The sequence below is a fragment of the Lynx canadensis genome, chromosome C1 (assembly GCF_007474595.2).
Source record: "Lynx canadensis isolate LIC74 chromosome C1, mLynCan4.pri.v2, whole genome shotgun sequence".
NCBI classification, from domain to species: Eukaryota; Metazoa; Chordata; class Mammalia; order Carnivora; family Felidae; genus Lynx; species Lynx canadensis.
The window spans coordinates 110,564,699-110,852,384 of record NC_044310.1 but is presented as its reverse complement, the minus strand read 5'-3'; the positions used below and the strand labels follow the sequence as shown (position 1 = coordinate 110,852,384).

The following is a 287,686-nucleotide window of genomic DNA, read 5'->3' as shown; positions in this document are numbered from 1 at the left end:
CCTAACCTTCTGTATCTGTCACTGAAAACTGGGACTTTTCTCATCCCAGGGAAGAGTTTACCAGATGTAGGACTTCTGGTGCTAAAATCGGGACAGTCCCAGACAAACTGGGATGGCTGGTCACCCCAGCACATGCTTGTCGAATCAGGAAATAAGTCTAAGATAAATACTGTATGATCTCACTTACATGTAGAATCTAAAAAAACTGAACTCAAAGATTAAAAAAACAGATTATTGGTTACCAGAGGTGGGGGTGAGGGGTACAGTGGTCAAATGGTACAAACTTCCAGCTATAAATAAGTTCTGGGGATGTAATGTGCAACATGGTAACCATAGTTAATCATTCTGTATTGTATTTATGAAAGTCACGAAGGCAGTAGGTTTAAAAAATTCTCATCACAAGAAAAAAAATTATATCCATGTGAGGTGATGGATGTCAACTAAACTTACTGTGGTGATCATTTTGCAATGTATACATATATTAAATCATATTGTATGCCTTTATCTAATATAATGTTATATGTTAGTTTTATCTCAATAAAACTGAACAAAGTCTCAATAAAAAAAAAATCAATTATATTTCTATATGCCAGTAGCACACAGTTTTAAATTGAAATATGTAAAATGCCATTTATGATAGCATTTTTAAAAACACAAAATAAGTAGTGATAAATTTAACAAAATATGTTCAGGGTCTATATGCTAAAAGCATACCAAACACTGGTGAGAGAAATTAACAAAGACCTAAGTAAATGGGGACAAATACCACACTAATAGATCAGAAGATCATTCTTTTTTTTTTTCTTTTTTTTTCTTTTTTTTTCAACGTTTATTTATTTTTGGGACAGAGAGAGACAGAGCATGAACGGGGGAGGGGCAGAGAGAGAGGGAGACACAGAATCGGAAACAGGCTCCAGGCTCCGAGCCATCAGCCCAGAGCCCGACGCGGGGCTCGAACTCCCGGACCGCGAGATCGTGACCTGGCTGAAGTCGGACACTTAACCGACTGCGCCACCCAGGCGCCCCAAGAAGACCATTCTTAAGATGTCTCTTCTCCCCGGATTGTTCTATAGAATCAACTCAATCCATTCAAAATCCCAGCAAGCTATTTTTTTTAATTATTTTTTTTAATGCTTAGCATCATTAGTGATTGGGGAAATGAAATGAAATACTACCACACACCAGTAGAATGACTAAAAATAACAAAATTAAACCAAAAACTGACCACGCCAAGTGCTGGGAAGGATGCAGAACAACTAGAACACTCATATTTTGCTTGTGGGAACACGAAATGGTATGGCCACTTTATTTAGCAGTATTTTTTAAATTTCTTTATTTATTCTTGAGAGAGATGGGAGGGAGGGGCAGAGGGAGAGAGAGAGAGAAAATCCCAAGCAGGCTCTGTGGAGCCCAACGCGGGGCTTGAACTCACAAACTAGGAGATCCTGACCTGAGCGGAAATCAAGAGTCAAACATAACCAACTGAGCCACACAGGTGCTCCTGTTTTTGTTTTTTAGTAAAAGTAAACATGTACTTACACATAACTCAGCAGTCCCATTTATACATATTTGCCCAAGAAAAACGCAAACATAGCCACACTAAGTCCTCTACATGAATGTTCTAGAAGTTTTATTAATAGCTAAGAAATCACTAAGGAATCTACTCCTGAAATCATTGTTGCACTATATGCTAACGAATTTGGATGTAAGTTAAGAAAAATAAATAATAGCCAAGAAGTGGTGAATGGGTAACCAACTGTGGTATATCCATATAATGGAAACTACTCAGCTACAGAAACTAGTGATACCCATATCCACATGGAAGAGTCTCAAAAGCTTTATTTTATGTTGAGTGATAGAAGCCAGTCGTAAAGTCTACATACTGGAGGACTCCATTTATATGCCATTCTAGAAAAAACAACAGAGTCCAGATCAGGGGTTGCCAGAGGCTGCTGGTGGGGCACAGGGGAATTTTCAGGGTGACAGAAATGTCCCATATCATAATTGTGGTGGTTACACTATTACATGCATTTGTCAAAACAAACAGAACGGGGGTGCCTGGGAGGTTCAGTCGGTTAAGTGACCAACTTTGGCTCAGGTCAAGATCTTGCGATTCGTGAGGTCAAGGCCTTTGCCGGGATCTGTGCAGACAGCTCAGAGCCTGCAGCCTGCTTCGGATTCTGTGTCTCCCCATCTCCTTGCCCCTTCCCCACTTGCACTGTCTCTCTCTCAAAAATAAATAAATGTTTAAAAAAATTGTAAAAAGCTAACTTTATTGTATGAAAATTATTCCTCAAACTTTTTTTTTTTTTTTTAAAGAATCTGTGAGTCATTGTGCCATTGACATCAGGCTGCATCCGTCCATCTCCACTTGTTAAAGGGGAGCTCCCCAGGGCCTGTCCAGTTTCTCTCTTCCCTGCCTGACCTGGGCTGAGCCCTGAGCAGCTCCAAGGCTTTCCTGCAGGAGGGAAGGGATAAGACGCCGGGGAGCTGGCGAGAGCCTGCAGCAGTCCCATGAGCCTCCATCCCGCCCCTCTGGTCAGGAGGGGTAGCCCAGGTTGGGTTCTGCCACCCATGCAGGTCACAGAGTCAGAGCCAGTGCTCTGGAAGAGTACACCCCAGCCCCGGGGAGATTGGGGCCTCTGGATACTCTGAGCCCATCGCCGCTGAGCTGCCCCACACAGGGCAGCTGTCCCTGCCTCTCCCTGTCCTGCCTCTCCTGCCCCACCTCCTGCACACCTTCACAGGCACTTATCAACAGGGACACCCACTTTCCCCAGGGTTCTGATCCTCACAAGCTTCACGTGACACCTCGCTGTCTCTCTAGGATACTGGGGGGAGCCAAAAGAGGACATTGGTGTTGACTGATCACCAAAGCCTCTGTCCACCTTGTAGAAAATATTTAATTCAATCCTCATACCAACCACCTGAGGTGCACACTAGTCTTGGCCTCATTTTACGGATGTGGAAATTGAGGCTGAGGGAGCCAAGATGTTTAAACCCGTATGCGCCTGACCCCGAGGATGACCATGCTGGAGGCCATCCCATGGTTTTGCGCCACACCCCCCCCACCCCGCCCCGCCCCACACACCTTTGCTTCTTATGTCTCTGCCTGTGTCCTCACAAATGTAGCGAATACCCTGCCAACAGAGGTCCTTCCTCGCTCTCTCATTCACGGCTGTGATGCTGTGGCATCTGGAGTCAGCCTGACTTCGGGCCAACAGGGGTGACTCACACCTGGGAAGGAACACCCCGGCGGCGACAAGGCAAATCGGCAGTGCCCCCCAAGCCAGGCCAGGCGGCCCCTTGGAACAGCGGCCTGGACCCTCCCTCGGGACCAGAGGAGCGGCCCGGATGGAAACTGGTTTCCTGGAGCACTGACCCCTGGCTTCGCGGCAGCACTCCTCAAGTGATGGTGGCCTTTCAGCCAGCACAACTCAGGGACTAGCTGATGGTGGGGACCCTCCCCCCTCCAGGGAGGCCGTCCGGGTCCCCTGCGCTGCCAGCCAGCGAGGAGCCCAGGAGGCAGGCTCCCCCACCGCGGTGCCCCAGCAGGCGGACAAGCGTGAAGAACCTCCTGCCCTTCTCTGGGCAGCCTTCGGGGCCTCCGCAGGTCCCTGCATCCTTCACTTATCCCACTGCAGCTGCCTTGGCTCTCCCGGGAGCCAGGGCTTTGGGCCTCCGGGTGGGTGGGGCTGTGAGCACAGCAGGCAGGGGCCCTTATCCACGTTCAGGACCAGCGTGGGCGCCCTAGGTAGGCTTCACCCGGCAATGACCGCCTTCGCTAGCTGGGGCGGGGGGGGGGGGGGGGGGGGGCTCCAGCCTAGAACAGTGTGCACTTAGAAGGGCGACACCAGAGCAAGGACGGGGGCGCGCTCCACCCTCTCATGTGGTCAAGCATATGGTCTCCGTGCTTCCTGCTGAGTCCTGAGGACCGCGTGTCCCCTTCTCAAAGCAGCTGCCACAGACCCTCCCACATGGCCACTGGCTCTCCACCCCCACAGGTTCCCTTCCAAGTTCTACTCCCTCCTCCTCCTCCCCCTCCCTTCCACCCCTCCCCATGCCAGCACCTCCCCTGCTGTTTGTCTCCTTGCCCCCTCTCCCTCTCCTCCTGAGGGCCCTTCCTCCATTACCAGGGTCCTGCCAGTCCTGTGACCTCCAGCTGAAGCCCCACCTCTTCCAGCAGCCTCCCCTGGCCACCCCAGCTTGTGCCGGTTTCCCCTCACCCCATTCTTTGCCTTCTCAAGCGGCTGTGTGGGCAGCACGAGGGCTTGTAGCCCCACAGCCCAGGCATGGTGCTGCACCCGCCTAGGTGGCCTCCCATGGTAGGATCCAGAGCTGCCCCAGTCAATTTAAGGGAAGTTAAGGAAAGAGGGGGGTTTCCTAGGAGAGGAGAGGACCCTCAAGAGCCTAAAGCCAGGATGTGCCCACTCAGGAGGTAGGGGCCTCGCCTTGCTGCTCCCTCAGCTTCCTCGGTGTCTAAGGTCTCCTGTCTCTGCCTCTCTCACTCATCTGTATCTTCCTCTCCTCAGCTTCCTCTGCTTTAGGCCCAGACACGGACGCCCAGGCCAGTGCTCACAGTGGAACGAGAGTTCGGAGGCCCTACTCCTGGGACCGAGGTAGAGAATCTGATCGACTCCCGGGTCAGGTGACTTTCCTGTGCAGTCCCAGAGGTCAACGGGGGCAGGGTCACATGCCCCCTGCAGGGGCTCCAGCTTTGAGGGGTGTGGTCAAGTCCTCCGGTAGCCAGTTGGATATGGGAGAAATGGGTGCATGTCCCATATGGTGCATGCAGGGAAGCAAGATGCCTAATAAATGTTGGAAGGCTTAAGGACCAGCGCCAGGGCTCTTTCCCAGCATCCTAACAGCCTTTCTGGGACCCAGTCTGTTTTTCTCACTTGTTTACAAAAGCAGCCAAGAGGTGCCAGGAAGACCTGAGTCTACTCCAGGTCTGCCACTTAGCAGCTTGGTGAATTTGGGCAACGAATAAGAGATTTCTGAGTGTCCTCATCTGCAAAGGAGAGATTATAAGAGTAGCCATGTGCCATTGTAGGGGGCAGCTATAGGGGTGACTGGAGCTGAGGGTCTAGCCCAGTGCCTGGCACTCACGTGGTAGGGACCCTGAGAGGCTTATCTTTTCAGCACGAAAATTGGAAATCGGGATAGTGTATCACTATGTAATTGACAGTGTTTTTTTCACCCTTTTATACTAGCACATAAAATAGGTGCATCTTACAGTTAATGGCATCCTAGATTTGGTGAAATATGGGATCATTACCAATTGCGCTGGTCTGGGGAAAACTGCAATATATCTGGGTAAAAATGTCCCCATCTGCAACATAAGGACAAGGTCCCTCCTTTAGGCAGCCACTGTGAGGCCAAAATGAGACCACATCTGGAGACAGCTTGACAAGTGCTCCCTCCCTCCTGGTTGGCACCAATTGGTGGACAAAGGTGGGCTTTGGGCAAACCAGGCCATCCTGAGCTGGGAACCTGTTTGTTTATCTGTGGAGGGGGTGGCCTCAGCACTGAGGGCCAAGCAAATATTTGCGGTTATGGATTAACTCGAGGTCCAGACTGTCATGGCGGCAGGACGGCGACCTTGCAATTTCTCCCTGGCCCACCCCAGTAAGTCCCCTTCGAGGCAGGTCTGTGAGGGGGGTGGAGGACGGATGGGCAGATGTGAAGTCTGAATCCTCCAGCCAGGGTTCGAGAGGCTGGCTAGAGCTTGGGCTAATGGGAAATCAGGGCTCTGCCACAAGGCCGGCCTGGGCACTTGCTGGCATTCCTCAGGCCTGGGTGCCACAGTTCCAAGGGGCCTTCTTCCCAGACTCTGAGGCAAGGAGAAGTCGTCAGAGGGCCTCCAGGGACGAAGGACATCGTCAGGGGCAGCTTGGAGCCCAGGAGCTGTCCTCCCCCACCTCACCCCCACCTCTAAACCTAGGGAGTGGGGGAGGTTGCGGATGGGGCAGGCAGGCCTACCCCTGGGGCTTGGAGGCAGTGGAGGGCTCGCTCCTAGGTTTCCAGCTGGCAGGGCTACTTCTGGGGCTTTGTAGGGCAGCCGGTAGTTTGGGGCAGGGGCTAGGATTCTAGGCCTGGGGCCAGGTCCTAGCTCTGCTGTGTCATGGCTGCGGGTTTTTAGTAAGCTACTTCACTCGTCTAAGCCGATATTTACTGAGCGTTTGCTGTGTACAAACCCTGTCTTTAGAGCATTGTATTTAATTCTCACAGTAACCCCAATAAGGCAGAAATGACAGCTTTTCTAACCATTTTACAAATGAGGAAACTGAGACAAGGAGCAGTTAGGTATCCTGCCCAGTATTGCTGTCCCGGAGCTGGGATTTGCACCAAGTGGTCTGACTTGGTGGCCTGGCTTCTGAACCATGTACCAATTGCTGGGAAAACACCACGAATGTCCAATAAATGTTAGCCTGGCCATCAGATCAGCAACGGCACCACCCCCTAACCCTCACCAAAGAACAGGACAAGGAAGGGCAGGAACATTCTGGGCTCAGCTGCCGTGGCCCTTTTGTGCTGAGTCACCTTTGATCTTCCCCAGGACTCCATGCCCTTTCTTCCTTTTCTCTTCATCCCTCAGACTCTGGGGAAATGCTGTGACCTTAGCCCCACATAGGCAAGGACACTGAGGTGCCAGTGGTTCTCTGTCTAGGGAACAGGGACCCACCCCCCCAGCCTCAGTCCTTGCATTCAGCTGCCATTTGGGGGCCGGCCAGCAGGCAGAGCAGGGCTGGTGGGGCTTCTGGAAGCTCAGGAGTCCTCCTCAGACAGGTGTCAGCAACTTCAGAATGTGGCAACTCTCAAGCCTCTTCCTGTTGGTGACCATCTGGGGAACTTCCGCCACACCAGCTCCTCCTGGTAAGGCCACGCTACTCCCTCCCTGGGACCCTCCGGGTCTTCACAGGCCCTCTTGGGCCGCACAAGGCCCTCACACCGCACAGCATCTCCTCTGGGCCTCATGGGGAGGTGAGAGGCACACATGGGGAGGAAGTGACTGACAGTCCCCTGCAGGCCAGCTGTTGGAACCCAGCAGCTACTCCCTGGCGGGTGGAGGCTGCGGGGTGTGGGGGGGAGCTGTGACAGCAGACTACTGTTGTGACGCAGTTAGCCCTGGGGGTCATGTCCCAAAGCTCCTTCCTCCAGCCTGGGAGTAGGCCACAGAGTCCCCCGGGGCCTTTCCCCTCCACCCAAGTACTTGCTCCCTCAACAGCCAAAGCCAGGCCTGGCCACCACCCCACCCAGCTGCAGGGCGGCCTCTCCTCCAAGGCAGTGACCTGAGAGGTGACAGCCCTGCCCCACCCCTCCCTCAGCCCCCACAGCCAACAGGAGGAAACCAGGGCACCTCCTGAGGCCTGAGAGGGAATGAGTTGCCAGTGTCGCCCTCGCCCCAGGCACACCAGCTACTGTTGGCATTTGTGCCTGTTCTTGAGCTGCTCATCTGCCTGGGTCGGGGGGTGGGGTGGGGTTCACTCCCACCTGTGGTCCACTTGGCTTCTCTATCCAGACTCTGATGCCTTCCTTTCCTGGCCTTTGCATCAGCCCCTCCGGCCTCTCTTCCTCACTTCCCTGACCTGGTCCTTCCATCCCAGCTGTCCCCAACAGACACCTCTCAGAGCTCTGGAGACAGGTCTGCAGTCCTCCAGTGGTGCCTGCCTGAGGGGAAGGCTGGGAAGTGCTCCTCCCTGCTAGGGAGGTCAAGGAGGAGCGGGGAGGGAGGAGGGACAGCATCAACACAGGGTTGCACAGGGATACTTAGAGAGCAATGCCACCGACTGAACTTTGCAGTCTTGGTAATAACAGCAGCATGTAGCACTGGGTGCTCAGTTCTGAGTCAGGCCCTGTGCCATCTGACACCATTATTCCTCATGTTTGCATGAATAAACTGAGGGTTAGAGAGGCAAAGCCACTGGCTCAAGGTCACACATGGAGCTCAGGCTGGGTCCCAAGGGAGGGCTGCCTGGCTCAGCACACGAGTGGCCAAGTCCTCTGTCCTCCAAGGCCGGCCATCTGCTGCCTGTGGAGGAAGAGGGCAGAGGAGAAGGGGTCTTAAGTCTGGAGGGTCCGAGACAAAACCCCTCCTGGCTTCACTGGGCTCCCTGCAGTGCGGCCCCTACCCCAGCACCCACCCACCTCAGGCCCCTCCACCAAAGTGAGCTCCCCCTCCTCCCAAACCAGACTCAGTGTTCTCCAGCAGAGAGCTCTCCCACCGGGTGCTGCGGATCCGCAAGCGAGCCAACACTTTCCTGGAGGAGCTCCGGGCCGGCAGCCTGGAGCGGGAGTGCGTGGAGGAGATCTGTGACTTGGAGGAGGCCCAGGAGATTTTCCAAAATGTGGATGACACAGTAAGGCTGCAGTGCTGGCTGAAGAGGGCGGGTAGGCTGGTGGCCGGCGGGGGCCTGCAGGATGAGCAAGCTGGGGCTCCACTGCTGAGGCCCTCTTGGGAGTCGGGGAAGCCTTAGGCTGGGACAACAGTCCCACTGCAGGAAGTTCAGCCCGCTCTCTGGCCACTGGCCACTGGCCACTACTGCCTCGCCTGTTCTCTGTGGCCAAAATGCCACCTTCTCTGCTTCCAGCCACGCACCTGCCCATCAGGGTGTCTGTTCTGATGTCTGTTCACATGCACTTGCTCTGTGCCTCAGTTCAAATTTTCAAGGGGCTAAATCTGATTGCTCAGGGGATCTGAGGGAAGAGCCCATGTCCTCTCTGGCTCCCAGGGCTCTGTGGTGGCCCTAAGGTAGAAGGATGGATTGGTAAGAGAGGTGGCTCTCTGATATAGGACTCAGACCCCCTCCATCCCCAAAGGCCTACTAGGACAAAGAGTTGTGCTGCCACCAGGGGGCCCCTTCTGAGCTGTCTGTAGGGCCTTCCCAGGCTGAGGGGGAGCTCTGGTCTGCCCCTTTGGCTGCTACCTCGTGGCCTAGATCCCCACAGCCTCTTTTCCCAAATGGCTTCCTCGGCTGACGCCCAAAGGACTTTCTGCAGCCACCATCTGAGCAGATCACATCCCTCCCGTGGCTCTCCCACCTCACCCTAAGATCTCCCAGGCCCCACAGAGCACAGCCACTGCTGCAGGGGCCTGCTGGTGTTAGGCATCCTGCAGTGGATCTCAGGTGTGGTGGCCCCAGACCAGCAGCAGCAGCAGGGACTTGGTTAGACCAGCAGACCTTCCGAACCAGCAATCAGCATCTAACCCAGAAGGTTTCAACTTTGAGAAGCTGGCTTAGGGAAAGACCATGAGCATGAGAAGTCCAGAAAAGCCTAAAGGAGTGATGGGGGCAGGAAGGAGGCTGAGCAGCCTGGTGAGGGATTTGGGGTCCCTTCCCCTACAGAGGCTGTTGTGGTAGCAGACAGCCCAGAGAGCAGGCTTCCAGACGCAAAGGGGGTAGGGTGGGGTGAGTGGGAGGTGGGGTGGAGATGGCAAAGGAGGTACAGGCAAGGAGGAGTGTGGCCCTACCCTGGCTGGCCACCGGCCCGACAAGCCTTTCCCTCCCCTGCCCCACCTGGGTGGGACCCGGGAGGGGACCCGCGGGCTCCCCAGGCACACACGGGCTGACGGCCCCTCATGCTGCCCCTTCTCTCCACAGCTGGCCTTCTGGGCCAAGTACATCGGTGAGTGCGCTCTCCATCCCAGGCCGCTGTGCCCGTGCCCCCTCGGGTTCTTTGGGCCGCAGGAGGGACGGGGACGGGCTGGCGGCACCAGTGACACCCCTTCGCCGTGTCGCAGACGAGGACCAGTGCGCGGCCCCACCCCCCGATCACCCGTGCGACAGCCCGTGTTGCGGGCACGGCAATTGCATCGACGGCATCAGCGCCTTCCGCTGTGACTGCGACCCGGGCTGGGAGGGCCGCTTCTGCCTATACGGTGAGAGGGCCGGCCGCGGTAGGGGGCGGGGAGGGGGAGCGGGGGTAGGGGCGAGCGGTCGGGCCCCGCGGGGCGGGGAGGGGGTGGGGGCGGGAAAAGGGAGGGGGCCCCGCGGAGCGGGGGGGCCGGTCGCGCCGCGCCACCGTGCCCTCCCGGCGCCCCCTCCCTTGTCCGCGCAGAGGTGAGCTTCTCCAACTGCTCGCTGGACAACGGCGGCTGCGCGCACTACTGCCTGGAGGAGGAGGGCGGGCGCCGCTGCAGCTGCGCGCCGGGCTACAAGCTGGGGGACGACCACCTGCAGTGCGAGCCCACGGGTGAGCCCCCCAACCCGGGGAGGGGGCGGCCCGGGGAGGCTTCGGGAGAGCCAGCGAGGAAATGCGCCACCTCTGCTCCGGGTGCTCGGTCCTGGGGTCCGTCCCAGATTTGGGGAGTGCACCCCACCTGCTCTTTTCCTCACTTACCTGCCTCCCTCCAGGTGCCCCTGCTCACCTTGGGGACAATTTCCTGGAGGAGCATGAGCCCATAAGTCACTCATCTCCCAAACTGTGAGCGGATGTAGGGGGCCAGGCCTCTGGCATCTTCCTCCACTACTCCGGCTAGCTTTATTTTCTTTTTCTTTCTTCCTTCCTTCCTTCCTTCCTTCTTTTCTTTCTTTTTCTTTTTCTTTCTTTCTTTCTTTCTTTCTTTCTTTCTTTCTTTTAACTTAATTTATTTTTTTAATTTACATCCACGTTACTTAGCATATAGTGCAACAATGATTTCAGGTAGTGCAACAATGATTTCAGGAGTAGATTCCTTTAATGCCCCTTACCCATTTAGCCCATCCCCCTTCCCACAACCCCTCCAGTAACCCTTTGTTCTCCATATTTAAGAGTCTCTTATGTTTTGTCCCCCTCCCTCTTTTTATATTATTTTTGCTTCCCTTCCCTTATGTTCATCTGTTTTGTATCTTAAAGTCCTCATAGAGTGAAGTCATATATTTGTCTCTCTGACTTATTTCGCTTAGCATAATACCCTCTAATTCCATCCATGTTGTTGCAAATGGCAAGATTTCATTCTTTTTGATTGTTGAGTAATTCTCCTTTGTGTATATATACCACATCTTCTTTATCCATTCATCCATTGATGGATATTTGGACTCTTTCCATACTTTGGCTATTGTCAATAGCGCTGCTATAAACATTGGGGTGCATGTGCCGCTTCAAAACAGCATTCCTGTATCCTTAGGATAAATACCTAGTAGTGCAATGGCTGCGTCATAGGGTAGTTCTAATTTTTTGAGGAACCTCCATACTGTTTTCCAGAGTGGCTGCACCAGTTTGCATTCCCACCAGAAGTGCAAAAGAGTTCCCCTTTCTCCACATCCTCACGAACATCTGTCGTTTCCTGAGTTGTTAATGTTAGCATTCTGACAGGTGTGAGGTGGTAACTCATTGTGTTTTTGATTTGTATTTCCCTGATGATGAGTGATGTTGAGCATGTTTTCATGTGTCGGTTGGCCATCTGGATGTCTTCTTTGGAGAAGTGTCTATTCATGTCTTTTGCCCATTTCTTCACTGGATTATTTGTTTTTTGGGTGTTGGGTTTGATAAATTCTTTATAGATTTTTGGGTACTAACCCTTTATCTGATATGTCGTTTGCAAATATCTTCTCCCATTCTGTCAGTTGCCTTTTAGTTTTGCTGATTATTTCCTTTACTGGCTTTATTTTCTAAAGACACCTTGTCCAGTCTGGCATCCCATTTCCCCTTATACCTCTGGCTTCTCCTTCTTATACATTTTATCAACTTTGTATATGTACAAGGAAGTGAGAGTTTTACAACTGGTATAATGAATTCCAGCAGGTTGCTCCTCACCATGGGTCTTGTGTCATTCGACCTACAGTGCCCTAGGTGCACCCATATCTTCGGCCTCAGGGCACATTTCCTTAGTTATTTCTTTGATAATCTCCCTGCTGCTTTCTCTGTTCTCTCTTTTTGGACATCCTATTATTCAGGTCTTTTTCCTCTGGGTTGCTCTTTTCATTTTATTATCCTTCTATTTTCCATTTCTTTGACTTTGTGTTCTTTCAGGGAGTGTTCCACAACATTATATTCCAATCTATTTACTTAGAAGAAATGTCTCACTTTTTATTTTGAAATAGAGATTCACAGGAACTTACAAGGAAATGCCTGGTGGACCTGGTGGCCTGTGGGTGTTCCTGTGAGGCCATTGGAAAGCCCAGGTCACCTGGCAGAATCCCTACTGCCCAGCCCCTCAGGTGTTTAGGCCATTTCCTGAGAGGAATCCCCCAGGTTCATGTTTTGGTGGGTCCAGCCTGCTGTCCAGCCCCCTGGAGTAGAGCAGGGAAGAGTCCAGCCCCCTGGAATGGAGCAGGGAAGCTGCAGATGTCTGGGTAACTCCCTCTGGTCAGTCTTGCACATCACTCTTTCCTGTGGCTCTGCACAGTCTCTGGTTCCCCCTGTGCAGAGAATACCCCTATGGACTTCTGCAGGCTTGGAGAAGAGAGTCAAGCCACTGGGGGGTTGGCACAGAGGTCTAGGGCTTTAGTAGTTTCCTTTCCAAACTCAGCATTTCTGTCTGCAGTCCTACCTATACTGTGTTATTCGGAAGCACTGAGGCAGGGGGCGGTGGTGTTTGGTAATAAAAGCAGTCAGCTCCTAGAATCCCCTATTACTGGCTGAGATTTTTGCTTTCTCAGATAGCCAAGTCAGCTACCATGTCTGGCTTCTGGAATTTTGTTGCTGCTGTCTCCATTCTCTGCCACTATGCAATCCCCCTGCTGATGGTTGCCCATTGCTCCTACAAGTCTAAATCTCTCAGCCTGGTATGCATGGTCCATCATGAGCAGACTCTGGCAGCCCTCCCAGCCCTCCATGCTCCATCACATGCTCTCTCCCCTTGGCAGAGGACCTCACGACTGTGCTCAGAGCTACTTTGGGGGCTCTCCAGGAACGCCCACCACTTCCTCCCCATAATCTCTTACCTGTGTTAAGAGCTTGGTGGCATCCCAGCATGAGACTTTACTTATGTATCTCAGGGATTACTCCCAGTGGCCCTGGGAATTCTGAGAAGTTTAACAACCTGACCAAGGACACACGGATGGGTAGTGATGCTGCTTGATCTGACTCTTGCCAGAGTCAAACAGAGGGGATTTTCAAGTTACTGTAACTGGGTCCCTAAGCATCACATATGCCTTTACCCCTACAATGGGGCAAACTAGGCTGCAGGCAGGAAGTTGACAAAGGTGGGGGAGCAGTCTCAGGGAGCAGTACCCGGCAGGAGCTCACCAGCTTCCCCTACTTCAGTGAAGTTCCCCTGTGGGAGGCCAGGGAGGCGAATGGAGAAGAAGCGCAAGACTGTGAAACGTGACACAAGCCAAGCTGACCAAATAGATCCAAGGCTCGTCAATGGGAAGCTATCCGGATGGGGGGAGAGCCCCTGGCAGGTGAGAGGAGAAGCAGCCTCTTGGGTGAGGAATCACAGATCCCCTGCTGGAAGTTCCCCCACTCAGGATGCCCAGATGGGGAGGGGAAATGCTGCTTTCGCTTGGGGTGGGGGGCTGTGCTAATGGCGGAGCCATTTCAGGGAAAGCTGGGGGGAAAGCTGGAGGTACTTGATGGGGGATAGCAGCCAGGGTTGGATGGGCTGAGCACAGGGGCATGTGGTGGACGTACAGGAAGGCAAGCCATCATTTTACTAAAGAGCCAGAAAGATAATGCACTGCCAGTGGCATTTTAGGAGGAGGCCCAGGGTGTTTTGCTTGGAGACGTGAGAGGTGGGAGAGGAGAGGTGAGAGAGGTGTTTTGCTTGGGAGAGAGGTGGGAGGGATGGTTGACCCTGAATACCGCTCCAGCCTCACCGTGGGTGCTAACACTTACTTGGTCCCAGGCATTGGATGGTACAGAAATCAATAAGCAGGGGATTGGCAGGCCTTGGGGAGCTCAAAGATTCTGGGAGGGTCAGGCTCCTAAACACAGCGACTCAATGGGACCAAAGCCAGGATGGCCAGTGGGACAGGACCTGATGGAACCCCAAGGGATCCCCGTTCAGGCTTCAAAGGCTCCTCAGGGGACTTGAGTCCCAGCCTGAGCCCCAAGGGTGAGTAGAACTCTCTGGGTGCTGTGGAGAATAACTACAGCAACAGCATGGGCAAAGGTGGGGAGAGGCCCTACAACAGGCCAACTCTGTAAAACAGGCAGAAATAGAAAATGCCAGCAAAGGGCCGTGGGTCTGTGCCTGTGTGACCAGGGAACAGGAAAGATCCACTTTTGCAACCAGCACCTTAGGCTTGAGAACCACGGCTGTGCTGCGCGCCATGGGCCCTGGCCTGGAGCTGTCAGGGGTAGTTGTGTGATGTCACTGCCCACTCCCATTCCAGGTGATCCTGCTGGACTCAAAGAAGAAGCTGGCCTGCGGGGCGGTGCTCATCCACACGTCCTGGGTGCTGACAGCGGCCCACTGCATGGAGGACTCTAAGAAGCTCATGGTCAGGCTCGGTACGGACTGGGGCTGGGCAGGAGGGGCCTCGGAGGCCTCCAGGAGGGGTGGTGCCAGCAGCCTGGCCAGGTTTGGGGACCCTGATCCTCGGGGTGCTTGAACAAGAGGCTGCTTGAGCTCCACGGAAGGTGTCTGGGGAGAAGAGACCTCAGTGCTCCCCTGACCAAGCCACTCCCCTGGTGGGATTTGAGACGCAGTGACACCTGGTATATGGCAGGTGGGGATTCTCTTCAAATCTGGTGCCCAGGTGCTTACACACATGTGTTTGCAAAGTGAGGGGGGCGTCTCACACACACATACACACACACACACACGCCTCTTCACTCCCACTCACATGGAGCAGGCTGTGTGGACGTCCAGTGCTGTCGGGTACAGACACCCACAAGGGATCTACATGGCCTGGCTCCAGGGCCATGCTTCACACAGACTGATAAGCTGATGGAGTTGAGTGGCAGAGACTCTGGCATCTGCCACAGCAAGGCAGCTGCAGTGGTCCCCAGGGCCCTGAGTCCGGGCCCCACTCTGTACCAGTTTCTGAAGGGGCTCTCCACTGTCCATGCGGAAAAAAGAAGGAAAAGCTGTATTGAGAATGACGAATTCACATTCCCTGCAATAATCTGCCACACAACCAATGGCCAGTGGCCTCCAGTGGCACTGGGCTTAGAATCTCCAACTCCCCTGCCCCTGCCCCTCCAGGAGCCATCAGCCTTGCTGGGGAGGATCTTGTCTCTGGTGTGTGATCCGATCTTTCTTCCCCGGCAGAGCCTGTGTCCTGTTGGTTCTTCCCTCTGGGTCTTGTGTCTTGCTGTTCTTGCCCCGTCAGCTCCCCCCCAGTTGCTTGTCGCTGCGTTGCTCTCAGGCTGGCAGTGCTGGCAGGAGAGGCGTGTCTCTGCACCACAGTAGCTCCACACACCCTTTGTGGCTCCTCTCTGTGTTCCTGGCCTCCCTGCTCACTGCCCACGGCCGCCAGGCCTCCCTGCCCCATTGAGTGAGGCCTCAATTCCAACCAGCCTTCCACCCCTTTAAGACAACACCTGGCAGGGATGTGAGATTTGTGGCGCCCATGGCAGTGCCTGGGATGCGTGACGTCCACTCCAGCTGTGGACCCTGGTGCTGCCCCCAACCACTCCAACTGCCCCCCTTGCCCCATAGGGGAGTATGACCTGCGGCGCAGGGAGAAGTGGGAGTTGGACCTGGACATCAAGGAGGTCCTCATGCATCCCAACTACAGCAGAAGCACCTCAGACAATGACATCGCACTGCTCCGCCTGGCCCAGCCCGCCATCCTCTCACAGACCATCGTGCCCATCTGCCTCCCTGACAGTGGCCTTGCAGAGCGCGAGCTCACCCAGGCTGGGCAGGAGACGGTGGTGACTGGCTGGGGCCATCGCAGCGAGGCCAAGAGAAACCGCACCTTCGTCCTCAACTTCATCAAGGTCCCCGTGGTCCCTCAAAACGAGTGCATCAATGCCATGCACAACATGATCTCTGAGAACATGCTGTGCGCGGGCATCCTTGGGGACTCACAGGATGCCTGTGAGGGCGACAGTGGGGGGCCTATGGTTGCATCCTTCCGCGGCACCTCGTTCCTGGTGGGCTTGGTGAGCTGGGGCGAGGGCTGTGGGCGCCTCCACAATTATGGCGTTTACACTAAAGTCAGCCGCTACCTTGACTGGATCCACAGCCACATTAGAGCTGAGGAGGCCTCGCTTGAGGGCCAGGTGCCTTAGCTTCCCTCAGGCTTGTGTCTGGAGCCCAGAGGCCACTCGTGGAATGGGGTGGGTGGGGGGGCTGGATGGCTGAATGCAACAGTTGAGACATTAAAGGGGACATGTAACAAGCACACCAGCTATAGTTCTGTCTCTCTTTGCATCCCTTTTCTGGGCTGTTCTGAAGGAAGTAACATTTGTGGAACATCTACTGCATGTCCCACACTTTATGAACACAGTCTTTTTCAGCTCTGTGGGGTGGGGAAGAGCTGAGCCAAATTTGGTGGGGTCTGAGGCTAACATTTGGGGGAGGAGCTCTCTTTATGAAAAAGAATAAAAAATGTGACCATAAAACTGTGGGAGCCCCTCCCAGGGCCTTGGAAGGAGACTGCACAAAGCAGAGATCTAGAAGTCAGAGCTTTACAGTACACCCAACAATGAAGGTAGAGGTTTTAAGCTCATATTACAGAGGGGAAAACTGAAGTTTAGGAGGGGTTACATGGTGGAATCAGGATTCAGATCTAGGCCTGACTCCCAACCCCCCTGTGCCCCTGTGTGTTCTCCACTGTTCTTGGAGGGCAGCTGTGTTGAGCACTTGCTGGGTATGGAGGCCATTATCAGCCCAGTGGGGGAAGTAGCCAGAGACTCAGAAGGTGTTGGTTCAGCTCAGAATGAGCTCACAGCTGAGGAAGCTGTTTAAGAACAATTTCGCAAAGGGGCGCCTGGGTGGCTCAGTTGGTTGAGTGTCTGGTTTTTTATTTCAGTTCAGGTCATGATCCCGGGGTCGTGGGATCCATCCCTGTATCAGGCTCTGCACTGAGTGTGGAGCCTGCTTAAGATCCTCTCTCTCTCTCTCTCTCTCTCTCTCTCTCCCCCCCCGCCCCTCTACCCTACTTGTGTGCGTGCACTTTCTCTCCCTCAAAAAAAAAAAAAAAAAAAAAAAAAGAAAAGAAATTCACATGAGCATGAATAGCAGTAAGTAGGCAGCTCTGTGTTGAGCCAGCCTTATGGGCATAACTGGATGAGACAGAGAAATAAGTAAGGATGTACTTGATAAAGAGGGACAGAGGTGAGACGAAGCTGAGACAATTAGCCTAAAGTCATACGAGTCTAACTCTTTGTGTAGTTGTGGCCAAGCTATTCTCTTCTCTGGGCATCGGTAAAATAAAGGGATTAAATGATAACATTAAATGGTTCTCAATCCTAGCTATACGTTTGAGCCTCCTGGGGAATTTTTACAAACATCCAGTTGCCCCCTCAGAGATTCTGGTTTAACTGATTTAGAGTGGGGGACCCTGACATTGATAATTTAAAAACTCCCCAGCTTATTTAAAAGTGTAGCTAGGGTTGAAAGCCACCGGACCAGATGGCCTTTAAGGGCCATTTTTGCTTGGATAGGCCCTAGTTCTGAGCCTCAGTACCAATGACAATGAAGACCAGCAATCTGAAAAAGGACAGCACAAGTGAGTCAATAGTGAAGGAGGCCCTGACTTGTGGTTATACCCAGCTTGTCAGAGCCACAGCTGCTTATTATAGACCAGAGACCCCAGGAGGTGTGCCTGAGAAGGGGCCTGCAGGATCCATCTCCTAACAGATGCAGCAAAGGGGTAGTAGATGGGACATCTAGGGAGTGGGAGGAAGTCAGGCCCAGGGCTGGAACCACCTCCTAATGAATGCATTGAGCCAGCATCCCTGACACTCACAGTGGGATGTAATGGATTGGGAGTGACAGCGTGCTGGACGTCTTTGCCCCAGGCAAGCTTCCGGTGAAGCCAGTTAACTAGTATGGTAGCTTGGGTGAGGAAGCTCTGGTATGACCTGAGGAGCTCTACTGACCTGCTCCCTAGTGAAACTCGTGAAAATTGTAAAAACAAATATCTAAAATCTCTGGGAATGGTCCTAAGGGCAAACAAAACAAGAACAAAGATACAGCTTTTAAATCAATGCAAGAAAACTTGATCTGTCCAACAGAAAGCAAAGGAGAATAAAAATAAATAAGCAGCACACATAAATCCATTGCATTTCTGTGTAATAACAATGACTATGTGAAAATCAAAATTAAAACCACAGTACCACTTCCAAGCACCCTAAAAAAAATGAAGTACTTCGATATAAGTTAAACATACAACTATGGCCACCTGACTTTTGACAAAGCTGCAAAAGCAATTCGATTGAGGAAGAAGAGCCTTTTCACAGGAAGCTGGTACAGTGGGGCATCCATAGGCCAAAAAATGAAACTGAATCTGAGTTTCACACCTTGTACGAAAACTAACTCAAAATGGACATGAACTATAAAGTGAGACAAGAAGAAAGTATAGTAAATGGAAACTATGGAATAAGATGGAAATTACGATAAGTGTAATTAGGTTAAACTTATCAAGTAAAAGAGAGAACTCTCAAATTAAAAAAAAATCAATCTGACCATATATTATTTACACACAACTTAAAAACACTGAAAGACTGAACATATATAATAATAGAAAGTCCATATGATTTTGAACAAAAAGCTAAGATAGTGATTTTCATAATGGAAAAAATGGAAACCAAGGGGAAAATATCTTAAACACCAATGATGGACATTAAATACTGATGAAAGAATCAATCGTGTAATCATCATAGTATGTGCCTCTAACAATAAAACCTCAAAATATATAAACCAACAACTGACAGAAGTTCAGGAAAAAAGAAACAATTGTATTGGAGATTTTTAAAACTCTCTCAGAAACCAATAAATTAAACAGATTAAAAAATAAGTGGCTATGTAGAATACCTGGGCAATAAAATTAATAAGCTTGAGTGATTCTTTTTTAGCATATGAGGAACACTTATAAAAATATACTGGGCCAGAAAGAAACCTGACTAAATTCCAAGGGCTCACTATGATCTAGAACCTCCCCTCTAGCCAAAAGGCAATGCAAATATAAATTCACAAAAAATGTTTTAAAATCTTGTACATTTTCAAACTAACATATTAGTAAAAAAAAATCATTAAAAAAATGAAGAAATAGTAAGATTGAATGCCAAATTGTGGCACACAGCTAAAGCAAGGCATAGAGGGAAATTATATCTTCAAATATACTTATCAAGAAACAAAAGTTAACAGAGAGAGATTTTAACAAATTGCCTTGTGTGATTATGGAGGCCTGGCTGGTCCAAAATCTGATGGGACAGACTGCAGGCTGGAGGCTCAGGGAAAAATTGCAGATCGAAATTTTTTTTTAAATGTTTATTTATTTTTGAGACAGAGAGAGACAGTGTGAGTGGCGGAGAGGCAGAGAGAGAGAGAGAGAGACACAGAATCCAGAGCAGGCTCCAGGCTCTGAGCTGTCAGCACAGAGCCTGATGCGGGGCTTGAACTCACAAGCTTTGAGATCACAACCTGAGTTGAAGTCAGCTGCTCAACCGACTGAGCCACCCAGGTGCCCCAAGAATTGCAGATCTAGTCCAAGGACCATCTGCTGGCAGAATTCCTTTTTGCACAGGAGAGGTCAGTCTTGGTCCTTTTAAGGCCTTTGACTGATTGAATGAGCCTCACCCACATTATGGAGGGTAATCTGCTTTACTCAATCTACCAATTTAAATGTTACTTGCATCTAAAAATGCCCTTCAAAGAAAATATTCAGAATGATGTTTGACTAAATATCTGAGCACTATGGTCCAGCCAGGTTGACCCATAAAATTAACCACCAACAAAAGGTTGAACTGGGCCCCTGACCCTGAAATTCAAATGTTGAAATCATAATTCCCCACAACCTCTGAAGGTAACCTTATTTGAAAACAGGGCCATTGCAGATGTAATTAAGGTGAGGCAATACAGGGATAGGGTGGACCCATGATATGACTGGTGTTACTATAAAAAGAGAGAAATTTGAATATAGACACACCAAGAGGGAAAACAATGTGATCACACAAGGAGAATGCCAGGTGAACACAAAGTCAGACATCAGGGTGATGTGCGTACAAGCCAAGGAACCCCAAAGATTGCCAGCAAGCCACCAGAAGCTAGGGGAGAAGCATAGATTCTCCTCATAGCCAACAGAAGGAACCAACCCCACAGACACTTTGATCTGGGACTTCTAGGCTCTAAACTGTGAGACAGTGCATTTCTGTGCTTAGGCAGCTTGGTTTGTGGTACTTTGTTTCAGTAGCCTTGGCAAACTAATAAATACAGCAAGTGACACAAGAATTCTACTTGAGATAGAGCTGGAAAAAGGAACACAAACCCAAAGGAATAAGAGGGAAGGAAATACGGATAAAGGAGCAGAAATCAGTGTAGTAACAAGGAGAAATGGAGAAAAGGAGATGGGAAACAAAAGTGAAACTGCAGCCCTGAAAAGACTACCTCTAGCAAGGTAGATGTGGAAAGTGCACATCAAAAAGATAAAATGAAGAGAGAGGACCAGGGGTTCCATTTCAAGATGGCATGGAGGAAGATACTGAAGTCACTCTTTTCCATGTATGCCCTGAATCTATAGCTACCTACGGAAAAATTTCCTCTGGGAAAAATAAACACACACACAAAAAACAAACCAAAACTAGCTGAATGACTCTGGTGCATCACCCAAATAAGAAAAAAAAATCCACATCAAAGTGGGTAGGAGAAGCTGAGACACAGTCTTGCCATTAATCCCACCCCTGGTGCAACAACTCACAATCGGGAGGGAACTCAAAACCCTGAGCTTCTCCCTGAGGACTGAAGGGTCTGAACTCCACGCCAGGCATCCCAACATTTAGGACCAGCCCTTGAGAGATAAGCCTCCAAAACATCTAGCTTTGAAAGCCAATGTGGCTTGGGTCCATAAGACTCACAAGGCTATAGCAAACTACGAAACCATTCTTAAAGGGCTCTCATGCACTGATTCATCCACCCCAGAGCCCAGCACAAAGGCAGCTGACTGAAAAATGCCCAGACTTTCTGTAAAAGAGGTGTATTTGCTTATTCTAAAGCACTGGCCTGAGAGGCAGATGTCTAATTTAACACATGCCTAGGGTCTTGCTGAACAACTTTCCAAAGACAGAGGCCAATGGGCACCGTCTTTGTACTCTCCCTCTGCCTTGCTCCAGCTCACCATTGTCTCCCCAAAAGGAGCCTGTACCCTCATCTGGCACCCTGATTTTTGCAGCTGCTGCCCAGAAGACACCTCTAGATCACCTGGCTCTGATGGCCAGTGGGGCTTATGCTCATGGGTCCTACAGAGAGTTCTCGGCTAGTGTCCTCCCCCAGGGCACAGCATAGAGACACTAGAATGAAACATATACCCAGCCTTTCTGTGAAAGAGGACCATTACAGGTGTCGAAGCTTCAGCCTAAAGGTCAGGCTTCTGGTTTGGCACATATCAAGGAGCCTACTGAGGTGTTCTCTGAGGACAGAGGCTGGTGGGTACCATCTTTTTGCTTTCCTTCTGTCTCATTCTGGGCTGTTGGTATCTGTGAAAGTCCTAACTGCTTACTTCTATGGATGTATCCTGATGCGTAGGCTTTTAATTAAACATATATCTAGGGGCTGAATGCAATCCTTTCCAGAGACAAAGGAAGACAACATGTCTCTTCTTTATGCTTTCCCTCTGTTCAGCCCTGGGTTGTACATGTCTTTGAGAAAGGAACTTGTGTACAAGTCAGATGTCCTGGCTTTTGTGTCTGCTACCCAGAAGATATATCCCTCGACAGCATGGCTCTGGTGGGCAGTGGGGCTTGTGTTCATGGGTTCAATGGGATAGTAGCAAAAAAAGAAAAGCTCTTAACTGGCTATCACCCCAGGGCTCAGCACAAAGGAAGCAGATAGAAATGACCATCTCCTAGTCTTCCCCTGAAAAAAGGCATATTTGCAAACATTAAAAGCTGCTTCCTGTGGGTCTGGCTTCCAACAATCTGAATCTATGTGCTGACTGAAATCCTTGCCTTTGGGACTCTGACAGTCTTGGTACACCCTCAACTACTGGGAGCCACTAAAAATAAAGTAGGCTGCTTAGATAATTACAGAGGTTTAAGAGACAACTAAGATCTAGGGCAGGGTCAAATGATAAGGTTCATCTCCCACACAAAGCCACTCCTTCAAGGCTGGGAGAGGCAGCTGTTATGTTTAATGCATAAAAGCCAACAAAGAGTGAAGTAAAAAACCAACAAAGAGCAAAGTAAAATGAAGAAACAGAGGGGGGTGCCTGGGTGGCTCAGTCATTTAAGTGCCCAAATTTGGCTCAGGTCATGATCTCACGGTTTATGAGTTTGAGCCCAGCATCAGGCTCTCTGCTGTCCCCCTCTCTCTCTGCCCCTCCCTGGCTTGTTCTCTTTCTCTCTTTCTCTCAAAATAAATAAATAAATAAATAAACTTAAAAAAAAAAAGAAAAAAGAAATAGGAATATGTTCTAAATGAAAGGACAAGATAAAGCCTCAGAAAAATACATTAATGAAATGGAGATAAGTGATTTATCTGATAAAGAGTTCAAAATAATGGTCATAAAGATTCTCACTGAACTTGGGACAAAAGTAGAAGAACAAAGTGAGAACTTCAAGAAAGAGAGAAATTTTAAAAAAGTACCAAACAGAAGTCATAGAGCTACAGAATACAATAACCGTCCTGAAAAATACACTACAGGGGCTCAACAGCAAACTGGATGATGCAGAAGAAAGGGTCAATGAATCAAAGACAAGGTAAGGAACTCAGCCAATCCAAACAGGAAAAAGAAAAAAGAGTGAAAAAGAACAAAGACAGCTTAAGGGACCTATGGGACAACATCAAGAAGAACAACATTTGCATTATAGGGGTCCCAGAAGGAGAAGAGAGAGAGAGAGACAGAGAGAGAATGAGGCAGAAAACATATTTGAAGAAATAAAGGCTGAAAAGTTTCCTAATCTGGGAGAAGAAACAGACATCCATGTCCAGGAAGCCTAGAACTTCAAAAGAAGATAAATCCAAAAAGATCCACAACAAGACATATTACAATTAAAGTGTCAAAAGTTAACAATAGAGAGAGAATCTTAAGAGCAGTAAGAGAAAAACAACTTGTTAAGTATAATGGAACCCCTATAAAACTACAAGCAGATTTTTCATCAGAAACATTGCAGGCCACATGGCAGTGGCATGATATATTCAAAGTGCTGAGCATTAAAAACTGCCAACCAAGAGGGGTGCCTGGGTGGCTCAGTCAGTTAAGCATCTGACTTTGGCTCAGGTCATGATCTCATGGTTTGTTAGTTTGAGCCCCACATCAGGCTCTGCGCTGACATTGCAGAGCCTGCTTGAGATTCTCTCCCTCCCTCTCTCTCTCTGCTCCTTCCCCACACTTGCACTCTCTCTCTCTCTCTAAATAAGTAAATAAACTTTAAAAAAAAAAAAAAAACACTGCCAACCAAGAATACTCTATCTGGAAAAGTTGTCCTTCACAATTGAAGGAGAGATAGTTTTCCACACATGCAAAAGCTAAAGGAATTCATCCCATTAGACTAGCCTTATAGGACATTTTTTAGGTGAAAAGGATTTCTTTAAGCTGGAACAAAAGGGCACTAGTTAGTAACAGGAAAGTATATAAAGGTAAAAATCTCACCGGTAAAGTTAAATATATAGTAAAATTTGGAATAATGTAAAAGTGGTGAGTTAATCACTTAAAGCTACTCTAAAGGTTAAAAGACAAAAGTAGTAAAAATATAATTTCAATAATTAGTTAATGGATATACAAGATAAAAAAAGATGTGAATTGTGACCACCCCCCAACATAAAATGTGGTGGATGGGTGAGTAAAAAAGTAGAGCTTTAGAATGCATTCAACCTCAAGTTGTTATCAACTTAAAATATGTTGTAACAAATACAATTTGTTTTATGTAAGCCTTATGGTAACCACAAAACTCAAACCTACAGTAGATACACAAAAGGTAAAGAGAAAAGAATCTAAGCATACCACTACAGAAAATGATCAAGTTACAAAGGAAAAGAGCAAAAGAAGAAAGGAACAAAGGAATTACAAACCAGCCAGAAAACAATTAACAAAATGAAAGTAAGTACATACCTTTCATTAATTACTTTAAATATAAATGAACTAAATTCTCCAATAAAAAGACATAAAATGACTGAATGAATTAAAAAACCAGACCGATATCTATGCTGTCTACAAGAAATTCATTTCAGCTTTAGGGGCACACACATAGACTGGAAGTGAAGAGCTGGAAAAACATATTCTACACAAATGGAAACCAAAAGAAAGCTGGGGTAGTTTTATCAGACAAAATAGACTCTAAGGTAAAGACTGTATTAAGAGACAAAAAAAATTACATAAAAATAAAGGAGTCAATCCAACAAGAGGATATAACACTTGTAAATATTTATTCACCAGCATCAGAGCACCTAAATATATAAAGCAAAGGGGCACCTGGGTGGCTTAGTTGGTTAAGTGTCTGACTTCAGCTCAGGTAATGATCTTACTGTTTGTGAGTTTGAGCCCCGCATCGGGCTCTGTGCTGACAGTTTAGAACCTGGAGCCTGCTTCAGATTCTGTGTCTCCTTCTCTCTCGGCCCCTCCCCAGCTCATGCTCTGTCTCTCTCAAAAATAAATAAACATTAAAAAAAGTATATATATGTATATATAATAGCAAAAATTAATAGAACTAAAGGGAGAAATAGACAGCAATGCAATAATAGTAGAGAACTTTAATACCCCACTTTCATTGATGTGATAGATTCTCCCAATAGAATGTCAATAAGAAAACATTGGCCTTAAATGAAATGTTAAACCAGATGAATTTAACAGACATATGTAGAACATTCCATCCAAATGCAACAGAACACACATTCTTCTCAAGTGCACATGGTACATTCTCCAGGATAGATTATATGCTAGGACTCAAAATAAATCTTAATAAATTTAAGAAGATTGAAATCATATCAAGCATCCTTTTTGACCACAATGGTAGAAGACTAGGAATCAACTATAAGAAGAGGTCTGGAAAATTCACAAAAATGTGGAGATTAAACAATGTGATACTGAACAACCAAGGGGTCAAAGAAGAAATCAAGAGAAAGAAAAAAATACCTTGACTCGAATGAAAATGGAAAGACAACATACCAAAACTTATGGAATGCAGAAAAAACAGTCTTAAGAGGGAAGTTCACAGTGATAAATACCTACCTCAACAAACAAGAAAGAGCTCAACCAACCTAACTTTACACCTTAAAAACTAAAAAAAGAACAAAGCCCAAAGTTAGTAGAAGGAAGGAAATAACAAAGATCAGAAAGGAAATAATTAAAAGAGTAAAAAGACTATTGAAAGGGTAAATGAAACTAAGAACTATGTCTTTGAAAAGATAAATTCAACAAATATTTAGCTAGACTGCCAAAGAAAAAGAGAGGACTCAAATAAATACAAACAGAAATGAAAGAGAAGACATTACAACCAATACCACAGAAATACAAAGGATAAGAGACTACTGTGAACAATTAGATGCCAGCAAATTGGACAATCTAGAAGAAGTGTATAAATTCCTGGAAACACACAACTTCCAAAGACTGAAACATGAAGAAATAGAAAGTCTGAACAGACCAATTTTTTTAAAGTTTATTTATTTATTTTGAGAGAGACAGAGAACACAAGTGGGGGAGGGGCAGAGTAGTTGGGGGATGGGGACAGAGGATCGGAAGCAGGCTCTGTGCTGACAGCAATGAGCCTGATATGGGGCTCAAATCCGCGCACCGCGGGATCATGACCTGAGCCAAAGTCAGATGCTCAACTGCTGAGCCACCCAAGCACCCCAGAAAGACTGAACAGACCAATTACCCATAAGAAGATTGAGTCAGGGGGCACTCGGATGACTAGTCAGTTGAGTGTCTGACTTCAGCTCAGGTCATGACCTCACGGTTCATGAGTTTGAGCCTTGCATCCGGCTCACTGCTGTGAGCATGGAGCCTGCTTCAAATCCTCTATCCAGTCTCTCTCTGCCCCTCCCCTGCTCATGCTGGCTCTCTCTCTGAAAAATAAATAAACATTAAAAAAAAAAAAGAAGGGGCGCCTGGGTGGTTCAGTTGGTTAAACATCCAACTTCAGCTCAGGTCATGATCTCATGGTTCCTGAGCTCTATCCCCGCATCAGGCTCTGTGCTGACAGAGCCTGGAGTGTGCTTCAGATTCTGCATCTCCCTCTTTCTCTGCCCCTTCCCCGCTCATGCTCTGTCTCTCTCAAAAAATAAAATAAACATTTAAAAAAGAAGAAGAAGAAGAAGTTTGAGTCAGTACTCAAAAACCTCCCTGAGTCTGGGTGGCTCAGTCGGTTAAGCGTCTGACTCTTGATCTCAGCTGAGGTCTTAATCTCTGGGTTGTGAGTTCAATCCCTGCACTGGGCTCCATGCTGGGCAGGGAGCCTACTTAAAAAGAAAAACAAAAACAAAACAAAACAAGTCCCAACAAGGTTTAGGACCAGATGGCTTCACCAGTGAATTCTACCAAACATTCAAAGAAGAATCAATACCAATCCTTCTCAAACTTCCAAAAACTAGAAGAGGAAAAAATACTTCCAAACTCATTTTATGAGGCCAGCATTACCCTGATACTAAAACCAGACAGGGACAAGAAGAAAATTATAGGCCAGTATCCCTGATTAACATAGATGCAAAAATATTCAAGAAAATACTAGCAAATCAAATTCAACAATACATTAAAAGGATCACATACAGAGATCAAGTAGGATTTATGCCAGAAATGTAAGGAAGTTTCAACCTCTGCAAATCAATCAATGTGATACATCACATTAGCAAAATGAAGGATCAAAATCACATGATCATCTCAATAGACACAAAAGAAAAGAACATTTGACAAAATTCAACATCCATTTATTGTAAAAATTCTCATCAAAGTGGGTATGGAGGAAATGCATCTCAATGTAATAAAGAACATATATGACAAGCCCACAGCTAACATCACACTCAGTGATAAAAACCTGAGAGCTTTTCCTCTAAGATCAGGAAAAAGACACAGATATCCACTCTCTCCACTTTTATTCAGTGTAATACTGGAAGTCCTAGCCACAGAATGAAGTAATAAAAAGAAATAAAAGTCATCCAATTTTGCAAAGGAAGAAGTAAAACTGCCACTATATCCAGGTGACATGATATACATAGAAAATGCTGAAGACTCCACGAAAAAAATGTTAGAACTAATCAACAAATCAGTAAATTTGCACAATACAAAATCAATATACAAAAATGTATTGCATTTCTATATATTACAGTGAACTACCAGAAAGAGAAATTAAGAAAACAACCCCATTTACAATTATACCCCAAAGAATATTTCTCAGGATAAATATAACCAAGGAGCTGAAAGACCTGTACACTGAAAATGATAAGACATTGACAAAAAAAGTGAAGAAGATACAAATAAATGGAAGGCTGTTCAATGATTTAAATGAATTGATTTAAAGAATTAATATTGTTAAAATGTCCATATTACCCAAGGAAATCTCCAGATTCAATGCAATTCCTATCAAATTCCAATGGCATTTTTTCACAGAAATAGAAAAAAAAAACAATTCTAAAATTTGTATGGAACAACAGAAGACCTCAAATTGCCAAAGCAATCTTGAGGAAGAAGAACAAAGCTGGAGACATCATACTTTCTGATTTCAAACTACATTACAAAGCTATATAATCAAAAAAGTACATATCTGTCATTAAAAAAATGTCAGTGGAACAGAATAGAGAGCCCAGAAATAAAACCATGCATACATGATTAATTTACAAGGAGGCTAGAGTATGCAGTGGAGAAAGGACAGTCTCTTCAATAAATTGTACTGAGAATGTGTCGAGTAAGAGATTCTCAGTACAATTTATTGAAGAGACTGTCCTTTCTCCACTGCATACTCTAGCCTCCTTGTAAATTAATCATGTATGCATGGTTTTATTTCTGGGCTCTCTATTCTGTTCCATTGACATTTTTTTAGAAATTGTGGTATATATACACAATGGAGTACTATGTGGCAATGAGAAAAAATGAAATATGGCCCTTTGTAGCAACGTGGATGGAACTGGAGAGTGTAATGCTAAGTGAAATAAGCCATACAGAGAAAGACAGATACCATATGGTTTCACTCTTATGTGGATCCTAAGAAACTTAACAGGAACCCATGGGGGAGGGGAAGGAAAAAAAAAAAAAAAAGAGGTTAGAGTGGGAGAGAGCCAAAGCATAAGAGACTGTTAAAAACTGAGAACAAACTGAGGGTTGATGGGGGGTGGGAGGGAGGGGAGGGTGGGTGATGGGTATTGAGGAGGGCACCTTTTGGGATGAGCACTGGGTGTTGAATGGAAACCAATTTGTCAATAAATTTCATAAAAAAAATAAATAAATAAAAAAATAAAAGTTATTTTCTGATAAAAAAAAAATTGTACTGAGAAAATTGGAGACCCACAAGCACAAGAATGAAACTGGACCACTATCTTACACTATACACAGATATTAATGCACAATAGATTACAGTCTTTTTTTAATTTTAATTTTTTGAATTTACATCCAAGTTAGTTAGCATATAGTACAACAATGATTTCAGGGGTAGATTCTTTAATGCCCCTTACCCAGTTAGCCCATCCCCCCTCCCACAACCCCTCCTGTAACCCTCAGTTTGTTCTCCATATTTATGAGTCTCTTCTGTTTTGTCCCCCTCCCTGTTTTTATATTATTTTTGTTTCCCTTCCCTTGTGTTCATCTGTTCTGTGTCTTAAAGTCCTCATATGAGTGAAGTCATATGATATTTGTCTTTCTCTGACTAGTTCACCTAGCATAATACCCTCCAGTTCCATCCACATAGTTGCAAATGGTAAGATTTCATTCTTTTTGATTGCCGAGTAATACTCCATTGTATGTATATATATATCCACATCTTCTTTATCCATTCATCCGTCGATGGAAATCTGGGGTGTCTCCATACTTTGGCTATTGTTGATAGTGCTGCTATAAACATTGGGGTGCATGTGCCCCTTCGAAACGGCACACCTGTGTCCCTTGGATAAATACCTAGTAGTGCAATTGCTGGGTCGTAGGGTAGTTCTATTTTTAATTTTTTGAGGAACCTCCATACTGTTTTCCAGAGTGGCTGACCAGTTTGCATTCCCACCAGCAGTGCAAAAGAGAGCCTCTTTCTCTACATCCTCACCAACATCTGTTGTTGCCTGAGTCATTAATGTTAGCCATTCTGACAGGTGTGAGGTGGTATCTCATTGTGGTTTTGATTTGTATTTTCCTAATGATGAGTGATGTGGAACATTTTTTCATGTGTCGGTTGGCCATCTGGATGTCTTCTTTAGAGAAGTGTCTATTCATGTCTTTTGCCCGTTTCTTCACTGGATTATTTGTTCTTTGGGTGTTGAGTTTGGTAAGTTCTTTATAGATTTTGGATGCTAACCCTTTATCTGATATGTCATTTGCAAATATCTTCTCCCATTCTGTCAGTTGCCTTTTAGTTTTGCTGATTGTTTCCTTTGCTGTGCAGAAGCTTTTTATTTTGATGAGGTCCCAATAGTTCATTTTTGCTTTTGTTTCCCTTGTGTCTGGAGACATGTTGAGTAAGAAGTTGCTGTGGCCAGAGTCAAAGAGGTTTTTACCTGTTTTCTCCTCGAGGATTTTGATGGCTTCCTGTCTGACATTTAGGTCTTTCATCCATTTTGAGTTTATTTTTGTGTGTGGCGTAAGAAAGTAGTCCAGGTTCATTTTTCTGCATGTCGCTGTCCAGTTTTCCCAACACCACTTGCTGAAGAGACTGTCTTTATTCCATTGGATAGTCCTTCCTGCTTTGTCAAAGATTAGTTGGGCATATATTCGTGAGTCCATTTCTGGGTTCTCTATTCTGTTCCATTGATCTCAGTGTCTGTTTTTGTGCCAACAATGGATTAAAGTCTTAAATGTAAGACCTGAAACCATAAATCTCCCAGAAGAAAACATAGTAAATTACTTGACCTGAGTCTTAGTGATGATATTTCAAATTCGACACCAAAAGTAAAGGTAGCAAAACCAAAAATAAACAAGTGAGAGAGACTACATAAAACTAAAAGCATCTGCACAGCAAAGGAAACCAACAAAATGAAAAGACAACCACTGAATGGGAGAAAATACTTGCTAATTACATATCTGATTAGTGATCAATGGCCAAAGTATATAAAGAGTTCATATAATTCAACAGCAAAAAACCCAATCTGATTAAAAATAGGCAGAGGCTCCGACAGACCTTTTCCCATAGAAGACATACTGATGGCCAAAAGGTTTGTGAAAAGGTGCTCAACATCCCTAAACATCAGGGAAATACAAATCAAAACCACAATGAGATAACATCTCATACCTGTTAGAATGGCCAGTATCAAAGAGACAAGAAATAGTAAGTGTTGGCAAACACGTGGAGAAAAGGGAACCCTCGTGTACCGTTGGTGGGAATGCAAACTGGTGCAGCCACTGTGGAAGACAGCATGGAGTTTCCTCAAAAAATTAAAAACAGAAATACCATATGCTCCAATAATTTCACTTATGGGTATTTATCTGAAGGAAAGAAAACACCATCTTGAAAAGATGTCTACACCACCATGTTTTTTGCAACATTATTTATAACAGCCAAGATCCAGAAGCAATCTTAATGTCCCTCAATGGATGAATGGATAAAGAAGACATGATACACACACACACACACACACACATACACACACACACACACAGGGATATTATTCAGCTATAAAAAGAAGGAAATCTTGCCACTTGTACAACCTGAATGAACTCTGAGGTTACTATGCTAAGTGAAATAAGTCAGACAGAGAAATATAAATACCATAGTTTCTCAATTATATGTGGAATCTAAAAAAACTAATTAACCAACAAACCAAAACACCAAACTCATAGACCCAGAGAAAAGATTGGTGGCTGCCACAGAAGAATTGGGAGTGGGAAAAATGGGTGAAGGGGTTCAAAAGGCACAAACTTCCAGTTATAAAATAAGTAAGTCTTGAGGATGTAATGTTCAACATGGTGACTATAGTTAATAATACTGTATTGTATATTTGAAAGCTGCTAAGAAAGTAAATCTTGAATGTTGTCATCACACAAAAAAGCAACATTTGTAACTAAGTGTGGTGATGGATGTTAACTAGACTTATTGGGGTGATTATTTTAAAATATATACAAATATTAAATTGTTATCTTGTATATCTGAAACAAATATAATATTAAACGTCAATTATATCTCAAAAATAAAATCACATAATAAAACAGAAAGGAGAAGGAATTAGGAACTGTTTTGTCATAAGCTAATAAATTTGAAAACATAAATGAAATAGATACATTCCTGGGGCGCCTGGGTGGCTCAGCATCTGACTTTGGCTCAGGTCACGATCTCAAAGTTCGTGAGTTTGAGCCCTGTGTCAGGCTCTGTGCCGACAGTTCAGAGCCTGGAGCCTGTTTCAAATTCTGTGTCTCCCTCTGTTTCTGCACGCTCCCATCCTGGCTAGCGTTCTGTCTCTCTTTGAATAAAAATGTAAAAACAATAAAAAAAAACATTCCTGAAAACACAGCAGAAAACTGAAGTGGTACTGAAAACCATCCCTTGTCCCCTTCCAAAGCCTCAGCCACATGTTGTTTGTGTGAGTTCTACCAAACTCGTAAAGAACAGGCAGTTCCCATCTTAAACAAGTTTCTCCTACGAAATGAACAAAAAGAACAAAACACAGCAACAGCTGCCCAGCTCATTTTATATTTATTGCCATGGATAGCTCCCAGTTGATGCCTAAGGCTTGCTGCCTGACCCTGAACTTTCATTTCCTCGTCTAAGAACTTGGGTTCATATTCACTACATCCCTAGTGGTTGTGAGGATCAAACAAAATAAAAACAGGCAGTGCCTGCAGCCTGGAAGTAAAGTCCTCAGTGAGTTCCTCCCTCTCCTTCTTTCCTTACTCCTTCACACAAAGTCCAGGACTGAGGGTCACAGTAATTAATACCTCCTCAGAGATGGGAGAGAGCTGTACAGGCTAGAGTCGTCTATGAAAGTGGAAAAGTTCAGTTCTCCAGTGGAAGAAGCAGCCATGTGCACAGACTTCTGGCTCTGGGGCTGCTGGGGTAAGGGGTTGGGGTTTCTGCCTCCTGAAGAGCCCTCCACCCAGCTGACACAGGGGGCAGAGCAGGGGTGGAAGGACAGATGGGAAACTGCTAACTAAACTGAGGCCAAGAGGACCAGGGAGAGCTGGCGGGGGGTAGGTGGTGGGGTGGTGGGGCTGGTGAGCTGGTGGGCACAGGTTCAGGAGTAGCTGGGCCAAGTCCCAGGGAATGCCAGGAGAGGCTAAGCAGGGAGCTGGGCTCCAGGGAAGAGATGGCTGGCCAGACCCCTCTGTCTCAGGGAGGCTGAAGGCTGAGAGCAGGGATAAGATCATCCTCACTCAGCTGACCATGTGATGGTGGTTGTCTCACAGCAACTAGAGGAGGGAGTTGCTGACTGTCTCCATATTGATGAGAAGGAAAGAGGCTCAGAGGGACTCCCTCAGTTGTCCCTAATGGAAGAGTTGGGTGGAATTTGTGGTAGGCTTCAAAGTCCCTGTTCTGTCCTCTGTGACAAGGAGCGAGGCTGCAGGTGAGGGAGAGGAGTCAGGTACAGTTGGGCAATGGCAGGACCTAGGCTCTGTCAATATTTGGATAGGTCAATCATTAGCCAATTTCAGCCTTGTCCCTTGGCAGTCTCCACTGGAGCAGGTGCAGGGCTAGGACTGGCCCAGGCTGCAGCCCTGCTGGAAACTCCAGGGGGCTCAGTCAGGATTGGATATGGCAGGGCAGGCAGGGGGCAGCGCCTACCCTCTCTGCTCAGGATGTTTCCCATGGTAGGTGGTTCCTCACCTGTTTCCAAACGGGGCTGCAGTTCGGTCTCTGGGGCCAGACACTTAGGTCACTGAAATAGTTGAAGTGAGTTTTAAAAGAATCTATCAAGAAAGAAAAAAGGCATTGAACGCAGTCATCATGGGGGCGTCTGGCTGGCTTAGTTGGTAGAGCGTGCGACTCTTGATCTCAGGGTTATAAGTTTGAGCCCCACGTTAGGTGTGGAGATTACTTAAAAATAAAATCTTAAAAAAAAAAAAGAATGTAGTCATCATGGGAAAGTCAGAATTGTGATGGACTTTATTGCACTTATTTTGTGGTTCAGCATGATTTTTACTTTAAATTATGTACGTGGGGAGGAGGAACACACCATAATCTTTCTAGTTCTCAGAAGTTCTTAAATCAGACTCTGTTTACCTGGACCTGTGCTAAGGACCAGGGATTTTTCTAGCCCCTTTATATGCACTGTTTGATTTAATCCTCTAAGCGCTCTTAAAAGATGCATGCTGTCGTTCTCCCACTTTACTCAGATGAGGAAAACTGAAGCTCAGAGAGATAAAACTTCTTCCCAAACACATATGGTGAGTATGGAGAGAATGAGGATCTGCCCCTAAGTTTGTTGGCCTCCAGGCAAGGATTCTTTCTTAATGTCAGTCCTACAGAGACCTCAGCAGAGCCAGGAATTAACAGGGTGAGAGAGCAAGTGAGGGTGTTCCCAGGTTCTGGCAGAGGCTGGAGCTGAATGGGGCTGGCTATGGCAACACAGGGTTCTAAAGACTGACACATCGCTGTTGCGGGGTCTCCACAGAGCCCTGCTTCTGTTACCAAGTGGGATGCAGATGGAGGGATAGCAGCTCTCCCAACACAAGGTGCAGGTGCTAGAGCTGGTTTGCAGTAACTGGATAGTAACAAGCCTAACCCGGCTCCAGAGAATCTATGCTATTTGGGGGCCAGTTACCTCAGCCCATTAGGCCACAGTACTCATTAGCTGTCCCTCATTTGGAAGGCAAGCAAACCCAGATCACACAGCAAGCTGGTGGGAGAGCTAGGCCCGAAGCCCAGGTCCTCTGGTTTCTACTCCTTTCCCCTGCACCCACCACCCCCCGCCCCGCCATGCAATGTGCACAAGGGTCAGAGTGTGGGCACTAAGGGTCCCACAGAACCCCTCATCAGCAGGAGAGCGTTGCACACGTTTACAAAATTCATGCATGTGGTTAAACAATCACATGGTACAGAGGACCTCATATGAGTAGTCAGTTGGCCATCCCCTCTCTCCACATTTCTTTCTTGCTTTCTCTCTATGCTGATTTGAGGAGTTTCTATCAATCTGTCTTCAAGTTCACTAATGTGTCTTCTCCTGTGGCCAATCTCTGTGAAAGCTGTGCAATGAGTTATTAATTTCAGATATCAAAGTTTCAGTTCCAGAGGGTCCACATGATTTGTCTTTGCATATTCCATTTCTCTGAGAAAATCTCCACCTTTCCACCCATTTGGCCCACTGTTTTCTCTGTCTTCTTTAATACATTGTGGGTGTGCAAATATTGGCTCTTTTCTTCTTGATTATTGGTTACATTTTTTTCTTCTTTGTCTTATAATTTTTTTTAATTTTTTTTCAACGTTTTTTATTTATTTTTGGGACAGAGAGAGACAGAGCATGAACGGGGGAGGGGCAGAGAGAGAGGGAGACACAGAATCGGAAACAGGCTCCAGGCTCCGAGCCATCAGCCCAGAGCCTGACACGGGGCCCAAACTCACTGGACCGCGAGATCGTGACCTGGCTGAAGTCGGACGCTTAACTGACTGCGCCACCCAGGCGCCCCTGTCTTATAATTTTTATAGAATGCAGAAACTCATTTAAAAAGGAATTAGAGCAACCAAAGATTATATATTTTTTCCTACCAGAAAATGTTTCCTCTTTCTGGTTCAATCAAGAACTAAGCTGGTAACAGCTTGTTTTTCAGCAGAAACCACAGGCTAGAAAAGAGTGGCATGATACATTAAAAGTACTGAAAGGGAAAAAAATTACAACCAAGAAAACTCTATCTAGCAAGGTTATCATTCAGAATAGAAGGAGAGATAGCTTCCCTGGCAAATGAAAGTTAAAGAAGTTGATCACCACTAAACCAGTCTCATAAGAAATGTTAAAGGGAATTCTTTAAGTGGAAGAAAAAGGCTGTTACACTAGAAGTAAGAGGAAACGAAAAAAGGAAAAAATTTCACAGGTAAAAGTAAACGTACAGTAAAGATGGTAGGTTAATCACTTATAAAAGCCAGTATGGAGGTTAAAACACAAAAGTAGTAAGATTAATTATGTCTATAAAAATTAGTCATGGGATACACAAAATAAAAAGATGTAAAGCATGATACCATACACATAAAATGTGTGTGTGTATGTGTGTGTGTGTGTGTTTGTAAAAATTTAGTGATTTTAGAGTGTCCTTGAACTTAAGGGACCATCAACTTAATATAGACTGTTACACACATAAAATGTTGTATATGAAACCAATGGTAACCACAAATAAAAAACCTACAATAGACACACAAAAAATAAAGAGAAATGAATCCAAGCAATAACACTAAAGAAAGCCATCAAGCCACAAGAGAAGAGAGCAAGAGAAGAAGAAACAGAGAAGAACTACAAACACAACCAGAAAAACAATGAACAAAATGGCAATAAATACTTTAAGTGTAAATGGACTAGGGACACCTGGGTGGTTCAGTCGGTTAAGTGCCCAGCTCTTGACTTCAGCTCAGGCATGTCTCACGGTTCATGGGTTTGAACCGCGTCGGGCTCCATGTTGAGCGTGGAGCCTGCTTGGGATTCTCTCTCTCTCTCTCTCTCTCTCTCTCTGTCTCTCTGTCCCTGTATGTCTCTCTCCTCTCACCCTCTCTTGCTCCATGCTCTTTCTCTCTCAAATAAATAAACTTAAAAAAATGTAAATCGACTAAATGCTCAAATCAAAAGACATAGGGTGACTAAATGGATTTTAAAAAGTAAACAAGACCCACATATTTGCGACCTTCAAGAGACTCACTTCAGACCTAGACAGTACAAACTACAATAGAAAAATATATACCATACAGATGGAAGCAAAAAAGAAAAAAAAAACTGGGGTAGCAATACTTATGTTGGACAAGATAGACTTTAAAATAAAGACTATAGCAAGAGATAAAGAAGGACAATACATAATGATAAAGGGGTCAATCCACCAAGAAAATAATAACTATTGTAAATATCTATACACTCCTATCTATCTATAAGAGCACCTGAATACATAAAGCAAATACAAATAAATACATACAGCAAATATTAACAGACATAAAGGAAGAAATTGACAGTAATACAGTGTACGAGGGGACTTTAACACCCCACTTGTATCAATGGATAGATTATCCAGACAGAAAATCAACAACAACAACAAAAAAACAGTGATTTTGAATAGCATGTTACAGTTGTGAATGGGATCAGTTTCTTTATTTCTCTTTCTGTTGCTTCATTATTGGTGTATAAAAATGCAACTGGTTTCTGTACATTAATTTTGTACCCTGCGACTTTTCTGAATTCGTGTATCAGTTCTAGCAGACTTTTGGTGGAGTCTGTTGGGTTTTCCATGTAGAGTATCATGTCGTCTGTGAAAAGTGAAAGTGTGACTTCCTCTTTACCAATTTTGATGCCTTTTATTTCATTTTGTTGTCTGATTGCTGATGCTAGGACTTCCAATACTATGTTAAACAACAGTGGTGAGAGTGGACATCCCTGTCATGTTCCTAATCTCAGGGGGAAAGCTCTCAGTTTTTCCCCATTGAAAATGCTATTAGCTGTGGGCTTTTCACATATGGCTTTTATGATGTTTAAGTATGTTCCTTCTATCCCAGCTTTCTTGAGAACCATAAAATACCTAGGAATAAACCTAACCAAAGATGTAAAAGATCTGTATGCTGAAAACTATAGAAAGCTTATGAAGGAAATTGAAGAAGATACAAAGAAATGGAAAAACATTCCATGCTCATGGATTGGAAGAATAAATATTGTCAAAATGTCAATACTACCCAAATCAATCTACACATTCAATGCAATCCCAATCAAAATTGCACCAGCATTCTTCTCAAAGCTAGAAAAAACAATCCTATAATTTGTATGGAACCACAAAAGACCCCAAATAGCCAAAGTAATATTAAAGAAGAAAACCAAAATGGGAGGCATTACAATCCCAGACTTTAGCCTCTACTACAAAGCTGTAATCATCAAGACAGTATGGTATTGGCACAAAAACAGACACATAGACCAATGGAATAGAATAGAAACCCCAGAATTGGACCCACAAAAGTATGGCCAACTAATCTTTGACAAAGCAGGAAAGAGTATCCAATGGAAAAAAAAACAGTCTCTTTAACAAATGGTGTTGGGCGAACTGGACAGCAACATGCAGAAGATTGAAACTAGACCACTTTCTCACACCATTCACAAAAATAAACTCAAAATGGATAAAGGACCTGAATGTGAGACAGGAAACCATCAAAACCCTAGAGGAGAAAGCAGGAAAAAATCTCTTTGACCTCAGCTGCAGCAATTTCTTACTCAACACATCTCCAAAGGCAAGGGAATTAAAGGCAAAAATGAACTATTGGGACCTCATCAAGATAAAAAGCTTCTGCACTGCAAAGGAAACAATCAACAAAACTAAAAGGCAACTTATGGAATGGGAGAAGATATTTGCAAATGACATATTGGATAAAGGGCTAGTATCTAAAATCTATAAAGAACTCACCAAACTCCACACCTGAAAAACAAATACTCCAGTGAAGAAATGGGCAGAAGACATGAATAGACACTTTTCCAAAGAAGATATCCAGATGGCTAACAGACACATGAAAAGATGCTCAACGTCACTCATCATCAGGGAAATACAAATCAAAAGTACAATGAGATATCACCTCACACCAGTCAGAGTGGCCAAAATGAACAAATCAGGAGACTATAGATGCTGGAAAGGATGTGGAGAAATGGGAACCCTCTTTCACTGTTGGTGGGAATGCAAACTGGTGCAGCCACTCTGGAAAACAGTGTAGAGGTTCCTCAAAAACTTAAAAATAGAACTACCCTATGACCCAGCAATAGTACTGCTAGCAATCTACCCAAAGGATACAGGAGTTCTGATGCATAGGGGCACATGTACCCCAATGTTTATAGCAGCACTTTCAACAATAGCTAAATTATGGAAAGAGCCTAAATGTCCATCAACTGACTAATGGATAAAGAAGATGTGGTTTATATATACAACGGAATACTACTTGGCAATGAGAAAGAATGCAATCCTGCCATTTCCAACGACATGGATGGAATTGGAGGGTATTATGCTAAGTGAAATAATCAGGCAGAGAAAGACAGCTACCATATGTTTTCACTCATATGTGGATCTTGAGAAACTTAACACAAGACCATGGGGGAGGGGAAGGGGGAAAAAAGAAGTTACAGAGAGGGAGGGAGGCAAACCATAAGAGACTCTTAAGGACTGAGGACAAACTAAGGGTAGATGGGGGGTGGGGGAGAGGGGAAAGTGGGTGATGGGCAGGGAGGAGGGCACTTGTTGGGATGAGCACTGGGTGTTGTATGAAAACCAATTTGAAAATAAGTTATATTTAAAAAAAACGAATAGCATATTATACCAAATAAACCTAACAGATACATACAGAACATCCCACCCAAAACAAATAAAATACACATTATTTTCAAGTACACATGAAACATTCCCCAGGATTTACCACATTAACCCACAAAACAAGTCTCCATAAATTTAAGAAGACTGTATTTAAGAAGAAGTATCTTTTCCAACCACAACAGTATGAAACTAGAAATTGAATACCAAAAATAATCTGGAAAGAATAAAAAAACATGGGCTAAACAACATGCTAATAAATGATGAATGTGTCAACTAAGAAATCAAAGAGGAAACCAACAAATACATGGAGACAACTGAAAATAAAAACACAACAGTCCAGTATCTTTGGGACAGAGCAAAAGTAAAGTTCTAAGAGGGAAGCAATACAGGTCTACCTCAAGAAACAAGAAAAATCTCAAATAAACAACCTAATCTTACACCTAAAGGAGCTAGAAAAAGAAGAATAAACAAAGTCCAAAGCTAGTAGAAAGAAGGGAACAATAAATATTAGGCCAGAAATAATGAAATAAAGACGAAAAACACAGTAGAAAAGACCAATGAAAAACCAAGAGCTGTTTTTTGGAAAGATAAACAGAATTGATCAACTTTTAGCTAGATTCATGAAGAAAAAGAGGGTACTCAAACAAATAAAATCAGAAATAAAAGAGGAAAAATAACAGACACCACAGAAACACAAAAGAGTATAAGAGAATAGTATGAAAAATTATATGCCAACAAATTGGACAACCTAGAAGAAATGGATAAATTCCTAGAAACATACCATCTTCCAAAACCGAATCAGGAAGAAATAGAAAATTTGAACAGACCAATTACTAGTAATGAAATTGAAATAGTAATAATAAAAAAAACTCCCAACAAACAAAAGTCGAGGACCAGAGGGCTTTACTGATGAATTCTACCAACATTTAAAGAAGAATTTATACCTATTCTTCTCAAACTATTCTGAAAAATAGCAGAGGAAGGAAATCTTCCAAATTCATTCTGAGACCAGACTTACCCTAATATGAAAACCAGAAAAAGACACTACAGAAAAGGAAAACCACAGGCCAACATCTCTGATTAACATAGATGCAAACATCCTCAACAAAATATTTGCAAACCAAATTCAATAATACATTTAAAAAGTCATCCACTACAAACAAATGGGATTTATTCAAGGTTACAAGAATGGTTCAATATTCACAAATCAATTAATGTGATACATCACATTAATAAGACAACGGGGAGGGGTGCCTGGGTGGCTCAGTCGGTTAAGCGTCTGACTTCAGCTCAGGTCATGATCTCGCAGTTCATGGGTTCGGGCTCTGTGCTGACAGCTCAGATCCTGGAGCCTGCTTCGGATTCTGTGTCTCCCTCTCTCTCTGCCCCTTTCTCTTTCTCTCTCTCTCTCTCTCTCTCTCTCTCTTTCTCCCTCCCTCCCTCAAAAATAAATGGATAAAACATTGAAAAAATAAGAGAAGGGAAAAAACCATATGATCATCTCAATAAATTCAAAAGAAATATTTGACAAAATACAATATACGTTCATGATTAAAAAAAAAAAAAACCTCTCAATATAATAATAGTCGCAAAGGGGCACCTGGGTGGCTTAGATGGTCAAGTATTCAACTCTTGATTTTGGCTCAGGTCATGATCTCATGGTTTGTGAGTTCAAGCCCCTCATAGAGATCTGCACTCTCAGTGCTTGGGCTTGTCTCTCTCTCCCTCTCTCTCTGCCCCTCTTGTGCATGCTCCCTCTCTCTCTCAAAAAAAAAAAAAAAAAAAAAAACTTTAAAAAGATAATAAAAAATAAAAATATTAAAAAAAATTAAAATAATGGCCATATATGAAAAACCCATAGCTAACAACATACTTAATGGTGAAAAACTGAAATCCTTTCCTCTAAGGTCAGGAATAAGACAAGGATGTCCACACTCAACACTTTTATTCAGTATAGTATTAGAAGTCTTGGCTGCAGCAATTAGATGAAAAAAAAATTATAAAGGCATCCATATTGGTAAAGAAGGAGTAAAACTGTTACTATTTGCAGATTACATGATACTATATATAGAAAGCCCTAAAGACTCCACCAAAAATCTATTAGAACTGATCAACGAGTTCAGTAAAGTTTCAGGATAAAAAATTAATGTACAGAAATCTGTTCCATTTCCATACACTAATAATGAGGTAACAGAGAAATTAAGAAAACAATTCCATTTAAAATTATACCAAAAAAAAAAAAAACCCAACCCACCTAAGAAGAAAGTAAATGAAGGAGGTGAAACACCTATACTCTGAAAACTGTAAGACATTGAGGAAAGAAACTGAAGATGACCAGAACAAATTAAAAAGGTATGCCATGACCATGGGTTGGAATAATTAATATAATTAAAATGTCCATACGTTGTCCATACCCAAAGCAATCTACAGATCAGTTCAATCCCTATCAATACAAAGAGCATTTTTCACAGAACTAAAGCAAATAATTATAAAATTTGTATACAGAGTATTATGCTATGTGAAATAAGTCAGTCAGAGAAAGACAAATACCATATTATTTTACTCAGATGTGGAATTTAAGAAACAAAACAAATGAGAAAAAGGGAACAAAAAAGAGAGGCAACCCAAGAAACAACTATAGAGAACAAACTGATGGTTACCAGAGGAGAGCTGGGTGGGGGGATGGGTGAAATAGGTGATGGGGATTAAGGATGCACTTGTGATGAGCACCAGGTGATGTATGGAATTAACGAATCACTATATTGTACACCTGAAATTCATATAACATTGTGTGTCAACTAACAGGAATTAAAGCAAAAACTAAAAAAATAAAATAAAAATATTAATAGACTTTTTAAGGAGTTCAATTTTACAGAAAAATTGAATAGAAGACACAGGGAGTTCCCATATATTCCTCCCCCCTCCTCCAGTTTCCCCTCTTATTAACATCTTGCATTGGTGTGGTACATTTGTTGCAACTGATGAATCAATATTGATACAGTATTATTAACTAAAGTCCATAGTTTACCTTAAAGTTCAGTCTTTGTTGTTGTACATTGTATGGGTCTAGACAAATGTATAATGACATGTATTCAACATTACAGTATCCTAGAAAATCGTTTCACTGCCCTAAAATTCCCCCGTGGTTCACCAACTCATCCCTCCCTCCTTTCCTCCAGGCCTTAGCAACCACTAATGTTTTTACTGTCTCCATATTTTTGCCTCTCCCAAAATGTCATATACTTGGAATCATACAGTATGCAACCTTTTCAAATTGGCTTCTTTCACTAAGCAATATGCATTTCTTGGTAGCTCATTTCTTTTTGTTAATGAAGGATATTCGACTATCTGGAAGTCCTATGGTTTGTTTATTCATTCACCTACTGAAGGACTTCTTGGTTGCTTCCAAGTTTTGGTAATTATAAATAAAGCTGCTAAAAAATCTGTGTGCACATTTCTGTGTGAATATAAATTAATGTTTGGGAAAATACCAAGGAACACAATTGCTGAATTATACGGTGAGATTATGTTTAGTTTACAAGGAACTGCTGAACCGTCTCACAAAGTGGCCATACCAGTTCACATTCCCACCAACCATAAATGAGAATTCCTGTTGCTGCACATCCTCATCAGCAATCGGTGTTCTCAGTGTTTTAGGTTTTTGCCATTCTAGTAAGTGTATAGTGGTATCTTGCTGTTATTTTAGTTCGCAATTCCCTATTTACATGTAATGTTGTGCAGCTTTCAAACGCTTATTTGCCATCTGTGTATCTTCTTTGATGGGGTGTCTGTTCAGATCTTTTGCCCATTAAAAATTTTTTTTTACATTTATTTATTTTTGATAGAGACAGAGCATGAGCAGAGGAAGGGCAGAAAGAGGGGGACACAAAATCTGAAGCAGGCTCCAGGCTCTGAGCTGTCAGCACAGAGCCCGATGTGGGGCTCGAACTCACAAACCGCGAGATCAGGACCTGAGCTGAAGTCGGACGCTTAACCGACTGAGCCACCCAGGTTGATCTTTTGCCCATTTTAAAACTTGGATTGTTGAGTTTATATACATCTATCTATCTATCTATCATCTATCTATTATCTATCTATCATCTATTATCTATCATCTATCTATCATCTATTGATCTATCTATATATCATCTATCATCTATTATCTATCTATCTATCTATCATCTATCATCTATCTATTATCTATCATCTATCTATCTATCATCTATTGATCTATCTATATATCATCTATCTATCATCTATCTATTATCTATCTATCTATCTATCTATCATCTATCTATTATCTATCTATCTATCTATCTATCTATCTATCATCTATCAATCTATCTATGATACCTGCCTTTTATTGAATATGTGTCTTTCAAAGATTTTCTCCCAGGCCGTGGATTTCTGTTTCATTTTGTCAGCAGTGTCTCTTGTAGAGCAGTCTTTCATTTTAATGCAGTCTAAATTATTGGTTATTTTTTTCATGGAGTATGCTTTTGGCATTGTATATGATTATTCATCCCAAATCCAAGTTCACCTACATTGTCTCCTAAATTATCTTCTAAAAGTCTTACAGTTTTGAGTTTCTCATTTTGGTCTATGGTCCATTTTGATTAATTTTCATAAAAGATGTATGGTCTATGTCTAGGTTCATTTTTTTAAAATATGGATGTCCAGTTGTTCCAGGACCATTTATTGAAAAAGATTATCCTTTACCCATCCAACTCCCTTTGCTCCTTTGTCAGCAATAAGTAGACTGTATTTGTGTGGGTCTATTTCTGGACTCTTGGCTCTCTTCCATTGCTTGTTTGTTCACTACCACACTTTATAGCTTTTTAGTAATTATTAAAGCCAAATAGTGATGACCTCCAATTTTGTTTTTTTCTTTCAGTATTGTATAGGCTATTCTGAGTGCAGCTTTTTTGCCTCTCCATATAAATTTTAGAATCCATTTGCCAATATCCATAAAATGTCTTGCTGGGATTTTTATTAGGATTGTGCTTAAGGTACAGACCAAGTTGGTAAGAACTGACATCTTGACAATATTGAGTCTTCCTATTCATGTAATGGAATGTCTCTTCATTTCTTTCATGAGAACTTTATAGTTTTTCTCATACAGATCTTATACATATCTACATGTTAGATGTATACATAAATGTTTCATTTTGGGAGGTGTTAATGTCAATGACAACTGTGTTTTAAATTTGCAATCCCAGTTGTTCAGTGCTGGTATAAAAGAAAGCAATTGACTTTTGTATATTAACTTTGTATCCTGTGACCTTTATTCATTCAAGGAGGGTTTTTGTTGTTGTTGATTCCTTGGAATTTTCTAGAGAGAGTCACGTCATCTGTGAACAAAGAAAGTTTTACTTCTTTCTTCCCAATCTGTATTTTCTTTTCTTGTCTTATTGCAGTAACTAGGACTTCCAGTATGATGCTGAATACCAGTAGTGAGGTTAGACATCTTTGCCTTGTTTCTGATCTTAATGGGAAAGCATCATTTCCCAAAACTAAATGTAATGTTAGCTTAGGTTTTTTGTAGATATTCTTTATCAAGCTGAGTAAGTTCTCCTCTACTGCTGGTTTACTGGGAGTTTTTTTTTTGTTTTTTGTTTTTTGTTTTTTTAACGTTTATTTATTTTTGAGACAGAGAGACAGAGCATGAACGGGGAAAGGTCAGAGAGAGAGGGAGACACAGAATCTGAAACAGGCTCCAGGCTCTGAGCAGTCAGCACAGAGCCCGACGCGGGGCTCGAACTCACATACCGTGAGATCGTGACCTGAGCCAAAGTCGGACGCTTAACCGACTGAGCCACCCAGGCACCCCCTGGGAGTTTTTATCATAAGTGGGTATTGGATTTTGTAAAGTATTCCCTCATCTAGTGATATGATCATGTGATTTTTCTTCTTTAGAATGCTGATGTGATGAATAGCATTAATTGATTTTGCAATGTTGAAGCTGGTTTGCATACCCAGAATCAATCCCTGTTAGTTGTGATGTGTAATTCTTTTTATGCCTTGTTGGATTTGACTTACTAATATTTCGTCGAGAATTTTTGCATCTATTTCATGGGAAATATTGGTCTGTAGTTTTCTATTCTTGTAATATCTTCTATCTCATAAAACAACTTGGGAAACATTCCATCCTCTTCTATTTTTGGAATATATTATATACAAATGATGTAATTTGTTTCTTAAATGTATGGTAGAATTCAACAGTGAACCCATGTGGGTTTGGTGCTTTCTGTTTTGGAAGGATAGTAATTACTAATTCAATTTCTTTTAAATATTGTCCTATTTGGATTATATATTTCTCTTTGTGTGAGTTATGGAAGATTATGTCTTAATTGGTCCATTTCATCTAGGTTGTCAAATTTGTGAGCATAGAGCTGTTCCTAACATTTCTTCATTACCCTTTTAATGACCTTGGGATCAGTAAGTATGGCTCCTCTTTCATTTATGATATTAGTTATATGTGGCTTCTCTCGGTCTTCCTATGTTAACCTGGCTAGATATTTATCAATTTTATTGATCTTCTAAGAACAAGGTTTTGATTTTGTTGATTTTCTCTATGGACTTTCTATTTCATCAATTTCAATCAATTTCATTGATTTCTGCTCCAATTTTTATTATTTCTTTCCTTCTGTTTACTTTTTATTTAATTTGTTCTCCTTTTTCTAGTTTTGTAAGGTTTGGAAACATTGATTTTAGGTCTTTCTTTTTTTTAATTTTTATTTTATTTATTTTTGAGAGAGAGAGAGCATGAGCCAGGGAGGGGCAGAGACAATGGAACAGAGGATCTAAAGTGACTCTGCACTGACAGCAGCAAACCTGATGCAGGGCTCGAACCCACAAACCATGAGGTCATGACCTGAGCCAAAGTGGGTTGCTCAACCAACTGAGCCACCCAGGTGCCCCAATTTTAGGTCTTTCTTATTTTCTAATATGTGCATTCAGTGCTGTAAATTTCCCTCTAATACCATTTTTGCTGTATCCTACAAATTTTGATGAGTTGAATTTTCATTTTCATTTAATTGAAAATATTTGTAATTTCTCTTGAAATTTATGTGGTATTTAGAAGTGTGCTGTTAATATCCAAATAATTTGGGGTTTTCCAGCTATCTTTCTGTTATTAATTTCTAGTTTAATTCCCTCATGGTCTGAGAGCAGGCATTGTATGATTTCTATTCTTTCAAATTCTATTCTTAAGGGGTGTTTTATGGCCAAGAATGCGATTGATCTTAGTGAAAATACCAGGTGAGCTTGAGGAAACTGTGTACTCTGCTGTCATTGGATAAGTATTCTATAGATGTCAATTAGGTCCAGTTAATTAATGGTACTATTCATGCCCTTACTGATTTTATGCCTGCTGGATCTGTCAATTATGAATAGAAAGAATTTGAAAAGTGAGTAAGAGTGAATTCCTCTATTTCTCTTTGCATGTATATCAGTTTTTCCTTCACATATTTTGATGCTCTGTTGTTAGGTGCAAACATGTTAACTATTGTCATGTCTTTTTAAAGAATTGACTCCTGTATCATTATGTAAGCCTCTCTTTATCCCTTATAATTTTTTTTTTTTTGCTTTAAGGTCTGTTTTATCTAAAATTAATATAGCTACTCCAGCTTTCTTTGGATTAGTCTTGACATAGTATGTCTTTCTTCATCCCTTTACTTTTAATCTGTGTCTTTATTTGTAAAGTAGACATTGTTTTCTATTCATTGCCCTTAGTTCTCTGTTTCTTTTTCCTTTAAAATATTTTTTTTGTCTTCTATAGTTTTAATTGAACATTTTACATGATTCCGCCTTTTCCTCCTCTCTTTGCATATCAATTAGACTTTCTTGGAAAGATATATATATTTATTGCCGTTTTACTACTTGTTTTGCCCTCGAGTCTGGAGATTTTCTCTGATCCTTTCTTGTCTTTGTCACTTTTGTTTTTTCCTTTCCACTCAAAGAGTCCCCTTTAATATTTCTTGCAGGGCTGGTTTAGTGGTCACAAACAACTTTAGTTTTTATTTGTCTGGGAAAGCTTTTTTATCGTGTTTCCCTTGAGTTTGTAATATGCCTTTTCATCTAATCCAAATCCTCTTTCAAATATTACTATAGCATTTAATGGAAAGTGCAATTACTTTGTCAGAGTATTACCAATTCATCTCTCATCTTTTATACCATTTTAGTTATTTGTTTCACTTATCCATAAGCTTTAATCACTATTATTATTTGGAACAAACTGTTACCTGTTAGATCAGTTGAGAATAAAAAAATTAAATGATTTTAATCTTTTAATATAGATAAGAAATAACAAGTGTTGGCAAGGATGTGGAAAAAAGGGATCCCGTGTGCACTACTGTTGGGAATGTAAATTAGTACAGCCACTCTGGAAACCAGTATGGAGGTTCCTCAAAAAATTAAAAATAGAAATACCGGACGATCCAGTAATTCCACTGCTGGGTACTTACCAAGAGAACAAAAACAGTCATTTGCAAAGATACATGCACTCCTATTGCAGCAGTATTTACAACAGCCAACACGTGCAAGCAACCTAGCTGTCCATTGATAGATGAATGGATAAAGTAGATTTGGTGTATATATACAATGGAATGTTAGCCACAAAAAAGAATGAAATATTGTCATTCATAACAACATGGATGGACCTAGAGTGTATTATTCTAACGAAATAAGTCAGAGGAAGACAAATACCATATGGCTTCACTTATATGTGGAATCTAAAAAACAAAACAAACACACATACATAAAACAGAAATAGTCTCATTAATACAGGGAACAAACTGGTGGGGGTTGCTGGAGGGGAGGAGGTCAGGGATGGGCAAAATAGGTGAAGAGGATTAAGAGGCACAAACACCCACTTATGAAATAAATAGGTCATGGGGATGAACAGTACAGCATGGGCAATATAGTCGGTGACACTGAAATGACACCAAAATGACTGTACAGTGACTGATGGTAACTACACGCATCAGGGCAGGCACTGTGCAATGAATGTATAGACTTGTCAAGTCACTATGCTGGACACCTGAAACTAATATAACACTGTATGTCAACCATACTCCAATTTTAAAAATAAAATGAAAGATTTCACTTTACCTTGATTTCTCTCTTCCCTCCCTTTATGCAGATTTGAGTTTCTGACTTACATATTTTTCCTTCTTGCTGAAGAATTTCACTTAACATTTCTCGTGAGGCAAGTCTACTGGTGACAATTTCTGTCCGTTTCTTCTCTGAGGAAGTCTTTATTTCTCCTTCATCTTACAAGGACAATTTGCTGAGTACAGAGTTCTAGGTTGGCAGCTCTTCTCCTTCAACAGTTTAAATATTTCATACCACTCTCTTCCTGCTTGCATGGTTTCTGAAGAGAAGTTTGATGTAATTCCTACCCTCGTTTCTGTGTAGGCAAGGTGTTTTCCCCCTCTGGTTTCTTTCAAGATTGTCTCCTTGTGTTTGACTTCTGCAGTTTGAAATGTTATGCCTAGATGTAGATTTTCTGGTATTTATCATCCTTGATGTTCTGTATCTGAGATTTGATGCCTGAGATTAATTTTAGAAAATTCTCAATCATTATTATTTCAACTATGTCTTGTTTCTTTCTTATTTTGGTATTCCCATGATGCATATTTTACCCCTTCTGGAATTTTCCCACAGCTCTTGGATATTCTGTTCCGTCTTTTTCATTCTTGTTTCTCTTTGCATTTCAGTTTTGCAAGTTTCTATTGACATATCTTTAAGCTGACTGAATCTTTTCTGGGTTAGTGTCCAGTGTATTGATGAGTTCATCGAAGGCATTCTTCATTTCTGTTATAGTGTTTTTTAAAAAAAATTTTTAATGTTTATATTTTTTTGAGAGAGAAAGAGAAAGAACGTGAGCAGGGGAGGGGCAGAGAGAGAGGGAGACACAGAATCAGAAGCAGGCTCTAGGTTCTGAGCTGTCAGCACAGAGCCTGATGTGGGGCTCGAACTCAGGAGCCTTTGGGCCATGAGATCATGACCTGAGCCCAAGTCGGCTGCTTAACCAACTGAACCACCCAGGCACCCCATCTGTTATAGTGTTTTTTGATTTCTAGTACATCCACTTGTTTCCATCTATCTGCTTGTTTTGCCCGTTTATTCTTGCATGTTGTCCACTTTTTCCTTTCAAGATCATAGTGTATGAGCCATAGTTGCCTTAAATTCCCAGTTTGGCAGTTTCAGTATCTCTGCTATAATGGAGTCTTGTTCTGATCCTTGCTCTGTCTCTTCAAAATGTGTTTCTTGTCTTTTAGTACAACTTGTAATTTTTTTGTGTGTTGGAAGCCAATATGATGTATTGGGCAAAAATGAACTGAGGTAAAAAAAAAAATGAACTGAGGTTAAGTAGGATTTTATGTGAGGTTTTACATATATGTGGCTATAGGTTAGGCTGTATTTATTGTTTGTTATGGATATCAAAGGATAACATTTCCTCTGGTGTCTTTGCTTTTGTCCTCTGCTGTCTTTGAGCTTCTCTAGAGCCTTCCTCTTAAATTAGGTCTGAGGGGCACCTGGGTGGCTCAGTCAGTTAAGTATCTGACTCTTTGATTTTGTCTCAGGTCATGATCTCACAGTCGTGAGATCAAGCCCCACGTTGGGCTCCAGGCTGAGTGCTAAGCATGGAGCCTGCTTGGGATTCTCCCTCTCTCCCTCTCTCTCTGTCCTTCCCCCCCACCACACACACACATAAGCTCTCTCAAATAAATAAATAAATAAATAATAGGTCTGAGACATGTAGCTTTTTTAGTTGTGTCCCCTGTTATTGTACAGGAGCCTTATTTTTTTTTTAATTTTTTTTTTCAACGTTTATTTATTTTTGGGACAGAGAGAGACAGAGCATGAACGGGGGAGGGGCAGAGAGAGAGGGAGACACAGAATCGGAAACAGGCTCCAGGCTCTGAGCCATCAGCCCAGAGCCCGACGCGGGGCTCGAACTCACGGACCGCAAGATCGTGACCTGGCTGAAGTCGGACGTTTAACCGACTGTGCCACCCAGGCGCCCCTACAGGAGCCTTATTGACATGGGTGTGAGGTGTGAGGTGTGACAGGGAAGTGTTCTACAGTCCATGATTAAGTCTCAATCTTTTCATAAGCCTGAGCCCCTGGGCTATCACCTTCACAAGTGCTTTTCAGTTGTTTGTTTCCTTCTTAGATGAGACAGGAAGGCTAGAGGAGGCTGGAGTTGGATATTTCCCTTCCCTCAGGTCGGTTAAGCTCTGGTAAAACAGAAGGCAGGCCTTAAGATGAAAAGAATGCTCTGAGTGTATTTCAGAATGGCTGTTTTCCCTCTCCCCGTGCCAGAAGCATGAAGGGATTTTTCTCTGACTCTAATTGTGAGAACTTGGTAGCTCTTCTGGGGATAAAACTCATATAAGTATGGGGGACCTTGAAAGACTGTTCTTCTTGGAGTTTTTAACTCTCAAACTTGTCCACACCAAGCTTCTAGCCTGGTTTAAGTATCCCACCCTGGTACTCTTTTCCATGGAGTCTCTTCTCCTATAGGTGTGATTGTCTTTATCTGCCTCTTTGCCTCTCAAATTTTGGGGGCAGCACTTGTGATCTTGAAACTCTGATACATCTAAGAACAGTTGTTGATTTTCAGTTGCTCATCTTTTTTTCTTGTGGTGAGGTCGGTAGTGATGACTCTTTCAAGCTCCTTACATGCCAGACTGAAACATGACAGTGTTTTTGAAGAGCAAAAGTTTTTAATTCTGACGAAGTCAAATTTATTGATTTTTTTTCTTTTATAATCTGATTTTTATGTCATGTCTAAAAATCTTTGCTGGGGCACCTGAGTGGCTCAGTTTGTTAAGTATCCAACTCTTGATTTCAGCTGAGGTCATGATCTCACAGTTTGTGGGACTGGGCCCCACATCGGGCTCTGTGCTGACAGTGTGGAGCCTGCTTAGGACTCTCTCTCTCCCTCTTTCTTTCTCTGCCCTCCCCCCACTTGCTCTCTCTTTCTCTTTCTCAAAATAAATAAAATAAACATTAAAAAAAAACCTTTGGCGGGGCACCTGGGTGGCTCAGTTTGTTAAGGGTCCAACTTCAGCTCAGGTCATGATCTCACAACTCGTGAGTTCAAGTCCTGCATCAGGCTCTGTGCTGACATGACAGCTCAGAGCCTGAAGCCTGCTTTGGATTCTCTGTCTCTCTGCCCCTCTCTCGCTCACACACACACACACTCTCTCTCTCTCTCAAATATAAACATTAAAAAAAATTTTTTTTTAAATCTTTGCCAAACTCAAGTTCGCTAAGATTTTCTCCTAGAAGTTTTAATAGTTTTAATCTGTTTTGAGTTATTTTTTGCATATGGTGTGAGGTAAGGTTAGAGGCTTCATTTTTTTGCATATCCAGTTGTTGAAAAGATTTCTTGTAAAAATTTTTTTTTTGAAAAGATTATCCTTTCTCACTGAAGTGTCTCAAGCATCTTTGGCAAAAGTCATGTGTGTGTGAGTCTACAGACTGTCCCCTTGATCTCTTTGTCTCTCTTTGTGTCTGTACCATGGCTTTGATTCTGGAGCTTTATAATAAGTACTTAAACGGTGTAATTAATGTAAGTTATCCAAAATTCAACACTCCTTTGCAAAGTTGTTTTGGCTAGTCTAGATCCTTTTCATTTCTATATAAATTTTAGAATCCACTTGTCAAATTTTGCAAAAAAAGTCTGCTGATATTTTTATTGGTATTGCAATAAATTTACAGATCAATTTGAAGAGTTTATACCTTAGAAACAGTGAGTCTTCTAAAACGTGAACATAGATCTCTCAATTTATTTAGGTCTTAGTTTCTCCTATCAATTGTAGCTTTCAATGTATAAGATTTACACATCTTTTGTCAAAGTTATTCATAAACATTCAATAATTTCAATGCTATTTTAAAAATGCATTTAAAAACTCAATTTCCAGGGACACCTGGGTGGTTGAGTCGGTTAAATGTGCGACTCTTGATTTTGGCTGGGGTCATGATCTCACGCTTCATGAGGGATTCTCTCTCTCTTCCTCTCTCTCTCTCTCTGCCTCCCCCCTCCCCCCGGCCAGCCCTCAGTTCCCAAGTGTTTGTTCCTACTATGAAGATATATGATTGAATTTTGATTTTGATATTGGGTCCTGCAACTATGCTAAACTTACTCACTAGTTGTGGGTTTTTTTTTTAATTTTTTAGTTCTATGGTTTTATTAACTCAAATATGACATGCACATTAGCTATCTATTCATTTTCTTCACTGCATAGCCTGACATTGGGATTGGTGATTCTGATGGCCAGCTGCACTGCTCTTTCTACAGTAGCTTTGTGATTCTTAGAGGAGACATTGTGAGAAATCCCTGCACAGTAAGATTTGCTGCACATCAGCAGCACTTCAAACTCCTTGACGTTGTGGACTAGAAACTTCTGGAAGCCACTGGGCAGCATGCGTTTTGTTTTCTTGTTGCTCCCATAACTCTTTTTAACTATCTTCTGCTTCATCAGAGGTCTAATCCTGGTAGTAGTTGGCTGCCACTTGCACAGATGACACCAAGGAAGTGCCAAACTTACTCATTAGTTCTAAAAGCTTTTCTGTAGATTCCATGAAACGTTCTACATAAATAATCACATTGGTTTTGAATGAAGACCATTTATCCTTCTTTTCCATACCATATAAGTGACAAAAAATCTTAACTTACTACACTGACTAGGATCTCCAGCACAATGTTGAATAGAAATGGTAAGAGCAAACATCCTTGCCTTGTTGTTAATCTTAGTGAAAAGTATTCAGTCTTTCACCGTTAAGTAGGGTGTCAGCTATAGGTTTTTTAATAGATGTTCTTTATCAGTTAAAATTTTTCCCTTCTTTTTCCTAATTCGATGAGAGGTTATTGGGAATGGATGGTGGATTTTGTCAAATGTTTTTTCTGCATACATGAGAATATCATGGTTGTTCTATTTTAGTCTATTTTAATATGGTGATTTACATCGATTTTGAAACGCCAACCATCCTTGCATTCCTGGGATAAATTACATAATGTACTACCTTCCTACACATTGTTAGATTCAATTTATTAAAACTTTGATAGTTCATGAGAGGTGATTTTCAATTTTGTCTTCTTTTCGTGTCTTTCTTTCTGGTTTTAGTAACAGCATAATGCTATGTCACATAATAAGTTTGCAAGTGTTCCTTCCCCTTCAATTTTCTGATAAAGTATGTGTAGAATTAACATTATTTCTTTCCTTAAATGTTTACTAGATTTTGAGCCTGGAGTTTTCTCTGTGGGAAGGTTTTTAGCTATAAATTCAATTTAAAAAACAGCTATAGGGCTATTCAGGTTGTCTATTTCTTCTTGAGTTCGTTTTGGTGGTTTTTATTTTATAAGGAATTTTTTTAAGTTGTTGAATTTATTGGTATAAAATTGTTCATAATATTCCCTTTCTATTCTTTTAATATATATAAAATAGTGCTGTTCCCTCTGTCATTTCTGACATTGTTGATCTGTGTCTTTTCTGTTTCCTGATCAGCCTGTTCTACATAAATGAGCCAAAGATAACTTCTATAGATTAACCCTATATTCTTTACTATAGCAGGCTGGGACCTGTTAGCTCAAAATTCTGGTGCCAAACTCAAATTTTATACATTCGGTTGTGTTTTTTGTTTGTTTTTATTTATTGTTGAGAGAGAAACAGAAGGCAAGTGGGGGAGAGGCAGAGAGAGAGAGGGAGACACAGAATCTGAAGCAGGCTCCAGGCTCTGAGCTGTCAGTACAGAGCCCTATGTGGGGCTCAAACTCATGGACCTTGAGATCATGACCTGAGTGGAACTCAGATGCTTAACCAACTGAGCCACGCAGGTGCCCCTACACATCCAGTTGTTTTAAATATAGACCAAATGAACAGATTTTTACCTCTTTAGAGCCTGTCTGCTTTGCATACCCCAGGATACAGCACGCAGCATCTGCTAGCCACAGATAAAATACTCCTGAAAGTCTCTGATCCAGATACCCTCCATTGTGCTGCTGAGCAACACCCTCTAGACACCTAAATCCTCTCTTCCATCCTCTTCTTCCTCAGGAATTTTCTTGACCTCCCCCTTTCTGGGAGGTGCTCCATGTACAGAAGACTCTGGATGGCCTCATGTGGTGAGGGAATTCCCCATACACCACCCTGTCAGTTGTCCAAATAAAGCTCATTGTATGCTATTGCTACTTCATGGTCATTTCTTTTTCCTTCTTTAACCTCCAAGTCTCTTGAACTCACTACAAGTGGTGATTTAAAAGGGGGAGGGGGGCCTGGGTGGCTCAATCAGTTGAGTGTCCAGCTCTTGGTTTTGGCTCAGGTCTGATCTCACGATTCGTGGGATCAAGTCCTGCATCAGGCTCTGCATTGCCGGTGAGAAGCCTGCTTGGAATTCTCTCCCTCTCTCTCTGCCCCTCCTTTGCTCATGTGCTCTGTTTCTTTCATTCTCAAAATAAACAAATAAACTTAAAAAAAATGAGGGGAGAGAATTTTGGAAATCAAAAAATTGATATGGGGTCTACCCAGTCAGTAGGACAATCAATTGGCAAAAAGATCATGGACAGCATTAGATGCTTGGGAGTCAAAATTTGGAACAGCTCCACATCAATTTGGTGTGGCATTGCTGTGTCATATTGTACTCTATATTTTTTGTACTCTCTCCCAGTGCCTCATCATCTTGGACAAATGGTACCACCGATATTTGAGTGATCTTGTGGCATTGGAACAGACTTTTGGGGCCAGAGGCCCTGAGTGGCCCCAAGAGGAAGGTCAGGCCACCCAGCTGGTCTTCCCCTAGGCAAGCACTGGACAATATAAGACTTTTGGACCTGAATAATTAAAAAAAAGTTGGAACACAGCCTCTGGAGAAAGGGTGGGCTAATTCTGACTCCACAACAGGCTGTAGCAAGAGGGGCTCCCCATAGCAGGCTAGTGATTTAGGGAACTCCTGAGATGGGAGAGAGACAGGTAAAAGTGGATGAGATCAAGGTGTCAGGGTGAGGCTGGTCTCCTTTGTACATGGCGGGGATACACCTTTGTAAAGAGCTAGCGTGCATCTGCTGCTCCTGTCTGCAATGGCCAACCAGTAGGCTGAGCTGGCTAGAGCATTACTTAACATGACAAAATGCAAGGAAGTTTATATTCCTGCCCCTCCCGGGACTCCAAAGTAGGTGGTTGTCCTAGGTGCTCCAAACCATGAGGCAAGACACTTGTTGGGCTCTGCTGCTGCTTTTCATGGGTACACTGTTTCTTCAGAATGCCACTGGCCAGACAGGCAGGAGCTGGAACTCCAAGGGAGAGGACCTAAGGGAGGATTCTGGAGAAGATGACTGGTGCCCCCTAGAGGAAAAGGCAGCACAATACCACCATGATAGTCAAAAAGGAACCAAATAAACTATCTGGGGAGGATTAGGGCAGTTAGTGGAGATGTTGGCATCTCAGAGTTAAGTAATCCTCATCCTGGTATTCCCAATGTAAAGGCTGGCTTTTGCCTCATGACCAATCAATGGACTTTGCCAATGCATATAGCTTTCCCTGGATTTAATTTTTTTATTTCTTTTTTTAAGTTTATTTATTTTGAGAGAGAGAAAGAGAGAGAGAAAATCCCAAGCAGGCTCCACACTGTCAGCCTTGAGCCTGACACAGGGCTTGAATCTACGAACCATGAGATCATGACCTGAGCCAAAATCAAGAGTCCAAATGCTCAACCGACTGAGCCACTCAGGTTCTTACTGTATTTAAAAAAAAAATTACCTCATTCTTAAACTTTAAAAGATGACTGAATACTGAACTACACTATTTATACATGCATATTTGCATGGTGTTAAAAGTATTTTTTTTTTTTATGGTGAGTTGGGATAGCGATAAGCTGGTGGAAAGGAAGAGAGCTAGAGTATTCTGATGGGCAAGAGGCATACAGAAGTCTTCTAGGGTCCTGGCAATGCTCTATTTCTCGATCTGGACAAAAATTCATTTAGCTGAACATTTGTGCTTCATACTTTTTTTTTTGTACATGCGCTATTTATTTTACACAATAAGAAAATTTAAAGGAAAAAATGTGAACTAAGACTCACTGAGTATTTGAAGAAAACCCTTGATATGAAAGTAAAAAAACCCAAATAAAGAGAAAATCAGACTCCAGAGGAAAGAGAAATTCAGGAAATGAAGAGAACTTAAAAAGAAAAAGTTAATTTGGTCAAAGAAATTCTTTGAAAAATTACATCCTCAAACAAGAACAAAATGTAATAAAAAATGACATAGAGACCCAAAAATAGACAAAAGATCTAAATAGACACCTCACCAAAGAAGACATACAGGTGGCAGATAAGCATATGAAGGGACTAACATCATATGCCATTGGGGAATTTCAAATTCAAACAACAGTGAAGGGGCGCCTGGGTGGCTCAGTCAGTTAAGTGCCTGGCTCTTGACTTCAGTTCAGGTCAGGTCATGATCTCATGGTGTGTGGGATCGAGCCCCGTGTCAGGCTCTGTGCTGACAGTGAGGAGCCTGTTTGGGATTTTCTCTCTCCTTCTCTCCCTGCCCCTCCTTCACATGTGCTCTCTGTCTCTCTCAAAATAAGTAAATAAACTTTTTAAAAATTAAAAAAATAATAAAAAGAGATGCCATTACAGTCCTATTAGAATAGCTAGAATCCAAAGCACTGACCATACCAAATGCTGTCAAGGATGTGGAGGAACAGGAAATTTCATTCACTGCTGGATGGAATGCAAAATAGTGCAGCAGCTGTGGAAGGTAGATTGGCAGTTTTTTACAAAGCTAACCATAGCCTTATCACACGATCTAGCAACTGTGCTCCTAGATATTTACCCAACTGATTTGTTATGTCCAAACAAAACCTAGACAAAAATGTTTATAGCACCTTTATCTATAACTGCCAAAAAGTAGAAACAACTAAGACATCCTTTAATGGGTAAACAAATAAACAAATTATGCTATGTCCATAAATGGAATATTATCTGGTGTTTTAAAAATGAGCTATCAAGCCCCCAGAAGATATGGATGAATCTTAAGTGCATAGTGCTAATTGAAATCAGTCTGAAATGCTACTTACTGAACGAGTCCAACTAAGGAGGTTAAATGGATGAAACACAAGGGATTTTTTAGGGCTATGAAACTAGTCTATATAATACTGAAATGATGGATACATGATATTATTCATTTGTCAAAACCCCATAGGGCTTTACAGTACAAAGAGTGGTGGGGAAAATCCTATGATGGAATGTAGAGTGTGACAAAAAAAAAATCTTATGTATTACTAATGTATGAAACAACCTCACTGAAGTGGGGGTGGGGTAAAGGTACTGATCTACGTCTTTGGAAATGAGTGGAGTCTGTAAGACTAAAGGCAAAAAGGACTGCATATAAGTACCATACTCTTGTTGATAAAGTTGTTTCATATAGGTAAATGAGTTAGCAATTCTGATATGGTTCTGTGTGTCTAGAATTGAATAGTAAATGGATGGCAGAGGGTAGAAGCCAGGTTTCTCACTGGTGCAGTGTGAGTTTACAGATAAGGAAGGGGAGAGGCTAGAATAATCCATATGGTAATAGAGTCAAAAACACCAGTATGAACTCATGTATGAACTTAACACAGATACAGATGGTTACATACAGAAATATTTAGAGATGTGTTTATATACACAGGCTAGTAGACACACACACACACACACACACACACACACACATAATCCTTGCTCTGACAGCAGAGAAGACCCAGACGCAACAACACCCCAGTAGCAACAAGCATACCTAGTGCCCAGGTCTTGGTTTCTAATACCATCCTCCAATAATAAGCACCAGGGATCCTTGGAGAAATGAATGAGTCTACGATTGGGGAAGAAAATACACAAGAAGAGCCTGGAACATCTTATAGTTCCAGAAAGGAAGGAATTGTTCAACAAATAACACACACACACAGACCCACACCACACCACACCACACCACACCATATACTGATGGGGCTATGTCAAAGGGACACAGGAGCCAACTAAAAGAGCTCCCAATGGCCCAAACTGGATCAATATGAACAACAAAATAAATAAAGAAGTACTGGATTACAACCCAAAATATAAAATAAATACTCTGGAGTCTACACTGACATTAATAAATGGTTAGATAAATTTAAAAATAGGGGATACAAATCTGTGCAGAAAAATCACAAATAATTTCTGTACACACTCTGCCCTCAGAAAATGGAGTATAATTCCCTACTCCTTAAGGACAGGCTGGAGATGGTCTTTTCCTGCCCAAAAGTAAGTGTACTTTTAGAACGGGGGGGGGGGGGAGAATAACTTCACAATGGAGAAATCTGACAAACACTATAGCAGCCAGGTGACCAAAATGATAATATATTGCCTTGATATGATGGGATGAAAATGTGCTTTTGTTCCATGGCCTTCCTCCCGCAAACCAGTAACAACAGTCTAACCACGAAGAAAACACCAAATTCCAATACAGGAGCAGTTTACAAAACACCTGACCAGCATTCCTCAAAACTGTCAAGGTCATCAAAAACCAGGAAAGCTTGAGAAACTGTATCAGTCAAGAGGAGCCTAAGGACACATGATGACTAAAAGCCATGTGGTATCCTGGATGGGATCCTGGAGCAGGAAAGGACATTGGATAAAAACTAAGGAAATCTGAATAAAGTATGGACTTTAGTAGTTAGGATAATGTATCAAAATTGGTTCATTAAATGTAACAAATGTGCCACACTAATGTAAGACGTCAATAAACTGAGTATGGAGTATGCAGGAACTGTCTGTACTATCTTCTCAGTTTTTCTGTAAATCTAAAATGGTTTTTGAAAATAGTTTACTTACAAAAAATAAAATAGAGAACAAGAAAAATATATTAGAAATAAAAAATAATTACCAAGAGTAAAGAGTTGAAAAATAAAGTTGAGGAAATCTCAACATTCATAAGGAGATAAAATGCATAAACATAATGTCCAGCATCTGACTAACAGGCATACCAGAGAGAACAGAAAAAAAAAAAAATTAAAGAGTGTAAGTCACTGAAGAAATAATAGAAGAAAATGTTCCAGAAATGAGGAGATAGTCTTCAAATTGAAAGAGTCTTTCAAGTGACAAGCAAATGAACAGAAAAGGACCCACATCTATACACACCCTTGTGAACTTTGAGATCAAAGACAAATAATCTAGAAAACTTCTAGAGAGTTTTTTTTTTAAAGGTCACCTTTAAAAAAAGAAATAAGCAAATTTCTTTTCAGCAGCACTGGATACTAGAAAAGATTGATATGGTCTTCAAAAATTTGAGGGAAAATAATTTTGTATCTTGATTTCTAAAACTTGCCAAATAATGAACCAAATTTGAAGGCAAACTGGGGCACCTTGGTGGCTCAGTTGGTTAAGTGCCTGCCTTCGGCTCACATCATGATTTCATGGTTCCTGTGTTCGAGCCCCGCATTGGGCTCTTTGCTGTCAGCGCAGGGCCCGCTTCAGATCCTCTCTGTCCCCCTCTCTCTCGGCAAATTAAAGATGTGCAGGTCTCAAAGTTTTCTTTCCATGACCTTTTCTTAAAGAAGTTTCTATACTCTGGCAAAATAACCCAAGAACAAGAAAAATGTAGGATCCAAAATATAATGGAACTTTCAAGGGAGGCTAGGGTATTATATAAAGCTTTAATATAAGGGAAGCAAATAGAACAATAACACAACTTTTAGTAGTATCAAAAGAACTCCATTAATAACAGGAAATATCTGTCAAAACAATAAAGATAAGTGAATTTAATTAATTAAAAGAAAAATTTCAGATCACAAAGTAAAACTCAGTATTGTGCTGTACAGAAAGCAAAATGACACCAAAAGCACAAGAAACAAAAGAAAAAAATAAACTGGATTCCATCAAAATTAAAAACTTGTATGCTTTAAAATGAAAATACACAGAACATTTTTGTAAATCACATATCTGATAAGCAACTGATATCTAGAGTGTATAAAGAACTATTATAACTCCATAGAAAGACAAACAACCCAATTAAAAATGTGCAAATGATCTGAATAGACATTTCTCCAAAGAAGATATACAAATGGTCAATGAGTCTCAAATATTGAAAAGATTTTCAATATTATTAGCTATCAGGAAAATGCAAATCAAAAGCATTAAAAAGACAGATAATAACAACTCTTGGCAAGGATATGGAAAATTTGAAGTCCTCATACATTGTTGGTGGGAATGTGAAATTGTACAGCCACTGTAGAAAACAATCTGGTAGTTCCTCAATAAATTATATGATCTAGCAATTCTACTCCTATGTTATCTATCCAAGAGACATAAAAGTACAAGTCCACACAAAAACCTGTATACAAATGTTCATAACAATATTATTCATAATAGCCAAACAGTGGAAACAACCAAAATATCCATACACTCTTGAATAAATAAAACGTGATATACCCATTTAACAGAGTATTTGTCAATTAAAGAAATGAAGTGTTGACACTTGTGAGTATAAAAGATTTTATTTCTTATTTTTAAGTTTCTTTAGAAGATAATGAGAGGTGCCTGGTGGCTCATTTGGTTAAGTGTCAAACTCTTGATTGCAGCTTAGATCATGATCTCATGGTTCCTGGGACTGGGCCCCACGTTGGGCTCTGTGCTGAGAGCACAGAGCTTGCTTGGGATCTTCTCCCTCTCTCTCTGCCGGCCCCCTCTCTAAAAATAAATATTTTAAAAAAGATAATGAGTTATTTAAGGCAGTATAATAATAATATATTGTGTGCTGTTATGGGTTGAGAATTACATTCCTCAAACTCATATCTTGAAGTGCTAACCCCTAATACCTCCAAATCTAACCTTATCTGGAAATAAGATCATTGCAGATGCAATTAGTTAAGTTAGGATGAGGTCTTACTGGATGGAGTGGGTCCCTAATCCCTAGGGTGGGTCTTTAATCCAATATAACTGGCATCCCTATAAAAAGGGGAAATTTAGACAAAGGCACACATACAGGGAGAAGACACGCCATAGTAAAGGTACTACTGAAAGCTGGGAGAGAGGCCTGGACCAGATCCTTCCCTAGCGCCTTCAGAAGGAGTATGGCCCTGTCCACACTTTCATCTTGACTTCTAGCCTGCAGAACTGTGAAATGATAAATTTCTGTGGTTTAAGCCACTCAGTTTGTAGTACTTTGTTATGACAATCTTACTAAACTGATATATGGACTTAAGAACACGTAAAAATAAAATATATGACAACAATAGCACAAAGGCTGAGTGAGGGAAGCGAAACAGAAGTATATGGTTAGAGTGCCATGCATCAGCAGACTGTCACAAATTAAGGATATATACTTTAAAGCGTAAAGAAGTGCCTTAAAAAGGTTATGGCTGATAAATCAACAAAGGGGATAAAATGGAATTACAAGGGGCACCTGGGTGGCTTGGTTGAGTGTCTCACTTGGTCTCAGGTCAGGATCTTACAGTTTGTGAGCTTGAACCCCACATCAGGCTCGCTGCTGTCAGCCCAGAGTCTGCTTCGGATCCTCTGTCCCCTGCTCTCTCTGCCCCTCCCCTGCTCATGCTCTCTCTCAAAAATGAATAAACATTTTAAAAAATGGAATTACAAAAATATATTCAATTAATCTACAACAAGCTCCCTCAAAGAGGAAAAATAACAGATGAGATAAACAGTTACATAATAAATAGCAATATAGATTTAAATCTAGTCATATCAAGCATCACATTAAACATGAAGGTCTAAATATTCAAATTAAAAAGACAGAGATTGTCAGATTGGATAAAAAACAAGGCTCAAATTGCCTACAAGAAGCCTACTTTATTTATTTATTTATTTGTTTGTTTATTTATTCATTCATTCATTCATTCTCAAGTTAGCCACCAGACACTCCAGGTGGCTATATTAATAACAGAACAAGTAGTTTTTTTGTTTTTTTAAAAATGTTTTATTTATTTTTGAGACAGAGAGAGACAGAGCATGAACGGGGGAGGGTCAGAGAGAGGGAGACACAGAATCTGAAACAGGGTCCAGGCTCCGAGCTGTCAGCACAGAGCCCGACGCAGGCTCGAACTCACAGACCGCGAGATCATGACCTGAGCTGAAGTCGGCCACTTAACCGACTGAGCCACCCCGGCGCCCCCAGAACAAGTAGTTTTCAAAGCAAAGAATATAACCAGGAATAAAAAGAACCACTTCATAATGATAAAGAGAAAAGCCAATTTCTCAAGAGGACATAATAATCCTGAACATAAATTCACCTAATAATAGAGCTTCAAAATACATGAAACAAACATTTACAGAACTGAAAGGAGTAATAAACACATCCATAATTACAGTCAGATTTCAATACCCTTTCTCAATATTTGACAGAACAAGTAGAATAAAAATCAGCAGATATACAAAACTAGAATACTACAATACTACGAATTGACCTAATTGATTTGTGGAATACTCTTCTAAATTCAGCAAAATACACATTGTATTCAAGTGCACACAAAATACTTACCATAATAGGGGTGCCTGGGTGGCCCAGTTGGTTAAGTGTCTGACTCTTGATTTTGGCTCAGGTCATGACCTCACAGTTGGTTAAGATCAAGCTCCACATTGTCAGCTGTCAGCATAGAGCCTGCTTGGATTCTCTCCCTCTCCTCTCTCTGTCTCTCTCTTTCTCTCTCTGCTCCTTCCCCTGCTTTCATGTACTCTCTCTTTCTCTCCATCAAAATAAATAAACATTAAAAAAAGAAAAAAACACCATAATAGACCCTATTCCATGGCCACAAAGCAGCTAAAAATTGTAAAGTTATTCATCTCATACAAAGTGTGTTCTCTGACTACAATGGCATTATAAGTCAATGACAGAAATGTATAAAATTCCCAAATATTGAAAACTAAATAACACATGTGAGTTATATGTGAGTTATATGTTATACAATAATATGTGAGTTAAAAAAAAATGAATTCAAAGGGAAAAGAGAAAGTATTTAGACTTGAATGAAAATGGAAACAAAATATACCAAATTTGTGGAATGCGTCGGAAGCAGTGTTTAGAGGGAAATTTATAACACTAAATACCACAGAGGTTTCCATCCAATAAATAGATGGAAAAGAAGAAAGATCTCAAATCTACGATTGCTGTTTCACCTGAGAAAACTAGATAAAGAAGGGCAAATGAAATACAAATTAAGAAGAATAAAGGAAATAATAAATATTAGAGCAGAAACTAAATAGAAAACAGAAAAACAATAGAGAAAAATAATAAAACCCAAAACTGGTTGATAAATGTATAAATGCCTAGGCATTTGGGGGTTGATCACAGAAAACGATATGACCACTAGGTGGCAGTAGCACACAATGAGCTTTATTTGGATGACATCTGGCCAGGTTGGCATGATGAAGGAAATCCCTCAGAGCATGAAACTGTCCATCCAGAAGGGGAGGGAGAGCAGGGAGCAAGCTTGTGTGTCTAGAGGATGTCACTCAGTCACAACACTGAGAGCCTCTGGGACATGAAGCTCTGAAGGGCAGCACCAGTGTGGAGTCTTTTATAGCTACTGGGTTTATTTTATCTATGGCTAGCAGATGTTAGGTGTACTTTCCTGGGGTATGCAAAGCAGACAGACTGCAAATGGCTAAAAAATCTGCTTGTCTGAGCTATTTTTAAAACCACTGTATGTGTAAAATTTGAGTTTTCCATCAGCAGGCTTTTGAGCTAACAGGTCCTAGGCCACTATGAATAAGCTAAAAACGTAAGGCCAATATACAAGAGGTTATCTTTGGCTCATAATATAACAATCCATCCCTCAGACCCATGTTGCTTTATAATTTTAGTTGTATGTTAATTCATAATGCCTGAGTTTGGAGCCCATAATAAAGATTTTAAAGCCCCAGAATCCTGTGAGAGTAAAAACTAGAATTTCAAAGCCTGTTTGCAGCTAGTCTGTAAGGAGAATAAGGTCAGAAAAGGAGATTTTGACTTGTTCCATTTGTTTAGTCCATAGAGTGTTATTATGGCCTCTTTGATGCATGCCTCTGGCTATCTTTAAAACATGTAGCAAGATGTGCTAAATATGCAGACCTCACTCCCCTCAGCAGCCAATAAGTCATCTAGGACTATGTGTTGATATATACCTGTCCTTGCCAGGAACTTAGGTAAGGAAAGTACACAGCAATACAGTAGGGGTTAAAGTCAGGGGTCATCTGCACCCAGCAGTAGAGGAATCTGACGGCCTTCTGGGTATTGTCCAAATGGTGTTGCCCACTCTGGCAGTAAGAGTTCCATCCGATGGGTGTCAGTTACAGATCCAGACTTGTCCTCAGTGTCTTTCATGGAGCAAAGTACTTGAGTGGCAGATGACAGTGCCTTTCTCTCCAGATGGTGGTAGCTAAATGCTAGATGATGAGTGGGCACAGGCTAAGGGCAGTCACAGAGCTGGTTCATGTCAGGTTCTCATCCCACATTTTGCTGAAGTCCTGATCAAATAGTTAGCCTTTTAGCTCCCAACCAGGAGTTGGTAAAAATAGAAATCTTAGGAAAATGTTTGTCAAGGGCATATGCTATGGCTAGAAGTATTGCACTCGGCTCGGCCCATTGGATGCTTTGGTCTCTCCCCCATACAGAATTTGGAGTGTCTGAATATGGGCCATAGGCTGAGATTGCCCACTGTTTGGCCTTTTTATGCCCTGTGCTCACTCCATTGGTAAAGAGATCATTGACTTTCTCGTTTTGTGAGTGGGGCTGCCCTACCTCTTATCCCCATTGAGCAAGGGATGAGACATCGCTGGGGACTTTGGCATGTTAATCTAGTGGCAGGGTATGTGGCCATGTCCTCATGGAGTCACGACACCCCATAGGGCCAGGTTAAGTTTGATCCCGTAGTAGCATTTCCATCTTAATAAAGTTGCAGCTTTAACTTTACAGGAAGCTTTTTTCCACTGTCCAGAACATAACAAGAATCTCCCCCCATAAGTATCTGGCTCTGCTCCAGTGTGGGCTTCCGTTCTGGTGAGTACCCAGTATGCCACCCATGTTGCCTCTCTAGGGGCAAACACCTGTAGGTTGAGTCTGGGAGCTGCTGGCACTAAAAGCCCATGGGTAAGCATGGACCTGTTCATTTGGTCTAGAGACTTCAGGAGGCAAATTTTGGGGTGGCCAAAGCTTCTAGTTTTAAGTCTTGCCTTTAGTTTATAGTGCTTGTTATTATGGCTCAGGTCCCCAGTGGAAAATGGAAAGCTATGGACGACTGCATAGATGGGGGCCAGCAAATACTGAAGGCGAGGAACATGTTGGTTCTCCTTTTCTGACATGGGAGGTTTCAGGGCTGGCAGCCTGTCTCTCCCCAGGGTATTTGTTAGTCAGCGAAGGCTGCCCTAACAAAGTACATGAACTGGGCGGCTTAAATAACAGACATTTATCGTCTCACCGTTCTGGAGGCTGGAAATCCAAGATCAAGGGGTCAGCAGGGCTGGTTCTGTTCATGCTTCTCTCCTACTTCCTGAAGCTTTGCTGGCAAGCGTTGGTGTCACCCTCATTTTTGTCTTCATCTTCACAGGGTGTTCTCCCTGTGTGTGCATCTGTTTCCCAATTTCCCCTTTTTGTGAGGACACCAGTCCCACTAAAATAAGGACCCACCCTACTTTAGTATGACCTAATCTTAACTAATTACACCAGCAATAACCCTTATTTCCAAAAAAGGTCACATTGTGGAGTCCTGGGGGTTAGAACTTCAATGTATGAATTTGGAAGGAACACAGTTCATTTTTTTTTTAATTTTATATTTTATTTTTTTAAAGTTTACATCCAAATTAGTTAGCATATAGTGCAACAATGATTTCAGGAGTAGATTCCTTAGTGCCCCTTACCCATTTAGCCCATCCCCCCCTCCCACAACCCCTCCCGTAACCCTCAGTTTGTTCTCTATATTTATGAGTGTCTTCTGTTTTGTCCTCCTCCCTGTTTTTATATTATTTTTGTTTCCCTTCCCTTATGTTCATCAAAGTCCTCCTATGAGTGAAGTCATATGATTTTTGTCTTTCTCTGACTAATTTCACTCAGCATAATGCCCTCCAGTTCCATCCACGTAGTTGCAAATGGCAAGATTTCATTCTTTTTGATTGCCAAGTAATACTCCATTGTATGTATATACCACATCTTCTTTATCCATTCATCCATCGATGGACATTTGGGCTCTTTCCATACTTTGGCGCTATAAACATGGGGGTGCATGTGCCCCTTCGAAACAGCACACCTGTATCCCATGGATAAATGCCTAGTAGTGCAATTGCTGGGTCGTAGGGTAGTTCTATTTTTAGTTTTTTGAGGAACCTCCATACTGTTTTCCAGAGTGGCTCTACCAGCTTGCATTCCCGGAACACAGTTCAATTCATAACAACCAGATGGCCATGGGTGAAAGACCCTCCCTGCCCCACCTTTCCTCTCCCTCTCCTCTCTTCCCTTTCTTTCTCCCTCAATTTATCTTCTCCCTCTCTCCTTCCCTTCCTCCCTCTCTCTCCCTCCAGAAGTCCAACTATTAGCGCTGGCTAAGGAAGTGAATGGAAAATGATTTAAAGTGAGAGAGCTGACAAATAGGCACGTCAGAGCGAGGAGCAGGGCCAGTTACCGGCCACCACAGTGTTTAAGAATCTGGGGAGTCCCAAAGGCCTTCCCTGGGCATTTCTTCAATAGTCTGTGCCTCTCTGTAGAGGGAAGTCCTTGAAAGCCATACCCTCAGGAGAGCTTCATGAGAGGGAAGAAAAAGGTGCAGAACAGTGTGCCTGCTGGGCCCCCATTTGCTGTTTTGAAAGGGACCATATATAGCCACATTCCACTCTCCTTGAGGAGAGTTGGAAACTGTAGACTGCCTCTGTGTGGTAGAGAGATTTTTTCACTTTTATTCTTTGAGATGTTTCTTTTTTAAGCATGGGCAGGTTTCACTTTCCAATTAAAAAATAACAGTAACGAGTGAGTGGTAATGAACCAAGTCGCGCCTCTGGAGGCCTCTGCCCACACTGCTGGAAGGCCTCTTGTGCACGCATTTGCATGGGTTACAAGAAACACAATGTTTTTGACTGGAAAGATAATTATCTTAATTCACCAGCCATGTCAATCAGCAGATTTGCCTCTGAATACCTTCTCAGTCTTCCCCCAAACCTGCTCTTTCTTGAAAGTTTCTTACCATTATGGGCATTCAAAAGACTCAGAAGCTAATGTCAAGATTTGTTGAATAGTTTGAACAATGGCAAGTGCCCAATTTTGGAATAAGAATGTGCCTTCTCAGGGTGGCAATATTCACAAGATGAACACCGATACTTGAGCATTTCCCATGTACCAAGCAATGCCCATGCACGATCCTATTTCCTTCTAACAACCTCTCTACAAGGGGGTGGGGTGCGCCACCATCATCCCCACGGGGACCAATCGGTAGTTACTCAGGTGAAGTCAAACAGTGAGTGTGCTGGCGGAGCCAGGATTTGAGACTAGGTCTGGGCAAACTCCAGAGCCTGAGCACGTAATCCTCAGCTGCTAGCTGAGGTAAAGGAAATGTGAAGCCACATATCACCAAATCCAATGTTAAATTAAGCAGTGAGACTGAAACACAGAGGAAACTGAAAAATCACAATGAGGTAGCCCTACCTATTAAGCTACCTACTGTGTGCTGGGCATCCTTCTGAGCACTTGCGCCCCTATGACCTCTCTGTGCAGTGGGCATCGATGCCCTCAGGAGGAGGAAACCAAAGCTTAGTGAGCTAAAGTGACTTTGCCCTAGACCACATAGCCCACAGGTGGCAGAAGGGGAATAGGACTTGGGGTCATATGACCCCAAAGCACCCTCTCTTGGCACATCCATCCTTGTTCCCGTTCCTCCACTGAAAGTGATCTCAACAAATTCCTGAATGAGCAGATGAATGACAATTCCTGAATGACAAGAAAACCACCATGAAGAGTCCTACCTCAATAACGCACGGCCCTACACTGCCTGAGCTGGGAGGCGGTCTGAGGCAAAGTCATTCTTCCCCTCTGCCTTCCCAACCAGAACCTGGGACACTGCTGACCAAGGAGGGGAGAACAAAGATAGTGAGTGGCTGGGGCTCTCCGTCTGACCTTGGCCCTCTCCCCTGGGTCCTCCTGTGTGCACATGGGCACTTGGCCAAGGTGCTTTGTGCTAGCTACCACTCTGAAGAGAAGGAAGGCCTCCCGCAGGGGTGATGGTCAGGAGACCCGGCCAGATTCACCTGGACACTTAGCGAGTGCTGTGAGCTGCAGGCACGGCTGGGCTGAAATGGGTCCATATCAAGCTTCCAGTCACATTTGATGGATAAGAGAGCTCACTGTGGCTGTGAATCCAGGTGGGGTTGTGGAAGCCACTAGAAAAAAAAAAAAAAACAGCTGGGTTGACTGAAGGGGCTTCTAACCTGCCATCTTGCTCAGACATCTATAGAAAAAAATGCTGTAAGGAGACTCCATGCTCTCAGACACTTTTTTTTTTAAGCCAAGAAAATTTCAAAAGCTTCCCTGAATGGTTTAGACATGTGTCTGATGATTTCACAAGAGAGGATCTGAAAACAATGTAGATACCCACCCAAAGATGTCAAGTACTGAGACAATGCCTAGCATTCATGGCTGGTGTTCCCAAAGGTCCCACTCCAAGACTCCTGCCTCTCTTTCTTGGCACTTAAAGAAATACCCAGTAGCTGATGTCTGCCAGCTTTGTGACTCCACTCCACTCAGAGCACCAGCCATGTACATCCAGACTGGCATTGCGCATCTCCTTGCTCAGGGAGCCCTGGGAACTTCAGATCACCCTCACTCGCCATTTTCGCTACTCCCGTTGGGCTTGCCCATCTACGCTCTGTCCTCATTAATGGTTCCCTACCCTCCTATCCATCCAGGCTTAGCCTCTTCCTTCTCCAACTCTAATGGCCAAACAGAACAAGTTCTAACAGTTCTCTCTCCAAAGATGTTTCAATCTGTTGTGTCCCCTTTGTTCTCAGTTACTATCCAACTCAGAGACTCCGTCTCCCATCAGCGCTACTATGACCATATGGTTGATCCCCTGCTTCAACCATGCAATTCATCCTTCAGATCACAGCATATTCAGAAGACTAATACAGTAGCAAGAGCAAGTTACTCCGGAAGGAGGAAAGAGAAAGGAATCGGGAGGCCCAGGTAAGAAAACCTGTGGCCTATAAGTCCACCTTCAAATTGTGGCACACTCCTACCTCATCTTGTCTCACATTTCCTGGAATCATTGTAATTTCCTGGATACACCTGGGGGAGTTCCAATCCTTGTGATACATTGCTTCTTCTGCTCACGATGTCTTCCTTGCTTGTCTGCCCAGCACGTAGTTAAAGCCTGAGATCTGGAACCAGAAAAAGCCAGATTTGAACCTCAGCTCCAACTACTAGCTCTATGACCTTCGTCCTGAGCCTCTTTCTGCATCCCTAATATAAAGGTCATATCAGCATTTATGTCATAAAACTGTTAACAGCCTTAAATGATATTACTCAAATTGTTTAGTGGAGAGGCATGGCACACAGTAAGCACTCAATAAATGTTATCCATCATAATCATCCTTGCCCCTCAGAAGTCAACTCCACACCATCTCCTGCATGAAGTTTTTCTTGATCTCTTCTAGTTGTGCCCCCAGTAAACCCACCATAATGCATTTATAATTAAGTTTGCTTTCCTGGGTCCCTCCTCACATTGTGACCTAATTAAGGGCAGAAGCTAGCTGGTTCATCTTTGGTCCTCTGCTATTGAGAGAATCTGGCACCTATAGGGCTCAGTGTTTGTTGAATGAATTGGTTAACGAATGAAGAAAAGTGGAAGTAGGGACTATTCATTAGCCAAATTTACTGTGTACTTCATGACAGACTTTGTTCTGGTTGCTGGGGATACATCAGTAAATAGAACGGATGGAGTTCCTGCCCTCATGGAGCTCCCACTCTAAGGAGGAGGATATACTCAACAACAAACAAGTCAATATATAGTAAGTTGGATGGTGCAAAGCGCTCCCGGGAAAATAAAGCAAGGGGCAGGTGCTTTCTCCTATAAGAAAAGTTAGGCAAGGTGTCATCAATAAGATGACATTTTAACAGAGATCAAAGGAAGTGAGGGAGCAAGGTTGGTGGATATTTGAGGAGACAGGGCAAGAAAGTGTGATGCAGACAGAGAACAGCTGGGTGCATATGAATAAAGGGAAGCTGGCCAGAACACCATTTTATTCATCTGTAAAATAGGGACAATATCATCTCAAAGAATTAAGTACCATTGATGTCAAAATGTGAAGTGCCATATATTAGTTCAGCTCAACACACCGAATGGTGACAACAATATGGACATGGTTCTTGTCCCCTGGGACCCCATGGCCTCTTTGACTTGGTCCTCCTTCCCCCTGACATGGGTTTCAAAAGAGGTCAGCTTGGAATGGCTGTCCATAACTACACTGGTCATCCACAGGTAAGTTCTTCGAGAGACCAGTGCTTCCCTGACCTGTGCTGGTCTCACACAGAACTGGTCTGGGGAACTCTATTTCTCTGCTATCTCTAGCCAAAAAAAGTAACTTCTTGTTCAAAACATACAAGAAACGAGAGAATTACAAAGAAATCACTTCTTCTCAAAACTCAAAGGGCGGGCAATCAAATAAACCTCTCTCCTTTTCTCTCCTGACTCTCAAACCGTGAGCACTGATTTCCCTCACCCACGGAGATCCTCACATATTGGAGACCAAACTCCATGTTCCTTTACTTTCAATCCACTTTTTAACATGCCATCATAAAACATTTATGAAGTTTTATTTAAAGCCTCACTCATTGCTCTCTAGTCAAATAAACCTAAGGAATGACTCGCTGCCCTAGGGCCTGATAAGCTTTGAGCCTCTCTCCGTGCATCCGTCAGGCACAGGTCTTTGTAAGAACTGAGCTAGTCCTGGGGAGCACAGACCCAAACCCTCCTCCCCCAGAGTGAGTGGTGTTTTCCCTAGTTGTTCCTTCATATCCTTCTTTTAATTCAAATCCTGCTTTGAGGCAGCAAGAATGTTTTTTAAAAATCTTATAGTAAATCCTTTTACAAACGGTCATCTCCAAGTTTTGGTCAAATCTTTACATTTATGTACTGAGCTTGCTTAAAATGAGGCATACTAGTAATACTGTGATACAGCCCACCACTTTCTTTAAAAAAACCAATGAACATATGAAATGCCTATCTGTAGCTCAACATACCAAAATCAGCCAACTTGAGACACATGCATTTTTGTAACATTTCTAGACCATGTCTACACTAGGCAATTCCACCTCTCAGGACTTCTCGAACATCTCAGCAATCCTTTTATATACAGGTAACCGACCTCACTTAACTCCACACTACACGTACGTGTTCCACAGTGCATGAGATGGGAAAACGGCTACCTCTACGGCAGGAGGGGAAGATCATAACAGAGACCATATGGAGCCTGGCCTGACAATCTCTAAGAGGAAGAGTAGTATGCAGGTGGGTGAGAAGTCAATTTGGAAACAATGGTTAATCTAATGCCCTCCAAAACAAAACAAAACAAAACAAAATTGCAGAGCATTTTACTAGTAAAGGGGTCCCTCTCTGGCTCCCAGGGCACAATCTTGGCAGGCCAGAAGGCAGTTGGATGATATAATTAAAATGCTGCAAGAAAAAACCCCCATCAACCGAGAATTCTGTATCTGGCAAAAACTATCCTTCCAAAATGAGGGAGAAATTAACACATTCCCAGACAAACAAGCACTGTGGAAATTCACTACCAATAGACAAGCTCCACAAGAAATGCTTAAGGTGGTCCTCCAAATTGAAAGGATACTAGTAAGTAATTCGAAGCCATACAAAAATGTAAATCTTTCCAGTAGAGCTAATTACACGGATAAATATAAAACTTAGTTTTATAATTATCATAACTTCTTTTACAGGATTTAAAATATAAAAGCATAAAAAATAACTAGAAGTCTGTTAGTGGGTACACAATATATATAAATGTGATTTATGATTTCAGTAACATAAAAAGGGCTAGACTATAAAGTAGCTTTTGTATGTGATTGAAATTACAGTTTAAAAATATTTGTAGCTTAGTATATGTAATTATCATAACTACAAAGAAAATGTCTATAAACACATCCCTACACACTGAAAACTACAAAATGTTGCTCAAAGAAATGAAAGAGAATATACAGATCCTGTGTTCATAGACTGGAAGACTTAATATTGTTAAAATGTCCAGCACTACCCAAAGTGATCTATGGAACCAGTGCAGTCCCTATGAACACCCCAATGACGTTTATTGAAGAAATAGAATAATCAATCCTAAGTTTCGTATGAAATCTCAAGGGACCCCAAATAGTCAAAACAATCTTGAAGAACAAATTTAGAAGACTCACACTTTAGGATTTGCTACAAACCTATAGTAATCACAACAGTGCCATGCTCTCTTTCCCTCAGTCACGTGGAGGCAGAGGATTGGGTGCACTCAAAATTGGGCTCCACCCATAACCCACCTCCATGACTGAGGAAGTCATTGCTGCTGGAAGTGTAATGGAGGTTAACACTGTTTTACAAGAGGTGCTGAAGACCACCCTCATCCATGACGGCCTAGCATGTGGAATTCGTGAAGCTGCCAAAGCCTTAGACAAGGGCCAAACCCACCTTTGTGTGCTTATATCCAACTTTGATGAGCCCATGTGTGTCAAGTTGGTGGAGGCCCTTTGTGCTGAACACCAAAATCAATCTAATTAAGGTTATAAGAAATTAGGGGAATGGGTAGGCCTCTGTAAAACTGACAGAGGGAAAACCCCATTAAGTGGTTGGTTGCTGTTCTGTGGTGCTTAAGGACTATGGCAAACAGTTGCAGGCCAAGGATGTCATCAAGGGATACTTCAAATGTGAGAAAAAAACCAAAACTTGGTTCTTGTTGCAAAAAACGCCACAAAAAAGTGTCACTCTGGCACAAAGACAGACATAGCCTGATGGAATTGAGCCCAGAAATGACTTTTGACAAGGGAACCAAGGCCATTCAATGAGAATAAAGAATGATTGATGGGGGGTGGGAGGGGGTGGGTGGGTGATGGGTATTGAGGAGGGCACCTTTTGGGATGAGCATTGCGTGTTGTATGGAAACCAATTTGACAATAAACTTCATATATTATGGCACAAAAACAGACACACAGACAAATGGAATAGAATAGAAACCCCAGAACTAGACCCACAAACGTACGGCCAACTCATCTTTGACAAAGCAGGAAAGAACATCCAATGGAAAAAAGACAGCCTCTTTAACAAATGGTGCTGGGAGAACTGGACAGCAACATGCAGAAGGTTGAAACTAGACCACTTTCTCACACCATTTACAAAAATAAACTCAAAATGGATAAAGGACCTAAATGTGAGACAGGAAACCATCAAAACCTTAGAGGAGAAAGCAGGAAAAGACCTCTCTGACCTCAGCCGTAGCAATCTCTTACTCGACACATCCCCAAAGGCAAGGGAATTAAAAGCAAAAGTGAATTACTGGGACCTTATGAAGATAAAAAGCTTCTGCACAGCAAACAACCAACAAAACTAAAAGGCAACCAACGGAATGGGAAAAGATATTTGCAAATGACATATCGGACAAAGGGCTAGTATCTAAAATCTATAAAGAGCTCACCAAACTCCACACCCGAAAAACAAATAACCCAGTGAAGAAATGGGCAGAAAACATGAATAGACACCTCTCTAAAGAAGACATCCAGATGGCCAACAGGCACATGAAAAGATGTTCAGCATCGCTCCTTATCAGGGAAATACAAATCAAAACCACACTCAGGTATCACCTCACGCCAGTCAGAGTGGCCAAAATGAACAAATCAGGAGACTATAGATGCTGGAGAGGATGTGGAGAAACGGGAACCCTCTTGCACTGTTGGTGGGAATGCAAACTGGTGCAGCCGCTCTGGAAAGCAGTGTGGAGGTTCCTCAGAAAATTAAAAATAGACCTACCCTATGACCCAGCAATAGCACTGCTAGGAATTTATCCAAGGGATACAGGAGTACTGATGCATAGGGGCACTTGTACCCCAATGTTCATAGCAGCACTCTCAACAATAGCCAAATTATGGAAAGAGCCTAAATGTCCATCAACTAATGAATGGATAAAGAAATTGTGGTATATATACACAATGGAATACTATGTGGCAATGAGAAAAAATGAAATATGGCCCTTTGTAGCAACGTGGATGGAACTGGAGAGTGTGATGCTAAGTGAAATAAGCCATACAGAGAAAGACAGATACCATATGGTTTCACTCTTATGTGGATCCTGAGAAACTTAACAGGAACCCATGGGGGAGGGGAAGGAAAAAAAAAAAAAAAAGAGGTTAGAGTGGGAGAGAGCCAAAGCATAAGAGACTGTTAAAAACTGAGAACAAACTGAGGGTTGATGGGGGGGTGGGAGGGAGGGGAGGGTGGGTGATGGGTATTGAGGAGGGCACCTTTTGGGATGAGCACTGGGTGTTGTATGGAAACCAATTTGTCAATAAATTTCATATATATAAAAAAAATAAAATAAAATATCTAATATACATTAAAAAAAAGTAAACTTCATATATTAAAAAAAATAAAATTAAAAAAAGAATAAAGAATGAAATGGGGAAAATATTTGCAAATTATTTATCTGATAAGGAGTTATTTATTATCCACAATATATAAGGAATTCCAACAACTCAACAGCTTATTTAAAAAATGGGCAAAATATTTGAATAAGTAGTTCTCCAAAGAAGGTATCAAAAGCACTAAAATAAGATGTTCAATATCACTAATCATCAGAATACAAATCAAAAACACAATGACGTACCACCTCACACCCATTAGGATGGCTACTATTAAAACACACACACACACACACACACACACACACACACACACACACACACCAAAAATAAGTGTTGGTGTGGTGGTGGACAAATTGGAATCCTTTGCACTATTGGTAGGAATGTAAAATGGTGCAACCATTATGGAAAACATAATGGCAGTTCCTTAAGATTAGAATTACCGTAAGATCCAACAATTCTACCTCTGGGTAGAATTACTTCAAAGAATTGAAAGCAGAGTCTCAAAGAAATATTTGCACACCCATGTTCATGGCAGCATTATTAACAACAAAAGGTAAAAGCAACCCAAATGTCCATGAACAGATGATGAATGGATAAGCTAACCATGGTATCTACATACAAGAGTATTTATTATTCAGCCTTAAAATGGAAGAAAATGCTGATACATTTCAACATGAATGAACCTTGAGAACATTGTGCTAAGTGAATACACCAGTCAAAAAGGATAAATAATGTATGATTCCATTTACGTAAGAGTCATAGTCAAAATCATAGACAAAGTAGAACAGTGATTGCCAGTGCTGGGTGGGGGGGAGAGAATGTGGAGTTACTATTCAATGGGTAGTTTCACTTTATTAACATGAAAAGATTTCTGGAGATGAAAGGAAGTGGTTATTGCAAACAAGAGTGAACAATGTCACTAACTGTACACTTAAGATGGTCCTTTAAGATGTCAGATTTTATGTGTATTTTACATATTTACAATTAACTTAGAATAATTATAATTAGTCAACAATTCTTTTAACGGGAAACAAAATGATTGTTTCACTCCATTCAAATGGTCAAAGTTACCACCACCAAACACTGGGACAAACTCAAGGTCCTGTGGAGAGAAATATGCTTAACTATTTGGGAAGCAAGAAGCAAGCTGTCAGCAAGTTACTCATATGTGTAAATGTTACAAATGTTCACAATTGGTTAAATATAGGTGAAGGGCATACTGGGAGTTTATTTTGCCAATCTTGCCACATAATGGTTAGCTGGAAATATTTCCAACATTAAAAAAAAAAAAAGCCACTGTTGGGCCAGGTTTGGCAATTTCTAAAATAACCCATTGACCAAGGCTCATTTATACAGAAACAATCTTCTTCCATATAAGACAAATTCCGCATCATTTTGAATTCCTCAGGCATGATTGTGACTTTACACCTGGCACCAACAGTTTTACCCTACACGGGAGAAACCATCAGGTAACTGGAGCTTACCCTATCAAATGGCAAAATGCTATATTGGTAAACTTTAAATCTTTTTTTTTAGAAAGTATGACTCTTACCTTTCTTGTTTAGAATTTTTAATGACCAGGGTCATCAACATGGGCTTCAATAGGTGGCTGTGCTTTTTTTTTTTTTGCTCTCACAAGTTTTTTTGAGGCCATTTATATGAAGCAAATGGATAGTGTAGAAAGCAATGGTTTCCATCTAGTGGTTAGCAAGCACCTAGTAATATCTTTACGTACCTGCCTTTTATAGCTCACTATTCCATCTGTGCTTCTAAGCTTGTTGAAAGCAAATGCAGAGATTCTGAGATTCTTCTGAGTAAAATGCATACACTGCATGTTATTTTGTCTGTTCAAAAGCTTTTATGGTGAGGTTTTCATGTTTTTTTGAAAATCCAGGTTGTCAGAAACCCTATTCCAATTTGTATGAGTAGAATTTCTACAATTAAAATGAATTACTGGTGGGGTGCCTGGGTGGCTCAGTCGGTTAAGCGTCCAACTTCAGCTCAGGTCACGATCTCAGGGTTTGGGAGTTCGAGCCCACGTCAGGCCCTGTGCTGATAGCTCAGAGCCTGGAGCCTGCTTCGGATTCCGTGTCTCCCTCTCTCTCTCTGCCTCTCCCCCACTTGTGCTCTCTCTCTCAAAAATAAATAAAATGTAAAAAATAAAAAAGAATTACTGGTTCTTGGGTTTAGTCATTTTGACTAATTAAAGATTCTTCATAATTAAATCTAGAGACTACTAAAGTAAGTTCAAAGTATCACAAAAACAAAATACAGCCACAAACTATAATTATCTATCCCAACTGCCCAACTGCCATCAGTAACTGGCACAGTAATTTTCAGTTATATCCACATTTCCTCTAACGGCGGTATTTCTCACCCTGTTTTTCATTATAGCAACCTTCCCAGGAGAAAACATCTATGTAAATTAATTAAAATCAAGTAATTAAAGTTTCCCTAACAAGACAAACAGTAAGAAATAAGATTTTGTTGGTATTTCCTTTCAACCCCAACTAGGGTACTGCGATTCAATTCTGACGCTAACCACTTGGGAGTTAGCACTGCACTCCCCAAGGTTTAAGGGCTCAGTCTTCCACAATACTGCCCCCATTTTGGATGCCAGCAGCAAGTGGGTCCATGCCCACTTTTAACTAACTGGTTACAAATCTGGGGGTTTCCATGAACCCCTCAGGTTCAAAAATTTGCTAAAATGACCACCAGAACTCAGGAAAGCACTATGTTTATGATCATTTTTATTACAAAGGAAGACCAACGAAATGAAGACACACAGGGCAAGTTCTGGGAGGAGACAGCTTCCACACACTCTCCTTGTGGAATGAAGGCACATCACCATCTCAGCTCAGTGTGCTCACCCATCAGGAAGCCCCAGTGAGCTTCCGGGTCAGGAGTTCTTAACTGGGGTTTCACTACGCAGGCATGATCGATGACATCATTGGGCACGTGACTGGACTCAATCCCCTCACGCCAATCATGCATCAGGCCTGCCCAAAGTCTCAACCCTCAAATTACATGGTGGATCTTTCTGGTAACAGCCCCCACCCTAAAGCTATCTAGGGGCCTACCATGAGCCACCTCATTAGCGTCACAAAGACATTCCTACCACCCACACGGTTTAGAAGCTCCTTGTTAGGAACCCAAGATAGAGACCAGACAAATTCCTTATTATGCCACAGTCAGGTAGGCTGAACACGGACAGTTTACAAACCACTGTAATATTTAAGACTTTTTTCCCTCACCAAAAACCAATTTTCACCCCCCACTGAGAATGGATCCTCTAAGACAATGAAGAGACAGCCCCCCAAAACCAGAATGGAACTTTATTGTGTAAAGTTTATAGAAGTATGAGTAGTAGTCTTCTGTACAAAGTACACAACAAACAGTTTTAAATACAAGTGAGAGAAATGCAAGTCCTATGACATTTGATACAAGCAGAAGCATTTACAGAAACACTAAAAAAAAAAAAATTTAAAATATCCTCTTCTTTCTCCAAAGAGTCCATTGCGCATTTCTTAGAGATGGGGACACATCCCAGGCAAGGTCACAATGGCATTTTATTGCCCTCGATGCTGATTTTCACTGCGTGTGCAGATCTGCTTTTTTTCCTGATATCTGTGAACTTTCTCATCTGTTTATCCAGTCGACTGATACCCTTCTTGGAGGTCCCCTGAAACTAAGAGTGGGGTAAAAATTAAAGAGCAAATTATTGAAATACACAAATCCAGTTTTGCCTTTCACCTCCGTTTGTCTGAAAGTTAAAAAGGGCTCTTATCTCTGGAATAATCAGAGATATTAATCTGCTTTGGTGACCTCAGGAATAGAGCAAGCGTTAGCAATGTACACGTTAAACGCTCTCAATGAAGAGTAACGAACTGTGCCTTATTTTAAAATTTTGCCTCAGTCCATAGATATCTAGATGGAAGAGGGACGATTTAAACTATGATTCCCCCCTGCAATTCCATCAAATTAGATTCTGACTGTATGCTTTTCCCTTTCAAAGGTCAGCATGGAGCTGACAGCTTGTCATATTCACCTTCAAACAGTGCCGGCATGAAGAATGACTGATCTTCTGAGGCAAGGAAAGTCACCTGAGAAAAAGCATGAAGCCTGATGAACGAGGTTAGAGGATGAGTAAAGCGAACCCGTCAGGCGGTGGAGCTCTTGTTTCAGACTTGAAGTGAATCTCTGCTTGGCCTCAGCAGGTTCTGTAGCCCTGGGCAAATCTGGCCCCTGGTCTGTACTTTCGGGACCGCCAGGAGAGGTAAATGAGGGAATACCGTCAAATACTAGCACACAGTCAGTGCTCAAAATAAGTATCAGCTGTTACCATCATTACCACTACTTTGGGACGGATCAGATTTATGATAAGTATACTGGATACAAGAAGAAAAGTAAATTAAGCCTTGGATCCAAGGGGCTTACCACTTCTTGCATCTGTTCCTGCTAGCCTCTTAGTTTTAAGATTTGGTTTTGGTTATTTTTTTCATTATTTGAAACAACTACGCGTCTTGAAGAGATGCAGTCTCCAGAAATCGATACTGTTAGAAATGCTGAGAAGGTCTGCCACTTCTATCAAAGATCAGAGCCAATTCTTCTTGTTGACTAGTGTTACTGACAATTCTGATCTTTAAGAATGTTGAGTGGTTTATAAAGAGAGGAGTTTTTCTAATTCTTCTCCCCAGATGTTTACTACCGAATCATCTGTGCAGCTCAATTCTGAGACTGCTAAAAGAAGGGAGGGCCCAGAAGACACTCTGGGGGTGGGGCCAGTGTGGGGATGTTCCTTTGAGCTGGGGAGCCCCCCAAGTCTCACTCCACCTCTAGACTCAGCGTGTACCTCACACAGGAGCTCCTGTCAGTCTTGAACAGGAGCCATGTAGATCATCCACCCTAGATTTTCTGAAACAATCCCACGTCCAAATATTATTTTATATCAATTTAACACTTGGCACTAGGACTCTGAGTTAGCATAAATATTCATTACCAGATGAGAAACAACTATGCTTCTCTCACGCTATCGAAGCCCCAGATTTCCTAGACGGTCCTAGATATGTGACCTCCTTTCAGACAATGTGCCCTGATTCTTAGTAGTTAGTCCACATCAGAAGCCTTACCTGCTCAGATCTGCACCAATTACTCAACTCCCAGCAGCTGTACACACCAGCCAATACTGTCTCCCAGGACCCTGACAATCTGAGCCCTCTAGCCTCCTCAAATGGGACATACCCAGGTGACACGAATCCACTCCTACCTAGTCCTGTAACTTTTAAGACTTGTGGCTGGCAGATGCCTAGTTTCCCCAAGCCTGGAAACACACAGGATATAGTACCTAACATGCCAAATTCAGTGATCTCTCTCCTGATTCAACTCTGTACCACTTCCTTAGGACAGTAAAAGTGTATGCTGCACTGTTTTATCAGAGAAAAACCAAAAGCAGCTTAAAAGATCAGCAAGATAGGTTTGCTTTAAAAAATTATGGTACGACTGTATTTGGACACAATATTAAGTCACTGAAAAATGTTTACTCAAATGAATGTTTACCGTGTTAAGTAAAACACAAATCCAACAAAGTATAAAATAACAATTTTGCATAAAATTTGAAAACAAAAATACCAAAGCACAAAACCAGCAATGTTTATGTACAATATAAAGAGGACAAAAAGGAAATAACCCAAAATGTTAATATTAAGGTGTGGTGGAATTACAACTGACAGTAATTTTATTTGTGCTTTCTGCATTTAAAAGGTTATAAAAAAACATACATTGCTTTTTGTCATTTTAGTGTTATCTTAAAAGCACTCCATGGAATAAATTAACATATAAACATACAATGTAGTATAGGTTACTGCATTATTTAGGAGTGAAAAATCAGAAACCACAGAGGAATAAATAAACAAATTATATATTCACATGATAGACTATTAGGCATCCATTATAAGTGATAAAACTATAAGGTGGTTTAACGAGGAGAAGTGACCAAAATTATATACAGAATAATTGTAATTATATGAAAGTTATCAATAGAAAAAAAGGGCAAAAATGGTATCAAACTGCTTTTGAATTGTGGGCAATTTCCCTTTCTAATCTCAAATTTTTCTATAATTACAACCAGAAAAAAACCAACTTTGAAACATTACTGGAAATACATTTAACACATCAAACTGTTAATAGTGGGGACTCTGAGGAAGAGCAGGGTTTTGGGGATGGGTTATTCTATAGTCTTTTATATTCACTTATGTAATTTCAAAGATAAAAATGACATTTAAAACAACGAGCATTTCATTTGAAAGCCATTTACTCACTCCAATTTTCTTCTTGGAAAATACGTTTTCTAATAGTACTCTTCGTGTCTCTGTGGTTCGTGAAAGCCCTGAGTGAATCTGTAAGGATTCATCCTGAACTGGGGAAACGGTATCAGGTGGTTTAAGGACAACATCCTAAAATGTAACATGAAACCACCAGCTTTCTGGATCATGCCGTATTTGTTTTCTGACAGAACTCTATCAGCCAGACTCAGGCCTAGGTAAATACTGGCACATTATGACCTGGGGGGTGTGGGATGAAGGAAAGGAATTCAGCTTAAGTTTCCCTCTCCTCCTGCTGGTCACTTCTCTCTTCCCGCCTCTCCGTCACATACTGGGAGAGGAGGGCACATGCCCTTCAAAACACCAACAGGCTTCCAAAGAAGAGTGGCCACTGAGACTCTGTATTATAATTTCTTTGCCAGATTGTGGTTCTCAATTCTCAAAAGTAAGTATATTGGGGAGGAAAAACTACCAGGGAGAGGGATAGAAAGAGGGAAAGACAGTGAAAACCAGGTAAAAGAAAGAGGGGTGGCTGAGGGAGAGAAGGGAGGTCAGGGGACGTTTTTATGGGTAAAAGTACAAAAAAGGGGAGGGAAGTTACGAAAAAGTTCTTGGCTCTGAAGCAGTAGTGCTCTTCTATCTTCCAGCTATTCTCAGTAAGAAAGAAAGGGTGTGCTTTGTTTTGACTGCAGCTGAACAGCAAAAACGAACGCGCACAGAGGTGAGTGTAGTCTGTGAAAAGAGCTGCCCAAGCAGGGGTCCCAGAGAAGTCACAAGAAGGCAACACACTCAGACTCTTCAGAGCACCCTGCCACAAGGCACTGCTGTTAACCTCAGAGCACAGCAGGGAGTGAGTCTGGCTGCAGGAACGGTCCCAACTCTTTCATTTCTGACCATCAATCAAATTTATCTCCTAAGAGTTCAGTGCAAGGCTTTATGCACTGGGCCCTCAAATGCACACAGACAATGTGGGAAAAAGCCACCTCCCTTCCACTAAGAGGCTACATTTACATTCACATGCCTGTAATGCAGACCGCTATGATCCTGGACCCTAAAAAAGCATTTTCAATAAAAATGGGTAAGAGGAAGACCAAATGCTCATCAGGGACTTAATTATATATGAATTCCTGGGGTACCAATAAAGGAAGCGACTTCCATATCCATTTCTAAACATTCAGTAGGACTTGAAAGTCACAAAGTGTTTGTTAAGTTCATTACTTCAGTAACTAAAAGTGGGCCAGGCCTTTTCTGGTTAAGAAAGCACACGCACACTTGTTTTCACTCTAGCTGCTGACAATTCAAGCCCATGCACAGAGCATGCTTCCTTGGGGATACCTCCCGGATACACTCTGGTAGGGCCAGGACTACAGGGGCATCCTGTTGCCTTCAATGCTGAACTTGACAGCACGGTGCACTTTGCTGAGTCGTTTCTGTTCTGCAAATCGCCTCTTATGCTTTTCCAATCGGCTTAGGCCCTTTTTAAGAATACCAGGCTAGAAAGAGTGGTTTGAATGGAGAATAAAAAGAGATTACTGAAGAGCAATGTAGATCACGGAGTAGTATTTACAATGATGACAGAGGAAGTATCTGCCCTAAATATTTCACAACAGAATTACTTAAAACAGCTGAAGAGAAAGGGCGGGGGGGTTGGGGGTGGGGGAAGACTGCAGAAGCAGGGGAGTTGTTTCTCATGGCTCTAAAAAAATGACTGCATGAAAACACTCTAGGCTTCAAGATTCAGTTGAAACAAAGGGATTAATGAGAAGAAACTTCCTGGCTGGATAATGTTGCTTTAAGTCTGAAGTAAAGCTCACAAGCAATGAGTGATCTGGCTAGCTAAGAGGCCAGAAAACAGCTCTCTTTAAATGAGATAAACCTAAGAGCTGTTAAGAGTTATTACACACGGAGTAAAAAGACAAAACAGTAACGTGCACTTGAGATCCAGGTTGCCATTTCCCTGCTTGCTTACCCTGGATGACTCCATTTCCACATTCCACTTAGGTCTGACAACGTAGTCCTTGTTTGAGGGCATGGGGACCCTCGCACGGGCACAGAATCCAGGATCTCCAGGTCTGAGAGCTCTGAGGACAGGAAGAAGAGCATGCTGTCATGCAGCACCCCCCACAGCTGGGCCCAGCTGATTTAACTGCACAGGTGCCTCAAACCTCTCTGCCTCCCCAGGTCACCCAAAGTGCCCTCTTTGCTGTCTTAAGCTGGCCTCGCTATCACTCACATTTACTCTAAGAATTCTTCCACTTCCCTCCCAAAGCTGAATTCCTCTGCATTTTCAGGATTCCTTCTAGCCTCTCCTCAGCTTCACAGTCAAGCCTCACTCCTTTCCAAGGTTGCTTCCCACACCAGAACCCTAAATTCCAATTCTCTAGTCCAGTGGAGCTCCTCATAGGTTCACTTGTCACGTGAAAACTCAAACAGCCAAAATGATCCCTCAAGATGGAGTATGCCTATAAAGCAGTTTACGTGGTTTTGTATATGCAATATAGTAATTTTTGTTTCTTGTCTTTAAAAGTTGAAATAATTATAGGTTTACATGTGGTTTAAGAAATAATACAGAAGGATCTAGTGTCTCTCCCAATGATAACAACATGCAAAACTATGCTACAAGAACACAACTGGGGCACCCGGGTGGCTCAGTTGGTTGGGCATCTGACTCTTGATCTTGGCCCAGGTTAAATCTCACAGGCATGAGATTGAGCCCTGCACTGACGGCACAGAGCCTGTTTGGGATTCTCTCCCCCTCTCCCTGCCCCTCTCTCGCTTGCGTGCTCTCTCAAAATAAATACTTAAAAAAAAAAAAAAAACCAACAACGACAAAAAAGAACACAACTATGGTATTGATGTTGATACAGTCCACCAGTTTTTATTTACATTTTGCCATTTTTACTTACGCTTATTTGTATGTTAGTGTATTTACAATTTTATCACATGTGCAGGTTCATGTATTCACAAGGGACTGTCCTGGTGCCCTTTTATAAAAACACATCCACCTCCCTACCCCATCTGCCCAGCCTCTAACCCCTGGTGACCACGAATCTACTCTTCATTTCTGTGATTTTTGCATTTCAACAATGTTATATAAATGGAATACACTATGTAATCTTTAGAAACTAGCTTCATCCACTAACATAACCTTGAGGACCCATCCAAGTTGTTACATCTGTCAATATTTTGTTCCTTTAAATGCTGGGTGGTATTCTATAGTATGGATGTACCACAGCTTAACCACTCACTTCCTGAAGGACATCTGGGTTGTTTCCAGTTTTGACTATTATGAATAAAGCTGTTTGCTCATCTACGGGTTTCTGTGCAAACACAAGTGTTCATTTCTCTGGGAAAATGCCCAGGAGTTTTTAAGTGCTGGGTCATACCGTGGCTGCATGTTTAACTTTATAAGAAACTGCCAAACTGTTTCCCAGAGTAGCTGTATCATTTTACCCACAGCAATGTATGAGCTACTTTGAGCTACTTTCTCAGCAGCCATGCCAGCATCTGATGGTGTGACGTACAGTTACTTTTTATGTACACATTTGAGACTAAATTAAGACTAGCATCCTTCAAAACTAAGGCCTATTTGTAAATGTCTCGGCATTCAAATCACTCAACTTTTAGGTAACCGTCCATCCCTAGGGGTAAATGGAGAATGGGTGTGGATAGGTTGGTGTGGGAGAGAAGGACAAAAAAATTCTAAATTGTTTCTATTCTCTTGTACGGAGTTTAATCTGTTCTTTTTTTTTTTTTTTTTTTAGTTTAATCTATTCTTAACATCAAGCTTCTACAATCTTCAAAAACGTGAATAAATTAAGTGGCTAGCCAAAGAAAATTCTCATAACCTATTACCCCCTGAAGCTGGCGTCTGTCCCATCATCAAACCTATCCCTAAACCAACAACGCCAGCACCCTCCAGCCCCTCTCGCTCTCCTCTTGCAATCTGGGTGCTGCCTCACTGCCAACACTCACTGTACAAGCCCCTCTGCAGCATCTGCCAACTTCCCATGCCCCTTGCCACTGCCCCTTTCTAGCATGGCCTCCTCCCTTCCCTAGGGTCCTCTCCAACATGCATGACAAGTGTACTCACTTGCCTTCACTGGCTACACCCCTTTCCAAAGTGGCACAGTTTATGGTTTATTTTCTACCCTATACTTTCTTGATTCAACGACCTTGTCTGTGGAGATGACAATCAAATAATGTCTCCAGCTCCAAATCCAAGTTTCAGACCCATGATATTTATAGGAATATCCATCCCATTAGGTATCTCACGTTAACTACACTCAATCCAGAACGCACCTATGTCCTCAAAATCTGTTCTTCCTCTCCGTTTGAGCAAATGGTTATATCACTGTCTCAGTTACTTGCAGTAAAATTGTGGTTGGTGTCTTCAACTCTAGCCAAACTCCCCACCCACAGAGTCACAAACTCTTGGCAATTCTGCCCCTGCTAATAATAAGTCTTCTAACCTTCTGCTTCCCCAATACCACCTTAGTTGAACTCTTTCACTGCCTTCAGTTCCTCTGCCTTCCAACCCACCCTACACCACGATGCTGGCAGCATCAGCACTCCAAATCCAATCTGACAATTTCCCGTCTCTGCTCACTTTCTACAGAATCACAGAAGTAAAAATTCCTCACCTTCAAAATTTGGCCCACATCTACACTTCCAACCTTATCTTCCACCATCTCAGGCACCAGACTACTACCCAACCACTTCAGTCTACTTGCCATCCCTTAAATGGGCCTTGCACAATAACCCCATATCTTCATGTAAGCTCTGCCCTTTGCCTATAATCCCTCTACAGACATTTTTATGAGCATGGACTATCTTTAATTCAATTTTGTATTCCCACAGCTTAACAGAGTCTAGCATGGAGCAAGCAGCAACAAAATCTTTACTGAATGAACTATTTCTCAATCTTCTATCCTCCAGAGTACCAGTGTATTTGGGGATATTCAATAAATGCTAAACTGAAAATCATCCCCCACCAATGTGAACATAACATGGTCCCCTTTGTAATCTTTCTTAAAACAAAGCAGCAAGCAAAAGATTTTCTACGTGACATCTAAGAAGAAAATACAATAAGAAAACTTACTTTTCTTCTCCTGTCAGCACCTTTTCCAGGTCTCTTCGGGGTGTCTGGCCACCAGTGCTGTGAAAAAAGTAATCCATGAGATACCAGGAAGGTCAGAATCATTTAACAAAAGAATAGCAAAGCCAACTTTTAGACCACAGGTAGTTCCCTTACACCGGATCTGGGATTACTTCTAATCTTGTGGAAGTACTACTCTTTTTAATGATCATTTGTATACCAGGTTTCATCATGGGTAAGTAGTAATTGCCATTTTTGTCACTTATAACCCTGCCATCCTGGATGCAACTATATCCGGTTTGTTGATACAAAATGAACCAGTAACAATTTTTTTCTAAGAATTTGAAAATGGGCCTGAGAAAGGGAAAGGTTTTTTTGTACAAGCAACCTTTGAAACTGTGGCAGATGCCACATTCCACCAGATGGAACCAAAAAAGGAGGGAGTGTGGGCCTTCATGGTAGAGTACCACATTTAAACTAAAAGGGTGTGATCTACACAGACATATCAAGGTGACAGAAAAGACAAAATGCTATCATCTTGCAGGATTCTTATTGATCTTATTTACAAAACAACGGCATTACTGCAATAATATTTACTCTGCTTACTCATACCTGTTCATTCTCCGTCGTTGAGGCATTTGTTCTAGATCTCTCTGCTCTCTTTCTTCTCTTGTCATACCTTTGTAGTTTGAGGTAAGACCAAATATAGGCCGAGACCATTCATCTGTCACAAGGAAAAATCGATTGTTTAGACCACAAAACAGCATTTCTGCTACCATTCCCTGAAACAATCACACCCCAGCGTGATGTAACATTCCAGGCATTTAGAATATTCTTTCCCTAAAGATACCATTGTTTCAAGATCATTTCAGGATATATGCAGCACATAATACCAGTATAATCACCAGCTTCAGCTGATTCAGAAAATTCAGGGTAAAAAAGTCATTCTATAACCACTACAGAGGTTTACAAAAAGTAACACCTGACTCGCTCTGATAGTCATCACTAGCAGTGCTGACATTTCATTGCCTAATTTCTAACAATTTACTGAAAATAGAAAATCTTCAAATTCTTCCACGTCCTATTTTAACCAAAAACAAGTCAAATTGTCAAATGGTCTACATCTTCAAAAATTGCATTTTAATAGTGCAGTGTAGAATCTAGATTTCATGAAATCTAAGAAAGCTGCTACAGGGACGTGACCATGAAGAAAACTACTACATGCCCACTGTTTAGTCATTGAAAGTCCAGAAGTGCCAACTGACGTTTTTGTCCTCAACATAATGTTCCACTTAATACACTATCAAAATAAGCAGGAAACTTCACACACAGAAGATAGGTGTTATCAAGTAAGAAGGGAGCAGGGGGTCTCAGGGGGCCTATGTATCTTTATATACACAGACCCACCGACCCCACTACTGGATTCAGAATCACTGTTACAGTAAGTCATGGGTATCACTGGAAATACTCTGTTTCTCTAAGCAGAGGGCAAAATCAGAGTTGAGAACTAATGCATAAAAGTTCTCATACAATAGCGCACTACAAATTATTAACAAGATCAAAAATGTAACATTTCTCTGATTTATAACAAAAAATAAATTTCTCTCAAAAAGTTTTGATAATCTCAGAAGTTGAGGAGAAAAATAATTACTGTATTCACATAGAGGAGTAGTTATTTTTTGATATACCCTTGAAGTTTAAAACATTCCTTCCCAACAAAGAGCACAGGAAGAGTTAAGGAGAACGATGAAAACACACATGGTTTCATTCTTAAAACTGAAAGATTTCATAAATGATATGGTAACAGATTAGATGAATTTCATCCAGACTCCTGGATTTCTCTGGTATCATTAAATAGAACATGCAAAAGGCTTTGGAGATCATTATAAAAGTTAACAACAATAGCATTAGTGGCTAACATTTCTTGAGGACTAACTATGTGCTAAGCACCATGCTTTATATATATCCTCTCATGTAACTTTTACTTAAGTGAATACATAATTATTTTACAGAGGAGGAAACCAAGGCTTAGAGCTTAAATCACTTGCCTAAGGATATGCAGTAAGGATTTGAACCCAGGTATGACTGACTCTAGGGCCTGTACACTAACCCCTCTCTATACATGCTCTTGATCCAGGCTTAGACAACTTTTCACTTGCTATCTTTAATATCGACAGCATACTTAAATCTGCTGAGAAACATTTTAAGTCTAAGGGTTAAAAAAAAAACCTGGTACCTATAAGAAATTACCAAAAAATTTTCTATTCTACTTTATGAACTCATTTTAAATGAATCTTGACAAAAATATAGTTATATATACATGTCTTTCTGATATACACAAACACAACAAACAAAAAGCAAAATGTACATACTGATTAATTTCCCTGCCATATCCTTGTTGGACCTTGATTCCTTGGGGTGTTTATAGAGATACATCACTGCTCGTCCAATCCCACTATGCTTCAGGGTCTCCTGGCTCACACTAGGTAGCTGGGGAACATAAACACATACATACACATTAATCACTCAGAAGCTGGGAGTCCTGCCAATCTACTCTAGAGGACCTCCAAGGTCTGGTTCATTCACAACAGAGTAACAAAAAATCCATTTTCAGGATCTGCAGACATTGAACACAAAGATACTCTGTGTTCACATCAAAAGTTGAGAGTTCCGTATTATACTGAGTCAAAGTAAAACTTAATGTGAGAAAATGTATACTAACCACACTCAGAGGTTAGTAGTTTAAAACAAGAGTCAATACAGGCCTCTGAATCAGTCTGAACCCAAGCATAGCCATCTGCTAGTTATGTGACCTTGGACAAGTCATTTAACTTCTCCGAGTCTTAATTTCCTCATCTGTAGAATGAAGACAATACACCTACCTTGCAGGTTTGTCGTGAGGAATAAATGAACCAAAACATGTATGAACACCTGGCACAAAGGAAGTTCCTTGGGAATTCCTTCAGAAGTTAAGTAGCCTGCCCAAGGTGTCACAGCCACATAAAGGCAGCCCAGCTCAAGACTCACATGCAAGTTTATCTGACTGAAGTTGGTGCCTGTTCTACTTCAAGTGCCTCCCCAGAACATGTCCACTACTGTATGATTACTCTCAGATAAACAACCGCAACTCCAAGATCTTTTTCTTTCAATTCTATAGTTACATGAAATTTTAAAAGGCCTTCCTTTTTATGCTCATTTTATTTGATATGTTCCTACTAAACACATATACATGAAACCCCTGTTCCGACAGACTATGTCAGAGAGAATGTATAAGAACATACGGTAAAACACAGAGGTTGTAATTATACAAACCACAACAGACAATTAGAGGAGCATACAGTCAAATTATCCGCCTCTAACCTCTTGTAGAATCTTCAACAGCTCCTCTCGAATCTTTAGTGCTGGCAAACTCCTATCCGGTAGAGGGGAGAGCCATTCTTTGATGGCAGACATCACACCGCTGTCAATAAATGTTTCTTTAAGGTCTTGCCTGCAGTAATTAAAAAAAAAAGTCAAGTCTATGAACCTTGGTTGCACTGTAGCTTTCTCTGGATTTTCTTATATGTTTAGTGAAATTTCCAAAACCTACTTTATTTATTTATCTATCTATCTATTTTTTTAATGTTTGTTTATTTTTGAGACACAGAGAGACAGAGCATGAACAGGGGAGGGGCAGAGAGAGAGGGAGACACAGAATCCGAAGCAGGCTCCAGGCTCTGAGCTGGCAGCACAGAGCCCAACGCGGGGCTCGAACTCACGGACCATGAGATCATGACCTGAGCCGAACTCGGATGCTTAACCAACTGAGCCACCCAGGCGCCCCCAAAAACTACTTTTAAAGTTACTCATATACATTATTTCATCCTATTTCAAAAGCAATATGAAATGTAGTTCCTACTTTAAAAACAGATTTGAGAGGCAAAGATCATTTGTTAAAAACATGAATTATACAAGATAGGTTAATGTTGATATGAATGGTACAGACAGTAAGCTCCAATTATTACGACTGAAAAAAATAATAATAATGTTCAGAGATTCTCAAACTAGTTAGGTGATAGAGAACCCAGAACTGTGCTATTCTTTGCAGGACACCAAGGAGAATATTATTCTCTTAGCAGAAAAAAAAATCCCAAAGAAATACAAATATTTAAATTCCATTTTATGTACAGAATCAATTACTCTATTGACATATTATGACAATATTACATATATGAAATCTGCAACAGAAAACTGCTTCTTGGGATTAAGGCAGCAATTTTCTAGTGGAAAGTTCTAGCCTATGCTGTTGGCTATGGTTAGGTTCAAGGAGAAAACAAAGTGAGTCAGGAATATGAGTACACCAATGGAAGAGCCTCATGACAAGGATCTACCATAAAAAGATCCTTATTCCAGAAGGACCAGTGACATACTTCATGATAATAACTGGTCATATAAGACTCTACAATATATGTTTCAAGTAGTCCCTCAGAATCTGCTCTGCTCTCCGCCACACCGGTAAAGGAGATGCAACTTTACCAGACTCAAGATAAGATGGTCTATAAAGAATGAAGGCAGTAGTTTATGTGCTTTTCTTTCCTTAGTATCAGTTTGCAAAGGGAGCAAAGGTTAAAGATCTGTGAGGAAGCAACAGATTGTTTGTATCAGGGAGCAAAGGTTAAAGATCTGTGAGGAAGTAACATGATTCAGGAGATTCTATTCATTACTATTTTTCTGTGAATTGATAGAAGACAGTCATTCTTTTTTTTTTTTTTTTTTTTTTTTTTTTTTAATTTATTTTTGGGACAGAGAGAGACAGAGCATGAACGGGGGAGGGGCAGAGAGAGAGGGAGACACAGAATCGGAAACAGGCTCCAGGCTCTGAGCCATCAGCCCAGAGCCTGACGCGGGGCTCGAACTCACGGACCGCGAGATCGTGACCTGGCTGAAGTCGGACGCTTAACCGACTGCGCCATCCAGGCGCCCCGAAGACAGTCATTCTTTAACATCTCTAGAACACTGGTACATAGTTTGAATATTATTCCATTAAAAGGAAAAAAATTTTTCAAGAAAACACAATACTTACTTCTTAAGGTGCATGACCACAGTCGGCAATAATGTTAATTTTTTCAGTGCTGGCTTTTTTTGATTGTTCAACTGTCTGTCTTCCTATCCAGGAAGAAAAAGATTTTTCAAACAGCAGTATTTATTGGCTTCACCCCTAGCATAGAGCCCAAGGCAGGGCTTGAATTCATGACCCTGAGATCAAGACCTGAGCTGAGATCAAGAGCTGGATGCTTTACCTGACTGAGCCACCCAGGTGCCCCCTAAACTTTAAAATAAGGCAGCAATTTCGCGGGGTAACAATTTTTTCTACAAGAAAGGATAATACGCTTTTTTGTAGAACCCCAAATTCTGTCAAACCTACAAAACTATCAGAGTAATTAGCCTGACCAATTACAAATTTAGGGGAACAATGTTACTGTTCTTGTTTACTTGGATGCTTTCTCCTATTTGAATTACAGAAAATTTCAAATTCTACCAACACAGAAAACAAGATAATATACTCCTATCAATACATTTATTTCAACAATTGAACACCCATGTTCAGTCTTATTTCAGCTACACGATCGCCAGCTACTTTTTCTTTCCCTTCCCTGAAAAGGCCACACAACAAATCAAGCGAGGAAAGGCAAGAGGGGGCTGGCAGGGGTCCATCTCACCTCAGCAGCTTCATTCATCTTGACGATCATGGCACTCACTACGTCATCGGCGTCACTGATGAAAGTACCGCCATCACGATTCCGTCTGCGCTTGCCGCTCATGCTCTTCTTCCGCTGCAACATCATCTCGAAATCCGACAGAAAGTCCATACTAAGCAGCAACACAAAATCAAGTGAAATACAAACCCCCTTTATACATATTTCCTTTTGTCACAGTTAATAACCACCAACTTTCTTAATTCTAACTCCATGAAATGCTACTTTCTTCTAAAGCGCAAGTACTTATTAGAATTTGGCACCTTTCAAGATACCAGACTTCTCTGAACACAGATTCCAACCGTCTCACAAAAGTATGTGAAATTCAATCGACTAATATTTTGTAGCTAAAACTTTACCTTATTGCCCCTGGGATCCCAAAGTCAGCTTTTCTCTCAAAAAAAAAAAAAAAAAAAACGTATTCTAATTATTAGGTTATTTTTCAGTAAGTCAAGAGCTTACTTGGTGAAGGTGACACCATATAACCCCACAAATCAAGGACAGCTGAGCACAGGGCAAATGAAAAAAATAACAAAAGTAAACAGATTTTCAGACAGCGCTGTATATAGAGAAGTAAAAGAAAAATGGAACAGGTTCTTTCCTACACTTAATAAGGAACCAAAATAAGAAAAAACAAAGTTTGATAGGTTCTAACCTTCATTTTTTAAGTTCTCTTTAACAAATTAAAAAAATAAAATAAAACAAACTTACTGTTTTCCTCTCTTTATGTTATCATCAGAATCTGAATCTTCTGCTTCTTTTACCTGGGTTTCACTTTTTTCCTCTTCCAAATCTTCTTGGTTAAAACCCTAAAGTCCAGGTAAATTTGCCAGGGTTATCACAACTTTCTTACAGATTTTCTTCTGTATAACTGCTCTTAAATGTTTTGCCTTTTTTTTTTTTTTAATGTTTTGCCTTTTTAAAGTAATACATTCACAAAGAACAAAAATTAAACAGGTATCAAAAAGCATATAGCAAAAAAACTGACTCCCACGCTAGACGGTAGTGTTACTAGTTTTCTTAGGTCTCCTTCCAGAAATAGGCTAAGCCTACACTGATATACCTATTTGTACACATATGTATTTACTATCTCCTTTTATTATATAAATGGCAGCATACTCTACACACTGGGTACAGTACAATGTTCTGCACTTTCCACATTTAACAACACAATCTGGAGACCAATTCATATTGGCATAAAGTATTCTCATTTTTAAGGCTTTACACTATTTCACCCTATGACTGCAACTATAATTTGTTTATACGTTTTGCCACTGACATTTAGGTATATGTATTTGAAATTTTGTGAAATACCAAACTTTCCACAGAAGTTACACTAATTAACTCTCCTTCCAGCAAAGCATAAATACACCTGTTTCCCCAGCTTCTCACTACTACAGGTTATCAAATATTAATAGGTGCCAATATCTGGACTGAAAACTAAAAGGCATCTTTCTTTGCATGAATAAGGGTGAGTGCCTTTTTTTTTCATGTTTAAAAGCCATTTGTAATTCTTTCTCTATGGAACTCCCAATAGCCTATGTCCATTTCCTGTTGGAGCTTTGTCTTATTGGTATGGAAAGGCTCTTTAAAAATTAGGGAAATTAGCACCTGGGTGGCTCAGTCCGTTAACCATCTGACTTAGCTCAGATTATGATCTCACGGTTTGTGAGTTTGAGCCCCAGGTTGGGCTTGTTGCTGATAGCGCAGAACCCGGAGCCTGCTTCAAAATCTCTGTGTCCTTCTCTCTCTCTCTACACCTTCCCCACTTGTGCTCTGTCTTTGTCTCTCTCTCAAAACAAAAATAAATAAACATTTAAAAAAATAAAATAAAATAAAAATTATGGAAATTAGCCCTCTGTAAATGACAGGGACAGCACAATCCTCACATTTGCAGTTTTGTTTTGTTTATGGTAATGTTTTCCAGGCATAATATTTTATTTTATTTTTATGGTCAGTCTTTTCTTTATAGCTTCTAACTTTCACGTCATACTTAGAAAGACCTTTCCAATGGTTCACCTAGTATGCTGTTTTTCTCACTGAACTCAACCTATAACCAAGCTGATCGTTAACTCTCCAAACTAGAGAAACACATCTTATTCTTGTAAAATGCTGCTTAACTGAGTATGAGCTCCACAAGAGCAATGTCCACGCAATCTGGCATACAGGTTCCCAAATATTTGTTGAATGAATTCTTCCTATTTTCCTTAGCTTCACTCTGCTATCCTGCTACCATCTTAGACTCTAAATTCATCTAGTTTCACTCTCTTACTTTAGTAATTAATGATGTTTCAATGCAAGACCTGTTTAACGAACATGTCTTTTTTCTTTAATCTTTTTTTTTTGAGCGAGAGACTGTGAGTAGAGGAGAGGGGTAGTGGGAGAGAGAGAGAATCTTTTAAGCAGGTTCCATGCTCAGCACGGAGCCCAATGTAGGGCTCGATCCCATGACCCTAGGATCATGATCCAAGCTGAAATCCAGAGTCATATGCTCAACCAACTGAGCCACCCAGGCAGCCTGACAAGGACATCTTAAATTTCTAGGTGGCAAGGATATTTTGTTTCATTTTGTAATGAAGTTCCAATTTCACTGCTTTGTACTCAGAAAACATTGGCTATATTTTGTAATTTTTGCAAAAGCTTGGTTTAAAATTTATATGGGAATGGGAAAAAGTAAAAGCCAAGGCAATCTTGAGGAATAACAAGCTTAGAGGACATATACAACCAAATATCAGCAGTTCTATATTAACAGTACAAGGATAAAGAGACCAAGAAAACAGAGAAGATACTGCTGAGACAGACTGGAAATCATAGACACTACATGTAATGACAAAGATAGCACTACAGAGGAGCAGGAAAGGATGATCTGGGTCAACTGGATATTCCAAATGGGGTGGGGGAGGGGATATACCTTGACTTTTTTCTTTTTTAAAACATTTTATTTATTTATTTATTAAAAAATTTTTTTAACGTTTATTTATTATTGAGAGATAGACACAGAGCATGAGTAGGAGAGGGGTAGAGAGAGGGGGAAACACAGAATCTGAAGTAGGCTCCAGGCTCTGAGCTGTCAGCACAGAGCCCAACACGGGGCTCAAACTCACAAACTGCGAGATCATGACCCAAGCCGAAGTCAATCGCTTAACCAACTGAGCCACCCAGGCGCCCCTAAAACATTTTATTTTTAAGTAATCTCTATATCCAACATGGGGCTCAAACTTACGACCCCGAGATTAAGAGTCACATACTCCACAGACTGAGCCAGCCAGGGATCCCTTGACTTCTATCTCATACACACCCATTATCCATTACAGGTGAATTGTACAACTACATGTGAAAGCTTAAAACAAGCTTCTAGAGAATAATTCAAAGAGAATATCTTTACGACCTTAGGGATAAGCAAAAATTTCTTGGAATTCAAAAAGTTTCACCATAAAGGAAAAGACATGCAAAGTTGATTTATATTAAAATTAAAAACTTGTTCATCAAAAGACTCCATTAAGGATGTGAAAAGGCAAGACAAAGAATAGGAATAATTTTAACTTTTACAATCATCAATCTTTTATATTTGTATTCATATCCAGATTACATAAAAAGACACTCTTCTGTGGCTTTTTGGTCTGCTTGTTCTATTGGCTACATTCCACTCAGAAAACAGATTTGTGTATTTCTCTTTGCAGCTGTCAACTTTTGTTGTGTATATACATTTCAGCTGTCGTAGTATATATACACAATTTTAAAAACTTTTTATTATGAAGTGACCCTCTTTATCTCAAATGTTTTTCTGCCTTGATCAAGGTCTGTCTCTCTGATATCCATCTCCTGTGCCAGTTTTGTTCTGATTAGTGTTCATAGAGTATCTCTTTCCATTCTTTTATTTTCAACTTTTATCTTCTGTTTCATATGAATCTTGAAATGAGTATATAGCTATTTTGTAAAATCCAGTCTGACCATCTCTGTGCTTTAATTGGAGCACTTGATACATTTCAACTGAATATAATCAGAGATGTTATCAAAGCTTAAATCTGCTACCTTTACCATATACTACTTTCCAATCGTCCCCTGTTCTATACCTCTTTTTTTTTTCTCTTGCCTTCTTTTGGATTAGCTTTTACTATTCCATCTTTTCCTCCTTAGGTTGGAGGCTACACATTCTATTAGTCGTCTTAGTGGTTGCTTCAGAGATTACAATGCAAAGTCTACTGACATCCTTTTACATATCTGTAAAGACCATGTCCATTCCCAATTTGTTACTGCTGTCACACGTTTGAAATTTTATACATATTTTAATCTACACTAGACAGAACTTTTTTTTGTAGCATCAATACTCATTTAGATTTACCCACATACTTTTGTTGTTTTTTTCCTCCCTGAGTCCTTGACCTTCCACCTGAGATTTTCTGCCTTTTGTATCTCCTTCAATTGGTATCCTGGTAAGATGAACTAGGAGGGAATCTTCATTCCTGACAAATATTTTTGCTGACTATAACAGAACACTGAGTTTGAAATTATTGGATTCTACTGTTTCTACTAAGAAGTCAGCTGTTACAGTCTAATCTTTGCCTCTCTGAATGTAATATTTTCCCCCTCTGGCTACTGTTAATATTTCCCAGTCTTTTTTGGTTTCTTGCAATTCTACTATGATGTATTTAGGTGTAGATTTCATCGTATCATTGCATTTATCCTGCTCATAATTTGTACTTCTAGAATCTCTAGCTTTATGTATCATTTCCTTTACTGCTTCTGCCACATACATTTTTTTCCTCTCCTAAGATTCAACCTATGTTAAACCTTCTCATGTATAATTTACATTTTATTCTTTTACATATCTTAATTCTTCATTCTAAATAGCTCCTTCTAACCTATCATCCATCAGTTCACTCCTTTTCAAATAAATCTAATCTGTTGTTAAACTCATCCATGGAATTAATTTCAGTTACTGTAATTTTACAGTTTCAGAATTTCTACTCAGTTCTCATTGTTTGCTCTGACAAAATTTCTTACCTTTTACCTCCCTGAAGAGCTTTTTTTAAGGCAACATCTAAAATTCTTATTATCTAGAGCCTCAAGGTCTATTTCTATTGTCTGATGTCACCATTGTTTCTTTTTAACGTTATTGACAATTAGGTACCACATTGCATATCTGATAAACTACAGAAATAATGAGGCCTGTGATGATGCTACCTTTGTCCTGAAGGGATTTGTTTACATATGTCAGGTGCCTGAGAGCAGCAGGCAAGAGTTAAGAGCAAGAGGTTTTCAAGGGTCTCCTAATCTCAGCAGGCTCTGACCTCCAAATACTGTCTCTTGAGCCCAGAAACTGTCAAAAATATGACCAACCTCGGGGCACCTGGGTGGCTCAGTTGGTTAAACATCCAACTTCGGCTCAGATCATGATTTCGCGATTCGTGAGTTTGAGGACCACAATGGGCTCTTTGCTGACAGTTCAGAGCCTGGAGCCTGCTTCAGATTCTGTGTCTCCTCCTCTCTCTGCCCTTTCCCACTCTCTCTCTCTCTCAAATATAAACAAACATTAAAAAAAAATTCTTTTTAAAATATGACTAGCCTCTCAGCATGAACAGGCAAACGTCCCAGAAAAAGCATTTTAAATGCTGAGCTTATCTCTTTTCTTTTTTAACTGTTCATTTTTTAAATTATTTTTTGTTATTTTTTTATTCTCAAGTTAGTTAACATACAGTGTAGTCTTGGTTTCAGGAGCAGAACCCAGTGATTCATCTCTTACATAAGACACCCAGTCCGAGCTTACCTGTTTAGGTATCTGTCTTTTGCTAGCTTTGGGCTTAGTAATTCTTTGTTACCTTATTCCTCTGCTGATGAGATTTTTAAGTATTTTGTCTAGCTTTTCTAGTTGTCCTTAGCAGAAAGGTTGGTCCAAATTACCTAGCCTACCACAGCTAGAATCACAAGTTCCATAAGTACTGTGAATCCTTCTCTTCAGCATTATAACGTACCTTCTGTCATCTCTTAACATGTTCCTCCCAATTAATTCAATTTTGCCTGTTACTTTCCTTCTATGCCTCTGTATACACTTTTATTCCACTTTCTGAATCCTTTCTTCTCGATTTTTCTACTGAATACACACTTGTTTTTTGTTTTTTTTTTTAAAAAAAAAAACATTATTGAGAGAGCGCAAGCAGGGGAGGGGCAGAGAGGGGCATGGGGGATCTGAAGCGGGCTCTGCATTAACAGGCTGACAGCAATGATCCTGAACTCACAAACCTCAAGATCATGAGCTGTGAAGTCCGATGCTCGACTGAGCTACTCAGGTGCCTTTACATACCTGTTTACTTCTACTTATTGGAATTACCTATTTGGGAACCACTGTCACAGAAATAGAAAGAGCATATTTAAAGAAATATCTCCATCTTATACTTACTGTAAATTCTTCTTCCTCTTCATCACCAGATTCTCCAAATATGTCTGCAATAAGATTTCTAGAAGAGAAGGAAATCATTTGCTTTCTTCTCATTTACACAGGAACCACAAAATCTTTTTCTAACAAGATACAATTTACATATCATCAAATGTGCAGATCTTAAGTGTCCGTTTCAGTGGGTTTTGAGAAAAGACAACATTCACATAGCCATTACCCTAATCAAAATATAGAACAACTTGATCTCTCCAGAAAGTTCATCCCTTTCCAGTCAATACCCTACATGAACATCTTAAAGCCAACCACCATTCTGATTGCCGTCATCACAGATTAATTTTGCCTGCTCTTGAACTTCACATAAGTGGAATCAGACATGTCCTCTTTTTCTTTCACTTAATATTCTGAGATTCATCTATGTTATTTATAGTACGTAACAATAGTTCAGGAACTGAAATCCTGAATCCCCCAAAATCATGCAATAGGGCAGGATATACTGTATCACCTCCCAATAAAATTTTAATACAAGTTTAAAAAACTTAAAAGACAAACCCCTCTCTACCACCTCACATGAACCCTTGAAAACTCACGTTATGCTGTCACTTACTCTTCTTCGTTCCCCGACTCACTATCACTCCCAAACAGATCCTTCTCTTCGTTCTTCTTATCAGACAATTCTTCTTTTCCTGCTTCTTCTTCACTGTCAGAAGCTAGAGTCTTCTCTCTCTTGCCTGGTTTATCTGATACAACATCACTGTCAGAGTCATCTGCATCAGAGACAACCCGACTCTTCTTTGCTGCTGTGAAAAAAAAGTTCAAAATATCCTTAATCTTATTTGTCACGATCATGGTATTACTAAGAATAACATGTGCTTTTAAAATGGCAGTACTCAGCAAAAATCAAAGGGCTCCTAACACACAGCTTAGAATAATAATTAAAAAGAAAAATAACTAGGGGCACCTGGCTGGCTCAGTCAGAGGAGCAAGAGACTCTTAACCCGAGTCATGAGCTGGAGCCCCATGCTGGGTGCAGAAATTAAATAAATACTTGATTTAAAAAGAACGGTACTAAAAGGTTCAGAGTCATATTACAATTATCTGTTATTGTTTAGGAAAAAGGGGCCAGAAGATGAAGAACGAAACTGTCAACATAAAAGTGGGCATCAATAGGCACCTTTCCTTTGGGGGAACAGAAAAACTGAAGACTGCAATGATATGCAGAATTAGAGTCCCTTCTATTTTGCTGAGTATTAGCAGCACTGAAAAGGTTTAGATATTCTTTTATGGAATCCCCTTACTTCCTGATCATCACTGGTCGGTTTGGAATTTCTCATCTCCCCCAGTAAACTAGCTGGCACATGTGTGAGGCTCTTTTTCCTTCTCCTATAACTGCCAGGTCATAAGGAAATATGTCTTCTCCCCACTCAAAAGTAAGTTTCATAAAAAAGTAATCAAGGGGTACCTGGGTGGCTCAGTCGTTAAGTGTCCGACTCTTGATTTCGGCTCAGGTCATGATTTCAAAGGTCATGATTTCTCACTCGTAAGGTTGAGTCCTACATCAGGCTCTGCGCTGCCAGTGCAGAGCCTGCTTTGGATTCTCTCCCTCCCTTTCTCTCTGCCCCTCCCCTGCTCATGCTCTCTTAAAATAAATAAACATTAAAAAAAAGTAATGAAGTGAAAACTATTATCCATGAAAATAGGGGCCCAGCTAGCAAAGACTGGAAAGAGACACGGAGTCTCTAAATATAGTCCCTCACAAACTTCCTTGTATTTGGCAACTATCTGACGATGTTTAACAAGACAGGTACCCATGGGAGCTCAGTCACTATCTACATGGGATCTAACGGATTAACTGTCAGATCCACAGCCAAGTCTGCATCCAGCTGGGTTTGCACATAAACAGATTTCTTTGAAATATTACTCTTCCCCACAGAAAACTATCTTTCATGTTCCCATGGAAACTCCATTAGTTTACTGTTTTGAACCAGTAAGACCTTAACCAGTGCTCCTAAAACAACTCAAAGCCAATTTAATACTAAGATCGGCCCCTGAAAACCAAGCAAAACTAGTGTCCTAGTGATATTTTAGAATATCAAGTTGAATGAGATAGTAGAGATCTAACATTTCAGAAACACACAGAGCTTCACAGTCACAAGCTCAGACAAGAATGAAAACTATGCACAAACAGTTCAAAAAAGGAAGCATCCTTACATGCTTTCTCTTCATCTTCACTGTCAGAAAGCACAGCAGCTTTTCGCTTTGCTACTTTCTCCTCTTCCCCGACTTTTTCTTCATCTTCGTCACTGTCAATTTTTGGCCTTTTGGGTTCCTCCTCCTCACTGTCTGAACTCTGGATCCTTTTTCTGTCTATATGGCTATCTGAACGAAAGGAGTCCTTCTGCATTTCTGCATCCTCTCCCTTGTTCTCCCCATCGCTGTCCTCGTCCGACTCTGGCTTCTCTTTGTGCCTGGAGGCATCCTCAGTTTCGGAATCACTGGCGGGTCCCTTCTGAGGCTCCTCGCTCTCAGAGTCACTGACTCGGGGCTTGGGAAGCTCCTCGTTTTCTGAATCACTGGCCTGGTTCCTTGGGGGGTCCTCACTTTCCGAATCACTGACACGGGGTTTGGGAAGCTCCTCATTTTCTGAGTCGCTGGCTTGGTGCCGTGGGGGTCCCTCACTTTCCGAGTCACTGACACGGGGTTTGGGAAGCTCCTCATTTTCTGAGTCGCTGGCTTGGTGCCGTGGTGGGTCCTCACTTTCTGAGTCACTGACACGGGGTTTGGGAAGCTCCTCATTTTCCGAGTCGCTGGCCTGAGTCCTCTGAGGCTCCTCACTCTCCGAGTCACTGACCCGAGGCTTAGGAAGCTCCTCACTTTCCGAATCACTAATTCTAGGCTTGGGAAGCTCCTCGTTTTCGGAATCACTGGCCTGGTGCTGTGGGGGCTCCTCACTCTCGGAGTCACTGATTTGAGGTTTTAGAACATCCTCTGTTTCAGAGTCACTAGCAGGACTTTTGGGGAGCTCTTCCATCTCTGAATCACTGGCAGGATGCTTTCTAACATCTTCATTTTCTGAATCAGTTGCGTGCCCATTAAGAAGGTCCTCATTTTCCGAATCACTGACAGGTAGCTTCCTGGTCTCCTCACTCTCAGAGTCACTCGCACGCTGATGAGTGTCCTCATTTTCAGAATCACTTGCAACAGGCTCTGCATGCTCCTCAGATTCAGAGTCACTGTCCTTTTGCCTTTGAAGCTCCTCACTTTCAGAGTCACTGGCATTAAGGTTTGAGGGGTCATCATTCTCAGAATCCGTCACATGATGTCTTTTGTTGAGGCCATCCTCTCGATCACTAGGTTCATTCTAAAATATCAAGGGCGAAAAAATTAGTAAAGTGCAAGAAAAACGTTTAGTAGAGAAATGTTAAAATTTCTCAACATTTTTTCAAATACAGGAATATGCACACGTCAAAAAAAATTCTTGTTCCACACCTATATAGAAACACCCCACTTTAAAGAAGACCATCTACCTGTGAAATGGCTAACATGGTTTAGATCCCATAATGGGAAAAGATAACCAGTTTTCAGCAAAACAAACGTGTAAAGCATGCCACCAGATTACTATACAGGAGGCTTATATCCTGAAAAGCTACCAAAAAAAAAAAAAAAAAAAAAAAGCCTGACTTTTCCACATAATTCTAGCTCCTAAAAATGTATTTTTCACAGAAATACAAGCAAACATGTACACAACTTCTTTTTTTTTTTTTTTTAAATATTTAATACTAAGAGAGAGAGAAAGGGGTGAGCAGCAGAGAGAGGGAGACACAGAACCTTGAAGCAGGCTCCAGGCTCCGAGCTGTCAGCACAGAGACCAATGCAGGGCTTGGACCCACAAGCCATGAGATCAGACCTGAACTGAAGTCAGACGCTCAACCAACTGAGCCACCCAGGCGCCCCTACATGTACCCAAGTTCTTCTTAAAAGAAACACTCTTGGGTTCTATAAAGTTAAAATTATTTTAAGGAAAAAAAACTATGAAACTTTAAGGGTGAAATGATATGCAGGGCATATTCTCCCAGGAGAATCTGAACAAACAAGGAGAGGGGTAGTTAGTTCACACCGACTAAGCACCTAGTAACAGCCCAACTCCCAGGCGGCTCTCTCCTGCTAGTTCATTTACTCCTCACAACAGTACTTTTCACAATAACAAAACTGAGGCTTGGAGCAGCCTGGGTCATACACCTAGTAATCCTGGTACAAAAGTTTAAGTTTTAGGAAAAACGTGATATAACTATAGCAACATAATGTTAAGAGAAATAATCTGAGAACAGAGAGTATGAACTTGATATATGTATATTAGAACTACATTTTTCCAAATGTAAAGAACAAGATATAAAATTATATATACACCAAAATACTAGTAACTGGAATCTGGGAGATTTTTTCTCATCTAGTATTTCAACTTTCAATAACATGGTGATTAATATTGTTTTAAAAAGTGAAAGTGTTTCTGTGACTTTTCCCCATTAAAAATGTTCTGAGCCAAATATTTCTCTTTAGAATATGACTGACATTACCTGAAATTACCAGAGATGAGTTTTCAAGGAGCAAAGAATTTTTAATAATGTTTATGCCCACCAGCATGCTATGAAATAATTCAGTGACAAGATAAATGGCAAGAAAAAGTCTTCAGAAAACTTGTCCTTTAACTTGCCTCCAGCTCATTTAAAGTATGCTGTGATAGACTACAAAACATTATACAACAAGCTTTGAAGCCTAAGTTTGAGGGGGTTTTTTCTGTCCATATTTTAGGACCATCTCGACAGCACAGCATTCCAAATAAACAATAACTGCTGAACATATTTATTCAAATAAAACATGTGCAGGAAACTTTCTAAAATCATAAACTTTTCAAGTTTCCTACAGGCACTTTTCTTTAGCACTGGGCATTCGGCACAGCACTGGATTCCTTCCCAGCCATACATCCTATTATCCCATTAAAATAGGTGTTTATAAAATGTGATATAAGGACAGGAAAAGTAACACAGACTCTTGCACTACAGTAAAATACTCCATATATTGCTAAAAGTCTACTTGAAAAACTATCTTAATGGTCTTTAACTATGAAAATATAATTTAGAATGTTAAGTCCTAAGAAGGCAGGCATTTTTGGCCTGTTTTCTTCATTGAGGTATCTTCAGAGCACAGAATGGATTCTGGTATATATACACCAAGTGGGAATACATCTGACCCTTGAACAACATGGGAGAGGAATGTCAGAGGTGCTGACCGCCCCCCCCTCCACACACACACAGTTGAAATTTGTAACTACTGACTTCCCAAAACTTAACTAATTAGCCTACTGCTGCCTAGAAGCCTTACTAATAACTTAAACTGTCAATTACCACATATTTTTAGTATGTTATATATTTTGTATACTATTTCTTATAATAAAGCTAGAAAAAGTGCTATTAAAGAAAATTGTTAAGGGGGAGCTTGGGTGGCTCAGTCAGTTAAGCATCTGACTCTTGATCTCAGTCAGCTTGGGCCTTGATCTCAGGATCGTAGTTCAAACCCCACAGTGGGCTCCGCACTAGGTGTAAAGCTTACTTAAAAAAAATAATACTAAAAACTAAAAAACTAAAAAAAAAAAAGAAAATCATAAGGAAGAGAAAATACATTTAAGCACTGTATTTATTAAAAACAAAAACATAGGGGTGCCTGGGTAGCTCAGTCAGTTAAGTGTCCGACTTCAGCTGGGGTCATGATCTCGCAGTTTGAGAGTCCGAGTCCAACATCGGGCTCTGTGCTGACAGCTGGAACCTGGAGCATGCTTCAGACTCTGTCTCCCTCTCTCTCCGCCCCTCCCATGCTCATGCTCTATCTTTGTCTCTCAATAATAAATAAATGTTAAAAAAAAATTAAAAAAACAAAACAAAACACATATAGGGGTCCCTGGGTGACTTAGTCCATTGAGCATCTGACTTCAGCTCAGGTCATGATCTCATGGTCCATGAGTTCAAGCCCCAAGGCTCTATGTTGACAGCTCAGAGCCTGGGGTCTGCTTCAGATTCTGTGTCTCCCTCTCTCTGCTCCTGCCCCCCCTCAACTAGTGCCTCTGTCTGTGTCTCTCTAAGGTAAATAAACATTAAAAAAAAAATTTTAAACACACACACACACACCCCCAAGTGGTGCCAGGCACTTTAAACCCATGTTGTCCAAGGGCCAACTATAATTTAAAGTGAGGAATAGGGGCGCCTGGGTGGCGCAGTCGGTTAAGCATCCGACTTCAGCCAGGTCATGATCTCGCGGTCCGTGAGTTCGAGCCCCGCGTCGGGCTCTGGGCTGATGGCTCAGAGCCTGGAGCCTGTTTCCGATTCTGTGTCTCCCTCTCTCTCTGCCCCTCCCCCGTTCATGCTCTGTCTCTCTCTGTCCCAAAAATAAATAAACGTTGAAAAAAAAAAAATTTAAAGTGAGGAATAATTAACTATGTGCAAGGTGCTAGGAGTCAAGGATGAACATGTCTCAGTGCCTGAAGCTGCTTTCTATGAACCAGCCAAATGTATCATAACAACATAAAGTAGTATGTGCTGTCATGAAGGTATGCACAATATTGTGAAAGCCTACAGGAAGTGATCTATAGGAGACTGGGCTTTAGTAAGTATGCAGACAAAAGTATTTACAACTAGTTTGTAATGACAGAGTTAAAAAAAAAAAATTAACGAGATTATTGAGGGAAAGCAAGACATACAGGCACCAGAAGAGGCCACTAAAGCAGGAGGCAAAGGGAAAACTATAACCGGCTTTCGAAATGCTTTCCATGACATACCTATGACAGAATTCTAACAGTTTGTTTGTGTGTGACTCAATTTATTTTCGCTGTAAGCAACAGAAACCATCTCTGGCTTATCTTCAGAAAAAAAGAACAAAAGAACAATATTCCCAGAATTTAAGTGCAACTGACTAAAGACTCAGAAAGGGTAGGAACCAAGGCAGCTCAGAGAGCTTAGAAAAAGGAACTTGAGGACTTTTCTGCTAGAGCACAATCAATACCATGATTCACTCTAACCATGCCAAACTTCTGTGTCTGGGCTCTAAATTTTAACCTCCCAGGACAGATGATCCAATTGGCCATGGCAACATCAGATGTTGTGACTCAGTGTTCACTGGGTTACAGCCACAGCAGGGACACAGTATTGGGAGCCAATGCCAGAGAGGGAAGAGATACCATGAACTGGACAGTCATCCTCAAACTTACCTGCTGCACTCTACCCTGGATTTCTAGACACACGGTGTATAAATTCTAAAACAACCATGACAAGGACATTACATACATTAAGGTTTGTGAAACATGAATTCTCATCAATTTTTGAGGAGTTTCATAAAAACTGGGTGTCTATTCATTATATGTAACATGGTGAAGACAAAAAAGTGAGAAATTACTGCAGTAAGAAAGTGCTAGTCGACAGACTCAAGTTAGAGAATTCACTTAGGCAATGACATCACAGGATTTAGGAAAAGAATCCATTAGAAATGATACAATTATGCTTAAAAGTCATCAAGACAATATTCAATATTTTTAGACTGGTTTCAACAATTAGTTTAAGTTGCAAACTTCAAAAATCCAAAATACAGTTCTTTAAAAGTCAGGTATGAATATAACAAATCAACAGTAGAAATTGCCATTTAAATGCCATGTTCTTAATAATTTAAAAAATTCCCTAATTGCTAATTGCCAGGGAAACTGACCACTCTGAGGTTTCTCAGAAGCTTTAGAAATGTCTATAATACCTCATACCTCCTGCTTACAATCGTTCACACTGTAGATCCAAATAATTACCCATAATGAATGATGTGGTCGTTTGTCTCAGCATACAAATAGTAACCACACTCCTTATGGACCGAGGCCACAATACTCCAATACGCGTGCACAGAGATGATTAACGTTTTAAAATTACAAAGTAAATGATAAAACTGCCATAAAGCAAATATCAATTTGTAAATTTCAAAGTATATAAACATTAAATAGAAATCCTTGTAAAGAACTAAACTGAGGATACTTGTTTCTTTCTTATCCATTGGAAGAGTCAAATAAAACTGTTGAACATGCATACTAAACTACCAATATAAATTGGTAAAACATTCCAACACCAAGTCACACAGTAAAATATCATGAGGAAATTTCTACAGATTTTCAAAACCATGTTTCACTGGCTCTTAGTTCCAGAAGATACATCTGAAGTCCCCACCTTGGGAATTTGTCAATACATATCACCTTTATTAGTGTGTGAAAGAAACTAAGAAATCCGGCAACAAAATTACACAATGCTGTTAATCCAGCTCCTGGAGTGCTGCAAGGCTTTGACTTTGAGAAAACTCCAGTTTTACAGCTAGCATTATAATAAAATGTAACTATATACCAGTGTCCTTTGTCTGTCAAAAGATGGTTGACCTTAGAATCAGATAATCAACAAAAGCACTCCTCATGACAAGTGGAAAAAGCAAATTGTACACAAAGCTTAAAAGTTCATAATGATGAAGCAAACTCCTACTCCTGCCTTCCTCCCCAGGCTCACTTCTGCCCTCTCTCCAACATCAACCAACTGCACCAGCAGTTCCCAAACTTTAGTGTATGTAAGAATCATTTGGGGAGCTTTGGTGAAAAACATACAGATTTTTGTGCTTCTCACCTCCAGATATTAATCCAGTAAGTCTGAAGAAGAGGTCAAAGAATCTGCATTTTGACATCTAATCCCAGTGATTGTAAATGCATGTTAAAATTCTACTGCAGGCACATGGAACTACTAATTTCACTACTGCTACCTTCATGTCTTTACAAATACTGTTCCCCTTGCCTCGAATATTTCCCTCCCACCTTGTCCTTATGATACCTCAAAACCAGGCAAAAACAGCCTCTTCCTGAAGCCTCTCTAGACAGAATGGGCTGTGTGCCACGTAACGAAACAGTTAAGAACACAGACTCCAGAGTCAGAAAGATCTGGGGTCCAAACCCTAGCTCGGCCATTTTCTACTCCGTCCTCTAGGGAATTTTCTTAACTTCTCAAAGCCTCAGTGTTCTCAATCTGATGGAGTTAAGGATGGTATCTATACTAAGAGAGCTGTTTTGAGGATCAAAAGAATGAAAAGTGGTTAGCACAGTGCCTCTAAACTCTCAATAAATGCCACTAGCCATTCATATCAAAATACCTGATTATTTAATTACAAAATATTCACCCTTCAAGACTCAGCCCAAACAGATCATCTGAAATGGCTGAGCTACTTAGCTATTCTTTCCTTCATACCCCCATAGCATCTTCTACCTTTACATCAATGAAAGATGATGTTTACACAATTATCTTTATAACACACTGACCTTAAGATCGGAGACCCATTTTTTAAAAAAAATCTCTTACTTTCAGTATACACAAGACACTCACACTCACCAAAATGAAACAGAAACCCCATAAAATAATGCTTAACAGGAAAGAACCAACACAAAATTTGTTTCTCCTTAGCTTGGTAGACTAAATGACAAAGCCTGAAACTAGCACAAAGAAAGGAAAGGATAGATGGAATCTAAAGAACTGGTAAGAAACAGGGTAAACAAGTACAGCAATGGCCAAAAAGAATCTTCTAGCTGCTCTGATGTACTCCCTATAGGAATGCTTTTCTCATATTAGCACAACTTCTCTGTGGAAGGATCCAAACAATAGCATACTGCCATCTTTATTCAATTCAACATGAGACTTGGCTAATGTGGCTGTCCCCCAACTTCAACAGTAGATGGATATGGGCCCACTATGGTTTGCCTACAGTTAGAAAGCAATGAGAAGCTAGGCTCCATTTCCAAAATTCTTCAATAGTCCCACATTCTATTTCTGTGTGTGAGACCCTCTTCTACCTTTCTACACAGATGAAATCTGTAGGTTTCTGGATATTAAAATACACATTTCCTTCAATGTACTTTTCATGGAACAGAAACCAGCTGACTACAAGCCACAAAGCTAATTTCATGTTGTCCAAGAGAATATTCAAGTAAAACAACAAAAATCAGAATTAGCAACTAGTTATAACTAGGTCACATTTGTACTCATATTTCTTTATTAAAAAATTGTGATTTTGGTGTTAACTATTCAAAGAGATTTTTTTTTTTTAACTTTCCCCTTTCTGCTATCTGCTAGAGCACAAAAGGTGGGTGAAGATTCTGAGTTTTCAAAGTGCTCTACAAAGAACAAATATTCTTGATGAAAATTCCACTGATGCTTACATTCCTCTTAGGAACCTAGTCAAAAAAGATGTTAGTAAGTCATAACTGAATTCTATCAAACACTTAAATAGGAATACATACCAATCTTTCTCAAACTCCTCTAAAAAGGAAAAGAGGAGGTTGAGGGAACACTTCCAAACTCATTTTAAGAGGCTAGCATTACCCTGATACCAAAACCAGACAAAGATACTACAAGAAAAGAAAATTACTGGCCAATATTCCTGATGAACACAGGTGCAAAGATCCTTAACAAAACACGAGTAAACCAAATTCAACAGTACACCATGACCAAATGGTTATTTATTCCAGACATGCGAGGATAGTTCAACAAATCAATCAACACACTACACCATGTTAACAAAATGAAGGCTAAAAATGATATGGCCATCTCAGTAGTTGCAGAAAAACTATTTGACAAAATCCAACATCCACTTATGATAAAAACTTTCAACAAACTGGTAAAGAGGGAACATATCTCAACATAATAAAGGTCATATATGACAGGCTCACAGATGACATCCTACTCAACGAGAAAAACTGAAAACATTTTTTCTAAGATCAGGAACAGGACAAGAATGCTCATTCTCGACACTTTTATTCCAAAGTGGTGCAAGTCCTAGCCCTAGTAATTAGGTAAGAAAAAGAAATAAAAGCATCCAAATCAGAAACAAAGAAGCAAAACTGCCATCATTTGCAGATAACATATACAGAAGACCACCAAAAAACTGTTAAAACTAGTCAACGATTTTAGTGAAGCTGCAGGATACAAAATCAATATACAAAATCTGGTGCATGTCTGTATGCTAACAACAAAACCTCAAAAGGAGAAATAAAAAATAATCTCATTAATAATACATCAAAATGAATAAAATACCCAGGAATAAATTTAACCCAAGACATGAAAGACCCAAACACTGAGTACCATTAGACACTGATGAAAGAAACTGAAGACAAAAATGGAAAGATTTGTGCTCATGAATTTGAAAAGTTAATAGTGTTAAAATGCTCATAGTACCCAAAGCAATCTACAGACTCAATGCAATCTCTGTCAAAATTGCAATGGCATTTTTCACAGAAATACAACAAACAATCCTAAAATTTATATGGAACAAAAGAATAGCCAAACAGGCAAAACAATCTTGAGAAAAAACAAGGCAGGAGGTGTCACCCTCCCTGACTTCAATCTGTATTACAAAGCTACAATAATCCAAACAGTATGGTTTTGGCATAAAAACAGATACACAGATCAGCAGAACAGAAGAGAGCCCAGCAATAAATCCACAAATACATGGTCAATTAATTTATGACAAAGACACCAAGAATACCCAATAAATGACAGTCTCTTTAATAAACGGTACTGGAATGGGCCCCTGGGTGGCTCAGTTGGTTAAGTGTCCATCTCTTGATTTCGGCTCAGGTCATGATCTCATGGTTCGGTTCATGAGATCGAGCCCTACATTGGGCTCCGTGCTGACAGTTTGGAGCCTGTTTGGTATTCTTTCTCTCCCCCTCTCTGTGCCCCTCCCCTGCTCACACACCCCCCCCCCCCCCCCCGACTCCCAAATAAAGAAATAAACATTTTTTTTAAAATTAAAATAAATGGTGCTGGGAAAACTGGACCCCTATCTTTCACCATACATAAATTTCCATTTAAAATGGATTGAAGACTTAAATTTAAGATTGTACACCATAAAACTCCTAGAAAAAAAATAGAGGATAGGCTCCTTGACATCAGCCTTTGTGATGATTTTTTGGATTTGACACCAAGAGCAACAATGAACAAGTGGGACTACATCAAACTAAGAAGCTTCTGCATAACAAAAAAAAACTATCAACAAAATGAAAAGACAACCTAAGGAACTGAATAAAATACATGCAAAACATATATCTGAGAGGCGCCTGGTGACGACTCTTTATCTTGGGGTCGTTGAGTTCAAGCTACCTGTTGGGTATAGAGCCTACATAAAAAACCACATATCTGATATATACAAAGAACTGACACAACTCAACAGCAAAAAATACCCAATCCAATTAAAAAATAGGCAGAAGAGCTGAATATTTTTCTAAAGAAGACATACAAATGGTCAGCAAGTTCATGAAGAGGAGCTCAATATCACTAATCATTAAGGAAATGTACATCAAAACCACAATGATATATCACCTCACACCTATTACAATGAATGTCATAAAAAGACAAGATATAACAAGTGCTGGCAAGGATGTACATTCTTGGTGGGAACATAAGTTGGTGCAGCCACTATGGGAAACAGTATGGTGGTTCCTCAAAAAACAGACCACATGATCTAGCAACCCCACCTCTGGACATATATCCAAAAGAAATGAAAGAAAAGAAGATACTGAAGAGATACCTGCACTCCTACATTTACTGCTACATTATTCACTAGAGCCAAAATATGGAAATCATCTAAGTGTCCATTAACAGATAAATGGATACCGGAGCACCTGGTGGCTCAGTGGATTAAACATCCATCCAGACTCTTGATTTTGGCTCAGGTCTTGATATCACAGTTGTGAGACTGAGCCCTGCATTGGGGTCTGCACTGAGTGTGGAAGATTCTCTTTGCCTCACCTTCTGCCCTCCCCAACTAACTAGTGGCTCTCAAAAAAACAAACAGAAGAACGGATAAAGAAAATATATATAAATACATATTATATACATATGTATATACACACCATGGGATATTCAGCCACAGGAAAGAAGGAAAAACTGCCACTCGTGACAACATAGGTGGCCCTTGAAGGTGTTATGCTAAGTAAAATAAGTTAGAGAAAGATAATCATTGCATGGTATCACTTGTATGTGGAATCTTAAAAAAAAAAAAAAAAGTCATACTCAGAGAAACAAGGTAGGAAAGTAGTTGTCAAAGGTTCAGTGAGCAAGTGGAATGGGGAGATAAAAGAATACAAACTTTCAGCTAGAAGATGAGTAAGATCTGGGGATCTAACACGTAACATGGTGACTGTAAATAAGGACTCCATCCTGTAACTGAAATCTGCTATTGTAGAACTTAAATGTACTCACCAAAATAAAGATAAATATGTGAATGACAAATATGTTAAAAAAGACATGACTACAGAAAAAACACAGTAAAATGGCAGACTCCAACTCCCTTAAAAACATTAGATTGTAAACGGATTAAACAAGCCAATCAAAAGATAGAAACTGGATTTAAAAAAAGATCCAACTACATGTTGTCTACAGGAGACACACTGTAGAATCAAAGACAGATTGTACATTCTTCTCAAGTGCACATGAAACATTCTCCAGGACAAACCATACACCAGGCCACGAAACAAACCTCAATGAATTTAAAAAGATAGATATTATTATACAGAGTAGCTCTCATACCACAATGCAATCAGAGTAGGAAAAATGGTAGCAATCTGAATATGAAAATAAAACAATTCCACTTACCAAGAATTAAAGAGAATAACACACTTAGGAATAAATTTTAAAAAGAAACACAACATTTGTACACTGAAAATTACAATGCAGTGTCAAAAGAAACTGAAACTTAAAACACCCTATATTCATGGATCTACACTGTCAAGATGACAACACTACCCAAACCCATCAACTCAATGCAATCCCTAATAGGACCCCAGCTCCCTTCCCTGCAGAAATTGACAAGCTGATTCTAAAATACATATGTAATGGGAAGCCTGGGTGGCTCAGTCGGTTCAGTGTCCAACTTCGGCCCAGGTCATGATCTAACAGTTCCGTTGGTTCAAGCCCCACGTTGGGCTCTGTGCTGACAGCTTAGAGCCTGGAGCTTGCTTCAGATTTGGTGTTTCCCTCTCTCTCTCTCTCTCTCTCAAAAATAAACATTAATAAAAAAATTTTTTTTAAATAAAATACATATGTAATTGCAAGGGACCCAGAAGAGATAAAATGTTAGAAAAGAACAAAGTAGCATTCACACTCCTTGATTTCAAAACTTACTCAAGGTACTATGGTATTGGTGTAAGTACAGACACAGATATGAATGAATTAGAAATGGAGATCCAGAAATAAACCCTTACATCCATGGCCAACTGATTTTTTTTTTAATGTTTATTTTAGAGAGAGAGAGAGAGAGAGAGAGAGCGCGAGCGAGCGCACGCGCCTGAGTGGAGGTGGGGCAGAAAGAGAGGGAGACACAGAATTGCAAGCAGGCTACAGCCTCCAAGCTGCAAGCACAAGCCCCACATGGGGCTCAAACTCACAAAGCACGAAATCATGACCTGAGCCGAAGTCGGACGCTTAACCAACTGAGCCACCCAGGAGCCCCTATAGCCAACTGATTTTTGACAAGGGCACCAAGACCATTCAATGAGGAAAGAAAATTCTCTTCAACAAATAGTGCTGAGACAACTAGACATCCACATGCAAAAGAATGGAACCTGACCCTTACCTCATAGAATATACAAAAATTAACTCAAAATCAACCAAAGATCTGTAAGAGCTAAAGTTATAAAACTCTTAAAACATCGGGGTAAATCTTCATGACCTTGGATTTGGCAAAGAATGTTTAGACATGCCACTAAAAACACAAACAATACAAGGAAAAAAACCCCATAAATTGAACTTCATTAAAATAAGAAACTTTTGTGTGTGAAAGCACACTAAAGTGAAAAGGTAACTCATGTAACAGGAAAAAATATGTGCATATCAGTCACCTAATAAGGGACTGTATCCATACTATTTAAAGAACTCTTACAGCTCAATAAGAAGAAAAATTGCTCAACTAAAAAATGAATGAGGGATCTGAATGGACATTTCTCCAAGAAGATCCACCTACATAGACACTGAACATCATTACTCTTCAGAGAAATGCAAATTAAAACCACAATGAGATAATACTGCATATCCACTAAGATGTCTATTACCAAGGAGTCAGGTAATAACAAGAGTTGGTAAGGATACAGAGAAATCAGAACCTTCATACACTACTGGTGGGAATGTAAAATGGTGCAGCCAACCTGGAAACCAGCTTGAGGGGTTCTTCAACTGAGAATAAAATTACCATATGGCCTAGTAATTCCACTCCTAGGAACATACCCAAGAGAAATAACATATGTCCACACAAAAACTTCTACATAAATGTTTACAGAAACACTTCACCTAATAGCCAAAAGGTAAAAACTTAAATGTCCACCAACTGACAAATGGATAAACAAATGTGGTTTATCTATATAAGGGAATGTTATCACAAAAAGTACCAATACATGCTACAATATATATATATATATATGGATACGCTATATACATATACCCAACATATATGGTTTACAACAAACCTTGAAAATACCATGTTTAGTAAAAGAGCCAATCACAAAAGACTGCATATTATATGCATATTATATGAAATGTCCAGAACAGGGAAGAATGGGGACAGGGAGTGATAAGCAGGTAACAGCTATAGGGTTTCATTTTCAAGTGATAAAAATACTCTAAAATGGACTACGGTGATGGCTGCACTACTGTGAATATACTAAAGACCCTTGAATTGCATATTTTGAATGGGTGAACTGTATGGTATGTAAATTTATCTCAATAAGTGGTTTTTAAAAAAAAGACAAGTGATAGTTTTCAAGATCAGAGGATGCAGAAAAAACCAAAATGAACAAAATACCAAGATTTTTAAAATACGGTAAGTATTACTGATTTTTCCTTTATTTTTTTTTTTAATGTTTGTTTATTTTTCAGAGAGAGAGCAAGAGAGGACAAGTGGGAGAGGGGCAGAGAGAAAAGAGAGGGACACAGAATCCAAAGCAGGCTCCAGGCTGAGCTGTCAGTGCAGAGCCTGATGCAGGGCTCAAACCCATGAACCATTAGATCATGACCTGAGCCAAAGTCGGGTGCTTAACCAGCTGAGCCACCCAGGAGCCCCCGATTTTTCCTTTTATCTCAGGATCTTCTTTAAGCTTTAATATAGTTCCCAAATTTTTAACATGCACATTTATTTAGAATCCAGTTGATTACAAAAAAGTAGTTGAAGATGCTTAAAGGTAAGCCTACATTACATTTATAACTAAAGCACGAAGCCATGAGCCAATCTTCTCATGCTAGTTTCCAAAGTGGAAACCTTAATGAGAAGCTACACACTAAATAAACTGTAACAACGTTTACATTATCAAGTAGTTTCTACGTATCAATCAATACATTATTAGAATTTAGTCTAAATGTGCAGGAGCATACAAAAAACTGAGGAGCATCATAACCACTAAAAAACTAAACATAACTAAAAGATAAGCCTTTCTCCCAGTCCATTTAGCCTCTCATCTTGAGTGCCCCCTACTTACCCTGCCCCTCTGGCTCCTTGGTGTTCCTTGAAGACATCAAGCACATTCACACCTTAGGGTCTTTGCCTGAAATGCTGTGTGTGTGTGTGTGTGCGTGCGCGTGTGTGTGTTCCTCTACACAGCCATGTGGATATTCCTTTACCACCCTTCACGCCTTGATCTGAAAGTCACTTTCTTAATAAGGCTTACATGTACCTCCCTATTTAACAACAAAACCTGCCTTCTATTCTGGCACCCTTCACCTTGCTCTAACATTCTTCTTTCTCCACAGCACTTATCATCTCTTAACAAACTGCACATTTTTAAAAAATGAATACTGTTTAAAGTTTTTATTTTGAAAGAGAGAGAGCACACATGCACACACAAGGCGAGGGGCAGAGAGAGAATCCCAAGCAGGCTCTGCACTGTCAGCACGGAGCTTTGACATAGGGCACGATCCCATGAACCATGAGATCATGACCTGAGCCAAAATCAAGAGTCAGATGCTTAACCAACTGAGCCACCCAGGTGCCCCCAAAATGAATACTGTTTAATGTCTTTCTCCCCCTACTGAAAAATAAATCTAAGAAGAGAAGCATTTTGGTGATGATGAGACCTCATTTAGTCCCAGGTAGGTCAAAAGAGCCTGACACATAATGGGTGCTCAATAAATATTTGTTAGATATATAAATACACTAATGACATTATTAAAGGACAGAATCAATAATACAATCTCAAAACTGGACAATTTTCCATTCTTCTGTAATCAAGCAAAATATATGCCAAATGAACTCCTTAAAAAAAAAAATTTGGTCATCTTATCATTCCCATGAGTTTCAGTTTGTGTTTAACAAAAACTTATAACAAACTTATTGTAAACTGTCTCAACTTTATTAACACTGTATAGTACAGACTATATAACCAGGGAAGCAAATTAAATAGTTTTAAAAATATTTATTAGGCCAAATATATTGAAATGCTACATGTAAGATCCAATACAACTCTGTATTATGCAAAAACAGCTTTTTAAATTATATTTGCTTGTCAAATGCATTCTATGCTGGAGAAGTTCAGATTGAGAAAGTCAAATCCCAATAGGTGATGAAAACCCCATTAATTTTCTATTTCAACTGGCATCTCTTCAGCTTGTAAATGCTCACTGCCCCCCTAAGACATCATTTTGGGAATGGGGAGGCCTAGTCAAATATCAAAGGCCCTGGCTCATTTTCTGAATCAATATGCACATTTGAAAACTGCCTAATATCTGAAAGGGGATCCAATCAGAAATTATTTCCCTGTGATTTCCTACCAAACCAGACTATCCCTGTTTATTTTTAAAGCAGTTCTCTATTAATTTAAAACCCTTTACTCCCAGGGTTTGAAGCCTATACCACGTGACAGGAGCTCTACAACTCCTAAATAAAACATGTCTCACAGAATGCAAGGGAAAAGCCTCCCCAAAGATGTTGTTTAGCCAATACCTCTGAATGACGTTCTACACTTCCAGTGTCTGATCCAGAGTGTTGCTCATTTACATCATCCTCAACGTCTGACCCTGAATCCCGTTCATCCTGTACTGGGGTAGCGCCACCATCATCTGCTTAAAAATAAAACAAAAACCCACTTAAGGTGTAAGATGGAGAACATCTACAACCGAAATGAACACAATGCATCAAGAGTAATGTAAGAGCAAAGGTTACCACTGACGAAGCATAACTAATGAGACTAATGTTGAGAACAAAGCAAAAGTATAATGCTTACATAAACACCATCAGAACGTGTATTGTGACGCATGTGGCAGAAAATACGTCATAAAAGAAACGTGAGGCTGAAGAAACATCACTAAGGGCCAAATCAACAACCTCTAAATAGTGTGCTCTTTGACTATTTCAACTTTATGTTAAAAACTGACTCTATTCTCTCCACAGCCCTTACTTACCACCTTCTAATGTACTACACGACTTACCAAGTTATTTTATTTAATGTGGGTCTTTCCTCACTTGAATGAAAGGGCCAAAAGAGCAAGGATTTTGGTTCACTGCTGAATCCCTGGAGCCCAGAACACTGCCTGGTACAGTACAGTAAATATTTATTTATGAATGAAGAGCACAAGGAACTCCAGTACAGAAACAGTATAAACTCCTTAAAGTAACGCATACACTGTGCTATTGCAAAATGGTAAAAATGAGTTGCTACCTACCTTTACCCAATACATTAAAAACAAAGTAAAATTGTATTGTGAGAGGGATTTAGGGCTGTTGGAGAATATGGGAAGACTCGGTTAGAAGTTTAATAAAAATAAACAAAACTTTAAAAATGAAACAGTCAACTACAGGAAAACCAAAAAAGTTGTATAAGAATGAAATCACTATCGTACTAATGAGCTACTCTACTTGGCTAAGGAGTAAAGAATATTTACAGTCAAATTACAAACAATAATTCTGAAATGTAACGAACAATTATGCTACACTAGTGAGAGTGTGGGGAAGAGGGCACATAAGAGGCTAAAATCCTGTCCTAGCACAATAAGAAATCATTATGCAATACCTAAAAATGATGCAACAAGAAAGAGCATAAGTTAAGAATATGGAGATAAATATTATAAATATTTTTTAAAGTATGAAAAATCAGGGAACTGTTAATTTTTTTCAAGTCTTCTATAGCACTTAGTTCATATACATGTATTACATGTACTTCCTTACTTGAAAAATAATTTAAAAGTAATTTAGAACGAACTGAAAACACCAGGCAAACATTTTAGGCAAAACAGCAGTGCATGCCTGGAAACGCGTTTGTAGTCCTACTACTATTCGCTATCATACGTATGGAATCGAAGCGAACTCGAAACAGAAAAGAGATTATTAACATTTAGATATTCAGGCACTCCTGACAGAGAATACCTAATGGAACCTGGATGCAAAGTGAAAGGAAACATAACGTTCTTCCCCACTAGATAACTGCCTTATTTGTCTTTCGATCTCCGGTGCCTAGCACAGTGTTAGCAAAGGGGGTGCCCAGTGTTTACCGAATAAACAGGACGAGGAAGGAGATCAAACTTAAGTGAGGACAAAGAGGAAAGATCTCAAGTGAAGTAAAGGCACAAAATCACCAGTGAGTGCCAGTCGTACACGCCTGACCCTAAAATACTTATACAACTCAAACAAAGGTCTTACGTTTTCCTTACTTGGAAACCAATGTTGCAAGCGAGATTAAGCTAGCCCTAACTCCAAGTGAGAAGTCTAGGAAAGATCCCGCACCCCCCAACGAACCGCTCCCTTCAATTCTCGCAAGACGCTCGCAACTCCCGAAAAAAAGAAAAAAAAAATCCCCTAACAGGAGAGACCTTCCCTAGGATAGGCACACAGAAGCGGTTTTTGTATGAAAGTAGCTTCCCAGTTTCAGCAAAAACCTTCGCCGATTCAGAAGACGGCTCTCCGTCTAGAATCCCCTCTCCAAGGTTCTAACTTCGGGGTCGCAGCAGACCGACGGGCTCTTTGAGCTTCACCTCACTGTCCTCGGAGGGCTCCGTCGGGGAGGGAACCTCTCCAGGGCCTCCCTCCCCTACCCCACGGGGGTGAGAGATCAAGCCCCGCGGAATAACCACTTCGACCCCCCAGCCCTGTCCCCCAAGTCCCTGCCCCACCTGACTGGTCGCCGCTGTAATATTCCGAATCCATGGCAGGCGGGCTCTCGGCGGGGAGTGTCCGCGCCCCGCGCCGCCCCCGTCACCTCCTTCCTGGCGGTGTGAACCCCAATGGCGCGGCCCAGTGCTCAGAGGCTCCCGCTCGACTAGACGGTTTCGAGGATGAGGAGAATAAAACCGCAGCAGCAGCAGTCGCAAACACTAAAAGCCGCGACACAAGAGGCCGCACCCGGCAGGCCAGCAGGCGTGCGGTTCGGCGATCTACTTCCCAGAAACACCTCTGGGGCCAAAATGGCGTCTGCCCACGACCCTCAAAGGGATGCAGCGCGCAGGCGTCGTCCCCTGCCATCTGGCCAATGAAAAGACGCAACGGTAATGACGCACAGCGTGGCCGGAAAGGAGACTCCTGGGTAAATTGAGCGGGCGCTCTGGCTTCAGTTAAATACCTTCCTTTAGAGGGATCGGGTCTGTCCCCCGCGGAGATGTTAATGTTACTTTATTGGTTCTCTTTTCGCGCGCCTTGGTTCAGGATCTTCTGAGTTACGCTTTTGGAAAATGAAGACACGCTACAATTACATCTGCATCCTACGGCCAAATAATCAGGGTTCCCGTCATGCAGCGAGGCGCTTGATTCCCGCCCTTAGTACGGGAAGGAAGTGGCACGTTGCTTTCTGGGACTTGTAGTTCAAAGCCTAGGGAGCTCTGGTGCGTTACTAACTGCCGTGATTGAAAGGGCCGACTTGCAAGGCATCTTTTTTTTTCCTTTCTTGTATCTTTAACGACTCAGTTTCCGTCTTAAGAAGCCATTTGGTCAACAATAGGAAGTACAAGTTTTTGCTTCCAGATAGGTCCCCTGATAAAAGACATTGTTAAAACTTTACTTGAGTCCCATGCCCTTGGTGAATAGCAATGGTTAAGAAACTTCCTGACTTATCAGTTATCTCGCAACCGCTTACTGTGAAGAACCACTCTTCTGCCTATGACCTAGATAAAACTCACGCTCCACTCTTTCCTGACCCTTTGTTCACCTTTGACAAGGCCAGGTAAAGACCTCCCCTTTTGTCTGAGCCTACTCATAAGGTCAGACTCAGACCCCGCAACTTCCTGTTCTCTGTTTCATGAATATTTTGCTGAGATTAGAATTCTGCCCTTCCCCCTGAAACTACCTAGACACAGAGATAAGCACTTTTCTGTTCACCTGACTGGAACTTCTGCTTATAAATCAATCTCAAGTATACATCATCCCACTTTTCTTCCTATGAAAATCTAAGGCAGAAACAACCTGTGTAGACATTGTGATTTTCATATCTGGAGTGCTCTCCCTATCACAATCTGAATAAAATCCATTTCCCTGTTTGTTTTTGCCTTAGACAAAGCAGAGAATGTTCCTGCCTTTTGATTAGAAGAGGGCCAGTACAGGTAAGCAAAGATTCCCCAGAAGGTGTAGACCTGCATACATTGGATCTTTTGTTAGCAAAGCATACATCTTAGACTGGATTTCTAGGTATGCCTAGCTTGTTGTAAGGCCTCATGTGGTGCCCTGGAAAGTCCATCTCCTACCCTGGGCTTGAGAGATGTGGATTCTCCCATGCCAGCTCTGCTATAAGTGCTCAAAGTACTCTTACTCACGACACATTCCTGCTTTGATAATCCTTGAACCCTTTGTTAGCCAGTAAGAGGATGCTGGCAGAACCCAGTTCTAGGCTCCAGAAATGGACATGGAAAGGGAAGGAAGAGAGAGGGGTGGTTTCTCCCTAGAAATTCTTATTTTCTTGTAAGAGTTCATCCCTTTCCCTGGGTAATAGAAACAGCTTTGAAATCTAAGTCTGCCCCCAACTGTGGGAATGACGTTTTCTCAGGCTTTTATGAGAATCAGAATAAGAAATTAACAAAGGTATAAGGTATAAGATTAAACCAAAGGTATAAGATTAAAATATTAACTTTCCTTCCTCTCATAGAGGAGACCCCAGAATCTAGGCTCTCTTTGGAAGAGAGCAGGTGAGAATGGGTGAGATTGTACCTGTGTAAATAAAGCAAGATGATTAGGAAGTTTCAGTGGAAGGGAACCCAATGCAAATCCTGCTGTAAAGAGCTTATAATTTCACTGGAGGGACAAGACCAACAGCCATTAAACTGATTGGACTAAACAATGCAATTGCAGGAGAATAATTAGTGAATTTTATTTATTTTTTATATTAAATATAATTTACTTTCAAATTGGTTTCCATACAGCACCCAGTGCTCATCCCAACAGGTGCCCTCCTCAGTGCCCATCACCCACTTTCCCCTTTCCCCCACCCCCTATCAACCCTCAGTTTGTTCTCAGTATTTAAGAGTCTCTTATGGTTTGCCTCCCTCCCTCTCTGTAACTTTTTTTCCCCCTCCCCCCCCCCCCCCCGCCCCTGGTCTTCTGTTAAGTTTCTCAGGATCCACATATGAGTGAAAACATATGGTGTCTGTCTTTCTCTGCCTGACTTATTTCACTTAGCATAATACCCTCCAGCTCCATCCACATTGCTGCAAATGGCCAGATTTCATTCTTTCTCATTGCCAAGTGAGAATAATTACTGAATTTTGACATAAAGATTCTATCTGCCCCAGTGGTTTGGAGAGAGACAGAAGCTGACTGAACGTGCAGCAATGTGCTGAGACCCAGAAGGCTACAAAGAAGTATCAGATCTAGTTTTTGTACTCAGGAAGCCAATACCGTAGTTAGTAAGACAGGACAAACCTTTTGAACTAAATAAACAGAGGTTTAGTTAAAGCTGTGTGCTTGTCAATGTAAACACAGGTCCAGGAGAGTTTCCCAGAGCCTTTTCACCAGCTGGCTGTCCCTTAGGGCCCCCTGATAGAGAAATGCTAGAGCAACACAGATGTGCCTTTCTGAGTTTTGGCTGTCTTGCCTTTTAAGGGCTGGTGTTTCTCCAATCCCCAGGCCCCACTCCAGCCCCATCATGGTTGGTCCATGCTGGTGGGGTGGGGGGGGGGGGAGATGCACCCAAAAGGGAGGCTGTTTCTCCCACAAAAGATACTAAGGACAGAGAAGAGATGAAGGGAGGAAGGGCTTGCAGCAGTCCACTCTTTTCCTTGGATGATAACCTAGAGACACTAAGTACATGCAAGATTTATTCGGTCAGGCTTTTGAGACAACTGTAACTTGCCACACGTTTCCGGGAGTGAGGTTACACCATATATGAAGTGGCTTGACACTGGCAGAGCTGCGAACCGGGGCTCAGAGATCTGGGTTCTGGGGCAAGCTCTGGGCTTATTGTGCTTGCTGAGCCCCCTTTGAGTCTCAGTTTCCTCATGTGTCAGATGAGAGTGTTGAATCAGAAGATTTCAAGGCCCCTTAGTTTTATCGTTCTATGTCGGAGAAGCCAGGTCCCCACGTCTGACCATCCTCCTTGCGCTTGAGCCGCTAGGGGGCCCCCACTAGTGCAAAAACCAATGGAAGGAATACATCCTAAGCCTCCACACCTGGCCCTGTGGTCCTTCTCTCACATTCCAGCCTCGCAACTCACCGGGACACACCTAAGGTTTGTCCCGCCCCTTTGTTTGTAATACTGAAAACAGAGACTCATCTCAAGAAACAAGAAAAATCCCAAATACAAAATCTAACAGCACACCTAAAGGAAATAGAAGCAGAAGAGCAAAGACAGCCTAAATCCAGCGGAAGAGAAATAATAAAGATCAGAGCAGAAATAAACAATATAGAATCTAAAAAAACTGTAGAGCAGATCAATGAAACCAAGAGTTGGTTTTTTGAAAAAATAAACAAACTGATAAACCTCTAGCCAGGCTTCTCAAAAACAAAAGGGAGATGACCCAAATAGATAAAATCATGAATGAAAATGGAATTATTACAACCAATCCCTCAGAGATACAAGCAATTATCAGGGAATACTATGAAAAATTATATGCCAACAAACTGGACAACCTGGAAGAAATGGACAAATTCCTAAACACCCACACGGTTCCAAAACTCAATCAGGAGGAAATAGAAAGCTTGAACAGACCCATAACCAGCGAATAAATTGAATCAGTCATCAAAAATCTTCCAACAAATAAGAGTCCAGGACCAGATGGCTTCCCAGGGGAGTTCTACCAGACATTTAAAGCAGAGATAATACCTATCCTTCTCAAGCTATTCCAAGAAATAGAAAGGGAAGGAAAACTTCCAGACTCATTCTATGAAGCCAGTATTACTTTGATTCCTAAACCAGACAGAAACCCAGTAAAAAAAGAGAACTACAGGCCAATATCCCTGATGAATATGGATGCAAAAATTCTCAATAAGATACTAGCAAATCGAATTCAACAGCATATAAAAAGAATTATTCACCATGATCAAGTGGGATTCATTCCTGGGATGCAGGGCTGGTTCAACATTCACAAATCAATCATTGTGATACATCACATTAATAAAAGAAAAGATAAGAACCATATGATCCTGTCAATCGATGCAGAAAAGGTCTTTGACAAAATTCAGCACCCTTTCTTAATAAAAACCCTCGAGTAAGTCGGGATAGAAGGAACATACTTAAAGATCATAAAAGCCATTTATGAAAAGCCCACAGCTAACATCATCCTCAATGGGAAAAAACTGAGAGCTTTTTCCCTGAGATCAGGAACACGACAGGGATGTGTCTCTCACCGCTGTTGTTTAACATGGTGTTGGAAGTTCTAGCATCAGCAATCAGACAACAAAAGGAAATCAAAGGCATCAAAATTGGCAAAGATGAAGTCAAGCTTTCACTTTTTGCAGATGACATGATACTATACATGGAAAATCCGATAGACTCCACCAGAAGTCTGCTAGAACTGATACATGAATTCAGCAAAGTTGCAGGATACAAAATCAATGTACAGAAATCAGTTGCATTCTTATACACTAATAATGAAGCAACAGAAAGACAAATAAAGAAAATGATCCCATTCACAATTGCACCAAGAAGCATAAAATACCTAGGAATAAATCTAACCACAGATGTAAAAGATCTGTATGCTGAAAACTATAGAAAGCTTATGAAGGAAATTGAAGAAGATATAAAGAAATGGAAAAACATTCCATGCTCATGGATTGGAAGAATAAATATTGTCAAAATGTCAATACTACCCAAAGCTATCTACACATTCAATGCAATCCCAATCAAAATTGTACCAGCATTCTTCTCGAAACTAGAACAAGCAATCCTAAAATTCATACGGAACCACAAAAGGCCCCGAATAGCCGAAGTAATTTTGAAGAAAAAGACCAAAGCAGGAGGCATCACAATCCCAGACTTTAGCCTCTACTACAAAGCTGTCATCATCAAGACAGCATGGTATTGGCACAAAAACAGACACATAGACCAATGGAATAGAATAGAAACCCCAGAACTAGACCCACAAACGTATGGCCAACTAATCTTTGACAAAGCAGGAAAGAATATCCAATGGAAAAAAGACAGTCTCTTTAACAAATGGTGCTGGGAGAACTGGACAGCAACATGCAGAAGATTGAAACTAGACCACTTTCTCACACCATTCACAAAAATAAACTCAAAATGGATAAAGGACCTGAATGTGAGACAGGAAACCATCAAAACCCTAGAGGAGAAAGCAGGAAAAGACCTCCCTGACCTCAGCCGTAGCAATTTCTTACTTGACACATCCCCAAAGGCAAGGGAATTAAAAGCAAAAATGAACTATTGGGACCTCATGAAGATAAAAAGGTTCTGCACAGCAAAGGAAACAACCAACAAAACTAAAAGGCAACCAACGGAATGGGAAAAGATATTTACAAATGACATATCGGACAAAGGGCTAGTATCCAAAATCTACAAAGAGCTCACCAAACTCCACACCCGAAAAACAAATAACCCAGTGAAGAAATGGGCAGAAAACATGAATAGACACTTCTCTAAAGAAGACATCCGGATGGCCAACAGGCACATGAAAAGATGCTCAACGTCTCTCCTCATCACGGAAATACAAATCAAAACCACACTCAGATATCAACTCACGCCAGTCAGAGTGGCCAAAATGAACAAATCAGGAGACTATAGATGCTGGAGAGGATGTGGAGAAACGGGAACCCTCTTGCACTGTTGGTGGGAATGCAAATTGGTGCAGCCACTCTGGAAAACAGTGTGGAGGTTCCTCAAAAAATTAAAAATAGACCTACCCTATGACCCAGCAATAGCACTGCTAGGAATTTACCCAAGGGATACAGGAGTACTGATGCATAAGGGCACTTGTACCCCAATGTTTATAGCAGCACTCTCAACAATAGCCAAATTATGGAAAGAGCCTAAACGTCCATCAACTGATGAATGGATAAAGAAATTGTGGTTTATATACACAATGGAGTACTACGTGGCAATGAGAAAGAATGAAATATGGCCCTTTGTAGCAACATGGATGGAACTGGAGAGTGTTATGTATGCTAAGTGAAATAAGCCATACAGAGAAAGACAGATACCATATGTTTTCACTCTTATGTGGATCCTGAGAAACTTAACGGAAACAGAAAAAAAAAAAAAAAAAGAGGTTAGAGTGGGAGAGAGCCAAAGCATAAGAGACTGTTAAAAACTGAGAACAAACTGAGGGTTGATGGGGGTGGGTGATGGGTATTGAGGAGGGCACCTTTTGGGATGAGCACTGGGTGTTGTATGGAAACCAATTTGACAATAAACTTCATATATTGGAAAAAAAATAAAAAAAGAAAAAGAAAAAAAAAGAAAACAGAGACTCACTTGAAAGCTCATTAATAGCGGATAATGAATCACTAAACACCGTACCATGGCTTACCACATGGCCACTAATATAATTGAAGTGAATCTTTAGCTCTCACGTGGATATCCACATTATATTAAGTAAAAAAATACTCATAAAATGCTATAAATGGTATAACTTTATTTATGTGGACAACTAAAACAGCAAACAAAAACCCAACCTAACAATTCCTTAGTAAATATGAACAGAAAATGACTTTCCAACAAAGATTGAAAGGCCAAAAGCCATAAAAAATGGTAACATTTGACTATATTAAAATAAAAACTTAAAAGAAGTTTAATTTAATAAATTTAAATTTAATAAAGTTAAATTTAATAAAAATTAAAATGTGCACATGGCAAAAACAACACACCATTAGCCCAATCAAAATATAAATGATTAAGAAAAGAATTTTTTTTCAACTAATATTAGAGACCAAGGGCTAATGTCCCTAAGAGATTATAAGAGAAATCAATAGGAAGACTAATAATAGACAAATGGGTAAATAATGACAATTCACAGAAGATTAGTGGCTCTAAGATACATGAAAAGATATTCACCCTAAAATAAGATAAAAGCAAAATAAGATAAAAGCAAATAAAGCATATTGAGATATTATTTTTTACTTCTCAGATTACAAAAATCTGATTAACATTCTATTGATGAGACCATAGAGAAAGAGGCCCTTTCATCAGGTGCTGTAGGAATATATTTGTACAGCCCTCTACAGAAGGCAGTTTGGAAATGTTTATAAAAATTACAAATGCATATGCCTCAGCAAATGTATCCTACAAATATACTTAACCATGTACAAGTTACATATCTACAAAAATTGCAGCACTACTTGCAAAATTTTGGAGATAACCTAAATATCCAAAAAGGAACGATCACAAAATTATGATATACTTATACAATGGAATATTATGTAGCTATAACAAAAAATGAGGAAACTCCCTTATGTACTGCTATAAAAAATTTTCTAAACTGGATTCAGTGAAAAAAAATGCAAAATGCAGAACAGTGAATCCCATCTTTTGTGACAAAGGGAGGATAACATATGTTTGTTGTCGCTTCTAAGTATATTTTAAAAATTTGAAAATTCTATAAGAAACAATGTACCAGTTGTCTGTCGGGGGGAGGGGGGGGCCAGGAAAGAGGATGGGAAAAAGCTGTCAAGTTTTTTATAACACATAATGCTTAGTTTTGGTCCATGTGATAACTTCTAGTTGATTCTATTTAATTTTGTCATGTCATATCAAATGATACAGCCCACTCATAGGTTACAGCCCATAATTTGAAAGCTAGACGTTCCAGTCCTCACTTGCCCATGGTGTGGCAGCTACCCAGGTCAATTTGCTATGATTGGGCTTCATTTTCAATCCCGATGATCCAAGCAAAGAGGTCTTCATGGACTCATCTGGTCTCACCTTGTGTAGAAACCATACATGTGTGCCCTTCCCTGAGCAAAACCCCACTTCAATACATAATTATGCGTGTGTGACTGAAGAATTATTCAAGTTACAAAAAAATTCTCTGTTTTTGTTTTGTTTCAGTTTGGTTTGGTTTGGGTTTGGGTTTGGGGTTCTTTTGTGGTGAGCTTCACATCACTGAAAGTGTGTAAGCAGAGACTGCCAGTGGTCATAAAGGAATTCAGCTTTGGAACCATGGTTGAACCAAGTGACTTTCATAGCCGCCTTTTTTTTTTTTTTTTTTTTTTTTTTTTTTTTTACTATTCTTTAAAATTGTGGTAAAATACATATAACATAAAACTTGTCTTTTAAGCCATTTTTAAGTGCACAGTTGAGTGGTATTAATTACATTCACAAAGTTATGTAACCATCACCCCTATGTATTTCCAAATGTTTTCATCACTCCAAACAGAAACTCTGTATCCATTAAGCAGTAGTTCCCCATTTTCCCTCCCCCACAGGCCCTGGTAACTTCTAACCTTTCTTTCTCAGTGAATTTGGTCATTCTATATGTTCCATATAAGTAGAATCATACAGTATTTTGCCTTTTGTATCTGGCTTATTTCACTTAGCATATTTTCAAGGCTCATCAGTGTTGTCACATGTGTCAGGACTTCATTTTTTTTTATGGATAAATAATATTCGACTGTATGTCTATACCACATTAAAAAAATCCATTCTTATGGAAACTAATTTGACAATAAATTTCATATAATAAAAAATAAAAAAAAAATCCATTCTGCTAGTGGACACTTGAATAGTTTCCACCTTTTGGCTACTGTGAATAATGCTACTATGGATAGCAAAGTTGCAGAAGACATAAACAAAACACAAACATTAGTTTCACTTATGTACACTAGTCATGAAAAAGAAGAAAAGAAAGAAAATTAAGAAAACAACCCATTTACAATAGTGTCAAAAAGAATTAGGTACTTAGGAATAAATTTAACCAAAGATTGGCAAGACTTGTGCACTGAGAACTATAAAACATTGCCAAAAGCAATAAAAGAAGATATAAATAAATGAAAAGGTATCTAATATTCATGGATCAGAAGACTTAATATTGTTAAGATGGTGATACTACCCAAAATGCATACTCCATGTAATCCCTATCAAATCTCAATGGCATTTTTATTTTGCAGAAATGGAAAAACCCATCCAAAAATTCATATGGAATTTCAAGGAACTCCTGAAGAGTCAAAATAATCTTGAATAAGAACAAAATTGGAGGGGCGCCTGGGTGGCGCAGTCGGTTAAGCGTCCGACTTCAGCCAGGTCACGATCTCGCGCTCCGTGAGTTCGAGCCCCGCATCGGGCTCTGGGCTGATGGCTCAGAGCCTGGAGCCTGTTTCCGATTCTGTGTCTCCCTCTCTCTCTCTGCCCCTCCCCTGTTCATGCTCTGTCTCTCTCTGTCCCAAAAATAAATAAACGTTGAAAAAAAAATTAAAAAAAAAAAGAACAAAATTGGAGGATTCACACTTCTAATTTCAAAATTTACTACAAAGCTACATTATCAAAACAGTATAGCATTGGCATAAAGATTGACATATAGGCCAATAGAATAAAGAGTCCAGAGATAAACCTTCACATCTATGGTCAACTGATTTTTTAAAAATTTTTGTATATTTATTTATTTTTGAGAGAGAAAGAGAGAGAGAGAGAGAGAGAGAGAATGAGCTGGGGAGGGGCAGAGAGAGAAAAGGGAGACACAGAATCTGAAGCAGGCTCCAAACTTCACACTGTCAGAACAGAGCCCAACACGGGGCTTGAACCCACGACTTGTGAGATCATGACCTGAGCAGAAGTTGGATGCTTAACCAACTGAGCTACCCAGGTGTCCCTATGGTCAACTGATTTTTGACAAGGGCGCCAAGACCATTCAATGGGAAAAGAACAGTCTCTTTAATAAACAGTGTTGGGAAAACTGGATATCCACATACAAAAAAAATGAAGCTGGACCTTTATCTTACACCTTATGCAAAAATTAAAAAGGATCAGAGACCTACATATAAGAGCTAGAGCCATAAGACTTTCAGAAAAAAAAAACTTAGAAGCAAATCTACATGACCTTGAATTTAGCAATGGTTTCTTGAATATGACACCAAAAGCAAAGGTAACAAAATTAAAAATACATAAAGTGGACTTCCTTTAAACTAAAACCTTCTGTGCATCAAAGGATCACTGTCGGGGGAATGAAAAGGCAACCCACAGAATGGAAGAATGCTTTTGCAAATCTGATAAGGGCTTTTAATATTTGGAATACATGAAGAACTTCTACAACTCAGTAACAAGAGGGAAAACACCCAATTTTAAATATAGGCAAAGGCCTTGAATAGACATTTTTCCAAAGAAGATATATGAGTGGCTAAAAAGCACACAGAAAGGTGCTCAGCATCATTAGTCATTTTTAAAACATGCAAGTCAAAGCCACAATAGGATACCACTTCACACCAACTAGAATACCCATAACCAAAATAATGGAAACTAACAAGTGTTGAGGATGCAAAGAAATTGAAATCATACAGTTGTTCATGGGAATGTAAAATTGTACAGCCATTGTGAAAAGGTTTGGCTGTTCCTCAAAACGTTAAATATAAGATTACCGTATGACCCAACAATTCCACTTCTTGGTATACAACCCAAAGAATTGAAAACAGGGTCTCAACTGGAGTCTTTGGTTTTTAATACTTTTAATTTTGGAATGATTTTAGAACTACAGAAAATTTGCCAAAGTGGCATAGATTCATATATCCCTTGCCCAGAGTCCTTGGTATTAACATCTGACATTACTGGTTATCATCACATTTGTCAAAATCAAAAAACCAACGCTGGCACATACGATTAACAAAACCATAGATTGTATTTAGATTTCAACTGTTTCTACACATGTCCTTTTTCTGTCCCAGCACCCCTTCCAGTACACCACATTGCATTTAATTGTCATGTCTCCTTAGTCTCCTCTGGTCTGTGACAGTTTCTTGAATTTCCCTTGTCTTTCATGATCTTGGCAGTTCTGAGGCATCCTGGTCAGGTGTTTGGTAGGATGTCCCTCAGTTTGGTTTGCCTGATGTCTTTCTCATGATTAGACTGGGGTTGAGGCTTTGGGCAAGAATACCACACAGTAAAGCACCCTTCTTATCACAGCCTAGGGACGACTTAATGCAAGTGATGCTAAACTTGGTCACTTCGTAGATGAGGAAAAATTAGTCTGCTGGGGCTGCTGTGATGAATAACACACACTGGGCAGCTTAACCAACAGGGATTTGTTTCCTCACAGTTCTGGATCCAAGGTCAATGTGGCCGCAGAATTCTCTCCCTGGCTTCTAGATGGCCACCTTCTCCCTCTGTCTTCACATGGTCTTTCTTTTGTGTATTTCTGTGACCTCACCTTTTCTTATAAGGACTTTGGTTAGTTTGGATTAGGACCACCCTAATGACCTCATTTCTCCGTAATTACCTCTTTTAAAGGCCATCTTTCCAAATACAGCACATTGTGAGGTATTGGGAGGATAGAGCTTCCACATGAAATCTGGGGGCACACCTTTCAGCCTATAACACTTGGAGCTAAGGTGGTATCTTCTAAGTCTCTCTAATGTTTAGTTACTATTTCTCGTTTTCCATTCTTTATTATTTGGAAGCAAATCACTAAGTCCAGCCCATAGGGGAGATGTGTGGAATTCTTTGATTAGAAACAAACAAACATGGGGCACCTGGGTGGCTCAGTCGGTTGAGCGTCTGACTTCGGCTCAGGTCGTGATCTCGTGGTCCGTGACTTCAAGCCCCGAGCTGGGCTCTGTGGTGACAGCTCGGAGCCTAGAGCCTGCTTCCGATTCTGTCTCCCTCTCTCTCTGCCCCTCCCCTGCTCATGCTCTGTCTCTCTGTCAAAAATAAATAAACATTAAAAAAAATTTTTTAAAAGAAACAAAGAGAAGATTACTTGGCAAGTTCTTTCCATTTGTCCTGTGCAAGGACTAAGGCATAGGGACTGTGTGAAGCCCCCTACACCCTAAAACCCAGGATGATTTACTGCAGAGCAGGGCCTTAGTAAACACCCACCAAGCAAGTGACTGAGTGACTGGGTCAGTAAGAGAGTTGCACAACAGGCCACCTCGAGATCCCGGCCTTCCTTTCGGCTCCAATAGTCTATTTGAAGACAGTTGATATTCTTGGGTCTTGGTTTAACAGCAAATGTAAAGCTGGAAAGATAATTATTTCAAGAGCAGATTCAAGAGAAATTTTAAGTTACTAGGGGTTGGTTATAATCTCTAGTTTTAGGGACTATGCAAAAAAAGTGTTATTTTTTCAAAACCAATCTAAAGCCACAGTGAATTTTCATGGACTGTTTCACATTTCCCCCCCCCCCCCAGGGTGCTGGGTAGCACACACGTGCCAGCAACAAGAGCAAATCCTGCCCTACCCTACCTGCACAATATGTTTCCAACTGGTCTTCAGTTCCCTCAGCCAGTAGGTGTGAGTGACAGCTCCTCAGTGTCTAGCCAGCTTCAGATACTGGAGCAGAAGGGATCGACACCATGGCTCCCTGCCCAGAAGAGGCAGCAGGTTCAACTGGATGTACAAGCTAACATTCCTAGAACAATTATAGTTAAGATGGTATGACTATTGGAAGCTCATTCATTACTCAAGTTTATGGGTTCTAATCCTGGCTCTGTCACTTTCTAGCTGTGTGACCTTGGACAAATTACTTAACCTCTCTGTGCTTCAACTTTCTCATCTACGAGTTGAGGATAATCATAGTATTTATCTTATAGAGTTGTTATGAGGATTAAATGTGTTTATGTGTAAATAATACTTCTTGGGAAATGATATAGGTGATAGTTATTATCTTTTTTAAAAATAATTATTTATTTGGGGGGAGCTCAAGCGAGGGAGGGGCCCAAAGAGGGGGACAGAGGATCCAAAGCAGGCTCCGTGCTGACAGGCTGACAGCAGTGAGCCCGATGTGGGGCTTGAACTCACGAACCATGAGATCATGACCTGAGCTGAAGTCAGACACTCAACCGACCGAGCCACCCAGGTACCCCCATTATCTTTATTAGGCCCTATGAAGATACAAAGAACCCTAACATTTGATTCTTGTCTTGAGAAACTTACAGTCCATCAGGAAGCCCTACTTTGAAAAAAATCCATGCTAAAAGGTAAGTCACGTGATCTGACTAACAAGTGCTGTAGACATTAGAGCCTAGAGTGAACTATAGTAGTCAGGGCCAACTTCCCGGAAGAATATTTGAGCTGGTGTTTAAAGGACAAAAGGCACATTTGGATGGGAGAGGGATCATGTTTTAATTATGGTAGCGTAACAACACATAACAAATGTCAGTGGCTTGACACAAAAAAATGTATTTCTTGCTCTTGTAAATGGGCAGTGGGATCAGTAGTGGGGTGGCGGTGGCACTCTGTTCCCAGCGGTCATTCAGGAACCCAGACTCCTTCCATATTGTGGCTTCACCATTCCTTAGGGCCTCAGAATCCACTGCTGGATGCTCTGCATGTTATCAGCAGAGGGAAGAGAGAGAGCACAGGATGTCACGGGGCCTGGAAGTGGAGCGCATTACTTACCTTCGTTCTGTGGCCACCCCTGTGAGCGAGGTTGGAAAGAGTATCCCAGATATGGGACCAGAGGGAAGAGAAACTAGTCTTTATACACACACAGTATTCCAGCCAGGGTTAAGAACTCTATCCTAACACTTCTCTTCTCAGAAATGAAACTCTTCACAATGCCCCGCTCCCCCTCAACCTCTTCCAAGAGATGGACAAGGTATCATTACTATCATCACAATCTGCATCATCAACATCATTACCCAGGTCCCTTGGTTTATTGCATTGCCACATAATCAAGTTTTGCCTTCTCCTCCAATTACCTTAACCTCCCCAGGGCAATCAAATTAGTCATCAGGATGCCATTCACCCTGCACATGGGGCAGAGGTCCCCAGAGGTTTGTGACCAGAGGCTCAGGTTTACGTACCAGGACCCAAGACTGAGATTTATCCCCCGGATTTCCTGCAGCTCTCCAGAAGGGAGAAAGTGACTCTTCTATTTTGTGCCCCTGCTTTGCCCCTTCTGCTGCTTGGACAAACCTCTGGGTGGATTCCTCACAGGGGTTGTGATAATAAAGCACGATCAGGGATGAGTCATTTTCTTCTGGACTGAGCTGGCAGGTGCCCCCCTGGTTCATGGGGACTTTGGATCCAAGTTCTGCCCAGTCCAGCAATGTCTATCTCATGGTCTCTGATCCAGGGAGGATGAAATACTTGGGCTTGCCAAAAAATAGTCATTTCCTTGGCATGTCCTCCGGGGGCACCAGTCCGATAGCCCCTTTTCTGCAGCCTCCATATCTTATTCTGAGCATATCTTTCTGCCATTCCAGGAGGCCAAGTGCGGGGTCACCCCTTCCAAGAGGACATCCCCTTCTGGCCCTTGATGTTCTCCTCTTTCAGTCTCAACTGCACCTGGACCTATGAGCTATACTTTGGTTCTCAGCTGGGAATGGTTTTGTCCCCAGGAGTCGTCTGGCAATATTTGGACACATTTTGATAGCACAGGGCGGGGGGCCCAGGGTTCCTGCTAAACATCTCACAGTGCATAGGACAGCTGTTCCCAACCTGCCAACAAAGAATGTCAATAGTGCCAAGATTGAGAAACCCTGAACTGCACAGATAAAGTGAGTCATGTGGTATACACTTCTGTACTGTGCATAATTGTGTTTCCAGGGAGGCATTTAAGCCCCACACATTCCCAGATATTCCTTGCCCTTGAACCTCAGAGACCACAGAAATGAAAGTCTCTTCTGATCCTGGGCCAGGGCAAGCAAGTTGAAGAAGCACCCCTCCTGAAAATTTCTAAAAGGAATATGTCTCCTCCATCCCTGGGGGTTGGGGGAGGAGGGAGTCCAGGTTTGTTTGAGGGTTGATGCACAATGAGTACTGGTCTTGGAGTCAGGTAGATCTCGATTCAAATCTTGCCCGTGACACTTCTAGCTGTGTGATGTACACAAGTTTCTTAACCTCTTTGGTTTTAACTTCCCGACTATGAAACGAGGATAGGCACCCTAACTTGTAGGGTTGTGATGAGGCTATGTGATGGCACCTGCATAGAGCCCAGCACCTAGGAAGCACTCCATAAGTGCTAGTTCCCTGAGACTGAGAATTCTAAAACATTCTAAAGAGCAACTCAGCCACAGAGACCTATGCGGCCAGCTGTGTTATTTTATAGAGTTAATGGGTAACTTGGCTGCTGTAGGCTAGAGGGGAAGATCAGGGCTACCAGGAAACAAGCAACTTCAGGTCGCTCCAGGATGTGCTGGTAGAGGTACAGTGAAATGCTCCTTATACTCTGTTTCGGTTGCTATGGCAATATTACAACGGGCTTGATCATTGGACAGAAACACAATGACGCATAAATGAGGCATTTGGGCTCAGCTCAAAAACGTATTTTTAGAAATTCACAAAATATCTGTGTCTTGGGGAGAATTGTGGCAGTCACATTAGGCTGCCTAAGAGCCAAGTCTGGTCACAGGTGTGACAAACAGGAAGAGCCTGCCCCGACTGCCATCAGCCCCTCTTCCTGATTTCCTGGGCTTGGGGTACCTCAGCAGTGGAAACTGTGAGCCCCGCCAGCTCACACAGCAGCCAGGCCAGGTCCCTGCAGTGACATACACATCCATTTTGCTGGGTGTGCATGCCCCTTGTTTCAATAAGTTCCCTTCTTTAGCCTTCCTGTAGCGCCATCATGCAAACAGGGCTGTGAGCACAGATTCGTTCATTGCAGCATTGTGGGTAATAGCAAAGCATTGGGTGCCTGCCGATGTCCATCCAGGGAGGATGATTACACAAATGATGGGACATTTATAGGAGGGACTTGAATGCTGTCCTTAAAGACAGGTGATTAAAGTTTGGTACAGCGTAGGAAAATGCTTATGATATCAATGTCAAATGTGAAAAACAAAGTGGGAAAGAAGTTTGTAGGTATCCGAAAGGTGTTTCTGTCAAATTCTGTTTAACACAGACTCTGGCTAGAGATATAAATTGCTTTCTTCGGCACAAATATTCTGTTCTGCTTTTTTCTTTCATGAGGGCAGAGGAAGAGGGCCATAGAGGACCCAGCCTGGTGCAGGGGGTCCCAGAGCAAGGAACTCACCATTTCTGGGAGCTGCAGTTCACCAATCCTGCGGGAGTGAAATGGTGTCTAACCCAGAGAGGCTACATGCCATGTGAGCCCCCACCCCACCCCCAAACCAAGTGTTGGCCCAGAAACTGGCTGAGACTTTAAGGGGGCAAGAGGCTAGCTGGTGCCAAGGTAGGACTCACAGGGAGTGGGTGGGGGGCGGCTGAAAGTCTCAGAGCACACGCTTCCTCCAAATGGCCCCTTGGTTGGTCATCCCCCAGCTCGTTCCCTACCTCTGGCATGGGCTACCTGGTTGTAAGAAAGAAACTCCTTCAAGCTGTTTCAGCAGCAGGAACGTTCAGCAGAGGAGAGCTGGGACTGCAAGGGGTCCCTGCGGGAAGCCCAGGAAGCCCTCGGGCAGTGGTGACCTCCGTCTGGGACCATCTCTGCAACCAGTCGACTTTACCCTTCTCTCTCCACCAACACTTGGTTCCTGTCTCCAAAAGAGGCCGAGGTCAGGGTTGCCACCTGCCGGGGCTCAGCTCTATCTGAAAGGTGAGAGGGGCTTCCCACACTTCGGCCTGCAGTTCCCAAGTGCCTCCCAAACCCTGGGCCTGGGAAGGAGCCTGCCTGGCTCTAGTGGGACCAACTGTGAGCACCATCCCAAGGTCTCTCTTCACCCAAGAGAAGGGCTGCAGCTGAATAGTCCCTCCTGTGGACTCCCCTTCCACCTGCCTTCAAAGTCCCCACACTCACACTTTCAGGGATTGCCTCCCCCTACAGCATGGCCTCTCCCAGTGCACACCGCTTGAAAGGTCTGTATTAGCCTCACTGCAGAACCCCCCCTTCCCTTGAGCCCCAGCTCAAGCCAGCTGCCCCTGCTTCCGGGGACCCCACTGAAAACCTAGTTGTGCTAATGGCCTTTAGCTCCGTTATAGGCTTCCTAGCCTCTCCTGTGTGTGTGCCCCAATTAGGACACGGGATGTTTGGAAGCAGAGGTCCTGCATGGGTGTCTTTGGAGTCCCTGTGATGCCCAGGAATATGCTGAACTCCCTTGATTGATCAGCTGATTGTCACCATGGGGTTGGCTGGTGGCCAGCAACAGGTGCATGGAGTGCGGGCTCTGATGACCTGCGGGGAGTCTTCGCTGAAGAGTCCAGGGTTAAAGATCAGGCTGCTGTGAGGCTCTGCTGGCTGGGGCTGCCATGTGGGAGGGGATGGGGCCCAGGACAAAGTCCTGTAATAAATTACGTGGGGCCAGACTGCTGGGCCATTTCCTCTTGGGTCCCTTCTGCGTCTTCCTCCTCTCCCTTACTTTCTGACACGCCCAGAGCCCTGGCACTGCCTCGTTTCCCTGCTCTTTCGGAGTGCCCAGGGTGGAGGGGAAGGGAGTCAGCGAGACCCCTGTCCTGAGAAGGTAGGGGAATATGGGGGCTTCTCTGCCAGCCGGCTGCACCGGTGGGGGGGGGAGAGCTATGTTCTGCCAGCTGGGAAGATGGGAGGAGGGAGTCACCCCTCGGGAGGAGGGTTGCGGGGGGGTGGGGGACTGGGGGGGCTGTGTTCTGCCAGCTGGGAGGATGGGAGGAGGGTCGCGGGGGCGGGTAGGAGGTGGGCTGGGAGGCACGACTTGGCGAAGCCCAGCAGGGTGCACTTGGAAACAAGGTGGGAAAGGCCTGAGAAGTAGAGAGCCAGAGATTCCTTTCAGGAGCCTAGAAACCAGGAACACCAGCCCAGAGATTTGTTCCATCAGGATGCAGGGCCGGCCTGGGGGCCGAGGAGGAGGAGGAGGAGCAGGAGAAGGAGGAGGAGGAGGGAAGCCGACTGGCCCTCTTCTGTAAGAAGGTGGACTCACTGGCAGGGGGGATGGCGGGGGCAGGAGGCGGCCAGCCGGCTACCCTAGCCGACAGCCTTCTCATAGCAGGAGGACTCACCGAGGAGGAACCATAGGGCGTAAGGGACTGCCTGGGCACCGATCATCTGGCACCTGGCAGACGTCAGCTGTGCCACATGTGCCATCGCACTGCGCCTTCACAGCACACTGGTGTTATTTCCTCCATTTTATGGACAAGGAGACTGAGGACCATGGAATGGGGCGCAGAGTCGAGACTGGACTCCAGGGCCCAGGCTCCTGTGACTCGCCTGTGTATCATCTTGGACAATTGCAGGCAGTTGTGTCAATCACCTCTGAAAGGCTTGGGCCCCTGGGGAGAGGCAGGACCCTGCCAGCCTGGCCCCAAAGCCTCCTGGGTGGGAGTGTTGGGTTGTTGGGGCCCCAGGGGGCTGGGGGAGGGTTTTTTCTCACTTGAGCTGCCAGCGAGCTGGGCATCCATCCCTATTTCACAGATGAGAAAATCTGAGATGCAGAGTAGGAGGGTCTGGCAGCCAGAGGAGTGGGGCCCCATCCTAAATCTTCTAAGTTGGGTATGTTTGTTCCCCACAGCCAGGCCTCCCCCTGAGTCCACACTCTGTAACTCTGGACTTGAATTTTGTTCTAACCCATAAAACCCCAAAACTCCATTGCAGATTTTAGTTCAAAGAAAACCAAAACTCTGCACGGGGCTGGCTCTCTGGGCCTGCAGCACGTGGCCCAAGGAAATTGTTTTGAACGACTCAGCTCAATAGCACTTCCTGCAGGAAGCCTTCCCCACCGCCCAGGACCTGCCAGGCACCCTGCTGACTGGCCCTCAGGTGCCTCTTCCCAGAGGACCCGTGTCCGTGTCTGGCTTGGGTCCTGGGGTATTCTCACTCAGGCATGGGGCGAGGCACAGCTCTGTGGGGAAGTGACGCAGCACGATGAACACTCCCAGTTACCCAGTTGCATCTATGTCACAGCACGCTTTTCACATCTTGCACCACATCTCTTGCTTCCATGGTGTCACTCAGTCCACATGACATGCTGCGGTGAGGAAGAGCAGGAATTGCAAGTTTTTCACAAAAGAGGGCGTTGAGATGAAGGAGGATAACATTCTTTGCCTTGGACCACTGAATATGAGTACCCGGAGGTGCACAGCCTGGATCTCCTCGGGGATCTGTCCCCTGCCCCCACCCAGGGCGTGGCAGAGGACAGGCACTGGGGAAGATACATTGAAGGAATGCGGTAGCTAGTAGCAAGCAAAGCTAGGAACGAAGTCTAGTTTTCTATCCAATGCCACTTGGGACTCCCTTGCCTACCTCCTCAATCAAACAGCATGCACTGTGTTCCTTCACTGCTGGGCTGGTGAGGTGAGACTGTGTGAAGGAAAAGTGACCCCACCAGGCATAGACCACACAGGCATCAAGAAGTCAGAGGAGGAGATGGCTGGGGCTGAGTCCAGGGTGAGAAGGAGAAAGAGTGACAGAGAAGGAGGCGAAGGGACACAGATGGGCTGTGTAGGAGAGGATGGCTTGATGTCAGTGCTGGAGAACTGGGATGTTCCAGGCCAAAGAAGTGGCATCACAAAGATCTGGTCTGGGCACAGCCAGTTCCTGCCAGGAGCTGAGTGTGGGAGGAGGGAAGCAGTAAATGCTCCTTCCCATGATGACAGAACTGCGCTGTCCAACACAGTAGCCACAAGCCACATGTGGCTACTGAGCACCTGAAGTGTGGTTGGTATGACTGAGGAATTGAATTTCTAATTTCAACTACAATGAATTTAAATGTACACAGTCACATGTGGCTAGTGGCTACCATATTGGACAGTACAGTCCTAGAGAGTGCAGCGTATCAGACCAAGGGGAGAGGTGAAGTAAAATAAACAAGGACTTCACAGCCAGACGAGCAGGGGTTCAAATCCTGACTCAGCCACCTACTAAGTGTGGGACCTGAAGCCCCAGTGTCTTCATCTGTCAAATGGAACCATGTCAGTTACCATGTAGCATTGTTGTGTAGGTCGAATTAATGAACTACTGTTGGAAAACTCTTAGCAGCATGCCTGAGTACAGTCTGAGCCCCTACTCTGTTCTGTGGGGAGGGTCAGAGTGCAGAGGGCAGGCAAAGGAACCACAGCACAGTGGAACAGTGTATGTTAGTCTGTAAATCTCTCAGTGATCACCTGCCTTATTCAAAAAGTAAACAAAAGAGAGTCACTTGAGGCAGCTTACAGAGATACCTAGAATGCAACAAAATCAAAAATAAAATAAAGGAGAAAACAAGAGGAAGAATAATTAAGGTAGGAAAGCACAATTCAACTCTCTTAGAGGAAGGCTAGTAAATGAAGTTCCAGTGTATTTGCTAGACATAGCCACCACGTTCATTGTGAGAGTCCTGGTGGGCAATGCAAAAACGAAAATGTAAGCAGTGCCGAGTTTAAACATGCCCTTGTTAAGAACAAGCTAGTCTCTGAGAAGAAGCCCGGTTTTCCTGATGGGATGTCATGAAGTGGATACCAAGCAAGGGAATACCATTGGCAAAAATAGTAAATTCAGGAGGGCTTCTCAAGGGCCCTCTCTTCCGAGGTCTCTCTGGGCAGGCTGGCACTCTGCCACAGCAAAGCTCTGAGAAAGTCTTCTCTGGACGAGTGAAAACCATGAGTTTCAATGCAGGCCAGGGTCTTCTGGAGCCAGAGAAGGTAGACATTAGCTAGAATGGCTGAGGACAGAGTCAGGGAGGCTGCAAGGAAACACTTAAGCCAGGTCTGAAGGAGTGGGCCAGAGATGAGGCCGTAGAGGCGGGCACTTGACCTGTACCTGCAGGGAGCCCTAGAGGCTTGTGTGTCAGGTGTGCAGGGAGGAGGGATAAACCTAGTGTAAGGCCCTGGGAGGGTCTAGGAGCCAGGTTCTGAGAAAGCAAGGTCTCTCAGCTGGACGTGAGCACACACAGCAAGGTTTTTGGCCGTAGTGGTGGCCAGGCCCTGTGCCCACTAGGGCAGGATGGGATGGAGGCCTATAGCTTCACACCCTCAACTCTGCCCTTATCTGGGCAAAAGAGAAGGGATCCCTGGTGAGGACCCAGGAGCATCATGTCTCTGGGCCGGGGGTACCTCTTGGGGACATATACCTCCTGAACTGCCAGTCACATGGTATTCACAGGAACGCCACCCCACTGATATCACCCCACACGCCAGACAATCCTGTGTGGTGGGACTCCTTTTCAATGGAGGGTGTGTCCCTCTGGGCCCTGGGCTTTGGAGAGGGGCTGAGCCATCCTGGCTGCATCAGGGCACACGGAGAGGCTCAGAGTCGGGGTTGACAGGCCCTGTCCCAGTGTGCACTGCCAAAGCAGCACTACTTTGAGCTCCCGCCTCGATGGTGCTGCTATCAGCCCCTCCCGGCCCTCCCCGTCACCGAGCTTGGTGACTGATGGAGAAGGGAGTAGGATTTCAGGCAGCCAGACAATGCCATAGACAGCAACGCAAAGAATAAAAGCAAAATAAATAATAAAAATATATGGATATAGAAACGCCAAACATAACAGAAAGGAGCAAAATGTGAAGGAAAATTCTTCCCCTACCTTCCTCCCTCTATCCCCCATGCCAATCCTCAGTTCCAGAAGAAACCACTGGTAACAGTTCAATATAATTACCTCTAAAAAGGATGTATCTCCATCTTTAGATATATGCATCTTCCATATGTTTAAACAAAAATAGCATGATACTATAAAAGATAGCTCACTTTTATTTCATACTCAAATATCAACACACATACTAGATCAAACCATCTGAAACTACCAATATTTGATTGTCTTGAGTGTCTGCAGTGGGATGGTCTAGTCAGAGTCCCTGTCACCTGCTGGACTGTGCTGCCTTCCACTGAGTGGTGGCCTCTTTCACCTACGCCAGCCCATTTTTGTTCCCGTTTGGAGTGACAGATTCCACATCAGACACCCTTGGCTCTGGAGGAGTTGGCTGGTTGCACAGGGTAACTTCCAAGCCTCTCAATCCCTCACCCAGATCCAGACACCCTTTCTGCATCCCTTCATTGCCAGCCCTCCAGGGTAGCGTCCCCACTCTGGACTAGCTTCCCATAGACCAGACAGTCCGTGTGTGTTTTGCTTCTCAGACCACAGTCTCCTGTTCGGTGCCCCATATACCACATGGCACACAGCCCCTCCTAGTCCCAGGAACATTTTGACTCTCTCCCCAACTCCACCTCCCCACTCACCTTTCAGCATTTCTTTACCTCTTCTCCCATACTCCACTTCAGTGATACTCAGAAGCCCATGATAGTGGTGTGGCTTTAGACATCCTACAGCTCTGAGGAGGGCTTTGGTAACCAGCAGCTCACCCTTCTCCTCTCAGGTGATGGTCACCCCCATTCTGGTGCCTTAGGTTCAGTACACCCTGGGGCCAGTGCAGGACACTGACCCTGGTGGGCTCAGCAGCACACTGACCTACTTCAGGGCTGGGCAAGGGGCCTGAGCTAAGAAGAAAGCATCTCACTAACAAGAAGTAGGAACTTGCAAATACTCTGAGGGCTTTCCCTCAGGGGCAACACCATACTTACTTTCCTGGGATGGGGGGGGCATGGCTGCTCCCATCTTCCTGGTGGCCATCCATCCATCTACCCACCCACCCACTCATTTATCCATCCATACATTCAGCAAGCATATTGTGAGCCCCTACTGGAATGAGTAGGGCATAGTTCTGTTCTTAAGATTCTTGCAAGTGTGGGAGAGACACACACAGTGACACATAAAAACAACAACAAGAGCTGAGGTAGAAAATTATAGCTGCAGCATATGAGGGTGTGTGTACCTGTGTGTGGGTACATACAGGCATGCACATGTGTTCCTTCCAAACTCCTATCAGATGAAGTACACAGACACCAAAGTGAGAGAGAATGCGGGGGGGCTCCTGGAACTGCATGAAATTTGGTGTGGCCTGTGGGAGGAGAGGTGAGATACAAGGCTGAAATCTAGACAGGTCATGATCCCGAAGGACCTGAATGCCATAAGGATATGACACACATGCTCCTGGCTATGGAGAGGTATGATATGGTCAGTTTTTTTGTATCTTTTAAAGATCACTTGGTTGGTAGAATGGAGAATAATTTTTGGAGAGGCCAGGAAGCAAGTCTACCTGGGAGGCTTCCTGTCTCTCAAGTGAAGGATGACAGGGGACTAAGAGATGGGCAGGAGGTGACACAGACTGTAGTTTTTCCTTTCTTTCAGTGTCTTTTATCTGGCTTTGGTATTAGGGTAATGCTGGCTCAGAATTAGGAAGTGTTAGGAAGTGTTTTCTGTGCTTCTGTTTCCTGGGAGATGTTGTAGAGAATTGGTACCATTTTTTCCTTAGATGTTTAGTGGAATTCATTGGTGAAACCATCTAGGCCTGATGCTTCTTTTTTGACAGGTTGTTAATTATTGATTCAATTTCTTTCATAGATATAGGCCTATTCAGATTGTCTATTTCTTCTTGTGTGAGTTTTTGACAGTTCTGTCTTTCAGGGAATTGGTCTATTTTATCTAAATTTACCAAATTTGTAGATATCTAGTTGTTTATAATATTCCTTTTTTATCCTTTTAATGTCAATGGGATCAGGTCAACTATCCTCCAGATGTCCCTCTTTCATTTCTGATATTATAAATTTGTGTCTTCTCTCTTTTTTTCTTGGTTAGCTTGGCTAGAGGTTTATCAGTTTTATTGGTGTTTTCAAAGAACAAGATTTTGGTTTCATTGATTTTCCCTATTGATTTCCTATTCTCAAATTTGGGATTTCTGCTCTAATTTTTATTGTTTCTTTTTTTTTTCTTCTTGCTTTAGGATTATATTGCTCTTTTTTATCTAGTTTCCTAGGGTGGAAACTCAGATTATTAGTTTTAGATCTTCCTTCTTTTTAATTTTTTTAAAGGTTTTGTTTTTAAGTAATCTCTACCCCCAATATGGGGCTTGAACTCACAACCCTGAGATCAAGAATCACATGCTCCACTGACTGAGCCAGTCAGGCACCCCTTAGAACTTTCTTATTTTTTAAAAAAATTTTTAAAAATGTTTTAATTTATTTTTGAGACAGAGAGAGACAGAGCATGAGCAGGGGAGGGGCAGAGAGAGAAGGAGACACAGAATCTGAAGCAGGCTCCAGGCTCTGAGCTGTCAGCACAGAGCCTGACGCGGGGTTCGAACTCACGGACTGTGAGATCATGACCTGAGCTGAAGTCGGACGCTTAACCAACTGAGCCACCCAAGCACCCACCTTCTTTTTAAATATAGTCTTTCAATGTTATATATTTCCCTCTAAGCATAGCTTTCACTACATCCCACAAATTTTGATAAGTTGTATTTTCATTTTCATTTAGTTGAAAACATTTAAAATATTTCTTAAGACTTCTTTGATTCATGTGTTAATTATAAGTGTGTTTCTTAATCTCCAAGTATTTTGGGATTTTTCTATTTTGATTTAATTTAATTCCATCATGGTCTGAGAGCAGACATTGTATGATTTCTATTCTTTTAAATTTGTTCAGGTATGTTAATGGCTCAGAATATGGTCTATCTTGGTGAATGTTCCACATGAACTTGAAAAACATGTATATTCTGCTGTTGTTGGCTGAAGTATTCTACCAATGTCAGTTACATTCAATTGATTGATGATGCTATTGAATTTGATGATGTCCTTACTGATTTTCTGCCTGCCAGATGTGTCAGTTGTTGATAGAGGAGTATTAAAGACTCCAACTATAATAGTGGACTCATCTTTTTCTCCTTGTAGTTCTACCTATTTTTGCCTCATGTATTTTTATGCCCTGCTTTTAGGTACATACATGTTAAGTAATGTCATGTCTTCTTTGAGAATTGGCCCTCCTGGGCCAATTTATTGTTGTTTCTTTGTTTGTTTGTTTGTTTGTTTGTTCATCTATTTTTGAGAGAGAGAGAGAAAGTGCACAAATGAGCTAGGGGCTGAGAGAGAGAGAGGAAGAGAGAGAAGTGGCTCTTCCAAAGTGGGGCTCACGCTCACCCAAAATGGGGATTGTGTTCATGAACTGTGAGATCATGACCTGAGCCAAAGTCAAATACTTAACTGACTGAGCTACCCAGGCACCTCTGTTGTTTATAATTATGTAATGCCCTATTTATTCCTCATAATTCTCCTTGCCCTGGAGTCTGCTCTGTCTGAAATAACCAAAGCTACTCCAGCTTTCTTTTGATTAGTGTTAGCATGGTATATCTTTCTTTATCTCTTTATTTTTAATCTGTCTTTATTTTTAAAGTGGGTTTCTTGTAGACAACATATAGCTGGGAACCTCAAGTTTTAATAGATGAAATCTTCAAATGAAAGCGATCATTTAAAGATGGGGATAATAGGATGACTCAAACATTTAAAAAAATTTTTTTATGTTTATTTATTTTAGAGAGAGAGAGACAGAGCACGAGCTGGGTCAGGGCAGAGAGAGAAGGAGACAGAATCTAAAACAGGCTCCAGGCTCTGAGCTGTCAGCATAGAGCCCAACGTGGGGCTCAAACCCACAAACCATGATGAGATCATGACCTGAGCCGAAGTCGAACACTCAACTGACTGAGCCACCCAGGCACCCCATGATTCAAACGTTTTATTCACAATTGCTAATAGCATTCACTGGGATAAAGAATGCATGGAAAAGAGCAGATGTGGAAACAGAGGAGATGAGTTGCTGTGGTCATGCTGAGTTTAATGTGTCCATAACCTATCTGCTGGACATATCCAGAAAATGGGGCTTTGGTAGACCTGGAGTTCAAGAGAAAGGTGGGGATTGGAGACATTGATTTTGGACTTGGAAGTGCTTTAATCCTGGCAGTGACCCTGGAAGAGGGTGGGAATGCACAAGGGGGATGTGCAAGCTGAAAGAGAATAGAATGGGGGTCACCAGATCAGGGAGAATTCTTTGGTTTCAATGACTTAGCTCAAATAATCAAAGTACAAAAAGTCAGAGACAGAATTTCTGTCCTTTGTCTCCTTCCAACTCCCAACTTTACTCTCCCAAGCCAGCTGTTTTCGGGACATTAGGACAGTAACCTCTGGCAATTTTGGAATCACACTCAAATCTTCTTGGCTGGAAAGAAAACCAACCCCCAGTTCCAATTAGAACATCTCAGGGAAAGCCTGTGGTTGGCCCTTGCTTGAGTCATAGTCTGGTTCTGGGTACCATGATTTATGTCATTGACAGTCCTTATCCGGAACACAGTTTGGACAAAGGAAGGAGAATTTCCCTGAAAAGAACAGAGGAAGGCACTTCAAGCAGACCAAAATAATCAGCATCTCCCTCAGACAGGAAGAGGTCAAAGTGAAGGGAAAGGCCCTAGGAGGAGATTGGGGGCCATATTCTTATGGCATTCAGGTCCTTCAGGATCATGACCTGCCTGGATTTCAGCCTTGTATCTCACCTCTCCTCCCACAGGGTACAGCAAATTTCATGCAGTTCCAGAGGTTGATTTACCCTTTGGTGTCTGTGTACTTCATCTGATATGAGTTTGGAAGGAACACATGTGCATGCCTATACCCCTGGAAGGCAGCCAGGAGCTGGGGGCAGGTTTGAAAGGAGGTAGACCAGGGTTGGATTCCCAGCTGTGCTGCTAACTTACTGGGTCACCTGCCCTTTGTGGGATCCCATTTAACAAATGGGGGAACACCTGTGTTTTGGGGTGCTATGAGATTTATATAAAGTATGTCATGTGTCTTTAGCTATGCTGCCTTGCTTACCTCAGCACTCCCTATAGTGTGTGGTGGTGAATGGCTTTCACAGGTGTCCCAAGCAGATAAAATTTGTGCTTCTGGATGACGGGGACTGTGTCTTAAGTACGTTCGGAACCACCCAGACTCCCCATGTCGAACCCAGTACTGAGTGCAAAACAGATGTTCAATAAAGATGAGATAGGATAGAAGAAACTGAGAAAGCATCTTCTCACACTTGGGTGGGACGGTGACTTATTCGTCCATTTATTCGAGAATCATTTCTTGAGCCAGGCCCCATGCAGGGCATTCGAGGATGTGCTGAGGTGCACATGTGGCCCCTGCTCTCCAGGGGCTCCAAGGCAGGGCCATGAGGACTGATGATCTGCTTTTTCTCTGCTCACAGGTCGGGGGAGTTGCCACCCAAGATGTCGGCCTTCAGGCTGGTAAGAATTGCATCTATTGCATCCAGGGATTATCTGGGAATTACAATCAGCGAGAGGCAAGGAGAGCCCCCAAGGAAAACGTCAGAGACAAGGGAGTAGGAAGAACAAGACAGATTATATTACCTAAAGAAAACGAGTCTGGCCAACCTCTGGGCCTGAGCAGGTGGCCACACTTGGCGCAGTAATCCCTTCTATTTAAGGCTTAAATGCCTTGACAAAGGGATTTCTCTTTTGTTGTCTCATTGCAACCATTGCAAGAAGCTCACTCAGAGTGGATGGGAATCAAATACTGGGCCCAATCTCAACTTTGGGCTCTTCGCCATCTTCCCTCAGCTTAATAAACATTTAAGTGCCTGCTGTGTCCCAGTGGCCAAGAGATGGCTCCAGGTGGAAAGGAAGCAAATGCTGAGACACTGTCCTGCCCTGGAGTGGGGGGTGGGGGGCACAGGCCTCCAGGCAGCTGGGGTGGTGCAAGCATGATGAGAGAAGGTTGGAGGCTGGAGGAGCTCAGAGGAGAGTCCCAAACCAGCTTGGGCATTCTTCCCTGCCCTCCACTCCACCCCACCCCTGAATTCCAACCCAAACCCAGGAAGGCTGGATAGAGAGAAGTCCTTTTTGATAAGAAAATGCCCCAGATATTCTTTTTCTGCATGCAAAGCCACACAGTGGCCATTGTCTCCTCCTGGCTGCTGGATCCACACTGCTGAGAGGAGACAGCATCACCCCACAACCAAGGGCTCCTGCAACCAAGCCCTCCAACTATCTGAGTCACAGAAGGGTGGCTAGGGTTGTCTTTTCCAGAATAGAGACAGGCTGTTCTAGGCTGGAAAGAGAACACACGTGGTTTCAAAATTCAGGCTGCAGGGGCTTTTGGTATCTAAATCACTTTAGAACTTGGCACCATTTTGGAGCATGAGGAGCATGAGTTGTAAGGCAAAGCCAGGTTTATTTCACAAAGGAATATACCCATAGGCTGCATTAGTCCCAGGGGGCCCACTGGGAACATGACTAACTTCAAGCAGAGTTTAAAAAGCTACCTTTTGGGGGCATATTATGCTCAACTGCAATGGTACACCTGCTCTGTCTTCTAAGATTGCAAGTTCCTTGGGAAGACAGTGATGGCCTGATTCACCAATGGTTCCTTTAATGGGTCCTAGTGACTCCTGAATAAAGGGAAGAACCACACTGTGCTTATTCCTGACATACCATCCAGTGGTTCTACTCCATGCCCGGCACCACTCAGGCTCCTGACCCACATTGTATTCCATCTTCACAACAGCCCTGGAAAGCTGCCCCATTCAATAGGTGAGGAAACTGATGTCAGTGAGGTTAAGTGACTTGCCCAAGGCCATCTCACTCATGGAAGGTAGAGAAGGAATGAGAACCCAGTCTGTCTGACTCCAAAGGGGCTAACCATTAGGCCGCTCTGCAAAACTGTGCCACAGCAAAATGCCATAACACATACCACAGACTGAGCAGCTTGAACAACAGAAATTTATTCTCTCACAGTTTTGGAGACTAGAAGTCCAATATCAAGGTGTCAGCAGGGTTTGTGTCTGGTGACACCTCTCTTTCTGGCTTGCAGATAGCCACCTTCTCACATGGCTTTCCTTCTTGTCACACAGAGAGAGAGAGTTCTCTGGTGTCTCTTCCTCTTATAAGGACACCAATCCCACCAGGTTAGGGCTCTACCTCTTTGACCTCATTTAACCTTAATTACTTTTTTTTATTTTAATTTTTTAATGTTTATTTTATTTTTGAGATAGAGACAGAGCATGAGTGAGGGAGGGGCAGAGAGAGAGGGAGACACAGAGTCCAAAGCAGGCTTCAGGCTCTGAGCTGTCAGAACAGAGCCTGATGCGGGGCTTGAACTCGTCAACTGCAAGATCATGACCTGAGCTGAAGTTGAACGCTCAACCGACTGAGCCACCTAGGAGACCCCCTTAATTACTTAAAAAAAAGATGTTTATTTATTTTTGAGAGAGAGAGAGAGAGAGAGAGAGAACACGTGCATGAGCAGGGGAAGGGCAGCTCTGCACTAACAGCAGAGGGCCCAACATGAGGCTCAAACTCACAAGCTGTGAGATCATGACCCAAGCTGAAGTCGGATGCTTAACTGACTGAGCCACCCAGGTGCCCCAACCTTGATTACCATTTTAAAGGCTGTATCTCCAAATACAGTTACACTGGGGGATAAAGCTTTGACATATGAATTTAGTCTACAACAGGCTTTAATGTTTACTTTAACCTATATTGTTGAGAAAACTCAAACATGTTGAATAACTACATTATGGAAAAAAGTATCTTTTTGAAAACAATTAGCAGTGGACCCCGCCCCCCCAGGCTAATAAAAATCTTTAAACAAATTTTTTAATGTTTATTTATTTTTGAGAGGCAGGGGGATCCGAAGCAGGCTCTGTGCTGACAGCAGAGAGCCTGATGACAGGCTTGAACTCATGAACCATGAGATCATGACCTGAGCCAAAGTCAGATGCTTAACCGACTGAGCCACCCAGGCACCCTGTAAACTCTTTTGATATAATTAAAATAGGACTCGAGTTGAGAGAAATTTGATTTTTGCACTTTAGAAGTATACCCCAGGCTGGGAGTGAGGTGGGGGTTTCTCCAGCAGCAGCTGAGGGGTCCTTCCTCAAAGAATATGGCTAACTCGCTGCTCTGCCAGTTGCTTGCTGTATGACCTTGGCCAGGCTTTCCATTCTCTAGACCTTAGTTTTACCACTAGTCAGATGAACATGGGGCTGTCTGAGACTTCTCAGGACATCAGGGGCAGTGCCCTTTCTGACCCAGTGGTCCTGCCCAGGAGTGGGGAGACACAGCTACAGCTTGTGAGGTGCAAAGACCACACACGAACTAGCCACCTGTTACCCTAGTCAGCTGATACCCACTCCTCCAGTCTTCCTCCAACCTCTTTCAACCTCCTCCTCCTGATTTCTCTGGCCACCTCTTAGAGACAGACCGGCATGGTTCAAATCCCAACACTACCACTTACATCTTCGTGGTTAAATAGGAATAACGATACCGTTGTCACAGGATTACATAGGGTCATTGGAAGTCACACATAATCCCAAACTTTGATAACAACATTAGGACCACTAGATGTTCTGAATGTGTACAGTGGGTGACAGTGGTCTAGACTAAGGAAACAGCACATGCAAAGGCCCAAAGGGATCTAGGTCATGGTGCATCTGGGAAAGTACTGGGAGCAGGTGGTAAGTGCCAGGGCTGAATCTGCTCTGTCCATTGTGGTGGTCATGAACCCCAGGTGCTACAAATATGTCTGTGTTGAATCGGGATGTGCTGTAAGTCTAAAGCACATGCCAGATCCAAGGACTCAGTACAAAGAATGTAAAATATCTCATTAACAATTTTTACATTTCTTACCTGTTTAAATGATAATATTTTGAATATATTGGGTTAAATATATTAACAACATTCTGGTGCAGCCACTCTGGAAAACAGTACAGAGTTTCCTTAAAAAGTCAAAAATAGAACTACTCTATGACCCAGCAATTGCACTACTAGGTATTTACCCAAAGGATACAAAAATATAGATTTGAAGGGATACATGCACCCTGGTGTTTATAGCAGCATTATCAAAAATAGCCAAACTATGGAAATAGCCCAAATGTCTACCCACCGAAGGATAAATAAAAAGTGGTGTATATATACAATGGAATATTAATCAGCCATCAAAAAGAATGAAATCTTTCCATTTGCAATGATGTGGATGGAGCTAGAGTGCATCATACTAAGCGAAGTAAGTCAGAGAAAAACAAATACCATATGATTTCACTCACGTGGAATTTAAAACAGATGAGCATAGGGGAAGGGAAAAAAAGAGAGAGAGAGAGGAAAGCAAACCGTAAGAGACTCAACCATAGAGAACAAATTGAGGGTTGATGGAGGGAAGTGGGTGGCAGGATGGGCCAGATAGGTGCTGGGCACTTGTGATGAGTGCCAGGTGTTGTATGTAAGTGATGAATCACTACATTCTATACCTGGAACCAATTTTACCATATATGTTAACTAACTTGAATTCAAATAAAAACTGAAAATAAAAAAATAACAGCATTCATAACATTAATTTCACCTGTTTTTCTTTACATTTTAAAGGTGGCCGCTAGAAAATTTTCATTTTTTTTTTTTTAGAACATTTTCAATTACACATGCGGTTTGAGCTGTATTTCTATTGGACAGTGCTGGCCTTGACCACACACTAAGGATTTACAAATTGTGCATTGTATACAGCCTCCCTTTCTGGCAGCTGAGGGGATAGGATGAGTGCACTGGGCTGTATCACTTGCCCCACCCCTGAGCTGGACGGGATGGTGCTCACCAAGAACCCCATGAATTGGGGAGGGGTGAGTCCTCAAACAAAAGTTGAAGTCTTTTAAAGAAGGTGATTAGGCCTTGCATTGCTCATGTATTGTTCAACCATTAGATTGTCCCTGATTTTGGCTTTGGGGATCCCATCACAAGGATGCACATACAAGGTAGCTGACTTAAGGATGAACATGTAAATAGATCTTTCTCTTTGCCGTCATCACCAGCTTCTTCACCCCCTACCCTATGGGCAAGTGAGGAAACTGAGATCCTGGTGCTGGCACACATTCTGAGCCACCCCAAGGCCCTGGGCAGAGCACGGTTTTCAGTCACATTAATGAAACCCCATCTTCCTTCCAAATGAGGACTATGAATGTTTACATATCTGTGTGCAGAGGAGCTGGGAACTATTCAATGCAGAAGACTGGTTGGAATTATTTTGAAATTTAAAGCACCTCTCTTAGATCGGCCCAGTCTCCAGTCCACAAAGTCATAAACGTTTGTTTGTTGACAAATCAATCATACCTTATCTTCAACCATACTTCATCAGATAGGGAGGGGATACAATGCCCAGGCACTGTGAGACATTCCTGAGAAAAACAAGGTCTTTGGCACCAGCAGTAACCATGCCATCTGTCCCTGCAGAGGGGACAGGCTTCTGTGGGTCTACTGATGGGCCTGCACTGGAGCTTAGACCAGGCCTGCTGCTGGAGCTCCCTTGATGACTCATCTGAGCCTTCATCTATCTGACTATATGCAGGCATAGACCATCTCTAGGTCCACCTCTTCTACTTTGGAAAGAGAAAGACGTGGCAGGTGGGCACAAGGTATCAGGGCACAGTGCCGTTTCAGTGAGGAGGCCAAAAGAGGCCACCTTTCTTGGGAGACATTAGTATGAAGGACCAGGTCTCCAGGGAGTGGGTTGTTCATGGCTTCTGGCCTTTGCAGTAGTTTCTGTCTCATGCTGGGGCACTCCCACATTCTCTCCAGCAAGAGCTCTTCCCGCACCCAGCTGTCATGTATTTCCTATCACGCAGAGCAAGGAGGACTCCCAGGACTCCTCACATCTCCCTGCTTTCTTCAACTCCTCCTCCATTTCATGAGTCTCCATAGACACTCTTACTTTCTTCATGGCTGAGAGATGCTATTTCTCTTCTCCATTCTTTTCCTGATTCGGCAGCTCTTGCAGTCTTTTCCTGCTGATGGAGGTCATGAAGAAGCTCTATTTTCTGTGCTGTGGCTCCTCATTTATTTCCTAGTAGAGCTTTGGCCAAATGGAGGGAACAAAACTCATGTTCTTTGATTTCTTCTTCCAGCCCATGTGGGGCTCATGCCTCCGCAGTCTGGATTGGACATGGTGCCTCTCTTGTTCATCTCTGGTTAAGGTCAAATTTACTGTGAGATGCCCATCATCTGCCTTTGACTTTCAATCTTGCTTTGATGATCTGCCAGCGGCTTCAGCTGCATGCTACAATTTCATCCTCTTTGTAAGAAAGCTTCTCCGGGATCTCTGAGGTGTCTGGTATGATCTGATTCGTTCACTGGGCCCAGTATGTTGTCAAACTGGTTTTCTGTATCCTGCAGCAACTGTTCCTTGCAGTTCTTTTTTTTTTTAATTTTTTTTTAATGTTTATTTATTAGTTTTGAGACAGAGAGAGACAGAGCATGAACAGGGGAGGGTCAGAGAGAGAGGGAGACACAGAATCGGAAGCAGGCTCCAGGCTCTGAACTGTCAGCACAGAGCCTGACGTGGGGCTTGAACTCATGGACCGTGAGATCATGACCTGAGCCGAAGTTGGACGCTTAACCGACTGAGCCACTCAGGCGCCCCTGCAGTTCTTTTTTAATTTGGCTTCCATTTTTATAAAATTGTACAGACATACCATTTAAAGAATCAGTTTCCCACTGCCTCTTCCCCCAGAGGTGACCACTGTCAAGCCTGCTATTGATTCTTGGGTATTTCCCTCTGTGTCTGGAAAGAACAGGCTCACAGTGCTACTGGAGTTTTTGGGTTCAGGCATCATCGATGACTGACTTCCTGCCATGTAAGAAAGGCCCTAGCTCCATGAGCCTACCCCCCTCTGGGCACTCACAAGTATGCTACTCATGTCTCTGTCCTCCCCAAATTGTTAAACCTAGCTTTGATCAGATCTGCATATTGAGTTTACTTATTTTATCTAAGTAAATGCTACCCTGAAGTGAGCCAGCGTACTCTAAGCACCGTGCTTTCCTTTGCTAGACTTTGTAATTGTCTTTTCCCCACCTGCTAAGGTTTCTGTGTATTTATCATGCCTTTAACACCCCCACTTTCTCCCAGACATGTCAGTCTTCTCTCAAAATGTTCTGACTAATCAGGAAGTCAACCAGTTTCATCCTCAGAGGGAAATCTCTCCCAGAGTTGCTGACTTGTGATATCTAGACTATGTCTTGTATTTCTGAGGCACACATCTTGACATCATCTTGGGAGCTCCTTCACAGCCAGTCTGAATATGCCTTTTGTCTCTCCTTTGTACTGACTCCCTACTCCTGGACCTGAGGTCTTTCTCTTGGATTACTCCCTTTTTTTGATCTAGCACATCCTGCAATAGATTTCTGAGAAGGGGTAACAACTTGCATATCTAAAATACATTTATTCACATGTGTCAGCTGGGCATGGGATTCTGTACTGGACAGAATTTTCCCTGAGAATTGTGAAGATGTTTATTCCATGTTGTCTTCTGGCTTCCAGCATTACTGTTGAGAAATCTGATACCATTCTCATTTTTTTTAGCATAATGCAACACAATTGTTAATTTAATTTTTAATATTAAATTAAATTAATTTTCATTTATTTATTTATTTTATTTTTTTAATTTACATCCAAATTAGTTACCATATAGTGCAACAATGACTTCAGGAGTAGGTTCCTTAATGTCCCTTACCCATTTAGCTCATCCACCCTCCCACAACCTCTCCAGTAACCCTCTGTTCTCCATATTTAAGAGTCTCTTATGTTTTGTCCCCCTCCCTCTTTTTATATTATTTTTGCCTCCCTTCCCTTGTGTACATCTGTTCTGTGTCTTAAAGTCCTCATATGAGTGAAGTCATATGATATTTGTCTTTCTCTGACCAAATAATTCTGCTTAGCATAATATCTTCTAGTTCCATCCACATATTTACAAATGGCAAGATTTCATTCTTTTTTGATTGCAGAGTAATACTCCATTGTACATATATACCACATCTTCTTTATCCATTCATCCATTGATGGACATTTGGGCTCTTTCCATACTTTGGCTATTGTAGATAATGCTGCTATAAACATTGGGGTGCACGTGTCCCTTTGAAACAGCATACCTGTATCCCTTGGATAAATACCTAGCAGTGCAATTGGTGGGTCATAGGGTAGTTCTATTTTTAATTTTTTGAGGAACCTCCATACTGTTGTCCAGCATGGCTGCACCAGCTTGCATTCCCACCAGCAGTACAAAAGAGATCCTCTTTCTCCCTATCCTTGCCAACATCTGTTGTTGCCTGGCTTGTTAACGTTAGCCATTCTGATGGGTGTGAGGTGGTATCTCATTGTGGTTTTGATTTGTATTTCCCTGATGATAAGTAATGTTGAGCATTTTTTCATGTGTCAGTTGGCCATCTGCATGTCTTCTTGGAGAAGTGTCTATTCATGTCTTTTGCCCATTTCGTCATTGCATTATTTGTTTTTTGGGTGTTGAGTTGGATAAATTCTTTATAGATTTTGGATACTAACCTTTTATCTGATATGTCATTTGCAAATATCTTCTCCCATTCTGTCAGTTGCCTTTTAGTTTTTCTGATTGTTTCCTTTGCTGTGCAGAAGCTTTTTACTTTGATGAGGTCCCAATAGTTCATTTTTGTTTTTGTTTCCCTTGCCTCTGAAGATGTGTTCAGTAAGAAGTTGCTGCAGCCAAGGTCAAAGAGGTTTGTGCCTTGCTTTCTCCTATAGGATTTTGTTGGTTTCTTGTCTTACATTTAGGTCTTTCATCCATTTTGAGTTTATTTTTGTGTATGGTGTAAGAAAGTGGTCCAGGTTCATTTTTCTGCATGTCGCTGTCCAGTTTTTCCAGCACCACTTGCTGAAGAGACTGTCGTTATTCCATTGGATATTCTTTCCTGCTTTGTCAAAGATTAGTTGGCCATATGTTTGTGGGTCCATTTCTGGGTTCTGTATTCTGTTCCATTGATCTGAGTGTTTGTTTTTGTGCCAACCATTCTCATTTTTGAGCCTTTGTACAAAATCTTTTTTTTTTCTCTCTGAAAGCTTTCATGATTTTCTCTTCGTCCCAAGTATTTTGAAACTTCATGATCATGAGTGTCGATGTGGATCTATTTTTATTCCTTGTACTATTGACTGAACTTTCTTCCCCAGTTTTTTTTTCTAGAAGGCTTATGGGAATAATATTGTATCTTCAAAAATGTTTGTTACCTTTATACGGAAGGACGATTTGGCTGGGTAAAAAGTTACTGGATTTCTTTTTTCTTTCTTTTTTCATTGTGGTAAAAAAAAAAATGCCTAACGCTAAATTTACCATTTTTAAGCACACAGTTCAGCATCAAGTATATTCACATTGTTGTGCAACAGATCTGAGAACTTTTTTTTTAATTTTTAAAAAATGTTTATTTATTTTTGAGAGGGAGAGAGAGACAGAGTGTAAGCAGGGGAGGGGCAGAGAGAAAGGGAGACACAGAATCAGAAGCAGGTTCCAGGCTCTGAGCTGTTAGCACAAAGCCAGACACGGGGCTCGAACACATGAACCGCAAGATGATGACCTGAGCTGAAGTCAGCTGCTTAACTGACTGAGCTACCCAGGCAGCCCCAGACCTAAGAACTTTTAATCTTGCAAACTTGGAATTCTGTGTTCACTAAACACTATTTTCCCTCATTCCTCCTCCAGCCCTTGGCAACCACCTTTCTATTTTCTGTTTCTGTGATTTTGATTATTTTAGATACTTCTTTTTTTTCTTAAGGCTTATTTACTTTTGAGAGAGAGAGAGAGAGAGAGAGAGAGAGAGAGAGAGAACAGGGGAGGGGCAAAGAGAAAGGGAGACACAGAATCCAAAGCAGGCTCCAGGCTTTGAGCTGTCAGCACAGAGCCTGATGTGGGGCTTGAACCCATGAACTGTGAGATCATGACCTGAGCCAAAGTCTGACGCTCAACCATCTAAGCCATCCACATGCCCCAACTCTTTTAGATACTTCTTATAGTGGAATCATGGAGTATTTGTCTTTTTGTGACTAGCTTATCTCACTTGGCATGATGTCCTTGAGGTCCATCCATACTGTACCACATAACAGGATTTCCTTCCATTTTAAGGATATTCCTTTGTATGTATACATCACATTTTGTTTGTTTATTCATATGTTAATGGGCACTTGGATTGCTTTCACCTATGGCTATTGTGAATAATGCTGCAATGAACATAGGAGTACACATATGTCTTTACGATCCTTCTTTGAATTTCTTTGGATGTATACTCAGAAGTGGGATTGCTGGGTCATATGGTATATACATTTTTACTTTTTTGAGGAATCTCCCTATTATTTTCCCCAGTGGCTATACCAGTTTACAATCCCACCAGCAGTGTATAACAGTTCCAGTTCCTCTAACACTTGATGTTTTCTGTTCTTTTGGTAGTGGCCATACTAATAGGTAGGTTGCTCTTTTCTTGAGATCTTTTAGTTGTTCAGCTCTCTATAGGATTTGAATTTGTCCTGAACTTTCTCCTTAGAAGTGAACTCATCTTTATTTTCAAAGCTCAAAAACCTTTACTAGTATATGTCCTGGAGCTGATTTTTCTTTGTCATTATATCCTGGTACCTGGTGTGCTTTCAATCTATAGATGCAAGGTTTCTTTAATATCTGGAAAGTTGTCTTGAATTATATCTTTAAATAATCTTCCTGGGTTTTATTTCCAGTTATCTTCTTTGGGTGCCCACGTATTTTTGTCCATCTTCCCTGTCTATCCTTTTCTTCCTAATCCTCATTTAAAAAATTTCTCTGTCATTCAGCTCGCCCTCTCCTCCTGTCTTCAGTGATCTTTACTATGTTTATAGCAGTGATTGTTTTTCTGTTGTTTCCAATTCTGCTTTCATTCCTGGTCCATGTTATCTCTTCCATTTCTTTTTTGAGCTTTGCCAACTCAATTCTCATCCCTTTCACTTGTCTCAGCATCTAATTTCTGAGCTCTTGCTTCTGATCTACTCTTCAGTACATTTTTGGAAACTATGGTGAAATACTTGGCCACAACTTCCACTGTTCTCTGACAGTTTTGTTGGTTTGTTTGTTTTTCCTGGTATTAGTCACTTGCTCCTTTCCTCCTGTTGGATTTCAGTATCTTTGTATTTAGACCTGTGCTGGTTTGGGGATTACTCTTCTTTGAATGGGGTGAGCTTTCTTGGGTCAGAAGGAAGTTCATATGGGTCAATGCCATGTCACAGGCTAGCAGAAACTTATGAGATTTTAGTCTTTGCTTCTCCTCACCCAACGGGTTTCGGTCCTATAGGGCTATTCACAGGGCAAAGACTCTTTTTCCACCTCACGGTGGGACTGTTTTCCTGCAAATATGGCTTGTCTGTTTCCTAGAACCAAGGTAGGCCAGAGAATCTTCCATTGCTACCTCCCACTGCCATCCTGGCAAGAGCAAGAGAGAGTGGGAAAGGAGAGAGGGAATAAGAAGGAGAGGGAAAGAGGAGGAGGGGATATGAAGACAGCATTGGAAAAGACGGCCCCCAGGAGAGGTAAGTCTTGAGCAGGAAAGGGAACATGGAACAGGTGTTTGACCACTGTCTTCTCTCTTCTGTCCAGGGTGACCATGTGTGGCTGAACCCCCTCCCTGCCAACAAGACCAGCGTGGCTATTGGGTGCATCATCAAGGAAACAAAGCCTGGCAAGATCTTGGTTGAAGATGATGAGGGCAAGGTCAGTGTGGCCAGGCTCTTCAGGGAGGCTGGGCCCTCTCAGCCCCACCCCAACCCCACCCCTCTAGGATCCTGAGCCCCTTTCCTCTTCTGTCACTGCTCTCCAACACCAGGGGTTTCAGAGCCCAGATGGGGGGAAACCTACCCAGTAGAACAGACCACAGTGGGGTCCTGTCATGGGGGACATCATGTGTCTGTCTTGGGGAATGTTTCTATAATGAAAGAGCAAGGAGTGAGTAGGTAGATGGAAAACTAGGCCAATTAAGGGAAGTAGGAAATAGGGAAGTGAGGAAGGGGCTGTGACAGAGAGGAGAGGGTGGCAGAAAGCTGCTTTGCCAAGTAAAGGAGGGTAAGCCTGGAGACCAGGAGGAGAGAAGGAAAGGTGTTCTTTGAGGAGAGGAGGAGTGTGAGGAGGAAGAAGACGAGGCTCAGCTGGTACTGAACAGAACAGCCCAGGTGAGAGAGACGTGGAAGCTGGGGTGGCCTGCAGGGTTGCAGCTCAGCCATCTGGGGGTTGGGGGGTAGCGTCAGCCAAGTATGGTGCCATGAGGAAGGGCATGCAGGGCTAGGGGTCCAGCTCATCCCTTCAGTCCCCCTCAGGCAAACTTCTTTGCTGAGGTGATGCAGCATGGGGTATGTGGAGACTTGGCCTCCAGGGAGAAGTTTCTAGGCTATGACCTGTAAGCTGCATATTAGGGGGCCAGTAAAACATGAATGATTATATCTTCCATTTGCAAAGTGATGTTTTACAGTTTACAAAGCACTTTTACTTGCATGCATTTATTCCAGCCATCTGTGAGGCCCCCAGGTGATCCTGCCCCTGATCTCAATGACAGCCAAATCTGACTTCTGGCTGCAAGCTACTCTGACACTGGTCTGAAATTCACCATTAGCCCTGGCTTCACACTGACCCCTGGCTTCACACTGACGCTTGGCTTCACACAGACGCCTGGCTTCACACTGACGCTTGGCTTCACACTGACGCCTGGCTTCACGCTGACGCCTGGCTTCACGCTGACGCCTGGCTTCACACTGATGCTTGGCTTCACACTGACCCCTGGCTTCACACTGATGCTTGGCTTCACACTGACCCCTGGCTTCACACTGATGCTTGGCTTCACACTGACCCCTGGCTTCACACTGATGCTTGGCTTCACACTGACCCCTGGCTTCACACTGACACCTGGCTTCACACTGACACTTGGCTTCACACTGACACTTGGCTTCACACTGACGCCTGGCTTCACACTGACGCCTGGCTTCACACTGACCCCTGGCTTCACACTGACGCTTGGCTTCACACTGACGCCTGGCTTCACACTGACACCTGGCTTCACACTGACACTTGGCTTGACACTGACACTTGGCTTCACACTGACGCCTGGCTTCACACTGATGCTTGGCTTCACACTGACCCCTGGCTTCACACTGACGCCTGGCTTCACACTGACGCCTGGCTTCACACTGACACTTGGCTTCACACTGACACTTGGCTTCACACTGACCCCTGGCTTCACACTGACGCCTGGCTTCACACTGACCCCTGGCTTCACACTGACGCTTGGCTTCACACTGACCCCTGGCTTCACACTGACGCCTGGCTTCACAGTGATGCCTGGCTTCACACTGACACTTGGCTTCACACTGACCCCTGCCTTCACACTGACACTTGGCTTCACACTGACACTTGGCTTCACACTGACACCTGGCTTCACACTGACGCCTGGCTTCACACTGACGCCTGGCTTCACACTGACACCTGGCTTCACACTGACGCTTGGCTTCACACTGACGCCTGGCTTCACACTGACGCCTGGCTTCACACTGACGCTTGGCTTCACACTGACGCCTGGCTTCACACTGACCCCTGGCTTCACACTGACGCTTGGCTTCACACTGACGCCTGGCTTCACACTGACCCCTGGCTTCACACTGACGCTTGGCTTCACACTGACCCCTGGCTTCACACTGACGCCTGGCTTCACACTGACGCTTGGCTTCACACTGACCCCTGGCTTCACACTGACACTTGGCTTCACACTGACACTTGGCTTCACACTGACCCCTGGCTTCACACTGACGCTTGGCTTCACACTGACCCCTGGCTTCACACTGACGCTTGGCTTCACACTGACCCCTGGCTTCACACTGACGCTTGGCTTCACACTGACGCCTGGCTTCACACTGACCCCTGGCTTCACACTGACGCTTGGCTTCACACTGACCCCTGGCTTCACACTGATGCTTGGCTTCACACTGACGCCTGGCTTCACACTGACCCCTGGCTCTAGACACGTCCTTTCTCCAACTGCAAACTGCCCTGATCCTCCCTCAGGTTTTCCTTGACCTCAGCCAGAGACTCAGGCCACCAGGTCAGCTGATGTGCTGAGAACTTGGAGAAGAGGTGCAGTGGTTTGGCCCATGTGGAGGCCACCCCTCAGGGGAGTCTGTGCCCTTTGTTCCAGGAACACTGGATCCGAGCAGAGGACCTTGATACCCTCAGCCCCATGCACCCCAATTCAATGCAAGGTGTGGACGACATGATCCGCCTGGGGGACCTGAGCGAGGCAGACATGGTGCACAATCTCCTGATCCGTTACCAGCAGCACAAGATCTATGTGAGTCCCCGTTTCCACCCCCTGCTCAGGGGGCTTGGTCCATGTGCACTGACCTCCTGGCTGGGGAAGAAAAAAAAAACAGGCACCAGAGGTTTGGAGCCAGGCACAACTGGTTCAGTCCCCACCCACCCACCCCCACCCCCGCCCTCACTGTGTGAGGTGGGCAAGGAACTTAACGCTTTTCCTTGGCATCATAATACCTTGCAGTCTCAGAATGCTGACAGGCAGCATGCCAGCACAGTCCCTAGCACACAGTAGGTGCTCAATTAGTGCTGCCCCCCCTTCATCTGTGGCTGAGTGGAAGGCCTGCTCTGATGGCCAAGTGGACCAGAGTCCAGGGGGGTGGGCATAGTCTTATGTTCCTTCCTAGGCATTTGGCAGAGACAGGGTCACTAGGCAGCAGACCCCTGCTCTCTCGTGAAGTGAGTCCTGTGATGGTCAGGAGGGCCGTGCAGATTGATGTGGGTCCTTCTCCCAAAACCTGGCAGTGGATGGGAGGCTCACCCCAGCCCTAAGCCTCATATTCTCCTTCCAATGCGATTTTCCCAGGAGACTGAGCATTCAAAACTGGCTCCAGCCCCGCCCTGAGTGGGTGTGGCCTATGAAGTCACTGTCTGCCTGGGCTTCTCCTAGTTCAAGGTGGCTGGTTTGGCTCTGAGCAGCCCTTCAGGGATGAGTAAGCAGGGGACCCTGAAAAGAGGGGAGGGCTGGTCAGGAGAGTGAGGAGGCTCTGTGGTGGAAGGGGGCAATAGAATACACTGAGTGCACACTGGCTGAATGTGATTCAGAGATCCTGGGACTGATAACGCCAACAAGCTAAAGTGAATTACAGTTTATCCTTTCCAAAGAGCTTATGCTTGCATTCTTTTATCTGGCTGTCATAGTCCTTGGAGTCAGAGACATTCAACTCTCCATTCCTAAAATGAAAATTTGGATGTGGATAATCATGTGACTTGATGAGGTGGCTCTCCCTGTCCCATTCCCAGGACTAGTGGGGGCTCCAGATAACCAGGTGGTCCTGAACGGGGTCCTAGGAGGGATCAGTGGAGGCTACGCTTGTTGACCAGCCTCATGTGGTCAGGTGAGAGGCAGGTGAAGACTCACTTCATAAATTCAGCCCACTTTTATTGAGCCTTCTGAACACGAGACAGAATGCTAAACATTTAACAAAGACCTCATCTAATCTTCCTGTGAATGTACTCACCCCCAGCTTTTGTTTGTGGTGAACATCCCCATCTTTCCAGCTGAATGTCTTATCTCCCTGGCCCAGAATCAGACCCCTCTTCCCCGCCAGACTCAGCTAGTCCTGGTAGCCCTCAGCAGGCCACACTCAAGGTCAAGGTCAGGGCCAGGCAGACCTGGCCTTCAGAGCAGAGAGCACTAACCACCTGTTCCCTTCCCCAGACATACACAGGCTCCATCCTGGTGGCCGTGAACCCGTTCCAGGTGCTGCCCCTCTACACCCTGGAGCAGGTGCAGCTGTATTACAACCACCACATGGGTGAGCTACCACCGCACGTCTTTGCCATCGCCAACAACTGCTATTTCAACATGAAGAGGAATAAGAGGGACCAGTGCTGCGTTATCAGGTGGGGGGGTCAGGCTCCCCATGTCCCTGGGGAATCACATGGGCCAGGCACTAGTTTCTAGTAAAGCAGGGAGCATCCCCTCTCCCTAAACCTCTCCAAATCAGCCTGCCTACAAGGCCTGTTTGATTTAGGGGCTCCCATTCAGCTGCACACAGCCTCCTCAAGGGCACACATCTCACCTATACCTGCTCTCTACTGCCCCTCCACCCTGACAGGTCCCTCCAGGGCTTCCTTCCTTCAGAATCAGCTCTTCCACTGCATCAGTAGGGCCTGCACTGCCCCAGCCTTCGTGAATATTTCCTCAGACAAGGAAGGAGAAATGGGGATGGGCACTTTTAGAAATGGGACCCAGGATGGCTTCTTGGGAACACAGGGGTCAAATAGGTGATGTCTCACACACACACACACACACACAAAATCTCTGGGCAGGCCTCAGGTGAGGACAGGGGTAGCAGCAGCTCCAGTGGGCAGCTTTCAGGTTTCTGGGGCCCAGGAGGGACATGTCCTCCTCCAATCCAGGTCCTGACCCTGCTTCAGAGGCCCTCTGCCTGGCCTGGCCTCCCTGCTTCCTGCACAGGCCCTCCTGAGGGAAGGCAGGGAGAGAGGGAAAGGAAGGGGGAGGGGGAATTTGGCTCAGGGCACATTGCTTGGAGCTACAGTAGAGCCATTCATTCATTCATTCATTCGAGGGTCCACTGTGCTCTGGTTGCACACCTGTTCTGTACTAACATGGGGAGACAGCAGCAAATGAAAGGGACTAAAATCCCTACCTTATGGAGCTTACATTCTAGAAGGGGAGACAGACAATAAATAAGCCAATTTGGGGGGGGGGCAGCAGGTAATGAGAGCTTTGAAGAAAAGCATTGTAGGGAAAGAGGAAAGACAGTGATGGGCTGTTGTTCTAGAGGGAGGGCAGACCAGGCATGGCCTCTCTGAGGATGGATGTTGGAACAGAGACCAGAGCAAGAGATTATCACATTTGCTGTTCTCAGCAGCACTTTGAAGTTGATCTTCTTATTCCTGTTTTACTGTTGGGTGGGAAACCTCCCACCAGAGAGGCTGAGATCCTTTCCCAGAGACACACAGCTGCTAAGTAGGGAATTCTAACCCAGGACACTGGAAAAGAAAACAGGGAGGTATCCTGGGGTGATTTCCACGTTTCCAGAAGTGAATGGAATTATGTGCCAATGAGGGCTGTTACTTTGTCTCCCTCTGGGGCTCTGCCTGTCTGCTCTGTGTGCTCCCCATCTGCCCCCGCCCCCCCAGGACTAGGCAGACCGGCCTCACTGCAAGAGTCTGCCCATACTGCCCACGAGCTGGGCCCCACGCTGGCCAGGAAGCTCACCAGGCCGGCCTCCACTTCCAGGACAGCAGTGCCTCAAGAAGAGGGTAGAGTACCCCGATCTGTGGCTTTTTGTACGAACAGAACCTCACTCTGAGCCAAACTTCCTTCTCCTCTTGCCCTCCCCTTCATGAAGGCCATGAGAAAATCATCCCAGCTCTCCCCTCAGCATCCCATCTCTGCCTTGGAGGGTTGTTTGGGGAGCTGGTGTTTGTGGCGAGCAGCAGAGGTCTGCTGATCAGACTGACTCAGCAGGCAGTGATTGTGACATTTTGATCAAAACTTTTTTTTTAATTAATATTTTCAGAGGTAGCAATATTTGTCTGAGATTTGTTTCAAAATAGGACAGGGTGGGAAACAAAATTGGCCAGGAGTCAAAGCTGGGAATCGGACTGTGGGAGTTCCTCATGCAAACTGTAAAGTGCAGGAGTCTCCTGGGGAACTTGTGAAAGCCTGGATTCTGACTGAGGGGACCTGGGTGGGCCTGGGAGTCTGCACTTATGATCAGGTGACAAGAAGTGCTTTCATTAGCAAGACACAATTCAGCCCCCACTTTTTTTTTTAAGTTTTTCTTTAATGTTTATTCATTTTTGAGAGAGACAGAGAGAGCAAGCAGGGGAGGGGCGGAAAGAGAGGGAGACACAGAACTTGAAACAGGCTCCAGGCTTTGAGCTGTCAGCACAGAGCCCGATGAGGGGCTCAAACTCACGAACCACAAGATCATGACCTGAGCTGAAGTCAGACGCTTAACTGACTAAGCCATCCAGGCTCCCCAAGCCTCCATTTGTAATGTTTGACATTTTCCATAATAAAAAGTAATTGATACAAAAGTGATATTCAAGCCTCCATAACAGTAATATTAATCCTATTAACCTGAGTGTGCTATGTGCCAGATTTGAGTATATTTTTAATTTAATTCAACTCCTTAAGAAGCTTTTAAAAACAAGTTTTCATATCTCACCATTATGAAATTAATATATATTCACTATGAAAATTTTACAAAATTTCAGAAAAATATTGTTGGAAAAAATTGCTAGATACTTCTGGAAGAGACAGCTTCCCCTACCCCCTTGGTTACAATTATACTGAAGACAGTGGACATTTGTCACTTTACTGTACCTAATAGGCATTGCCCACATTTACTGAAAGCCCCATATAGACTTGGTTCTAGTGTTCTCTAACTGGAGGGACCATAACTAATCACCCCCACTTTATGGTACTTCTGATTTTCCACAATGGTTCTTTTTTAATTTTTTTTTTTTTTTAAGTAATGTCTATACCCAATGTGGGGCTTGAACCTACAACTCCAAGTCACAAGCTCCACTGACTGAGCCAGCCAGGTGCTCCGGATTTTCTGCAATTGTGATGATAAATGAATAATACTTTAGTGAACAGAGAGCTTTGTGGAGAAAGCTTTTTCTGATTTTAGGATTGCTTTCTTGGGCTCAAGGCAGGGTAATTCTGAAGGGTTTTGATACCTATGCTGCATTGGTTTTCAAAAGGACTGATGCAGTCTCCCATCTGGCCAACATAAACTCACTGCTCACGCAGAGGATATTACAACAAGACATTGTGCCATCTGGTCCCATTCATTCATCAGTAGTTACTGAGCACTGGGCCGGTGACACTGGAATGAACCAGATACAACCATGCCTGCAAGGAGCTCCCATCCAAGCAGGGCAGAAAAGACGAACTCTCCAATAACCAATACAAAGTAGACAGCTGAGACCCACAGGGCGAATGTGGTGGGATTTGTGCACAGGGGTTTGGGGGGGAGGGCATCTTTGTTCAGACCAGAAAGCAGTCCTGTGGTGGGTCTGCAGAACAGTTAGGGGTACTGAAGAAACAGCTGGTTTATTGACTGATGCCCTGTGTGCCCTCTTCACAGTGGTGAGTCTGGGGCAGGTAAGACGGAGACCACCAAGCTCATCCTGCAGTTCCTGGCCACTGTCAGCGGCCAGCATTCATGGATTGAACAGCAGGTCCTGGAGGCCAACCCCATTCTGGAAGGTAAGTGGGCACCCTCACAACTGGCCCTCCTCCCCAGGCCCTGTAGGCTAGAAGCTTCCTGCCAGGAGGTATCCATGGGGAAGGACAGTATGGGCCATACCCTTTCCATGACTCAGGTTCCCTCAGGACAGGAAAGACCAGCACGAAGTAGATGGTAGTGTGGGGGCTCCCGGGAAGCCAGAATGGGAAAGACTGATGACCTTGTAAACAAGCTTTCTTTAAGCGTGTTTTTCACGGGATTGAAACAAGTATTCCTTTTAAATAAAGACTGTGGGATGAAATCAGTTTGACAAATGCTGGGTGTGTCCGCTTGAGCCACCGGGGAAGCAGTTGCTAAGCCTGTGTCAAGACTGTCTGTAAGAGGTCTATGAGGGGTGACCCTGCAAGATGAAGGGGGAGGTGGCAGGAACAGACAGGAAATGTCACCCAACTGGGATGCCCATAGGACACTCAGGAAAGGGAAGGTGGAATTGGCAGGATGAGGTTCACACTGCACGCAGATCTGCCCAGGTCTTGGCCAGCCTAAGGTGGAGCACAGAGCAAAGTGCCTATATGAGTGCCCTGCACTGGGCACTGTGCCAGGCCTCAGCGTCCCCTCACTCATTCTCTGGTGGGGGTTGCCCAGAGATGTGGACCTCAACTCCCCAGTACCCAGCCATGGTCAGTGGGTTCTCTCCTGTTTCTTTGTAACAGAGAGATGTTTTACATACAAAGTTCATCTATAGTTTTATGAGTTTTGACAAACTCGGTCAGAATGCCCATCATAGTCCTGATATGGAATGTTCCTATCACCCCATACAGTAGGCTATTGGTAGTTAAGTTTTGCAGGAGTCAAAAGTCATACATAGATTTTAAACTGCACGGGGAGTCAGCACTTTATCTTTTCCGTAAAGTTATATAAATGAGATCAAATGGTTTGCAGCCTTTTGGGGCTGGCTACTTTTTTTTTTTTTAACTTTTATTTATATTTGAGAGACAGAGCATGAATGGGGGAGGAGCAGAGAGAGAGAGAGAGAGGGAGACACAAAATCCAACGCAGGCTCCAGGTTGTGAGCTGTCAGCACAGAGCCTGATGCGGGGCTCAAACCCACGAACTGTGAGATCATGATGTGAGCCGAAGTTGGATGCTCAACTGACTTGAGTCACCCAGGTGACTCACATCATGGCTAATGATGTAGAGCATCTTTTCATGGGCTTATTTCCTATCTGTGTATCTTCTCTGTATGTGTTCAAATCTTTTGCCCATTTTTAAATTGTTTCCTTATTAATGAATTGGGAGCTGTCTATATATTCTGGATTCAAACCCCTTATAAGATATGCGTTTTGCAGATATTTTGCCCCAGTCTGTAGTCTGTTCCTCCGTTCTGACAGTGTCTTTCAGAGGCCAGGTGTTTTAGATTTCGATGAAGTTCCATTTATCTTTGTTTCTCTCCTTGACTATGCTTTCAGTGTTGTGCTTAAGCAATCTTTGCTCAACCCAGAGATTTTCTTCTACATTTTCTTCTAGATGTGGTGCAGTTTTAGGTTTTACATTTAGATCTGTATCTATTTTGTGTTCATTTTCTCTATAGTGCAAGGTCTGAGTCGAGTTTCTGCTTTTTTCTTTTTTTTCCTTCCCTTTCGTTTCTTGTTTTCTTTCATAAGGATATCCAAGAATTTCAGGCCCACTTGCCAAGAAGACTATTCTTTTTCCATTCAGTGGCCTTTGCACCTTTGTCCAAACTCAGTTGATCATACATGTGTGAGTCTGTTTCTGGATTCTCTATTCTGTTCTATTGCTCTCTCTGACTACTCTTTCACCAATACCACACTGTCTTGATTTCTGAGCTTAGTCAGTTTTTCAATCAGGTAGCACACATCCTCCAGTGTTGTTCTTTCCAAACTTGGCCATTGTTGGTGGCCACATTTACTTTTCTATATACATTGTAGAATAAGCTTGCCAATTTCTACCAAAAAGGGCCAACATCAGGTTTTCTCGAAGAGAGATTGGCTACTGGGTTGAACCACACAAAGTAGGTTTCTGAAGCATAGTTAGTCCTTATCAGAGCCTCTGCTATCTGTCGGGATTCCTCAAGGGGGAGAGACCAAGGACTCTTTTTCCTTCTCTTGGGACTAATGATGGATGGTGGTATTTTCAAACTGCAACCCAACCCACAAATGAGTCTTGAAATCAGTCTTTTAGGACAAATTATAAATTAAAAAAATTTTTTAATGTTTATTATTTTGAGAGAGAGAGAGAAAGGAGGAGAGGAGAGGAGAGGAGAGACAGAGCACAAGCAGGGGATGGGCAGAGAGAGGGAGACACAGAATCCGAAGCAGGCTCCAGGCTCTGAGCTGTCAGCACAGAACCTGACGCGGGGCTCAAACTCACAGACCATGAGATCATGACCTGAGCCAAAGTCAGATGCTCAACCAGCTGAGCCACCCAGGCACCCTGGTCTTTGAGGACAAATTAAATAGCATAGAAGAGAAAATACCCCAGTGCACAGCTCTTGATCAGAACCAGTACTGAATATCTTCTTTTAATTACATGTACAGGTGGGGGTGTGTATTCACTGAGACTCATTGCAAAGGGTCTTTCTTATTGTGGGTCATGTCCGAGAAGCTCGCAGAAACAGCTCTATAAAAACGCACCTTCAGTCATGCTGCAGTCCAAATGCCTTCTGGTGTGACCCCCCATCTGAGCCTTGTCCCTGCCAGCTTGCCCTCCCAGCCCCTGCCCTTCAGCCTGAGCAATCTTTCCAAAATGCAAATCTGTTCCCACACTCCCTCAGAAGGTTTCCTGCCTCCCCCATCACCCACAGACTAATTCCAAACATCTTAGCCTGGCATTCAAGGCTCTATGCTACTAACTGGTTCTGTCTGTCTTCCACTGCTTTCCTCTATATTTTATGCTCCAGCCAAATTTCCCGCTCTGTGAGCACACCCCATGCTTACCGACACTTGCACCTTTACTTGCACTTTGTCTTCCCCTCAGCACACTCTTGGCTGCCACCACCCTCCAGTGCAATGCTACCCAATCCTTCAACTCTGGGCTTAAGAAGCTTTCCCAGATGATCCCACTAAAAGTAAATTTCCCCCTCTCTGCTCCCATCATGGGCATCACCCTCTGACTTTCAGCCTTCGGAAATGCCAAGACAATCCGAAATGATAACTCAAGCCGCTTCGGGAAGTATATCGACATCTACTTCAATCCTAGCGGGGTCATCGAGGGTGCATGCATTGAGCAGTTTCTCCTGGAGAAGTCCCGGGTCTGCCGGCAGGTGAGGACTCCCTCTGCTGCACTGGTCCTGGGGAACCTCCGCCCACCCCAGGGCTGGGAGTCGGGATGAAGAGGCTTTTATGTCAGGTTCCCTTCCATCACTCTCACGCCTCTCCAGGGACACCCCCCTCCCCGCCCCCGCCACGGACCTTCAGAGGTCTTAGTTTGTTGCCACTGTACTTACCCTGAGATGGGCCAAGGACCCCTAGAATTGGGTAATGATGGTCCTTTCCCAGTATTCAAGAAGAAGAAATCATAGGATTTTCTGTTTTGAATTTTCCATCAACATCATGTTCTACATTGTTTGGTGCTTACTACTTACCTCTCCTAGAATTAATTCTAAGGCCAGGCCAGTCCTGAGCTAAGGATCTGGATCCTGGCATCACTCCCTGGCTTGCGACTTAGGCAAGCTGACCTCGGGGCTGGGAGGAGCAGTGGAGATGCAGGGAAGCCCCTGGGAGCCAGGAGTTTGTGAAGAGTGGCCTTTAGCCCAGGGCTGTGGGCAAGAGCTGACCTTGGAAGCCCAAGATGGGGACATCTGCCGAACCAAACGTCCCTCAGGTCAATGCCAGAGCCACATCTGGTTGACAGACCTTGGAGCAGAAGCTGGGACAGGGCTGGAGGCAGCTGGGTGGCCTGGGGGTGGGGGATGCTTACAGGCTCTCTGGACCGCCTGCCCCACCAGGCCCCCGAGGAGCGGAACTACCACATCTTCTACTGCATGCTCCAGGGGATGAGCGCTGAGGAGAAGCAGCTGCTGAGCCTGGGGACGCCCTCCGAGTACCACTACCTGACGATGGTGAGGCCCACCCCCCTCTCTCCACCCCGCCCCTGCCCTCCCTGCCCACCTCTCCCTCCCCATGCCTGACAGCACTGCCCCACCCAGCCTCCCAAGAGCAAAAGCAAGAAGAGGAAGGAAGGCTGGTTCCTGCTACACCTGGGGTTTGCAGCCACAGAAAAGCCCTGCAGCAGGGATTGAGGGCTCCCTTTTTCCATCCTCCACTCCAGCCTTCTGTTTTTGTGACTGTCAAGGCCTTCCTCTTTCTCATGTGTTTCCTCATTTTCTGTTGAACTCCTAGTCCCTCTCCACGAACCTCAGCTCTCTCTGGTTCCAGCGGTCAGAGGCCCTGGTGGTGACAGAGAGTCGTAGCCGCACCTCTCCTTCCTCGATTTCATCCACCCATTTCCAGTCGTCCATCCTTGTAGGTGCCTGAGAACTTGAACTCCAGCAAAGCAGGGAGTTGCTCTTGCTTTGGGCTGCACCCCCACGCCTGGAACAGTGCGGCGCACGCGGCCATCCGGCCCGTTTGTTGAGAAGGGGATGGCGGAGTTCTGCCTCTTGAATCTCCTCTGCCTAGCCCCTCTCTCCTACGTTCACTGCCTGAAGGCCTTCCTCATTTCTTTCCCAGATCATGTTGGTAGTTTCCTCCAGCATCCTCCCATCACCAGACTTGACCTCTAATCTATCATCCTTTCTGCAGACCTTCCTTCCACGGTGCAAGTCTGACAGATCCCGTCTCTGACTGCCATTCCGCAGGGGCCTCCCTGTGGCTCCTTGGCATGGTTTCCAAGCACCTCCAGATCCTCATCATCCCTCCACTTCTCCCCATATAACCCCCGCTTCCTTGCCAGCCCTGCCGCTGCCTCCGCAGCCTAGCTCCAGCTATTCTCTGCCTACACTGCCCTCTCCCTGTGGTGCTATGAAGCACAGCGTGTGCTTTCGCCAGGAAGCTTTTCCCCACTTCTCCATAGGGTTGTCCTAGCCCTCTTTGGTCTCAGCAGCACCTGTAACAGCGTATGACACCATCATTTGCTTCCTGCCTCCCTTCTTGGATGCACGGCATCCCACAAAGGGCCAGGCCTCTCCATTTGTGAATTCCCACCAAGTAGCACAGGGCCTGGTACATGGGGAGCTTTGGAAGGTGTTTGTTAAAGCATTGAACTCACAGGATTCCCCAGGGATGGGTGACAAATAGGGGCTCAAAGAAGCTCAACGGTTTGGCTGAGGCCACACAGCTTCCAAGTGCCATTGCTGGCTGCTGTGTCTATGTTACCATGATTCTGCCTCTGGAAATAATTCTGTGCATTTTCTGAGCTGGAGCCTCTCCAGCTGGCCCCTCAGAGTCCACCTAGAGCCTTTGGCTGAGTCCCTGACACATCTCTGCCTTACTAGCCCTGTGATGGAGGAGGTGGGTGTAGGGTAGCCCCCAGAATGTTGAGGTGCCCAATCTTGCAGGGAAACTGCACCTCCTGTGAGGGTCTCAACGACGCCAAGGACTATGCCCACGTGCGCTCTGCCATGAAGATTCTCCTGTTCTCTGACTCGGAGAACTGGGACCTCAGCAAGCTGCTGGCAGCCATTCTCCACCTGGGCAACGTGGAGTTCATGGGTAATGCTGTGTCCGCTCAAACTGTACCCCCTGGGGAGGAAGACTGGAGGGACTGGAACAGGAGGAGGAAGAAGTCTCTGGGAGTTCTCACATAGTCTAACCCTGTCCTGGGAAAATGCATTGAAAATTGTAGCTATGATTTTGGAGGTCTCACGGTGTGGCAGGGAAGATGTCAAAGCTTAGGGCCCCCTGAAGATGAAAACTCTGATCAGTCCCCCAGTTTTAGCTGGGACCCTACAGGGCTACCCCCTGAGGATAAGGGTGAACCAGAGTAAACAGAGTCATGCATGAATGTACAAGTCCATTTGTAGGCATCTGGGTGGTCTGGGCACTAGGGTGACCTGGCCCGTTAGTGCCTCCAAGCATCTGATGGATCCTTCCTTCTCGGGAGGAAACTAGCACCAATTTTGATTACATATTATTCCTTTAAACAATTTTTCAAACACAGCATCTCACATGCAGCTGGGGATAGATAGGAGTGAGGAAACAAGATATTGTGAGTGAGAATCAGCAGAGATAACAGACAATAGAAATAGAGCCACAAAGACTTCAGATGTTTGGGTTATTGGGCACAAACCATAAAGCAGCTACGCTTGCTACGTTCACGAAAAGAAAAAGCCAAGCTTGAAAATTTAGACAGGAAACTGGAAATAGAAAATGTGACATTATAGATTTTAAAAGGAACTTTGTAGAAATTGTAAAATTAAAAAAAAAAAAAGACCAAAATGCAGAACTCAATGGATGGTTTTAACAGCCAGCTTTATATACACGGAGAGGGAGTGTGTGGGCTGGAGGAGAAGCTGGAACACAGCATGGAGATACAGAAGGATGGAAAATATATAAGAGAGAGTAGGAGATGTGAAGGACACAGTGAGAAGTTATAGCACACCTTTAATTGGTGTACTAAAGGAAAAGAGAAAGAATGGGGCAGAGGCAACATTGGAAGGAACTATGGTTGGTTCTAGAATTCATGAAGGACACCGATTCACAGAACAGTGAGGAGAGGACAGACTTTTCAATAAACTGTTGGATGTCCATGTGGAAACAATGAACTTGGACCCCTCTCTCACACCATATAAGGAAATCTACTCCAGGAGAGTTGTTGCTCTGCCCGTGTGATCTATCCACCACACTGGCACTTCTGCTGGTGACAGGTGGGTGCTGACACACACACAGGGGGCATCAGGACCTGGAAGAGTATTACAAATGCGGTGTTGAGGACATGGGACCAGGCACAAAAGAATGCAGGTCTTATAGATCAGACGTTCGATTAGATCACACTTAACAAAATTTAAACACAGGTGAGATTAAATGCTGTTAAGGACTCATATTTAGGTAGTAAAAGGATAATGGAAAGCAAGGAAGTGGTTTCCATTAGTGAGTGGGGAGGAACGTGGTCTTAGCAAGAAAGGACCATGAGAGCTTCGGATGTTGTCCAGGCTTTGTATCTTGGCAGTAGTAGTGGATACACAGTGTTGACTTAATCATTATTTATTATAACACGCCTTGGGGTTCTATACACTTTTTTATGTGAATGCTTTATTTTATAATTTTTTCAAGTTTAAAAAAGAGAAAATATATACATACAGAAACGACACTTCCCCCCCTCCCCCACTCCCAGCAGCCCTGATGTGGAGGTTGCCTCAGAGAAGGGGATTGAGGCTAGGAGGGGCCGGTCAGGAAACCTCTGCAAGGGGACTGGACCTGGCTTACAGTGATGCTCTGTGGATGTCCGCTTATTTGACTGAATGAATAAATGATGCCTGGATCTCCATGGACAGCAGAGTGGATTGAAGGGGGCTGATGGCTCATCTTTCTCTTTAGTAGACCCCATCCTGCCCACCCCAGCACCAGCCTTCTCCCTCCAAATAAGCCCTCTTTTCTTCAAAATTCACTTTGACCCAGGGCTACGACCTCACTGAGTGGAGGGGGAAGTAGTCTGTTACACTCCTTCACAGCTAAGGGGCTGGTAATCACCAGGGACATTGGCTCCCGCAGAGAGGGCCTGGGAGAGGTGGTGCCCCACAACCAGGAACAGTTGCCCCTAATAGGTGGATCTACAGCTGCCCCAGGCCAGGCACTACTGGGACCCCTGATCCATCACTTCGGCTGCCTTGCCAATCCGGGTTACTGCTTCTCTCTATAGCCGCAGTCTTCGAGAACCTGGACTCCTCTGATGTGATGGAGACGCCTGCCTTTCCCATCGTGCTGAAGTTGCTGGAGGTAGGCTGGCCATTGTGTCTGCCAGCTTCCATTTCTGTGAGGGGCCCCAGGGGTCTGGGCTCACAGCCACCTGACTCCTGATTGTCATAACACTTCCCAGGCTCCCACTCCTTCCCCCCAACTCCTCTCCCAGACTCTCAGCTCAACCCCTGAACCCATCTGGCTCTGCAGACACTGGGGGTGGGAAGCAGTGTGAGCTAATCTTTAACAAAATGATCAGTCCAGCTTTAACACACATCTCTTCCCTCTTCCCCATGTCCCCCCTGCTCTTCAGGGGCCTTCACTCAGCATCCTCACTCCCCACCCCACCCAGTCCCCAAGCTCCCCCCGCACGGTCACATGGCCCAGTGCCCTTACACTGGACCTTCCCTGCCTGCCTCAATAAGCCCCTGCCTTCTGGAGTTGTGCTATTCTGGGAAAGTGGAGCCTCACTTGGAGGAAGGATGGCAGGCCCTGGCTGGAGACACATCTCTGCCCTGGGAACATTATAATTTCCTCCATGTCGCACCCTGTTGACAGTTCTGGTGGGAAATTAATAGAATTGAAGCAAGCAAACAAACAAAGCAATCACATTTTGCTGCTAGTATTCTTAATTTGTTCAGGGTTCTTAGAAACTTTGGGTTCTTATTGGCTCAGTCTTCCCTGAATGGTGAGAGGACTGGCCCATCCAGAATCCTCCTGTTCCCTTAGGCCTTCAGCCCCCAGGCAGGAATGGCTTCAGTTGGGGTCCATCCAGATGCCAGTCACCTGGCCTCAGAACTCTCCCCGCCCACTGTTCTCCAAGGTCTGCTTATGGCACCAGCCCCTTCCCCGGCCCCCAGGAGACCAGCACACAGCTGGTAAACCAAGCAGCCAGCATGCCCAGGACCCATCCAGGTTGTGTATCCTTCCGGAACACTCTAACACCCCAGTGTTCAGACTGATGCTGGGCCTGGGCCCGCCCAGGGACCCTGACTCTGGTCTCCGTCTGGCCCAGCCCTCTTGCACAGCCCCATAGGCATCTCCCACCGTCAAGCCTTGGGCCTAGGGTGTTTGGTCATGGAAGAAAACAAGACTAGGTAGGTCAGAGCCAAGGAGCCAGGCCCTGCCGCATCGGCCGTGATGCCAGGCCTCACCTGCCTTTCCAGGTGAAGTGGCAGGCACTCCGGGACTGTCTGATCAAGCATTCCATCATCATCCGAGGGGAGTTTGTCACCAGGCCCCTGAACATCACCCAGGCTGCAGACCGGAGGGATGCCTTTGTCAAGGTACAGAGCTGTGGGAGAAGGGGCCCCCGTGTCTGCGTGTTGAACAAGGCTCCTTGCCCTGCTGGTGGACAACAGGAAAGAGCGGCAATGGCTGGGCTGGTCCTGACTGCCAGTCACCTGCCAGGTGACTGTGGGCTTTCTAGCCTCTTTGGGCTTCGGGTTCTTGCCTATAAGTACGGATAACACCCTTCAGCAGGTCCAGGATATCCAGTGTGGGTGCAGACTTTGCCAGCGAACTTAGAGATAAGGGCCAGCCTTCCTCTTATGCTTCAAAGCCTGTGGGCTTTCCCCCATGTCTCCTCAGGGCATTTACGGGCACCTCTTCCTGTGGATTGTCAAGAAAATCAATGCTGCAATTTTCACTCCACCTGCCCAGGACCCCAAAAATGTGCGAAGGGCCATCGGCCTCCTGGACATATTTGGTTTTGAAAATTTCCAGAATAATAGGTATGAAGATCTCAGTTCGCCTGCTTTCAGAGAATGGGAGATCGGCTTGGGTCCTGTCTAGCTAAGCAAGCTGGAGGGTAACCCTTCCTCCCCCATGGGACTGCTCTGCAGGCTGGATGTGTCTGCAGTGAGATGGTCTGTGTGCCTCCCCCTGACTCCCCCTGCACATCTAGAGAAGGCCACATAGCTAAAGGCCTCCCCAAGAGTCGGGCTGCAGCCCAGCATCTGTCACCCCTCTTGAGCCATCTGCTCTCCTAATGAACTGAAGTGAATTATCACGTGAGGCAGGGGTGAACATGGAAATTGCTAGCCCTGATCCAACTGCTTTGTTGGTGGGATACCCTACTAGTAACGGGGAAAGGAAGGTAGGAGATTTGTGACCATCCCTGACTTTTGAGTTTGGCAAGGGTCAGGCAAGGCGGGACACCTCTGGCCCTGTGTCCCAGTGTCCCAGCAGCCCAGACTGGAGGCCCATGAGCTGGAGGCAAGAGGCAGGTCAGAAAAGCGATGCCTAGCTGGGACTGTGATGAGGACCGGTGAGGGGGGCGACAGGGCGCTGAAGGGAGTCAGGCAGCGGAGTCAAATAAGGACAAGTGATGCCCTGGGGCGCTGTTGAGTGGCAGGAGGATGTCCGAGGAGGAAAATTAGGACAAGCAAGCAGGAGCACGCTGGGATTGCTGCCTCCCGGACCAGCGGGGCAGGCAGGGCACAGGCCTGCTCAGTGCGCGGGGGGGATGGGCAGGGCTGGCTAAGCCCAGGGCAATGGCAGCTCTCAGGCACAGGAAAGTCAGGTGTGATTCAGATCATTGGTTTCTGTCCCTAGGAGTGACAGCTGAGCCAACCAAGCACCTTGGCTGCCTTAGAGGTGGTTGTGGGGGATCCAGTCATTTATGCAGAGGCCCCTCCCTGAGGGAGCCCTGAGCTGGGTCTGTGACAGGGCAGCAGTCCCTTCCTGCAGGTGGCCACTGAGTGCTCTCCAGGCTGCATGCTGGGAGTGGGGCACACGGTGGACCTGTCCCCTCATCTCCCGGGTTAACAGACGTTGAACAACCAGTCTCAGGAATGGTGAGGTTTTGCATAAGTGGGCAACCCATCCGGAGGAAGAAAGGCCCAAGGGATGAACACAATGAGCAGGGTAATGAGGAAGGAGAGGAGGGAAGCAGCAAACGTGTGACCACTCAGGCCGGGGAGAAGTGGGTGCCTTCACAGCACCGCAGGAAGGAGCCCGCAGCGACCCAGGCCACTCTCAGAGACGCAGCAAGGCTTTGCATTGTTCTCTGTGCACTGTTCACTGTGGGGATCTGAAAAGAGGGGATTGGAAGCAGGGGGACAGCGGGGCCTGCTGGCCAGAGAGCCCGCCGCATAGTGTGTGAGATGGGGATGTGGGGAGAGCCCACAGGAGGCCGCAGCTGTGCTCTGGATGGTGAGTGAGGGGCCTGGGCCCCGGCGGCAGTGTGGGAACGGAGTCAGCAGAGCAGGGCACTGTGTTGGAGTGAGGGGACCCGACTCTGGCAGACAGTTGGAACTGGGAAGGGAGGAGACAGAGTGTCAGGTGTGACTCCTTGGTTTGTGATTCCAGCGGGGGGTGATGATTGGAGGCGCCGACCTGAGATGGGAAGCGGGGAGGAAGAGTAGCTGGAGGCCAGAGCGGGAGTAAAGACCCTTGCTGATGCAGGGGAGCCCGGCCCTCAATACTGGGGCCTCGTGCCCCTCAGGGTGGGGCTGCTACGGGTCACGTGGTCCCCCAAGGCTCGGCTCTTGACCAAGGTCTCTAGGTCTGTTTGCCAGGGGCTGGAGCGGGTGATGGTGGCGGAGGCGAGAGAAGGGGGAGGGTAGCGACTGCGTGTACGTGTGTATGGGGATGGGGATGAGCACCTGCGGGCTATGCGGAAGGCTGGGTGCAAGCGGCCGGCAGCTCCGCGGGTCCTGCCGGCGACGACAGGGACGGGCTGACCGGGCCCCTCCCGCGGGGGCGGCGCTCCCTCCACAGCTTCGAGCAGCTCTGCATCAATTTTGCCAATGAGCACCTGCAGCAGTTCTTTGTGCGGCACGTGTTCACCATGGAGCAGGAGGAGTACCTCTCGGAGGGCATCGCCTGGGACTACATCCAGTACAGTGACAATCGCCCCACCCTGGACCTGCTGGCCCTCAAGCCCATGAGCATCATCTCCCTCCTGGACGAGGAGAGCCACTTCCCGCAGGTGCGTCCCTGTGCCCACCCACCCTCGGGTGGAGAGCCCCACTCACAGGTCTCACCCTCGAGGTTGGGAAACTCCCCTGGGTCCCCTGGGTTGTGGAAACCTCTGTCAGGCATTAGCAGACCAGCCCCAACCCGGGCAACCTCCTCTCCTGCGAGTTTCGCCTCCTACAGGAAGGCCTCCTGACTCCAGCCTCGCTCCCACTCCCCAGCAGCATGACATCGCAGTCACTGTTTATTCACATCCAAGAACTCACCCTAAGAGGGGCTTCCTAAGCACTCATGGGCCTAGAGCTGCAGAGGGTACAAGAGATGGAAATGCTTGCCTTCTCGCCCCTCAAGGTGCTCTGCCTGTCCTAGGAAAGTCCCTAGACTTTCAAAGCAGTCTGAGTCCAGAGAAGGGTGAAGCCAGGGCCAGGTACCTGGACAACGGTAGGGAAGGGTGGAGCCGGAGAGCCGGCCGTGGAGGTCAGCAGACCCGGTCTCTGCTCCCAGCTCGGCCCTCATTTATAGAGACTAGTCACCAACCCCTGAGTGGCAGTTTCCTGTCTGTTAGAAGGGTCCTCGGTCATTCTGAGCTGAGCTGCTCTGCCGCTGTGAGGAAGCCCCTGAGCCCTGTGGCTGTGCCAGCTGACCTCCCGTGCATGGCTGGCTGGACTCTGGGATGTCAGCCCACAGGGCGTGTGCCTTCTTCCAGGGGACAGATACCACCATGCTGCAAAAACTGAACAGTGTCCATGCCAACAACAAGGCTTACCTGCAGCCCAAGAACATCCACGACGCCAGATTTGGCATCGCGCACTTTGCCGGCGAGGTGTACTACCAGACAGAAGGTAGGCGCAGCTCCTGTCCACTTCCCTTCCCTTCCAGATCTGGACCATTCCAGGGGGCTGTGGGAAGGAGGCTGAGAGGACAAGGTCATTTTGCAGAGCTGGCAATGGGACAAAGGGAATGGAATGGACATGGTTTGTTGGCACCACTCATACTGGATGAGGGCTACCTAATAGGCTCATGTTAACTTAATCACCTCTGTAAAGGCCCCATCTCTACATATGGTCACATTCTGAGGTCCTGGGGTTAGGGCTGCAATGTGTGGATGGGGGCTAGGGGCAGACGATGCAACTCAGCCCATAACACCGCCCCTCCTTAATTTCTGGATTCTCAGTCTTCAGGCTGGAGGTGGCCCTGGTCCTAGCAGGACCTTCCAGAACCCCAGAGCAGGGCTGGTAGAGGGGTTGGGGGCTCCAGGCCCTCAGGTCTGCCTTAGCAACCACAGACATGCTTGGTTCCCAAACCTCTTCTGTCAGGGGCGCCTGGGCGGCTCAGCTGGTTAAGTGTCTGACTTCGGCTCAGGTCATGATCTCACTGTTCATGAGTTCGAGCCCCCCATTGGGCTCTGTGCTGACAGCTCAGAGCCTGGAGCCTGCTTTGGATTCTGTGTCTCCCTCTCTCTGCTCCTCCCCCACTCATGCTCTGTCTCTCGAAAATAAATAAACATTAAAAAAACAAATCTAAACCTCTTCTGTCAGAGCGCACACACAGGTTCACACACACAACGCCTAAGGGCACACATTCACCCCCAAGACCTGTGCAATTTAAACTCCTAATGAGGAGGGAAATGTGCCCTCAGGACCTCCTAATCAGCAAGCCACACCCCATCCTTGGAGCCAGTAAGACACACAGTCTGAATTCCTTTCCCTCTTCCATTTTGGGCTCTCAGGAAGAGCAGGGGCTTGGAAGCAGCCAGACTGGCCAGCTGGGGCAGGTGGACGCACAGATCCTCCCAGCGCTGCATCGGGGCTCTGGGGCGAGGGCAGGAGAGGCCCCTGCAGACTGCAAGCTCCCTGGATGTTACCAGGCTGCCAGATTTTCAGGACTTATCGGTGGGGGCAGGAGGCTTCTTCACAATCTCCTTCTCCTGCTTTCCTTTTCTAGCTCCTTTATGTGAATAAGTAGCTGCCTGAATCAGACTTGCCCAAGGTCACCCGGAACTTTAGTGGGCCAGAGCCCCGAGGGGAGCCCTCAGACATTTCACTGCAGGGAAATCTAGACTGTACCCTGAAGGGACATACGGTCCCCGGCGGCTGCTGGTCAGCTCCAGAGTACACCTGGCGGTTACAGTGACGGCGAGGGCGGGGGTGTTGAGGGAACGGGATCACCAATCACTCCTGTCCCACTCCTGTGGTGCACCCAGCGTGGGGGGGGGGGAGTGGCGAAGGAAAGGGAAAGTCCTCGACCCACCCTTGAACCCAGCAGTAGAGCCCATGAGAAAGGTCACACAGAGGCCAGGGGAGCCCTGAGGAGGGCCCTGGGGAGCCTCCTGGAATAGACCATGCTTGAGCTGGTCTTGAAGAATGAGCCAGAGCTGGCGTGCGTGCCTGAGGAAGGAAGAGTGTCCAGGAGTGGCCGGTGGGGGCTGGAGGTGTGGGAGGGCTGGGGCCTCTGAGGGTAACTCTGTGCCAGTGGGGTACAGGGCCACAGGGGCCCTGGGGGACGAGGAAGGAGGAGACGAGGAAGGCATGCTGTGGTGACAGGACAGCAGAGGAAGTGTTTGGGCAGGGTGAGGCAGCACTGGGCAGGACAGTCTGGGCCACAAGCCAGGAAGGGTGGGACAGAGGGCAGAGTGGTGGGCTGTGATCAGAGGGATAGTTCAGGCAGAAGGACTGGCAGTGGATTCGATAGGGGTTGTGGAGGGGATGGCAGGTGTGGGGGTCGGAGGGTTTAGAGGTGGGTGTGACACACTGGGCAGAGATGAGTGCAGGCCCAGGTACAGGGGGGGCCCTGCTGGCCAGACAGGGAGGTCAAGGGAGGGGTGGAGAGGGCGGCTTTGGCAGGGACTCCTTCAGGCCTCCTGGTGTGACCAGAGTCCCCACCCTGCTGCCCTCCCCTTCCCCTGTGGGTCTGTGGTGATGGCTGAACTGGGCTGGCGAGTGGGCTCTGCTTCCCCCACAGGCTTCCTGGAAAAGAATCGAGACGTGCTGAGCACAGATATCCTCACCCTGGTCTATTCCTCCGAGAACAAGTTCCTGAAGGAGATATTCAAGCTGGAGTCGGCTGGGACTAAGATGGGCCACGGGACCATCATCCGGGCAAAGGCAGGGAGCCAGCTCTTCAAGGTGGTCTCCCGTGGGTGGCCCTGCCAGTGCCTCCTGGGTCTCTCAGCCCTTAGGGCCTCAGGGGTCAGACAGGCACACACAGGGAAGACCTATCACCTAGGTCTCAGTTGCTCAGTCAGGGCCCAGAAGTGAGCGAAAATCAGGAGTGAGGGGTTGCTGTGTGGGCAGTGGTAAGGGGACAGGTTCACATTGACAGGCCTGCTTCTGAGAGTGTGGTGGTCTGGTGGAGGCACATCTACTGGTGTTAATATTATGTTTCTAGATTGGTCTCTATGTATGTGTTGGGTATGTGCATGGTGTATGTATCGTGTGGTGTGTGTGCATGCCGTATGCGTTTTGTGTGGTGTCTCTGGGGCGTATGTGTGGTGTGTGTGGTGTGTGTGGTTATTTGGTATATGTGCGTGTGGTGTGGGGTGTGTGGAGTGCGTTTTGTGTGATGTATGTGGGGTGCGGTGTGTGTATGCTATGTATGTGGTGTGTGTGTGTGTGTGTGTGGTGTGGGGTGTGTGGTGTGGCAGGGGCAGCCCTACGGGCCACCGGCCAGGGAGGTGGGCAGCAGGGAGCCCTCAGTGCTCCCCAGGGAAGCCTAGGATGTCCTGGCAGGGTGAGGGTCTGCCTACCCACTCCCTGCCATGCCTCCACCCCTCAAGAGTGACTGTTCCAGAAAAGGCCCATGAATTGTCTAATGAGGAACTCCCCCACCAAGGAGCAGGGAGATGGGCCCAGGAGTGGTTCAGGAACTTGGGGTGTAGGCAGAGGAACCTGCCCCCTGTGCCTTGCATTCTGCTCTGGCCACACTGAGGTGCCCTTGACCTCTCATCATATCATGCCCCACCCTACCCTCTGTAGGCGGCCTCTCCTGAGACCAGGGCCCAGGGAGGCACCAAGAAGCCCTGAGGCGGTGCAGGACTTACCCATGTCCGGAACCAGCTGGGACCAGCCCATACCCTCTGCATCACTGAGTTAGGCTACACTCTCCACAGCAAGGCCAGAGTATAGGCTTGTCCCGGCCACCGTGGGGCCCCTGGAGCATGTCAGGAGGACATGGGGGGGAATGCACATTATTTCACCAACCTGGACAACAGGAAAATGCTGCCCATTGTTCCTGTAAGGTGCCAGTGGTGGCTTTCTTGTCTCAAAAGTGTTGCCACGTGTCTCCAATTGCTGCCATTTGGCAGTACCCGCCTTCATTCAGTTGCATTTGACTCAGAGAGGGTTTGATCAGGGAGCATTGCCCAAGATCGGGCATTGCACAAAACATACACTAGGGCTTGTTTTCTCTTGCATCCATAGTTTCAATACATTTGTTTTAAAACTATATACGTTTACTACAATGCTTACAATGTGCAGTATAAAACATGTTTTAAAAACAAAACCAACACAAGAACTGAAAAGGTCTCACATGCTTTCTCACGCTGGTGCATGATCCTGTACACCCCACGTGGGAGACCCCACCTCTAGGCAGGACGCCTGGCCGTGTCTTGCTCACCAGAACCTATGGTGGGCCAGTAAGGGAGGGGCTGAGTGAACACAGCCCTGCCCATCTGTGGGATGTTGGCAGGAGCCCTCCTCTGGGTCAGCTGTGCCCCAGGCCGAGCCCCCCAGCGCCCCGCTTGTACCTGTGCTTCTGCTTGCAGTCTGCAGACTCTGGCAAGCAGCCCTCCACCCTGGCAGGCCAGTTCAAGAAGTCCCTAGACCAGCTGATGAAAATCCTGACCAGCTGCCAGCCCTACTTCATCCGCTGCATCAAACCCAACGAGTACAAGAAGCCACTGGTAATGAGGGGGGACTGGGGGGCACACACGAGGAGGGAGGGAGCACCTACTGGATGAGTCTAATGGCATCTAGGGTTATGTCACTCCTTTACCAGGGCCTGGCTAGCATTAGAGCTGTCTGTCCCCATTTTACAGATGGGGACACTGAGGCAAGGTGACCAGTCTAGGCCATTCTAAGGTCAGTGACTGGCAGGGCTTTGGATAACCAGACCTCTGCTGTCTCTGGCCTGCCATTCACCAGCTGTTTGCACTTGGCCAGTGCTCTGCTTCTCTGAGCCCGTTTTCTCTCCTGTAAAGTCAGAATCCTGCCAACCTATGGGGGCAGCAAGGCCTATACATGATGTTTTTGGCACATCTGCGTGTGTAAACCTGGCTCAGTAAGGCAGCAACCCATACTAGGATGTTAGAGGCTGGCTAGCTGTCACCAAGACCTGAGGCCAAGCAGCTCTTTGGAGGGTGGCTTTATCTGCATATGTGCTGGGTAGGAGCCTGCCACCCAGAAGTCCTGGATCTGTGGGCTTGGGAATCACACCCAGAGGCTCAAATACAGGACTCCCCAAAACTGGGAAATAACATCTAAAACAAGATGAAATGACTCAAAAAAATCTTATAAGGGGAAAAAATTAATATTACATTAAATGCAGCATATTTTTGGAATAGAACAGAATTATATGAAATTGGGACTGGCCCAGGAAATCCAGAAGGTAGGGACAACACCTGTATGTTGGGTAATAACTGTGCTCTCAGAGGCCCTCTGCCCTCATCCCCCACCCCACTTCCAGCGCTGAGGGACAGGTGGGCGGGGCCTGGGGCTGATGCTTCTGTCTCTCCAGCAGCCCCAGCTGGGACATGGCTCAAAGACAGTGGCTGCTATGTAGGTGTAGGGGGAGGCCAGGCTGAGGGGCCAGGCAGGCTCAAGGGGAACCTTGCTCAGTGTGGCCCTGAGCCTCAGGCACCTCATCTTTAAATTGGAGCTAAGTACCCCACTATGTAGGGCTGTTATAAAGATTAAATGAGAAACATGGAGCCCACTGGAAATGCTCAATAAATGGGAGCCAATTAGTTGCCCAAGACTAACTGCCATGTGGCCCTGGACCCCACGAGCAGTTGGCTCTGTGGTCCTCAGCCTTTCCAGGTGGGTAACAGCCTGCTGGTGGGCTTGCCAGATTCGAGGGTATGCCCTTAGTCCCCAGACACTCCTGGCTGGGAGGTTGAGGGGGGCTCTCTTGCGGCTAAGCCATGCAGAGTCTGGAGACTCTTCATGGCTGAAGACCCCATTCCCCTGCTCAAAGCATCGTGTCCAAATTCCTCTCTATCAGCCATGCCCATCTCTGGGGGAGAGAAACTAAGCTGGCTACAATGCTTTCTGACTCTAGGTAGGAAATGTGTTTCTTCATTCCATTAGAGTGTGGGAGGTGGGACAGTGCCCACCCCAGCACAGGCAAGGCCGCAAGGAAACTTCTTTGAGAGCATTGTTGTGGGGCATTTAAAAATATTTTAAACATGACATATGCAAATAACTTTTATATTCATAGTACATTGCATTTGCTGAGAATGAGGGAAGTATTAGTGTTCTTGTAGAAGTCACAGTTTGTATATTACCGACTTCCATCTGCTTGGAAATACTCTCGGGACCGAATTTTCAGTGACTTGGGTCCAAATTCCTCTCTGGAAAATAGGAGTCTGCAGGTTAAAGCATACACTGCAATTCAGGCAAGCATCGTGGGGTTCTCTCGTATCTGGGGACAGCCGGGTGGTTGGGACGGCCGCCGTGGCAGGTGCACCGAGCACGTGCAGCTGTTCAGAAAGCGGGCCTGTGACCTGTGCGCCCGCAGCTGTTCGACCGGGAGCTGTGCATCCGGCAGCTGCGCTACTCGGGCATGATGCAGACGGTGTACATCCGCAAGTCGGGCTTCCCCATCCGGTACACGTTTGACGTGTTCTCCCAGAGGTTTCGTGTGTTGCTGCCCAGCGCCGTGAGATTCCAGGTGCTCACCCCGCCACCGCCCCCCCCCCCGCCCCCCGCCTGCTCATGCTGGCCCTGACAGGCGTAAGTGACCTCAGGGGCGCCCCAACCCCCAGGTTCAAGGGGGTCCTCTAGCTGCCCTCCCGATGCTGAGGGCCCCTTCCTGGACCCCCTTCCTTCTCATCTCCTCCAGCCCCATCTCTCACTCCCTGGGTGCCCTGGGAGAGAGGGAGGGGTTGGCTCCCACCGTGTCACACTCCCTGGATGAGGTTAGTGGCTGAAATGTTGGTACTAGGAGCTGTCTGCCATTTAAAGCAAACACTGGCGAGATCATGCCCTGGTGGGGTTGCTGTTTGGAGCAAGAAGTCCTTCCCATCCTTTCTCAAACACTCAGCTGCCTACACTTGGAGCTGTCCAAGTACTCAACAGCCATGCTGAGGCCCCAGGCGTGGTGGCCTCGAGGCTCCTGGGTCTGGGCTCTCCCCTGGCCCCACTCTTGTTCAGAAGTGCCTTGAGCCTGTGTCCTGGCCAAGCAACACTGACACCCAGGGGAGAAGGAAGACTCGAGTCCCAGAAAGCCTTTGTGGAGGGAGCCTCAGCCTCCCACCTGGGGGCCTGCTCCAACGCCACCAAGCCACTCCTGTTTTCTCCTCGGCAGCTTCGAGACAAGGCTCACCAGATGACCCTGCGCATTGCTGAAACGTGGCTGGGGACAGACAAAGAATGGAAAGTGGGAAAGACCAAAATTTTCCTGAAGGTGAGCCCCTGAACACGCTGGTCTTCATCCTCCTGGAGCGTGAGGGGCTGGTCTCATGCCCACCAGGTGGCATCCGCTCACCCACCCTGAGCCAGTGCCGCGGGAGCTTGCTCTGGGCATGGCCCCCACCCTGAGGCACCCCTGTTGTAGAAAGCCATGCTGTAGAAGAGAGGCAAGGGACCATGAGGAGAGCTCAGCCCCGCCTGTAGAAGTCCAGGAGGCTTCTCAGAGCAGGGCATCAAAGGCAAGACCTCAGGAGAAGGGGGAGCTGCCCCAGGCCACCAGGCAGAAGCAAGCAGGAGCTCAGGATAGGCTCCCACAGTCCCTTAGATAGGCCTCCTCCTCCATGTGGGGAGCCACAGTCTAAAGAGTCAGACCTGGGGAAGCTCCACCTCTTTAGAGCCCTGGAGAGCCAGCACTTCCGTGGAAGGAGCCAGTGTGCTGGCCCCCCTCCCCCTAGAAGAGCTTGTCCTTGAGCAGGCCTGTGCAAGCAGCACCTCCCATCTCCATCCCCTACAACTTCCAGTGAGGCCCAAGGTCACACGGAGGCAGCCTGTGGCTGACACCCACAGCCTTTGGGCCCTCCAGGACTGCACGTTGGGTCAAGAGCCATGGAGGAGAGATCCTTGTAAGCTGTGGGTGGGTGAGCAAAGAGAGAAAGAGGAGGGAGGAGAGAAGATCAGTGCCTGGACACATGCTCTGCCAGCCCGCCCAAGTGCCACCCCATCCCCCTGCCCCTTCCAAAGTCCTCCACTCCCTCCACTTTCCCCATAGAGCCTGCCCACCTGTCTTCATCTGTCCCCAGAGGGACCTCCCGACCCTGATCCTCTGGTTAGTCTGTCTGTTCCTCTGTCCATGCATTAGCCAGGCTTGTGCTGGGGCTCTGGGACTTAGACAACCGGGAAGACACAGAGGGGCTTCAGATTCCACTGGGGAGGTGAGGCCGGGGAGGATAGACATTGGGCAAGTCCCAGGGTGCTGTCCCAGAAGCTGGGACAGACGGCAAGGGCCACAGGGGTGCGGTCAGTGTAGGCAGGTGGTGGAGGAGGGGAGGAGGAGAGTGCCCACCCCTCCCTGGCTACTCCTTGAGGCCACCGTCAGGGGTCTAGTGTATTTCTGTGTTTCCCGTGCCCACCCAGGCACATGAAGAGGCTTCATGCTTGCTGATGCAAGACTGATGGAGGCAGGAGAGACCACCAAGCCCCTGCCTCTCCTTACCACTCACCAAAAGGCCAAGCTTCTTTCTGTTCCACAAAGATGGTCTTTGCCCTGCAGGGACTAGGATGGCAAGCCCAAGGAAACAGGGATCCAGTTGAAGCACAAAAGCAGGCCAGGGACGGTAGCAGCTCAGGGGTGAATAAGGCTAATCGACCCACTTCGAGTCCTACTCGAAGGCTGAGGAAACATGTTTATATTGAAACAAGTATGAACCTGTAATACAAGTTGCATGACATTTCACATGAATTTGGGGAAATAAAACACAACTTTGGGGAAACTTTTTGACCCCTTCTTGGGTTCTCCAGAGCAGAAATGAAATTTGCCAGATTGAATTCACAAGAGAAAAGAGCTAAGATGGGAAGTTCTTGGATGGGGGACTGGAGGGCTGATGTGAGCTACATCAGGATCAATTTGAGTGCCCCTTCCCCTTGCTTGCCCTCCAGGGAGCACATATGGGAAAAGTCTGGGAGACCCTTTGGGAGACAGAGCCCTGGCCCCAGGTGGTGTGTGGAGATGAGTGGGAGCAGCTACATGCTGGGGTCTCTTGTGTCGCAGGATAAACAGGACACTCTGCTGGAGTTACAGAGGAGTGAGATGCTGAACAAGGCAGCCGTCAGCATCCAGAAAGTCCTGCGAGGCTACAAATACAGGTGCTGGCCCTGCCCAAGCCCTCCCCAGCCCACACACCCACATCTTTTCATGGGCTTATCTGCCACAAGTATGTATATCCTCTTTTGTGAACCGTCTGTGTGTGCTATTTGCCCGGTTTCTAATTTAATTCTCTGTTGAATTTTGGGAATTATTTATATATACTAGATAATAGTCCTTTGCTGGATGCATGGTTTGCAAAGATCTTCTCCCAGTCCAGCATTTTTCATGAAGTCCTCTTAAGAGGGTCTTTGCAGAGCAAAATTTTTAGTTGTTTTTTTCTAAATTTTTTAATGTTTATTTTATTTTTGAGAGACAGACAGAGTGTGAACAGGGGAGGGGCAGAAAGAGAGGGAGACACAGAATCTGAAGCAGTCTCCAGGCTCTGAACTGTCAGCACAGAGCTGGACATGGGGCTCGAACTCACGAACCCTTAGATCATGACTGGAGCCGAAGTCAGATGCTTAAACGACTGAGCCACCCAGGCGTCCCCAAAATTTTTAGTTTTGATGGAGTCCAGTTTATCAAATTTTCCTTCATGGAGCTTGCTTTTGGTGTCACCTCTAAGATCTCTGCCGAAGGTTTTCTCTTATCTTTTTTTTTTTTTTTCTAGAAGATTCTATAGTTTTACAGTTTACATTTAGGTCCATTTTCATTTTGAGTGGAACTTCTGTAGGGTGTGAGACTTAGGCTAAGGTTCTTTTAAAAAAATTTTCCCCAGTGGATGTTGCTCCTGCATCATTCACTGAAAAGTCCATCCTTGTTTCAATGACTTCATTTTGCACCTGTGTCAAAAATCAGTTGGGCGTATTTGTAGGTCTGTTTTTGCATTCTCTATTCTGTTGCATTAACCTGTGTGTCTGTTCCTCTGCCAATGCCACACTGTCTTGTTGACTGTAGTTCTATAATAAGTCTTGAAGCTGTATAGACTAATTCTTCCTACCTTCTTCTTTTTTTAAATTGTTTTAGCTGTTCTGGGTCTTTTGCCTTTCCATACATTTTAGAAACATCTTGTCCATATCTACAAAAAATCTTGCAGGGATTTTCATAGTAGTTATGTTGAATATCAATTTAAGGAGAATTGATGTCTCTATTAGGTTGTTTTCTAATCCATGAATTCCATTTACTTAGATCTTTTTTGATGTCATTCACTAGTATCTTGTAGTTTTCAGCATACATGTTCTGTACATGTTTTGTTAGGTTTATACCTACATTGGGTTTTTTGTGGTTTTTTTGAGAGATTATAAATGGTGCTGTGTTTTTAATTTTGGCATTGATGTATTCATTGGTGGTATGTTAAAATATTATTGATTTGTGTGTTGACTTTGTTTCCTGTAACCTTGCTGAAGTCACTTACTTTTTATGGATTTCTCAAAGTTTTCTATGTAGACCATCATGTTATGTGCAAATAGGAACAGTCTTATTTCCTCCTTTCCAATCTATATATCTTTTATTTACTTTTCTTGCTTAATGTACTGGCCAGAACTTCCAATATTATAAGAGTGGTGAAAGCAGATATCTTTACTTTGTTTCACAGCTTAGGGGAAAGCACTCAGTCTTTAACCATTAAGTGTAATGTTAGCTGTAGGTTTCTTGTGGTTGATCCCTATCAAGTTGAGGAAGTTTCCTGTATTCCTAGTTTTCTGGGAGTGTTTCTCGGAAATGGGTATTGAATTTTGTCATCTGTTGATTCTACATCAGTTGGTATGATCATGGGATTTTTTCTTGTTTAGCCTTTTATTTTTATTTTATTTTACCTTAGCGAGAGAGTAGCATGTACAAGCAGGGAAGAGGGGCAGAGGGAGAGAGAGAGAGAGAGAGAATCTTTTTTTTTTAATAAAATTTTTTTAAAGTTTATTTATTTGAGAGAGAGAGAGAGAGAGACAGTGTGAGCAGGGGAGGGGCAGAGAGAGGGGAGAGAGAGAGAGAGAGAGAGAGAGAGAGAGAGAGAGAGAACCCTAAGCAGGCTCTGCACTGTCAGCACAGATCCTGATGCCTGATGTGGGGCTCGAACCCATGAAATCATGAGATCATGACCTGACTGAGAGTCAGACACTTAACCAACTGAGCCACCCAGGTGCCCTGAGAGAGAGAATCTTAAGCAGGTTCCATGTTGAGCATGGAGCCTGACCTGGGGCTCGATCCCACAACTGTGGGATCATGACCTGAGCTGAAATAGAGAGTCAGATGCTCAACAGACTAAGCCACTCAGGCACCCCCTTGGTTGGCCTTTTAATATGGTGGATAACATTGACTGGTTTTTTAATACCGAACCAGCCCTAGAATAAACCCCACTTGGTCATAGTGTGTAGTTCTTTTTGTATATTGCTGTATACTATTTGCTAATATTTTGTTATGAATTTTTACTTCTATATTTATGAGATCTTTAGGTTTATTCTTTTGTAATATTTTTGTCTGGTTTTGGTATCAGAGTAACATTAGCTCCATAAAAAGAATTAGGAAGTGTTTCCCCCTCCTCTATTTTCTGGAAGAGATTGCACAGAATTGTTGTGAATTCTTTAAATGTTTGCTAGAATTCTCCAGTGAAACCATCTGGTCCTGGAGACTTCTTTGTGGGGAGTTTTTAAATGATAAATTCCTTAGTAGTTGAGGGAAATCCAAATTATCTATTTCAGATTGAGTGACTTGTAGCAATTTGTGCTTTTTGAGAAACTGGTGCATTTCATCTAAGTTGTCAGAAAAATTTTGTATGTGCAGAGTTATTCATAGTATTCCATTATTATAATTTCGATGTCTGCAGAGTCTGTGATGATACTCTGTTTCATCCCTGATATTGACAACTTGTGTCTTTCTCTTTTCTTGGTCTGTTTTGCTAGAGAGGTCTGTCAATTTTCTTGACCTTTTCAAAGAACCAGCTTTTAGTTTCATTGATTTTCTCTAATGCTTTTCTTTCTTTCTTTTTTCAATTTCCGTGATTTCTGCTCTTTTTATTATTTCTTTTCTTCTTCCAGCCTAGAGTGTACTTTATTCTTCTTTTTGTAGATTTTTAAGGTGGGAGCTCAGATATTTGATTCAAAGCTTTTCCTCTATTCTGATGTAAAGTGCTATAAATCTCCTCAGCCCTTCTTTAGCTATGTCTCATACATTTTGATATGTTATTTTTTCATTTTTATTCAATTGTTTTTTTAAAAAATTTCCTTTGAGACTTTCTCTTTGGCTCATGGGTTATTTGGAAGTATGTTGTTTAGTTTCCAAGTGTTTGGAGCCTTTCTTGTTATCATTCTGTTATTGATTTCTAGTTTGATTCCATTGTGGTTAGAGACACAATCTGTATGGGTTAAATTTTTTTAGTGTGCTGATATTTCCTTTATGGCCCAGGATATGGACTGTCTTGTTATATGTTCTAAGGGTGCTTGAAAAGGGCATGTATTCTGCTGTTGTTTAGTGGAATGTTCTAAACATGTCAATTATATCTTGTTGGTTGATAATGATATTGAATTTTATATTCTTGCTGATTTATTGCCTAGTTGTTCTACCCATTATTGAGAAAGGAGTGTTGAAGTTTCCAACCATAATTATGGATTTTCCCATTTTCCATTTCAATTCTATCATTTTTTGCTTCATATATTTTTTAGCTGTGTTGTTTGGTGCATACACATTTAGGATTGCTATGTCTTCTTGGTGGATTTATCCTTTTATCATCATGCAATGTCCCCCTCTGTCTCTGGCTATTTTCTTTGTTCTGAGGTCTACTTTTCTGATAATAATACAGCCACTCCTGTTTTGTTTTGGTTATTATTTGCATGATATATATTTTTCATCCTTTTACTTTCTTTTTTTTTTTTTCAACGTTTATTTATTTTTGGGACAGAGAGAGACAGAGCATGAATGGGGGAGGGGCAGAGAGAGAGGGAGACACAGAATCAGAAACAGGCTCCAGGCTCTGAGCCATCAGCCCAGAGCCTGATGCGGGGCTCGAACTCACGGACCGCGAGATCGTGACCTGGCTGAAGTCGGACGCTTAACCGACTGAGCCACCCAGGCGCCCCCATCCTTTTACTTTCAACCTGTGTTTTAAGTGAGTTTCTCATAGACAGTCATGCTTTTAAATCTATTAAGCCAATCTCTGTCTTTTAATTGGTGTAGTTACACTTTTTACACTTAATGTAATTATTTATGTCAGAAATTAAGTCTGTCATTTTATTTTTTGTTTTCTGTTTGTTCTCTGTTTTTCATTCCTCTGTTTTCTTTGTCCTGCCATACTGCGGATTGCCTAAATGTTTTTTAAAATTGCATTTTCATTTATTTATAGTGTTTTCAAATGTATTTCTTTTTAAAGCTTTTTTTAGTGGTTGCTCCAATATTACATTATATATACACAAATTATGACAGTCTATTAGTGTCATCATTTTACCACTTTGAGAAGTATAGAAACTTTATCTGTCTTTATGTCCTTTTACCTTCTCCCATTTGTAATATAATTTTCCTTAAATGTTTCCTCTACATACATTTAGAACCACATCAGACAGTGTTACAAATTTTGCTTCAATCATCAAACAAAATTTTGAAAACTCAAGAGGAGAGGAAAGTTTATTGAATTGCTTACTTACACTATTACTTACTATTTATTTTTTCCTTCTTGGTATTCTACGGTTTCTTCTTTTATCATTTCCTTTCTCTTTAAAGAATTTCTTCTATTTGTTCTTTTAGGAGGTCTAGTGACAATTCTCTTAGTCTTCATCTGGGAATGTCTTGATTTCCCCTTCAGTTCTGAAAGATATTTTCACTAGCATAAAATTCTGGGTTGATGGCTCTTCTCTCTCAATCCTTGGAGAATATTGTGCCACTTCCTCCTGGGCTCCATGGTTTCTGATGAGAAATCCAAATCATTTTCTCCCTATAAGTAATGTGTTGTTTCTCTCTTGTTACTTCCAAGATTTTTTTGCCTTTAGTTTTCAGAAGTTTAACCATGATGTATCTTGATGTGAATTTATTTGAATTTATCCTGTTTGAGGTTTGCTGAGCTTGTTTATATCTTTTGTTATGATTATGAACTTTTCAGTTGTTATTTCTCGTAATGCTTTTGCAGCACTATCTCTTTCTTCTTTCTTTCTAGGACTCCAATGACCAAAAAAAAAAAAAAAAAAAAGATACAGTCCCAATGGTGCCTAAGGCTCTGGTCATTTTATTTCAGTCTCTTTTCTCTCTGTTTTTCAGGTTGGGTGATTTTTACTGTTCTATCTTCAAGCTCACTAACTCTTTCCTCCTTTCTCTGTTGCCAAACTGAGGTTTTTTTGTTTTTGTTTTTGTTTTTTAATTTCGTTATTGTATTTTTCAGTTCTAAAAGTTCCATTTGGTTCTACTTTATGTCTTTTACTTCTTTACTAAGACTTTGTATTTTCTCATTTGTTTCAGGTGTGTTTATAATTGCTCATTGAAGCATTTTTTTTTTTTTTTTTTTTAAATTTTTTTTTTTTTTTCAACGTTTTTTTTTTTTATTTTTGGGACAGAGAGAGACAGAGCATGAACGGGGGAGGGGCAGAGAGAGAGGGAGACACAGAATCGGAAACAGGCTCCAGGCTCCGAGCCATCAGCCCAGAGCCTGACGCGGGGCTCGAACTCCCGGACCGCGAGATCGTGACCTGGCTGAAGTCGGACGCTTAACCGACTGCGCCACCCAGGCGCCCCTGAAGCATTTTTATAATGGCTAACTTTTCTGTCCATGTTGGCATATGTTGCTTGTCTTTTCTTATTCAAGTTGCTATTTTCCTTGCTCTTTGTATGATAAGTGATTTTGGACTGAAACATGGACATTTTGGGTATTATATTATAAGAACTCTGGGTCTTGCTTAAACATTCTGTTTTAGCTGGGTTCCTCTGACACTACTGTAGCAGGGAAAAGTAGGGGTGACATCTGTTTACTGTCAGATGAGGGGAGAGTCTAAGTTCTCCACATTGCCTCCATTGACTCTCAAGGCAAGTAGAGGTTCTTTTTACTGCTGGCTGGGAGTGGGAGTTCTGGCTTCCCAGTAGGCCTCCACTGATACCACAGGAGAGTGACATTCTTCCCAAATGGGGATGGTGAAAGGCCTGCCTGTGCACTAGGTCTCCTCTGATACCACTCCAGCATGGAGGGGAGGAGTACCCCATTACTGCCAAGTGGTGGTGGAAGTCCAGAATTCCCCAGGGGTCTCCACCAACACTTTAGCTCCTAGTCTGGGAAATATGAGGTAAAAAGAAAACCTAGAAAAATTACCACTGTGTCCCTCCTTGGATCTGAGATCTCTAGCTAATCTGCCTTCTCCTCTCCACATTTCAGTCTTCTCGTCTTTGTTTTACATTTTAGTTGTAGTTAGCAGGAGATATAAGAAAAAAGTATGTCTGCCCCATACATCTTCTCAGAAGTGATCATCATCGATAACTGATGGTGTTCTTGTTCTTCTACACAATGCAATTAGAAAAGAATATTAAAGAAAAGATAGAAATCAGGGTTTCTCAGCTTCAACTCTGTTGACATTTTGGATTAGATAACTCTTTGTTGTGAGGGGCTGTTCTGGGCATTGTGGGATGTTTAGCAGTATCCCTGACCTCTACTCACAAGACGTCAATAGCACCCTCCTTCCCCATCTCCCAGTCATAACAACTCAAAATGTCTCTAAACATTGCCAAATATGCCTTGGTATAAATACCAGAAAGGAGACAAATTATCTTTATTTTTGATAATTCAATTATTTACTTTGGCCTATATTAGAATCATCTGGGGAGATATTTATACTCTGTGTGTGTATGTATACGAAAAAAATATTAGGTAGATGGATAGATAAATAGATATACAGATATATGTATTTCCCAGAGCCTTCAGCAAAGATTCTGATTTAATTGGACTGGGTAGGGCCTGAGCATCAATAAATATTGAAGTTCTCCAGATGATTTTTAATATGGTTGAGGTCTACTGTCTTAAACCTAAGAAAATATCCTGAAAAACTAATAGAAGGGAAAAGGAAACTCAGATAAGTGTGAGATAAAAGATACATCTATATGCACCAAGCTTGCCTCCCCAGAGGCCAAATTTCAGGTTACCCTCCCAGTGTTCAGCCCACTTTCCTCCCTGCATCAGAGAGCAGTTCGATGGAGCTGCCAGGCTACCAGGGCCTAGGGGGCTGCCCTCCTGCCTTGACTTGCCTCCAGGGAGGAGTCCCAGTCCTGGGATTTCTGACCTGGTTCCTGGCAGACACCTGGGCTACTGGCCAGAGGAACAGGAAGAGTCTGACAAGGAATAAAAAATGAGACAGGACGCCTGGATGGCTCAGTCGGTTAAGCGTCTGACTCTGGCTCAGGTCACGATCTCACAGTTCATGGGTTCGAGCCCTGCGTTGGGCTCTGTGCTGACAGCTTGGAGGCTAGAGCCTGCTTTGGATTCTGTGTTTCCCTCTCTCTCTGCCCCTCCCCTGCTTGTGCTCTGTCTCTCTCTCAAAAATAAAATAACCATTAAAAAAATTTTTTTAAGTTGGAAATGAGTTTTATCCCTAATACAAAGAGTGAGGGAAAATGTCCTGATTGTTCTAAAAACTGCACTGTCCTAATTCACAAAGTCGCATCGTTGGCAGATCTCAGTTCCCAACACGTGTGTCTTTGGCTTATAAAGGCTTCTGAAAAAGAAGTAATATTTACATTCATTCTCCCCAACCTTTCATTATCCCTCTTCCCTTCAAATCATTTTCCCCCCAAAGGGTGTGAAATGTGTGAAGTTGTTACATACATTTGGACTTGCATTCGCCCTTCTAGGAAGGAGTTCCTGAAGCAGAGGCAGGCAGCTGTGACCCTCCAGGCCGGGTGGAGAGGCTACTACAACAGGCGGAACTTCAAGCAGGTGAGAGAATTCACTTGGGAGGCTGCTCCAGCTGAAAGTTCATTCTTGTGAAGGTGAGAGCTCAGGCAGGAGGGATCAGATCACTAACGTGTTACAACAGACCTCAAATGACCAGCTCTCAGCACCCCACACAGTGTCTGTTTAGCATCATTCAGGTCACAGGCTTTCAGGTTTATGGGCTGCACAGTGTCCTTTTGCAGAGTTTGGAGCATCTCCCGAGCTAGAACAAGGTGGCCTGCTCTGAAATCATATGATCGTCTTTTCTCAATTTACAGGCAACAAATAAGTGGATGGATTATTCTCTGTTTCAAGGCCTTCAGATGTTTTTCATAACCACAGGCACTGCTAATAAGTGTCTGTTCAAGAAATGAGCTAGAGCAACCATAACCATGCCCTACTGGGCCTCACTTGACCACTTGCCTTTGTCCTGGGACATGACTATGGTTGAGACACACAGTGGTCACATCAGCAAACCAGGCTCAGGAAACCAGGACCGGATGGGCCGTGACAGGCTACAGTTCTGTGGAGGAGAGCAAAGGCCCCTGATTACTGGGCTGTGGAATGATGCTTTGGGGGCAGAGAAATTCCAAAAGGAGCCTTTGGGTGTCTGGGCAGAAGAGGCTGAAAGGCAGGGAGCAGGGAAGTGACACCAAGATGCACATCCCAGCATTTTGAAATTTGACCCCGGGCCTGCCTGGGTTCTGTGCTCACAGGACATAATGGCAGCTGACATGGATGGAAAGTCTACTTAGAGCCATTGCTCTGCCTGCATCATTGGATTTGTTATTAAATCCACCCCATATGTCAAGAAACTGAGGCATAGAGAAGTTAAGTAATTTTCCCAGGAGCACAGTGAGTAAGCAGTAGAGCTGGGGTTTGGGTGCCGGTCTGCGTGACATCCAAGCGTGTAAGACAAAGCGTGACCCCACACACCTGGCACTCACTGCGTTGGTCTCTGAGAAGCCAACAAGACTCGCCCAGGGACTCAGGGACTGCCATCACCAGAGCATGTTTGCAGCATAGAAATGGGTATTCGCCAATTTATTTCCTCTTTATGTTAAAGATCCCAGAGATTGGCTTGGTGATGCCAGCCATCAGCGTCCACCTGGGGGCGCTAGCTCTTGACAATTTGGCTGACCTGGCTTTAGGTGTGATGAGCAAGGCCTCTGGGACCCCATCACCCACATGACATCCAAACCAGTGCTCTACCCCTGGCCACCAGGAGAGCACTATACTGCTCACGCCGTTCCACAAATGCTTATTTAGCATGTATTTACGTGGCAAGGACTGTTCTAAGTGCTTTGCAAGTAATCACTTATTTAACACGCTTCTACTCATAGGTGTGTAAAATTTTAGCGCTAGTCCTTTGCCCAAAAGCAGAGAACTGTAAAGGTAATTTGCGAGGTCTTCTGGGGCATATGACTTGCTTCTCTTTCTCTGTGTCCCTTTGGGGAGGCGTTCTCTGCACTCTGCCCTGCTGGGCCAGGCCTCACTTTGGATGTACATCCCTCTTGCTTCCGCAGATCCTCCTGGGTTTTGAGCGCCTGCAGGCCATTGCCCGGGGCCTCCTACTGGCCAAGCAGTACCAGATGATGCGGCAGAGGACAGTCCAGCTACAGGCGCTCTGCAGGGGCTACCTCGTGCGCCAGCAAGTCCAAGCCAAGAAAAGGGCGGTGGTGGTCATCCAGGCACATGCCAGAGGCATGGCCGCCCGGCGGAACTTCCGGCAGCAGAAAGCCAATGTAGGTGGCCGCTGTCCTCTTGGGCCGGTGGGGGATGCAGGGAGGGCAGTCAGGAGGGGTGAGTGGCAACATGAGCTTTCACCAGGCACTCCTATCCCCTCCACGTCCAAAGTTATTACTGCAGCATGTGGGACACCTAGGTCCCCCAGGAACACACAGTGGGTGGCATGGGAGAGGCATCGTGTCAACAGGATAGTCTTATGCCTGGAACCTGGAAATTGAGCTTCTTGATCCTCTCCCTTTAGCCCTGGGGATGGTTTCTCAGCAGGACTGGGCCATCCCTGGATGACGTAGGAAACCAGGGCCAAATGAGCCATTGGAGACCACAGCTCCATGGACGAGGTCGAAAGCCCCTAGTGACTGGGCTGTGGCATGACAGGGGACAGAGAAATTCCAAGAGGAATTTGAGTGGGCAGGAGAGGCTGGAGGACAGGGAGCAGGGGAGCCGTGCAAGTTGCTCATCCCTGCATTTTGAAATCTCTCCCTCGTGACCCCCTCTCCTCCAGCCGGCATCTGAGACTCAACCTCTTTCCTCGGAACTGTGATAAGGCAAAGGGCTAGGATGAAGTCCACACCTGCTCTCTAGATGAAAATTAGGTCTGCTGAGTGCATTACTAGTACAGTGGCCGGGACAAGTAAGAGAACAGAGCCTCAGACGTATGAGCAGCAGGCTTCTGCTCCCGTGTGGCCCCAGACGGGCCACAAATCAGCCTCATCTGTGCGCTAGTGAGGATGGGCCCAGGGACCTGCCCTAGTGGAGCCTTGGTGCTCTTTTAGTGAAGGGACCTGGTAGATAGTTAGGTTCTGGGGGCCCCTGGGGTTTGAGGCGGTTGCTCGGGGACCATGTCAGGGTAGGGACAGGCAGGCAGCCCCCGTTCTCTGGACCTCCCATTCTCCATGGGAAATGAAAAGCTCAGGGTGGTTGATCTCTAGTCACACTAGCTATTAAATTCTAGGATTTTATTTATTTTTTATGTTTTATTATTTAATGTTTATTTATTTTTGAGAGGGAGAGAGAGAGTGTGAGCAGGGGAGGGGCAGAGAGAGAGGGAGACACAGAATCCAAAGCGGGCTCCAGGCTCCAGGCTGTCAGCACAGAGACTGATGCAGGGCTTAAACTCACGAACCTGAGTTAATGGATTGAGCCCCCCAGGCGTCCCTGAATTCTAGGATCTTAGAGGAAAACTTATTGATCTGAACGAACAACGTTAGGAGGAGGTTTGGTTGAGTTCTGGAAGGTGCTTGCCTTCACTGGGCCTGTGGTAACCTTTGCCCTGTGGGGCATCTGTGCAGGGACTCCTGGTCCTCCCGGCTAGGAAGCAGAAGAGTCAAGATGCCGTCCCCACCAGGAAGCGCAAGTCCATCTACGACAGTGTCACCGACACCGAGATGGTAGAGCGAGTGTTTGGTTTCCTCCCCTCTGTGATCGGTGGGCAGGAGGGCCAGTCCCCGAGGGACTTCGAGGTAAGATGGGTGCTGTCATTCAGGGGTCTGGCCTGGCAGGGGATAGGAGGGCCACACTTAGTCCCTGACCTCAGCCAGCCTCTAGGCTCACTGAGAAGCCGGGGGTGAGGGGGGTGGGGGGGGCGGATTTCCCACTCGTATGTGACCCCTTTCCCAGAGCACCCTGCAGCTGCCGCTCTGCAGATTGTGACCTGGGGACTGAGGAACACTGAGAACTAATGAACATTGGCAGCAGTGTCTGAGGGAGGAGGAAGCAGGGTGGGAGGAGAGGGCTGGAGTAGAACAGATCCCCCAGGCTCTCACTGCACTGCTTCGGGCCCTGAGACCCAGTGACCCGGGTGCCCCCCTGACCCTGCCCCCAGGTGCTCATGCCTTTCCCCTGAGCACGTACACACACGCATGCACACACGCATGCACACATAGTACACACCAGGCTGTGCAGTAGGGGCAGCTGAGACCACTTCTGCAGGAGGAACAGCCCGCCAGGGGCCCAGTGAGGCAGTGAGGCGGTGGGAGAGGTCTCGGACATGAGGGGGAGTGGATCATGCTGCAGATAGCCAGACACACCTGTTTTGGGGCTCCCTGGCCCCCAGAGACGCGTGCCCTGCCAGCTAGCATCTGAGAGGATGGCTGACCCTTGACCCTCCCTCTCACCGGCACCCAGGATCTGGAAGCAAGGACCCAGAAGCTGCCTGAGGTTGACCTGGACACGGTCCCCATGGTGGAGGAGTACGAGGAGGATGTGGACGGCCTGGCCGAGTACACCTTCCCCAAGTACGCTGCCACCTACTTCCAGAAATCGGCCAGCCACACGCACATCCGGCGGCCCCTCCGATACCCACTGCTCTACCACGAGGATGATGCCGACTGCTCGGTACACAGTGGTTCCCTGGTTTCTAGTGGCTCAGGCCTCCCCCTGGCTGAGAGGGAATGAGGAAGGGGAGGGGTCATCGTGGGCCCAGGACTGTGAGCTGCGTTCTAGTGGAGACCTCTGTCTTGTTTTCCCCAGGCCGCCCTGGCTGTGTGGAGCATCATCCTGAGGTTCATGGGTGACCTGCCCGAGCCAGTGCTTTTGGCCAGGAATGGCCTGCGTGGCAGCTCCATGATGCAGCACCTCCACGACACCCTGGGCGGAGAGAACAGCACCCGGTCTCCACAGCAGCATGGATCCACACAGGTGCCTGGTGTGAGGGGGGCAGGGCAGGGCAGACCCGAGGTGTCCCCCAGGCCTGAGGCCCCACAGAAGCTGGACCCGACTGCTGGCCAGCCATAGGATCCCAAGCTTTGGCTTTTTTCCCTGTGCCTGGTTTCCTCCTTTGCAAATAAGGAGAGTCACAACGGTCTGCAAATAAGGCAGAGTCACTGACTGCTGCCTTTGGGTTTCAAGGTGACCAGCCAGCTGAATATTGGAGAGGAGGCATTTGATCCTGATGGCCCCATCTCAGACCGACCAATGTCCAACCTGGAGAAGGTGCACTTCATTGTGGGTTACGCCATCCTGCGGCCTAACCTCAGGTCAGTCCCCGTGCAAACGACACCCCCATCTAGAACGTCAGGCCCCTTCACTGGCTCTCAGCCCATGGCCACAGCCTCCTCCTTTCCCTGCCTCCTAACACACCCTGTCCTGTCCCTGCTCCCTGTCCTGGAGCCTGCAGCCTGGGTCTGAGTATAGTAGATATTAGAACCTTTAAAGGGTCCTCGACTTCTTCTGTGTCCAGACCCATGGGTAAAAGCCACTTTTAGGAGAATAGATGTATCATGGGGTCATGATTCATTTTATAACAGGCTTTAATGCAGAGCCCTGTCAATGAGCAAATTCCTCATTTATAATATATATATATTGCTTTACAGGAATTGTCTTTTCATATAAATTTTAAGAAATATGTATACTGCTCTCTCAGAGACAGACTACTATATTTTAGGGGTTCATATATTTTAGGTTATTATTTTTTACCAAATTTGGGAATTTCTTGCCATTTGTTTTTCAAATACTTTTTTCTATTTCATTCTCTCTCTCTTTTCCTTTGAATTGTAATTAAACATACGTACGACTCCTTGATATTGTCCCTCAGGTCCCTGAGGATCGGTTCATCTTTCTTTTTTTTTTTTTTTTTTCCTTCTCTGTTCTTTAGACTGGATAATTTCTATTGATCTATCTTTAGATTTACTGATCTTTCTCTTGTCTACCACAATTCTGCTGTTATACCCACGTAACAATTTTTTAATTTCAGATGTTATATTTTTTAGTCCTAGAGTTTGCACTTGGTTCTTTTAATGGTTTCTGTTTCTCTGCCAAGATTTCCTATTCATTCATTCACTATGAGCATGGTGTCTTTTATGTGCTTAAACAGTGATAGGAGTTTTAAAACCTTTTCTGCTGAATCCATTATCTAGGTCATCTTGGGGTCAGTTCCTGTTGACTGCCTTTCCTCTTTTTTTTTTAACTTAAAAAATTTTTTTTAATGTTTTTATTTTATTTTTGAGTGAGACAGAGACAGACTACGAGTGGGAGAGGGGGCAGAGAGGGAGACACAGAATCTGAGGAAGGCTCCAGGCTCCGAGCTGTCAGCACAGAGCCTGATGCAGGGCTCGAACTCACGAACTGCGAGATCATGACCTGAGCTGAAGTCAGATGCTCCACCAATTGAGCCGCCCAGGTGCTCCGACTGCCTTTCCTCTTAAGAATGGTCATGTTTTTCTGTTTCCTCACACATCTAGTATTGGACTGTTATTTCCGCATAATTCTATTACTTTTGGGTTGTATCCTGGACACTGAGGATAATATGTTTAGAGACTCTGGAACCTGTTACATTCTTTCAAAGAGCGTTGGCTTTTGTTCTGACAGGCAATTAACTTGGCCATATTCGAATTCTGTCTCCCTGTGGTGAGTGGCAGATGGAATCCGTGTTCAGTTATTTTAGTCTTTGCTGGGATTCCTGGAGTCTGCCCCACACATGTGTGGGTCAGGAGCCAAGCTGAAATTTGGGAAGATTTTATATGCAAAATTGAGAACTCCTCTGGTTCTCTTCATTCTGGGATTTCCCTTCTCACTTTCAACTACTGTGGACACCCCAGACTCTATCCTCTGGTTGTTTAAGCCAGTAAAGCTGCACGGTTTCTACCCAAGTTTGAGCTGCCTTCGTGACACCAACCTGGCAACTCTTCTAACTTAGTTCCATTGGTAGTACTCCCATGGTTAATCCTCACTGGCCACCACACCTTCCAAGATAGTAGACATGTATAAGCTGTGTCCAAATGAGATGCATTGTGGGTTCTTCAGATACCCCTATTAGCACTTGCACACCGTGCTGTTCTCCAGCTGGGGCTGATGCTCTCTGTGATCCATTGAGACTCCTTCTCAAATCTAGCCCCTAATTGAACATACCACAGCCTATTAGCCCTGGGATCTTCTGAAATGATGGGCTGCCTGCTTGTGTGGGATCCCATCAAGATGCTTGATTCCCAACTTCTTCCACGGCATCCTCTTAGTCAACAGGAAGGCCATCCATGCTCTAACCACCAAGCGCAGCTCTTAGCTCCTAACTGTTCTCTCTCCATCATAGGTGGCTTAGAATTCTCTAGGAGGAAGCAGATCCTAGTCTCTCATTCATGGAGGTCCCTAACTTGTCTCTGAGGCATACAAGTCAAGCACTCTCAAGAACTCTGTCATTGGGCCCATTCCAGTATGCTGGGGTAGGCCAATGGGCTTCTGGGGTTCAGCCTACCTCAGAGAGTGAGAAGGATCTCATCCCTGGTGGAGAGCCCCAATCCTATTAATAGTTCTCCTAGGGTCCCCCCAGCTCCCTGTCACTTGGAGGGAGTGGAGATGGGCCAGAGATGTCTCAACTCCTAGGAAGTGCCTTCCAGGAATCACCTGTCAAATTTTTCTTTTATGCAGCAGATGGAAGGGTAACTGGACAGTTCTGCCATCTTTGATAAATTCTACAAAAATATATCTCTCTAGCATGTTGAGTATTATCATTTGTCCTTGGCTCTGGGGTCTTAGTCAGATTCCAAGACAAAGCAAATGCCCACTCCACATCCAGCCATGCATTCAATAAATGTTTGTTTTTTACGTTTTTATTTAAATTCCAGTTAGTTAACTGAAGTTACAGTGTAATATTAATTTCAGGTGTAGAGTTCAGTGATTCATCACTTACATACAACACCCAGTGCTCATCACAAGTGCCCTCCTTAGTCCCCATGCTAGTTACCCATCCCCTACCCCCACCTCCCCTCCAGCAACCCTCAGGTTGTGCTCTGTAGTTAAGAGTCTGTTTTCTGGTTTGCCTCTCTCTCTCTCTTTTTTTTTTTTTTTACCCCCTCCAGGTACACTTGGTTTGTTTTTTAAATTCCGCATATGAAGGAAGTCATATGGTATTTGTCTTTGACTGACTTATTTCACTTAGCATAATACTCTCTAGCTCCATCCACATTGTGGCAAATGGCAATAAATGTTTATTAAGTACCTGCTCAGGGCCAAGCCTTGGCATGGGGGCTGGGGATGCAGAGGTGAGGGCAATATGTCACCGTCCTTTGGGAGCTTACCCTTTGGTTGGGGAGCGTGGGAGAAGCCAGAGACCCACAATAACTGCTTGTGCTAAGATAGGGGTCCAGTGACTGGTCATAATGCCCTCCAGGGCCAGGTGGAGTGGAAAGGAGGAGGCGGAGATGGGGGGGGCGGGGCGGGGAGAGACAAGGAGGCAGTGGCCAGGGAGATGGTGGCCAGGATTACAGAGTCCTGAAACAGCCTGAGGGGCTGGAACTCCAAGCGGTTTGTAACAGCTGAAGCATGGAGTTTGAATTCAGTTCTAAGAGAAGTAGGGAAAAGTTTTAAGAAAGAGAAGAACTGGGCGCCTGGGTGACTTGTCTGTTAAACATCAGACTTCATCTCAGGTCCTGAGCTCGTGGTTTGTGAGTTCAAGCCCCGCATGGGGCTCTGCTCTGACAGTGTGGAGCCTGCTTCAGATCCTCTGTCTCCCTCTCTCTCTGCCCCTCCCCTGCATGCACACCTGTGAGCTTTCTCTCTCTCTCTCTCTTTCTCTCTCTCTCTCTCAAAAATAAATAAACATTTTTTTTAAAAAAGATGATAGAGGCTTGAGTCAGCAGGAAGGACCCAAGAGCACCCCTTCCCCAGACAAGGCAGAGAGGAGAGGCTCATGAGCTTGTAGTAATGAGAACTGGTCAGCAGGGGAGGAATTGAGGGATTCTCCCTAGAAGTCCCGCTCCTCTCTGTAGTGGGAGGTTGGCTGCATTGGGAGTGGAGTAGGAGGGGGCCTCAAGGTGAGGGAGAAGGTTGGAGATGACTTTGAGGTTGAGGAAAGAACAGATCTGGTTAGGCTGGGCCCCTGAGGGCAGGGCTGTGACCAGAGAGCCCTGGGCACTCCCTGCACCTGCACCCCACCCCCAGGTGGAGGACCACAGTCTTCTGAGCAAGACTGGGTGAGGGAGGGGGCAAAGGCCCGAAGTATGAGGTAGGAGGTGAGGTCCAATGGGAGTGGGCCAGTGGGAGTGCCTGGAGTCTTGGAAAGACATTGGAGGTAGCACAGTCCCAGGAGATGGCAGGGCCCAGGGTGGGCCAGGGGTGTGGCAGGGGAGCCCAGCAAATGCAGTTGGAGGTGAGGGGACTGCAGGTCACTGTGGGGACAAGACCCCACCTGGGGGCACAGAAGGACTTGTGCCCAGGCAGCTGTGTCTCCTCTCCCCACCCAGAGCCAGTGGTGTGTGTCTTTCAGGGATGAGATTTACTGCCAGATCTGCAAGCAGCTGTCGGAGAACTTCAAAATGAGCAGCCTGGCCCGGGGCTGGATCCTGCTCAGCCTTTGCCTCGGCTGCTTCCCACCCTCCGAGAGGTTCATGAAGGTGGGGAGGATGCAGGGCAGGGGCTGGAGGGGGGCAGGTTGTAGCGGGAGCATAGGTTGGCTCTGGGCTCTGAAGCACATCCAGAAATCCCAGCCCCTGGCCGATTCTCTTGCTCCTGCAGGCCAGTGTGGGCAGCAGTGCCTTCTAGGCCTCAGTTTCCCCATCTGTAAAAGAGGACCCTCGACCTGGTTCCTTCCAGCCCTCCTTCAGGGTCTACAGGCCACTCCACTGGGCTCAGGAACCGGGACGGCTCTTCTGAGGAGACAGTGAGGTGGTAGAAGAAACGTGCATTGAAAAGACGAAGATGTTCCGGGAGTGGGCGCCAGCTGGGGACCGGCTGCAGCGTTCTCCCTCTAGTCCTTAGAACTAAACGTGGAGCTGGGGGTTGACAGGTGCTCCCAGGTGTCAGAAGCCCCAGACCTCGCTATTTAATATCCTTTTTGGTTCTGATTATAAAAGTAATATGCAGGAAATGCAGAAAGTCTAAAAAGAAAAGTCCTCTCCGCATCCAGAGGTAACTTCCGTCGATTCTGGCCACTGTAACATACAGCGTCGTACTTGTGATCACACAGTATCACACAGGCATCCCGTCAGGGACAGCAGGAGGCGTGTGCACTGGGCCGCTCCTGACACCAGCAGACTCCTCCAGTCTTTTTGTGAGACAAAACGATTTCCAACACGTTTTATCAAACGTGTTTTAAGTAACGACCCTCCTGCATTTTTCGCTTATCTCCGTAAGAGTCTTCTCAGGGTGTGAACTTTTCCCAGATGCCAACTTTAATGCCATATATCTAGAGCCATCCCAGAGAGTATTTAACATGCTGATGGACATTTAGGGCCCATCTTCCAATTTCTCATCACCATACGCACCAGTTAAAACACAGATATAAAGATCGGTTTGAATTACTGGGTCAAAAAGGATGTGCATTTTTATACCATGCACTATTTAAAACATTGACAAACCGGTCCTCAGAAATGTACCAGTTTACATTCCCTCTCATGGTGTGTGAGAGTACCCAAACAGACCTTTGCCAACACTGAATATTATTATTTTATTTTTTTTCCTGATTTATTGAGGTATAATTGACATATAACCTTGTTTAAATTTAAGGCATACAATATAGTGATTTTATGTAGGAATATGTTGCAAAATTATTACCACAATAAGGGCAGTGAACCCGTTCGTCACCTCACTTAGCTCCAATTGGGGTTATGATTTTTGGAACCTGTGTGGGTAGGAGGTGGAACTGGCCTCTGTCCTAAGTGTCTTCCTCTCCTTCCCTTCCTCGCCCACCAGTATCTGCTGAACTTCATTGGTAAAGGGCCGGCTGGCTACGGGCCCTTCTGTGCAGAGCGCCTGAGACGCACCTATGCCAACGGGGTGCGCACAGAGCCCCCCGCCTGGCTGGAGCTACAGGTAGGGGGCAGCAGGGGCGGGAGACCATCTGTGGGGGTGGTGCCAGCCCCCGTGGTTCCTCCAGCACCTGCCAGCAGGAAGTGTGTCCTCTGGGCCTCTCCATCTCTCATAGTACCTTCTGTGCCTGTGGTCCCTATGCATCACACCTGGGCTCGGCCTCCCCAGGCATGGCCCAGGCTTCAAAAGTGCCCTCCCCACATCTTTAGGGACCTACTAGCTCAAGGAAAAAGTAACTTTTAGCCTTATGGTGTGAATGACTGCTAATTGGGCAAAATATTGCCCCTCCCAAGGGCATCTGCATTTTATTAAGAAGACAGTGATCATTCCAAGGTGGGCATCCTTGGTGGCATTGCTATTTGTGTCATCTGTTTTTGCAGTGTCCTCGGGAAGAGTCATGGAGACACAGGCAGGGTTCAGGGGGCCCATGGGTCCTGGAAGGCACTCACTCCCTGGGCCCTGTGGTACCCTATACCAGGGGTCACCTCCTGCCCCACCCTGCGACACAAGTCCAGGGCCCGCCTCTTCTCCCTCATCTATCTGCTCGGTGCCTGGGCCCTGGAGTTGCACATGAACTTGGAGCAGCTGTGTGGATGTGGTCATACCCTGTTGTACACAGAGAGGAACAGTGGCTTCCACGGACCCAAAATGTCTCAGAGTTCAGGACTTTGAGATTTCCAAGAGCTTTTCTGACCTTCTGTGATTCTGAGCCACTTAACCTCACCAAAGCTCAGGGTTCTCATGTTAAAATGGGACCTTCTGCCTGCAGGCTGCACTCCATAGACCACTGAGGCAGACTTGGAGAAGCACACAAACTAGTGGACACACCGGACAACATTGCCCTTGCCCTGGCCAGGTCTATCAGTTCGGCAGCGAGCATCTGCTGGCCAGAACTTTAACTCTGTGCCGAGCCGGCTGGGGCTGCAGCAGGCCTGGTGCTCAGGAGCCCACAGGGATGGGCCAACAGGGGCTTGGGGACAGGAGGGATGGTGAGTTGGTCTCCAGGACCGAGGACCTGAGTCTTCATCTGTCCCCAGGCAGTCAAGTCCAAGAAGCACATCCCAATCCACGTCATCTTGGTGACTGGGGAGAGCCTGATTGTCATGGTCGACTCTGCCTCGACGTCTCGGGAAGTCTGCCTGCACATTGCCCACAGGCAGGGCCTCAGTGACCACGTGGGCTTTTCTCTCCAGGTTGCCGTGTACAACAAGGTACTGCCAGCTGTCCTGACCATCCCCCACCTCCCTCATACACCCAGGCCAGCTCAAGCCCTCACACCATGTCACCCTGGCCACTCCTGCCCCTACCAGATGCCAAACACACACACACACACACACACACACACACACACACACACATTTTGTAGGTCCCCTGCCACACCTGAGCAGCCCACACATAGACCAGGCACTCACACATCCTACTCCAGCCCCCCTTGTACCAGAGAGCCAGACTCCTGTGCCCGAGAATTGGAGGGTCACACCAACACAGTCCTACCTGAACCTCATATCATCTCCCGGCCAGAGTCTCTCACACCCATGCCCACAGCCTCTGACTCAGACACACTCAGGCCGACCAACCAATCCAACCAACCAGCCCTAGCACGCCAGCCTTGGGCATCAATCCCTGCCTGCTTTGGGAGGGGGCCGGTAGGGAGGCGTGTTTCAGAGTGACAGGCAGGCCATGCCCCCATGTGGAAAAACCCCTCAGGCTCTCAGAGGACCAGCTGAGCACACCTTTCCACCCACGTGTCCTGAGGGTGTCCCCACAAGGCCTGGCACACAGCAGTTGCTAACCCCCACTACCCCTAATTCTGGCCTCAGTTCTGGTCCCTGGGCAGCGGGCGCGACCACGTGATGGATGCGGTGGCCCAGTGTGAGCAGCTGGCCCGGGAGAGGGGCGAGAACGAGCGCCAGTCACCCTGGCGCATCTACTTCCGGAAGGAGTTCTTCACCCCCTGGCACAACTCCCAGGAGGACTCCATCAGTACCCAGCTCATTTACCGCCAAATCCTGCACGGGGTTTGGTCTGGAGAGTACAGCTTCGAGAAGGTGAGGGGACACCATAGGTACCAGGGCCCCGTGACGGAACCATCAGACAGCCTAGAGAAGCACCATATTCCAGGGCAGGCCTGGGCTGTGGCCTGCAGGGAGGACCCCGTGGAAGAGTATGTGGGGATATGGAGAAGCAGAAGGCAGACTCCAGGAACAGGCTCTCGGAGTGCAAGTCCCCGGGCCCCTCTGTGGGGTGTGCAGCTGTCCCCTCCCAGCCCGGCCCCCATTTCCTCCTCCCTTGGACCACAGGTTTGCTCAGGCCTCTGAGCTCCTTTGCCCCAGCAGCAGGCAGGGGAGGCCTCCCATTGGCCTCAGGCCCGCCTGGCTTCACCACGGTGGCTATTTGTGGGGCAGCAGGAAGGCGGCCTTACTGCCCTAGTGCTCAAGATCGAGGCCCACCTCTGCCTCATCCTGACAGTGGGACCTTGGAATATTATGTCACCTCTGAGGCTCAGGCCCTCTGGAAAGTGCAGAGAGGAGCGAGGGCTCTTTGTATGGTTGCAGGAACCCAGGGAGGGGAGTCGTGTGACCTTCCTGTGCCTGAGTCAGGAGGACCCTGCTCTGAGGCCTGCAGCAACCCTGGAGGCCTGCCTGCAATGGAGCAGTGGGCAAGAAGAGGCAGGGACAGGACAGAAAGGCCCCAGAGATCCTGGCAGTTGGGTGGCTCTGCAAGGTTTGGTCTCCCGGAGAGAACAGGGCTGCCCGGTTCCCGTAGAGCCCTGGGGACAGGGGACCCTGCCCAGTGCTGGGCCATGCTGGTGCCTTATACGGGATCCTGCCCAAATGAATCCTTGCAGACACCCCAGGGAAGCCACTGGTGACAAGTGAGCACTGGCTAAGACAGGGTAGAGGCCTTGCCCACATTTACCCTACTCAGACAGCAATGTTAGGGCTCCCCATGTTAGGGTCCCAATGTTAGGGTCCCCCCTCCCCAAGCCTCAGGGCTCCCTCCCCCCACACTCACTGCCTACCTGAGGGTTGGGAGAGTGGCATGGGAGAGGGAGGGTCACCCCTTGTTCTCAGGCAGAGGGCCTGCAGGGCTCAGGCCAAGGCTGCTGGGAAGTTACAGCTGCCAGCAGGACAGCTGGCCTACTGGGGCCCAGTTGGCACACCGGGGTTCCAGTGTGTTGGGGAAGGGATAGGTCCCGCCCAACACAGGTAACAGGATGGGGCGCTCACATTCCTGGTTCTCACCCGGATGTTTGCAGCGAGAGCTGGGGCACGGCGGGGGCATCCTGCAGGAGGCCATGCCTCCCCACTTGCAGCCACGTTTTCTCCCGGCCCGTGCAGGAGGAAGAGTTGCTGCAGCTGCTGGCCCGGCACTGCTACGTGCGGCTCGGCGCCTCCCTGCGGAGCGAGGCCGTCCAGGAGCTGCTGCCCAGCTGCGTCCCCTCCAGGCTGTACAAGACCAAGCCACCGGAGAAGTGGGCCAGCCTCGTCACCGCCGCCCACGCCAAGGTCAGCCTCGACGGAGCCTGGGCACACGGGCGTGCGGCCTCCTTCGGAGCCAAGGGGGGTGCGGCGTGTAAAGGGTTGGAGGCCCCCGCAGGACAGCGGGAGACCTTGACTCCCAGTGAGCTGGCTGCTTCTCTCGAGGGCGGAGTCATCCTCTCGAGTCGGCTCCCGATCACAGACCCACCCCACTGGCCCTGCCCCCTTCCAGATGGCGTCTCAAGGGCGTCGGGGAAGCTCCCGCCCACGCTCCTGTCCACTGCAGCCTCCACCTCTGGCACAGATGGGCGTCCGCAGCTGCCAAGCGCACGCTGCGCCCGCGCCCTGGGTGCAGGCCCTGCACGGCGGGGAGGGCTGCGTCTTCTACCCCCGCCCTTCGGCCTGCTCCATGTGGACGGGTCTCCTCCTGGGGGCTCACGCCTCCAACTTCCCCACAACACACAGGATCACCCACACCGGTGCGGGTTTCCGCGGCTCCCTGAACATCACCCCACGAGGGGACAGCAAAGACACACCATCTGATTCACAGTCCTCCTGCTGTCCCCTCTCTCCAGCACCAACAGGGACAGCCCTCCCCAAACCTGCCCCCCATCAAAGCCTCCTTCCTTCCAGGGTGCCGGGCTGGGCAGCGTGGCCTGAGGACACCACTCGCTGTCGCTGTCGCTGCCGCTGCCGCTGCAGGAGAGCTATGCATGGATGGGGGGGGGGGGAACTGCCCTTTGGTTAATTTCTGCGTCCACCTCAATTATCCCTGTGGCACTATAGACCAAGAAAGGGCAGGACAGGGAACAGGGAAGAAGGCAGCACAATGCCTGCTTCTTAGGGGCTGACAGCCCAGCGGCAGGGACATGAGCCCCAGGTGGGTTCAGGCAGCAGGGGCCCTTCAAGTTCAGAGACGGGTGGTGAGCATGGCCAAGCCACATAATCTCGGCAGGAAAGGGAGGCAGGTCCCCCAAGTGGGCCCATGGACAAGGGTCCTGTGCACTTGTGGTTTGGGAAGTGCAGCTTGCCCTGTCCTGCTCTTTAGGGATTCACGGTGCATAGCTATTTATGAAAGGCTCTGACAAGTCCTGCCTTAGAGAAGCCTGATAGTTTTACCGACATTTCCCAGACATATTTGACCACAGAACCTAAAGGTTTAGCATCTTTTGGAAACAGTTCTTGGTGATAGGAATTTGGGGAAGCAAAGCCCACTTGGTGGTTTTTGGTGTTTCCCAGCTTGAGTGAATGTGTTTGCAGGAGAGAGGTCATGGGCTTTTAGTGCTCATATGAGGGAAGGACCAGAGGCTTACACGAACCCAAATGAACATGAGTAAGAAGTGGCTTTGTAGTTTAGGAAGGGAGAGTTGGGATGAGGATAAAGAATTAGGAAATGTTACCCAACCACTTTTTTCCAAAGTAAACATACTGACTTTTTTCGTTACACCACTTAAAACATGTACGTTACCAAATGCATTAAAAAATACAGACATGTACAAACAGAAAAGTGAAATCACCAATAATTTATCAATGACATCATCATTCTTAGCATTGTGGGATAGATTCTTCCAGACTATATTCATGGGTACACCACTGAGAAATGAATATGATTAGAGAGAAGTAATACACCTTTAAAAGAATAAACATAGGCTTATATGGCAACTGCTTCTTCACTTAGCCACATAGCAAGGGGCCATATTTCCATGTCTCAAAATACTAATCTTCATACTCTTTTCCCTTTTTTTCTCTTTTCCTTCATGTTCATCTTTAATGGCTGCATAGTACTAAAGTAATGCATTATAATTTACTGATTCCTGTTGATGAATGTTAAGGTCATTCCCCATTTTTCATTATTATTTTTTTTTACAGAAGTCACTTTTTTTTAAGTTTATTTATTTTGAGAGAGAGAGAGAGAGAGCACATGCACATGTGAGTGGGGGAGGGGAGAGAGAGAGAGAGAGAGAGAGAGAGAGAGAATCTGAAGCAGACTCTGTGCTGTCAGCATGGTCTGACGCAGGTCTCAATCCCATGAACTATGAGATCATGACCTGAGTGGAAATCAAGAGTTGGATGCTTAATCTACTGAGTCACCCAGGCTTCCCCCCTCCAACCACTTTTCATTTTTAATTTTTAATGAACCACTTTGTAGTTTTATATACTTGATGGTATATAAACTTTTATATACTTGATGGTTATTCGCCACGATAAGTTCTCGGCAGGGGATCTCAGAGGGTATGAACATTCTAAGGTGCTTGATACTGTGGCATGTTGCCAGATCACCCTTCAGATATGAGGCTTGGATTTACATTCCACAATCCAGGGTATGAATGGTACCCAACCACTTTTTTAAACTAGCAACAAGAGAAATAACATTTTATTCGACCAATAGTAAAAAGAAAGTTCAGCTGGACACTGTAGCCAGCTACCGACACAGAGCAGTGGAGACAGGAAGAGGAGAGGGAAAGGGTGGAGAAGAAGTTGAGAAAGAGGGAGGGAGGAACGTGGACTGGGGGCAAGTTGACACGATCTCTGAGAGGTGGCTCCCAGATAGGCAGCAGAGCTCTAGAGAAGACAGACAGGGAGAGGTCCCAAGGGCACGGAGACACGCCAAGACAGGCCTCCCGCACGAAGTGAGACACAGGCCCATCAGGCACATGTTGGCGGGAGCAGGCCCACCTCAGCCTTCCATGCCTGACCTATGGCCCTCTGGCGCCCTGATGCCCAAGAGGGGCAAGCCTTTTTCCATTCTCAAAACCACCTGTGAAATGGGGCACCTGGGTAGCTCAGTGGGTTAAGCAACCGACTTTGGTTCAGGTCATGATCTTGCAGTTTGTGAGTTCAAGCCCCGCGTCGGACTCTATGCTGACAGCTCAGAGCCTGGAGCCTACTTCAGATTCTGTGTCTCCCCCTCTTTCTACCCCTGCCCTGCTCACGCTCTGTGTCTCTCTGTCTCTCAATAATAAACGTTAAAAAAAAAATTTTTTTTTAAAAACACCCTTGAAAGGTCCTCTGCCAGGACGGGTGAAGTAGGGCTGTGCCCGCCTCCCCAGCAGCCTTCACTGGCACTGGCCTTTCTTAGAGGCTTCACAGAACAATCCAGCAAATGAGCACCATGACACCAGGCCCCTGATTCAATAAGGGGAAGCCGGGGTTGCGTGACTAAGAGATAAGTGACGGAGGTGACCCATTGTGTCTGCCCCTGCAGGCGCAGTACACCCAGAAGCAGGCAAAGCCGCTGGCCGTGCAGGAGCAGGTGGTGGAGGCCGCCCGCCTGCAGTGGCCACTGCTCTTCTCCAGGCTCTTTGAGCTCACCATACTGTCTGGTAAGGGGGCCTGATGGAGGGGAAGGGGGTGCAGGCAGAGCCCCCCCACCCCCTGGGGCAAGCCTAAGCTTCACGACCCTGTCCTCCCCGGCCAGGCCCCCGACTGCCCAAGACTCAGCTGATCTTGGCTGTCAACTGGAAGGGGATGTACTTCATGGACAAGAAGGAGAAGATGCTCCTAGAACTCTCTTTCCCAGAGGTCATGAGTCTGATCACCAACAGGTGGGTATCCCAAGGGAAGATGCCCCAAATCTCTTTCCTCACAACCTTAGTTGGTCCTTGGGGGCTCCGGGAGAGACAGGGAGAGAGGGAGGCACATGTCCCTGGGTGCCCGGCTAGAGCACAGGGGTGACTATGGACATGTGCAGCGTGGTGGCCACTGGACTCGGGACCCCACCCTGTCCTGCTGCTGGGCCAGTACTGCCCGCTAAGTACTGCATCTGCGAGTGAGGCATTGTTCTCTCAGGCTTCTCTTGAAACCCAGATCCACCTGGAAGGGGGCACAGAAGCTTGTAGCCTTTTGGGTGTGCATTCACTTACAGGCTGCCCCTTCTCATGGGCGAGAACTGGTCACACGGAAGGTGCGGCCCATCCAAGAGAGGAAGTGAGGCCAGGGGCTGGGTGTGTGGCAGGGTGGCCGTGCAGGCCAGGCTGGGCCTCGGGCCCCCCCACCCCCACGGCTCTGCATGGCTCTCATCTTCTGAGAATACCCCCAGCCCTTTGGGAAGGCCTGCCTGTGCCCCGCCAGGGCCCCTTGGTTAAAGCATACCCCAGTGTGCCGTGACCATCATTATTGTTACCCGTGTGCGGGGCACACAGTGGCCACCACTTACTCAGGCTGACCGTGCGGGGTGCCCATCCCCACGACATCACCCACTCTGCAGATGAATAAAGTAAGACATGGGAGGCTGAGTAGCTGGCCCAAGCTCACCAAGACTGGTGCCCCATTTCAACTCCAATGTTCTTTGCCATGTCCCTGTGGTGGCCCTATGCACCAACCACCTCACTGCCCACTCAGAGCCGAGCCCAGAGGCTCACTGCCTTTGAAGCCTAAAGGACCCTGAGCTCTGGGTGTCTTTTGCCCACTGCACGCAGTGGTCCCTCGGCTCAGACTTTGGTTCTGGCCAAGTCGTCTGTAACGAGGCAGGGGGGGCCTCTGAGGCAGCTGGGGGCTGGAGTGGGAAGGGTGGAAGAGGCCAGCAGTCATGTCGTACCCTTTGTCCCCTCAGGGAGGCCCAGGGTGGGCAGAGGCTGTTACTGTCCACATTGCACCAAGAGGAGTACGAATTCATGTCCCCCAGCAGTGTGGCCATCGCTGAGCTGGTGGCCCTGTTCCTGGAGGGCTTGAAGGAGAGGTCCGTGTTCGCCATGGCCCTGCAGGACAGGAAGGCCACAGGTGCCCAGCCAGGCGGGAGCAGGGTGTGGTGAGGGGGCCAATGCTGTGGTCTGGGGGAAGGTGGCTGGCTCATCCCCATGTCTCAGCGGCCATACAGCAGGGCTCCGGGAGGGACCCGAGCAGAGAGAGAGAGACAGAGGGCTAGAAAGCACGGTTGGGGACAGCTTTGGGCAAAGCCCTCCCTTGTACAAAATGAGGGGCTTAAGGAGGTGGTCTAGTTGAGGGGCAGCTAGTTGAGGACTGGACACTGTAGGAAGCTCAGGAAAGGGTCCACATCCTCCACCCTGCAAAGAACGGCCCAGCCACCAGTCTGACCTTTCAACACCCCACAGCCACGCTGTTATCCCACTTACAGACCGAACCAGAGGCTCGGACAAGGGAAGCAACTTGTCCAGGGTCATAGCTCAGGGGTGGGGGACCGAGCCCTGGCAGTCTAGTTGTTGGCCCACCTTTCCTGCAAGCCAGCACTCCAGCAAGAGCAGAGCACTCCTGGGAGTTGGGAGGGAGTACGGAGGCTCCCTCGGATGGAGAGGAAGGGACTGTGCATCCGGGTCTTACAGCAGGAAAAAGTGCCCAGAAACATTATCCCTTTTGCCCATTCTATCCCCACAACTGCCCAAGAGGGAGGGATTATTATGTCCTCCCAGAGGAAGACACAGGCTCAGGGGGCGTCACGGCACTCAGAGCCTGTCCCCCGAAGCTAGGGCCGCAGCTGAGCTCCCTAGCCCCTGCCTGCCCGGGCCTGGGAATCTGGCCAACTGCTCAGCCTCACAGTGGCTTTGGGCCCACCGCTCTGCCAAAGGAGACAACCCCTACAATGCCAACCCAGTCTCTGGCCTCTGTATAGCCCTTGGTAAGTGGTGGCTTTTCTGCCCCCATGTGTGACCTGGGATTGCAGAGGATGCCACCATCCTGCCCTTCAAGAAAGGGGACCTGCTGATCCTGACAAAGAAGCAGGGGCTGTTGGCCTCTGAGAACTGGACCCTGGGCCAGAACGACAGGACGGGCAAGACGGGGCTGGTGCCCATGGCCTGTCTCTACGCCATCCCAACGGTCACCAAGCCCTCGGCACAGCTGCTGGTAACTCACACGCCCATCCATCCTCAGCCCGGGACCCTGTGGGCACATGGGGAGGTGACCTGGTTGCTAGCCCTTACCCCACCTTGCAGAGAGCCAGGAGGGTCACCTGGGCCTCAGGTCTGCTCTGCCAGCCCTGTCATCCCTCTGCAGTGCCCATGAAGCTGGCATGGTGCTTGGCACTTCATAGATGCTCCCATGACAGTGCATCCTGGGAACAAACCCATTCCCCCAACCCCCACCAGCCTGGCTTAAACCTGACCCACCCAAGGGGGCCCAGGTCTCCCTACTGCCAGGTACCACCCACCCCAGCCCCCAAAACCAGCCCCAGCATTCGCACACTGAGTGCCAGCTGTGTGCCCCGTGCACTGTAGCACTGAACACAAGAGCGACTCCGCCCTCAAGGAGCCTTTTAGCAAACTGTTAGCTGACGGCAAGTATGCAAAGTAACTCCAAGAAGCAGCACTGGCTGTCCTAGGAGCGAATAATAGGGTAGGGGCTCACCTGTCCAGGAAGGCATCCCTGAGGAAGTGACATTTGTGCTGTGGCCTGAAGCGCTCAAGGAACCAGGCAGGCAGGGCCAGGGTGAGAGGCGCCCCTGACAGGTGCTCTGGGGAAGGGGAGCAGGGTGGGTCTGAGAAGCCCTCCCAAGGGAAAGGAACAGGCCTGGAGACATTGAGTCACTGGTCGTGGGTCACACAGCAGGTGACACAGGAGGGGTAGGCTCAGGCCTGTACATCCCTGTGGTCAGCCCCTCCCATGGCACTGGAGCAACCAGGCCTGTGGGAAGGGCCTCGTGGGCAGTGGAACCCACAGACCTGTGCCTCCACAGAGCTTGCTGGCCATGTCACCAGAGAAGCGGAAGCTGGCAGCCCAGGAGGGGAGGCCCCCAGAGCCACTACCTGAAGAGCAGTCCAAGGAGAAGCCACATACCCTGGAGGAATTCTCCTACGAGTTTTTTAGGTGCTCACTCAGGCCTCCACCAGGCCCCTTCAGCCCCTCTGTGCTCCCTGGGGGTTACAGGGAGGCCGTGGAAGCAGGTGCAGTGTCCACCTGGCCTCTCTGGGAAAAGGGGGGACTCTGTGAGCCTCCCACAGCCACCCTGGGAGGGCAGGGAGCATGAGTCTGAGTCTGTCCCCCAGTAGTGCACACACGGTACGCAGGTGGGGAGAGGAGGGAGAAGCTTGGGCAGACAGGGCTTGAGAAGGGCCCTCACATCAGCCTCTATTCCTGACAGGGACCCAGAGAAGGAGACAGTCAGCAGGGCCATGCTCCCCCTGGCCCGGACCCGGGGCCACCTGTGGGACCACTCATCTGAGCCACTGCGGCAGCCTCTGCTCAAGCGCGTCTATGCCAACACTGAGCTTCGGGACCCTGCCTGTCAGATCTTCATCGATATCCTTCCCCAGCCAGCCTGCCCCAGCTCTGGGCCAACCCCACAGCCACCCTGGGAAGGGCACAGGCCCCACTGAGCACAGGGCAGAGGCAACATGCAGCTCACGGGGCCTGTCGAGGGTCAGAGTGGGACCAGGGCCAGGGTCAGAGGTAACAGGCAGCCATGATGGCACGTCCTCCTTGACAGCCACACCCATCCTCCGGTACATGGGTGACTACCCTTCTCGCCATGCCTGGACGCCCGTGGATCTCACCAACCAGATCTTCTCGCTGGCCCTCCAGGAGTCAGCCCTGCAGGATGAGGTCTACTGCCAGATCCTGAAGCAGCTGACACACAACACCAGGAGGTCTGCTGGGGACGGGCTGGGGCCAGAGGCCCCCGGGCTCCATGCCCAGACCCCCTCAGTCTTTGCCCTAGTCCCCAGAGGCTGCCCATGGGTCATAGCGGGAGGCAGTAGCTCATGGGCACTACCCAGCCTGCCCAGGCACTGACAGCAGCAGTGGGAAGGCCGGGACACCCCTCTCTCCTGCTAACTTCCTGGGGGTGGTCAAAGCTGGGAGGAAAATGGACCCGCCATGGGCCCTACCTGCCCCCACCCTTTCTTCCTTGCGACCTGGACACACCATGGGCTCCCTACACCTCCGATGCCTCCACCAAACAAATGGGTGCAGGGAGACCCCCTCCCCATCTTGTGTGTGTGAAAGCCTTTGAGGCCTGAGGCAGCCGGGTGGCAGGCTTCCTCGCCCACGGCCCCAGGTGGGCCTCATGTCCCTCTCCCTGAGATACCTGGTGGGCTGGGGCCTTCTGGGGGGCCCTTCCTGGCCTGACAGGCGCTGCCACCTCCAGGTACAGCGAGGAGCGTGGCTGGCAGCTGCTGTGGCTGTGTACCGGCCTCTTCCCTCCTGGCAAGGCACTGCTGCCCCATGCTCAGAAGTTCATAGACACTCGGAGGAGGAAGCCGCTGGCCCCTGACTGCAGCCGCCGCATCCAGAGGATCCTGAGGTGAGCCCACCAGCGCTCGCTCCCTCGGGAGAGTCCGCCTGTCGATGCTGAGGGGCCTGTCCAGCCCTTCCAGAGCTCATGGGCCAGTGTGGACACTTGTCAGTGGAGCCAGACTCTGTGTCTTCTCCGGTAGCTCGTGTCCATTTAAGAGCGCAGGACCAGGCCTCCAGCAACCTGGGCAAAGGCTGGAGAGCAAGGCTCAGGGGCGACCCGAGAGGCCTCGGTGGTCAGTGGGGGCTTCTGGCAAGCTGAGTCTTGGCCATGAGCTCTCTCTACCCTAATAGCTGCCTTCCCAGGGCACAGAGGGAACTTCCTGGAGGCCAGAGCGTGACCTCAATGCCCCAAGCCACCCCAAAGCCCAGCCCAGCCCAGCTACGAGGCCAGTCCCTGCCAATCCATATGGCCAGCCCTCCTGTGTTTGGGCAATTCTTCCTGGGCTCTGTCTTGGTCCTCATCCACACCACCCACCCTGTCTGGCTTGGCCTCCTGTGGCTGTGGGAGAGTGCGTTGGCCATGATTGTGGAGGAGGAGGTGGGTGCCCTCAGAGAGGCCCTGTGGGGGTCCCTGACCCCTACCTGATACCCATGCTGTGTGAGAATGAGAACACAACTTGCCCTAGCCACTGGTGCTCTCCACCCAGGAAGCTCTGGGTCAGCCCAGGTCCCCTCCCCCATGTGTGTCCCAGGCCTTCCCAGACTCCTCAGAGCTACAGGTCACCTGGAAAGTGAGTCCAGGCTGGCTTCTGCTGCTTCCTCTGGGCCTGGTGCTGAGCCCCCCTGAGTACCCTGTCCTCCACTGGAGTGGTGGAGTTCTTTATTGTGTGTGTCTGGCACACAGTTTAGCTTGGGGGATGGTGGCCAGGGCCCGGCCTGGGCCGGGCTGGGGGTGGCAGGGTGCCATGCTCAGTAATCACTGTCCTGCTCTAGGACAGGGCCCCGGAAACAGCCCCCACACCCGGTGGAGGTAGAGGCTGTGGAGCAGAACATCACCCGCATCTGCCACAAGATCTGCTTCCCCAATGACACTAGTGAGGTGAGCCTCTGCCCAAGGTGCTGGCTTCCCAGGCTCCTGGCCTGTAGCCCACAGCAAAGCCCCTCCCCACCTTGTGGACAGACACTGTTTTCAGGGCTACAGTGAACCTCCTGCCCTGCATCTGCCCCAGAAACTGTCTGCTGTGCCCTCTCTGGTGCCCCACAGACATTAACTGAGTGCCCAAGCCCTCAGGTGCTCAAGGCCAGCACAGGGAGGGGCCTCCCCGGAAGGAGTGCTGCTGGTGCTGGGGGCAGTTCTGGACATATAGGGGGCGCTCTAGGCCAGCGTGGGGAGGAGCCGCCCCTGAGGATGGGAGGGGAGCTGCTGGTGCAGTGGGAAGTCAAGGAGGTCCCAAAGGTGTCGGGGGCACTGCTGGCCAAGGTGCACAGAGAGGAGGCCCTAAGGGAGGGCAGCAAAGCCAAGTCCCAGGGCATGGGGTCCCGACGGGCTTCTGACCCTGCCCTGGGGCATCAGGGAGCAGGTGCTGCCATTAGGCATGTGTGCAGACTGAACCCATGTGGCTGCTGGGGACAGCAAAAGATGGGGGGGGGGGAACCATCAGGTGCCAAGTGTGGTAGAGAGGTCCCCAGCCAAGTGGCAGCAGTGAGGTGTGGGGCAAGGGGCCGAGGGCCACGTGCCCTTGCAGGCTTTCCCAGCAGCGGCGTGGCCTTTATGGACTTAGAGACTATGGGTCCCACAAGGGAAAGTTCCCACAGTCTGGCTACAGGGCTCTCAAAGCAAGTTCAAAAGGCTGAGCCTCCTGGGTCCCCAAGGCAGTGAACTCTGACTGAACGACATAAGCATCCAGCTGGTTTTCTAGAAGGGAAGGCTGCTCCTTCTCAGGCTGGGGCATGTCCAGCCAGTCTTAGGAAGGAGAAATAGCCCCAGGCTATGATGGGTCATCCCGGGTCGAGCCTCATCCTGAGACATTCACGCACTGCTTCTCTGCCCAGATGCTGGAGGTGGGCACCTACACACGGGTGCGGGACGTATGCCAGAGTGTTGCCACCAGGCTGCAGCTGGCCTCCTGGGAAGGCTGCAGCCTCTTCATCAAGATCGCTGACAAGGTGCAGTTGTCTGGGTGGGCCAGGGCTAGAGGCGAAGGTGGGCAGATGTCTGGTGTCTGTGGCATTGTCCCCATGTACTGGGCCGGGCCCCTCACTGCACACAGGCTGTCAGGATGAAGGTAGGTGGGCTTATGGAGCGGCACCATCCGGTACAGTTCCCCAAGCGAGACCCAGCTCAGAGCAGCACCTGGCCTCCCAGGCCATAGACAGGCTGGCAGGGCCCAGGCCGCCAATGCCCCCCAGGCGGGCATTCCTCTGGAGGTCCTTCCACCTGCACACCTCCCTCTGCCTCCCTCCCCACCCACCCCAGGTCATCAGCCAGAAGGAGGGAGACTTCTTCTTCGACTCCTTGCGGGAAGTGTCTGATTGGGTGAGGAAGAACAAGCCCCAGAAAGAAGGTAAGGGGAGCAAGATGGGGTGGGGTGAGGAAGGAGGGGTGTGGCTGGGATGGAGGCCACAGGGAAGGGGGACAGTCTGCCTCCCTGGGCCAGGGGCAGAAGGTTCCCCTGGCACCTCTTGCATGGCCCCTGCCCGAAGTCATTCATTCATTCATTCCCCCTTAGATCCCCTGGGTCACGGGTATGGCCAGACCTGGGGCCAGCTGGGCAGGGGCAGGGCGTGGGGCCAGGCCTGGAACAGATGGCTGCACTGTAGGGTGATGCAGGCTGTGTGGGGGCCCAACCCCCACAGAGAGGTCCAGGAGAATCCCTGGAGAGGGTGGCCTCCATACCAGTCCTGAGGATGAGGAAGAGTTGGGGGTCAGGAAGAGGGGGTGAGGCTCGCCAGCAAGGGGGGGCAGCAGGAGCAGACAGAGCAGTGATGAGGGGGGAGGGTATCACGGCTTATGTGCTATGGGCAGTGGTGCAGGGAGGTGGGCAGCGATGCCCCTGCCATGAGAAGGGGTGAGGGGCACGGGTCCGGGAATGTGCTGGGCCACAGGACAGACTTGGTGATCACTGCCCGCCCTGCCCAGGGGCGCCCGCAACACTCCCCTACCAGGTGTACTTCATGCGGAAACTATGGCTCAATGTGACCCCGGGAAAGGATGTAAACGCAGACACCATTCTTCATTACCACCAGGTACCCAGTGGGCTGGGTCCACCTTCACTGCGTCCACACCCACCCTGAGACACAGTGGAGGGAGGAAGCAGGCCCGCAGCTGCCTTGCTCCAGGGCCACTCGCCCTCTCCGGGGTGGGGGTGGGGGTTCTGGAGGCCCCAAGGGGTGGGTGGGCTGAGCCACTGAGGGTTCTGCAGCAGGAGCAGAGGGACAGCAGGCTTTGGGGACAGTGACTGTACCAGCACCACAGCACGATTGCTGGGAATGGGAGGGGACAGAGTGTTCCAACCACTTAAGGGCAGGGCAGGCCGCCACCTCCGTGGGGGAAAAGCCCTGCCCCAACCCCGTGGTCATGCCCCACGAGAAACCCTCCCTCAAGGGCCTTAGCCTGTTGAGGGCTGTCTCCTGCCTGCGGGTGAGCCAATACCTCTGCCACCGGAGCACAAAGAATAGGGGGGCGGCAGCCTAAGGCCAACGTGTCTGTCACTCAGGAGCTGCCCAAGTACCTTCGTGGCTTCCATAAGTGTTCTCAGGAGGATGCTGTCCACCTGGCAGGCCTCATCTACAAGGCCCAGTTTGACAACGACCGGTCCCAGCTGGCTAGTATCCCCAAGATCCTGAGGCAACTTGTGCCTGAGAACCTCACACGTCTGATGTCTTCCGAGGAATGGAAAAAGGTCCTTGATGGGGCTGGGGAGGGGGTCATTGGGTGCCAGGCCCTGCCAGGGCTGGATGACCACATTCTGGTCATGGAGGGTGTGCTGGGTCTGCAAGTGTCACCCCCTCCGCACGCTCTCCACAGCACCTGGGGATTCAGGCTCCCCCACGGGGCGTAGAGGTGACACTTGGCTCTGAGTACCCCCCAGGCTGGCCACGGGCACACACGTGCCACTTTGGACTGGGGCCTCCAGGACCCTGTGTGGAGGGCTTGGTCAGGCACTGGCTCCAGCCCAGGCCCTCACTGGTCCTTCCCACCACCCCCAGAACATCCTTCTGGCCTATGACAAGAACAAGAACAAGACAGTAGAGGAGGCCAAAATGGCCTTCCTCAAGTGGATCTGCCGGTGGCCCACGTTCGGGTCTGCCTTCTTCGAGGTGAAGGTAGGCCTCACCTCACGCCCAGCCGTCCCTGCCCAAGGGAACCTCACCCAGCTCTGGCCCCAGCAGCCTGTGTTCCTCTCTAAACACACGCTTAAGGGTGGGCCTGGCCACCTGGTTTGGACAGAGCATGTGTGCACGTGTAGGTGCACCTGTGTGTCTCAGGGAGGCGGCCCCTGGCCTCCCCGGCTGGGCTGTGACCACTGCGTCCCCCCCTCCCCAGCAAACCTCCGAGCCCTCCTACCCGGACATCATCCTCATCGCCATCAACCGACACGGGGTTCTGCTCATCCACCCCAAGACCAAGGTAATAGCCGGGCCCCAGCAGGGCTGGGAAAGCTGCCTGGGGGTCCCAGTGCCCGCTCTCCCTGGCCCCTGCACAGGTGATACCCCCTGCCCTTCTCTCCCCCTTCACACGGCCCCATGGGTTCTGGAGGACCCCGGAGATGAGGAGCAGCAGCTCTGACTCAGGGCCTCTAAGCCCCTGGGTTCCTGCTGGACCCCGCCCACCCTGCCCACTCTCCCACAGGAACTGCTCACCACCTACCCCTTCACCAAGATCTCCAGCTGGAGCAGTGGCAGCACCTACTTCCACATGGCACTGGGGAGCCTGGCCCGGGGCAGCCGCCTACTGTGTGAGACCTCCCTGGTGAGGCCAGGACTCCCAGGTCCCTTCCCCCAACCCAGACACATGGGGCACAGAGGCAGCGGGGACTAGGTTTCCCCAACCCTTTGCCCCAACTGCCACCAGCAAGTTGCTCACTGTGAGGATCCGGGTTTCTGTGCCCAGGGAGGGCAGGGTCAGGCTGGGCCAGCAGAGTCTGGAAGGAGGGGCAGCGAGGAGAAGGCTGGGAGGGGTCGTGATAGCCAGGCCCGCTGTGGGGCCCCTGTGAGCCCCTGCCACTCTGAGGAGGGAGGGGGACTCGACTCTTTGCCTTCCTATCCAATGTGTCCTTGAGGCAGCAGCTGGGTACCGCCCAGCCCTGATCCGAGGCCCCCCGGGCCCGCACCTTGCAGCCTCCAGCCCCACTCTCCCCTGTCCAGGGCTACAAGATGGACGACCTGCTGACCTCGTACGTGCAACAGTTCCTGAGCACCATGAAGAAGCAGCGGGGCTCCCAGGCCCCCACCGACCCTTAGCGCCAGGGACTGGCCTGCCTGTTCACTTGCCCTTCCCAACCTGGGGTCTGGGCGGCACTTCCCTAGAGCCCTCTTCCTGGCCCAGGGCCTGCCCTCTGTAAGCACCCTTTTGCGCTGCCTTCTCAAAACACACCCCACACTCCTCGGCACACCAGATAGGCCCCCTTTGCTGAGCAGCTGATCATAGAGGCCAAAGTGGGAAGCCTAGGGTGGGGCCAACCTCCAGGCTGATGGGTGGATGGCTGAGAGGACTCCCCCAAGGATGTTCAATAAAAATTCCTAACTCCTGGAGCGCGTGCAGTGTGTTAGTGAGGGAAGAGGGTGGGGGGCCAGGTGGGCAGGAGGCCTCAGAGGCACTGGCCAGCAAAGGGTTTCTTCCAGAAAAAACGAAAAGCTTTGTGGCTTCTCTGGGGACACCCGGATGACAGCTCCATCCTCAGGGAATGACTTCATTGGTTTCTCCCTCCCTCTCCCTCCCCCCTTCCCCCCTCCACGTTCCTTTCCTCCTTCCTCCCCCCTTTCCTCCTCCCTCCCTCCCTCCTCTTCCTGCAAGGCCCCTTTGCACACTGCAGTACCCGCAGGGCACTGGGTCACAGAACTGCTGCTAGGGGGTGCCTGGTGTGGGCACAGGCCAGGCCTGCCCACTCTCTGGCTGCTGGCTTCACGCTCAGGGCAGCCTGTGCCCAGGCAGGAGCAGAGCTGGACACAGGGCCTTTAGGGGCCTGGGTTCATCCCCACCGTGCTGGCAGGCCCTGTAGGAGTCTGCCCCCCACCATCCTACCCGCCTGGCCAGCCTTCGCAGACTGTAGGTTTCTGGATGGCCTCGTCTCCAAGTCCTGATGGCAGTCTGGCCCTAGGAACAAGGGCTGGGTCCCACCTGGACAACTCTTTCACCTGTCCTGTCTAGTGTCTGTGTCTCTAAGCATTCAACAGCCCCAGACAGTGTGTCCACAGGGGCTGCTGCCCCACCTCCTCATTCCCACGCCATAAACCACACGGGTCACATGGTCATATAAATAAGCCTTCATTCACTGTGCAAGCACCAGGTCCTATGTGGCCACGGAGGAAGTGTCCTTCCTGGAAGGTCAGAATGGGCCACCCACCCAATCCCACTACCTTCTGGCCCTCAGTCAGCTGCATCCTGAGAGCCAGCCAGCATGTACCCTTGTGGGTGGAGTGGGGAGCAGGGAGCCTGAGGGGCTGTGGGGACCACAGAGGAGCTTGGGGGAACCACAGGGCCCCTGGCCCAGGACAGACTGGCCAAGGCCAGATTTCAGAAAGGAGGCCTCATGAGTGATGGGGGGGTGGTCCTTGTCCCTCCTGACGATTGTGGGGTGCAGTGGCAGGATTTGCTGGCCTAGTTTAAGCACAGGGATCCTACTTGGCTGAGTGAGTGTGTGGCCAAGGGTGAAAGGCTGGTTCCCCAGGGGCCCCCGTCCTCATGGCCAGGGTAGCTGCCTTGTTGTGGCCTCCCCAGGGCCATGTGCATATAGTAGGACCACTCTGGGGTGGAGGCTGCCCAAACTCCCACAGGAGAATGTGAGCTGGTGGGGAGTGGGGGTGGGAGGGGTGCTGCAGGAATGGGAGAGGTCAGGACAAGCAGGGCCAGGAGCAGTGGGGTCCATGACCGGGGACAGGTGACCCCAGGCCCCCATTCCCTCATGTCCCTGGAGGACCTTGAGCTAAGGCTTGTGGGCACAGGCCTGTCACAGGTTCAAGGGCCCTGCATCTGCCCTGTGCCTGCATTGAAGGAAGGAGAGAAAGGAGGCCTGGGAAGGAGGGGGTGGGGGAGGGGAGGAGAGAAGGAGGGAGGGGGAGCAGACATGAGGAGTAGAGGCAGCAGCAGGAAGGGAGCATCGAGCGCACCAGAAGCAGGGGCTCCAGCAGCAAGGGGAGACAAAAGCAGAAGGCAGGCGGGAGCCCCTCAGGCAGAGTTGAGGCCCACAGACTTGGGGTGGGCCTTGCGGGCGGCCAGCTCTGACAGCTTCTTCAGCCGCTTCTTCAGCTCCAGTGGGAACTTCTCGTAGCATCTCTTACACACGGGCTTCATGTCGAACTCCACAAACTTGTTCCTGGGGAGGAGGTCCAGCAGTCAGGAGAGCCCCAGGCCCCACCAACTCAGTCCTCAGAGGCAGGGCAGTGGGCTGCCTTTGGCCCCTGGCCCACAGCAATCCAGATCCCAGGACAAGCTCTGGCCAGGGGTCACGGTGAACCAGGAGACAGGCCTCCGAGCCTCCTTTCCCTCCCAGAAGCTTCTCTTGGATTCTGATACTCCGGCACCGGCCATGACTCCCTGCTGTCCTCAGAAACCTGGGTTCCATCTCACCTCACAGCTCCAGCCACCCCACACCTCCGGGAGTTTCCTGGATGAGCCAGCCTTTGAAAATGCTGTTCCCTGAGCTGGAATGCCCTTCCCTCCCCAGAGCCCAGTGTCTGTGTGGGTGTGTTGGGGGCTCACATCCTTCCCCCTCTCACCAGGCCCTGGGGGCCCCTCAATCTGCCTCCGTGGGGCTGGGGCTGCCACTACCTTCCCAGGGCCTGACCCCAGCAGACATTCAGGGAGAACCAGCTGAAGAGCACAGGGGAAACCCACTCAAATCTGAGCTCCCGTGACAGGCTCCTGGAGAAGAGGGTGCTGTGTGGGTCCTTCTCTGCCCACCGTACACCCCAGAAGTCCTCACCACTTACTTCAGGGTCAGCTTGCTGTTGCAGGTGGAACAGGAGAAGCAGTTCACACACCAGGCCTTGTTGAGGGCCGACACCACTGTGAGGGGTGGAGGCAGGTGGGCTTAGCAGGCCCAGGCCAGCCCTGGGCCAGCTGGGCCCACAGCTGCAGGACCCACGTCCCAGAGGGAGAGCAGGCAGACAGAGGGTGTGGGGAGTGGGGGTGGGGCACAGAGACAGAGGAGCCTTACCATCTCCCTCGATCACATGGCTGCAGTTATAGCAGACATCCCCAAAGAGCTGTGGACAGAGCGGGTGCCAAACTCATTGCCCCAGTTCAGGGCCACCCCAAACAGCTTGCTCTCGGGCACCCTCCTGAGACACCTGAGCCCTTCCCACCAGGGTGCCACCTCGGGCCTGAGGTGAAGCCACTCCTGGCCCAGCAGAATCACCACCCTGGGACTGGCGGCAGGTTGAGGCATTGCTACCAAGGGGCCCCGTTGCTCCTGCTGGTGTCCTGAGAGGGCACGGGCCAGGCCCATAGGCCCTGACTCTGGACCACAGTAGCTGGGCACCTCTGCCAGACCGGAAGATGGCAGCACATGTCGGCCCCTGAGCCCAGGACCTCACACGGCCCTGTCATTCAGTCCCCATGGCAGGTCTGGGCCGGCCTCTCGGATGGTAGGGCACGCAGCCACCACAGGCTCTGGGGGGGCCGCCATCATCTTCTACTGCTTGGATGGGGCATTCGGTTGTTCAGGCAGCATCATCTCCCTGAGGGGTCCCCCAGCGCCCCCCCAGCCCTGGGCCTCTTCACCCTCTGCCCCTCCGGGCCATACCTGGTTGTAGTGGGTCTCACAGTAGGCTAGGCCCTTCTTCTCATAGTGCCGGTGCCCCAGGAATGGCTTCTCGCACTTGGCACAGACAAAGTGCTGAGGGGAGAAGAGGCAGTGGGCAGCTCAGGGCCGGAGCGTCCACTCCAGGAGACAGGAAGCAGAGGCCAGTGGGATGAGTGCCTCACTGGAGACCTCCATGGACGGCCCGTGAGTCAGCAGACCCCACTCCTTCCCCGATGCCCAGTGCTGCTGGCATCACCATCCTCTCCAGGACTGCTTCCCACGTCGGCAACCGCGGCCCTAGCTGTCAGGTGCTAGTGACAGTGGGCCGTCCCAGGTGGGGCTGCTCTAAGCATGGTGCCCCCCTGGAAGGCTGCAGGTGTCTGTCCCCCCCACCCCAGGCATCCCCTGCGAGCCCCAGAGTCAGTGAGCAGCATCTCCCAGTTCATACGGCGTGCGGGGACCCACCCTCCCCATGGGGGCTGGGGGCTGGGGGCCGGGGGCCAGGCCCTGCATCAGAACCTTCCCAAAGAGGTTACCCAAGACAGAGCTCCTGGGACCCAGACCTAGCCGGGCATCAGGGAACACGAGCTTCCCTTGCAACTAGTATCTGTAAGACCATTAGTGTCACAGTGAGCTCCAGGTGACCCAGGTGGACACACCTGAGGAGCTCAACCAGCTGGTGTGCCCAGCTTCTGAGTCTACATGAGGCTGTACACAATTCTGCCAACCATAATCCCTCAGGGTGCCTTGGGCGGACTGTCCCCAAGGACAATGCCACCTTCTGTAGAGTTAGCAAGTATTACATGAGTCTTTAAAATTTAGAGGAGAAAAATAGAACAGTGAGAAAAATCGATTGGTAGGATTCTTAGGTGACCCAGGAAAAAAGGTCACCACTGACACCGAGAAAGAACAGAAGCCCTGCGTCCAGCTCGGGGACCCCTAGTTCTCAGGAAGAGGAGTCTGGGAGAGCAGCCCTGGGGTCTGGCCCCTGCTCACCGCTGGAGAGAAGTGAGGAGGCGGAGAACCCCAGCCCTGCTCCTGGAATCCCCCATGGCTGTGCCCCCACCCAGATGGGGCACCTGTCACACTGGGGTCTCACTGGCCCTGCTACAAACGCCCACCAGAGAAGCAAGTCAGTCACTCTTAGAACTCTAGATTTTATCATTTCCTTTCTATACAAGTCACCCAAAATTTTTGTTAGAAATTTAGAAAACACAGGTAAAAAAGCAACAATAAAATATAAACAAATAAGTTGTAAACATCCTCCACTAATATCCCACTGCAATAAACATTTGGATCTATAGTATTTCTCATGACTTTGGAATCCTCTAGAAGGCCAGGAGGGGGAGGAAAGAAGGCAGGCACCACTGCCGAACCATGGTCTGTGCACTCAGGTCTCCTGGCTCCCACGGAGGCCAGAGCCAAAGAGGGACAGCACCCAGGACAAAGATCCCTGCTAGAAGCAAGCCATGTGGCCTGGGGTGGGAGCGTGGGGGGGGCTTGCAGGGCCAGACTCCAAATGTAACAGTGAGCCTGGGGCTCCCCCAACCTCCTGGCCTCGCTCACCTCCACATGCCACTGCTTGCCCAGTGCGTTGACCACACGGCCCTCGATGGGCCGGCGGCAGGCCCCACAGATGGGGACGCCCATCTTGTCGTGGCAGGGCAGGCAATAGAGCTCCCCCTTCAGCTCCCGGGCCTCGGCGGTCAGCTCCTTCCTGGAAGATAGAGTGGAGCCCCCCATGACATCCCTGCCCCACTGCAGGGCCCGTGCTGGCCCTGCAGGGGTCCCACCAGCCCCTCCAACCCCAGGGAGCAGCTTCTGGAGCGGCCCCACTGGGGCCCAGCAGCGTGCCCAGGCAGGCGGCACTTTGATCTCTGGTGTCTTCGGGGACTTCCTGTGCCCCAGACAGGCCCCAGGGCACGGGTTCCTGCACAGGCCTTGCAGCAGGCAGTCTGTGTTGTGCATTGTCAGGCCCTCTGAGAAGCACATCTGTTCTCTGGCCCCTCCGCGCCAGACCGGGTGTTGGGGCAGACATGAGGGGATCCTGCAGTCTCTTTCCCCTCTCCTCCCCTCTCCCACACCAGCACCCCTCCTCCTCACCCTGGTCCTCCAAGCCTTTGATTCCTTTCTCCTAGCTTCCAAGGGCCCAGCCCTCCCTCACCCTGTCTCCCTCAGGGCCTCACACAAGTACTACTGGAACAGGCTCCAGAGAGAGGTGTTTTCTGCATCGATGACTTCGACCTCCACCCTGCACCCCACTCTCCAACTGGTTGACCTCTCCCCCAGGTGGGAGTCCCACCCAGCTCACCACTTGCCCCCATCACAGCTGCTCAGCTGTACGCATACCCGCAGTGGGTGCAGCTGAAGTGGTCGGGGTGGTAGGCGTCATTCTTGAACATAAGGGGCTGCTCGTCAATGACCAGGTGGCACCGCTGACAGACATACTTGCCCAGGCCCTTGGCCTTCTCACGGTTGTGGCAAGGCCGGCACAGGTGCCTGTGGGAAGTGAGGCAGGTGTTAGGGACCAACACCCACTCCCCCTCTTCCTCCCCAGAAAGCACGGTCCACCTCCTGGCAGAAGAGACATCTGGACCCCGCCTGCTGCTTTAACAATGCCCATAAGCCTCCAGAGGCTCAGACAGTGGCCCAGAAAAGCAAGCTAACTAGCCCTGCAGCTGGGAAGGCCACAGACGTGCCCCCTAAAAAGGGGACTCTCACTGGAAAGTGACTAGAAAGAAATACACCAGAATATTGGTGTTTGCCATCTTTAGATGGCAGAGCAAACATAAGTTTCCTTTTCTCCACTTTTCCTGAGCCTAGAACATCACATGGAATAGAGTAGACATTTCATTGACAGTTGCTAAAAAATTAATTTCCCAAATGTCTTTGAATACGCATGAGTGATTACACAGTGACTGTTAGCTTGAAACCGCTTCTGTGCCTAGCAGAGTGGCCCAGGGGGCCAGGTCTGTCGGGCCTGCACACCCCCTTCCTTTGGGGTCTGTCAGACAAAGAGGGACCCGAACATCTACAGGCTCTTTCTGTCTCCAGAGACAAGCACAGCTGTGTCAGACAGAGGCCCCCAAACCCAGGAACTGTCGTTACAGAGTCTTTTTTGTGAAGACCTCAGAGTAATTTCTGATGCTACTCCCTGCCTTGGGGAACAGCTGTGGTCTCTACTGAGAGGGAAATCAACATGGTTTCTGTTTCCTTGTGCCTCAAAGGTGGCAGGAATTTAGATTCAGGGTCCCCAAGCAAAGATGTACAAAGGCCCCAATCCATTACCCCCATTCCCCACCTGCCACCCCAATCTGTAAGTGTTCCTGATGCATCCGGGCCTGCCCTCCCTCCCTTCCCAGGCACCCAACCACAGGGGGCCTCTCTACCCCTTACCAGCCACCATCAGCCTCTTTTATAGGCAGATCAAGGAATCTGGTTAAGAGATTAACTCTCAGACTCAGGATCCCCCAACCGGGTGTGATGGGCAGACCCTAGATGCCAGGGAGGACAATTCAGTGTCCATGCCCTTGACCTCAACACCTGCCACCTCATTTGGGTCTGGACCCCCTGCTGCATAACACTGCTGTCCGCTTGCCTTATTTGTGTCTTATCTCCCAAAGGTGTGTGCAGGGCAAGGGGCCCAAATGAGTGCCCAGTAGCCACTTACTAAGCCACTGACCAGCTCCAGGCTGTGCCCCCCACAGGGTAGCAGCTCAGGCTAAGTCTCTGGTATGTGAGTGAATGAATGATTGTAAAAGACAGGAAGGGAAGGACAGTGGGCATCGTCTCCCAGGACAATACAGCCAGGCCGGACTAGGAGCCGATCCCCTAGCCAGGGCCCCCTAGTTCCACCTGCCCACGGGACACAGATGTGGCCTGTGGCTGCAGTTTTCATCTCCCCATCTCCACCCCACTCACCCAGACCCCCAGGCCCCCTGCCACTGCAGGTCTGAGCAGAACTGCTCCTGCCGCTCCCCATCTCCACACGACACCTGCCGCCTGCTTGTGTCTCTGTCACAGACCCAGCATTTATTCCCCATGACCCCACTCCCAATTTTGGTGACTAATCTTGGCATTAGGACAGCACTTAAGCCATATGGAATCACTTTTGTTTCAAAGCTATAGAAATTGGTATAATTCCCCAGAATTCTGTTGCAACGATTGGTGCCCTTATAGCTACTGTCAGCAATCATCCAACAACCGAAATACCCAGCTTGGGGAGGGTGGTCAGACACATTCATCTCAAACCTGTGTGAGTCAGTCCTTCCAGACCTCCACAAGGGCAGTGCAGGAGAGGGGCCGCACCCTGGCTCGCGCACCTCCGCACCCCACTGGCTCCCAGCCGAGACCCAGCTGAAGCGCTCCACCAGGAACCCCAGATGGGGAATGTCTTTTCAACAGACCTGATCCCACAAGATCTAAAGGCAATCTGAAGAATTTTTTTCTAGGTAGGATGAAGATACAGCCTAAGAATTCCAGCATGAAGGTGCAACAGAAAAGCCAGAACAAGGGCGCCTGGGTGGCTCATTAGGTTAAGCATCCAGCTTTTGATTGCAGTTCAGGTCATGATCTCATGGCTCGTGGGTTCAAGCCTGCTTTGGGTTCTGCACTGACAGCCTGGACTGGCTCGCTCTCACACTCTCTGCCCCTCCCCCACTCCCACTTTGTCTCTCTCTCTCTTTCTCTCTCTCTCTCAAACTAAACATTTTTTTAAAAAAAGAAAGAAAAGAAAAACCAGAACAAGCCAAACAAACACACACAAATCATAAGATTTTCAGTGACACATGCTCGGGTTCAAATCCTGGCTCTGCCACTTCCTGGCAAGTTACTTCACCTCTGAGCTTTAGTTTCCTCATCTGCAAAATGGGCGACAATCCCAACTGCACAGGATTGTGTGGAAAACAAATTTAAGGTCGCACACGTGGTAGTTACTTCCCAGTGATAGCTGTGGACAGTTTGTAAGGTTTTAACTAAAAGGTACAAAAGTCTTTTGAGATCAGGCATGATGCGTTGGTTCCCCATATCACCGGATGTGCCATCTGGGGGAAAGACAGGGAGAAATGGGCTTTGCCTGTCCTCTGTCAGAAGCAGCCACTGCCCACGTAGGAACACCCCCAGGCTCGAGCCACCCCCCAGAGGAGTGTCGGGGCCCGCAGGCAGTGGGCAGCGGTGACCCTCTTCACAGGCCTCCTGTCCAGAGGAGGAGCCCGCACAGGTATGGGTCAGGCCTCGCGGGCTGAGCTGCGTCCCCACAGGCACAGACAGCGCCCTATTATGAGGCGGCCTGCAGCTGTGCCCCGCTCAAGATAAAGGCCATGATTTATTCCGCACGTCCGAATGGAGCCTAATTATACGGGGCAAGACACAAGGACCCTACAGCAAGTGTCCTGAAAGAGCCCCCTCTCATTCGACCAAACAAAACTCCTCAGCCTCCCACCCTCTCCATTCACAGGACCCCTCCGCTGTCCCTCGAGCAGGCTTGGGAGCCCAGGCCCGTTGCCATAGCGGCCAGCCCCTCCCTGCCCCCCATCGGTAGGAAATTATCCTGTGCTGAAACGTCCTCTTGTCTCTGTCAGTGCCAGCCAATCCCCCCACCCCACCCAGCCCGCGCCCACTCCACGGCTTCGAACATAGTCACACACTCGGCCTCTGTGACGCTCAGTGGCCAGGCTGTGGGGGGCGGCGGGGGGGGGGGGACACGCGGGCTGGGACACACTGGAATATTCACGGCCCAGTGGCAGCACAGGCAGCCGTAGGAGTGGCCCACCACACAAGGACCCCCTTGGGAATGAAGCGGCCTTTCAGGGCCACAGACGCTGCAGCCTCCCCTCCCCTCCTTAAATAGCCGGCCTCCCTCCACAGCTGCACGGAGCCCACCACCAGCACCACCACCCACTGGCCACAGCCCACCTGCCGCCCCGCAGCCCTCCTGCCCTTGCACCTGGACCCGGCTGTGAGAGGTAAGGACCAGGGCCCAGCATGGGCAGGCAGGGGATTCAGGAACCAAGCAGAGGCAGGGGTGGGGTGTCCCTGTCCCTGAAACACTCTCTGCGATAACGATACAACCGGTTTATTGAAGGCTGTCCTGCTCTGACTCACAATGGCCCCACTGGGCCGGATTCCTGTCCCACTGTCAGGGACTTAGAGAGGGTGAGTGCCTCGTGCACAGTCCCATGATCAGCACCTGTGCTCTCCAACCCTGGGCCACTGTGGCACAGGGAGGAACTAGGAAAGGGAGCAGGGAAGAAGAGGGGCCAGCCCACACCAGGAAACAGCTGTGCCCACCCACCTTGAGCTGTACTCACCACCTTGGGCCTCTTCCTATGGCCACCTCTGCCCACTCCTCCCCTCCACGGAGGCCCAAGACCCGCCCCACGGCCCCAGACTCCTCCACTGTCCACACCCAGGCCACACTCCAGGTGCCTACGCTGCCCTGCCCCGAGCAGCAGCATGGAGCAGCCAGTGAGGCCAGACCCAGGCCTGCGTCTCTAGGGTCTGCACAGTGAAGCAGGGGCCCATTTCAGACCACACTGCAAAAATCAGTATCAAAACTTCCTAAAACAGGAGAGGTGAAGAAACCTCAAGAAACCAGAAACAAGCCTAAAAGCACTTTAAAACGGAGTCTAGATCCCAGAGAGAGCACCATACATGTGGCGCCTTCAGCAGTGATGGGAAGCCAGGGGCACCAGGCAGGAGGCAGGAAGCCAGGTGCTGGCGGGCCCACTGGGCGCCACAAGAGGCTAGCAGTCTGTGCGGCCAGGCAGGCCCCACCACCGATTTAATGCTCTGCTGTCACCATCCTGTAGCCCCTACAGGACAAGGGGCCCGACATTTTCATTTTGCACTGGGCACCAAAACTTACATCCCCAGTCCTGGGGCCAAACCCCAAGAAGGTCCCATGGAGCCTGGGACACAATTCCAGGGTGAGCCCTGAGATGGAGCCACAGTCCCGGCTCTGGCACCAGGCACCCCCAGAGGCCAAGCCGCGTTCTGGGAGGTGCTGGGTGTCCCTGCTGGGTGTCCCTGACCTGACTTCCAACCCCGGGGCCACTGTCCCTAGCCAGATGACCTTGGGAAAATTAGCCCACTTTAAGCCTTGACCTCTTAATCTCTAATCTGTAAAGGAGGGCTACGGATGCCTGCCTCCGAGGATTGGCAAAGTGGGTAGTCGGTACCTGTGAGTAGCCCTCAGGGAGGCCCAGGTGACAACTGCACTGTGGGTCAGAGTCCAGGTGTGAGGGGCGGCCCAGAGCAGAACGGTTCCACCTGACCGTTTCCTCGCTTGGCCCCATCCCCTCTCCCAGCAGCCAGGGCTTCCCTGGCAACAAGCCCTCGGGTCACATGCACGTGGAAACAGCAGGAATATAACCTCCGTGTTGGATTCCAGGCATCCTGACCCACTCTGGAGCCAGGATAGATCAGTTGGGCAAGGGAACCACCCTGGATCCCTTCAGTGACTAACCTGAGATATTATTATTAGGAAAGCACCCCTTTACTTTAGGATAGTGACTGACCAGATGTTCTCTGCCCCTCACCCGTGTTGCCCTGGCTCTCTCCTGCCCAGGCAGCCGGCCCTCACCCCTCCATGCATGTGTTGGGGGTTGGAAGTGGCCGCAGGACCCCAGTGGTGGTGGATGAAGCAGGATGGGGAGGGTCCAGCTCCTGCCCAGCTCGACAGCCCAGCATAGCCACCGTCTGGACCACTGCCCTGCTCTGTCTACTGAAGGAGGGCATGCCGGGCCCTCCCCTCAGGCCTCTGTCCTTCGTCCACGCCTCGAGATGGCACCCAGCCCACCCTCCTCTGGAGGCTGCCATGCTAACAGCTGTCAGCATGCCTCCTGAGGGATGCCCCCTCTTCAGTTCAGCCCCTGCCAGAGCTCTTACCATGGCCATCAAAAGGACAGGGAACTGAGGCCAGGAGACACTCGCAGAGAACTTGCTCCGGCTCACACTGCCAGGCTCGGCCAGGATAATGACCCCGGCCCTGCCATGGCCACAGCCTGCAGGGACGCCGCGTCTCTCCTGAGAGCCTCTCTCCTGCCCGAGTGTGGGTGTCAGGAGGCAAGGCTTCCCGGGGAGCCCCAGAAGCTGCACTGCAGGTGAGGGTCGGCCAGGCTGAAACCCCAAAGCACGAGGATCAGGGGCTGGCGGCAGCTTGGGACTGCGGGATGTGCTGCTCTCGCCCTGCGGTCCTGCCGTCTCCTGCCGCACCCCCCACTCCTAGGGCTGGTGAGGGAGGCAGGGTGTTTGGGGTCTTCCTCTCCTTTTTGGATCTCTTGCGTTGACCAAAATCAACCCAGGAGTGCGTTCTGTCGAGGACGGAGCCAGAGCGCCTACCCAGAGCTGGGGTTCACCAAACATACTGCAGGGCTCTATGCTGGCCCCCCTCAGGTGTGGGCAAACCAGGCTGGGGAGGCCAGGCAGACACAGGCAGCTTCCCTGGGCTCCAGGCCTCTCCGGGGCTGCTGATCTTGGCTGGAAAACCAGAGCCAGCCCCACTACCTTCTGGGAAAAATAGCTTTTCCTCTCCTAGAAAAGAATCTGCCTCCTGGTGTTAAACTACTCTGGGTGGTAGAATGCCCCCCACTGGCCTAGGGCCCAAGTGTAAGGCTTTCTAAGATACAGGCCTCCACCGTTAGGATGTCCAAAATGAATTTGATAGGCTGAGTCCGGAAAGCTTGAGAGACCTTGGGATCCAGGCCTGGACAGCACCTTCAGGTGCTGGCGGAGAGCAGGCCTCTGACCTCCTGGGAAACTGCCCATCACTGGATTCCTGGTGGTGCCCTCCTGGGTGGCAGGTGCTGGGGGAGCTGTGGTCAGGGACCGGCAGGAGAGAAGCATAAGGCAACAACACTTGGCACTAGTCATGAGAATTGCCACAAGATGGGCCAGGAAGGGTCCCAGGACTCGGGGTGTGCAGGGTTCACCCAGCAAAGACGAGGCTAAAGAGGAGGTGGCCAGGCCCCATGCACCAGGCTCTCAGAAACAGGTCGTCTAGGGGCACCTGGGTCACTCAGTCGGTTAAGCATCCAACTCTTGGTTTGGGCTCAGGTCACAATCTCACAGCTTGTAGGTTTGAGCCCCGTGTTGGGCTCTGTGCTGATAGCATGGAGCCTGCTTGGGATATTCTTTCTCTTTCTCTCTCTCTCTCTCTCTCTCTCTCTCTCTCTCTCTCTCTCAAAATAAGTAAATAAACTTAAAAGAAATTTAAAAAAAAAGAAAGAAATAGGTGATCTATGCACCCACCCATCGGGAGTGGAGCTTAAGTTTCCCATGCACCCCCACCCCGCCATTCAGGAAGCCCCCCTGGGGAGCACAGCAGAAAATGTGGGGCCCCTCCCTCCATCCCAGAACCCAAACAGGTGGGATTCACTCCCCACTCTCCCCATAGTGCTGACTCCATGCCCTGGTCTGAGAGTGGATTTCTGGGACACATGGCCCTGGTCTCAGGTTCTTGGGTGCCCGGCAGGGACACATCGTGAGGTGGGAAGCCAGCCCCAGCAGCAGCTTGGCAAGCTCCAGGCCCTGCCTTCGTTTTTGCTTTTTGCTGAGCTTCAGAAAGCCTCTGACACTCACCCACCCCAGGTGAACACAGGGGGTGCCCTCAGTAGTCCCCAAGGAGATGCTGAGCTAAGATGCTTCTCAGGTCCCAGGCTCTGGAACCTGTCTGCTTGCTCCCTCCAGGTTCGTCCTCCAGCTCTGCTTCCAGCTGAAGCATGAATGGCCTCGAGGTGGCTTCCCCAGGTCTGACTGCCAACTCCTCCCTGGCCACTGCAGAGCAATGTGGCCAGGAGACGCCGCTAGAGAACATTCTCTTCGCCTCCTTCTACCTCCTGGATTTCATCCTGGCTTTTGTTGGCAACGCCCTGGCCCTGTGGCTTTTCATCCGGGACCACAAGTCGGGTACCCCCGCCAACGTATTCTTGATGCACCTGGCCGTGGCCGACTTGTCCTGTGTGCTGGTGCTGCCCACCCGCCTCGTCTACCACTTCTCTGGGAACCACTGGCCATTTGGGGAAATCCCGTGCCGCCTCACCGGCTTCCTCTTCTACCTCAACATGTACGCCAGCATCTACTTCCTCACTTGCATCAGCGCTGACCGCTTCCTGGCCATCGTGCACCCTGTCAAGTCCCTCAAGCTCCGCAGGCCCCTCTACGCGCACCTGGCCTGCGCCTTCCTCTGGGTGGTGGTGGCCGTGGCCATGGCCCCACTGCTGGTGAGCCCACAGACCGTGCAAACCAACCACACGGTTGTGTGCCTGCAGCTGTACCGGGAGAAGGCCTCCCACCATGCCCTCGTGTCCCTGGCCGTGGCCTTCACCTTCCCGTTTGTCACCACTGTCACCTGCTACCTGCTTATCATCCGCAGCCTGCGGCAGGGCCCCCGCGTGGAGAAGCGCCTCAAGAACAAGGCGGTCCGCATGATCGCCATGGTGCTCACCATCTTCCTGGTGTGCTTCGTGCCCTATCACGTGCACCGCTCGGTCTACGTGCTGCACTACCGCGGCCACGGCACCTCGTGCACCGCCCAGCGCATCCTGGCCCTCGGAAACCGCATCACCTCCTGCCTCACCAGCCTCAACGGGGCGCTCGACCCAGTCATGTACTTCTTTGTGGCCGAGAAGTTCCGTGACGCCTTGTGCAATTTGGTCTGTGGCAAAAGGCTCTCTGGGCCACCCCCCAGCTTTGAAGGGAAAACCAATGAGAGCTCGCTGAGTGCCAGGTCTGAGCTGTGAGCCCCGCAACGCCAAGCCTGGGCCCAGCCGCAGGCTGTCCTCAGAAGGACTCCCACATCAGGGTGCAAGCCACCCAGACTCACGAAAGAGAGGTCCACCTACTCTCCAGTGGGTCACCCACTCTCTCCAAGGGCGAAACTCGGCACCCAGCACCCAGTTCTGCCTTATCTGATATGCAAAACCCTAAAAGGGGACAGGCCTTAACAGGACCAGTCGGCCACCGCCTCTGACAGAGACTGTTTGACCCTGCTCACTTACAGTTACTAGATATTCAATGACTTCAGCCTGTGGCGACGAGACTGGAGGAACAGTTCCTGCACAATGAGTGTCTTTCTTTCCCAAGGGCTGCTTGCTCGACTCCCAACCTCCCTCCACAAGAAACACAGAGCAGCGCAGCTCTACAGAGAGAAGCCCAGAAGGCAGCTGTGAGTGACTCCAGAGAAGGGGGTGCAGAACTCTTGGGGGAGGGGAAGGAGGGGTGTGTAGATGTTTCCATTGAAGCTCAGGGCGTTCTGAGTTCCCTGGGTGTCCCCTTTGCCAGATGACCCCTATGGTTAGGGGACAGGGACTCTAACTTATAACTGAGGGTTGTGCGTACATTTCAGGCTGGCCACCAGGTGACACCCAACAAATGCGACCTGTGGGGCCCATCATCGCAGTGCGGGGTTCTTGGCCCCGCCCACTGTGAACCCACACGCAGACCTGCACGTGGCCTGACAATCCCCAAAGCTTCTCAGCAGCTGCCCGATCCCTCTTGGGTCCTGGGCGAGCACGCGGCCTAAATAGACAGATATGGGGAGCCAGGCCTTGTCACCGCCTGAGGACACCACTGGCAGAGAGCCTGGCATGTGACCCTGGCCCCCACTAACTCAGACCAGCAGGACTGTCCTTAGCCCTGCTCCCTCCCAAGAGGCTCTCCCAGCCTCAGTGGGCCAGCCTGGAGGCCGTTTTGCTCCAGAGCAGGGCACCTAGCACCCTAGCGGCTCCCCATTTATACTGATTATACTGATCATAAACACAAGTGTACTTGAAGATTCTGAAGGTTACTGGGTTTGGCTAACATAAGTTCCTTCCCAGAACTTCTCCCTTTGACCCAAGAGTGGCAACGTGGAAGTGAAGACAGGACAGGACAGGCAGCACATGCTGTTTTGCCTCTGGTTCTGAACGTCCCACGCAGGCCTGGCCCACGTGGATGCTGAAGTTCTGCAGCATGGGCCCCAGAGGGTCTGGAGGGTCTGTGTGGGGGCCATGCTTCCTCTACAGCAGTACTGTACTTCCCTGAGCGCTCTCAGCCTCTCCCGCTTTCCCCAGCAGCCAGTGCTGTAGCGCAGGAGAGAGGACACGCCCAGGCCCACACCCGGCAGGCGACCCGGGTCAGGACCCCTGTGACACCATCTGCCCCCCACATACTTCCTGCCGAGTGCCCTGCAGACACCAGCACCGACACCAGACAACATGGCCAGCAAGCGGGTGACATCGCTACAGGCGGCATCCAGAGCAAGCGGTGTGGCAGCAGAGGACAGAGGGGGTACAAGTACTCAGGCAGAAGGAGGGGGGGAGTCAGAGACAGCAGGGGTGGGCGCTCATTCTTCCCTGGCGTGGGGAGGAGAGACCAGCATCTGGATGGGGCCTGTTGCGTTTGGGAGACTCGGTGGGCTCCAAGCAAAGACGGTACATGGGTAGCTGAGAACCCAAGGGAATGGTGTAGTGTGGAGGGGTGCATCCAGATTGTCCAGCATGGACATGCCAGTCGGGGCTCTGGGACTTTGGACAGACATGAGGGCGGTGCACCGAGCCCCAAAAAGGCCGACGTGGAGAGGCCGGTGGACGGAGATAAGTCGGAAGAGGTGAGGGACCTATACAGCCCTGAGGCAGAAGGAAACCATGAGAACACAGGGTCCCGGGCGCCTGGAGAGGAGGCATCCCAGCAAGAAGGAAAAGCTGTCGCGAAGCCTGCCAAGAGGCCAAGAGAGAACCATCAGTGACCCGTCGGTCTGGCCATGCGGAGGGAGGTGTCTGGGCCTGACCAGAACGGCAGTGGGGAGTCAGTGAGGGGGGCCAACAGGGGCAGTGGGGAGCCAGTGAGGGGGGACCAGCAGGGGCAGTGGGGAGCCAGTGAGGGGGGCCAGCAGGGGCACTGGGGAGCCAGTGAGGGGGGGGCCAGCAGGGGCAGTGGGGAGTGAGTGAGGGGGGCCAGCAGGGGCAGTGGGGAGTGAGTGAGGGGGGCCAGCAAGGGCAGTGGGGAGTGAGTGAGGGGGGCCAGCAGGGACAGTGGGGAGCCAGTGAGGGGGGGCCAGCAGGGGCAGTGGGGAGTGAGTGAGGGGGGCCAGCAAGGGCAGTGGGGAGCCAGTGAGGGGGGGCCAGCAGGGGCAGTGGGGAGTGAGTGAGGGGGGCCAGCAAGGGCAGTGGGGAGTGAGGGGGGCCAGCAGGGGCACTGGGGAGCCAGTGAGGGGGGGGCCAGCAGGGGCAGTGGGGAGTGAGTGAGGGGGGCCAGCAGGGGCAGTGGGGAACCAGTGAGGGGGGCCAGCAGGGGCAGTGGGGAGCCAGTGAGGGGGGCCAGCAAGGGCAGTGGGGAGCCAGTGAGGGGGGCCAGCAAGGGCAGTGGGGAGCCAGTGAGGGGGGCCAGCAGGGACAGTGGGGAGTGAGTGAGGGGGGCCAGCAGGGGCAGTAGGGAGCCAGTGAGGGGGGCCAGCAGGGGCAGTAGGGGGCCAGTGAGGGGGGCCAGCAAGGGCAGTGGGGAGTGAGTGAGGGGGGCCAGCAAGGGCAGTGGGGAGTGAGTGAGGGGGGCCAGCAAGGGCAGTGGGGAGCCAGTGAGGGGGGGCCAGCAGGGGAAGTGGGGAGTGAGTGAGGGGGGCCAGCAGGGGCAGTGGGGAACCAGTGAGGGGGGCCAGCAGGAGCAGTAGGGAGCCAGTGAGGGGGGCCAGCAAGGGCAGTGGGGAGTGAGTGAGGGGGGCCAGCAAGGGCAGTGGGGAGTGAGTGAGGGGGGCCAGCAAGGGCAGTGGGGAGCCAGTGAGGGGGGGCCAGCAGGGGCAGTGGGGAGCCAGTGAGGGGGGGCCAGCAGGGGCAGTGGGGAGTGAGTGAGGGGGGCCAGCAAGGGCAGTGGGGAGCCAGTGAGGGGGGGCCAGCAGGGGCAGTGGGGAGTGAGTGAGGGGCGCCAGCAGGGGCAGGGGAGCCAGTGAGAGGGGTCAGCAGGGGTGCTGGCGCGTCCTGCAGTGGGAGGACAGCTCTGAGGGAAAGCGCAGACTGAGCCTACAGCCCAGCTGGAGAAGAGGGTGGAGGAAGGAGCAGGGACCCGGCCTCTGGACTCCGTGGTGCCTGGTGACTGAGGCAGGGGGTGCAAGGGTGCAGGGATCAGGGGAGCCTCCCCTCAGGGAAAGTGGGAGGGAGGTCACCGCTATGGGGGGGTGCAGAGACAGTGCGGGGAGAACAGAGCCAGGCTTCCTGGAAGCTGGGAACTTAATCTACCAAGGACACCTGAATTTAAGAGTAAATTTGGGCCCCGTGGTTGTGTGATTTCTCTCCAGTGACATTCAGCCCTGGGTACCTGGAAGGAGGTAGACGCCCGGGGTCAGCAGCTTGGGGTGGCCGGCCACAGTGATGGCCTAAAGCTCTTTATCCACCCAGTGCACGTGATGGCTCCTGCTTCGGCCACCTTCCTCCTCGCTGCCTGTTGTCAGCCTGCCCCGGGGAGTGCCCCCAGGCCTGGACGAGCCCTGACTCGTGGCCCCCTACTCTCTCCAGCCCCAGCCCTCTCCTATAAAGCAGGGGTCTCTTGTCTGCCCTGCAGGGACACAGCACGTGGGCACAGGCCACGCCACCTGGGGTGAGCCTGGCTCTCGGTAAGCAGTGCCTGGGTGAGGGCCCTCCTCACCTGCCTGCATTCTTCACGAAGCCCAGGTCGGCCAGCTCAATGTCACACAGCTCACAGCGGAAGCACCCGGGGTGCCAGTTGTTGTTCATGGCCTTGATGACACGGCCGATGATAAACTCACCTGGAAGAGACAGGTCCTTGTTTGCTGGGGCAGGCACAAGCCCCCCCACCCCCACCCCCGCAGCCCCCTCCCAAGCCCTGCCCTCGCTGGCACTCGCCTGAGGCTCAGCCTGGTACCAGGGCTTCCCTCCCAGAGCACGGGATGGTGACGCCTGCAGAGAACTAGTGCCCATTGAGGCAGGGTGCAGGGCGGTCAGGGAGGACCACCTGTGCTCCCATCCACCTGCCCAACCCCAGGTGTGCTGTATCCAGCCCTTACCACAGGACCCGCAGCATGGAGCAAACAGCATCTGGAAGTCGTGTTCGCAGTACTTCCGGCCTTCGAACTGCAAACGGGCCAGCAGAGAAAGTTCAAGCAAAACCCCATCATTCTCCCTGAGCTGGCCAGTCTATGTTGGGTCAGGACCCACCCTCAGGAAGGCTGGACAAGCATCCCAACTTGTGCAACTGCTACCAACACAGGAAGCAGGGTGGGGGTGGAGGAGAAGCCTTCCTGGAGGAGGTGGTAAGGAGCTGAAAGACCACAGGGGGGTTGTGGGGGTGCTGAAAGGAGGGCAATCCAGACAGAGAGAGGAGCAGGGGCGAGGCCTGGAGACGGAGAGAATTGGCCCACTCAACGGGGCAGACAGGCTAAGTGAGGGGTCGCATAGAAGCTGGGAACTGGGCAAGGCCAGTCCTCAAAGGGCCTCTGCTGTTTTCACAAGACCTTGGTCCTGGGAGTGAGCCGAGGGCTGGAATCAAGTTTGATTTATAAATGTCACTTGGCCTTATTTCCTGTGTGTTTTCTCTGTGTGAGAAGTCCATTTCTCCCAGAGGCCACAAGAGACCCAGAGAGGAGACACAGAAGGAGGGACAAGGAAAAACATGGGGGCCTGAGGGAGAACCCGAAGTCCTGCAGCCAGCAGGAGCCACCAGCCGTTGTCCCCGTCTGCCTGGGCAATGACAGCTCTCATGCTGGCCCCAAATGTGGCCAGGCCTGTCTTTGCTTTCTTCTCTTGACAATTTCATTTTCTTTTTTAAAAATATGATTTACCCTCTTTTCTGAAATGAGTGTCTTATTAGGCTGTGACTGGATATAGCCCTACCCAGGGGCCTGTAGAGGTGGCAGGCGTTAAATTCACTCAGCAACAAATATTCCCTGAGCACCTCCTGTGCGCCAGGCTCTGTTCTAGGCACATGACCACTGCTCACAGAGCTCTGCCTCCCTCCCACTGCCTCTACGGTGGGCCAGCATTTCCCAGGAGACTGGAAGGCGCCATGAGGAACAGCTCCTCCCACACTGCCAGGAGGAGCTCTTGTACCCCACAGCCATCCATCTGCCAATCCCATCATCTATACCTTTGACGTCTCTCCAGCCTCTGACCCCTGATCTCCACCTCCACTGCAACCACCAGGGGTAAATGTTTACCAACAGGACCTTCGGGAGATGCAGTCTGATCTGTAGCATTTGCCCATCTCTGTGGTGTAAATATTTCCATCGTGGACAATGTCAAGCTACCAACATGGCACCAGCGTGGAGTTAAGACATGTGCAGTAGCCATCATGGCACCAAGTCTCCACCACCACAATGCAATAGACAGATAACCTCAAAGGCATAGATGATAGTAAAATGTAATAAAATAACTAGGAAGTGGTGAGTTTTGAGTATGTTTTACTTTGTTTTTAATACAATTTTATCTCCTGTACATTTATATAACTTAATGTTTTTAAAATTTTTTCATGTTTTATTTACTTTTGAGACAGAGAGACAGAGGATGAGTGGGGAAGGGGCAGAGAGGAAGGGAGACACAGAATCTGAAGCAGGCTCCAGCCTCTGAGCTGTCAGCACAGAGCCTGATGTGGGGCTTAAACCCAAGAACCGTGAGATATGACCTGAACCGAAGTCGGACACTTAACCGACTGAGCCACCGAGGAATAAGAGTTGTGTTTAGGGGCACCTGGATGTCTCAGTCGGTTAAGCGTCTGATTCTTGATTTCGGCTCATGTCATGATCTCACAGTTCATGAGTTTGAGCCCCATGTCGGGCTTTGCGCTGACAGTGTGGAGCCTGCTTGGGATTCTGTCTCTTCCTCTCTTCCTGTCCCTCCCCTGCTCATGCGAGCGTGCTCTCCCTCTCTCAAAATAAATAAATAACATTTTTTAAAAAGGAGTTGTGTTTATCCACTAGCTTGCAAGATTACTGAAAATTTAAACAATCTGCTCTTAAGAGCCAGTGTGGCCCAGCCTAGATCCCTTCATTTGACCTGGATTCTTTCAATAATTCCAGCTTCATGTACCTGCCCCCATTAGTGTCTCCTCAGCACAGCAAGAACAGTGGTCCTTTTTAGACATCAGACAGACTGCCTCCTTCTGCGTCTCAAATACCCTGCATACTCTGACCTCAGGGCCTTTGCACTTGCTGAGCCCTCTGATGAGTGCTCTTCCTACAGATGTATACACGGCTCCCTCACCTCGTTCACGTCTGCTCAAACATTACCTTCCCTGACCACCCACCCTCCTTACCCCAAGATTCCTTGTAACCAGAGCACTGAGCACCATCTGATCCCAAGGGAGGGTGTATGCCAGCAGGGCAGGGTGTTTGCATGCCGTGGCCTACCCTACTAGCTCTACTCTACTAGCTCAGAGTCTACCCAGAGGACGATGGATGAGTGGTGACCCTTCCTAAGCACCCACAGCCACCAGGGGTGCACTGTTCACACCTCGCAAGTGAGGATGTGCCCACAGGGGAGACAAGCTCAAGACCTGGCATGACTGACCAGGACCATGGCTGAGCACAGCCCATAGGCTCCTGGAAGGCAGACTCTGAGCTGGTCAGGGGCTCAGGCTCCAAGAAGGCGTCCAGCCGAGGGCCCTGGGAGTGTCCTCACCTCGTAGAAGAGCCCCTCGGGGAACGGCCGGAAGCACTGCGCACACACGAAGCACTGCTCATGGTACAGCTCCCCATTGCTGTTAACGATCCGCTCTGCAGGGGCGAAGCGGGCTTGGCAGCGCTGGCAAGCTGCATTGGCCAAGGCGTTGGACATGTTGCTGCAGGGGGGAGAGGGGATGGGAAGGTCAGGACTGGGGAGGGGCCAAGATGAGCAAGCCTGGAGGGCTGCACATGATGGACACACCTTCCCGGAGAGGGGGGTGGGGGGGGAACAGCTATCCTCACACTGATGGCAGTGTTGGCACCGTGGAGGCTCAGCCTGGCTGCCTGACACTGGCTCACATCAGCCCGCACACCTGCCCACACATCTGCTGGAGCTATTGTGTCCCATGGGCCCCCTAAGTGCCAGCGCATGCCAGGGGCTATGGCACACATTCCTGGATGACAACCGTACAAGGCCCACGCCGCATTTCCATTCTATAGATGGACAAGCCAAGTCCTGAGGGGAGTGAGTGCCCTTCCCAAAGGCCACAGTGGGCGGAGGCAAAGCCCAGATTAGAAACCAGCACCCCTCCAGACTCCAAAGCCCCCATCTTTCTGCCATGCCCTGCCACCCCCACGGACTTCCATGTAGTGTCAGACACAGCTGGGCCACAGCCATGCCCACACTGGTCAGAGCAGTGAGGGCTCAAGACAAGTGCTCTCACTGTGGCCTGGGCTGTACCCCACTCTCGGAGTCCAGACTCCCAGCCATGGAAAGTCCATAAGAGGGGTTAGGGGTCAGTGAGATCAGGGACACATGGAAGCACTCAGCCGCATGCCTGGCCCATAGGAAGCCCACACAAAGGACAGTGCATGGTTCCAACGTCTCCGCTTGGTTCCCAGGCTGCTTGGTCTGCATCCTGCTGGCCCAGGTGTCAGTGGCCACCTCGGTTCCCTCCTGTGTCTCCTATCACCTCTTCTCAGGGAAACAGAGCCTCTCGTAGAACTTCACCTAGGCCTAAATCAGTGGCTCTTTATGCCCCTTATTTAATCCCTGAGGCAACCCTGCCCTCCAGATGAGAGACCTAAGGTTCAGAGAGGTTAAGTAACTTGCACAAGCTCACACAGCAGATGACGGAGTCCAGATTTGAACCCAGATTGGTTGGACTGCAATGGCTCTTTCTTCCACACCAGGAGTTAGTTGCAAATCACCTGCCCCAAAAAACATGTAATCACCCTGCCCCGGGGAAAGCGAAAATGTGAATGTTTGGGATACAAGCAGGTTGGGGAGCAAATGTCCTCAACTGTGGTGGGCTTCCCTGGGGTAAGTGGCAGGCTTGCTTCTTTCTGGGAGGAGTAGAATCCAAACTGTATGCTGAGGGGTCCAGAGGTGTGGCCAGGAGGAACTGTGTCAGACTGACAACCTCTTCGACCTTCCAATACCTTGATGCCCATGACTTTTGCTATAAGGGTAGCAAATAGGTTTTGTTTCAAGCGTCAACTCTGACAGATTGGCGGTGGCTGCCTGGATATCTAGCCAAAGCAGGACAGTCAGGCTCAGCAGGGAAAGAGATAACCAGCTGACAATGTCAAGTAGACACAGAGAGTGGTCAGACACAACCTGAATGCTCTTGAGAATATCTTTCCAGCCTGTACTGCCTTCCAGGGTACGAATCCCACCCCCATCTTGCTGCCACAGCACTATGAGAAGAATTCTCGAGTGAGTGAAGCTCTTGCTGGGGCATTCAGGTATCAATCATAGGGAGGAAGGCTCCCTAACCGGGATGAGCCCAGGAGGTGGTGGGAGAGGGCTCTGCCTATCAGGAGTCTGGGTGTGGGCTGTGAACAGTGGGTCTAACGGGGACTGTTGGCACACAGGCTGGAAGCTGGGCTGGGGCCCCCAGACAGGACCCACACAGGACCCAGCAGGTCCTGCCTGCTCAGCTTGGGGACCCCACATAGCAGGGGAAGGGCCAGAGGACTCTTCCATAAGCCTTGACAGGCACCCCAGATTCTTAGGACTTAGCCTGCCCTCAGGTGTGTTTTGGGGACCAAAGCCACATTCTTTGTCCACGTACTGGCCACAGGGGCAAGGAAGCAGGACAGTGGCAGGAAGAGTCGGGCAGAGCTCACGATGCAAGAGAAGGTCTTTGTGCAGCAGCCACTCTGCCCCCAACACACACCCTGCACCGTCCCCAACCCCCTGCTGGTCTCCATGAGGTGGGCCAGACAGCAGAGGGCCAACTGCCTAAGCCGCCATGGAGGGCTGGGCTGGACTTCTTCAACACAGGCATGGCTTCCCGCTAGAAAATATTGTGACCCTAGCGGCCTTGTCCTCCCACAGCACACACCCAAGGTGGTGGGGCCGGGGGAAGTTCCAACTCCGGGCTGTGTACAAGACCTTGCTGGTCTTGGAGAAGTGAGAAACAACAGGAAATCCTGTGACTCTGGCTCTGGAATTCCCCAAAGGACCCAGAAAATGAAGCCAAAACAAGGATTCAAGTCCAGGCCCAGGCTTTGGGATTGCTGCTTAAATCCAGAGCTCTGGGCCCTAACTAAGTGAGTGCCTGCAGAGCCCCAGCGCCTCCCAAAGCCCCTTGCCCTCTGGCCTTCAGGGACCCAATCCCACCCCCAGTCGTCTGCCGCTAGACCAGACACTTTACCAGCCTTCCACCATTCTGCTCTCATAAGTAGACCCTCTGTTAAACTCTCCTCTGCCATTCTGTTTCACTGTAACTATGTTTCTGACCAGGACGCTAACAGACACCACCCCCACAGCAGCCACCACAACCTGCCTTCCTGTTCATCCTCACGAGGTCCCCTAACCAGAGCGGCTGGTCTTTAACTGGGCTACGGCTGGTTCCCTGGCTGGGTCCCTAGGTGCCTGAGGCCGAGGATTTTGCCATCTGTCCCCTACATATATACCTCGCACAAGCCCTGGCATAGGAAGGTGGGATGTGGGGGTGACCACCTCCCTCTCACACCCACTGGCTGCCCCAGCCCAAGTCTTGGGGGCAGTAGCACCCCCAAAGCACTCCTGCGACTGTGTCCCCATGCCACCCTGCTCGGGACCACAGACAACACTCCAACCCACTGGCCTAAGACAGAGGAATGAACAGACAGGCAAATGTGCCCAACAACTGAACCATGTCACCATCAGAGAAATGCCAGCTGTCTCCTGCAGGAGGCGAGGACACAGGAGGGGGCTCTGGGCTCACCCCTCCACATTTGAATCCTGATAGCCCCAGACACCAGCGGGGGGGGGGCTGGAAAAGGGTACCAGCTTCTCTGGGCCTCATTTCCTCATCTGCAAAGAGGTGTGTCAGAGTAACAGTTACCACCCCACGGAGCTGGAGTGAAGAACTCACTGGCATACAGTGTGTGGAGCACAGGGCCGGGAAGGCCAAGCACTGGATAAAGAGAGCTGTTGTTTCCCAGCAACTCTGGGAGCCTTCCAGAGCACCTCCTCCCCCACCCAGTCCTGGGGAAGGCCTGCAGCCTGCCTGCGCTCCCTGCAAGAGGGCAAAGGGTGGGACACACGGACATTCCATGTCCTCCTTCACACATTCCAGCCAAGAATGGGGAGCACAAAGTCTACCCAGTTACCCTCCAAAGAGACACCACCATCCTGCCCCAGCTGGACAAGACTCACGCTGCTGAGGGCATGGCCAGCATGCCATGGTGTACAAGAGTGCACCATCGTGGACCTCTTCTCCGGCCCTTCCCAGCACCCCCAAAACTTTCTCAATCTTGACAGCCCAACACAAGTCAATTTGTGGGCCTGTGCAAGATGTCACTGAGTGACAAGATGTCACTGAGACTTACAATGACTATTAGCCTGGGGTGGGGTGGGGGGAGCCCTCTCTGTGCCAGCTTCCTGTGAGGAGAGGTTGCTGGTTCCAGATAAGGTAACTGAAGTACAGAGAGGGTCAGTAACCTCCTGAGGGTCACACAGGATTAGACCATGTTCTCTCCTGTCCCCTCAGCTCCTGGTGGCATTATCTAGGCACAGCCGTTCAAAACTCTGGTTTTTTAACAACCCTAGACTTTGCCCCACTCCAGCCTCCCACCCATCTGAGCCTAGAAAGACAGTGAGAGCCTGGGAACAGGCAGGGGCTGGGAGGAGAATGAGTCAGTATTACTGAGGCCACGTCAGCCTGAGCGTGTGTTCTACAGCCAGGCAGACCAGGCTGCAATCCCTGCTCAGGTGCTCCCTGGCTACGTGGTCCGCAGCAAAGTGCTCTCTGAGCCTGGGCTTCCGCATCTGTAAAATGGGCTAGCAACAGCAACCTCCGGGGGAGGTTGGGAGGGCTAAGTGAGGTGACACTTGCAGCACAGCCCGTAACTGCTCCGTCATCGGCAGCTAGTGGCATCCTTCCCCCCCCCCACCCCCTTCATCCAACAGATCCTTACTGAGCACCTGTTCTGTGCCCAGGCCCTTCTCCAGGTGCAGGGAGAGAAGGGGGATCCCACTGCAACATGATGTCTGAAGCTCGAGTGGAAGGTGCCCCCGGCACTGCGTGGACCCCCTCCCTGCCACTCCCCCGAGAGGCCAGTCAGAAGCCAGCAGCTGGGGTCACCTGGCTACACACAGTAAACAGGAATTTACACAAAGCCAGTTCCACACTCAGCCTTGGGAAGGCTGGAAAACTGCTGCCTTAGGCTGCCGCACACAAGGCATTTCCACCATCAGAAACACATTCCCGATATGTTTGGAGACTGCGGGAGATTACATGGCATTTCCTGAAGCCCCAGTGGTACCTCTTGGCTCCAGCAGCTTCATTTACTTTTAAGCAGATGGGCTTTAGAACTGTCACACTGACAACAGAGGTGAGGAAGGGCACGAGCCAGAAGTTCACAGAAAAGTAAAGACGAGGAGCAAATAAACATATGTGCCTGCATGCATGGGGCTTTCCCAAGGCCTGGTGTCCATGATCACACCCATGTGCCCTCCTTGCACGTTGGCCTTGTTCTTGTGCTGTGTGTGTACACTGTGGACCTCGCTCCAACAGGGCCTATGACCCACCAGTGCCCTGATCACCATTCCCTGCACCACCTCTCACTCCACCCATGTCCAAGGACACCGGAGGCCCAGCAGTGAGGGTTCCTATTCCAGCACTGCCACACTCGGGTGAGTTTCCTGGCATCCTGAGCCTTGGGTACCCCACCGAAGCAACGGTCTTGTCCAGTCCCCGTGTCCTGGCATCTAAGGGGGCCCGAAATCCCAGCCGTGCAATAGGGGCCCCTCTGCAGCTATGGCCCCTCCCCCTACCCAGTGCCCCACCCCTTGCTCTGTCCTTAGCCCCAGACGTCTTTGGTGGCTCAGTCCTAATTACCCCTCAGGAGGGCTGCCCGGACTATGGGAATGCAGTGAGCTCAGAGCAATCCATGTAGCATTAGCCCCTGGACGTCCTTCCTTTCCTGGGTCCTCAGATATCCCTACCTCTGTGACTGCTGCTCCCTGTCTCTTCCCTCACTCCCCACCCCCTTCTCCCAACCTCAGGGTCCTCTCCCACTGTTCCTCCCCCACCTCTTCCTCTAAGGCTTGCACCTGCCACTTTCCTGCCAATACCCCAAGTTCACAGTCCTCATCACTCTCTCCCCAACTTTCTACTAGAAGTCTCCACCCGGATGGTCCCTGGGGCCCAGCCCCCAGCCCCTGACACCCACACTAGTGGTTCCACCACCATCTACGTGCCCCCTCAGACCCTCCCCACCCCAGGTTAACTTATCCTCTGAGATGCCCTGAGGGTCCACCCTGAGCACCACAGGCTGCCCTCCCTGCCCAAAAGGAGGCTTTCATTGTCTACACTGGCAATTCTCCATGAGAGACAGCAGCTCAGGTTTTAGAGTCGGTCCAAACTGGCTGCAAATCACAGCTTAGCCATTTGGGTGGGCGAAGTCCAGCAGGTTCCTTGACCACTCCGTTCATTCATCTACAAAGTAGCAACAAAACGACCCCAGTCTGAAAGCAGTCATGGGAGCTCCGCAGGACAATTCAACACCCCATTCTCAGCGTCCCGCCCAGGCTTGTTGATCACAGATGCGCCCTCCCCCCAATCTTATCGCCAACGCAGGCGCTGTCCCCACGCCCTGGACTGCCGGGCTCTTGCCGTCGGAAGGGCCAAGCGGGTGTCGGGGAAAGGCCGGCAGCCGCAGCTTTCCGGCCATTGTCCCCGCCAACCCCGCCCCGGCCCCGGCCACCTACCCGAGCGCGGCGGGCGGCGGGCTCTGCCGGTGTTGGCGCCGCCGGTAGAGCCCCGACGCGGCGAGCGCACCCAGCCGGGCTGCCATGGCGCGGGCCTCCTCCTTCTGCTCCCGTCTTGGGGCGGCCCTGCTCCGACGGCCCGGAGACCACCCCGGCCTCGGGGGCGGGAGGCAGTGGCGGTGGCGGCAGCGGCAGGCCAGACACGGCGACGGCGATGGGACAGGCCAGCGTGCAGGGGGCGCCTCTCCCCCCACCCCCTCTGGACAGGAGCTCACGTTACACACTGCGATCTCCAAAGGGCAGCAGAGTCAAGTCCAAATAGAAAGGATATTGTTCGTGCAGCGGGGGCAGCACAGTGAAAGCTGAGGTGGCAGGGCTGGGTCCAGACTGGGGAGGGAACTCGCTGGGAAGGTCCCAGACAGCACTAAGGTGAGGTCCATGGTGGGAAGGCAGGGTGCCTGGAGGTCCCAGGCTGCTGGGAGCCTGAGAGGGAACCCCAAGCCCCCTGACGTCCTGACGATGGCCCCTTAGCTCCGGAGGGCAATATGGGACTGATCTGGCTTAGGAATCCTGGAGGAAGCCCCATACATGCCCACATTCGACCTTGTTTCCTTCCCTGAGACCCTGTGCCACAAATGCCACCTGGAGACCCAGATCAGGGTAGCCTCAGTCTCCTGGATCTGACCAACAAATTGCCAAGCACCCAAAAGAGGTCCATGCTGTGAAAGCTCAGAGAAAATGTTATCCCCTAACTTGCTAGGGAAAACAGAAGCAGCAGAATCTGATAGAAGACCGGTAGGAAGGCACTATTTCCATGCTTTTTTACCTAAGGAGATCAGCAGGGTTATTGTGATCCAAGTGCAAACACCCAAGGTCAGCGGCAGAACTGTGGCTGCTGCTGGTGGAGCAGGCACTATGGTCAGCAGTAAAATAAGGATCCGTAGCACTCCTGGAGATCTTTAACACCGATTCCATTTCCCTGAAACACCTTTCTAAGTAAGGTCAGAAAGCACAAGCAGCATTGGCCTCCACCTTCCCAAAAAACAGTAGCTATCATTCTGAACAGCAGGGCAGGGTACTGGTCCTCCAACACTGGGGTGGAGGGAAAACTTTGGAGGGGATCCATGGCACTCAGATGCCAGGCCCACATACCGAGAAGCATACCTCATCCAGCAAATCCAAATTCATTAACCACCCTGGGGGGCAGCTCTAAAACACAGCCAGATAACTGCAGGCGTTGTGCGCAATATAACTTGTCAATGCAGGTCAATTCCAAAAGTACCAAGCCCTGATCAATTCAACAAATATGTTTTTAAAGGTGGCCACAGAGGCAAAAGGGCATAGAGAGAGGCTGAGCTTGGAGAAGCCAACAGGTACAAAGATCACCTCCCACTCTCTTCTCTGATGGACATAGCTGAATGCTTAGGAAATCTTATTAGAAAGTTTTGTTGTAGCACCTTTAAGTCAATGCCCAAGGGCCTAGGTACCTTGTACCAGTCCTACTCAGCCCCTCCCATGGGGAAATCCTCAACTCTGGAACCCAGAACTTACCCAGAGTCAGAGTTCCATTTAAGGAGGGATTATTTATTTATGGTTTCCACAATTGCAGATAGACCTGGGAAGGTGGCTATAGCCACAAGCATTTTGTACATCACAATTTGTAAATAAAGTTCAAGTCCAAGGTGACCAAGCACCGATCAATTCAACAAATATTTACTGTAAAAGGAAGTACCAGGGGCTAGAAATTGAGAAAGGAAATTAGAGTCTGATTGAACCCAAATCCCAAATCTGTGCACAGCCTTATGCCCCCACCCCACCCCCAGTTCTGCAACCTGTCTTGCAGAACTAGGCGTCGGAGCCATGCTGTGTCTCCAGCCAGCACTCTGGCTCTAGAGGACAAAGTTGCAAAGACATAGTAAGAATGATGTCAGCATAAATGGCAGAGTAAGAGCCTTTAAAATGTTGTCCCTCCATAAAAGCAATGAAAACTAGCAAAAACTGTTAGAATCCACTTTTTCAGAACTCTGTAAATTAACCAAAGGTTTGCAGTAACCCAGGGTACCTCATCAAGAAAAGCAGCTGGGGACTCCTGGGTGGCTCAGTCAGTTAAACGTCTGACTTCAGCCCATGTCATGATCTAATGCGCCATGGGTTCGAGCCCCGCATCAGGCTCTGTGCTGACAGCTCAGAGCCTGGAGCCTGCTTCAGATTCTGTGTCTCCCTCTCTCTCTGCCCCTCCCCTGCTCACACCCTCTCTCCCTCTCTCTCAAAAAATAAACATTAAAAAAAGAAAGAAAAGAAAAACAGTTGAATCTTGGTAGGAACAGTGAGCTTTGTGATATTTTCACTTATCCTAGCCTCTGACCCCTACATCCTAATTCCATTGCTGCCTTAAAAAATAACAGCCCACGTTCCCAGTAATTATGCAGCAGACAGGGCTGAAGCTCCTTCAAACCTTCATTCCCTGGAAGACTCCATTTGAAAGTTTTGTCTTTATGTGACCTCGCTCACACATACCCACTGCTAAAAGCCTCTCTTGGGGAGTATTTTTCAAATGTATTACTGTTGTAACTGCCTATGGTATCATAGCTGTCATTGCCATAGGCAATGGATAATAGTGGAAGCAACAATAGACTAATCAAAAAGCTTAAAAGAAAAAACTAAAGGGGAGCCTGGGTGGCTCAGTTGGTTAAGCATCCAACTTCAGCTCAGGTCATGATCTCACAGTTCATGGATTCAAGCCCTGCATTGGGCTCTGTGCTGACAACTCAGAGCCTGGAGCCTGCTTCAGATTGTGTCTCCCTCTCTCTCTGCCCCTCCCCCAACCTCAAAAATAAATAAACATAAAAAAAAATTTTAAGGAAAAAATTAAGGAATGACATATCCTTAGGGGCTTTGAAAAGAACCAAAATAGTCCTAGGAATCTAGAAGGCCACACAAAGCCCAGGACTATGCGCATGCTCAGAGAAGACCCAAGAAGATCCTAACCTCTCTCTTCTGATTGACCCTCAGGCTCTGTGTAATCAGGAAGTAAAGGCTAAGGCAGAGCTGTAAACTGCAGGGTTGAATGCTTAAGGTGTGCTGCAACATACACTTAGTGCCCTCAGCAGAGTCCCTTATTGGTGACAGACATTCAAGGAAATGGTTGTCCAATCATTAGCTGGCCATTAAACTAATCAAGCAGAGACTTAAGCAGTCGCAAATGACAGAAATATAGACTTTACAGAATTATTTCTGAAAAGTCACTAAACAAACAAACAAGTAGCAACAACATACTCTGGGGAGTGAAGAGGAATTTGATCTCAGAATTGCCACATATTATTTGAAATGTCCAGTTCTCAGCAAAAAATTATGAGACATACAAAGAAACAAAAAAGTATTACCCTTACACAGAAAAAAAAGCAATCAATAGAAACCCTCCATGAGGAAGCCCAAATATTACACTTATTAGATGGACTTTAAATCAGTTATTTTAATTATGTCCAAAAGACAAAAGAAAACCATGTCTAAAAAAACTGAAGGAAAGTATGAGAATGATATCTCACCAAATGGAGAATATCAATAATGATGTAGAAAATATATAAAATAGGACCAAATAGAAATTACGTAGTTGAAAAGAAACACTAAAAGAGTCCTCCAGGATGAAACTAAAAGACATCAGACAATAATCCGAATCCACATGAAGAAATAAAAAGCAGCAAAGTATATTTAACCTTGATATAGTAAAAGTAACTATATAGATAAAAATAAAAGACAATATAAATGTATTTTTTGTTTGTAAACCTATTTTTCCCCTCTGATTTAAAGACAACAGCATAATGAAATAATTTAACACAAAAGAAGGCAAGAGTGTAGGAACTAAGAAACAAAACAGACATAAGATACATAAATAATTAGTAAATTGTAAATGTAAAATAATTACATTAAAGGTAAATGGATTAAACTCTTCAATTAAAAGTCAGAAGTCAGTAAATGCATTTAAAAAATCTGCTTATATGATTTCTACAAGAAATTCACTTTAGACAAAAACAAACAGTTTGAAAGTAAAAGCATGGAAAAGATATACCATGCGAATAGCAACTAAAAGGGAAGCTAACATCAGACAGCTAGAAGCTAACATCAGACCAAACAGACTTTAAGACAAAAATTGTTATAAGAACAAAAAAGGACCTTTTATAGTGATAAAAGAGTCAATCCAGAGGTGCCTGGGTGGCTCAGTCAGTTAAGCATCTGACTCTTGACTTCTGGTCAGGTCATGATCTCATGGTTCATGGGTTCAAGCCCCACATCGGCCTCTGTGCTGATAGCTCAGAGCCTGGAGCCCACATCGAATTCTGTGTCTCCCTCTCTCTCTGACCCTCCCTTGCTCATGTGCTCTCTTGCTCTCTCTCTCTCTCTCTCTCAAAAATAAACAAACATTGGGGGAAAAAGCATATTCTCAGATCACAATAGAATAAAACCACAAATCAATAATAGAAAGAAATTTAGGAAATTTACAAATATGTGGAAATTAAACAACACACTCCTAAAGAATCACTGAGTCAAAGAAGAAAACAAGGGAATTAGGAAAAGATTGAGATGAATGAAATGAAAACACAACACACCAAAATTTATGGGATGTAGCTCAAGCAGTGCTCAAGGAAAATTTATAGTTGTACACAGTTGAATAGTTTTCACTGTAGTTATTTATACTTGTGTAATAGGGGCACTTGGCTGGCTCAGTCAATACAGCATATGACTCTTGATGCTGGTGTCTTGAGTTCAAGGCCGATGCTGGGTGTGGAACCTACTTAAAAAAATTAGTTGTATAATAATTTAAATACTTGTATAGTATAAAATAGCTTTATAGAAATCAGAAACAGAAGAATAAACTAAATTCAAAGCAAGCATTAGAGAGGAAATAATAAAGATTAGAGAAGAAATAAATGAAATAGAGATTAGGAAAAATAGAGAAAAGCAACAAAACCAAAAATGGTTTGTTGAGAAGATCAAAACTAATAAACCTTTAGCTAGACTGACCAAGAAAACAAGAGAACACCCAAAGACTAAAATCAGGAATGAAAGAAGGGACCAAAGTTAGAGAAACTTAAAGGACTATAAGGAAAATGCTGTGAACAATTGTATGCAAACTAAATTACAGCAAATTAAATAACCTAGCAGAAATAGACAAATACCTAGAGAGATACAAACTACCAAAACTGAATCAACAAGCAGTGTAAGATCCAAATAGGCCAACAACAAGTAAAGAGACTGGATTTGTAATCAACATCTTCCTACAAAGACGAACCCAGGACCAGATGGTTTTATTGGTGAATTTTACCAAGTGTTTAAGTAGCATTAACACCAACCCTTCACAAAATCTTCTCAAAAAATCTACCAGGAGGGAACACTTCTCAACTCATTCAGTGAAGTCAGCATTACCCTGAATCAGAAAAATATATCACAAGAAAACTACAGATGAATATCACTTATGAATAGAGACGCAAACATCCTGAACAAAACTGAATCTAGCACCATATAAAAAGTACTACATATCATAACCAAATGGGATTTATTCCAGGATATAAAGTTGGTTTAACATCCAAAATCAATGTAATACATCATATGAATGCTGAAAATGCATTTGGCAAAATCCATGTTTTTCATGATTAAAAAACAAAAAACACCTCTCAACAAACTAGGATTAGAAGGGTATTTCTTCAACCTGATAAAAACCAAGAGCTAACATCATACTTAATGGTAAGAGACTGAGAACTTTCCCTCTAAGATCAGGAATAAGATAAGGATGTCCAGCCTCGACATTTCTTTTCAACACTGCAGTAGAGGTTCTAGCAAGGACAATTAGCAATAAAAGGAAAGAAAATGTATCCAGATTGGAAAAGAAGTAAAACTCTCTATTTGATTACCACATACTCTTATACACAGAAAACCCTAAACCCCAAGGAAAACTATTACAGCTAGTAAATGAACTCAGCAAGTTTGCAGGTAAAAAACCAATATACAAAACCCACTAGCAATAAGCAATATGAATATGAAATTAATAAAACAATTCCATTTATACTAGCATCATAAAGAATAAAATACCTAGGAATAAATTTAACCAACAAAGTATAAGACTTATACAATGAAAACTATAAAACATTGTTGAAAGAAACTAGAGAAGACCTAAATAAATGGAAAGACATCCCATGTTCAGGGATTGGAAAACTTGCTATTGTTAAGATGACAATAACGTTCCCCAACAAATTAACCTACAGATACAACACAAACCCTGTAAAAATTCCAACTGCCTTTTTTACAGAAATGAGCAAGCCAATCCTAAAATTCATAAAGAACTGAAGAAACTCAGAATAACCAAAATAATTTGAAAAAGAACAAAGTCAGCAGGCCAACATTTTGTAATTTCAAAACTTACTACAGAGTTACAGTAGTAATAATTAAACAGTCTGGTACCAACATAAGGACAGACACATACATCAGTGGAATAGTATTGAGAGTCCAGAAATAACCCCATATATCCATGATCAACTGATTTTTGACAATGCTGCCATGACAATTCAATGAGAAAATAATAGTTTTGTCAACAAATGATGCTAGGACCACTGGACAGCCACATACAAAAGAATGGTTTCAAACCCCTATCTCAGGCCACATATAAAAATTGACTCACAATGGATTGAAAATCAAAATGTCAGAGTTAAAAGTATAAACTCGTAGAAGAAAACATAGGAATAAATCTCTATGATCTTAGATTAGGTAACACTTCCCTAGATATGACACCAAAAACTCAAGCAATCAAAGAATAAATAGATAAATTGGACTTCATCACAATTTTAAACTTTTGTGCATCAAAAAACACTATGAAGAAAGTTAAAAGACAATCCACAGAATAGGAGAAAATATTTTGCAAATCATATAGCTGGTAAGTGTCTCACATCCAGAATACATAAAGAACTCTTAAAATCCAACAATAAAAAGACAACCCAATTTTAAAATGGGCACTGAAACCAAACAAACATTTCTCCAAAGAAGATGTACCAGCAGCCAATAAGCACATGATAAGATGCTCAACATGACAGGTTGTTAGGAAAATGAAAGTCAAAAAAGTGATACCACTTTACACCCACTAAAACAAACAAGAAGTGTTAGTGAGGATGTGGAGAAAATTAGAACCCTCATACATTCCTGGTGGGAATGTAAAAGTATGCAGTTACTCTGAAAATAGCTTGGCAATTCCTCAAAAAGTTTAACATAAAATTACCAGCAATTCCACTCCTAAGTATATGCTCAAGTGAGTAGAAAATATAGATAGAAAAATTCACAGCAGCATTATTCATAAAAGCCAAAAAGTGGAAACAATTCAAATGCCCACTACAACTGAACACATAGACAAAATACGGTAAATCCATGCAATGGAATATTATTTGCACCTCTCCCCCAAAAAAGGAATGAAGTACTGAGTCATACCACAACATAAATGAACCTTGAAAATATTATGCTAAATGAAAGAAGCCAGGTCAAAAAAAAAAAAAAGCCCATATAATGTAGAGTTGTATTTATAGAAGATACACAGAACAGCCAAATCTATAGCGACAGACTGCACATTAATTGTTACCAGGAGCTGGGGGAGGGCAGAATGGGGACTGACTGCACATGGGTATGGGGTTTCTTTTGGGGGGTGATGAAAATGTTCTATAGAATTAGTGGTGATAGTTGCACAACTGGTGAATGCACTAAAACCCACTAAACCGTACACCTTAAAACAGTGAATTTTATGGTATGTGAATTATATCTCAAATGTTTAGGGGTGCCTGGTTGTCTCAATCAGTTAAGCATCTGACTCTTGATTTCCGCTCAGGTCATGATCTATCTCATGGCTCATGGGATCGAGGTCATGATCTCATGGTCCATGGGATCAAGCCCTACATTGGGCTCTGCACTGTCAGCACAGAGTCTGCTTGGGATTCTCTTTCCCTCTCTCTCTCCCTCTCTCTCTCTCTCTTTGCCCCTCTCCTGCTCATACACTCTCTCTCTCAAAATAAATAAACATTTTTTAATGTTTATTTTTTTTAATGTTTAAAAAGCACACGTGTAGTGAAGAATGCAGCTACATAGCTTACTAGAGAAACAACAGAGGCCAAGGCCACCATCAAGTTGTGAGGCAGGGCTGTCACCCCCTTGTGGCTGAGCTGTGAGAGCCATCCCCAGGGCAGCCAGAAGACACCACTGCAAACAGCCTCTCCACCACAGCCAGCTTCCCTCCCCCACCTCCTCCCTTGACCCACTGGGAGGCCAAGTCCTTGGTATGCATCAGATGAGTGATGTTTTCCAACCTTCTTACCCCACATGAAATCGGACTTTGAATGCTTTTATTTTCTTAACTGGAAACTCAGGCATCAGTGTGGACACATTGTTGGTTTTACTTACATACATACATTGGGTCGCGTCATCTTAGTGAAACACTGTCCTCTCAGGTAAATATCCCATTAACATGTTTATCTTATTAGGCCATATTGAGTAAATATTCACCATCAGGAATTTAGAAGATTTGAATAAACAGAACAAGGAGGAGAGTTAGGGTGCCCCCTCTGCCCACCCTCCCTGGAAATGAAGACCTAAGGAACATTTAGTATGACTCTGCACTGACAGATGGAACAGAGAGAAGCAGTGTAGCTGGAGAGGCGGGACAGCCACTGTGCCTACAAAGCCGGGCCCCTCTGCACAGTAGGATGCCCGGGCCATCTTGTAGCAGCTCCCAAGTGCTGACTGCTGAATTTTCAGGAATTTTGGGAACCAGTTAACATCATGTTGGTAGTTTGAAGTGAGCCGAGGTGGGGGTATTTTCAGCCCAGAAATGGACACGCTACAAATCGGCCCCCCCCCCCCCCCCCCACCGCACCGCACTGGCAGGGTCGGAGTCAATGCCAGAAGTCCAGGGAAAGGGAGGAGTTGAGGAGTCTTGGGTGCTACCTAGCCTGGCCTGGTCTGGGTCTCAGGGTCCAGCTGCGTGGCACTCATCATCTGCTTCCCACAGCTCCACGTGCTGTGCTCAGGCCCTGGCTGCCATCTTAGCTACACGCTGGCAGGCTCTTCCGCCAAGGGGGCCACTGGGCATGCTCCTGAAGAAAGTGGGGACTGGGCACCATGGAGGGCAAGGGTGCTGGTGGATGTGGGGACCCAGATCCAGCAGCCCTGCTCTGCACTGTACAGAGGCCCAGCTCGGGAGCTGGCACCTGGTGGCCTCAGCAGACTAGGGTTGTGTGGTGGATGGGACTCCACCCTACAGCAGGCCAAGCCACTGACCTCACCAGCTGTGAGCGCCCAGTCCCAGGCTGCACTTGGAGGAGGGCCAGTGACAGGCTGGGACCCTTAGCAGGGGTGTGACCTGCCTGGGCCTTCATATCCTCACTGTAGACCAGTGCTGATGTCAAAGGTCCCTCCGGCTGGGACAAAGATTCGGGTGTTTTTAAGGTCCAGAGTCTTTGGGCCCCCACCAGGGCTGAGTTTCCATCCCACAGCTTGCCCACCCCCAACCACACCCAGGCCCTCCTTACCCTTCTGCCCCAGCTCAGCTCAGTCTGGGGCTTCAGACCCTCCTCTCCAACCTCCTCCCAGCACTTCCTCAGGGACTTGTCACAGCTCTTCCAATCCTTCATGGCCCAAACTAGCTTGGGGCCCACGCCTGCTCCACCACTGGGCATCTTCCTGGATTCCACCCTCTCAGTCAGGTCCTCCCACTCTACCTCCCAGACCCCTGAGTCCCCTCCTCTTCTCCACCCCCAAGGCTGCCAATAACAAGAAGCCTCCCTTGTGGCGGACCTCCTTCCCAATCTCTTCCTCAGCAGCCCTTTCTCTCCACAGCACCCGCAGGTGTGTTTCCAAAGTGCACGGCCGTGTACAACACTCTGGGCCACTTCACTGGCTCTCCCCTGCCCTCCCCCTGGCCTTGCTCACTCTGGTCCTGGGGCAAGCTGGCACTTTATACAGTTGGCAGGGTGCGTGAGGTGTATGAGGAGAAGGTTGTTTCCAGGTCAGCCTGGTTCTAGGTAGCACAGGTGGATGTGCAGAGAACCAGGATGCAGCGTGGGCATTGCCCTGGGGTCTCATGGGGGCAGTGGGCATGCATAGGTCAAGGTGGCACACAACAGAGTGAAAGCAAAACTCCACAGCTTCTGGGATGGGAAAAACATCGCCCACCCCAATGGCTGGGTTGGATGTCCCATCCTCAGCTGGCCTGGCCCCATGCCTGTGAGCGGCATGGGGCGGGGGGGGGGGGGTGGCGCAAGCCAATCCCAGCCTGGGCACTGCGTGTGGCAGGCAAACTCTGCTCCCAGACGGCTCACAGCTGCAAAAAACAAATGAGCAGGAAAAGAGCCCACAAGAAAAGAAGCAAGCCACCAAAATATTCCTAGGGGCATCTCTGAGGAGTGGAACTGTGGGTGTTTTCTTTCTCTTTTTCTGTTCCCATTATCTTTAACGTTTCTGGGGGTTTTTCTAACTCCCTGAGATGAGCAATGTTACTTTTACAAGGAAAAACTCCACCCAGTGTTTTCCAAAGTTCACTCTGGGCCCTGTTTCATTTGATGACCAGCATTTCTCAGGCTCGGGGCACCTGCCGGACCCCTGCAGCAAGCCAGGGCGGGCTGGCCCTGCTCCCAAAGCTGCCTGCTTTCCCTGGGCTGGGGGGCAGCCCTTCCCTGGAAGGCTCAAGGGACTCAGGGGCGACAGGAGCCCTGCCAAGAGAACAGAGGTGCCTCTGTCTCTGATCTGCCTCAGATCCTGCAGGGTGTCGGGATAAAAGCTGCTGCCAAAGCTGGAGGGGTGTGGCCCTGCCTTATTAGGGTGTTTGCTGTGCCCGGGCCACCTCGCACACATCCCACTCAACGCTGGTCTGTGCTCCTGATGCTGTCCCTGTTTCACTCTGTCCCATCTTGTCCTCATAAGCTTACAGGTGGGGGACCAGGAAGCGGGCAGGGAAAGCAGGGGCTCCAGAGCACATGAGGAGGGGTGAGCCCTGGAAGGCTGGCTGTGTCCACAGACTCAGGCCATGATGGAGTGGGCAGCAAAGTGCATCTGAAACAAGACATCTGCCATTTTGGGTGTCCTAGCTGCCCTAATACTGTGGGCCAGCGTATCCCCACCCGCTGGGTGACCACTCTGCACATCACACAGATTTGGGACCATCACCCCACCCTCCGTAGCTGTTCCCCATTCCTGGGTACGGCTTCTCCCCAAGTCTTTTTCCTAGCAAAACCACAGGGTTTTCTCGGCCCACAAACCGCAAGTCAAAGAACATCGTCCTGCCAGGGCTTGGCTGGAAAGGGGCTGCTGGGCCTCGGAGACCATCCCCTCCCACCCAGTCTGAGTCATGCACTTATACCCAGCCATGTTCCAGAAAGGACTGCAGAGGCCAACACTGGCCAGACACTAGTGGACATGTGACTGGCCTCCTAAGTCACTCAGCCTCTAGGGCCTCAGTTACCTCATCTGTGAAATGGCACCAGGGCCTGGGAGCCCAGCCTGGGCGAGGCCTAGGGGAGTGCCTTGTCCCCACCCCACCCCTGAGCAGCCTATGCTTGGGCAGAGTTTAGCCAGACCCCCACACAGACCCGTTATCATTTTTAACATTGTCACCGTTTTCACCGTTTGGGCTTACAGAGGAGGAGACAAGGGCCCCAGAGGTAAGATCTCCTCCACAGGATCACACAGCTGGGGGTCCGGGAAGCTGATAGAGGCCACAGTCTGGGTTTTAACGCCCTGCCCTTTGGTTGTGACCTCGGGTTGGTGCCCCGGCCCCTCTGAGCCCTGGTTCTCCACTAGAGAGGGGAAACCTGTGCCCATCTTGCAAGGTAGGCGGGAGGGGGGCCGGAGGGAGCTTCACCTGCTGCGGCCAAACACCCCGGTCCTGACGCGCGCCGCTACCCGGGCCGGACACCCCGGTCCCGACGGGCACCGCTACCCCGGCAGCCAACCGAGGTCTAGGGGCCTGGCCGGAGGCGCGGCAGGTGGATCTGCCGGCTCCCCGGGGCGGGTGGGGGAGGGGGGGCAGGGGTTGGGGCGGGGGTCCCGTCCCGCAGTCCCGCCCAGGCAGGCGTCCTCCTGGCGCGTGGCGCCCTCCGCCCAAGGGCGTGGGGGAGGGGAGGGCTGTTACCTTCCCGTCATTGTGGCCGCGCGCGTTGAGCCCGTGGTCGCCTCGGGACCCCCTCCGCCGCCTCCGGAGCCGGCCGAGCACCCGCCCGCAGGTCCCTCCCGGGAGCCGAGCGGGGAGACGCCCAAAAAAGGCCAAGAGCGGCTCCGCCCGGCGCGCAGCCCAGCCCGCGAGGTGGGGGGGGGGGGGCAGGGGTGGGGTCCGCCCCGCCCGCGAGGGGGTGGTGGGAAGCGGGGGGAGTGGGGGCGGAGGGGTGGGCCCTGCCACTCGGCGCGGCCCCTGCTCTGGGGACACCCGAGCCTGGCCTGCGGCGGGCGCGGGTCACGTCCTCCCTCCCCCCCCCCCCCCCCCCCCCCGGGCTTCGCTCGCCACCTCCCCGGATTCCCGGCATAGTTTTCCTTTTAAAGGGAGTGAAGTTATAATAACCGCGAAGGAGCCCCCCAACCCCGCCGGGACGCCCCCCCCCCCCCGCGCTCCCGCTCCGCTGTCCCCGGCCGCCCCAGAACTCGAACGCTGGCGGGCCGACCGGGATTGGGGGACACCGAGGGACGGTGCTCGGACCACCTCCCCGCTGCCTCCAAGCCCCGAGCTCCTGCTGCGGCCCCAGGTCCAAGAGAGGGGTCACCTTCACGCTTCCGTGCTTCACACAGACCTTTCTGGGCACCAACTCCCTCCCGGGGGCCCTGGGGACCCCCCCAGTGCACGTCGTCCCACCCCGGGGGAGCCCAAGGTGGAGGGGGGCGTCCCTTCAACCCGTGAGCCTGAGTCTACATACTGAGATGCCAGACCAGTGCCCTCCCTGGGAAATAACCATTTCAACCCAAGCATGTGAGTAACCCCTAACCTAGCAAAAGGTACCTTACAATGGAGAAACCCAATGCCCGAGTTGGGGAGGGGAACCGAGCACTCCTTTCTATGATGAAGCACTACTGACAAGATAGGGAAGAGCCCTTTAAAGTGGCCCTGTGACACAGAATCATTTGCGGAATCTATTCTGAGAAAAATATTACATAAACAAAAAAAACCCTCACTCACTCTACCTACAGGCACATATTTCCAGCTGGGCTGTGGAGTGTAGCATATAACTGGAAGCAACCCAAATATCACACCGTGAGGCCAGGGCCGAGCCGCCTGATCTATTAACCCTACCGAACATCAAACATCCTATCACTTCTAGCTTGGCAACAGATAAAGACTATCTAGAAATGACAGTGCAAAGTAGCAACGCACAAATAAACAGTGGAATTCAGAAGGGAGAGTTGATAGTGACACACAGAGTTACACCTGCAGAAATGAGCTCGATAAAGGCGTCTGTTCCTAAGCAGCTGGTATCTTGAAACCAGAGCAGTTTGCACTTGTTAGTTCTTTTGCAGTGGTATCCTAGCTAATAAATAGTGTTTTACTGTAACTTGATGGTTGATTAAGCATCAAGTATGGATGACTTCTTGGTTCATCTGCCTGTTTAAGGAGAAATGCTTTCCACAATTGCTGATGCAGAGGAACAGGTGTGCCAGGGGCTGTGCTCCAGAAATGGACTGCCCGACTCGATAGTTCATTGAATGTTGGGGTCCTACAGGAACCAAAAAGGATGAAAAGTAGAAGGGAGAACACCACAGGGACCTGCTCCCTGCCCCAAGGGGATCCCACGCCTACCTGAAAGCCTGAAAGCCTCCTTAGCCTGGTTGCTGAGCACAGGAAGATGTGCCTGTAGCCAAACCAGAGCCCTCTGCTGCTCGCCCTACCATGTAGCATGCCTCATCCTGGGGCCAAGGGCAAGCTCAACAGGAAGGAGCTTGGTGGCAGCTGTGGGCATCAGTCAGCTCTGCTGAAGATACAAAGGCTCCAAGGAGCCATGTGCCAGCCTCATGCAGATTTGCAGGAAAGAGCTGCAGTTGCCTGGCAGTGGTCACTCACTCACATCCATTCATCCCAGAGTAATGATGCTATTCAGGCACTGGGGGTAGAGCAGTGAACAAGAGGACATGCGGTGGGGGGCAAACAGTAAATAAAACATAAACGTGACTTCAGGCAGGGGCAGTGCTGCAAAGAACAGAACAACATGAGGAGCTGCTTTAGGTTGGAGGCATAAGGAAGGCTTCTGAGGAGTGGCATTGGAGCTAAAACCTGAATGAGGAAAAGAGCCAGCGGGGGGGGGGGGGGGCAGCCAGGGCAGTGGCCCTGAGGTGGGAATGGGCTCGGGAGCTCAAGGTCAGAAAGAAGGTGGTGTCTCTGGAGAAGAGAGACGCAGAGGGCATGGGAAATAAGGGAGAGGGGCCAGGGGGCCAGAGCACAAGGGCCACATTAGTGTTTGGATTCCACCCTTAGAACAGTGGGGGATTCTTGGGTGCCTGGGTGGCTCAGTCAGCTCAGTCGGCTAAGCGGCCGACTTCGGCTCAGGTCATGATCTCGTGGTCTGTGAGTTCGAGCCCTGCATCAGGCTCTGTGCTGACAGCTCAGAGCCTGGCGCCTGCTTTGGATTCTGTGTCTTCCTCTCTCTCTCTGCCCCTCCCCCCCAAGCTCTGTCTTCTTCTTAAAAATAAATAAATGTTAGAAAAAAAATTTTTTTAAACAGTGGGGGTTTCTAAGTAAGGACAGACACAACACCCTCTGGGACTCAGGGGGCTTCCCCCTCATGCCCCTCTCTAGCTGACAGCTACACCTGAGCCAGCCCAGTGCCCAAGGATGCTAAGGTAGGGCTCAGGGTTCATGGAGCCAAGGGAGGGGCTGGGCTTCCTCTGACCAGACCAGCCTAATTAGTAGCATGAGGACAGAGAAACTGGGGATCCCCAAATGCCTCAACTTGTATCTAGATTCAAAGTCCCACCCCCATGTGATGGTGGGGCCTTGCAGCCCCGAGGAAGTCTCAGGGTCTCTCACCATGGCCCAGGTCCCAAAAGGAGCCAGGGTGCCTTCCCAGCACAAAGGACCTGTGTCATGCCTATTTAATGATGGCCCATGTGAAATGGGGCACCCTAACCATTCTGCGCAAAGGGCCTCTCCCCCGAATCTGGTTTAGGCATCTCTGCCTCAGGGCACTGGGGATAGCTAAACTGGGCTGTCGTCAAGCAGGAGTGTATAACTGGAACCAAAGTGTATTCCAGAAGTGGCCTGTGACAATCCCCAGGGAAGGACAGGGAAGCACCTGGATGGCACAGAGGAGAAGCTGGAGGCTCTAGCTGGAGCCTGGCCAAAAATGAGTAGTGGGTGCATACCCGCCTCTATACGCCCACAGAAAGCAGATCATTTGCTGCTTTAACAATGAAATATTTCTATTTTAAAATGGGAGCATGCCTTCAGACAGTGATCTGCTATTATACACATCATCTGACCAGCCCAACATGACCTTCCTTCTTCCTGGCCCAAGCAGAGCTCAGTGAAAGAAGTCTGATTAGCATTATGGCAGAATCATAAGCCACCAATTCTTTTAGAGCTTGCAGAACAAAAGAGACTCAGAGGTTGTCTTAGCCTATGGAGAACACAGAACCCTTCTTGAGGGTCTGGATTACCCAGGGGTATAACAGGACCACGGAGCTTCACAACTCCTCTGCAAAGACAGGCTGGCCTTGGACTCTGAAAAGAAAATGCCACTTCTCTCTTACCTTAGCTCTGGGGCAGGCTTGATGAAACTCACAGACTTGGAACAAGAGTGGCCTCGCACAACCCCAAACAGCATTCAGGAATGCCACATGTTTGCACCACAAAGCATCACTGCGTGGTCCAACAAGAAATCACTTGTACACTGTGATCACAGAGATTTTCACCTGCAGGGGCACCAGCCTCTCTCTGCTCCTAAGGACACCTCTCTTCTACACATGGGGTTCTCTTTGCCTCCTCTTTCCCATTAGGACAGCCAACCCACCAACCATCTCCAACCTCTGTCCAGAATAAAAATCAGCTGTGCCCGCACCACCATGATCCCCAACCCCAACCTGTCCACACTTGGTCTCATCCACGGAAGGCCTAGCATCCAGCCAAGGTGAGCAGGCTTTCACCATCTGCATGCCACATAAGGGTGTGTGAGGCTAAACCAGGAGGCAGACCACCCTGGGGCTGTTCCTTCACCCCAACATTAGCAACATTGTCATGATCACTTAAAGGACATAAAGGGAATGGCAGGGACCAAGCCCCATACACATCTCAAAAGCAAAGAGTACCCCTCAGGCGCCATGCAGTGTCTCTACCTCAGGGGGCTGAGTCTCCACTCCACCTCCTTCTGCTGCTTCCTTCCCTGAGCGCTGCCAGCACCTTCTCTGGCGGAAAAAGCAGCTGCCCAGACCGCTTGGCACAGCCACTTGGAGAAGGACTGGGCAGCAGCTGCTAGGAGTGTCCAGCCGCCACGGGTACCCAGATATTCCAGCGTCACCTCTCCCCAGGCAAGAGGCTCCGCTTGAGCTAGAGGGTGGGCCCGAGGCACCTTGGGGTCAGGAGAGGGTGGAGGAAGCCAGGAAGGAAAGGCCGGCCTCCCTCCGGAGGTGGTTGCAGGGCGGGCCACTGAAAGCCTATTCCCCCCGCAGGCCCAGGAGCCGGGCCAGCAGAACAAAGGAGCCACAGCTGCCCTCCACATTCAGAGACCAGAAAAGAGGCAGCTGCCAGGGTGGCATCCATTTGGCAGCCGCTAAAATGAGCATTTACTAAACTCCTGAGTTCATGAGTCCCCAGGGAGGCCTGATGTTTACAGCACTTACACACGCCAAAACCAAGCCCTACAAGGGCACAGAGAAAAGAAAACCCGCAACTACTTTGAATAACCCAAGGACAGTTACTGAGACACCTTCTTGCCAGTTATTATTTTCCCTGAAAGGAGGGAAATCTCAGGATTATTTGTATGATTTTAATTATTTTCTAATATTTTGCTATAAAAATTTCATTGTAGGGGCGCTGAGGTGGCCCAGTCGGTTGAGCGTCAGACTTCGGCTCAGGTCATGATCTCACGGTCTGTGAGTTCGAGCCCCTCATCGGGCTTTGTGCTGACAGCTCGGAGCCTGGAGCCTGGAGCTTCGGATTCTGTCTCCCTCTCTCTCTGCCTCTCCTCCACTCACGCTGTCTCTCTCTCTCAAAAATAAATAAGCATTTCTTTTACAAGTTTTTTTTTTTTTTAAATTTTCATTGTATTGGGAAATGCCCAGAAGTAGAAGCAAACTTCCTTGAGCTTCACCCCCAAAGATGGGTGCCAACAATACTCTGATTCCAGTCTTATCTGCACGCAGTCACTGTGCGCACAATTGTGATCCTTTTGTGCTTGAAATTTCACATCATTTCTTCATGGCAAACGTCCACGCTGTGCAGCACTTATCAGAGCTGCCCAGTTGTACAGCTCCGGGGCATCCTTCACACTGTGCTGTACACACTGTCCCAGGGTCTCCTCGGACTCGTGCTATGTGGGGGGCAGAGGCTGGCATTCACAGGCACTATGTGCACAGTTCGTAGATCCAGCTTTCACGAGGATAACCGGGTTTTGTTTTTCAGTCAAATTTTATACCCGAGCATGAAACTATTTACTTTGTGTAACACGGCACCCAACAGAGGCCTGGCTAGATAGACAGCAGGCACTCAACTATTTGTTGGAACCAGTGATGTTATGCTGTATTGCCATGTTGTTTAAAATAACCTGCGTCTGTGTTATAAATATGCTATACACCGTGTTATAAATATGCTATGGAGAATGTAAACTCTCCAAGACAGACTCTTGCCTTGTTCGCTGCTCTTTCCGCCAGACCTAGAACAGGGCTCTACTCAGAGAAGTTGCTCAGTAAATATTTGTTAGATAAACGTCGTTTTAAGCATTCTTGGTAAGTTTCATACGCTTGTGAGCTGCCTGAATGTGAATGCATTATCACTCTTATTGATCAAAACATCTCAGATGCCATTTTACTCACCACATGCAGTCCTGAACTGAATTTGTACAAACAAAAAAGTTTATTTACACCTAGGGAATTCATAATGTGAAGAAACCTCGATGGAAAGAATTCTTTTAAAAACAGAATCTTTTTGCAAAGGCACCTGGTGCTCAAACTCATGTTACACATTGCAGACTCTGGTAGCTGCACAAGAGTCCAAGGCTCGCCGCAGGAGAGGCAGATGTGGCGGCCCCGAGGCACAGCGACTCTGACCAGAGTGGATGTTGTTCATCAAATGCACATGTGCAAAGGGAGGCCCTGGGCCTCTGACGAGCAAGCGCCACCCAGACAAGCCACAATTCCACTGGCACATCTGTCCATTAGGCTCCGGTCCATTAGTGTGAAGTCCAAGCCTGAGGGCACAGCAGAGACTCACCACATGTTTTTTTTTTCCTGGGGACACCCCAAGTTGGCAATATGAACAGGCTCAGAGCCCAAGGATTATGCCCGGTGAAAAGCAGGTGGACACACGTGGGAGACCAGGGGCTGGGCCTTTATTCTGTGAAGTTCAGACATGACAAGAGTTGAAAAACCCACACTGTTCAGGGCAGTGCAGCATGCTGGTTTGAAGAGCACGGACCATCCAGTCTCACGCTTACTGTCACCAAGGCAGGTGCTTCCCTACTCTGGGCCTCAGTCTACTTATCTGTAAAATAGAGCAGATAATAATAGTACCTCCTTCATAAAGAAATTTGTGGGGATTAAATAAACTCCTCTAGGTAAGCAATTCTCAAACTTCTTGGTCTTTTTTTTACACTCCTAAAAAGTACTGAGGACACAGAAGAGAGTTGATTTATGTGGGCTGCATCTATCAATATTTACCATCTTGGAAGTGAAAATGAAACATTTTCTTAACCAGCTGTTAATTCATTTTAAAATCAAGTGAGAAAACTATTATGTACTAACATAATGTACCTTTAGGAAAACTATTTTCCAACAAGAAGTAATTACTGAGACACCTGTACCCAGCCACAAGAAAGCAGCAGGAACCAGACAAAATATATGAAACAGACAAAATATAGAAAACGTAGGTGTTCAAGACACTGAACATCAGGCAACAAAGGACAATGATCAAGAGACAGGAAACAAATGAGTGAACCTGTGACTGTCCCAGCTCAGTGCTTCAAGAGTATTTCCAGGCCTTCATCCGTGGATGAGGAAGCCAGGTGGACACGAATGGACTCCCTTAGTCAAAGAGACAGAGCTGAAATCCCAGGGGACCAAGACAGCTAGACTTTGCAGGACTGGCACTGGAAAGGAGAGAGAGAGAGCTCCAAAGATCTCCAGAGGATCCCCCTCAAGCCTTAGACTGAGACATGCGTGTGCTCCAGGTCAGGGGATAGCGCTTGGCACTCACATAACGCAAAGAATAATGCCTATTTCCACCAGCCATATGGGGAAACCCCAGCACAGAATAGAAACCACCCAAACTGAACACAGTTGGGAGACTGAAGAAAGTGAAGAAAACCTCAGGGACCTGTAATACTTTCTCAGAAGAGTAAAATGTCAACACCAGTAACTGCCTAAGCTACAAATAATATGACTTTTTAGAGTAACCACTAAAAACAAACAAAAAAAGAAACAACTATGTAAAGAGGTACACCCCCAAAATACCATAGATAGATCAAAGTGGAATTCTAAAAATATTCGAGAGTTACACAAGGAGGCAAGATAAACAGGAATGATATGTTGATACACACACAACTTGGACATATCTCAAGGTCATTATGCCCAGTGGGAAAAGCCCATCTTAAAAGATTATATACTGGATGATTCCATTCATAAAACATCCTTGAAATAACAAAATTATAGAGAATGAAAACAGATGAGTGGTTGCCAGGGATTGGGAACGATTGGGGCAGGGGGTAAGTGTGATTATAAAAGAGTTTTCTGATTCATTAATGTGGGCTGTCTTTCCATTTATTTCGATTTTACTTTCATCAAGAAATGTTTGTAGTTTTAAGCATGTAAGTCTCACACTCCTTTAGTTTATTCGTATTTTATTATGTTTGATGTGATTGTATGTGGAGTTGTTTTCTCAATTCCCTTTTCAGATTTTTCACAGTGTATAGAAATATAATTAAAGTTCATAGATTCCTCTGGCACCCTACAACCCTGCTGAACTTGTTCATTGTTTCCAGTAGTTTCATAAGGGATTTCTTAAGCTTTTCTATCCACCAGATGTCACCTGCAAAAAGAGATAGTTTTACTTCTTCCCTTCCATTATTGATTTTTATTCATTTTTCTCCCTATTTTCCCTGGCTAGAATATCCAGTACACTGCTAAATAGAAGTCTTGTTCCTAATCTTAGGCTGAAAGTACAGTCTTTCACCATTAAATATATTAGCTGTGGGTTTTTCATAAATCCCTTTATCATGTTGAGGAATTTCTCCTCCCTTCTTTGTTGTTTGCATGTTTTATTTGTCAAATGCTTTTACTATATCAGAAAGATTAAAAGATCTTATCACCTTTGTCCTTCATTCTCTTAATGTAGTGTATTACATTGATGTTCATATGTTATTCCAACCTTGCAATCCTGCAATAAGCCCCACTTGGTCATGGTGTATAATCTTTGTATATGTTGCTGGATTTGGTTTGCTAATATTTAGTTGAGGATTTTTGTGTATATTCATAAGAAATGTTGGTCTGTAGTTTTCTTTTTTGTGATGTCTTTCTTTAGTTTTGGAATCAAGGCCTTGACCTCACAGTATGAGTTGGGGAGTGTTCCCTCCTCTTCTATTTTTGGAAAAGTCTGTGAAGGATTGGTGTTAATTTTTTAAACATTTGGTAGAATTCCCTAGTGAAGCCTCTGGTCCTGGGTTTTCCTTTGTGGGTAGTTTTTTCTTTTTTATTATTGATTTTTATTTTTTACTTTATATCCAACTTAGCATATAATGCAATAATGATTTCAGAAGTAGAATCCAGTGTTTCATCCCCTATGTATAACACCCAGTGTTATTCCCAACAAGTGCCTTCCTCAATGCCCCATGTCCATTTAGCCCATCCCCCCTCCCACAGTCCCTCCAGCAACCTTCAGTTTCTTTTCTGTATTTAAAAGTCACTTATGTTTTGTCCCCCTCCCTGTTTTTATATTATTTTTGCTTCCCTTTCCCTTATGTTCATGTTTTGTATCTTAAATTCCACATGAGGGAAGTCACATGATACTTGTCTTTCTCTGACTAATTTCACTTAGCCTAATACCCTCTAGTTCCATCCACGTAGTTGCAAATGGCAAGATTTCACTCTTTTTGATTGCTGAGTAATACTCCATTGTATATATATACCACATCTTCCTTATCCATTCATCCATCAATGGACATTTGGGCTCTTTTCATACTTTGGCTATTGTCTATAGCGCTGCTATAAACATTGGGGTGGATGTGCCCCTTCAAAACAGCACTCCTGTATCCTTAAGATAAATACCTAGTAGTGCAATTGCTGTGTCATAGGGTAGTTCTAATTTTTTGAGGAACCTCCATACTGTTTTCCAGAGGGGCTGCACCAGTTTGCATTCCCACCAGAAGTGCAAAAGAGTCCTCCTTTCTCCACATCCTCACCAACATCTGTCATCGCCTGAGTCGTTAATGTGAGCCATTCTGACAGGTGTGAGGTGATAACTCATTGTGGTTTTGATTTGTATTTCCCTGATGATGAGTGATGTTGAGCATTTTTTCATGTGTCTGTTAGCCATCTGGATGTCTTCTTTTGAAAAGTGTCCATTCGTATCTTTTGCCCATTTCTTCACTGGATTATTTTTTTGGGTTTTGACTTTGATAAGTTCTTTATAGATTTTGGATACTAACCCTTTACCTGATATGTCATTTACAAAGATCTTCTCCCAATCCGTAGGTTGCCTTTTAGTTTTGCTGATTATTGTGGGTAGTTTTTAAATTACTAATTCAATCTCTTTGTTATAGGTCTATTCAGATTTTCAGTTTCTTCTTGAGTCAGTTTTTATACTTTATGTGTTTCTATGAATGTGTCCATTTTGTCCAGATTATCTAGCTGGCTGGTGTAGAATTGTTCAGTTTTCTTTTACAATCTTTTTTACTTCTGTAAGATTGAAAGTAATATCCTTTCTTCCGTTTCTGATTTTAGTCGTTTGAGTGTTGTTTTCTTGGTCAGGTAAGCTAAAGGTTTGTCAGTTTTGTTGATCTTTTCAAAGACCGAACCTTCGGTTTCATTGTTTTTTTCTATTTTTTTTTCCTCTTCTCTATTTCATTGATTTCTACTCTAATCTGTATTGTTTCCTTTCCTTCTGCTTGCTTTGGATTTAGTTTGCTCATCTGTTTCTAATGTCTTAAGGTAAAAAGTTTAAATATTGATTTAAGATCTTTCTTCTTTTTTAATGTAGACTTTTATAGGTATATATGGCCCTTTCAGCACTGCTTTTCCTGCATCCCTTAAGTTTCTGTATGTTTGTATTCATTTTCAATTAAAATGGTTTTATTTATTTATTTATTCTTTGACTCATTTGTTCTTTAGGAATGTGTTACTTAATTTCCACATATTTATAAATTTCCCAAATTTCCTTCTGTTACTGATTTCAAACTTCATTCAATTGTGGTCAGAGAACTTACTTTGTAGAATATCAACCATCTTTGATTTATTGAGTTTTGTTTTAATGGTCTAGCATATGATCTATTCTGGAGAATGTATAATCTGAGGTTGTTGGATGCAGTGGTCTAGAGATGTCTCCTTCCTTTTTCTGTGTTATTATTATATCTACTACATCCATCTATATTGTAAACCCCAAAATACATTGTTTTAATTATTTTACATAATCTTATGTCTTTCTAAAAGTGAAAGTGAAGCAATTATATATTTATACAGTTTATTGTATTAACCTTCTTATTTAGCATTTCTGATTCTATTTCTTCTTGTAGACTTGAGTTACCATTTGGTGTCATCACCTTACTCCAAAACAGCTGTGTTCCCATCTACCTCCTTTGTGCTATTACAAAATGTTGACTCATATTATGTTTCTGTATGTAAAAAGCCTAGCAGTATGAGCATATACCTATGTCTTAGGTCATTACATTTTAAATCAGTTTAGAGAAGAAGAGAAATGAAATATACAATTATACTGCCTTTTGTAATTACCTACCTTTACTGACACTGTTTTTCATGTGGATTTTAGTTACTATCTGGTGTCATTTGCTTTCAGTCTGAAGAACTTTTTGTGTTTCTTATAAGTCAGGCCTGCCAGCAATAAGTTCTTTCAGTTTGCCTTTATTTTGTCTTTATTTCTTGAAAATAGTTTTGCTGGATATAGAATTACTGGTTGACAGGTTTCTACTTTAAGCACTTTAGATATGTCTTTTGGGGGCGCCTGGGTGGCGCAGTCGGTTAAGCGTCCGACTTCAGCCAGGTCACGATCTCGCGGTCCGTGAGTTCGAGCCCCGCGTCGGGCTCTGGGCTGATGGCTCAGAGCCTGGAGCCTGTTTCCGATTCTGTGTCTCCCTCTCTCTCTGCCCCTCCCCCGTTCATGCTCTGTCTCTCTCTGTCCCAAAAATAAATAAACGTTGAAAAAAAAAAAAAAAATTAAAATAGATATGTCTTTTGGCCTCCACTGTTTCTGATGAGACATCAGCTGTCGCTCTTAGTGCACTTTCCTTACATGTGATGAATTGTTTTCCTCTTGCTGCTTTTAAGACTTTATCTTTGGGGCGCCTGGGTGGCGCAGTCGGTTAAGCGTCCGACTTCAGCCAGGTCACAATCTTGCGGTCCGTGAGTTCGAGCCCCGCGTCGGGCTCTGGGCTGATGGCTCAGAGCCTGGAGCCTGTTTCCGATTCTGTGTCTCCCTCTCTCTCTGCCCCTCCCCCGTTCATGCTCTGTCTCTCTCTGTCCCAAAAATAAATAAACGTTGAAAAAAAATTTTTTTAAAAAGACTTTATCTTTGTTTTTCAACCTTGTGACTATGTTATGTCTAGGCATGGATCTCTTTGTGTTTATCCTACTTGAAGCTCATTCTTCTTGAACATATAAATTAATGCTTTTCATCAAATTTGGGGACTTTTCAGCTATGACTCCTTCTAATAATTCCTTTGCCCCTTTTCTCTTCTGTCCATTATGCATATGTTAATGCATTTAATAGTGTCTCACATTTCTCTGAAGCTCTGATCGTTCTTCTTTTTTTCTCCCCATTTTACATGTTGAATTATCTTTATTACTATATCTTCAGACTCACTGTTTCTTTCTTCTGCCAACTCAAATCTACTATTTAAACTCCCAGTAATTTTTTTATTTTAGTTATTGTACTTTTCATCTCCAGAATTTTTATTTGGTTCTTCTTCTTTATAATTTCTATCTCTTTGTTGCTATTCTCTATCTGATGAGATACTGTCATCAATTCTTCAATTCTTTAAGTATGGTTTTCATTAGTGCTTCAAGAATATTTACAATGGCTGGCTTTTGTTGTTATTTTTTGTGAGAGAGCCTGCGAGTGCATGAGTGGGGGAGGGACAGAGGGAGAGAGAGAATCTTAAGCAGGTGATGCAGGGGCTCAGTCTCACGACCATGAGATCATTACCTGAGCTAAAATCAAGAGCCAGACACTTGGGCGCCTGGGTGGCTCAGTCGGTTAAGCGGCTGACTTCGGCTCAGGTCATGATCTTGCGGTCCGTGAGTTCGAGCCCCGCGTTGGGCTCTGTGCTGACAGCTCGGAGCCTGGAGCCTGTTTTGGAATCTGTGTCTCCCTCTCTCTCTGACCCTCCCCCGTTCATGCTCTGTCTCTCTCTGTCTCAAAAATAAATAAACGTTTAAAAAAAATTAAAAAAAAAAGAGGCAGACTCTTGAGCCACTGAGGTGCCTCTACAATCCTACAATGGCTGTTTTCAAGTATGTGTCTACTAAGTCCAACATCCGGGCCCCTTCAAAAGCAGTTTGTATTGGTCACTTTTTTCCTGTGTGGGGTCATAATTTCCTCTTTCATTGCATGTCTCAAAATTGTTTCTGTTGAAAACTGACATTTTAGATATTATGCTATAGCAACTCTGGGTACTAATTACCTCCATCTCCCAGGGGTTGATGTTTTTGTTTGCTTGGCTATTTATTTGTATAGTGACTTGCTGAACAAACTCTGTAAGGCCTATTTCCCTGGTAGTGTGCAGCTTCTGATGTTCCTATTAAGATTTTGTCTTGTTTTTCTCTCTTAACCTGGCTTTCTAGCAGTCATCCTTGGGGTAGCACAAGTCACTTACTGGTCAAAATTTTTTTTACCCTTTACCATTGAAAGTGTGTGAGTCTTAAATGCTGCTACCACAGTCTGAGGAATTTATTTGTTGGCTGTTTGGTTGGCTAATTCGTTTTTACCCATGTGCAGCCAGAGACCGGTAGCTTGGATTTTCCCCCTCTGATCACTCCTGAAATTGCCCAGCCATGGCCACGCACAGTCTTTCAGACTCCAAGGGATGTGTGTGATATTATATGAAAGCCTGGCTTCCCAGGCATTGTCCCTGTATCAGAGTAGCTTATTGTTCAACCAGTGTTTGGTCAGAAATTGCACTTAAGGCCCTTGTATCAGCAAGGTTTCTTTCCTGTGTTAATTTGTCTTTGTGCAGCCTGGGGAGTGTTTCCAAATCTGCTCCATGTCCTGATGTGATTTCTTCTCAGTGGGTGAATGTTTTATATACAAACTTACTGACACCCAGGGTTGACTGTGATCCAAGGAGCATTCTTCTTGGTTATTGCTTTCCCTGGTTCTGTTAAATGTCTGATGAGATACTAGTGCTTGTTGCCACTAGTATCATGTAGCTATAAGCACCTTCCTAATTCCTCTTGACCAAAATCTCCACTGTTTTCAACAATACCCTTAGAATTTCCCACTCTCTGTTCCAAATAAAGTCAGTCCCCCTCAGACAGAGCTGGGAGTTCTTAATCCTTGTGGCCAGACTCTTCCCCTGGACAGAATCTCTGCACCCTGCACAGGATCTAGACTTAGGGATAGCAACCCACTTATCCCAGAGTAACCCTTCTCTAAAAGTGATCTCTGGGGTGATGGTATTCCTGTTCTTTTAGGCTTGCCCCTCCTGGTGTGGAGCCTCCCCTATAAGCCAGCTGGGGTGGTGGCAGGGATAGAGGTCCCAGCATCCGTGGCTTGCTCAGCTACAGGAGAGCTTCTACTCTACATATAGGATCTGGGAGGGGAAAGCCCTCCTCTTCTTGACTACCCCAAGTAGAGTACCTGGAGTAGCATTTCTGTAAGATGGAGCTGGCAGGGCTGTTGCCACAGATTTCTTATTGAGATTTAGTAGATTTTCTTGAATGACTGTTTCTCTACTTGCTGTATACACTTAGGATAATTTCCAGGACTTTATTGTTTTTAATAATTTTCTCCAGTTAAATGTTGTTTTGTTGGGGAGTGAGTCCACCATGGTGAGTCCACCATCTTTACTCCAATATTCCAAAAACAAGTTCACCTCTGTGATTTCTTTCACCGACTTTCCACCTAGTGGTGTTGACGGCATGAGTTTTATGGGTCTCCTAGCCATTATATACTTCACTAATCAAGGTTGCTCATACCTTACCCTGTAAGATGGCCCACTGGTTTTTTTCACATCTAATTTTAAAACTGTGAGAAACAAATTTTGTCTTTCAAATTAAATTATTAAATTACTTAAATCATCCAATTCCTTTTTCTTCAAATCCTCAATAAGTGGTGTTAAAGTGATAATGCAACTGAACTGGAACAGTATTACTTGAAAATACTGAAAATATGCATAACAATAAAGTAAGGGCACCTGGGTGGCTCAGTCGGTTAAGCATCTGACTTCGGCTCAGGTCATGATCTCATGGTTCATGGGTTCAAGCCCCACATCAGGCTCTGTGCTGACAGTTTGGGGCCTGGAGCCTGCTTTGGATTCTATACCTCTCTCTCTGTCCCCTGCTCACACTCTCTCTCTCTTTCAAAAAATAAATGAATAAACATTAAAAAAAAAAACCCTTGTTTTAAATAAGCTATATTTTTAACATTGTGAAACACAAAACGCATGGTACAATTAAGGAGATAATTTTATTCAGCCTACTGCACTAGGGAGAAGGTTCATTAATAAGGAGCGCCTCTAAGCAAAGGGGGCCTGGACTTCACAGAGGCAGGTGAACAAGGGAGTCATGAGAAAGGGTAGAGGTGGGTCCAAGGTGCAAGCACAGGATGGTCCTTGGCAATTAGCCATTTCTCAGAACTCAAAAGGGTTGAGGGGCGCCTGGGTGACTCAGTCGGTTGAGCATCTGACTTCGGCTCAGGTCATGATCTCGCAGTTGACAAGTTCGAGCCCCGCATGGGGCTCTGTGCTGACAGCTCAGAGCCTGGAGCCTGCTTCGGATTCTGTGTCTCCCTCTCTCTCTGCCCCTCCCACATTCATGCTCTGTCTCGGTCTCAAAAATACATAAACATTAAAAAAAATTTTTTTAATAAAAAAAAAAAGGGTTGGGAGTTTTTCTGCCTTCCAGCAGCACAGAGGTCAAATAAAACTCAGTATGATTAATCCCTTCAAATGTCTGTTGTTGCTGAACAACTCAGAGGCAATCATGAGCCTCCGGAGTGAGTGAAGCAGGGTCTAAGAAATTCTATCTCAACACACTCTTTTTTTTTTTTTCAACGTTTATTTATTTTGGGGACAGAGAGAGACAGAGCATGAACGGGGGAGGGGAGGGGCAGAGAGAGAGGGAGACACAGAATCGGAAACAGGCTCCAGGCTCTGAGCCATCAGCTCAGAGCCCGACGCGGGGCTCGAACTCATGGACCGCGAGATCGTGACCTGGCTGAAGTCGGACGTTTAACCGACTGCGCCACCCAGGCGCCCCTCAACACACTCTTAAATACAGAGAACAAACTGGTGGTTGCCAAGAAGGGAGGTGGAAGAGAATGGGTGAAATAGATGAAGAGGCTATAAAATAAGTAAGACATGGAAATAGTCAATAATACTGTAAAAGCATTGTATGGTGACAGGTGGTGACTACACTTATTGTGGGAAGCACTGAGCAATGGGTAGAATTGCTGAATCAACTCTAACCTGACACTAACCAAATCAAACTTGAAACTAACATATAATACTGTTTGCCAATTACACTTCAATAAAGAAATATGAAAAAGAAAACTTGTATCTCGTGGATTCTTGTTGGTGTGGTTCCTGTAAAACCAGCTGAACCGTCTACTGGAAGGTGGTAGCAAAGATCAGATGTCAGGATCCTGGAGATCAGACATCTTAAAAGAAGGATGCCTAACTGGGAAAGGGAAATGTTAATACGAAAGCTTTTTGTAAATAAAGTACCAGGAGTTGAACCCTGAAACAATCTAGTCCAGTAAATTCCAAGAAGTTGGTGGAGGAAAATCTTTGTTACGCAGCAGCACTGCTTCCTGAGTTTCTGAAAGCTCCCACACTACCCTTGTCCAGGGAAATCCAGGTCATGAAGGGTCTGCTGCTGTGAGCAGTCCTTCCAGGTTTATAACAAGTCACCAGGCTTCAGCTTGCAGGGCTTCTCCAGATCCTGGGGAAATGGCCAGACGACCTAGAGACCCAAAAGGGATCTGGGCGATCAAGCTTTAATCTTGGTGATGCCAAGCCGGGTGGGAGTGAGAAAAACTAGAAATATTCATTGGGAGAGTTGTGGCCAGATGTGAATGGAAACTGGAGGAAGTGAAAATTTAGTAAGGATTGACAATTTGGGAAAGGTAGCAGGATCCTGTCCAAAGTGCAGGTAGGTATCAGAACCGATTCTTCCACACTGTCTAGGAGGTCAACTAAATCTCTACCAGCCAAGAGAGAGTTTTATCTCCATCAGTTACCTGCAATTTACAGAAGGTGCAAAGTAGCTCAGAGACAATGAACAAGGCTAGAATCTGAATACCTGGAAGAATGCACTATGAACTGTGCACATAGTTTTCTACTGAAATAATGTTTTCCTTCATCTCCTCACTTCTGATTAAAAAATAATCTCAAACTGACATTAGTCTTGATTACAAAATAAGGCTGGTCTCATTAGATCTGACATGGTTACTTTCACAGGGGCAGCAAGAATGGTCATTTACCACAGGCCTTCCTGAGTTTGCTGTGCTGCAAGTTTTCATAAGAAACCTCAGGAGCCTGGGGGCTCAGTCGGTTAAGTGTCCAACTTCGGCTCAGGTCATGATCTAACAGCTCGTGAGCTCAAGCCCCGCATCGGGCTCTGTGCTGACAGCTCAGAGCCTGGAGCCTGCTTCAGATTCTGTGTCTCCCTCTCTCTCTCTTGCCTCCCCTGCTCACACTCTGTCTCTCTCACTCTCAAAAATATATAAAAATTTAAAAAATTTTTTAAAAACCCTCACATTGTACTTTTAAAAGCTTTTTGGGGTGCTCCTTCGGTGCAGACCTGGTACCTCTTTTGAGAATCAGCAGCTGAGGAGATGCCAGCACTCACCATGGCCAATGCAAAGCCCAAGGAATCAAGACTGAGAACAAGATCATATTATTTTGAAGGTGGCGGGGCAGGATGGTTCTGTGGTGCAGCGTAAGATTAAGAGGCATACACACCACTTAGTAAACTGACGAAAGCCTACTGTGAATGACCGGGTTTGTCAGTGAGGCAGATCAGATTCCGATTTGATGGGCAGCCAATCAGTGAAATTCACACCCCCCGCACAGCTGGAGATGGGAGGATGAAGACACAGGTGAAGTGTTCTAGCAGCAGACCAAGGTGTCTACTACAAAGGGAACTTGCTAGCTTACTCCAGAACTCTGTTCCTCCAGACCAAGAAGACATTCTCAATGAGAAAGGCACAATTTGGTCCCACCACGTCCTGACCACCACAGTACAGTTTTCTCTATTTGTTCACATTCCCTCTCCCTACTCATTTGCTGTACATAAAGTGTGCACAAGCATCCTGCAATTTTTTTTAACGAAATGGTCAGTGGCATGTTTGGATCAATATCAAATGGAGATGGGATGGGGAAAAATACTGTGAAAATGAAAAAAAATCTGTGAAAATGCCCCCTTTCTCCATTAGTAGCATGCTCGTTCAGCTCCTATCTCTATATTCCGATAACTTATTTTGCTCTCACTGTTTAACAAAAAAAGAACAACATAAAAACCCTTGCATACTGGGGCACCTGAGTGGCTTGGTCAGTTAAGTGTCCAACTCCTATTTCAGTTCAGGTCACAATCAGGGCTCTGCACTGACAGCATGAAAGGATTCTCTCCCCCGGACGCTCTCTCTGCCCCTCCCCCACTTATTCTCTCTGTCTCTCTGTCTCTGTCTCTGTCTGTCTCTCTCTCTCACACACACATACACACAAAATAAAAATAAATTAAAAAAAATTTTTTACATCCTTGCATACCTTGTTTGATTAGAGAATTTTAATGTTTTTCATTTATCATTATAAAACCAAAGGCAATGTGATGACTTACTTGGAGATGACCCAGGTATCTATCTAGTGAACAGCCATTAATTAACTCAGTGTAGTATAACTCCAAGGGTTTAAATTACACAAACATCTTAGCAATTATCTTCAAGTGGACATACCCAGGAAACATAATTACCATTGAAATAAAGTTTGTCAGAATAATAATCTGACTTGGTTAAATCCAAACACATATGTTTCATAATCTTAAACAGGTAGTATAAATAATGCGAGCTTATTTGATCCCAAGATATGCATAAACTCAAGAAAAATATACCTAAATAGAATAAAAATATAAGCTTATGGGGTGTCTGGGTGGCTCAGTCAGTTAGGCATCCGACTTCGGCTCAGGTCATGATCTCCCGGTTTGTGAGTTCAAGCCCCGTGTTGGGCTTTGTGCTGACAGCTCAGAGCCTGGAGCCTCCTTCGGGTTCTGGGTCTCCCTCTCTCTTCCCCTCCCCCACTCATGCTGTCTCTCTCTCTCTCTCTCTCTCTCTCATAAATAAATAAAATCTTTAAAAAACTAAAAAAAAATAAGCTTATATTATACCTAATGCTCAGAGACTACATAGCTGCTTTTATTAAACCAAAAATATTAAACTAAGTTTAAAAATATTAAACTAGTCTCATCTGGGGCTCCTGGGTGGCTCAGTCAGTTAAGTATCCGACTTTTGATTTCAACTCAGGTCATGATCTCACAGTTCATTTGTGAGATCAAGCCCCAAATGGGGGGTGGGGAAGGGAATTCTTTCTCACCCTATCTCTCTGACCCTCCCCTGCTCTCTCTCAAAATAAATTAATTAATTAAAAAAAATAGTCTCATTGGCCTAGTGTGAACTTGTTCTTAAACTATTTCTGAATTAATTTCTATATATTTCTTTCTTTTTGCTCTTTGAAAGCATTAAAATTTCGGGTTCCTTAACTTCTGGAAATTTTAACAATATTCCATTTATATAAGGCGATTAATTATCTCTAAGCTAATCAGAATAGAGCTCCTTTAATTTAGGTGATTTTATAATCTAATTTGGCAATACCATCCAGAAGTAGAAAAACCCCACACTCACAATAAGAAGTAAAGCCTTTCTGAACTACAGAGACAACCATCAATGTACAGATAGACATAGACAGATTGTTTATTATAGCTCTAATTCTAAAATTTCAGCCCTGGTCAACAGTAAACACAGGTTAACAGAATTCACTGCTCCATATCGAGAGCTGTTCTCTTCCCAATGGGTTTGAATCCTTAACTGATTTCAGCTCAACGTAGGCAAACAGAAAACAGTAACAGACAAGATTTGCTGTCATCTTTTACCCAACAAAGACAAGATCTCTAGAACCTAAATGGTTATAGACCATGAAGCCAAAAGAAGTCAGGTCTAGAAATCAAGTGACTACTCAAAAAGAATCAAAACAGAATCCTTGCCATGCTACCGACGGACATGAATCCAGAGTGCAGGACCAGAAGTCAGACACACCTCTGGTCTCAAATCACCAGCCAAGAACAGAGAGGCTCATCATGTGGGTGGGGTAAACAGGGATCCCACCACAAGCTTGCTCCTATACAAATCATGCATCAAAACTGTCAAAAATAAAATGTACCAACAATTAACGAAATGGTTTTACTCGGAATATTGCTCTAGGGAGAATGTTCATTAAAGAACAATATCTCAAAAAGGAAGGAGTCTGGGGTTTTATAGAGCTAGGCAAAGGGTCATGAGGGAAGAGTGGTGGAGGTGAGCCCTGTCCCAGAATATGTGAAGACAGGGGGGAGTCTTTTACCAGAAGGTGAAGTTGGGGAGAATTTCTCAATTGTCACCGCCTTCCAGAAGCACAGGGTGCAGATAAAGTTCAATGTGATACACATCGAGGTCAGCTTTGTATCTTTAGCTCTTGTAGAATTTACCCAGTTCTATGGAGTTGATCCCTCTCTTTCATGAGTCAGAAAACTCTGATATATCAGTTTCATCTTTTCCAGCTTCTTTAGATGTAGACAGTGCAACTGTGAACTGAGAAAGCAAGTCCTCCATTTTTAAGACAAAAATCCATTTTAAAAGATCTTTTAAATAATATAAATTTTAGTTACGTTAGAATAAAATGTTAAATGCTAAAACAGTAACAGTTTTAGATTTTTAAAAAATGTAAAATGTAGGCTAGCTGCAGCAGACATAAAAAACAAATACAAGGCATCCAAATTAGCAAAGAGGAAGTAAAATTGTCTCTATTTGTTGATGATAAGATACTATATACAGAAAACTCTAAAGACTCCACCAGAAAACTATTAGAACTGATAAACGAATTCAGTAAGGTTGTAGAACACAAAATTAATATACAGAAATCTATTGAATTTCTATACTCTCATAATGAAGTAGCAGAAAGAGAAATTAAGAAAACAACTACTATTTACAATTATACCCAAAAGAATAAAATAAAAAGGGGAGGGGGAGGGGGAAGGGGAAGGGAAGGGAGGGGAAGGGAAGGGAAGGGGGAAGGGAAGGAGGAAGGGAAGGGGGAAAGGAAGAATAAAATACCTGGGAATAAATTTAAACAAATATGTGAAAGACCTGTACTCTGAAAACATATAAGACACTGATGAAAGAGATTGAAGATGACAAACACCTTCACATACGGGAAGACATTCCATGTTCATGGATTAGAAGAACAAATACTATTAGGGGCACCTGGGTGGCTCAGTTGGTTAAGTGTCCAACTTCGTCTCAGGTCATGATCTCACAGTTCATGAGTTCAAGCCCCACTCGGGCTCTGTGCTAACAGCTCAGAGCCTGGAGCCTGTTTGGGAATCTGTATCTCCCTCTCTCTCTGCCCCTCCCCAGCTTACGTTCTGTCTCTGTCTCTCTGTCTCTCAAAAATGAATAAAACATTAAAAAAAGATTAAATTAAATAAATAAATTTTTAAAAATAAATAAAATAAACATTAAAATAAATTAAAATAAAATGTCCATAATGCCCAAAGCAATATACAGATCCAATGCAATCCCTACCAAAATACCAACAGCATTTTTCACAGAACTAGAACAAACAGTCTATAATGTGTATGGAACCACAAAAGACCCCAAATAGCAAAGCAATCCTGAGAAAGATAAAGTTGGAGGTATTACAATCCCAGATTTCAACCTACACTACAAAGTTATAGTAATCAAAACAGTATGGTACTGGAAAAAAACAGACACATAGATCAATGGAACAGATTAGAGACCAGAAATAAACCCACACTTACATGGTCAAGTAATCTATGACAAAGGAGGCAAGACTATACAATAGGGTAAAGTTAGTCTTTTCAATAAATGGTGCTGGGAAAACTGGAGAGCTACATGCAAAACAACAAAACCGGACCACTTTTTTGCACCATACACAAAAATAAATTTGAAATGGATTAAAGACAGGGGCACCTGTATGGCTCAGTTGGTTATGTGTCCAACTCTTGATTTCGGCTAGGTCATGGTCTCACGGTTCGTGAGTTTGAGCCCCAGGTCGGGCTCTGCACTGACAGTGGGATCTTGCTTGGGATTCTCTCTCTCCCTACCTCTCTGTCCCCCACCACCTCCCCCACCCTCACCTTGCTCTCTCTCTCTCTCAAAATAAATAAACTTAGGGGCGCCTGGGTGGCGCAGTCGGTTAAGCGTCCGACTTCAGCCAGGTCACGATCTCGCGGTCCGGGAGTTCGAGCCCCACGTCAGGCTCTGGGCTGATGGCTCGGAGCCTGGAGCCTGTTTCCGATTCTGTGTCTCCCTCTCTCTCTGCCCCTCCCCCGTTCATGCTCTGTCTCTCTCTGTCCCAAAAATAAATAAAAAACGTTGAAAAAAAAAATTTAAAAAAAAAATAAATAAATAAATAAACTTAAAAAATGGATTAAAGATTGAAATGTGAGACCATAAAGCTCCTAAAAGAAAACAGAGGCAGTAATCTCTTGGACATCGGCCTTAACAACATATTTATGGCTATGTCTCCTCGAGCGAAAAAAAAAAAACAAAAGGAAAAATAAACTACTGAACTATACCAAAATAAAAAGCTTTCTCACAGTGAAGGAAACAATCAGCAAAATGAAAAGGCAACCTACTGAATGGGAGAAGATATCTGTAAATTGTCTATCTTATAAGAGGTTAGTATTCAAAATATGTAAAGAACTTAAACACACACACACAAAAATCTGATTAAAAAATGGACAGAGGACCTGAATAGACATTTTTCCAAAGAAGACATACAGATGGCCAACAGACACATGAAAAGATGCTCAATATCACTAAGCAGCAGGGAAACACAAATCAAAACCACCACGGGCTATCACTTCACACATGTCAGAATGGCTAGTATCAAAAAAAGAGATCAAGAAATAACAAATGTTGGCAAGAATGTGGAGAAAAGGAAGCTTCTGTGCACCGTTGGGGGAAATGTAAATTGGTTGCAACTGCTGTGGAAAACAGTATGGAGGTTCCTCAAAAACTTAAAATTAGAAATACCATGTGATCCAGTAATTCCATGAATGAGTATCTACCCAAAGAAAACAAAACCACTAATTTGATAAGATATATGCACCCCTGTGTTAACTGCAGGATTATTTACAATAGCCACAATGTGGAAGCAACCCAAGTCTCCAGCAACAGATGAACAGATAAAGAATAGTGTGTATGTATATGTATATATGTATACATATATGCACACGTATATATATATATAGTATGAATACTATACATACTAGTATGTAGATACTAGTAGAATACTATTCAGCCATAAAAAAGTATGAAATCTTGCCATTTGCAACTCCTGGATGGACCCAGAGGGTATTATGCTAAGTGAAATAGCCAGAAAAACAAATAGCATATGATTTCACTTACATGTGGAATCTAGAAAAGAAAACCAACCAAGCAACCAACACACAGACTCTTGAAATACAGAGAACAAACTGATGGTTGCAGGAGGGGAGGTGGATGAGGGGACAGGTGAAATAAATAAAAGGGATTAAAAGGTACAAACTTTCAGTTATAAAATCAGTAAGTCATGGAGATGAACAGCACAACATAGGGAATACAGTCAATAATTTTGTGATAGCATCGTACGGTGACAGACGGTGACCACCCTTACCATGGCGAGCACTGCATAATGGATAGACTGTCAAGTCGGGTGCTTGGGGGGGCTCAGTCATTAAGGACCTGACTTCAGCTCAGGTCGTGATCTTGCAGTTCTTGAGTTCTAGTCCTGCACTGGGTGAGCTTGAGCCCCGCTTCAGGTAAAACACGAGCCCTAGGTTGAGCTCCACTTCTTTCTCACTCTCTCTCCTTCTCTCTCTGACCCTCACTCACTTGCACCCTCTCTCTCTCAAAAAAAAAAAAAAAAAGAACAAAACAGAAACTGTTAAATCAGTATGTTGTACACCTGAGACTAATAGAACATTGTATGTGAATTTTATTTCAATAATTTTGAAAAATGAAGAAAGGCCCAATAAACATATGGGCCTAATAAACAATAAAAGCAATGTACATAAAGATGTGTGTGGGATACCATTTTTAGTGGAAAAGTCCCATCACTAACACCATACTCCCTATTGCCTATTTCCTGTTTCATTTTTCCTTGATAGCAACACCAACTTCAAACATACTATATGTATTATCTAATATCATAACACATATTTTCTATTTATTATCAGCTTTTCTCTACTAGAATGCAAGTTTCTTGAAGGTAGAGATTGTTTGTATGATGATTGCTAATTCTCAAACCTTAGAATAGAGACTGCACTATAGTAGGCTCTTATAAAATATTTTTTGAATGAATCTCACATTGTCAAAACTTAAAAGAATGATAATGCTTAGTATTGGTGATGTTTTAGAGAAAAAGACATTCTCATATACTATTTTGTAGATAAACAGATGAATTTTGTACAGATTTGCCATATATAAAAAATGTAAATGTAGAAGTTTTTGAGAAAAATTTTAATAATATTGCAAAAGAAGAAGATAGTGTGTATTTTTTTTAAGTTTATTTACTTATTTTGAGAGAGGAAGAGAGAGTAAGTGGGGCAGGGGTTGGGGGGCAGAGAGAGAGGGAGAATCCCAAGCAGAGAGAGAATCCCAAGCAGGCTCCAGCACAGTCAGTGCAGGGCCCGACGCAGGGCTCAATCTCATGTACCATGAGATCATGACTTGAGCCAAAATCAAGAGTCAGATGCTCAACTGACTGAGCCACCCAGGCACCCCGACAATGTGTACTTTTAAAAACTCCAAGTTCAGGGGCGCCTGGGTGGCTCGGTCGGTTAAGCATCTGACTTCGGCTCAGGTCACAATCTCGCGGTCCGTGAGTTCGAGCCCCGCGTCGGGCTCTGTGCTGACAGCTCAGAGCCTGGAGCCTGTTTCAGATTCTGTGTCTCCCTCTCTCTCTGCCCCTCCCCTGTTCATGCTCTGTCTCTCTCTGTCTCAAAAATAAATAAAACGTTAAAAAAAATTAAAAAAAATAAATAAATAAAAACTCCAAGTTCAGCACACAAGATCAGCTATGTTCACTGTCTGGCCCATAGAAAGGCACCCTCAGTTTAGCTTGTGTGTTTCCCCTGAGTCCTCCTTTGGAAGTAGGCAGTGCCTGCTTCTCTGCCCCCAGGTCCACCCACAAGGGCGCTGGTGCACAAGGGCAGACCGCCCACAGGCAACAGCAGGGGCGCCCTCAGGTTAAGCAAGCCAACCACCACAAGGCCTTGCTAAACAGTGAGAAATCCTGTGACGGGGCCTCCGGTTTTGCTGTGAGCCAGCTCCTGTGTGAGGTGGCCCATCTCCTTGGTTTCCCGCTGAAGCTGAAGGAGACAACCCAGGGGAAGGTCCCTGTTCAGGCAGCCCCTCTGCTGGGGCAGGCAGCAGGGTGCATGGTGCCCTCACATGGGACATTCAGCTACAGCCCTCTTGTGGGGGAACAAGCTGTCCCAGCCACACACTCTGCCTTTCACCAATGCCCACCAAAGCCAGTAGCAGCCCCCAGTCATGATGATCACCAAAATACCCCCCATTTCCAGTATGCTCCACACTGCACTGTCCAATACAGCAGCCACTGGCCACGTGTGGCTACTATAAACATGACTGGATTTATATAATTATATATGAATTGAAATACATTATGAAGTAATATATTTTATATATTACTTAGGTCCTATGTGTAAATCATAGTATCATAAATAATGAATTAAAATTAAAAAGTTCAGTTCTTCAGTCTCATGAGCAACCTTCCAGGCACCCAGAGCTACATGTGCTTAGTGGCTACGAACCTGGATAGCACAGGTCCAGAGCATTTCTGCAATGACAGCAAAAGGTCTACAGGACAGCAGGTGTCTACAGGCTCTGCTGCCCCCCCCCCCCGCCACTGCCAGCCATCAGGATGGACAGGAGTCATCTGATCGGTAAGTCCTTTGCCGCCCCTCCTGGGGAAGGTGAGCAGGGTCAGGCGATCTGGAGGTGATGGTGCAGCCAGGTGACCCTGTGGAGCCCTCTATGCAATGCAGTCTTCTGTGTCGCAAAGCGTGATGCTTACCCAACTCAAGATTAACAAGAAAATCCAAAAAACCAGGGCAGAGTGTTGGGGGCCAAGAAGGAGGGATGCAAAGAAATAAGACTTGAGAAGATCACAAGTATGTAAGCAGTTAGGTATTGCTTTTAGTAAATGAAAAAGGAAACTCCTCAAGGCCTTGGAGGTGTCACAGTCAGCACACAGGAGACCACTGTGCTGTGTGGATCATGAAGGGGTGACCCAGAGGCAAGGGGCCTCAGGAAGGGAGAGGGTCAGCCCAGGGGCAGGGCCTGCATTAGCAAAGCCAGAGGAGTCACCCAGCTGCTGGGGCCCAATGGCCCCAGAAAGAGCCCCTCAGAGCAGGGTGAGAGCTGCTGGGGTCTAAAGGGGCAGGCCTAGAATGCCAGATAGGGAATCTGAAATTCAATTTTTAGAAGCAGAGGGGCTATTGAAGAATGTTAGGCACAAGAAGAAATGAGTAGAAGGGCCCCTGGGTAGCTCAGTCGGTTAACTGTTGGACGTTGGCTCAGTTCATGATCTCAGAGTTAGTGAGTTCGAGCCCCACATCAGGCCCTGTGTTCACAGCTCAGAGCCTGGAGCCTGCTTCGGATTCTGTGTCTCCCTCTCTCTCTTTCCCTTCCCTTGCTCATGCTCTGCCTCTCTCTCTCTCTGTCTCTCAAAAATAAACATAAAAAAAATTAAAAAGATGGGGCGCCTGGATGGCTCAGTTAGTTAAGCATCCGACTTCGGCTCAGGTCATGATCTTGCGATTCGTGGGTTTGAGCCCCATGTCAGGCTCTGTGCTGATAGTTCAGAGCCTGGAGCCTGCTTTAGATTCTGTGTCTCCCTCTCTCTCTGTCCCTCCCTTGCTTACACTCTGTCTCTTTCTCAAAATTAAAGTAAAAACATAAAAAAAAAAATTAAAAAGAAATGAGCAGACTTCAGTTTTGCACAGAGAAGGTGGGTGCCAGCACATCGCTGTGCTGAAGGAAGAGTGAACTGGGCATTTCAGGGGGAGGCCCGGGTGGGTGCAGGAGGACATTACTGAGCAGGAATGGGCCACTGCAGACAGGGAAGGAAGGGAGATGCCACTCTGGAAACACCGCAAAGGAGCGTGGGTAACACCTGGAACTGCCTGGCTCTAGGGATGTTTCCCTTGAGGTAGAGATTGGATTTGGGGAGTGGGTTCTGCTTCCTTAGGTCAAGTTGAAAATCCTCAGTAAAATAAAAGGCTTGCTTCAGCCCCCTTTCCCCTCTGGGTCATGGGAGCTGGGATCCAACTACAGTGGGAAGGGAAGAGCAGCCATCAAAAGAGACTGCTGGACACCCCCATCTCCAATGCTGTGAATTTTACTGTACTTGGCAACAGAAATGTCTGGTGACCTTGTTATGAACGATTTTGCTGACATAGTGGGATGAAGAGGGTTCAAGGAAGAACAGGGCTAAGTGGAGATGTGGGGTTGACAGATTCTTTAAATGAATTTTGCTGCAGTAGCTGGAGGGCAGGTGGTATCCAGGGATGGTTTCATTATGTCCTTCTATCAGTGCAGGAACCAAACCTGAACATATTGTCAGCTTTCATGCAATTCGATCCTAAGGAAGATCGCCTTGTGCATTAGGAAACCAGAACTTACAGCCCTGCTCTACCACCAACTTTTGGGGGGGGGGGGGGGGGGTAGGCAGGTTATTTAACTTCCTGGTATTCCAGTTTCCCCTAATCTGAGTAAACTGTCTTCTGCATC

General features: G+C 46.4%; 5 protein-coding genes, 1 long non-coding RNA gene and 1 pseudogene across 17 annotated transcripts; 4 read left to right on the top strand and 3 right to left on the bottom strand.

Annotated features, from left to right (window-relative positions):
- The first annotated feature begins 5,562 nt into the window (after positions 1-5,562).
- On the top strand, positions 5,563-16,225 carry PROC (protein C, inactivator of coagulation factors Va and VIIIa). 3 transcript variants are annotated; one of them, XM_030327303.1, is made up of 9 exons: positions 5,563-5,628; positions 6,790-6,876; positions 8,194-8,360; positions 9,603-9,627; positions 9,743-9,880; positions 10,060-10,194; positions 13,189-13,328; positions 14,262-14,379; positions 15,533-16,225. In XM_030327303.1, the coding sequence occupies exons 1-9, from the start codon at positions 5,583-5,585 to the stop codon at positions 16,108-16,110; spliced, it is 1,434 nt and encodes a 477-aa protein (XP_030183163.1). In that variant the 5' UTR covers positions 5,563-5,582; the 3' UTR covers positions 16,111-16,225. The 3 variants fall into 3 exon arrangements, with proteins under 3 accessions (XP_030183163.1, XP_030183164.1, XP_030183165.1); XM_030327304.1 differs by having other exon boundaries at positions 6,786-6,876; positions 8,210-8,360; XM_030327305.2 differs by having other exon boundaries at positions 6,786-6,876.
- A 47,594-nt stretch (positions 16,226-63,819) lies between these two features.
- On the bottom strand, positions 63,820-65,346 carry LOC115520266. The gene is made up of 2 exons (XR_003970738.1): positions 64,995-65,346; positions 63,820-64,044 (listed from the first exon to the last, which is right to left on the bottom strand). It is a non-coding gene; the product is annotated as an uncharacterized LOC115520266 (long non-coding RNA).
- Positions 65,347-65,879: 533 nt separating this feature from the next.
- IWS1 (interacts with SUPT6H, CTD assembly factor 1) lies at positions 65,880-118,235 on the bottom strand. Of its 7 annotated transcripts, XR_003970736.1 has the most exons (15): positions 117,913-118,206; positions 115,751-115,869; positions 99,932-101,081; positions 98,328-98,520; positions 97,727-97,784; positions 92,041-92,138; positions 91,294-91,444; positions 90,657-90,739; positions 88,955-89,084; positions 87,967-88,084; positions 86,207-86,318; positions 85,598-85,654; positions 82,466-82,577; positions 68,791-68,931; positions 65,880-67,935 (listed from the first exon to the last, which is right to left on the bottom strand). XR_003970736.1 is itself a non-coding variant. In XM_030324486.2 (14 exons), the coding sequence occupies exons 1-14, from the start codon at positions 117,944-117,946 to the stop codon at positions 77,733-77,735; spliced, it is 2,544 nt and encodes an 847-aa protein (XP_030180346.1). In that variant the 5' UTR covers positions 117,947-118,235; the 3' UTR covers positions 76,914-77,732. The 7 variants fall into 7 exon arrangements, 5 of the variants coding, with proteins under 5 accessions (XP_030180346.1, XP_032450278.1, XP_030180345.1 ...); XM_030324486.2 differs by lacking the exons at positions 65,880-67,935; positions 68,791-68,931 and adding an exon at positions 76,914-77,864 and having other exon boundaries at positions 115,751-115,866; positions 117,913-118,235; XM_032594387.1 differs by lacking the exons at positions 65,880-67,935; positions 68,791-68,931 and adding an exon at positions 76,914-77,864 and having other exon boundaries at positions 98,328-98,517; positions 115,751-115,866; positions 117,913-118,235.
- Positions 72,090-72,585, top strand: LOC115520265 (annotated as a pseudogene).
- A 17,357-nt stretch (positions 118,236-135,592) lies between the features above and the next one.
- Positions 135,593-221,133, top strand: MYO7B (myosin VIIB). The gene is made up of 47 exons (XM_030327448.1): positions 135,593-135,676; positions 145,226-145,265; positions 156,431-156,544; positions 159,009-159,161; positions 160,566-160,750; positions 163,981-164,102; positions 167,223-167,365; positions 168,050-168,163; positions 169,601-169,754; positions 171,901-171,977; positions 173,105-173,224; positions 173,529-173,671; positions 175,662-175,872; positions 176,566-176,701; positions 178,821-178,984; positions 180,622-180,759; positions 182,595-182,747; positions 183,384-183,482; positions 185,256-185,350; positions 193,095-193,179; positions 194,703-194,921; positions 196,215-196,385; positions 197,050-197,259; positions 197,395-197,562; positions 197,773-197,900; positions 202,121-202,247; positions 203,545-203,664; positions 204,699-204,872; positions 205,482-205,709; positions 207,003-207,170; positions 210,349-210,466; positions 210,562-210,688; positions 211,696-211,862; positions 212,761-212,942; positions 213,772-213,902; positions 214,177-214,334; positions 214,528-214,681; positions 215,182-215,337; positions 216,264-216,369; positions 217,323-217,436; positions 217,747-217,834; positions 218,410-218,516; positions 218,987-219,172; positions 219,480-219,596; positions 219,817-219,900; positions 220,123-220,242; positions 220,638-221,133. Exons 2-47 carry the CDS (start codon positions 145,248-145,250, stop codon positions 220,731-220,733), a joined length of 6,348 nt encoding a protein of 2,115 aa, XP_030183308.1. The 5' UTR covers positions 135,593-135,676; positions 145,226-145,247; the 3' UTR covers positions 220,734-221,133.
- A 603-nt stretch (positions 221,134-221,736) lies between these two features.
- LIMS2 (LIM zinc finger domain containing 2) lies at positions 221,737-264,376 on the bottom strand. 4 transcript variants are annotated; one of them, XM_030324760.1, is made up of 10 exons: positions 264,355-264,376; positions 241,834-241,993; positions 239,226-239,292; positions 238,847-238,967; positions 226,586-226,735; positions 225,803-225,953; positions 224,237-224,329; positions 223,649-223,697; positions 223,422-223,497; positions 221,737-222,805 (listed from the first exon to the last, which is right to left on the bottom strand). In XM_030324760.1, exons 2-10 carry the CDS (start codon positions 241,987-241,989, stop codon positions 222,658-222,660), a joined length of 1,011 nt encoding a protein of 336 aa, XP_030180620.1. In that variant the 5' UTR covers positions 241,990-241,993; positions 264,355-264,376; the 3' UTR covers positions 221,737-222,657. The 4 variants fall into 4 exon arrangements, with proteins under 4 accessions (XP_030180620.1, XP_030180617.1, XP_030180616.1 ...); XM_030324757.1 differs by lacking the exon at positions 264,355-264,376 and adding an exon at positions 260,177-260,255; XM_030324756.2 differs by lacking the exon at positions 264,355-264,376 and adding an exon at positions 248,852-249,116.
- GPR17 (G protein-coupled receptor 17) lies at positions 230,016-237,046 on the top strand. Its single transcript, XM_030324763.1, has 2 exons — positions 230,016-230,199; positions 233,924-237,046. Exon 2 carries the CDS (start codon positions 233,956-233,958, stop codon positions 234,973-234,975), a length of 1,020 nt encoding a protein of 339 aa, XP_030180623.1. The 5' UTR covers positions 230,016-230,199; positions 233,924-233,955; the 3' UTR covers positions 234,976-237,046.
- Positions 264,377-287,686: the final 23,310 nt, after the last annotated feature.

Coding starts and splice junctions, on each gene's coding strand:
- LIMS2 (XM_030324756.2), bottom strand. CDS start 249,000: ATGGAATCGGTGTTAAAGATCTCCAGGAGTGCTACGGATCCTTATTTT. Junction 241,994..248,851: donor AACCCTGCTGATCTCCTTAG/GTAAAAAAGCAT, acceptor TCCCCCCTGCAG/CAACATGTCCAACGCCTTGG. Junction 225,954..226,585: donor TTCAGCTGCACCCACTGCGG/GTATGCGTACAG, acceptor TCTATCTTCCAG/GAAGGAGCTGACCGCCGAGG.
- PROC (XM_030327303.1), top strand. CDS start 5,583: ATGGCGGCAGGACGGCGACCTTGCAATTTCTCCCTGGCCCACCCCA. Junction 6,877..8,193: donor CGCCACACCAGCTCCTCCTG/GTAAGGCCACGC, acceptor CTCCCAAACCAG/ACTCAGTGTTCTCCAGCAGA. Junction 9,628..9,742: donor CTTCTGGGCCAAGTACATCG/GTGAGTGCGCTC, acceptor GCCGTGTCGCAG/ACGAGGACCAGTGCGCGGCC.
- GPR17 (XM_030324763.1), top strand. CDS start 233,956: ATGAATGGCCTCGAGGTGGCTTCCCCAGGTCTGACTGCCAACTCCTCC.
- MYO7B (XM_030327448.1), top strand. Junction 173,225..173,528: donor GGAGGGATGCCTTTGTCAAG/GTACAGAGCTGT, acceptor ATGTCTCCTCAG/GGCATTTACGGGCACCTCTT. Junction 182,748..183,383: donor CCAGCGCCGTGAGATTCCAG/GTGCTCACCCCG, acceptor TCTCCTCGGCAG/CTTCGAGACAAGGCTCACCA.
- IWS1 (XM_030324485.2), bottom strand. CDS start 117,946: ATGGATTCGGAATATTACAGCGGCGACCAGTCAG. Junction 115,870..117,912: donor TTACAGCGGCGACCAGTCAG/GTGGGGCAGGGA, acceptor TTTATTTTTAAG/CAGATGATGGTGGCGCTACC. Junction 89,085..90,656: donor GTGGTCATGCACCTTAAGAA/GTAAGTATTGTG, acceptor TAATTACTGCAG/GCAAGACCTTAAAGAAACAT.